At 39.9% G+C, this 238,673-nt stretch overlaps 8 protein-coding genes across 10 annotated transcripts; 4 read left to right on the top strand and 4 right to left on the bottom strand.

Annotated features, from left to right (window-relative positions):
* The first annotated feature begins 436 nt into the window (after positions 1-436).
* Positions 437-20,460, top strand: FUNDC2 (FUN14 domain containing 2). The gene is made up of 5 exons (XM_030850232.2): positions 437-595; positions 4,628-4,778; positions 12,127-12,202; positions 16,866-16,997; positions 19,932-20,460. Exons 1-5 carry the CDS (start codon positions 463-465, stop codon positions 20,007-20,009), a joined length of 570 nt encoding a protein of 189 aa, XP_030706092.1. The 5' UTR covers positions 437-462; the 3' UTR covers positions 20,010-20,460.
* A 12,130-nt stretch (positions 20,461-32,590) lies between these two features.
* Positions 32,591-42,659, bottom strand: CMC4 (C-X9-C motif containing 4). 2 transcript variants are annotated; one of them, XM_030850228.3, is made up of 3 exons: positions 42,523-42,659; positions 35,399-35,466; positions 32,591-32,927 (listed from the first exon to the last, which is right to left on the bottom strand). In XM_030850228.3, exons 2-3 carry the CDS (start codon positions 35,454-35,456, stop codon positions 32,785-32,787), a joined length of 201 nt encoding a protein of 66 aa, XP_030706088.1. In that variant the 5' UTR covers positions 35,457-35,466; positions 42,523-42,659; the 3' UTR covers positions 32,591-32,784. The 2 variants fall into 2 exon arrangements, with proteins under 2 accessions (XP_030706088.1, XP_030706089.1); XM_030850229.3 differs by lacking the exon at positions 42,523-42,659 and adding an exon at positions 36,392-36,838.
* Positions 36,727-42,626, bottom strand: MTCP1 (mature T cell proliferation 1). Its single transcript, XM_030850226.3, has 5 exons — positions 42,523-42,626; positions 37,371-37,522; positions 37,081-37,251; positions 36,948-36,999; positions 36,727-36,856 (listed from the first exon to the last, which is right to left on the bottom strand). Exons 2-4 carry the CDS (start codon positions 37,473-37,475, stop codon positions 36,952-36,954), a joined length of 324 nt encoding a protein of 107 aa, XP_030706086.1. The 5' UTR covers positions 37,476-37,522; positions 42,523-42,626; the 3' UTR covers positions 36,727-36,856; positions 36,948-36,951.
* Positions 42,660-43,192: 533 nt separating the features above from the next.
* BRCC3 (BRCA1/BRCA2-containing complex subunit 3) lies at positions 43,193-118,881 on the top strand. Its single transcript, XM_030850222.2, has 12 exons — positions 43,193-43,378; positions 44,062-44,078; positions 44,808-44,862; positions 50,718-50,837; positions 54,030-54,117; positions 58,550-58,638; positions 60,263-60,318; positions 92,870-92,944; positions 111,676-111,807; positions 112,307-112,350; positions 116,048-116,217; positions 117,316-118,881. Exons 1-11 carry the CDS (start codon positions 43,256-43,258, stop codon positions 116,197-116,199), a joined length of 951 nt encoding a protein of 316 aa, XP_030706082.1. The 5' UTR covers positions 43,193-43,255; the 3' UTR covers positions 116,200-116,217; positions 117,316-118,881.
* A 16,478-nt stretch (positions 118,882-135,359) lies between these two features.
* On the top strand, positions 135,360-176,416 carry LOC115849210 (phosphatidylinositol-binding clathrin assembly protein-like). The gene is made up of 13 exons (XM_070044747.1): positions 135,360-135,417; positions 135,502-135,644; positions 138,773-138,848; positions 139,763-139,865; positions 140,030-140,123; positions 140,244-140,355; positions 141,245-141,351; positions 142,074-142,115; positions 150,074-150,153; positions 154,847-154,980; positions 155,092-155,122; positions 158,624-158,750; positions 176,132-176,416. Exons 1-13 carry the CDS (start codon positions 135,360-135,362, stop codon positions 176,414-176,416), a joined length of 1,392 nt encoding a protein of 463 aa, XP_069900848.1.
* A 103-nt stretch (positions 176,417-176,519) lies between these two features.
* On the top strand, positions 176,520-198,492 carry VBP1 (VHL binding protein 1). Of its 2 annotated transcripts, none has more exons than XM_030850205.2 (6): positions 176,520-176,647; positions 181,292-181,416; positions 191,719-191,785; positions 192,802-192,900; positions 195,242-195,380; positions 197,396-198,492. In XM_030850205.2, the coding sequence occupies exons 1-6, from the start codon at positions 176,555-176,557 to the stop codon at positions 197,464-197,466; spliced, it is 594 nt and encodes a 197-aa protein (XP_030706065.1). In that variant the 5' UTR covers positions 176,520-176,554; the 3' UTR covers positions 197,467-198,492. The 2 variants fall into 2 exon arrangements, with proteins under 2 accessions (XP_030706065.1, XP_030706064.1); XM_030850204.2 differs by lacking the exon at positions 197,396-198,492 and adding an exon at positions 195,643-197,389.
* Positions 198,493-215,789: 17,297 nt separating this feature from the next.
* Positions 215,790-219,582, bottom strand: RAB39B (RAB39B, member RAS oncogene family). Its single transcript, XM_030850219.2, has 2 exons — positions 219,156-219,582; positions 215,790-216,360 (listed from the first exon to the last, which is right to left on the bottom strand). The coding sequence occupies exons 1-2, from the start codon at positions 219,368-219,370 to the stop codon at positions 215,934-215,936; spliced, it is 642 nt and encodes a 213-aa protein (XP_030706079.1). The 5' UTR covers positions 219,371-219,582; the 3' UTR covers positions 215,790-215,933.
* An 11,832-nt stretch (positions 219,583-231,414) lies between these two features.
* On the bottom strand, positions 231,415-232,809 carry LOC115849206 (40-kDa huntingtin-associated protein). The gene has a single exon (XM_030850216.3). It carries the CDS (start codon positions 232,694-232,696, stop codon positions 231,554-231,556), a length of 1,143 nt encoding a protein of 380 aa, XP_030706076.1. The 5' UTR covers positions 232,697-232,809; the 3' UTR covers positions 231,415-231,553.
* Between the last annotated feature and the right edge of the window lie 5,864 nt (positions 232,810-238,673).

Below are 238,673 nucleotides of genomic sequence, written 5' to 3'. Positions count from 1 at the left end.
TCGGCGGGCGCTGCGGGCAGCTAGGGCTTTCCTTTCTGAGCCCGTCTCGGTCACTGGGACTGCAATGTTTCTTAAATGTCTGTCTTCTTCCAGTAGCACAGCGTCGGGCACAGAGCGGGCACTGATAAATACGTGCTCGATGTTAACATGAGCAACCACTACAAGCCCGCTTTCTTTATTTTTAGTAAAGTAAGGAGTGAAGCGGTCTTCACTGTCGAAAGGCCGCACTGCGGTCGCGCACGGGGAACCCCCTTCCAGGCGAGCTGCGAGCTAGACTACGTGCTGCGGCATTACTCCTCCGTGAGAGACCTTGCGCGCACGCGTGTCCCGACGCGCCTGGGGGTCGGCGCCGCGGGGCTTCTGACACCGCCCTCGGCGCCTTGTGAAGCGGCTGCGCCCGGGGAAGGGGACTAGCCGCCCCGTGCCCCGCCCCGCCCCGCCTCTTCCGCCGCCGCCGTGGGAATGGAAACATCTACCCCACGTGCCGGAAGCCAGCTAGCGCCGACGGTGGCGCGCCACTCCGCGCCTTACCGAGCCGAGCCCCTACAGGTGTCATCGCGAGACGAGCTCGCCGAAATGGCCGCAGCCAGTCAAGGTAAGGACGGGCGCTCGCCGGTGGCGCCGCGAGGAGCCGACTTCCCGGGCTCCGGAAGAGACGGGCTCCGCGCCTCCCAGGCCCAGCAGTGCCCCTGGGGGGCCCGAGCGCCGCAGGGGCGGGGCGGGCGCCTGGAGCTCCTCTGTGGCCCGGCCGTTCCCGAGGTCCGGCCAAGGTCAGTGGCCGGGCTGGAGCCGGACTTGCCCTCGCTGTTGACTCCGGCCGGGCTCCTCCGCCTTCCGGCCCCGCCCCCGACAGCCTCGGCCTGGAGACATTTTGTCCCTGTTCCCGGAAGCACTCTGGCACCTTGAGACTAAGGCAGCGTCTTTGTCCCTTTGGAGTGTCTTTTCAAACACCGGGCCGGCGTCTTTCCGCGTGCAGGCCGCCTCTCCTTGTGCTATTGATGGTTTTGAAAGAGTCCACGTGGTATGGTTCTTGGAAATCGCCTATTTAGTCCGCGTAGTGAAGGGGAGAGTCCGTGAAAAAAAAGCCTGTAATAAAATACACAGTGGACCACGTCTTTCAGTTGTGCTTCTTATCCTACTTCTTTGAATGCTTCAGGCTATGTTCAGTTAAGTACTGGCTCACAGAACCATTATCAAAAACTCAATTATATAAATTTAAAATTACATAAATTATGTTAAAAACAGGGTGAAAATGCTCAAAATTCATTACTTCCTTATTGTTTGCCATGTTTAGTTATTATCTGTACTCTTGAGGTTCTGGACATCTGTTGTGTCTGTGTGGTGGAAATAACGTAGCGTGATAAGCCGCGTCTCTTGCCAGCTCCGCATTCAGCGCTGTCACACGTCAGTGACGTCACACCCTGGATGTTGGTATACACTACTAGTCAGCCCTCCCCCCACCCCAGCGCGCTTGTGAAACGTTTACCTGGGGACTTCACTGGCGGTCCAGTGGTTACGCCTTCACCTTCCAGTGCAGGGGGTGCAGGTTCCATCCCCGATGGGGGAACTAAGGTCCCACGTGCCTCCTAGCCAAAAAGCCAAAGCATAAAACAGAAGCAATATTGTAACAAATTCAATAAAAACTTTGAAAATGGTCCAGATTAAAAAAAAATCTAAAACGAACCAAACCGTTTACCAGCACACCTGAATTGAGGTGACTCAAAGGTGTTGGAATGCACAATGGAATTATTTTCCTGCAGAGCAGACTGCCCTTATTTAGTTAAAATGTATAGTTTGCTCACATATTTGCACCTAGGAAATTGGTGGGAGAAACTTTGAGGCTGACATTAGGAATTTCAATCTTTATCATATTGATGATCACATAATACTGTAATCATTGCTCTCCTGGGCTCACAAGCAAGGCTGCTGACTGGTCGGTATAGTGCTTAGCCGTGTGTGTTGAATGACTGAGTGACTTTGGGTGAACTCAGTGTCTGTGATTTGATCCCTTTTGGCTGGAGCCCTCTATTGAGCTAAGGAGCTTGTTAAAATGACATTAAAACAAAACTCAAAACTCATTCTTGTTTTCAGTGATGTTCTTTAACCCAGGGAGAGAGTTTCTTCTTCAACACAGCAGTAATGTTTTGCGGTTACGTTAGAACAAAAATTTTCATTTAACTACTTGTGAGGCCATAGAAGGCCCAGTTCCTTAAACATCCATATTTTGGCTTTGCTAAATTAGTATCTATGGTCCATCTTGAATTAATTCTTCAGTTATATTTTGTGATTGTGTAAAGTAGGGATTGAGGGTTTTTTTGTTTGTTTAATACACATACCTAATAGTTCTAACACAATTTGTTGAAAGGACTTTCTTTCCCTATTGAATAACTTTGGTGCCATGTGAAAATCAAATGACTGTATGTGTAGATCTACTTCTAGACTCTATATTCTCTTCCACTGATACATTTTTATATGCTTAGGTCAGTTCTACACTGTGTCAAATAGGGTACTTTTCTAAGTCTTGAAATTAGTTACCTGTGTGTTACTGTAGTTTTATAAGAAGTCTTGAGATTCTTTGAACTTTGTTGCTTTTTCCCCCACAATTGTTTTGGCCACTGGTGGCACACTTTATTTTCCTAAGTGATTGCAGCAATATCTCCCCATTCCATATGCTGTTTTTTTCTGTGTGACTTTGACACTCCTCCTGCTGAGTACTGGGGTCTATATTCCCTCTCGAATCTGAGTGGAAGTTTGTGACTGCTGCAACAGAATACAGTGGAAGTAACACTGCATGGCTTTGGAGGCTAGGTCTTAAATGGTAATATAGCTTCTGCTGAGCCCTTGAGTTTCCTTACTCTCTTACTCCCTTTCTTGGGACAGGCAGCCTTGACCCTAGCCACCATGCTGTAAGGAAGCCCAAACTAACCCAGAGCAAGGCAGCCTGTATGTGTGAATGTAGTAGATGATTCCAGACGCCTGCCTGTAATTCTTCCAGCTGAAGCCACAGACATATGGAACAGGGATGAGCTGTATCCTGTCTGAATTCCTAATCCATAGAGTCTGGGAGTATAAAAGTGATTGTTTTGCTCTGTGAATGAAGTTTTGGGGTAATTTGTTGTACAGCCATAGTAACTGGAATACTACTCCAGGTCCTTTGTACGTCCATATAAATCTTAGAGCCAGCTTCTCAATTTCTAGATAAAAACTTACTTTTTGATTGAGATTGCAACTCTGCAGTGTTTCCTCATTTACAGCGTAGAGTTCTTTTGCCTCTTTCACTAAATTTATTTTCCCACAGAGAGAGGGATTAGACATTTTGTTAACTCTTTCCCTTTTGGGACAACTAAATCACCCTCTGAGCCTCTACTTCTTAATTACAAAATGGAGTTAATAAATAGTACCTTGTTCTGTACCTACTTTGTTCTGTGGATTTAATTATATATACATGTTTATTCCTTAGCACATTGCCTGGTAAATAGTAACAGCTCAATTAAATGTTACCTCTTTTTCTTAATGTCTTTATTGGGGTATAATTGCTTTACAATGGTGTGTTAGTTTCTGCTTTATAACAAAGTGAATCAGCTATACATATACATATGTTCCCATATCTCTTTCCTCTTGCGTCCCCTCCCTCCCACCCTCCCTATCCCACCCCTCTAGGTGGTCACAAAGCACCGAGCTGATCTCCCTGTGCTATGCGGCTGCTTCCCACTAGCTATCTGTTTTACACTTGGTAGTGTATATATGTCCATGCCACTCTCTCACTTATCCCAGCTTACCCTTCCCCCTTCCCGTGTCCTCAAGTCCATTCTCTAGTAGGTCTGTGTCTTTATTCCTGTCTTATCCCTAGGTTCTTCATGACATTTTTTTTCTTCTCTATCCTGCCCTGCCACTAGGTTCATCAGTACCATTTTTTTAGACTCCATATATGTGAGTTAGCATACGGTATTTGTTTTTCTCTTTCTGACTTCACTCTGTATGACAGACTCTAGGTCCATCCACCTCACTACAAATAACTCAATTTCGTTTCTTTTTATGGCTGAGTAATATTCCATTGTGTATATGTGCCACATCTTCTTTATCCCTTCATCTGTTGATGGACACTTAGGTTGTTTCCGTGTCCTGGCTATTGTAAATAGAGCTGCAGTGAACATTGTGGTACATGTCTCTTTTTGAATTATGGTTTTCTCAGGGTTACCTCCTATCTTTATTATCACTGGAGATACACATAGTACTGAGAATTTGTGGGCTATTGAATAGTATTGAGTTACTCCTGAAAAGGAGAGGCAAATGAAGAAAACCCATTTCATTTAGGATGCATTATTAAGTATTACTACCAGTTTTTCCTAGGTCCTTTTGGCTGTTTTTAAATTTCAGGGGAAAAACTAGAGTACTGATTCTAAATTGTCTAGGTTTTTTTCCTCTGAGATATTTGTTGATTTTAGTCTCATTTTCAAAAGTTGCTGGTCAGAATTTCAGAGTCAGTTTACTCTTTAAAATAGATTAATATTTAGATGTCCATATTACAACTGTCTCTGTTTCCTTAAAAATCTCTTAATCTAGGTTAGGAATGTTAGTGATTTATTGTAAAAGTAACTTTTCTTATTCAGTATCTTAATTCTTGTAGGAAACTTTGAGGGAAAATTTGAGTCACTGGATCTTGCAGAACTTGCTAAAAAGCAGCCATGGTGGCGCAAGCTGTTTGGGCAGGAATCTGGGCCTTCAGCTGAAAAGTATAGCGTGGCAACCCAGCTGTTAATTGGAGGTGTCACTGGATGGTAAGTGATGTAAAAATGTCCAGTATCTTTTTTTGCATGACTCAGTGTTGGGGTTATAGGAACCATCTCTTTTAACCAATGAAAATACATTGACTTGTGAAATTGATCATTTAATAAATAGTATACATCTAAACATAATGTTAAAGTGCTATTTAATGGTTACACATAGTGAGTATTTACTACATGTCAGGTACTATTTTAGATATTTATATAGGTATCTCATTTCCTTCTCACAGCTCTGAAATTGTTATTGTTATTATCTATCCTCATTTAATAGAAACTAAGGCTTGGAAAGGTTTACTTGACCAGGGCCACATAGTAAGTGCTTTCTATCACTATAGATCACGTTGCATCTTCTAGAATTATGTATAAATGGAATTATACAGTATGTATCTTTTTTGTTTGGCTTCTTTCACTAATTTCGAGGTTCATCTGTGCTGTTGTGTGTATCACTAGTTCATTCCACGTATGGATGAACTAGTTTGTTTATCCATTCCCCTTTGATGAATGTTGGTTTGTTTGCGCTTTTGGGCTAAAATGCTGTTAACATTCGTGTACAAGTCTTTGTATGAACATATGCTTTCATTTCTTTGGGGTAAATATCTAGAAAGAGTTAGGCTGAGTCATAGTAGGTGAATGTCTTAACTTTTTAAGAACCTGCCAAGCAGTTTTCTAAAGTATTGTCTTACATCTTACATCTCCCCTAGCAGTGTATGAGGGTTCCAGTTTCTCTACCTCTGCACTAACACTTGGCATAATGTCTTTTTTTTTGAAGTATAATTGATTTACAGTGTTATATTAGTTTCAGATTGCAGTGTAGTGATTCAGTATTTTTGCAGATTATACTCCATTAAAAGTTATTATAAGATAATGGCTATACTTCCCTGTGCTATACAACATATCCTTGTTGCTTATCTATTTTATACATAGTAGTTTATAGTTCTTAATCCCCTACCCCTATCTTGCCCCTCCCCACTTCCCTCTGCCCACTGGTAAACACTAGTTTGTTTTATATATCTTTCAGTCTGTTTCTGGCATAATGTCCTTTTGATTACAACCATCCTAGTGGCTGTGAAGTGATATCTCATTGTATTTTTTTGTTTTTGTTTTTGTTTTTTTATTGTGGTACGCGGACCTCTCACTGCTGTGGCCTCTCCTGCCGCGGAGCACAGGCTCTAGACCCGCAGGCCCAGCGACCATGGCTCACGGGCCCAGCCGCTCCGCGGCATGTGGGACCCTCCTGGACCGGGGCACGAACCTGTGTCCCCTGCATCGGCAGGCGGAGTCTCAACCACTGCGCCACCAGGGAAGCCCTCATTGTGGTTTTAATTTACATTTTCCTGATGAATAATGATGTTGAGTATCTTTTCATGAGCTTATTTTTGCTATCCATATGTCTTTGGTGAGGTATCTGTTTAGATATTTTCTGCATATTTTTATTGGGGAGTTGGTTTTCTCTCACTGCTGAGTTGTGAGAGTTCTTTATGTATTCTGGATACAAGTCTTAGATATGTGATTTGCAAATATAATCTTCTACTCTGTAGCTTATTATCTTGACGATGTCTTTCAAAGAACAGAAGTTCTTAATCTTGACATACAATTTATCAACTCTGTTTCATAGCTCTAGCTTTTTGAGTCATGTCTGACAATATTTGCCTAATCCAGGGTCACCAAGATTTTCTTCGATGTTTTCTTCTATATGATATATAGGTTCAGATTTTTCATTTAGTTCCATGATCCATTTTGATTTACTTATTGTATATGTTGTAAGGTAGGAATCCAAGGTCTTTTTTTTTGCATATGGATGTCTGATTGTGCCCACATGATATGTTGAAAGACTATACTCCTCTACACTGAATTGCCTTTGTACTTATGGTGAAAATCAATTGACTATATGTCTTCTTTGTTAAACTGATTTGTCTGTCTTGGTGCTAATATCACACTGTTTTGATTACTGTAACTTTATAATAAGTCATGAATCAGGTAGTGTAAATCTTACAACTCTGTTGCTTTTCAGAGTTGATTTGACTGTTCTAGGTACTTAGCATTTTCATATGAATTTTAGAATCAGCTTGCTGCTGATTTCTACAAAAAGCCTGGTGAGATTTTGACTGGGATTGCATTGATCCATAAACATGGTTTATCTCTCCATTTGACTGTGCCGTGCAGCTTACAGGATCTTAGTTCCCCGACTAGGGATTGAACCCACACCCTCAACAGTGAAAGCTCTGAGTCCTAACCACTGGACTGCCAGGGAATTCCCTGTTTCGGTTTCTTTTAATTTCTCTCAACAATGCTTTGTAGGTAGGTCTTTCACATCTTCTATCAGATTTATCGCTAAATATTTCATATTTTTGATGTTATTGTAAATGCTATTACTTTTAAAATTTCACTTTCTCATTGTGCATTGCTTATATTATAGAAATGCAATTGATTTTTGTATATTGATCCTGTATACTGCAATCTTGCCAAAGTCACTTACTAGTTCGCAGAGTTTGGGGGTTCCTAAGACTACCCTCATGTTTGATAATTCCCTAGGAGAATCCACAGAACCCACTGAGAGCTGGTATACTCATGGTCACGATTTTTTACAGCAAAAGGATACAGATTAAAATCAGCCAAGGGCTTCCCTGGTGGCACAGTGGTTAAGAATCTGCCTTCCAATGCAGGGGACACGGGTTTGAGCCCTGGTCTGGGAAGATCCCACATGCCGTGGAGCAGCTAAGCCCGTGCACCGCAACTACTAGAGAGAAGCCCGCGTGTTGCCATGAAAGATACCAAGGGCCGCAATGAAAGATCCCAAGGGCTGCAACTGAGACCCAACACAACCATAAATAAATAAATATTAAAAACAAAATCAGCCAAAGGAAGAGGCACATGGGGCAAAGTTCAGGAAAGTGGAGTCTGTATGTTTAAAATGGGTTTCTTGGGACTTCCCTGGTGGTCCAGTGGGTAAGACTGCGTTCCCAACGCAGGGGGCCCGGGTTTGATCCCTGATCAGGGAGCTAGATCCTGCATGCATGTCACAGCCAAGAAGTTCGCACCGCATGCTGCAACTAAGAGCCCACATGCTGCAACTAAGAAGTCTGCATGCCGCAACTAAAGATCCCACATGCTGCAACTAAACATGCTGCAACGAAGATTCCCAGTGCTGCAACTAAGACCTGGCGCGGCCAAGATAAATACATACGTACATACATAAATATTTTTTTAAAAACAGTTCTTTAAAATGGTTTCTTATAGGCAGCATATAGGTGGGTCTTCCTTTTTTTAATCCAATTTTACAATCTTTTCATTTTAATTAGGGTGCTTAGACTATTTACCTTTAAGTTTATTTTTGTTATCATTGGGTTTAAATTTACCATCTTGGTGTTCTGTTCTTTATTTTCTTTTGGATCAAATATACGTGTGTGTAATAAAAATAGGTCTACTGTGTATGTGTGTATATATATATATATATTTTAATTAAGGTGAAATTTACGTAACATGAAAGTGGCATTTAGTACATTCACACCTTTGTGTAACCACTGCCTCTCTCTAGGGTCAAAACATTTTCATCACTCCAAAATAAACCCCATCCCTGCTGAGCAGTTACTCCCCATTCTCCCCTCTCCCCAGCCCCTGGCAACCATCTGTCTGCTTTCTGTTTCTATGGATTTACCTATTCTGAATATTTTATATAAATAGAATCATACAATATGTGACCTTGTATGTCTGGCTTCTTTCACTGAGTATCATGTTTTGTTTTGTTTTGTTCTGTTTTTTTGGGACTGCACCGAGTGGCATGCAAGAACTTAGTTCCCCGACCTGGGATTGAACCTGTGCCCCCTGCAGTGGAAGCAGGGTGTCTTAACCACTGGACCGCCAGGGAAGCCTCCTGAGCATCGTGTTTTTGATGTTCATTCACGTTGCAGTGTGTGTCAGGACTTCTTTCCTTGTTATGGCTACATCTCGCCAACACTTATTATTTTCATTTAAAAAAACCATTTTAATATAGCCACCTTAGTGGGCATGACATGGGTGTGAAGTGGTGACTAACGATGTTGAGCATCTTTTCATGTGTTTGTTGGCCATCTGTACATCTGCTTTGGAGAAATTGAGTTGTTTGTCTTTCTGTTCTTGAGTTGTAAGAATTTTTTATATGTTTTTGATATTAGATTCTTACCAGACATGATTGCAGATATTTTCTTCTATTCTTTAAGTTGTCTTTCCACTTTCTTGATAATGTCCTTTGATGGACAAAAGTTTTTAATTTTTATGAAGTCCAGTTTATTCGTTCTTTTTTGTTCTTTCGTTGCTTGAATCACATATTTTTCATAATTCTGTGTCTCTTAATTGTGTAATTTTAATGGTTGCTTTAGGGTTTATAGGATGTATCTTTTACTTACCACAGTCTATCATCAATAGATATACCACTTCATGTAGCGTGTAATGCTCTTACAATAGTATACTTCTGGGACTTCCCTGGTGGTCCAGTGGTTAAGACTCTGCCTTCCAGTGCAGGGGGTGTAGGTACAGTCCCTGGTCAGGGAGCTAGGATCCCACATGCCTCACAGTCAAAAAACCAGAAACATAAAACAGAAGCAGTATTGTAACAAATTCAATAATGACTTCAAGAATGGTCCACATCAGGGCTTCCCTGGTGGTGCAGTGGTTGAGAGTCCACCTGCCGATGCAGGGGCACCGGTTCGTGCCCTGGTCCAGGAGGATCCCACGTGCCGTGGAGCGGCTGGGCCCATGAGCCATGGCCGCTGAGCCTGCGTGTCGGAAAAAAAAAAAAAAAAAAAAAAAAAGAATGGTCCACATGAAACAAATCTTAAAAAAAAAATAAAACAGTATACTTCCATTTTACCCTTGGTTTTCATTATCATACATTTAACCTTTACATTTTTTCATTAAATATTGAATTCTTATATTTTTAAATAATGAAAATGAAACCTTTTGTATTTACCCGTATAGTTTATTTCTTGTACTCATCATGCTTTTGTGTGTATCCAGATTTCCATCTGGTATATTTTCCTCCACTTTTAACATTCTTTGTACTTTTGGGCTGCTGGTGATGATTTATTTTTCAGCTTTTGTATATCTGAGAACGGTCTTCATTTCATCTTTGTTTTTTGAAAGATATTTTTACTGGGTATAGAATTCCAGAGTGACAGGGTTGTTTCTTCCCCCAGTACTTTAAGAATGTTCCATTATCTTTTGTCTTGCATTATTTTCTATGAGAAATGTGCTATCTCTGAATTTTATTCCTCTGTACCTAATATGTCCCTCCCCCCGCCTTTCAGGCTGCTTTTAAGATACTTATTATTTGTTTTGTGCTTTGAGTTCATTAAGCTGTTTGGATCTATCAATTTACAGTTTTCATCAAATTTAGAATATTTTCTCATTATTTATTCAAATATTTTCTATCCTTCAACAGTTCTAGTTAGACATATTATTACACTGCTTGAAATTTTCCTGTAGTTCACTGACACTGTTTATTTTTTTTAACTTTTTATTTTGGGATAACTATAGATTCACAGGTGCTTGTTAAAAATAATCCAGAGAGTCTCTGCACCACAGATACTGAGCCTGCGCTCTAGAGCCCGCATGCCACAACTACTGAAGCCTGCGTGCCTAGAGCCTGTGCTCTGCAACAAGAGAAGCCACCGCAATGAGAAGCCTGCACCCCAGCAAAGAGTAGCCCCTGCTTACCACCACTAGAGAAAGCCCGTGCGCAGTGACGAAGACCTAACACAGCCAAAAATAAATAAATTTTTAAAAATGCAAAAAAAAAAGTCCAGAGAGCCCATCCTTCAGTTTTCCCCAGTGTATAACTATAGTTCAGTATTACAGCCATGTTCATGTATTTTTCTGTTTCATTTTGATAGTTTTTATTGCTATGTCATGTTTACTGATCTCTACTTCTACAGTATCTAAACTGCTGTTAGTTCCATCAAGTACAGTGTTCATCTCAGACATATAGTTTTCATCTGTAGAAGTTTGATTTGTATCCTTTTAAAATATGTTCCTTGTCCCTACTTATTATGTGGAATCTTTCCTCCAGCTTCTTGAACATGGAATACAATCATAATCACTTCTGATGTTTTTGTCAGCATTCTGTCATTTGTGCCATTTCTAGGTTGCTTTCAGTTGATTTCGTTTTTTATCATTATGGGTCTGTTTTCCTGCTTTGCCTGCCTGGTAGTTTTTAATGGGATGGCAGTATTGTGAATTTTACCTTATTGGGTGCTAAATATCTTTTTTATTCTTATATAATTGAGTCTTGATTCTTGTTCTGGGACACATTTACACATCGCTTTAAAAAAATTACACATGTGTTCTGTACCTTACTCTATAGAACTAATTTTAAAGATAAAAGAGACTGAGAAGAAAATTGCTGGAGTTTATATATACTTCATTTTTTTCTCCCAAATTTCTTTGGAGGGGAAAAGCACGTTTATCCATGTTGGGTTTTTGAAAAAAAGATCGGAGAAATAAGAGCTAGTTGACGATCCAGTTGGTTGCCTTTTATCATGAGTGAATCTTAGCTGCAAAATGTCAGTTAATGCCTTCATGTCAGGGACTTAGGGCCAGTGGGTACAGGGTACAGGCAGTTTACTTCAGCTTATAATCACATTTAAGAACTGAGATGAGTCCTAATGGGTTATTTACTAGTCCTATCATTCCTCCAGTTTAGGAGTCCCTTCTGAGATATACCTAGCTTTTGTTTAAAAACATTTAAAATCCTTGTGAGGTCCTCCATGCAATGTTTTATTGATATTGACATATTTTTTCTCCTACTGAAGTGTACCAAGCAGTAGGTGGTAGAAAATGAGGGCAGAGAGGTAAAGGGAGACTGGATGTAAGTGTAGGGCTTTATAAGCCGTCTTCAGGGCAGAGTTTTCTGTCAAGAGCCATGTGCCGACCAGAGAAGATGGCACTGAGAGCCTGTCCCTTATCCCATGCGACCACTCTGGCCTCATACACAGTCATGTGTTTACTCGCTTCAGGGCTGCGCCCTCCTTGCCGCCGTTTCTCTTCCATATTGCTGACTGGAGTCTCTGCTTTATCCTTTCCTGTGTTGATCCATTCTCCGCAGTGTAGCCAGAGTCATCTTTTAAAAACACGGCTTGGGAGTTTAAGGGATTTGCTCAAGACCACAAAATGAAGTGAGTAGTAGAGCCAAGATCCGAGTCAGGGTCTTCGTGAGCTTGGAGCCTCTGCCGTTCCCTCGTTCTGGAGGGCACGGGCTTTATGCCTGGAGTAGGAAGGAGCTGGGCCACCCCAAGGTAAGCAGGCTCTGAATGTTGTTAGAAGTCCATGCTTGTGTTTGTCTGACAGCTTGTTAACTTGATTTTTGTAGGTGCACTGGGTTCATATTCCAGAAGGTTGGAAGGCTGGCTGCCACAGCTCTGGGAGGTGGATTTTTCCTGCTTCAGGTCTGTATGTGGAGTCTTTCCCCGGTTTCACGTACCATTTGAAATGCTAGTAACCTTTTGAGTCAGACTTCTTCAATTACTAGGTGGATTACAGTTTGTCACTTATAACATGGGGACACGTGCATATTCCTTAGCTCCCTTCCAGGGTTTTCAAGACCACTTGAAATATGAAGCAAGGGTGATTTCAGAAATCCCAGGTGTGATGCAAGTGCCCTGTGATATGATTTATTCTTAGACACAAAGTCGATGAGAGACATGAGGGCTAAATGACACTGGTCAGATGGCCTCTGCTGGCCCGTGGCGTGGAGTTTGTTTTGAACCACTGGCTGCTGGCTCCCTGAGGCTGTGTGTGTACAGTTGGTTTGCAAACCTGACTCCACATTGGAATCACCTGGGAATTTTATAGAACACTGATGCTTGGGGCCTGCCCCCCACCTCCGTCTGATTTCACGGGCAGTAGGCCTGCTTGTATATCGGAGTATTTTTAAAGTTGCAGGTGATTCTGAGGTGCAGTCAAGCTGGAGTGTCCGGATCCACAGCTCTTTGTCTCCTCTCGAAGGTAGCAGCCCTCGTTTTAGTGAGGTCGTCCCACGTTAGAATCACAATTTGAGTGAGTTTTCCAGATGCGTCAGGTGAAAATGAAGTGTGTGGAAGAGGCCAGAAGAGGCCCGCTTATGACTGGAGGGCCGGGGCGGGTGTGGTACAGCATCACTGCATCACAGACGCCCTCAAAACCCAATGCTTAAAATGACCATCTTTTATCATCTCAGTTTCTGTGCATCAGCAATTCGGGGAGGGGAGGGTGGGCGCTTGGGCTGGCAGCCTCAAGGGGTTCTAGCCAGAGGTGACTGGAGCTGGGTGAGCAGGGAGCTGGGGCGGGTCCAGGCCTCTCCCTCCCCTCCCTCACTCGGGTCTCAGCTCCTCCTGCGGCCTCAGTTCTCCAAGCGCCCTTGTTTCAGAAACATGGTGAAAGCTGCCCGCCCTTTTCTGCCCAAGCCTGGGAACTCCATAGCATCACTCTGGCAGCACCCTGCTTGTGACTAGCAAGGCACCAGCAGCTGCCCCCGGACCCGTTCCCTGCGTAGCTTCTTGGCTCCCTCCCTGTGGCTGTTAGCAGACAGGCCCCTCCTCACCCCTCCTGTTGCCTTCTGGGTTGCAGTCATCTTTCCTTCCTCGCACCCCTTCAGATGCAAGTGCAGTGACAGCTCTCTTGCACTAGACCCACAGTCCTGTTCTGTCCCTGTGGTTTCCCTGAGTATCTTCATATTGCTTTGAAATGCCTTAATCTGAGTGCACCCTCTGTTTCTTTTGGGGGTTCTGACTGACAGAAGTAATGGGCATTAGAATAATCTCCAGGAAGGACCCTTGCACTGGGATTCTGGTATTGCTTGGGTCAGATGTGCAAGGAGTGCAGTGCAGGTAAGACATGGGGGTCTGTGCTGTGCACGCATGTGCCCTGTCACCAGGGTAGTCACGATGTTGGGAGATGAGGGGTGTGGTTTGACATAAGGATCCAGTTTCCTTTCATCCGGATTGTTGTCCCAGCAGCATTTAGTGAATAAGTCTTCCTTTTCTCAGTATTTGTACCGTTGCCTTTATCATACATCAGAGTTCATATGTGTGTGGCTCTGACTCTCCTTCCTGTATCTACTGAGCCTTGATGGTGGGCAAGACAAGTTCCTCCACGTATTCTTCAGGATCGTCGTGGCTGCTTTCGTACTTTCGCTTCTCCATCTAAACTTTACAACAGGCTTGTCAATTCCTTTCAAAGATTCTGTTTAAATTTTCATTGGGGGACTTCCCTGGCAGTCCAGTGGTTAAGACTCTGTCTGCGCTGCTATTGCAGGGGGCGTGGGTTCGATCCCTGGTTGGGGAACTAAGATCCCGTGTGCCGCACGGTGCACCCAAAAAGAGGGGAAGAAAAGAGTAATAAGAAAAATGTTTGACTGGAATTGCATGGGAACCATACAGATAAATTGGGGGAGAATTAATATCTTTTATGATATTGTATCATCTAGCTGTGAACACAGGCTTCGTCTCCATTTATTTAGGTCTGCTTTAATGTCTTTGCCTAGACTGCTCTTGTTTTTTCCATATAGATCTGGTCCATCTGTGGTTCAGTTTTATTCCTAGATGCGTTGTAAGAGCTTTAGTTGCTCTTGTGCTTTTCCCCAGGCACTCCCCCTGAGCCCTAAAGCTGTCTCCCAGTTGGACTCCGAGTGATACAACTACTGATGTAGAACATCTTTTCATGTGTTTATTTACTGTCCAGATCTCCTTTTTGGTGAAGTATCTATTCAGGTCTTTTGTCCGCTTTTAAATTGGATTGTCTGTTTCTGTACTTTTTGTTCTGTCCTATTAATCTGTGTGTCTTCTCCAATACCACACTGTCTTGATTGCTGTAAAATCAGGTAGTGTGATTCCTCCAACTCTGTTCTTTTTCAAAATCGTTTTGGCTGTTCTAGTTCCTTTGTCTTTTCATACACATTTTAGAACCAGCTTGTTTACATATCTGTAAAACATCTTGCTGGGATTGGGATTGCAATAACTCTGGCTTAATCATTTCTCTTTGAGTTCTTTCTTCAACAGACATTTTGTAGTTTTCAGTGTACAGATCCTATATGATTTTTGTTTAGATTTGTACCTAGTATTCGATTATTTTGCAGCTATTGTAAAACCATAAATTTCATTTCCATTTCCAATTCAAATTGCTAGCATATAGAAATACAATTTATTTTGTGTGTTTATCTTGTAGTGTACAGCCTTGCTAAACTCGCTTTTTGTGTGTAGGAGTTTTTGTTTTTTGTTGGATTCTTTGAAATTATGTAGACAAACATGTCTACAAATAGTGACATTTTGACATCTTCCTTTCTGATCTGGACGCCTCTTACCTTATGTTCTTCCTTGTTGCACTATGACTTCATTTCCAGCACAGCGTTGAATAGGAATAGAGACAGTAGACATCCTTGCCTTTTTGTTAACATTGGATGAAAGTATTCAGTCTTTCACCGGTAAGTATGATTGACGTTAGCTGTATGTTTGTAGATGCTCTTTAGCAAGTTGAGGAAGTTCTCCCTGTTTCTGTTTTTCCAAGAGCTTTTACGGGAACGTGAGTGGAATTTTGTCAGAATGTTTCTGAGTCCTGCCTGAAGTCTAGGCCAGGTGATACCTTAGCAAATATGGGAACTACACGGCTCTGGGCTTCTCCAGTCAGATGCTCTTGTTTCCTTCAGAGCCCCCAAGTAGCTGTTCAGTGTACTTCGTCGTGTGGGAGAGACAGGGTGGAGTAACAGAATCGGAACTTGAATGTAGTGTGCGATTTTTGAGATGCAGCTATATTGCTGCTACAAGTAGTCTGTGTAACATCTTGTGTAAACATGACACAACTTGCTTATTCATTCATGTGCGGATGGACATTTGCTTTATTTCCGGTAAAGCTGCTGTGACGAGCTGCCATTCTGGGTATAGCATAATGGCACGTGCAGTTTCAGTGTTGGCGGATGAAGCCGAACGGCTCTCCTAAAAGGCTGCTGGTAAACACTCAGTAAGGGTGTGATAGGAGTGTCCATTTCCCACATCCTTATCAACACTGTATATTTTCAGTGTTTTACTCATCTCCAGTCTGATAAAGAAAGTATAGCAACTCAGTAATTTTAGTGTTAATTTCCTTGATTCCTTGTGAAGTTGAACTTCTCCCTTTTGTTGACCACTTTGTTTTGTGAGTTGCCTTTACCCGTTTTTCAAATGGGGTTTTTTCCTTACTGATCTCCAGAAGAACTTCACTTTTTGTAAGTATTAATGTTTTGTTTGTTAGATATATTGCAGATATTTTCTCCAGCCTGGTTTGGGTGACTGATTAGTTGGTTGGTGCTGTTAACTAAAAGAGAGACTAGAGGGAGAGCAACTGACTAGACAGTGGAGAAGAATTTCAGTTTTAGATATTTTGAGCTATCCAGGGAGTTATGATTTATCATATCAGAAATTTGGAGGAGAGAAGTGATACACATGGAGGATTGACTGATGGCCTCATCAGTCTCTTCGTTCCCTGGGTAACACTAATCCATCAGGAAACTCCATGTGTGAATGAGTTTTATCCTGTTCGCACATTCTTTATGAAATGCTTCTCACTGAGTGTGTGTGTGTGCGTGCCTGCTGTCTTGAGCAAGGGAAGTAGCCATGTTCTGTAGGTATATTTGGATGTGCTTCTCCCTTACAAGAAATCGCTCATGAGAAATCTCTGTGATTTCTTTCTGAGCAGCAGTGATTACTACATGACACCCTTGCCCTGTTCACATTGTTGAGAAACTCAGGCTTATGTCGCCTTTAAGGTTTCTTTACCTTACATCTTGACTTCCAGTTCTGATTTTCATTTGCCATTTAATTTTTTTAAGCTCACTTGAAATTTTATCGAGATGGGTAAGAGTATAAATAAAGTAAAAGAATTGGAGCAGTCACCGAAGGCCAGTGTGTGGATTTCCGTTGACAGGCATAGGGCCTCGCACATAGGGTGGGTGCTCAGTAGATGTGGAGTGAATGTCGTTGAAATACAAAAAACTGGACGGCAAATATCTCCAAAGATAGAAACTCAGAAGGATTTTTGGTAACATATTTCAGTGATTTATCCTGTGTTTCTCCTTTATTGCTGTCGTTTTTTAAACTAAAGCTTGCAAACCATACTGGCTACATCAAAGTGGACTGGAAGCGGGTAGAGCGGGACATGAAGAAAGCCAAGGAGCAGCTGAAGGTCCGCAAGGGCAGCCAGACACCTGCGGAGGTCAAAAGCAAAGCAGACGAGGTGAGACTTGTTTTGTTCCTGTGCAGTGTGTGAAGGGTGCAGACAACTTTGTGTGTAAAAAATGGGGTAGACACACCAATATGTCAGCCTCAGATGGAATATCCTCACCTCAGTGGCAATTTAAAAGGTTAAACCTACAAGGACCAAGGACCAGTAGGTTTGGTGACGTTTATTGCTGAGCGAGAGTGCAAAGTGCTACAGGCACATATGTGGATCGAGCATCCCTTGAAGAAGTTCTTGTTGGGATTGGAGCGGCACGTGAGGGGTGGGGGGGAAGATGTACCTTGTACAGCCACTCTGATCACTTTGAGTCAGTCACATTTTTGTCTCCATACACACACATCTCTGAAACGTCCAGAATGTGTAGCCCAGGGGTTGACGAGCTTTTTTTGTAAAGGGCCAGATGGTACCTGTTTTCAGCTTTGTAGGCATTGTGATCTCTGTCACTACTGAACTCCACTGTGTAGCGTGAAAACAGCCATAGACGATGGGTAGGCAGGTGGGTGTGGCTGCGTTGCAATGAAAGTTTATTTAAAAATAGGTGACGGGCTTCCCTGGTGGCGCAGTGGTTGAGAGTCCGCCTGCCGATGCAGGGGACGCGGGTTCGTGCCCCGGTCCGGGAAGATCCCACATGCCGCGTAGAGACTGGACCCGTGAGCCATGGCCGCTGAGCCTGCGCGTCCGGAGCCTGTGCTCCGCAACGGGAGAGGCCACAACAGTGAGAGGCCCGCGTACCGCAAAAAATAAATAAATAAATAAATAAATAAAATAAAATAAAAATAGGTGACTGGCTGGATTTGGCCCACGGGCTATAGTTTGCTAACCTCTGATCTAAGGCATGAAATCAGGTCAGATTATACTGGAGGGACAGGAGAAGGGCTTCTTTTTTAAAAGGATGTATTTTGTTACTTCTTTATTACCTTTGGAAAAATGTCAAATGTCCCAAAGATATAAGTGCACTTAACCAGGGAGAAATAAACCGGGATCAAGGTGTCAGGAAGGTGCCTGGTTAAACCTACAAGGACCAAGAGAACAGGAAGGGAATACCAGGAGACAAGAAATATTAGCAAATGTTTGAAAGTTGGAAAGCACATAGATGAGTGGTAGATAACTTAGCAGAGGAACTTCCCTGGTCCGGTGGCTAAGATTCTGTGCTCCCAGTGCCGGGGGCCTGGGTTCAATCCCTGGTCAGGGAACTAGATCCCGCATGCCGCAACTAAAGATCCCACATGCCGCAACTAACACCTGGTGCAGCCAAATAAATAAATATTGTTTTTTAAAAAAATGACATTCCCTTTAAAGAAGAAAAAAAGAAAAAGACGATTCTTTGTGGTGGCGAGTGCTCAGCCAAAGGTGTCCATTGCCAGAATACTACTCAGCCATATAAAAGTATGACATTTTGCCATTTGCAGCAACATGGATGGACATAGAGATTATCATACTGAGTGAAATAAGTCAGACAGAGAAAGACAAATATCATATGACATCACTTACATGTGGAATCTAAAATATGACACGAGCACAGGGAACTCTTCAATATCCTGGGATAAACCAGAATGGGAAAGAATAGGAAAAAGAACGCATATATATGTACAATGGAATCACTTTGCTGCACAGCAGAAATAAACACAACATTGTAAATCAACTACATTTCAATGAAAAAATGAGCACATCTTACTTTATGTAAATTATACCTCAATAAAGTGTAGTAAGATGGAAAAGTTCGAAAAGAAGAACAAAAATCCCCTCAAATAAATAAATTTTTTATAAAGAAAGCTGTCCGTTGCCCAGAGTGGAACGTGGCATTTGTGCACTTAGATAAATCCTTCCTCCTTCCTCCCTTCCATCCCTCCTCAAGCTCAAGGTTATGAAACTTACACTTTTTTCACTTCAAAAATTTTTTTTATTTTTCAGACATTTACAAAAGTAATACATGATTGTTGAAAACTTCTTTAATGATACAGGAATGTATATAATAAAAAGTATAAGGTTAATGTTTGATTAGAACCAACCGTTGCCTTACAGTGTGCACTTATATAAAGTAACCAATTGTGGAATTGGTTCATTCCACAAATGTTTGTAGTATCCCTCTTTGTGGCCTGGCCCTCTCACAGGCCCCAGGGAGAGTGGCTGGTCCCCCCTGAGAGCCCGTATTCATATTTGGGGAGCAGGAAATGAAAATGTTCGGGTTAGTGTTGAGCAGCAAGGAGGCCACTGGTCATTTCTGCGAGAACAGGTACAGTCGGGTGGTGGAGTTGAGAGCCAAGGTGTAGCAAGTTGAGGAACGAGTAAAGACGATGAATGGAAGAGGTCATGTCAGGAAACTGTATGATTTTTGTCATTCCCCCTGAGGGCAGATGGCAAGAGACAATGCGTCAGATAGGGAAGTGTAGTTCCAGCCAAGTCGGGGAGGAGTGAAGACACAGGCACAGTGGGAATGAGGGGCTCGAGGGTCCCAGGAGGCTGGGTGGTGGCGTGGGAAAGGTCGGGGTGGGGTTAGGGAGATGAACCCCTGTACTTAAGTTCAGGAAACCAGTAGGCCAGGCTACAGGGTGTATTCCCCTCGTGAATACTTTTCTATGGTAGCACTTGGGAGAAAGTTCCCTCTGGGATGGAGGTCGATAGAGCACATGCATGGGAAGCTGTAGGAATGTGAGAAAATAAGGTTTCAGAGGAGCGTGTGTGGATAGATGGACAGGCGCGTGGGCGGGAGGAACGTGTGGACAGGTTTGGAGGAGACACCAGTTTACTGAATGTGGTGCCTTCTCTCTTTGCAAAGTCCCGTCTGAAAAGCATCCCTTGAATGTGATCACTGTGCACTAGCACCCCGCCACTACCTTATCCAAAGACACGTCATCTCACCTTCTGATCTGCGTCCTGCTTCCTAATAATATCCTCAGCAAAGTAATCCACTGTGCTATCTTCTGTTCCTAGGTGGTGTCGTTTGTGAAGAAGAATGTTCTAGTGACTGGTGGATTTTTCGGAGGCTTTCTGCTTGGTATGGCGTCCTAAAGAGGATGACTTCACTTCCTTACTCCTGGTTTTTCCAGCCAGCGGCCTCTTCACTCCGTCATAGGATAGCAAAGCCTCTCCTCTTCGTCCTCCTCTCCCTCGCCTTCCTCCCTGCCGTGGCGTATCTGAATGGCTTCTGTAGGCATCTGTTGGTACAAGTGGATAATGGCCCCACCATGACCTTGACGGCAACGGAAGAGACAGTAGACATTAACTCTTCTCCCACCACACTCCCCCCTTGACTAATCTCTAGGTCAGCAAGAAAATTCCTTTGTCCCCTATGTAAGATACTTACCAGAACATGGTACAAGATGGCTCACCATGGAGCGTGAGTGGACCCTCAGAGGTTGTCCCAAACTTGATTAGGAAAAGAAATAGCAAGCATATAAGATACCTTACTATGTCCTGCCTGGAAAGGAACTGAATACATTTGCCTGTAAGCATGAAAGATTTTGGTATCTTGGTGTCTACTTTCTTTTGTAGTAGATTTTAGGTTACAGAATGAGAACTACTTGTACTGGCTCTAATTATCCTGACAGAATGGGAGCATGCGCACTACAGTTGAAAAATCTGCATATGGAATGAACTTGTGCTAAAGATACATATGCTGAGCTGAAGGTATTGTGTTTGGTGGGAAGGTCTTTAGGGAAACCAACCAATAGATACATTTAGGATGGTCAGACTTAGTGAATCACTTAGAGGCATTGCGGTATTATCTACAGATGTTTTCCACCATACAGGATAATGCATCTCATGCTGGTTTCCAAAGGATTTATTTATGGTAAAATAAGTGACTTTAGGTGGAAGAGGGAAGAAGCTCTTGGATTTTTATTTAATAGAAAAGGTTTTAAGCTTTGAAATGTGAAATATTCTTTACCTCTTGTCAAACATCAGGGGTAGCCGTAGCTCCTCTGTGCCAGTTCTACTATTTATCCAGTTAGTATGAAATATATAACATTTGAACCAGAGTTTTTAAATGGTGGCATTCCAAGCATTAAGAATTGAGAACAGTAGCAATAGCAACAGCACATGTGAAATAAATTATTTCTATCATCAAAGGTAATCTGTCTCAGGAAGACCCCAACTCTTAGAATTTTTCTTTAAAATAAAAGTTTATAGATATATCCATGCTTAGAAACTTAACACATTTTTCTGTACTGGCCTTCTGTTGTACCATCTAGAATACCCACTGCAGGAAGGCAAGGCTTGTGTCTTCACCATCATATCCATGGAGCCAAGCACTTCATAAGTACTCAGTATCTGTTGAATATATGAATAATGAGCTCATAGGAAAGTATCTGGAAAAGGCACTGATCCACAGGATTTGTGGGACTTTATGAGTTCTGAAAATTTGGAAAACTTGGAATTAACTTCTTAAACTTGCAGGTGATCCCTTGCAAAATGTACGTTCTTAAGGCCTTCCTTTTAAAATGTTTGCCTTTTAACTTACCTTGGGAATGATGTATTGAATTTGGAAATTGTAGCTACTAGTGGATGTGTGGAATTTTTTAGAATTCATCCATTTGCATTCTTCTCCTTATGGTAGTATTTTAAGGCAACATTAAGTTTTGCTTGTAACATGTATGAATTATATACAAATCATAATGCTATGAGCCACATTGTTCCATATTTTTGTAGAAGAACTCAAATTTTTTTCACTTTTTATTATGGAAACATTCAAACATATATAAAAATACAGAAAATAGTACAATGACCCCCATGTGTCCATCAACCACCTATAATGATCATCAAATTATATCTTGTTTTATCAATTGTTTTGAAACAAATACCAAATGTGTCATTTTATTATATTTTGGTATGTGTCTGTAAAAGGTAAGAACTCATCTTAAAAATCATAAATGCAATACCCTATTATTATACCCATCTGACCCCACCCAGACCAGTGGAATGGGGGCTGCAGGTAGTGGGGTGGGGTGGCCTTTTTCCATCTCTTTTTCCTGTGATTATTGGTGATGACAAAGATTAGCAGGTTGCTCTAAGCTGCTTTGAGCGGGTTATAATAGATAATAGACTGAAGTAAGATTCTAGCTTCCACCTGAGGGACATGGTTGAGGTCAGTGTTACGGGTTGGCCTCATCCTATTGCAATCAGGATGGCCCTGAGTTCTGCCCGCTGAGTGGGGCCACCACAGGTGGACGGGCAGAGTGGGTGCTGAGGTTGAACAGTGGCGGCGCTCTGGTGCTCATCACTGGTGGCATTTAGGAGAGCTCCCTCAGGCAGTTAGGGGAGCCTCTAAATGGAGGCCCTGTTGTCAGCAGCTTTGCTTCAGGTGGCGAAGTGAGAGGTTTCCCCCCAAAGAACAGCTGCCACCCCTTCACGCAAAACTGAGACACCAGGACCGGGCAACTTCACCCGTGGATGCTCTGTTTCCATGTGACTGGCAAGGCCTGTTTCACGATGCATTTTTCTCCAGTACCCAGAATCCAGTAACATGCTGTGCCTCCTTAGTGATGGGGGCTGAAGAGATGGCAGATTTTCTTTGACTGACGGAGGGATTAAGCGTTTTCAGTCGTCACTTTGACCGTGTTTGGGTTTTGGCTCCCCTTGTTCGGGGCTTCCCTGCCTGTAGTTGGGCCTGGACTGGAGAACCTCTGACAGCTGGTGGCCAGAGTGCCTATGAGGGTCTTCTCCCTTTTTTCTGCTCACCCCAGAGCCCCCATGTGCTCCTTCTGTCCCCTCCTGGCATCTCTGCCACTCTGGACCACCCTTTGACCCAGCGTCCCTCCTTGTGATGACCAGGTGGGATGGGGAGCTATAAGCAAAGGAGGGGGAGAGGGATCAGGTCCAACAAGTAGACCCCCGTGTCTTCAGTCTTTCTAAGGCTCTGTATCCTCACTGCTAACACGGTTTGAGCGTGGGGACACCTCCGCCTGAGTGGCCCCATTGTCATGAGTGTCACTGTCATTGACTTTCCTCCCGCTGCCCATCCGGGCCACTTCTCTGCTCCCGCCCCTCAGCCTCAGGACACTCATTAACAGGCTGACATTCCCCCCTGCTGGACCTGGCAGAACACAGGACATGACTAAAGGAGTGAATCTTACATAATTCTAGCTAACATACTCTCGGGGTGGGTGCTCATGGTTTTGAAATGCTTAACTACTGTGAAAATGTTCTCCCCATCATCCTTTTGTTTGACTTTTGCCGGAAAGATGGACGTGACTAATGGTTGAACTCTTATTTGGAAACCTACTTTTGTGTCGTTTGGGAGATGTAATAAGTTTCTGATTGAAAAAAATGGTGTAGGGATAGATTTTAAATATCTGAGAATCATTAATGTTTCATGATGAAACACTAGTTTCTTCTCTCAGGGAAATTTACTTAGGGCCAGTTTTGGACCCTGCAGGCAAAATTAGACTTCTGCCCTCTCTGCTCCCTCCACCAGCTTACCAGCTTCATTTCTTTGTCATGGTTCTAGGTCTGGGGGCTTCTTAATCACTTATACAATAGTAGTGTGAGCTCTTGGAGAACTGGGCAGAAAACATACCTTATTCTGGACCTGGTTTCCCAGAAATCATGCAGTGTGGCTTATGTCTCTGATATTTGATACTTAAGGAATCATGAATTTCAAGAGCACTATTTTTCTAGCGAAAACTGAGTGTTGCACTTCCTTCACGTCTTTAGAAAACTGTAAAGTCAGCTTATTGAAACACCAAAACTACCGTCCTGAATTTGAAATGGTCAAAAATGCCATTATGATGATTGGGAGCAGTGGTTCGCATCCTTGCTTGCCTGCCTGCCGTCCTGGAGACTCTGGTTGCACTGGTAGCGGCGGGGCAGCCTCAGGTGTTTGAGGAGCATCTAAGGTTGGGAACCACTGAACTACAGACTTGGAAGCTGGTGTAATAACATTACAGTTCTGCTGAACAGGCCTTTAATACCTTTTAAATTAAGTGCCATACAATTTCAGATGCCTTCCAAGTACTGAACAGAGTATAATATTAGTTTATTAAATGTTATAGGAATTGTGTGGAGTGGATGCATGAGTAGCATGATGGCTGACCAGGGCCTTCTGTCATCAGTAGATGTAAAGCTCTTGGACAGAAGGTTGTGGGGTAATGGAGTGTTCATATGGTGCCACCATATCGCCCCACAAATGACCTCCCGTGACCAAGGGAAAACTACCTTTCCAGTGGAGAGGTCTGTCTCAGTCATTAGTTAACCAAGTGATGAAACAGCATCACTCAGAGCCCCCTTACAGCAGGCTTTTAAGAAGTCTCTAAGTGGAGGATGAGATCGTATTTCTCACCTTCCCAGCTCTTCCCTGAAGACTGAGATTCAGTGTTAATCATGGTCCCTAATAAATAAAAAACGGTTGGTAAGTGTTAAGCTTCTCTGATGTCTCTTTTATTTCCCTGTATGTCATAGTAATAGCTAAGAAGAAGAAGATTGAAATCAATGTCTGCTAATAGATGTTGAATGAAACTGAGACAGTTCTGAGTTTAAAGATAGGAAGGAATAATTGGTTGAAGCTTTAGGAGCCCTAAAGAAAGGAGTATACTTGGGGAAAAAATTAAAAGTCTGAAACTTGAGTAGTTAACTCAATAAAAATAATTTTGTAGTAAAGCACAGGAGAGCAATCTCTTTGATCATGTAGTGATTGCTAATGTGAATCCAACACCACTATCAATTGATACTTTTAAATGTAATTTAGATTTGTATATGATGTAAATGTAGTTATAAAGTGTTTCATTAAATTTTCTGCTATTAACACAAGACTTCACATGATTTTATGAGAATATAGCGCTCTTTCCCTAGTTTGTGGACCAAACATCTCTCAAGGCAGCATTTCTCCGAGTCTCTGGAGAACGCTCCCCTCCCGAGAGATGCTATCTGCAAAACGGGTTTGCTGGCACAAGTTGGCAAGTATTGCATACAGTAGTCCTTTCCAAAGAATCATACTTCACGTGAGCATATGAAAAGCTGTGAAGTCTTCACAGGAAAGAAACCTGTTTACTTCTGTGTAACCTAGCATTCCCAGACTTACCTTACCAGGCAAGCCTTTTTTCCACCTGTTACAGCAATTCCTAGAAATGCTGCTTTAAAGAACACGTGGTCCCAAAACAGTAATGGTATTTGAATATCAGGGACTATCTTAGTTTGTTCACAGCAATGTAGCTTCTCTCCAGCATGCTGGCAGAGGGAAGGAGGGATCCTCCCTGTTATGGACTGAATGTGGTTCCTGAAATTTCATGTTGAAATCCTAACCCCTAAGGTGATGGTATTTGGAGGTGGGGGTCTTTGGAGGTGATGAAGTCATGAGTCTGTTTTATGAGGGCACTGATCCCTTCGTGAATGGGATTAGTGGCCTCATAAAATAGACCCCAGAGAGCTCCCTTGTCCCTTCTTCCATGTGAGGACATGGCAAGAAGACAGCCATTTATGAACCAGGAAGAGGGCCCTCACCAGACACTGAATCCGCCAGCACCTTAATCTTGGACTTGCTGCCTCCAGAACTTTGAGAAATAAATGTCTGTTGTTGAAGCCACCTGGTCTGTGATCTTTTTGTCATAGCAAGCCGAATGGACTGAGGCAAGGACCCATCAGAATTTGTTTCAGCTCTTGCTTAAGAACTCATCTTTTTTCTTTATTTGTGGGGGAGGGTAGAGTGATGGTGGTTCTAGCACCTATTTGAGGAAACCAAATGGCCCCTTCGATACTGTCCCCCCCTCAACCACTATGTGAAGTCACACAGCTTCAGCAGCCTTGTGTTAGCACCTTCAGGATCCACTGGAATAGGTTTTGATTATGAGGCTATAAAGTGTAGATAAACCACTTAAGAATTCTAGTCCTGTTGCTGCCTAACTTCCAAAGAATTTGTTTCCCCAGTTCTCTCCTGATGATAAATTAAGAGTCATTAAACATTCCAAGAATCATTTCTATGCCTTTCCTGCCACTCACTGAACAAATATTAAGTGGCTTCTGAGCTACACACTATGGTGGGGGATGCAAAAGTGGAAAGAAATATTCTTACTGGCATCTGGAAGGACACTTTGCTCCAAATTATTGGACACTGACTGGGTCACACAGGTGAAGGGCTCAGTCCCACAAGACTGCACGCACTTGGGACTTCCCTGGTGGTCCAGTGGTTAAGAACCCACCTTCCAATGCAAGGGATGCAGATTCGATCCCTGGGGGAACTAAGACCGTGTGCTGCAACTACTGAGCCTGCACGCTCCAGAGCTCGTGCACCACATCTAGAGAGCCCGCAGGCCTCAACTAATGACTTTGTGCGCTCTAGAGCCTGCGTGCCGCAACGAAGATCCCTCATGCTGCAACTAAGACCCGATGCAGCCAAATAAATAAATAAATATTTTTTAAAAAATAAATTACTGTTTGTTTCTGTAAGCCACTGAGATGTGAGGTTATTTGTTGTGTGGGTAAAGTTGGTCAATACAGAAATCATCCAAAAGTGGCAATTTGAGGAAAGGTTGAATTTTACAAAAAAAAAAAAAAGACTGCACCCACTTGTTCAGACACCTGTTCCAAGTCCAGGTTGTTACCTGTGCTTCTGACCAACTGGCTTTAAATCTGAGTTTCCCAACGACACCTCCTTGGGTTCAACTGATTTACTAGTGCAGCTCATAGAACTCAGAGGAACATTCACTTAAATGTTTATCAGTTTATTATATAGGATATTATAAAGGATATAGATGGACAACAGCCAGATGAAGAAGTGCACAGGGTGAGGTCCAGCAGGGCCTGACACACAGGAGTTTCTGTCCCCATGGAACTGGGGTGTATCCACTCCTGACATGTGGATGCATTCTGGTTCACCAACCTGGAAGCTCTCTGAACCCCATCCTTTTGGGTTTTTATGGAGGCTTCATTACACAGTGTTAAAATAAAAACTCATGTATGCACCCAGTATAGGATCACTCAAAAGCCCACGACGAAAGATAAGGAAAGACACTATATAATTATAAAAGGATCAACAGAAGAACAGGATATTACACTCATTCACATATATGCACCCAATATAGGAGCACCCAGATACATAAAGCAAATACTAGCAGACATAAAGGGAGAAATGGATGGGTATACAATAATAGTAGGAGACTTTAACACCCCACTCACATCTGTGACAGATCTTTGAGACAGAAAAATCAATAAGGCAAGAGAGATCCTAAATGATACAAGAGAACAGACTTAATTAATATTTTCAGGACATTACGTCCAAAAAAAGCAGACTACACATTCTTTTCAAGTGCACATGGAACATTCTCTAGGATTGACTACATACTAGGGCACAAAACAAGCCTCAACAAATTTAAGAATATAGAAAATATTTCAAGTATCTTTTCTGACCACAACAGCATGAAACTAGAAATCAACCACAGAAAAAGAAACGAGAAAAAAACAATTACATGGAGACTGAACAACATGCTACTAAAAAACCAATGGGTCACCAATGAAATCAAAGAAGAAATTAAAAAATACCTTACGGCAAATGACTATGAAAACACAACCATACAAAATCTATGGGATGCAGCAAAAGCAGTTCTTAGGGGGAAGTTCACAGCAATACAGGCCTTTAAGAAACAAGAAAAATCTCAAACAAACAACCTAACCCACAACCTAAAAAAATCAGAAAAAGAACAAACAAAACCTAAAGTCAGCAGAAGGAAGGATTTACTAAAGATCAGGAGGAAATAAACAAAACAGAGATTTAAAAAACAATAGAAAAAAATCAATAAAACCAAGAGCTGGTTCTTTGAAAAGGTAAAGAAAATTGACAAACCTCTGGCCAGGCTCACCAAGAAGACAAGACAGAAGACTCAAACAAAATAAGAAATGAAAGAGGAGAAATCACAACTCATAACTCAGAAATACAAAAAACCATAAGGGTATACTATGAACAATTATATGCCAACAAATTTGACAACCCAGAAGAAATGGACAATTTTCTAGAAACATACAGCCCAAAAAAACGGAATCAAGAAGAAACAGATAATTTGAACAGACCAATCACTAGAAGTGAAATAGAATCTGTAATAAAACAAACAAACAAAAATCCCAACTCCCTACAAACAGAAGTCCAGGGCCAGATGGCTTCACAGGCAAATTCTACAAAACATACAAAGAAGAACTTATACTGATCCTTTTCAAATTCTTCCAAAAGACTGAAGAGGAAGGAACACTCGCAAAGACATTCTATGAAGCCACCATTACCCTGATACTGAAACTAGACAAAGACACTACCAGAAAAGAAAATTACAGGCCAATATCTCTGATGAATATAGACACAAAAATTCTCAACAGAATATTAGCAAACTGAATCCAACAACACATAAAAAAGAGCATACACCACGACCGAGTTGGATTCATCCCACAGTCACAAGGATGGTCTGATATGTGCAAATCAATCAATGTGATACACCACATCAACAAAAGAAAAAAACCCCATAATCATCTCAATAGATGCAGAAAAAAACATGCAGTAAAACTGTACATCCGTTCATGATTAAAACTCTTACCAAAGTGGGTATAGAGGGAACATATCTCAACATAAGAAAAGCTATTTACGACAAACCCACACACAGCCAATCCAATACTCAATGGTGAAAAGCTGAAAGCCTTCCCATTAAAATCTGGAACAAGACAAGGAAGCCCACTCTTACTTCTCTTCAACATAGTATTGGAAGTCCTAGCCACAGCAACCAGACAAGAAAAAAATAAATAGAAGTTATTCAAATTGGTAGGGAAGAGGTAAAACTGTCATTATATGCAGATGACGTGATACCATATATAGAAAACCCTAAAGACTCCACACAAAAACTACTAGAACTAATCAATGAATTCAGCAAGGTAGCAGGACACAAGATTAACATACAGAAATTGGTTGCAGGGGCAGAGGGGTGGAGGAGGGAGCGGGAAAAAAAAAAAGAAATTGACTGCATTTCTTAACACTAACAATGAAATATCAGAAAGGGAATGTAAACAAACAATCCATTTTAAAATTACATCAAAAAACAATACTTAGGAATAAACCTGACCAAGGAGGTGAAAGACATATGCTGAGAACTACAAAACATTAATAAAGGAAATTGAAGATGATTCAAATAAATGGAAAGATATCCCATACTCTTGGATGGGAAGAATTAATATTGTTAAAGTGGCCATACTACCTGAAGCAATCTATAGATTTAACGTGATCCCTATCAAATTGCCCATTACATTTTTCACAGAACTAGAACAAATAATCCTAAAATTTATACGGAAGCACAAAAGACCCAGAATTGTCAAAGCAATCCTGAGGAAAAAGAACAAAGCAGGAGGCATAACCCTCCAGACTTCAGACAATACTACAAAGCTACAGTAATCAAAACAGTGTGGTATTGGCACAAAACAGACATATGGATCAATGGAACAGAACAGAGACCCCATAAATGAACAAACATACCTACAGTCAATTAATCTTTGGCAAAGGAGGCAAGAATATACAATGGGAAAAAGACAGTCTCTTCAGCAAGTGGTTTTGGGAAAGCTGGACAGCTGCATGTAAATGAATGAAGTTAGAACACACCTTCACACCATACACAAAAATAAACTCAAAATGGCTTAAAGACTTAAACATAAGACATGATACCATAAAACTCCTAGAAGAGATCATAGGCAAAACATTCTGACATAAATTGTACCAATGTTTTCTTAGGTTAGTCTCCCAAGGCAATAGAAATAAAAGCAAAAATAAACAAATGGGACCTAATCAAACTTATAAGCCTTTGTACAGCAAAGGAAACCATAAACAAAATGAAATACAACCTTTGGACTGAGAAAAATATTTGCAAATGATGCGACTGACAAGGGCTTAATTTCCAAAATATACAAACAGCTCATGCAACTCAATAACAAAAAAAAACGAACCCAATCGAAAAATGGACAGAAGATCTAAATAGACATTTCTCCAAAGAAGACATAAATGGCCAATAGGCACATGAAAAGATGCTCAACACCGCTAATTATTAGAAAAATGCAAATCAAAACTACAATGAGGTACCAGCTCACACTGGTCAGAATGACCATCATTAAAAAGTCTACAAATAGCAGGGAAATCCCCGGCGTTCCAGTGGTTAGGACTCCGAGCTTTCACTGCTGAGGGCATAGGTTTGATCCCTGGTTGGGGAACTAACACCCTGCAAGCCGCAAAGTGCAGCCAAAAAAAAAAAAAAAAGGCTACAAATAACAAATGCTGGAGAGGGTGTGGAGAAAAGGGAACCCTCCTACACTGTTGGTGGGAATGTAAATTGGTGCAGCCAGTATGGAAGTTCCTCAAAAAAACTAAAAGTAGAGCTACCATATGATCCAGCGATCCCACTCCTGGGCATATATCCGGAGAAAACTCTAATTCAAAAAGATACATGCACCCCTATGTTCCCAGCAGCACTGTTTACAATAGCCAAGACATGGAAGCAACCTAAATGTCCACTGACAGATGAATGGATAAAGAAGATGTGGTACATATATGTAACAGAATACTACTCAGCCATATAAAAGAAGGAAATTTTGTCATTTGCAGCAACATGGATGGACCTAGAGATTATCATACTAAGTGAAGTAAGTCAGAAAGAGAAAGACAAATACCATATGATATCACTTATATGTGGAATCTAAAATATGACACAAATGAACATATCTACGAAACAGACTCACAGACATAGAGAACAGACTTGTGGTTGCCAAGGGGGAGAAGTGGGGGAAGGAAGGATTGGGAGTTTGGGATTAGTAGATGCAAAGTATTATATATAGAATGGATAAACAACAAGGCCCTAATTACTGTATAGCACAGGGAACTATATTCAATATCCTGTGATAAACCATAATGAAAAGAATATGAAAAGGAATATATACATGTATAACTGAATCACTTTGCTGTACAGCAGTAATTAACATTGTAAATGAACTATACTCCAATAAAATTTAAAAAAATAAAAAAATAAAACACTGAGACCAGCCTTGAAAACTCCATGAACAGACAAAACCAGTTTAGTCACGCAAGCAAGGCTTAATTGAGCTTATTTTAGGAGACTAACCTGACCTGGGTCATTTCTCGCTTATGCTTCTGGAAAGCATAAGCTAAACTGTTTCCTAAGGCTGATATGAGGTTAGCCACTGACCAATTCCCAACCATTTAAGAAAATTCTAATATTATAACCAATCACTGTGAAGAATAAGCAGCCACTGCCTCATGCTGTGTAAGCTGCTTTATAACAGTGCCCCCCACCGGCCTCCTTCCACGTGTTGGTCTGAGTGCTCTGTGTTCACAAACTCTTTTTGGTGTGTGCACAATAAACTTTCACTAATTACTACTTTGATGATTCATTGGCTTTCTGTTATTTTTCTGTGATCCTTTGACAAGTCACAATTGATTAAATCACTGGCCGTTGGCGATTGAACTCCAATATTCTCCAGCCTCTCGCCCCTCTCCCCTCCCCTGGGGTCATGGTGGGGGTGGGAACTGAAAGTTCTAACCCTCTAACCCTGCAAGGCCGTTCCCCTGGCAACCAGCCCCCATCCTAAGGTTACCTAGGGACTTTCAAAAGTCTCATTAACATAACAGAAGCCACCTTTATTGCACTTATCACTTAGGAAATTCCAAGCGTTTTAGGACCACAGTGCCAGGAATGGAGACAAAAACCAAATATATATTTTGTTATAATGAAAGCAGCTCTTTTACCCCTTTCCTCTTTGCCCATTTCTGTTCCCCTGTAACCTTAAAAGAACCTAGTTATAGGAATGAGATCACCAGGCAGTTTAACCTAACTCCTGACTTATACTCTCCTGAATGCACACCATGCCTTGTCTAACCTGTTGATTCTTTTCCTAGATAGAAGTAGTTAGCTCTCTACCCCCAATAGCCCCCCTAAGCAATCCTGCACGCAGATCACATGGGCAAGAAAACATCTGAAGAAAGTCAGCCAGTCTGCATGCAAAGGAGAATGATGCAGAATCCAACCTCCTTCCTTGACGATTCACTGAGATTCTTACCCCCTTTTTCCCTTTAAAAACTGTCATGGTGGGGCTTCCCTGGTGGGGCAGTGGTTAAGAATCTGCCTGCCAATGCAGGGGACACAGGTTTGCGCCCTGGTCGGGGAAGATCCCACATGCCACGGAGCAACTAAGCCCATGTGCCACAACTGCTGAGCCTGTGCTATAGAGTCCGCAAGCCACAACTACTGAGCCCACATGCCGCAACTCCTGAGCCCCTGTGCCTAGAGCCCGTGCTCCGCAACAAGAGAAGCCACCGCAATGAGAAGCCCGCGCACCGCAACGAGGAGTAGCCCCCGCTCACCACAACGCAGCCAAAAATAAATAAATTTTTTAATAAAACCAAAAAAACTGTCATGGCTGAGCAGAATCTTTGGGGTTGGTCTCTGGACACAAACCCACCTTCTCCCCAGAATGCCAGGTTTTCTGATTAAAGCACCTTTTCCACTGACACTTGCCTCTCCACTATTGGCTTTTGAGTGGCAAGCAGCCAAATCTGACTTCGGTAACAATAAGTCAACATATCACATATACCAAACCAAAAAGTTTCACTTAAAAGGTTTATTTTAGCAGCTCAGTTTTATCACATTCTACTTATTTGTTTAATATATTTATATTTGTTCTGCATAGATGGCATATTAACTTTTATAGTTGACTTTTTCATTTGATATTTGCTGCTACCTGGCCTGAAGAAAGAGTCAGGAGGATAGATAAAACCCGCGTGGTGGCAATGTGGGGCAGCAGTTTGCTTCTCAGCAGAACTTTACTGTCATGTGGGCTTCAGCGTCAGCTTCTCTTCCTCTTCTTTCTCAAATCCTGAACAGACGAGAGATCTTCCCTTGGGATATCGAGCACAACACTTACGCAGTTCTTGGATGACAGCCTGACACTTAGATTCCATGTAGTTGTTGGCTGAAAGACAGATAGACAGACCCTAGTCATGATCTCATAGGACTAGGGCACAGGGAGGTTTAGATCTGAGCTTCCCAGTCCTTTTCACTTTATTGTATCTACAGACCTGGAGGAAAGAGGATGTACCCAAGTCCACTGAATTCTTTCTGATTTAGAGACCCATCAACAGGTTAATAAGGAAGTATGAGGTACAAAGTGGTCGAAAGGTATTTTTACATATAATTTCCTTTTCTTTAACGCTGATTCCTTACATGCCTTTTTCCAGGGCAGTGGTTTTTAACCTTTTGTGTGTGTGTGTGTGTGTGTGTGTGTGTGTGTGTGTGTGTGTTTGGTCACTAACCCCTTTTGTTAATTTGGTGAATTAGAGAAATGCAGGAACCATGCACATTATTTTGCACTCAGTTTAAAGTGGTTGCTGGACCTTCCCTACCAAGTCTGTGCATTAGGGGTTGGCAAACTGCAGCCTCAGGGTTGAATTCCACTCTTTTTTACGGCTGAGCTAAGAATGGGTTTTGCAAAAGGTTGGAAACACACACACACACGCACACACCAAAGACCTCCTGACTTCCAAATCCTAAAATATTTCCTGTTTGGTCCTTTACATAAAACATTTGCAGATCCCTGCTATACATAGACCCTAAGTCAACGAGGACTTGACCTAAAGGTCCTAGGTCAACTGCAGGTGATGAGTCCCCCAGTACTAAAATGGGGTGTATGGGAGTTAGCCTGGGATAGGAAAGACAATTCTGATTAGAAAGAGAGTATGGTTGGGTGGCTAAGTCCAGGTTTGGACCCAGACCAAATGGGTTCAAACCATCACTGTGCCCCTTAATAGTTCTGTGACCCTAGACAAGTTACATAGCTTCTGTGTTGATTTCCCTATCTATAAAAATGGGTCACAGTAGTATCTACCTCATGGGTGAAAGGATTAAAGCTTAATATTATTTAAAGCCCTTACAACTGAGCTTGTCATCCAGGGAGTACTTAATGCTCACTCTTAGCCCTTCTAGCTCTCAATCCACCCACACTGTAGTGAGGGGGGTGTATCCAGTTCTAACTTGATTTGTGTTCTCCTTTAGCTGTATGTTGCTAATTCAAATCAGGTAAGAATCAGATAGAATCAGGTAAGAATTTATTTGGGAGAAGAAATTGGGAAGAACATTCTTTTCTTTTTGGCGGGGGTGCCACGCTTCGAGGCTTGCGGGATCTTAGTTCCCTGACCAGGGCTTGAACCCGGGCCCACGGCAGTGAAAGTGCTGAGTCCTAACCCCTGGACCTCCAGGGAATTCCCCTTCCTTTTTCTTAAATTTGGAGGAAGGGAAGAAAAGGATGAATAAAATGGCATTATTATTGTACATTAACATTTCAGATTAAAAGATTTTAAAAAGATTGCTTACACCATAAAATGAAAAGTCCAAGAATGAAAGTTAAAAGTCAAAGGAAATATACAAACAAGGGTTTTCTTTGGTGGTGAGTCTTTGGGTGAACTCTGAACATTTTTCCATCCTCCCTTTCTATATTTTCATGGGCATCCATCTCTATCTATTACTTTAGTAATGGGAAAAAATTATCCAAAAAGTCAGCTTTCAAATTCAGATAGCCCTGTAGCCTTTTCTGTTTGTTCTGCTAGTAATCATTTGCTGATTTAAAAAAGTAAAATCCGGGCTTCCCTGGTGGCGCAGTGGTTGAGAGTCCGCCTGCCGATGCAGGGGACGCGGGTTCATGCCCCGTTCCGGGAAGATCCCACATGCCGCGGAGCAGCTGGGCCCCTGAGCCATGGCCGCTGAGCCTGCGCGTCCGGAGCCTGTGCTCCGCAACGGGAGAGGCCACAACAGTGAGAGGCCCGCGTACCGCAAAAAAAAAAAAAAAAAAAAGTAAAATCCCCTAGCATATGGTCAAATTTATCGGCTTATTTAAAACAAAATGGACAAATCACTTACATCAAATACGCTTTAGCTGATTTACTTTTGCCTTTAAGAGTTAGTTGCCTGACTTCCAAATGTATTTTCACCCCCATCCCTTCCAACCTGACTGCTTTTAAAAAGTGAGCTGTCAGCCACAGTGCAGTCTAACCAACCCACTTAAAACTAGTCTTTTTTAAAAAGGACTTTGCTCAGCTTAGTAATTCTCAACTCTGGCTGCACATTAAAATCACCTGGTTAGCGTTTTGGACTGATTCCTGCGCAGACCCCACCCCCAGAGTCTGATTTAACTGTGCTAGCCAAGTGTTTGAAGCCCTCCAGGTGATTCTAAATGCACAACCGGGATTGTAAACCCCAAGCTTAGGTCACACCACTTTTTATTTTCTGCCATCCTTGATGGCACAGTGAGGAAAATCTTTAGGATAAGTTAATTACAGAAATATTACATTCTGAGAGGAGTTAATATAGTCTGCTGATAAAAAGAACAATTGTTCTCTGGTTAGTTCACAGATAAAGTTGAAAAATATAGAAAAGCATTTAACATACTACCTTGTAAACATTTCTGTATTTCACAGGCTTGTTTCTGGCACGGATCCTTCTGCGGCATATCCAGAAAACTAAAATAAGAAAAATGATTTTTATTTTGTCTTTTATACATAAAGACTTTAAAGCCCCTCGATGGAATTTTCTTCTGAGACAAGCAGTATGCTCTTACAATTGCTGGAAAACAATTACACTAAAAAATATTCTTCCTGCTCATAGGATGAATTAACTGTATTTTTATAATATTCCATTTGGCTTGGAAGATATAAATAGCTTTACATAGGGAAAAAAACCCCTTGACTTCAACTCATCTTGACTATTGTAAACCAACGTTGGGCTAGAGGAGCCGGCGCTGCAGCCTGACAAGTCGGCCCACTGCCCGGCTCTGTCACTCAGAGAACCACTCTTGATAAATGATTTAACTCCTTGAGCCTTTTTCCTTATTACTTGTGTGTAAAATAGAGATCATACCTACCTGAAAGCATTGATGGAAGGATTAAACGTGATACAGTATATAAAGTGCATAGAACAGTGCCTGGAAGGCAGTAAGGACTCAACACGTGATAGCTATTATTCCCAAGATTTTTAAAAAAGTAAAACCCTTCTTTTAATGTATACAAACTGCCATGAGTATTTTAACTCAGGAAATAATCTTCATCAGGTAGTGAATCAGCAATATTTGGTGCTATTATTACTTCCTGAGAAAGGTGCTAGGTAAGCAGCTAAAACGTTTTTTGGAGTTCTTACAGAAACCAACTTATTTAAAATATTTGTAACCAGAGAATAAATTTAAGTGCCCACGATTCTGATCAGCAACTTCTAAAAATTTGAAGACACAATTTCAGAAAGGAAAAAGGCCCAGGAGCCTTTGTAGCTAATTTCATTAATGCAAATGATCTCCCCTTTTTTTTTTTCCTCAGAGCCCCCTAAGTTCTTAGTAGATCCAAGTTAGGTCAGTACTGGGATGGGAAACACTGGAGCAAAACCTAGGATATTTACAGGATGGGAGAAGGAAAGGCAGGTGAATTGCTGCAGGGCAAATAAGCGACAAATAGATGTTGATGCTGCTAGGAGCTGCTCTCTTCTCTCTAAATCAGTACCAAGTCCTTGGTGATCAGGGCATCTGTTCTGTAGCAGGTGCTGACTTTTGTGGGATTCATCAGATCCCAGTTCCAGCTGATGATGTCCATTAACGGTTCTATGGCAATTTCCAAAGGAGTCAATTTCAAGTTACGTATCCTAACTAAGTGCTTTTGTTGACTTGCTTTCTGCCTGCATAACCCTTTCTCTGCAGTTCCACTTTCGGTGTTCTTCATGACCCTTCCTAAACTTCTGTGTTCTTGAGCAGTTTTTCAACCCACTCCCTCCCCACAGGCCCACAGGTGGGTGCACTGCAGTGGTGGATGACGTGATTGCCATATACTGAACAGAACAGAGGGGCATATCTTCCTAGAATCCCAGCACCTGGAAAAAAAAGATCATTAAAATCACCACAATCGAATAGGGTGAAAAAGAAGAAGGGGGGTGGGGACAGGGGAGAAAAAGAAATACATACCAGATTAATCATCAGGCAAAAGCTTAAGCAACAGCTCCTGTACTCCCCTGACCTGTCAGAAAAAGAAAAGTTTATAGAGTACTCTGTTATAAGAGTCCCAGTACAATGAAAAATTATTAAGCAACATGTGTACCATTAAATGATGCTGGATCTGCCACAAGCGAGAGTTGTTATCCATGTAGCGCTCCTCGGGGTAGAGTTGCCACATGAGAGGTAGCTGGGAGGTGAGAAGGTGACTTGGCCTGGCTGCGTCACCTAAAGGAACCTGAACTTGCTGAACTCGTGCCCTTAGGAAACTCGTCTCCTAATGGAAAGAAACGATCAAAAATAAAACCAAAGACTTCAGGATATTGAGACTGGTTAGAAACCAAGTTGCTTGAAAGCAAAAATCAAGAAAGAAAGAAACAAAATGTAAACAGTTACCTCTTCCAGGACGGCCACCCACGTGCGCTGGTGTTCGTCGCGGTAGATACCCTCTTGGTGAACCCAGAGGTGATCGGGTGGAGCCCCCACATCCTCTCCTGCCATCCTGGGCTTTGGATTCCAATTCTAGCCCTGCTTTTCTCCACCTAAGCCTGCAGCACCCGCGCACAGGACACAGGTGTGACTTTTTGGGTTGGAATGAACTCACCAATGAGCAAGGTGACCTGGTACTAGCAACCACCAACTAGAAGCAAACCTCACCTATGTCTATCTGCACAGCCTAAACAGAACTGAGGATGTCTGAAGCTCCTTGGCAGACACTGAAGTGACACTCAGGCAGAACCCTGGGTGATGCTGCTGACTGCGAAGCACTCAAGAATTCTGCTAGGTGAGGGGTTCCGTGGAAATGTGGGCCTAGCGCTACAGGAAGCCGGGCAGTGGTCTCACAGTCTTTGCATTCAGCAAGCAGCATCTGACAAAATGCAGTGAGCAACGGAATATGCACAGGAGTGCGCATAAGGGCACACTTATTTGGGCAGGAAAGCAGTATAACAGACACATGCATGCCATATTCTCCAGGTAAAAGCCCCTTCCAAGCAGTTTCCATTTTAAAAGGTAAGACTGTGAAGGTCAAATCATGTAATGTGCATGGCTTTCTAAATTGAAATTAGAAGTTTGTTTTAAGGGCAAACGACCTATTTATCAGTTTGCTTAGAAAGGCTACTTATAATGGCTAGGCATTTCCAGAAGGGAGTTTTCATTTTAGGGAAAATACTTATGGTCGCATCGTTGCAACAGACCCTGGGGATCATGATGATTCAGAGCTGAGAGACAGCAAGTGATAGTCACCCATCTAGGTCCTTGTTTCACTTTAATAATGCTTCAGGATGTCACAGGAGCCCATTTTTCCATAGACGCGTGGGTTTAAATTCTGTTTTCCCAAGTCAGAAGGTCAGAAAAGCCCATCTGCCCTTTGGGAGGTGTAAAGGAAGCACACCTCTGGGCAAACTCTTTCCATAATGCAGACTCAGCTCCGACCCCATAAGGATCCTCTGCCCAGGTCTGGGTCTCATTCAGGGCCTCACAACAACTTGAGCTGCATTTTACAGGAATGAACCTTTTGGAGCCAGCTTACAGCGTCGCAGCGTGCTTTCACTGGGTGTCTATGTTGGACAGAGTGCAGACACGGCATTGGGGGATCTGCTCCAAAAAACAGAGGCCTCCTATTCCCGTTAGGCGGCCTTTAGGTAAGAGAGGGACTGCAGCACAACTTGGGAGGTTGTTAAACCCTCAAATGAGATTGTCAAGAGGAAACGAGATGCCAGAACACAGAATGGTGCCAGAAAGAAGAACTAATTGAGCTGAACCAAGCCTTCTTTTCAAGAACAACAATCTGAGTCTGATTTGTTGTTGTTGTTTTTCCTTAACACTGCTGGTTTACCTTCCCTAAAAGGTAAGTGGAAACTATCCTCTATAGACTTAGGAAATGGTCTGATTGTGGTGAATAGTTGATGAGCAGCACACTTGCCTCGCCCATTGCACCCTGCGTGGACCTGACGCTGAGCCCATCGTAGCTTTTGTCTTACAGGGCTCCCTCATTTCAAACTCACCTAAAGCGGAACACCTTCTCCTAAACCAAATCCTGATTCTCGCAGTGGCAACACAGCCTCTCCTGATCCTGCGGACTCAAAACTTGTGAGTTATCGTGGACTTCTTCCTCTTCTTCAGTTGGTGCATCCCACCTGTCACCATTTCCAGCAAGCACCACTACCACTGTACTTGAGACCAACTTTCCCCCAATACCAGGTTCATCATGTCTAGCGCCGTATCCTTGCTCTCACTTTCCACTCACCTAATGTTCCTCCCCGGGCCTCTCTGCCTATCTCAGTACTATTACCACAGAGGGCAGGTGCCTGCCTTCTTGATGAAAACTTCCTGCCTCTTATGAATACTGTAGCATTTATGTCTAAACTAAAACTCAGATTTGGCCGCTAATTATAAATTGCTTCGCATTTTACTCTGCTTATTTCACAAGTCCTGTCCGCGCCCCCCCACCCCAGTACAGTGTTATAAGCACCTCAACGGAAGGAATAATACAGCACTGGACACCCTAAGCCTCAAATACTAGTCAAACAGTGTTCCTGTGAGTGGATGGATACGTATGCTGAGTAGAGAGGGGAGGCAAAGGCCACATGAGCATGGGTAGGGAGTGACCCTCTGGGTCTGTTATATAGCTATACATTATTTTGTTCAAAGCCATTTTTTTCCATTTAGCAGATACAATTGTTCTGCCTCTCTTTCTCCCCAAGATTTTGGAAAGGAGAGATAAAACAAAACCCAGTAAATACTAATGTCAAAATAAAATATATTAAAGTCTGAATTTTGAGTACAAAAGAAACACGTGCCCCCCCCCTCAAAGTAGAAACCAAATGTTAAAGGTTTTAGGACCATCTCAACTTCACAGATAGGTCCTAGCAACAACTAACACGTTGACACATTGACATTTAAATCTGTTTTGAATGAAAAGCAAAATTTTACTGGTTACATCGACATTAAAAGGAAATAATTCCACTGGCATAGAGGGCAAACAAATTGGATGCTCTGAGTTAGTAAGAATCACTACAAAGAGGCCTATGAGTCACTACAAAATATTCTCAGAAGAAAGGCAGCGTGGTGTGCTGCTGTGACCTGAAGGACAACATGCTGGGCATCAGCAGGATGAACCTGGGACAAACGCCAGCACACAACCCTGGACTTGCATGCGCTACCAGAGACAGCGTGAAGGCCCAGCGAAAGGCAACTGCAGTGATCAAGGGACTGAGAAGCTGCCCTGTGAGCACGAATCAAGAGCCTCAGCAGAGAAAAGCCAAGGCTCAGTGAGAGGGATTAAGATCAAAGCCACAAAATCGCAGGTTGTATGAATGGAATACAGTTTCCCTAAAAGTGATCCTTGGAACACTTGCCCCTAACTTTTTCCTTGGTCAAATAAGTTTGGGAATCTTGTAGAATCATAAAGAACATAAGTACAGTAAAACCTCTGGCAAGTTATGCAGTAAAGAAACTTTATTTTAACATTCCCCAAATTTATTTGACTAGAGAACATTCTCCTCCATATGACAGTTGTGCACAAAATTCGGGACCCCTTGAACCAAGATGAATCTCTGAAAACCTCGAGATAAACTTAGGTACAATGTGCAATACAAAACACAGAACATAAACCTGTTCCACTCAACTCAAGTAATACTACCAGCTGCAAATTCAAATGGATTCAAAAAAGTGTTTATAGGGAATTCCCTGGTGGTCCAGTGGTTAAGACTCCGTGGTCCCAATGCAGGGGGCACAGGTTCGATCCCTGGTTGGGGGACTAAGATCCTGCATGCCGCACAGCGCGGCCAAAAAAAAGAGAAGTGTTTATATACCTTTATTACCCATGAATGCACTAAAAAAGATTGTCCCCGTGGGGGTTACCTTGATGCCACGGCCAGGGACGACACTGGCCTAGACAGAATATTTCTTAATAAGGCAGTTTGTGAACTATGTCTTAAGTAGGATAGACCACACAGAAGGGCTTGCTTAGGTAGGTAATGCAAGTAAAACCATTATTTTTCATTTACAGAATGAATCATTTTGTCTTTTAAAAGAAGTATAATTTGGTTTAATTTCCAGATGTTTGAACAGTTTTTAAACATGAATCAGTTGAATACACTTACTTTATTTGAAGTCAATTAATAAACTCATCTACTTACAATGGGTGAAGTTACCAAGCCCTGGAGTCAGCCCGGCCTGTGTATGAATGCTGATTTTGCCACTTACTAGCTCTGTGACCTCGGATAAGTTACACTCTCTACACTCCAGTTTTCTAAGATGTCAAATGAGAATTAAAGAACAAATTAATTGTAACTGTCAGCACTTACCTAGCACTTCCTACATGTTTATATATTGACTCTTTTAATCTTCACAGTCACCCATTAGATGGATACTATTATTACCCCCACTTAAAGATGAGGGAAGTAAGGCACAGAGAAGTTAGCTAACTTGCATGAGGTAACACAGCTAGGAAGTTGCAGAGGCTGATTCCAATTGGGGCAGTTTACACATACAAGGTATACAAATGCTTAGTAGAGTGTCTAGCACATGATAAGCTTGCCATAAATGTTAATAGTTTTTTTCTACTCCAATTAAACTTTAGAGCTGTAAAATGCAGCCATGAGCATTATAAAAGGTAGAGAATATCATTGTGGGATATGAGATTGACTAACACCAACCATAGACAAAAGGTGTTTTTCTTCTCGAAGCTGCCTAAAAGTGCTTATAAACGCAAGACGTCCCATCACAAAACATAAAAATAACAACAGCCATACTTGCACCATCAGCGCAGGGCATACTAGCCGCGAATAGCCATTGAAAACAATATATGCTGTAAAATTGAAGCTTAAGAGAAAAATTAGATGGGTCCAGTGTAATTGCACACATGAAATTTCGCCCCAGCTTCATCATTATCAAAATTAATCATGGAAGGATGTGCAATATGATTCTTAAACATTAGGTAAAAATGGAGGTTGCTGGCATGGATGTTCCAGATAGTTCCACTGGACGTGGGCCCTATTTGTGGGGAGATCGGGGTTGGAACTGACTTGGGAGAAAAGAGCAAAGCATCAACACCTCCTCCAGCAGCACCCTGGGCATGTTCCCTTTCCAGTACTGCCCTGTCCGCCTGTCTCCCAACTACACATGGAACAGAGAAGCAGATCAAACCCACAGAGGCACTGACTGGCTGTGGCGGCAGCACGGCATAGATTTTTCTTTGGTTTTGAATCGTTCCCAGAATCCGCGTGTAATTCCTAGCCTCGGGAGTGGGAGATGTGTACTGTCCCCTATTGCACGTTTATCACACCTCAAAAGAAAATTACTTTTACATATAATTTCACCAGGTCTGATATCACCGAGACAAGGCGAGCTGAGGAAACTTGTGCATATCTGCTGCGATCTGCGATACATCCGACCTCGAACAGAAACTTCAGTTCCCCTTTCCCCTTCCCTGTATCGAACAAATAAATACCTAAAGCCTTTGGAGAAAGTAGCAGCCGCCAAGCTTAGGAGTGATACTTTTTCAGACACAGTATAACACTGTTTCTGCCAAGAGGTTACTCACATGAATATAGTGTTTCTTGGGCTAATTATCCGCCTCGAGAGCAGCGAGGCTACAACTTCAGGTCACCCACCCCGGGCCACTCAAGCCGGGATCGGGACGTGAGCCCGGGGCGAGCCGAGGGGCATTCCGGGCCGAGGTCACCGAACCGAAGTTACGGGGCGCGGGCCGGCCACCGGAAGTGGTCCAGGGAAAGAGAGTGGTCCCAAATTCAGGGCCCCTAACTTGGAAACAAAACAAAATAAAAGAAAACCTTAACTCAGGACCGAATTTCAAAAGAGCGTCCCTTGGGCTCGAAAGGCCGGCGCGCGCGGCGATGCCGCCTGAGGGAGGTCCCCGGAGCGTGTAGGCCGCGCACGGCTCTTCTCGGCGGGCGGGCAAAATGGGCGCCGGCGCTCAGGAGGCGCCGGCCCAGCCGTCCGGGCGCTCCTCACAGACCACGTCCGCCCGCGGCCCGAGAGCGCCGCCTCCCTGCCGCCCCCCGCGCCCGGCCCGACGTCCAGACCGCGGCCGGCCACCGCCCTCTGCCCCGACGGCCACGCCTGCCCCAACCGGCGCGGGCGTTTCCCAGGTGCCGCCGGGCCGGCCCCGCCCCCGCGTCCCAAGCTCCGCCCCCGCGCGCCCGCCCGCCCCGCCCCGCGCCCCAGGCCCCGCCCCCACGGAACCCAAGCGCCGGAGCAGCCGGTTGGCCAGGCCCGAGTGGGCCCGAGGCGGACGTGAGCAGGGCCAGATCAAGATGGCGGTGCAGGTGGTGCAGGCGGTGCAGGCGGTTCATCTGGAGTCGGATGCTTTCCTAGTTTGTCTCAACCACGCTCTGAGCACAGAGAAGGAGGAGGTGATGGGGCTGTGCATAGGGGAGGTAAGTCATCCAGTAAGCCCGGCCGGAACCCTGCTGAGCAGTCCCACCGTGTCCCCTGGTTGGGTGTTGCCAGCACCCAGGGCTGCGGAGGCCACAGGCACTCCTGACTCAGATCCTTGGACGTATCCTTTGGATGGTCCTGTCGCCTGGGCCCCGTTTCCTCGCGTCGCTTAAGGCTTCTTTACCCTTCCGCAAGCCACCAGCGATCCTCCTAAGCCTCGGGGAGTGGGGGGGAGGGATGGAAGGCTCACTTTTTCTTGTAGTCTGTGGCTTTTCTTTAGATCTGGAGTTATAACCCCATTGACCAAAACTGCAAGTCAGATCAGAAAGCCGATCTTTTATAATGAGGACATCAGTGTATCAGGAAGCAGCTGACCACGATTAGGGCCCCTAGCCTCGCCTCCGCTCTTCCCTCTAGGAATCATTTTGAGGGTTCGGTTCCAAATAACCCAAGACAGGTGAGGGTTTCCAAGAATCCCAAGTTTCCACTGCGTTAAATATTGCAGAGGGGTGAAAGAGGATGAGGAAATAGAGCTTACTTGTTGGCAATCCGAAGTAAGAATTCTCCAGTCTTTCATGCCGGTGTACAGGAACACATAACCTAATTTTCATATTATCTGCATCCATGTACATCTAATACACTTAATGTGATCAATAATGTTTTCTGCTCTTTCCCACTCTAGTTGAATGATGACCCAAGGTAAGACTATATTTCTTTACTCCTATCTTTTGATCTCTTTGTCATTGTTAACTCAGAATTATCACAACTTTCGCGATGTTTTGTACAGATTGTATTTTAAGTTACCATTATGACTGTGGAGCTCCCTCAAGAACACAGTTTCAATTCCACCCCAAGCCTGAAAGTTGCTTTCCACCTTACTTTCTAGTAGGAGGATTTTCAGTTGAGATATGTATGATCCTATGTGAAAAATATGTTTGGGGGAGCCAAGATCATAAGTGAACCTGGGAAAGCTCTCTGTGGCAGATGATGTGCATATGAGGAGACATTTCCCGCTATTAATCCATTTCTCTATCTAAATTGTCAATGGCTTTCTGCCTCCCCCTGGTGGACCCTACAGTGATCTCAGAGATCCACAGCGGCTTGAATGCTTGAGGCGGTGAAAGCTTTGGTCTACCTTTATTTAAACGTCAGAGCACAGCAGTTTCTCCTTGTCAAACTCACCTCCTTAATACCCAGGATTATAGGACTTTAGCTTTGCCCATGAAAACTATGCACTCGCCACTTAAGCATATGTCTCAGAGTCCTTCTAACAGACATATGAGCACAGCTCTAGCCTCAGTTTACTTTCCCTCCTCTTCCTTTGTCTCTGCTGTTTCATTGCAAAAACTGCTATTCCTGTTACTTTGCTTTAATACCTTTTTATATTCCAAACCTCAGTTCCCTTTTTTTCTAATTTATCCCCAAAAGGAGTGACCCCAAATTTACATATACTGGAACTGATATGCGCACAGTTGCTGAAAAGGTACGTGTGCTATAGCTATAATTTTGCATGATGAAAACTTGCACTTGGGGAGGGATTTCTGTATTCTGTTTGATGATCTCAGCCAGGGTTAACCCAGTTCATGCAGACCCACGTTTGGCTGGGTGGGGTGTTCTGTCTAGGAAAAGCAGATGAAGAATCTACTCAGTAGGAATGGGACCTAATTTTCTATTCTTTCTAGCAAATTATTACTACTTGATCAGGGTTGAGTAACCACTGTCAGCTCTCCTCCTTGCTGTCCTCTGCGGGATTTCTGGCCCTTCTCCCATCTTCCTTGAGACCTTGCTGGTTCACATCCTTGAGATCTGGTTCACATCATTGTTATCTTTTTATCCCAAGTCCCAATATCTACTCAGGCAACCCCTCTCTGCTTACAGGCAACCTGTCTGCACTCCCGCCCTGCCTTTTCTTTCCTTTTTATTTCTTTAATATGTATTTATTTATTTGGCTGCACGGGTCTTAGTTGTGGCACGCATGATCTTCGTTGCTGCATGTGGGATCTTTAGTTGCGGCATGTGGGACCTAGTTCCCTGACCAGGGATCGAACCCGGGCCCCCTGCATCGGGAGTGCGGAGTCTTAACCACTGGACCACCAGGGAAGTCCCCCTGGCCTGCCTTTTCTGGCATGCTCGAGCTTTTATGGTCGAGTATAATGCTTCTCAACCTAATTGTGGTGTAGGACCAGTTAATTTTTTCCCAACCTGTTGCAGACCAATGGTTTTGTAAAATACAATAAAAATAAATTATGTCCTCTTCTCCCACCAAGCAGACAATGGAGGTGATAAAAGCTATCAGGCAACAACTAATTAACATCTAATTATTACCCCCATGTACAGTCTTCCCAAATCAAGGAAAGAAGTCCACTTCCCATCCAGAGCTGCAGCTTCTTCAAAGACCTTGCTTATCAAATATCTTGTCTCTCTTCTGAGTCTTCAACCTATTCCTGTCATCTGGCTTTTTTCCCTTAGGATACAACTGTGCTTCAATTACTCTCATTTTCAGAAAGGAAAGACAAATAACTTCTCAATCCTGTATCTTCCTGTAGTTAACTGCTCTTGTATCCTTCCTTTAATAGTCAGACCTCTTAAAAGAATAGGCTGCAATCGTTCCTTATTTACCTTCTCCAGTGAAAGCGACCACCCTGTAGTTTGCAGTTCTACCTCTCCAGCCACCTCCTCATCGCTCCATCAGTGGATTATTCCTTGGTGCTTATCTTACTTAATCTTTGTCCTCAGAACTCTGAACTCTCACGGGGTGTTTTATTTGTTTTGTTTTTGCTGTGTCTAGCATTCCTCCCCTCTCTCTCTCATCCTTTATGGAATCTTCCTCCTCTGCCTATGCATCAAATATTGGGATTCTCCAAGTTTCTGCCTTCACCTCCTCCTCTTCCCAGAATGTCTTCCTGGCCAGCCTTACCTCCCCTATGGCTTTACCTGCAGCAGACATTGAGGTTAGACAGGTCTGTCTTCAAATGCTTTCTCTGATACTTGTGTGACTTAGGACATGTTACTTAACATCTGTGAGCTTTGCTTTCTTTATCTGCAAAACAGGGAAAATGACAGCCACCAGTTTCATAGAATTGTTGGGAGAGTTGGATCTGGGTAATGTGTGTAAAACACTCATCTGTAGAATGGGCATAACAATAGTACCAACCTCACTGGGTCATGGGGAGAGTTAATTAAATTAATACACGAAAAGCACTTTCCAAGTGCCTGACGCATGACATTGGCCATTCTGACTTGTTGTTAATGGCCAGTAGGTGATGGTTAGTATGAATTATCCCAAAGCTCCAGAACTTCATACTCCACTGCCTTCTGGACATCCACGTTTATCCAGACACAGGTATCTTAAACTAACGTGTTCAAGACTGAACCTTTCCTCTTCCTCAAACCCTCTCCTCCAGCATTCCTCCTGCCGTAGTAGTTCCCGTACCTGGCTGCACCTTGGAATCACCCAGTAATCTTTACAAAATCCTGATACTGACTCAGTTGGTCTTTGGTGAGACCTGTGTGGCAGGAGTTTACAAAGCTCCCCAGGTGATTCTAAAGTGCAGCCAAGTTTGGGAACCACTGCCTGCCATTCAGAACCATTAACGTAGATTGCTTTCCCATTTGTTTCCAATGCACCATCCCAACAATTGCTACCTTAGTTGAGGTCCTTATCTCTTCCTTTATGGAATACTGCATCAGCCTCGCCACTGGTCTCCTTGCCGTGAGTCTGTCTCACCTCCAGTCTTGTCTTCTGACTACTTAGGATGTGACCTTTTGAGAACATAAGTCTGCTTGGCTAACTCCTTATTCCTTGCAGTTCAGCCCAGGTGCCGCCTGCCTCCTTGAAGGAACCTGTCCTGACCTGTAGGCTAGCTCCTTGAGCGTATCTATTGCAGTGCATATATGTTGTCTTAGAGCTGTTTACCTGTCTGTCTTCCTGGATGTGACTACTGTATCCTGTTTATCTTTGTATGCTCAGGCCCTTGTGTAGTGCCTCACATATAGTACATACTTGATAAATACATGTTGTATGATTAACATACATTCCCTACAGGAGGAAATTAGTGTTACCTGCCTGTGATCCATGGAGGGCCATGCCAGGGGGCACAGGCTTTCTGTAAAGGGCAAGATGGTAAATGTTTAGCTTCGCGGGCCATACAGTTTCTACTGCAGTTCCTCAGCTCTGCCAGTGTAGTGCAACAGCAGCTACTGGAACATAAATGAATGAACATGGCCAGATTTGACCCGAGGGAGGCCAAGCAGGCCATAGTTTGCTGACCTTTGATCTGTACCAAGGCAGAAGAGCCAAAGGAACTGGGCTTTAGTACCTTAATTCCAAGACTGGAAAAGCATAGGGACCAATCTAGCTCAGCTGTAATATCTTACTTCTAGTGTGACTATGACCATACCAGTCTGTTCCTCAAACCCTTCAGCTACCTGTGACTTTCAGGGACATCCATCAGTCCTTTGTGACTTTTATTTATGCTTGTTTCGTTTTGTTTATGATCTGTTCCTGGGCTCGTCTCACCACCCTATCCTGAACTTCTTTTACGCATTCCTCTTAGGCACTGAAACTTTCTCTGAGAAAGAGAAAATTCATGCTGGGCATCAACTCCTACTAAAGTACATTCCCAGTCTTAATGATGTAATTTTATTTTTCAAGAGTCCATGTCCTCATCTTGAATTCTATGTCAATTTGTACCTGCAAATTTGATATTAAACTTCATGAGTTCAGCAACTTATCTTCTAGTTAATGCTGGCATGCCATATCTTTTTCCATCCTTTTATTTTTAGCCTTTCTGTGTACTAATATTTTCAAGTGTGTCTCTTATTAGCAGCATATAGTTTAAAAAATCCAATCTGATAACCTTTTTAATTGGGCTATTTAGTCCAATTACATTTAATGTAATTATATATGTATATACCCCCCACACGTATACATATATATGTTATAGCTGTCATATTTTTGCTTTCTATTTGACCCACTTCTCTGTTTTGTTTTTTTCTCCTTTCTTGACTTCTTTTGGACTCATCAGTATATTTTATTATTCTCCTTTGATCCTCCATTAATCAGTTATAACATTTTTTACTCTCCTTTTAGTCGTTATCCTACATATTACAATATGCATTCTTAATTTGTTAGTCTAATACAGATTACTATTTTTACCATTTCACTGATAGTACTAGAACTTTAGAACATTTAAATTTCATTTGCATCCTCCCACCTTTTGGATTATTGTTTTCATGCATTTTAATTATTTGGATATTTTAAGCCCCACATGACATTGTTTTTTGGGGGTTTTTTTGTTTTTGTTTTCTTTTTTAAAGGGCAGAGTGACTTTTTATTTATTTATTTTTGGCTGCGTCGGGCCTTAGTTGCAGCACATGAGTTCTTCATTTCGGCATGCTGGCTGTCTAGTTGTGGCGCGCAGGGTCAGTAGTTGTGGTGCGCGGGCTTAGTTGCCCTGCGGCACGTGGGATCTTAGTTTCCCAACCAGAGATCGAACCTGCTTCCCCTGCACTGGAAGGCAGATTCTTAACCACTGGACCACCAGGGAAGTCCCCCCACATGACATTGTTATTACTGTTTTGTACAGTTAGCATTACATTTGTATTTACTCACATATTTTACCCTTTACAGTGTTCTTCATTCCTTCTTTCATATCTGGGATTTTCCTTTCTCTTTTTAGTATTTTCTGTGCTGATAATGATCTCTCAATTTTTTGCATGTGAAAACGTCTTTATTTTACTTTCATTTTTGAGGGATGTGTTCTCATTCAAAGAACTCTTCATAGAGTTCTTGGTTGGCAGATCTTTTCTTCTTGCACTCTGACATGTCACCCATTCTCTTTACGCTTTGATTGTTTCTGTTCAAAAGTCAGCTCTTTGTCTTGTTGCTCCTTGGAAGGTCAAGTGTCTTTCTGTCTGCTTTTGATTTTCCTTATTGTATACTCTGTGCCTGCCAGACACGTGTGTGTATTATAAGAAAAGTTGTATGTGAGGGTAGAATGATTCATTCTTTATAGGATGAGCAAGGAATTTAAAGTCTATGAAAGAGTTCATGAGGTGAAAAAAGGCATGAAAGGGAACCACATTTGAAGCTCAGTAGCCACACGTGCCTCATGGCTGCTGTGTTGCACAGTGTAGGTCTATAGGTTACTTCAAAATCTTGTCTCAGATTTCACCCTTGTCCGGGCAACGTCTGGCAATGCCACACCCACCTTTTCTCCTGAAACTCTTGAACGATTTCATTGTTCTGGTTTTGACTGCTGTCTTCCTTCCTGGCTCCTCTCATTGTACCCCATCCTATACCATGGGTATCCCCCTGGATTCACCCTGGACCTCTGCTCCCCCTCCCCACGCTATTCCTTGCCTTTATTTACATCCTCTCATCTCAGTTGAGCTCATCTGAAAACACACTCATCTTCCTTCCTTCTTGATCCTTTCTAAACTTAGATCTGCCTCCTCTGCTCTACCTAGTTTCAACCCTGAAACTTCAGAGTCCTCCTTGACAGCTTCCTGTCCTGTATCACCCATGGTCCATAAGCTACCAAATCTCGTGGCTCCTTGCTTCCTAATGAATCTCAAGGCTGTCTCCTCCATCTCTGACATACACTCAGTCCAGTGCTTCCCGGCCAAGCTCTCTGAAATAGTGTCCTTCCTCCTCCTCATCCTGCAGATCGCGGCTTGGCATATGAGACCTTGCATATTTTCACGCTAACCTTCTTTCTTAGCCTTGCTGTCTGCCATTCCACCTCAAGTTCTGTACCACCTAAATGAGTTGGCCAGTTTGTCTCCCAAACATGTCATTCACATCTATTTGGCATCTACAGAAATTCTGTCTATGTGTGCGTGTGCGTGCGCACACACACACACACGACAACCAGGAAATAGATAACTGTCGTCTGCCTTTTCTGTAAAGATTTGTTTCCAATCTGAGAGACTCCTTTCCTCTGGGCTCCTGCAGCATTTATTTACTGCGTTACTTTAGTGTAGTTTCATGTATGATTCTTGCCGCGCAGCCACATGTTAGCATTTTGAACACTTGGACTGTCAGCACTCTGACTTGTATTCCTGCACATAGTTGGAAATCAAATGATTGTTAGTTGATCATTGCAAAAGTCCTCCCTTGATCTAAACGTTAGCCTTTATATTTTTGTTTTGAAATGTATATACTGAGGTTGGATGTCTTTTATTTGAAACGTTCTGTTATTCATGAGAAAAAATGCCTGTTTTCTAAGATGGAAACTTTAACCTGATAATGTAATACGATGCAGTCCCGTAATTGCAGGGAGAGATGTTATTCGAGAGAGACAGAAGTAAACGTTTCTGTGGATTTTCCTTTAGGTTGACACCGTCAGAATTGTTCACATTCATTCTGTCATCATCTTGCGGCGTTCTGATAAGAGGAAGGATCGAGTGGAAATTTCTCCAGAGCAGCTGTCTGCAGCCTCGACAGAGGCAGAGATATCCTTACTGGTCGATGAGAAGCTTTTATGTGCTTTGAGGCTTCCAGGTTTCTCTGTTTGCTGCTTAAGCGGATTTCACAGCTTTTCTTCCTAGTGACTCTTTCCCAGTTTTCATATTTACCCCTTAGATCCAGTTGCTTGGTTAATCAGCATTTCTCTCCATTTCTCTTTTTGAGTGGCTTTTATTGGAAGAACTGGACATTTCTAACATTTCTGCTCTTAAATGCCAAAAGATCCCAGGGTCCAATACTATGACAGTGAACTCTCTGGGGAGTCCCTGTCTCCTTCCTCTCCACTCCCCTCTGCCCCGTCTACCCCAACCCCCGCCCCCACAGTTTTTGTAATATCATTTAGCTTCTAGGCCTTTCACTATCTTGGTCTCTCTCCTTTGGAGATTCTCTTTTGAGGCTGCCTCTCAAAGAGAATGCAGTGCTGAGAACTGAATGCAATATTCCATGTTAAATGTAACCAAAGAGCGATCAGTTGGGACATTTGCTTCCTATGATCTGGACTCCATAGCTCAACTGTAACAAATTAAACTTGCATCAGCGGTTTTAGTAATTTATCATTCTTTCAGATTAAGTTAATCTTGTAGTCAATTAAAAAGTAACTTTTAAAAGTAGAAAACATGCATGGTACAAACTTTAAAAGGTACAAAAAAGTATACAAAGTAAGTATTTCTCTCTAGCCTCTGTGCCCCAGTTCCCCCACCATCCTTCCCTGGACATAACCAGGGGTATCAGGTTTTCATGTGTCCTTATGGATGAATTCTGTGCATACGGAAACATATAAGAATATTTTCTTTTTTAAAAAGTATTTAATACATATGGTAGCTATGACATTACCTAACAGTGTATCTAGAGATTTGTCCACATTACTATATAGAGATGTCTCATTCTTATGACTACATAATACAGCCCTGGATGGCTGTGCTGTCCTCATGCAGATGTTTAGGTTATTTGCAGTCTTTTACTGACAGTGCTGCAGCAAATAACCTTGGACGTTGCATTTCACAAATGTGTGCGTGTATCTGTAGAATCAATTCCTAGATGTGAAATTGCCGGGGCAAAGGTTATATGGACTTGCGCCTGTAGCAGTTTGACCAGTTTACCCTCTAGCCATGTGCAAGAGTATCTGTTTCCCCACACCCTTCCAAACATTGTATGTTATCAAAGTTTTGCTTTTGTGCTGCGAGGCCCTGGTAAATCAAAGTTTTTGGTTGTTGCCAACCTGATTGGCAAAAAATTGTATCTTCTTTCTTGCAATTTTAATTAGCATTTTTCTTGTGAGTAAATTTGATCAGCTTTAATTTTTAGGAGTCATTTGTATTTTTCTCTGAATTATATGGTTATTTCCTTTGCCCGTTTTTCTATTGATTTGGAAATATTTTTCTTAATAATTTATAGTTTATGTTAAGAAAGCTAGCCTTTTGTGATAAGGATAGTGATTTTTGTCAGCTTTTTCACAGTATGTGTGTGTTTTTTCCCAATCAAATTGTTCTTGTTGCACTTTTATATAATCATATATATCAATCTCCTCTTATGATGTGTACCTTTTGCATCTTTTTTTAAACTCTTTAGTTTGAAATAATTATAGATTCATGGAAAGTTGCAAAAATAGTATGGGAAGGTCCCTGTACCTTTACACAGTTTCCCCCAAAGGTTACATGTTGCATAACTTATGGTTCAATATGGAAACCAGGAAATTGACATTAATGTGTGTAGTTCTATGCCATTTTGTCATACGTGTAGAGAGATATATATAAAACCACCACAGCAGTCAAGGTGCAGAGCTGTTCCATTACCGTAAAGATCTGCCTCAAGCTTCCCCTGGATAGTCACCCTCACCCCGCACACCTCAAACCATGGGAGCCATGAATCTGTTCTCTGTCTCCTCACTATAGGTTGGATTTTCCCAATTCTCTGCACACCTGGTAATTTTAGATTGGATGCCAGGATTATGATTTTCCCCTGGGGGCTGGATATCTTTGTATTCCTAGACATATTTTTTTAGCTTTGTTCTGGGATGCTGTTAGGTTACCGGGGACAGTGAGACCCTATTGTTACTTGTTTGAAGATTTGCTGCGTGGGACCGGAGGAGCTTTCAGTGTAGGAGTCATTTTTTCAGAGGCCTTCTGAGCCTCCTGCCCAAGGCCGCCTGAAATTGTTAGATTGGCATTCTGGCCAGTGGGGACAGCCCCCAGTCCCTGTCCTGCTTGAGTGCTGGGCAGAGTGACCTTCCATCCTTTCGGGTGGTCCTTTCCCTCGCCTTAGCTGAAGAAATGGGCTTAGGGAAGTTAAGTAACTTCTCTTGGCATTTGAAATTAAAAAAATATATATTTAAAAAGTTTTTGTTGTTGTTGTTGGCTGTGCCACGCAGCATATAGGGTCTTAGTTCCCCAACCAGGGATGGAACCTGTGCCTCCTGCCGTGGAAGTGTGGAGTCCTAACCACTGAACCGCCAGGGAAGTCCCTAAAAAGTATTCTTACACTTAGCTATACAGATAGGACTATTGGGTTTCAATGCAAGTAATTCACAGGAAAATGAACCAGCACTTTACAGTGAATAGCAACAGAAGGGGACAGCTTCTTATCTCCAACCGAGTTCTTATCTCAAGTCAGAGCCTCAGACAGTTACGGTAAATTTTTATTTCCAGAACAAAGGAGAAAATGTTCTTTTGGAGGATATTTCTAGACAAATGGGGAGACTAAACTGGGGGTCTTTGTTCATTTGGTCTCTGAAACCACCCTACTTGCTATTGTTGACACTGGCAACTTGCCAGAGAGAAATGAAATGAATTTTTTAAATTTTGTACTTTTTCAGGAGTGAGGGTAGGTTGGGCTAGAGGACAGAAGATTACTCAAGTTAATAATGTGACATCCAAAGATTTAGAAGCTTCTTTTCAGATAGCACAGTGATAAGTATTTGAGTGATCAAATATTAGCTAAATTGGATTAAGAGCATGTAACTATATACAATAATGGAAACCAAATGGATTCTATTTAAAAAAAAAAGAAATACTTTTGGCTTTAGAAGGGAAGTCTGGGAAATTCTGGGCATTGACCTTTTTTCATTCTTTTGTTGACATTAAATTGTGATAGGTTTATTTTAAACTTCAGGTTGCTTTCTGAGCCTTTATTAGCATCACAAATTGTGTTCCCACAAGTTGAAAATACCTTGACAGACACACAGGTTGGCTGAACTAACTGGTCGCCCCATGAGAGTTGTGGGCTGGTATCATTCCCATCCCCATATAACTGTTTGGCCTTCACATGTCGGTAAGTATTATGGGATTGCAATGTTTTTTGTTCTTAGAAATGAATATCATTTTTCCTTCTCCATTACATGGGCTGTGGTTATTTTAAATCAAAATTTAAGTATCCTTAAGCAAACGTCCTTATTTTTATTTTGCTGTTTTAAAAGTACTGATTTATGTCATATTGATTATTTTTAATAGAGATAAAATTTTAGCACTCCATTTTGACAGTATTCAGGAAATCAAGACTAAACCCTGACAATTGGCTGGTATCCAAAATAATGATAATAATAATAAATAAACTATAACTGAAAATTGCCGGTTGTGACTATCACTGTCTAGTACACTACCATTTGGAAGAATCAAAGGTGTGAAGGGTGAAATTTATAAAACTGATGTTTACAATCTCTGTTTGACACATATATCATCCTAGCTCTTGGGGCTGTCAACCTACCTCCTCAGCCCTCTAATCAGTATAATGTAACAAGATTGTTTTCTCTCTCTCTCTTTTTTTGTTTTTTTTTGGCTGTGTTGGGTCTTCGTTGCTGTGCGCGGGCTTTCTCTAGTTGCGGCGAGTGGGGGCTGCTCTTCATTGCAGTGCGCAGGCTTTTCATTGTGGTGGCTTCCCTCGTGGAGCACGGGCTCTAGGTGCGCGGGCTTCAGTAGTTGAGGCTTGTGGGCTCAGTACTTGTGGCTTATGGGCTCTAGAGCACAGGCTCAGTAGCTGTGGTGCACAGGCTTAGTTGCTCCACGGCATGTGGGATCTTCCCAGACAAAGGCTGGAACCCGTGTCCCCTGCAGTGGCAGGCAGATTCCTAACAATTGCGCCACCAGGGAAGCCCTGTTTTCTTTCTCTTTATCTTTACCCTTTTTCTCTAATCATGGTCACTTTTTGTCTCTATCTGACTCTTTTGAAAGAATTAGAATAACTTTACTTGCGGAAATGAATGTTTCCTCGTCTAACCCGTGACTTAGAGACCTTCCCCCTCATGGCAGTGAGGAGGAAACAGAGGCTCCCATGTGTTGAGTAAGTGGCAGTGCTGAGGTCTGAACCATATCTGTCTCCCAAGTCTGTAGCATTTGATACTGCAACCACTCTCTACTTCTTGAAACACTTCCCAAATAATCACGAGGAGTGTGTGGCTCCTAAGAAACTAAGCTGAGGTTCGAGCTGAAATACTTTGTGCAAAACCAGTCAGCTAATAAGTGGCAGAGTCAGTATCTCAGTGGAGGTTTCTGTGAATCAGGGGCCTTGGCATTCTCCAGCGTCTGCTTTGTCTGGTTAAGTGGGAATGCTATTTATGAAAACAGGAAATGGAGGAGGAAGCATAGGTTTGGTGGTGGGGAAAAAGATACATAGTTGAGTTATGTCATACCCATGCAACGATCTTACCCAAATTTTACCTATAGGACGTGGCTTGCAAAAGAAAAAGGGAAGCAATTTAAAAAGCACAGCCTATTTTGTAAATCGCATGTGACTTGGCACTGTTTTTCAGTTACTCTTACATTAACTTTCCTGTCTTTGTAAGTGCATAGTAAAAGGAGACATGCGCCTGTAGTTATGTTCCTAATCATAAGATCTGCTTGATCCTTTTATAAGAAGGGAAGCACTGCTACGGTGATGTCATGGTGTGTTAATTTATTACCAAAGTTGGTGGGTCAGATCAACCTCCCATGACAAATATAGGCTGTAGTTTTAATTAAGCAGTTTTCTATAACCAGTCATTTTTAAAAATTACATTTCCCCAAACATTCTCTTCTAGAAGTTACATGTCAATACTCCTTAGAATCATTACAAACAAATTTGTTTTGATATTATAATACATTTCTATGCCCTTCTTTAGCAAACTGACATAGATGGAAGCTCTGTTAGGACCAGGGATAGAATAAGTGAAGGCTGAACCAAAATTCTATTGTAATGTGATGGCTATCTCAGGGCTCATATTCTAAAAACACTTGTATGTATAGTCTCTCATTCTTTTAAAATCCTTTATTATGAACTGGGGTCTGTGGTTTCTGTTTCAGGAAAATTTTGAGTCAAGAGTAAATGAAAGAATATGGTGCTCAGGCTGTTCTACTTTTACACCAGGAAACGGGAGGTGTGATTCTTTTGTCTCTTCAGACTGTCTGATGCTGAAAGAAAAATTGGCACAGTTGCAAGAAGGTCTCTTGGATGGTCCTCATTTAGACTAAAGTGTATCTTTTGGATTTGGCATTTAGGAGGTAATTTGGAAGTAATTAAGTTACCTCAGGGAAAAATGTAAATCAGGGTAAGGGGCATAGGGTTTGTATTTTAAGTAACGTGATTAGGCCTCATGGAGAAGGTAACAGTTGAGCAAAAACCTGAAGGAAGTGAGAGTTGGCCGTGCAAATATCTTGCGGAAGAGCGTCCCAGGCAGAGAGGAATAGGCAGTGCAAAGGCCCTGAGGAGGAGCATGCCTGGAAAATTTGAGGAAAAGCAGGAGAGCCAGTGTGGCTTTGGGAGTAGCAGATTTTGTGGAGGAAATCAAGTGTGTGCTTTTGGACATGTTGAGTTTCAAATGTCTGGTAGGCAAGTGATGCTCACCTAGCCTGGCTTTGGTCTGTGACCAATTCGATAAGGAGCCTACACCAAACATAAATCCTCTGTCGGGAGTCCCCTGGTGGCCTAGTGGTTAGGATTCTGGGCCTTCACTGCTGTGGCCCGGGTTCAATCCCTGGTCAGGGAACTGAGATCCTGCAAGCAGCTTGGCATGGCCAAAAAAAAAACAAATCATCTATGTCAACTTAGCATATTGTTTAGTTCAGCTTACATTTTCCTTAAGACTTTGTCAATGAAGGAAGCAGAGCATTAATTTCCATTCCAGCTCAAGCTCTTGTCTCCTTGTGAACGGGTAACAAATAGTTCATGGACCTACTGCCTTGAGGAGCACAGTATTAAGACAACCCAGTCTCAGTGTCAGGTACACAATTGGATATATGATTCGGCAGTTTGGGTAGAAGGCTGGAACTAGAGTTTATTGAGTAGGAGTTGGGAGTGGCCAGTATAGAGATGAGATTTGAAGCCGTGGAACTAAATGAACTCCCCCAGGGAGTAAGTGTAGATGGAGAAGAGAAAGTGGCTGAAGACAGAGCCCTGGGCATGCCAATATTTCGAGGATGGAAAGATGGGAAGGATCCAGCAAGAGACTGGAAAAGAAGAGCCAGGAAGTTAAGAGGACAGAGATGAGAAGAGTGGGAATGTGAGGCCAAGTGAAGATAGTGTTTCAAAGAGGGAGCAATCGGATAAATTGAGAACCAAAAATGCATCATGGGTGATCTTGACAGAAGCACTTTGGGTGGCACAGTATGGATACTAATCCATTTCAGATTCAGCAGTTCATCAACAATGGTTGTGGATGGAACGAAATGTAATGAATTATTATGAAGTACCTCTGATGTGCTAGGCGTTGTGCTAAAAACATCTGGCAACTTTTAAAATACAAAACCCTGAAAAAGTACGGATGATGTTTATCCTTATTTAACTGATGAGGAAATAGGCTTAGAGGTATTAAAAATTTTACCAAGGTCATATAGCAGGTACAGAGATCATTCAAACAGTGCTGTTCATTTTCACCAACTGTTTCAGCCAGTATTTTTCTCATACTCTTTGCTGGGTCCTGTTGGGCCCTACTCTTTGCTTAGGAATATGTTGGGTAGAAGTCCCAATGCGAAGTATATTTAAGAACATATAGAACAAGCTAACTGGGCATAAGTCACCGGACCAAACCATGCTGTGCACTGTTTTGTTGTAATACCAGATCTTTTGTATCCATAAATAATGGTCTGAGTACTTCATATCTTTAAACTTTGCCTCTGTTCAGTTTTTGGTAATCTTTTAGCTAATCCTTTCAAATGTTACTTGGTGCTTGTCTATGATTTCCTTTTCAAAAATTGTATAACCATTTAGTGAGATTTTGTTTCTGTTCCCTGGAATGTAGTGTTTAATTCTATTGTAGTCACTTGTATACAATAGTTTCCTCTGTAATAGTTCTACACTGCCATTCTTTAGTATCAAGTCTAATGTATTCACTTCCCTAGAAGCTGTCCATCAAAAGGCTTATTCTAAGAAATCTGCTGTCTCCTTCGAATGCCTTCCTTTCTTTTGGAGTCCTCCTGGAAGAAATTATCAGGTGTTTTGGGGATAATAGGCTTTCCATTTTTTTCTTTCTATGCTACATTTCATAGCAGGGCTAGTTGTGGGCTAGGCAGCCTAGAATTAGTAATAAATTTTATTATTTAATTGCCGACTCCTGTAGTATTTCACTAACCTAGTAAAATGTTTATACTTTGACAATAATATTGTCATTAGGATGTACCCCTGTTCTGCCTTTAGAATCTGAATCCCGCGAGGATTGTATGCTGCTGTTATCTTTATATTTTCATGTCTGGGAGGTACAGTTTAACAGCAGATTTTTATTTTTGTTTATTTGCAGATGTTCGTACACAAGCCATGTACCAGATGATGGATCAAGGCTTTGTAGGACTTATATTTTCCTGTTTCATAGAAGATAAAAATACAAAGGTATTGTGTGTGTGTGTGTGTGTGTGTGTGTCTATGTGTGTGTGTGTGTGCACATGCGCATGCGTGTGTGTATAAACACACAGACACAGAGAATAGAGAAAAATCTTTTTGCAATTTTAATAGGGTGGCCAGGGAAGGTTTCAATCAGGAGGGTCATTGAGTCAGGACCTGAAGAAAGTGAGGGAGCAAGTCTTGTGGATTTCTTGGGGGAAGAGCGTTCCAGGCAGAGGAAATAGCCAGTGAAAAGACCCTGAGGTGAGTGTGGCATGTTTAGGGGACATCGAGGAAGTCAGTGTGGCTGCAGCAGAGTGAGGCAGAACATGACTACATGTCCCAGCTTGCCTCTGTCAGTCCCAGTTCCACCCATTGTCCCAGTCTCCTATTCAGTTAGCACCTTTCCTTCTTGGAAGTGTCCTGGTAACATGGTAACCAGGACATGGTACCGTGGTAACTCTTTGCATGGTAACTCATGTGGTCATCCTACAGTGAGGTCTGGGAGATAACTGGGGGTGGGGCTGGGGGGACAGGGAGGGAGGGGGTGCAGAGTCCATGGCGTCCGTGAAACCAGTTAGGAAGCAACTGTAGTAATCTAGGAAAGAGATGACGGATGTTTGACCACGGTGGTAGGAGTGGAGGCTAATAACAGTAACAAGTGCTACCATTTATCACGTATTGTATGGCACTTACTCTTTAGGTGTTTTACATAAATATACTCGAACCCTGACAACCACCTGTGAGGATTATTATTATCAATTTTTATGGATAAGCAAACCGAACCTCAGAGAAGTTAAGCAGCTCAATCAATGGCTAGTCTTGCTATTCTGTTTGAATTTTACGTTCAGATCAAGAGGTTTTACTATGTGTCACTTCAAACAAAAAGAAAATTTAACACTGCAAGTATGAATTTTGCCGATTTACCAAGTGTGTCCTCCTCTTGTTTAGTACATTAGTTATATTCTCAGAATCTATGTTAATAATGAATATTCTTCATAAAATCACTCTTTTCTGAAAACATTAAAGTTTACTATCTTGAACTTCATACTTCATTTGAAATGCTTCTGGCTTTGTCATCATAAATTTATTGTCATTATAAACAGTTGTTGCATGAGTTTGTCAGCTTCCAAAAAAGGAGTTTGAATGGTCTCATTCTTAGTTTCTTGGTTCTCATGTTTGTGAGCAGTTCTCTGCTGTCACATGAGTGGATGTTTGATTGTGGCCATCTCACGTTGACTGAGTATTTTTTTTTTTTTTGCGGTACGCGGGCCTCTCACTGTTGTGGCCTCTCCTGTTGCGGAGCACAGGCTCTGGATGCACAGGCTCAGCAGCCATGGCTCACGGGCCCAGCCGCTCTGTGGCATGTGGGATCTTCCCGGACCGGGACATGAACCCGTGTCCCGTGCATCGGCAGGCGGACTCTCAACCACTGCGCCACCAGGGAAGCCCTTGACTGAGTATTTGATCCTTCTTACAGAAACTGATTTATACATAGTCTATCTTTGGAGTGTCTTCTAACCTTCCACTCCCAGAGGGGCCTTTGAGTTTTAGGTTAGCGTCCACTAAATTGCTATAACTCTTTCAATATTAATCCTCTGTGTGACCTTTCTTTTTTTCTTTCTTTTTTTAGACTGGACGGGTACTCTACACTTGCTTTCAGTCCATACAGGCCCAAAAGAGCTCAGAGTAAGTATGACAGAGATATATGTATGTATTGGTGGGTTAATCTCCATTCCAGGGAATTGATTGTTTTATTTCATTTTATTTTTCTCATTAGTAAGACACTAAGAATTCTATAGTCTTGCTTATACATGTGAACATCTCTGTGAGGAATTAGAATCTCTTTAGCATCTTGGATATCAGGGATCTAGAAAGCTAGGATCATATAAGCAAGGAGTCTGTTCATTGCAGTTACATCACCACAGCCCTGTCCCACATTTCCTTTCCTGCATTATTCTAAACTGAGTTGCACTGTTACTTTCCCTGTCTCTGATGAATTGTAAAACAAAGGCTGAGTGTGCAGAGTCTTATAGATTTGTATAAGCTCTTGTCTTTGTTGTGCCATAAACTTGATTTTAGAATTACAGTATCTCATTTAAATGTTTGCATAGCTTAGTTTCCTCATTTAAGTTCAATTCAACCTAAATTAGCAAATACAGTAACTACTATATGCCAAGCACCATGGTAGGCACCAAGGAGGCAGAGAGAAAGCCAAGTTCATTATCTAATTGGGAGACAGAAACAAAGAATGCCTTAAATTTTTTTCTTATAATATTTGTCAATTTATTATGATAGCATTGCTTGAAACAGCAAAGAATTGGGGAAAATAACAGATGTCTGTCAGTACAGAACTGATTAAATAAATTATGATGCATCTAAATGATGGAATAATATTCAGCTATTAAAAATATGAGGGGAATTCTCTGGCGGTCCAGTGGTTAAGACTCTGTGCTTCCACTGCAACGGGCCCAGGTTCAGTCCCTGGTCGGGGAACTAAGATCCCACATGCCGCATGGCGTGACCAAAAAAAATAAGGATGCTTAGTAGTGCTACATAAATATCTCCAAGATACACTGTTAAGTAAAAAAGGCAAGGTACAAGAACAGTCTGTATAGAATGCTACCATTCATATAAGGATATGGAAGAGAAATCTACTCATGACATACCAGTGTACTTGCTTGGAAATACACAGAATATCTGGAAGGAAACATCAGTCACCTCAGCAGAGAGGAAGTAGGAAGGAGGTGTGGAGACTTAATTGTACCTTTACAGCTTTGGAATGTTGAACCATACACAAGTGCTAATTTTTAAATTTTTCATCAAAGTAATAGATGCACGTGCATAAAAATATCAGATGGCACAGAATTTATGAGGGGGAACCACTTCTTTCTCCCAATTTTGTTTTTAGTTCTTCTGTTGTTTACCTTGATATCTCTAAATAATATACTTTTGATACTCTTTCTTGATTTACTAATTTTAGATATTAATTATTCTTCTTATTATGTTATCTTGGTCTCACAAATGAGGATTTAGTTCACACCGCCCCATCTCCATTCTGCCCAATGTAGTTATATTACTACTTTTTGTTCTTCTGTTGTTACTTTTCTAATCTTAAAGTTTGCCCCTTTATTTATTCTATCAACAACAGACAATAGACATCTCTTGGCTCCCTAGTGTTACTTGCAGTTTTACCATAAACCTTTATATTTTCACAGTTGCAAAAACCTGTGTTCTATGTTGTAATCACAATTGTGTTTTCTGTGCTTTGTGTACTAGTTGATTCTAAGAATAGAAAACAAAATGTTTATATTGTTATGATTATATAAATATTATTCCATGTACAACCAAGCACTATAAAGTAGTATACTATGATTCCATTTCCTTTCCTGTATAGCTTTTTGCTTTTTCATGGGGTTTTGAATGGCTTTTTTCTCCCTTATTTCTCTGACCTTATCACCTCCCTGAGTTCCAGATTCCTAGGATCGCTCCCTAAAGCCTTCTATCTTCCTATGCTAATCAGGTCTCAGCTGATGTCTTGGGGCTTTCCTTCATTATTCTCCTGGGTTGGATCCATTGTTGTCTGGATTTCATGTCATTTTTCTTGGTTCACTCTGTCATTTTGCTGTTAAAGGCCCTCTAGTAACTTCCTACGAAAGGTGTGCATTTGAGCTAAACCTTCTGCATCTGTGCTTGCCTGAAAATGTTTTTATTCTTCATTAATAACCCTAATGGATAAAGAATTCTAAATTGACATTTTCCCCCTCAGAACATTAAAATTGAAAAAGTGACATCAAGAGAGAAAGTGACAAAAGAGAGAGTGACATCAACAAAAGTGGCAGAGTAGGAAACTTCAAAAGTCCTCCACAGGGCTTCCCTGGTGGCGCAGTGGTTGAGAGTCCGCCTGCCGATGCAGGGGACGCGGGTTCGTGCCCTGGTCCGGGAAGATCCCACATGCCGCGGAGCGGCTGGGCCTGTGAGCCATGGCCGCTGAGCCTGCGCGTCCAGAGCCTGTGTTCCGCAACGGGAGAGGCCACAACAGTGAGAGGCCCGCGTACCGCAAAAAAAAAAAAAGTCCTCCACAAAAGCAGTGAATAATCTGGCAAAAACTGTCAGAATCAACTTTATTGGAACTCTAGAAAGTAATCAATATTTTATAGCAACCTGGCAAATACTAAATCCAGAAAAAAAAACACCAGAATCTCAGCATTTAAGTAAATCTCTGTCAAGTCACTAGATGGCTACTAAGCTAACAAGACAAAGACCTCAGTGGCCACATATAACAAAGAATATAGACTATAAAAAATTAGTTCAGGAAAGTCACTAAACACACAAACAAAATCAGATAAAACAAGCGGCAACAATAAACCCTGGGGAGGGGGTAGAATACGATTTCCATAGTTATAATATTCGAAATGTCCAGTTTTCAGCAACAACAAAAAAGGCATTCACAGAAACAAATTATGGGCTGAAAGCAGGAAAAATAAATTAATAAAAACATTCCTGGAGGAAGCCAAGATGTTGGGCTTACTAGACAAAGACTTTCAATCAACTATTTAAAATATTTTCAAAAAGCTAAAGGAAATGATATACAAAGAACTAAAGAAAACCATGAGAATGATAGAGAATACCTAATAGAAAATATCAATAAAGAGAGAAATTATAAAAAGGAACCAAATAGGAATTCTAGAACTGAGAAGTACAATAAGGGAAGTGAAAAATTCACTAGGTAGGTTCAACAGCAGGTTTGAGAAGACGAAAGAAAGAATCACCAAACTTCAAGATAGGTGATTTGTATACATTTTCTGCCCCTTTCTCTATCTCATCCTCTACTGGGACTCCTATTATGAGTACACTTAGAGCGTTTTAAGATGTCCCACAGGTCTCAGGCTCTTTATTTTTCTTCATTCTTTCTTTCTTTCTGCTCCTCAGACTGGATAATGTCAATTCACCCAGTCTGAGGAGCTAATTTGAACTAAAGTGTTAATTGTAATTCCAGGGAAACCGTTAAGAAAGTAGAGATATATAGTAGAGAGAGAGAAAGGAAGGAAGCAAAACAGTGTACTAGAAAATGTCTTTCTAATACAAAAGGCGGTAAGGAAGAATTGAACAAAAAATGATATAAGACATAGCAATTATAAACATATATGCACCTAACAAAAGGACCCCAAAATATATCACACAAAAATTGACAGAACTGAAGGGAGAGGTAGGCAGTTCAACAGTACTAGTGGGAGACTTCAACACCCCACTTTCCTTAAAGGATAGAACAATTAGAAAAAAAAATAATGAAACAGAAGACTTGAACAACACTATAAACAAACTATACCTAATAGACACATACAGAATTCTCCACCCAACAATAGCTGAATACACTTCCTTCCCAAGTGCACATAAAACATTCTCTAGGATAAACCACATGATAGTTCACAAAACAGGTCTCAATTTTTGAAGACTGGAATCATACAAAGCATCTTCTACAAAAATGGAATGGAATCTGAAATCAGTTACAGAAAGAAATCTGGAAAATTCACAAATATGTGGAAATTAAAAAACATGCTTTTAAACAGCCAGTGTTTAAGAGAAAGAAGAAATCACAAGATAAATTAGAAAATACTTTGAGACTAATGACAATGAAAACACAACATACCAAAATTTATGGGATGCAGCAAAAGCAGTGCTCAGAGGGGAATTTATAGCTATACATGCCTACTTTAAAAAAGAAATACCTCAAATCAGTATTTAAGGTATTTCTAACTGTACGCTTTAAGGAACTAGAAAAAGAAATGCAAACTAAATTCAAAGCAGTTAGAAGGAAGGAAATAATAGAGTGAAGACAAACAAAATAGGGAATACAGAAACAATAGAATCAAAGAAACCAAAAGTTAGTTCTTTGAAAAGATCAACAAAATTGACATGTCTAGCTAGACTGACAAAAAGATGAGAGAAGAACCAAATAACTAAAATCTGAATTAAAAGTAGGGACATTACTACCAACTTTACAGAAATAAAAATGATTATAAGGTAAAACCAAACAATTGTTAGATAACCTAAATGAAGTGGACAAATTCCTAGAAACACACAAATTGCCAAAACTGGCTCAAAAAGAGATAGAAAACCTGAACAGACCTATAAAAATTAAATAGATTGAATCAGTATGCAAAAACATCTCAACAAAGAAAACTCCAAGACCAGATGACTACACCGGTTAATTCTGCCACACATTTACAGAAGGATTAACACTAATCCTTCTCAAACTCTCCAAAAATAGAAGAGAATGGAGCACTTCTAACTCATCTTTGAGGCCAGTATTACCCTGATACCAAAGCCAGACAAAGATATCACCAAAAAAAAATATTACAAAAAGTGATATTCACTATGAATACAGATGCAAAAATCCTCAACAAAATCCTTCCATACTGAATCCAATAGCACATTAAAAGGATTATACACTATGATCAAGTGGGATTTATCCCTGGCGTAGAAGTGAGGTTCAACATAAGAAAATCAATTGATTAATATTCCACATTAATAGAATGAAGGAAAAAACCCACGACTGATGCACAAAAAGCAAAATTTCAACATCCTTCCATAATAAAAACACTCAGAAAACTAGGAATCTAGGGAACATTCCTCAACATTTTTGGGCTTTTATGAAAACCCACAGCTAACATTTTACGCAATGGTGAAAAGCTTTCTCCCATAAGATGAGGAACAAGACAAGGATGCCCACTTTCACCACTGTTATTCAATGTTACTGGTAGTTCTAGCCAAAACAATTAGGCAAAAAAAGAAATAAAAGGCATCCAAATTGGAAAGTAAGAAGTAAAACTATGTATTTGCAGATCATGTGTTCCTATATAGAGACAATCTGAAAGAAAGCCCCCAAAGCTACTAGAGTTGATAAATGAGTTCAGCAAGGTTGCAGTGTTCAAAATCAGTGCACAAAATCAGTGTGTATTTCTACACACCAGCAATGAACAATGTAAAAAATAAAACTAAAAAATCCAATTACGACAGCATACAAAATAATAAAATACCTAGGAAAAAATTTAACCAAGAATGGGAAAGACTTGTAAAGTTAAAACTAGAATACATTGGTGAAAGAAAAAACACCTAAATAAATCAAAAGATATCCCTTGCTCATGGATTGGAAGACCCAATATTGTTAAGATGACAGTACTTCCCAAAGATTCAATAAAATCTGTATTAAAATTCCAATGGCCCTTTTTACAAAAATGGAAAAGATGATCCTAAAATTCATAAGGAATTGCAAGGTGCCCTGAATAGTGAAAATAATATCGAGAAAGAAGAATAAAGTTGGAGGAATCACACTTCCAGATTTCAGAACTTACTACAAAGCTTCACTAACCAAAACTTTGTGGACCTGGCATAAGCAGAGACACAGAGACCAATGGAATAAAATTGAGAGTCCACAAATAAACCTGCATATCTGTGGCCAACTGATTTTCAACAAGGGTGCTGAGGTCGTTCAATGAGGAAAGAAGAGTCTGTTCAACAAGTGGTGCTGGGACAACTGGTTATCCACATACACTATATATAAAAATTAACTCAAAATAGATCAATGACCTAAATAGAAGAGCTAAAACTATAAAATGCTTATAAGAAAACATAGGGGTAAATCTTCGTGATGTTGGATTTGGTAATGGAATCTTAGATATGACACCAAAAGCATGAATAGCAAAAGAAAGCAGATAAATTGGATTTCATGAAAACTAAAATCTTTTGGGCTTCCCTGGGGGCTCAGTGGTTAAGAATCCACCTGCCAATGTGGGGACACAGGTTCAAGCACTGGTCCGAGAAGATCCCACATGCCGCGGGGCAACTAAGCCCATGAGCCACAACCACTGAGCCTGTGCTCTAGAGCCCGCGAGCCACAGCTCCTGAAGCCCATGCACCTAGAGCCCATGCTCCACAACAAGAGAAGCCACCGCAATGAGAAGCCTGCACACCACAAGGAAGAGTAGCCCCCACTTGCTGCAGCTAGAGAAAGCCCGTGCGCAGCAACAAAGACCCAACACAGCCAAAAATAAATAAATAAATTTATTTAAAAAAAAACCAGACACTAAAATCTTTTCTGCATCAAAAGACATTACCAAGAAAGTGCAAGGACAACCTACAGAATAGGAGAAAATATATGCAAATCTTAATATCTGAATGGGTCTAGTATCCAGAATATATAAGGATCTCTTGCAGCTCAGCAACTAAATGACAACTCAATTTAAAAATGGGCACAGTACTTGAATAGACATTTCTCCAAAGAAGATGTACAAAAGGCCAACAAGCACACGAAAAGATGCTCAACATCATTAGTCATTTGGAAAATGCAAATCAAAACTAACAAGATACCACCTTATATTCACTGAGCTGACCATAATTTTAAAAATGGAGAATAACAAGTGTTGACAAAGATGTGGAGAAATTGGAACCTACAGACATTGTTGGTGGGGAATGTAAAATGGTGAGACTGCTGTGGAAAACAGTTTTTTGGAGGGGAGGTTTTTCATATGAGAATTCATATGACCTAGCAACTCTATTCCTAGGTATATACCAAAAAGAATTGAAAACAGGTACTCAAACACTTGTACATGAATATTCATAGCAGCACTGTTCACAGTAGCCAAGAGTTGGAAACAACCCAAATGTCCATCAACTGATGAATGGATAAACAAAATTTAGTATATCGATTGAATTGGACTATCACTCATAAAAAACGAATGAGGTACTGAAACATACTATGATGTGGAGGAATCTTGAAAACATTATGCTAAGTAAAAGAAGCCAAACAAAAAAACAGGTCACATATTGTATGATTTCATTTATATGAAGTATCTAGAGTAGAGACAGAAAGCAGATTGGTGGTTGGCATGGTTTGGCCAGAAATGGGGAGCAGGATGGGGAGCAGCTGCTTTAATTGATACGGGGTTTTACTTTGGGGTGATGAAAATGTTTTAGAACTAGATAGGGGTTGTGGTCCTACAACATTGTAAATGTACTAAGTTCTACTGAATTGTTCCCTAGTTAAAATGGTTAATTATATTTTATGTGAATTTCACCTCAATTTTTAAAAATGGGCAAAAGACTTGAGTAGACATTTCTCCAAGGAAGATATACAAATGGCCAATAAACACAAAAACAGCTGCCCAACATCAGTAGTCTTTAGGGAAATGCAAATAAAACCGTAATGAGATACTGTTTCTCACCAACTAGGATGGCTGTACTTTTTTTTTTTAAAGGAAAATAACGTGTTGCTGAGGATGTGGAGAAAACGAACCTTGACCCATTGTAGGGGGGAATCTAGAATGGTTCAGATGCTGTGAAAAAGTTTGGTGATTCCTCAGAAATGTATACATTGAATGACCATATGACCTAGCAATTCCACTCCTAGGTATGTAGCAGAGACAGTTGAAAACAGGTGTTCAAACAAAAACGTGTACTTGAATATTCATACCAGCATTGTCCATAAATAGACAAAGAGCAGAACTAACCCAAATGACCATCAGCTGATAAGTGAATAAACAAGATGTAGTGTATGTAGCCATACAATGGAATTTTCTGTCATAAAGGGAAATGAAGTACTGATAACTGCTGTAATCCTGAATACATGCTAAGTGAAAGAAGCCTGATGCAAAAGGCCACGTGTGGTATGAAATGTCCGGGATAGACAAGTCTGTAGAGACAAAAATTAGAGGAGAGAGGTAAACTGGGAGTATATTAGTTTGCTAGGGCTGCCATAAAAAATACCACCAAGTGGCTTAAACAACAGAAATTTATCTACTCACAGTTCTGGTTGCAGTAAGTCTAAGATCAAGGTGCTGGCAGATTTGGCTTCTTCTGAGACCTCTTCCTGGCTTGCAGATGGCTGCCTTCTCACTGTGTCCTCACATGGACTTTCCTCTCTCCATGTGCATCCCTAGGGTCATTTTGCATGTCAAATTTCTCCTTCTTATAAGGGCACCAGTCAGATTGGATTTGCGTCCAACCTTAACAGCCTCATTTTACTTTAATCACCTCTTCAAAGGCCCTGTCTCCAAATACAGTCACATTCTGAGGTACTGGGGCTTAGGGTTTCAACATATGCATTTGGGGGGAGACACAATTCAGACCATAACAGGAAGCGACTGCTTAATAGGTATGGGCTTTCTTTTTGGGGTGATGAAAATATTACAGTATTAGGTAACAGTAATGGTTGCACAACATTGTGAATGTACAAGTCCCTGAATCACACACTGTAAAATGGTTAAAGTGGTGAATTTTACGTTCTCTGAATTTTACCTGAAAAAGAAGTCCTTAGAAGTAGAGCTTGGTGCTGAAAAGTCTCCTCTCCCCACTTCTAACTTTGTGCTGGAAGTCTTAGTTCAATAAAGCAAGAAATAAAAGGCATATAGACTGGAAAAAAACTAATCCTCATTTGCATAAGACATGGTTATCTGCACAGAAAATCCCAAAGAATCTATAAAGAAATTCCTAGAGCTAATAAGTGAGTTAAGTGATGTCACAGGATGCAATGTCAACACAAAAAAGCAATATTTCTTGCTTGTAGATTTTTTGATGATGGCCATTCTGACCCGTGTGAGATGATACCTGATTGTAGTTTTGATTTGCATTTCTCTAATGATAGTGATGTTGAGCATCCTTTCATGTGTTTGTTGGCAATCTGTATATCTTCTTTGGAGAAATGTCTATTTAGGTCTTCTGCTCATTTTTGGATTGGGTTGTTTGTTTTTTTGATATTGAGCTGCATGAGCTGCTTGTCAATTTTGGAGATTAATCCTTTGTCAGTTGCTTCACTTGCAAATATTTTCTCCCATTCTAAGGGTTGTCCTTTGGTCTTGTTTATGGTTTCCTTTGCTGTGCAAAAGCTTTGAAGTTTCATTAGGTCCCATTTGTTTATTTTTGTTTTTATTTCCATTTCTCTAGGAGGTGGGTCAAAAAGGATCTTGCTGAGATTTATGTCATAGAGTGTTCTGCCTATGTTTTTTCCTCTAAGAGTTTTATACTGTCTGGCCTTACATTTAGGTCTTTAATCCATTTTGAGTTTATTTTTGTGTATGGTGTTAGGGAGCGTTCTAATTTCATTCTTTTACATGTAGCTGTCCAGTTTTCCCAGCACCACTTATGGAAGAGGCTGTCTTTTCTCCACTGTATATTCTTGCCTCCTTTATCAAAGATAAGGTGACCATATGTGTGTGGGTTTATCTCTGGGCTTTCTATCCTGTTCTATTGATCTGTATTTCTGTTTTTGTGCCAGTACCATATTGTCTTGATGGAGAACAGTATGGAGGTTCCTTAAAAAACTAAAAATAGAACTACCATACGATCCAGCAATCCTACTAGTGGGCATATACCCCAAGAAAACCATAATTCAAAAAGAGTCATGTACCACAATGTTCATTGTAGGACTATTTACAATAGCCAGGACATGGAAGCAACCTAAGTGTCCATTGACAGATGAATGGATAAAGAAGATGTGGCACATATCTACAATGAAATATTACTCAGCCATAAAAAGAAACCAAACTGAGTTATTTGTAGTGAAGTGGATGGACCTAGAGTCTGTCATACAGAGTGAAGTAAGTCAGAGAGAGAAAACCAAATACCGTATGCTAACACATATATATGGAATCTAAAAAAAAAAGGTTCTGAAGAACCTAGGGGCAGGACAGGAATAAAGATGCAGATGTAGAGAATGGACTTGAGGACATGGGGAGGGGGAAGGGTAAGCTGGGACGAAGGGAGAGAGTAGTATGGACATATGTACACTACTAAATGTAAAATAGATAGCTAGTGGGAAGCAGCCGCATAGCACAGGGAGATCAGCTTGGTCCTTTGTGACCACGTAGAGGGGTGGGATAGGGAGGGTGGGAGGGAAACGCAAGAGGGAGGGGATATGGGGATATATGTATAAATAAAGCTGATTCACTTTGGTATACAGCAGAAACTAACACAACATTATAAAGCAATTATACTCCAATAAAGATGTTTTTTAAAAAAGCAATATTTCTAAATGCCAGCAATAGAAAATTGGAAACATTTTAACACAGTACTACAAAAAATGAAACAGGTGTAAATTTATCAAAATCTATCAAATCTATATGCTGAAAACCACAGAACATTGATGAAAGAAATCAAAGAAAACCTAATTAAATGGAAAGACATGCCATGTTTATGGATTGGAAGACTCAACATAGTAAAAATTTCAGTTCTCCTCAAATTAATCTGTGGGTTTAGAGCAACAGCAATCAAAATTTCAGCAAGACTTTTTTTGTAGATACAGACAAACTGATTCTAAAATTTATATGAAAAGGCAAAGGAACTTGAATACCTTAAACAATTTTGAAAAGGAAGAATAAAATTTGGAGGAATAGTCTAACAGTTAGACTACCATATACAAAATAAACGTTGTTCTAAACCTCATACCAAAAAAAACATTAAAAGGGATCATAGGTCCAATTAGAAATAAGAGTGTGAAAAGTCTTAGAGGAAAAGGTAGAAAATCTGTATGATATTGGGCTTGCCAACCAGTTCTTATTCTTGGAACCAAAAGCATTTTTCCAGTAACTTATTTACAACACAGAAATAGAGTCACAGACATAGAAAACAAACTTATGGTTACCGGTGGGGAAAGGGGGATGGGAGGGATAAATTGGGAGATTGGGATTGACATATACAGACTAATATATATATATGAAAAAATAGATAACTAATAAGGACCTACTGTATAGCACAGGGACTTCTACTCAATAGTCTGTAATGACCTATATGGGAAAAGAATCTAAAAAAGAATGGGTATATGTATGTGTATAATTGACTCACTTTATTGTACAGCAGAAACTAATACAACATTGTAAATCAACTATACTCCAATACAAATTTTAAAAAGCATTTTCCATAAAAGACATTTGATAACAAGACTTCATCAAAATTAAACAATTTACTGAGTGAAAGAAACTTAAGAAAATGAAAAGACTAGCTACAGTGTGAGTGAAAATATTTCAAATCAAATGTCTGAAAATAGACTTGTATCTATAATATACAAACAACTCTCAAAACTCAACAATAAAAAAGTATACAACCCAATTAAAAATGGGCAAAAGACATGAGCATATGCTTCACCAACAAGTATGTAAGAATGGCAAATAGATTTTTAATTAGGGGAAGGTGGCAGAAGAGTAAGACGCGGACATCACCTTCCTCCCCACAGATACATCAGAAATACATCTACACGTGGAACTGCTCCTATAGAACACCCACTGATCGCTGGAAGAAGACCTCAGACCTCCCAAAAGCCGTGTGGATGAAAGGCTCTTGGTGCTCCAGCCAGGAGTCAGTGCTGTGCCTCTGAGGTGGGAGAGCCAACTTCAGGACACTGGTCCACAAGAGACCTCCCAGCTCCACGTAATATCAAATGGCGAAAATATCCCAGAGATCTCCATCTCAACACCAAGACCCAGCTTCACTCAACGACCAGCAAGCTACAGTGCTGGACACCCTATGCCAAACAACTAGCAAGACAGGAACACAACCCCATCCATTAGCAGAGAGGCTGCCTAAAATAATAATAAGGCCACAGACACCCCAGAACACACCACCAGACGTGGACCTGCCCACCAGAAAGACAAGATCCAGCCTCATCCACCAGAACACGGGCACTACTCCCCTCCACCAGGAAGCCTACACAACCCACTAAACCAACCGTAGCCACTGGGAACAGACACCAAAAACAACGGGAACTATGAACCTGCAGCCTGCAAAAAGGAGACCCCAAGCACAGTAAGATAAGCAAAATGAGAAGACAGAAAAACACACAGCAAATGAAGGAGCAAGGTAAAAACCCACCAGACCTAACAAATGAAGAGGAAATAGGCAGTCTACCTGAAAAAGAATTCAGAATAATGATAGTAAAGATGATCCAAAATCTTGGAAATAGAATAGAGAAAATGCAAGAAACATTTAACAAGGACCTAGAGGAACTAAAGAGGAAACAAGCAACGATGAACAACACAATAAATGAAATAAAAAATACTCTAGAAGGGCTCAATAGCAGAATAACTGAGGCAGAAGAACAGATAAGTGACCTGGAAGATAAAATAGTGGAAATAACTACTGCAGAGCAGAATACAGAAAAAATAATGAAAAGAACTGAGGACAGTCTCAGAGACCGCTGGGACAACATTAAACACACCAACATTCGAATTATAGGGGTTGCAGAAGAAGAAGAGAAAAAGACAGGGACTGAGAAAATATTTGAAGAGATTATAGTTGAAAACTTCCCTAATATGGGAAAGGAAACAGTTAGTCAAGTCCAGGAAGCACAGAGAGTCCCATAGAGGATAAATCCAAGGAGTAACATGCCAAGACACATATTAATCAAACTATCAAAAATTAAATACAAAGAAAAGATATTAAAAGCAGCAAGGAAAAAACAACAAATACCACACAAGGGAATCCCCATAAGGTTAACAGCTGATCTTTGAGCAGAAACTCTGCAAGCCAGAAGGGAGTGGCAGGACATATTTAACGTGATGAAAGAGAAAAACCTGCAACCAAGATTACTCTACCCAGCAAGGATCTCATTCAGATTTGATGGAGAAATTAAAACCTTTACAGACAAGCAAAAGCTGAGAGAGTTCAGCACCACCAAACCAGCTTTACAACAAATGCTAAAGGAACTTCTCTAGGCAAGAAACACAAGAGAAGGAAAAAACCTACAATAACAAACCCAAAACAATTAAGAAAATGGGAATAGGAACGTACATATTGATAATTACCTTAAATGTAAATGGATTAAATGCTCCCACCAAAAGACACAGACTGGCTGAATGGATACAAAAATCAAGACTCATATATATGCTGTCTACAAGAGACCCACTTCAGACCTAGGGACACATACAGACTGAAAGTGAGGGGGTGGAAAAATACTCCATGCAAATGGAAATCAAAAGAAAGCTGGAGTAGCGATTCTCATATCAGACAGAATAGACTTTAAAATAAAGACTATTACAAGAGACAAAGAAGGACACTACATAATGATGAAGGGATCGATCCAAGAAGAAGATATAACAGTTGTAAATATGCACCCAACATAGGAGCACTTCAATACATAAGGCAAATACTAACAGCTATAAAAGGGGAGATCGACAGTAACACATTCATAGTAGGGGATTTTAACACCCCACTTTCACCAATGGAGAGATTATCCAAAATGAAAATAAATAAGGAAACACAAGCTTTAAATGATACATTAAACAAGATAGACTTAATTGATATTTATAGGACATTCCATCCAAAAACAACAGAATACACATTTTTCTCAAGTGCTCATGGAACATTCTCCAGGATAGATATCTTGGGTCACAAATCAAGCCTTGGTAAATTTAAGAAAATTGAAATTGTATCAAGTATCTTTTCCAACCACAACACTATGAGACTAGATATCAATTACAGGAAAAGATCTGTAAACAATACAAACACATGGAGGCTAAACAATACACTACTTAATAACGAAGTGATCACTGAAGAAATCAAAGAGGAAATCAAAAAACACCTAGAAACAAATGACAATGGAGACACAACGACCCAAAACCTATGGGATGCAGCAAAAGCAGTTCTAAGAGGGAAGTTTATAGCAATACAATCCTACCTTAAGAAACAGGAAACATCTCAAATAAACAACCGAACCTTGCACCTAAAGCAATTAGAGAAAGAAGAATAAGAAAACCCCCAAAGTTAGCAGAAGGAAAGAAATCATAAACATCAGATCAGAAATAAATGAAAAAGAAATGAAGGAAACGATACCAAAGATCAAGAAAACTAAAAGCTGGTTCCTTTTTTTTTTTTTTTTTCGGTATGCGAGCCTCTCACGGTTGTGTCCTCTCCCGCCGCGGAGCACAGGCTCTGGACGCTCAGGCTCAGCGTCCATGGCTCACGGGCCCAGCCGCTCCGCAGCATGCGGGATCTTCCCGAACCGGGGCACGAACCCGTGTTCCCTGCGTCGGCAGGCGGACTCTCAACCACTGCGCCCCCAGGGAAGCCCAAAGCTGGTTCTTTGAGAAGATAAACAAAATTAATAAACCATTAGCCAGACTCATCAAGAAAAAAAGGGAGAAAAATCAATAGAATTAGAAATGAAAAAGGAGAAGTAACAACTGACACTGCAGAAATACAAAAGATCATGAGAGATTACTACAAGCAACTCTATGCCAATAAAATGGACAACATGGAAGAAATGGACAAATTCGTAGAAATGCACAAGCTGCCAAGACTGAATCAGGAAGAAATAGAAAATATGAACAGACCAATCACAATCACTGAAATTGAAACTGTGATTAAAAATCTTCCAACAAAAAAAAGCCCAGGAACAGATGGCTTCACAGGAGAATTCTATCAAACATTTAGAGAAGAGCTAACACATTTCCTTCTCAAAGTCTTCCAAAATATAGCAGGGGGAGGAACACTCCCAAACTCATTCTATGAGGCCACCATCACCCTGATACCAAAACCAGACAAAGTTGTCGCAAAGAAAGAAAACTTCAGGCCAATATCACTGATGAACATAGATGCAAAAATCCTCAACAAAATACTAGCAAACAGAATCCAACAGCACATTAAAAGGATCATACACCATGATCAAGTGGAGTTTGTTCCAGGAATGCAAGGATTCTTCAATATACGCAAATCAATCAACGTGATACACCATACTAACAAACTGAAGGAGAAAAAACATATGATCATCTCAATAGATGCAGAGAAAGCTTTCGACAAAATTCAACACCGATTTATGATAAAAACCCTTCAGAAAGTAGGCATAGAGGGAACTTTCCTCAACATAATAAAGGCTGTATATGACAAACCCACAGCCAACATCGTCCTCAATGGTGAAAAACTGAAAGCATTTCCACTAAGATCAGGAACAAGACAAGGTTGCCCACTCTCACCACTCTTATTCAACATAGTTTTGGAAGTTTTAGCCACAGCAATCAGAGAAGAAAAGGAAATAAAAGGAATGCAAATCGGAAAAGAAGAAGTAAAGCTGTCACTGTTTGCAGATGACATGATACTATACATAGAGAATCCTAAAGATGCTACCAGAAAACTACTAGAGCTAATCAATGAATTTGGTAAAGTAGCAGGATACAAAATTAATGCACAGACATCTCTGGCATTCCTATACACTAATGATGAAAAATCTGAAAGTGAAATTAAGAAAACACTCCCATTTACCATTGCAACATAAAGAATAAAATATCTAGGAATAAACCTACCTAAGGAGACAAAACACCTGTATGCAGAACATTATAAGACACTGATGAAAGAAATTAAGGATTATACAAATAGATGGAGAGATATACCATGTTCTTGGATTGGAAGAATCAACATTGCGAAAATGACTCTACTACTCAAAGCAATCTACAGATTCAATGCAATCCCTATCAAACTACCACTGGCATTTTTCATAGAACTAGAACAAAAAATTTCACAATTTGTATGGAAACACAGAAGACCCCGAATAGCCAAAGCGATCTTGAGAACAAAAAACAGAGCTGGAAGAATCAGGCTCCCTGACTTCAGACTATACTACAAAGCTACAGTAATCAAGACCGTATGGTAGTGGCACAAAAACAGAAAGATAGATCAATTGAACAGGATAGAAAGCCCAGAGATAAACCCACGCACATATGGTCACCTTATCTTTGATAATGGAGGCAAGAATATACAGTGGAGGAAAAGACTGCCTCTTCAATAAGTGGTGCTGGAAAAACTGGCCAGGTACATGTAAAAGTATGAGATTAGAACACTCCCTAACACCATACACAAAAATAAGCTCAAAATGGATTAAAGACCTAAATGTAAGGCCAGAAACTATCAAACTCTTAGAGGAAAACCTAGGCAGAGCACTCTATGACATAAATCACGGCAAGATCCTTTTTGACCCACCTCCTAGAGAAATGGAAATAAAAACAAAAATAAACAAATGGGACCTAATGAAACTTCAAAGCTTTTGCACAGCAAAGGAGACCATAAACAAGACCAAAGACAACCCTCAGAATGGGAGAAAATATTTGCAAGTGGAGCAACTGACAAAGGATTAATCTCCAAAATTGACAAGCAGCTCATGCAGCTCAATATCAAAACAACAAACAACCCAATCCAAAAACTGGGCAGAAGACCTAAACAGACATTTCTCCAAAGAAGATATACAGATTGCCAACAAACATGAAAGAATGCTCAACATCATTAATCATTAGAGAAATGCAAATAAAAAGTACAATGAGATGTCATCTCACAGCGGTTAGAATGGCCATCATCAAAAAATCTAGAAACGATAAATGCTGGAGAGGGTGTGGAGAAAAGGGAACCCTCTTGCACTGTTGGTTTGAATGTAAATTGATACATCCAATATGGAGAACAGTATGGAGGTTCCTTAAAAAACTAAAAATAGAACTACCATATGACCCAGCAATCCCACTACTGGGCATATACCCTGAGAAAACCATAATTCAAAAAGAGTCATGTACCAAAATGTTCATTGCAGCTCTATTTACAATAGCCAGGAGATGGAACCAACCTAAGTGTCCATCATTGTATGAATGGATAAAGAAGATGTGGCACATATATACAATGGAATATTACTCAGCCATAAAAAGAAACGAAATTGAGCTATTTGTAGTGAGGTGGATGGACCTAGAGTCTGTCATACAGAGTGAAGTAAGTCAGAAAGAGGAAGACAAATACCGTATGCTAACACATATAAATGGAATCTAAGAAAAAAAACTGTCATGAAGAACCTAGGAGTAAGACGGGAATGAAGACGCAGATCTTCTAGAGAAGGGACTTGAGGATGTGGGGAGGGGGAAGTGTAGGTTGTTACAAAGTGAGAGAGTGGCATGGACATATATACACTAACAGACATAGAATAGATAGCTAGTGGGAAGCAGCCGCATAGCACAGGGAGATCAGCTCGGTGCTTTGTGACTACCTAGTGGGGTGGGATAGGGAGGGCGGGAGGGAGGGAGATGCAAGAGGGAAGAGATATGGGAACATATGTATATGTAAACTGATTCACTTTGTTATAAAGCAGAAACTAACACACCATTGTAAAGCAATTATACTCCAATAAAGATGTTAAGAAAGAAGAATTTACTTAGACAAATTCACAAAATTGTGTATACTGGGGTACTAATAGTTAAATTGATATAATAGCTTAAATTGGAAACAAGCTAAATTGTAGTGGCTACATAAAGTATGGAATATCCATATAATGGAATATTAAGTAGTCAGTATTTTTACATTGATAAGTGCTCCTGATCTATTGTTAAGATTTTAGAAAGCAGATTATAGAATAACATTAAAATAAATAAATATTTGTGTAAAGACAAGAGAGCTTATATTGGCATATAAAAATCTGGAAAAATAAGTGAGATGAGATTATGGGAGATTTTCACTTCACTGTATTATTTGTTACTTTTTCAATACTCGTGAATTCAGGAGAATCTATATCTCCTTAATATAATAAAAATAATTGTATATGAGGTAACAAAGAAAATAAATATCTTAAAAATTTTTTAAATGAAATATGCATTAAGGCAAAGATTGTAATTCCAAATTAGTTAAGAACCTGTATTATGTCATGGGTACTACATATTTTTTACCTTTATGGAGTAAGGGCAAAATGGTGAGTGGAATTAAACAGAAGACTGGAACTAATAGACAGCAATTACTATTATCATTGATTTTCTGCATTTTCTGTAAGTATTATCTGCTTGGCAAAATTTACTTCTGTAGGATTTAAGGTCTCTAGCTCTTCTTTATCAGACTACTTCCTTGCACCTATTTTTTAAAAATAAATATTTATTTACTTATTTAAAAAAAAAGAATGGAAAATAAGCACATAAAAAGATGCTGAATATCACTAGCTAATAGGGAAGTGAAAATTGAAACTGCAGTGAGATACCCCTACAGACCTATTAGAGTCACTAAAATAAAGCATACTAACAGTACCAAATGCTGGCAGGGATGAAGACTGGAACTCTCATGATGCTGGTGGAAATGCACAATGCTACAGTCACTTTAGAAAACTATTTGACAGTTTTGTATAAAGTTAAACATACTCTTAATATGTGATCCAGCAGTCTTACTCCAAAGAGAATTGAACACTAATTTCACACTAACCCTGTTTGTATATGTTTATACAGACACACACACACACACACACACAGAATTGCCACAAATTGGAAACAACCCAGATTCCTTCAATAAGTGAATTGATTACCAAACTCTAAGACAGCCATACATTGGAGAACTACTCAGCAATAAAAAGGAATGAACTTTTGATTTCAGAGTCTGAGTGAAAGAAGTCAGTCTCAAAAGGCTATATGCTGTATGACTGCTTTTATATGATAGTCTCAGAAAGACAAAATTATAGGAATAGAGATCAGGTCAGTGGTTGCTAGGGCTTATGGATTAGGGGAAGGGTGTGAGTATAAAGGGACAGCATGAGGGAGTTTTTTAGGGTGGGTGATGGAAAATTATGTATCCTCATTAAAGTAGTTACAGGAACCTGTACATGTAAAATTCATTGGACTGTACTCCATAAGTCAGTTTGTATGACAAAAGTAAAAAAAAATTAAGTCATAAGTCATTAGTACATGACCTCTGTAACAAATAATTTGAGGATCTAAAGGAAATGGTTGATTTCTTAGGAAGATATGTCAAAATTAAGAATAGAAAACTTATTCAGTGCAGTTATCAAAGCAGAGACTGAAAACGGTGATTAAGGATCTATGATTTTAAAAGATAGCGAGTTTACATGGCTTTACAGCTGAATTCTAACCTTTGAAGGATGGGTGGCTCTAATTCAATTTATACATTTTTCCAGACTATACAAAAAGGTTATAAGCTCCTCAATTTTTTAAATAGCTAAAATAATTTTAACACCAAAACCTGGATAGAGATAGCAAAGAATAAGAAAACTATTGACTAATCTCAGCTATAGATACAAAAATTTGAAATATCAACAAATCAAATATAACTGTATTAGGGGATAATATACAATGAACAAATTCAGTTTAATCCAGAAATATAAAGTTCATTCAGCTTCAGGAAGTTTAAATGTAATTCAGAATGTAATATAATTCTTTACATCAACCAGTTGAAGGAGAAAAACCTGGGAAGACATCTGATAAAAGTCATGCTAGTGGAAACTGTCAGGTACTTGATGTGCATCCTCTCATTTAATTTTCCTAACAACCCTTTTACTAATGTGGAAACTGGAGCTCAGAGGTTAAGAGGCTTGAAGTCACAGAGTTGGTGTAGAGGGCCATTTTCAATGTCAAACATTAATTTTTATCAATCTGACAGATGAACAACAGTATGCCAGCCAGTAAAGTGGTTTTAGTGAGGGTGCCCATCTCCTCATGTCTGTCAGTCCTGAATTGCCCATTCATATTCTTTGCTTTATTTTCTATAGAGTTATTTGTCTTTTTTTCCTGCTGATTTGCATAATTTCTTTGTATGTTCTGGAAATTTCATCTTTTGTCTGGTATGTTGCAAATATTTAGTCCCAGGCTGACTTAGTTTATTGTGTCATATGTCAGACAAAAGCTTTAAAGCAATATATCAATGTTATCTTTCATTTTATGCCTTTGCCTTTCTTCTTTCAAAGACCTTTCATTTCCTCAAGACCATAAATAATAGTTTTATGTACTTTCTTCTTTTATAATTTTGGTTTTTGCATTTAGAAAGTTAGGTCATCTGGAACTTATGGTGTTAACTCCTTGCAGTTGGAGTTTAACTTCATTTTATCCCAACTGGATCACTAGTTGTCCCTGTACCACTTTTTGAGCAGTTGCCTGCACACCCATTGGTTTGAAAGGCCACTTTGATCATATATTAAGTTTCTTTATATATACATGAGCCCATTTCTGTTTTCTCCTTCATTCCCTTGATCTGTTTGTTCCTTTGCTAATACCATACTTTAGTTACTAGGGCTTTTTAGCATAGAAACGGAAAGGCAGTGTATACAGAGCCTGAGAGCATGGGGCTTTGAGCCAGGTAGCCTGGTTTGAGTCCTGAGACTACCTTTAACTAGGTATGTGACTTTGGGCAAATAACTCAAGCTCTCTCTACGTCAGTTTCCTTATATGTAAAATGGAGATATTAATTCACTGCTCATCTCTTAGAGTTATTGTGAGGATAAGATGAATTAATGGAAATAAAGCATTTAGGATAATGTATGGCAAAGGGGAAGACTCAGTAAATGCAACCTATTCCAGAATTTGGACTTGGTAGGGCACTTACTCCCCACACAGGCCATTCTACTTCCTCAAAAGTATCTCGTAGTCAGCAATTATATATTAGGATTGCTTTGAATTTATAGACTAATTTAGGGAGGAACTTACACCTGTACAGCACTGGGTCTTTCCATCCATGAACTTGGTGTATGTCCCTCCCTACATTCATGTCGTTTTATCTTTTTCAGAAATATATTGACATTTTCTTCACAGTAAAAACTGGCATATTGCCACATCCACTCTGCTCAATCAGCAGGTTCAGCTAGATGGTTCACACTCACAAAACCCAAATAGGCCATCCTGGCACCCATAAGTATTCAACTTTGCAGACTGCAGAACAAGAAACCCAGCCTGCCAGAAGGCTGGCATCAGCAAGCATTCTCAGCTGTCTAGGGCTCGTCTCTGCCCCCATTAACAGCTCAGGTGTGAAGAAATGAGAGCATATGGGGGGGGATGGGGGAGAACAGGAGCCACTATGGCTTAGAAGCCCCATGTCCCAAATTAGGGAGCACTCTGTCTTTGTTCCCTGTGTGTAGCCTCGGTCCCAGCCAGGGTCAGGGCCCAGGAACGATAGGCTCACTGCACTCAGGGACCCTGAGCTGTGACTCCCAGCAGGTGTTGATGTGCAGTCCCAGCCCTCCCAGACCAGGCTCAGGGTACCTCCAGGGACATTGTTTCGGAAGCAGGCCCGCCCATCCCACAGGTGACCATCCACCTTCATCAGGTTTCCAGGGCAACCAAACTAGAAAGTGAATCCAAGGTCAGTGCCTCACCTCGAGGGAGAAAGGGTTTTGGTAATCCTACTTTCAGAGGTACTATTTCCAGAAGGAGGACAGAATACATGGCAGCAAAACCAACAGATATTTACTATAGTATTTCTCATTAGATTCATAGTTTTTGTTCTTCTGTTCATAGTGCTGAACACTCTAAATAGTAATAGTAGAGTCAGTGGGTTATGTTGGTTTTTTCTAGGTAGATGATCATATCATCTGCAAATGACAGGTTTGACTCTTTCTAATATTTGTGTGTGTGTGTGTGTGTGTGTGTGTGTGTGTGTATCCTTTTTTTCAGGAGCATTCTTATTTCATTGGTATGGACCTATAAAAGTTGAATAGCAGAGTTGGGTGGCAAATACCATTCTTTCTGACTCTAATGGGAATACTTCTGTCCATCATTAAGTATGAGTTTGTTATGATTTTGTGGTAGACACCCTCTATTCCTTTATTAAGTTAAGGAAGTTTCTTTCTAATTCTAGTTTACTGAGAGTTTTTAATCATGAGTGTCTCAAGTTTTATCAAATGCCTGTTTGTCATTTTCTGAGATGATAATGTGGTTGTTTCATTGTTTTAAAAGTTTCCAACATTGAAAGCTTTTAAAACAGTGAACTGATGTTTCATTCCTCAGATAAACCCTACTTTGCCACGATGTATTATTCTTCTTTTAATACAAAGTAGATTCTAGTTGCTAAAATTTGGCCTAAGATTGTTACATCTATGTTCATAAGTGAGATTAGTCTAAAGTGTTCTTCTTGTCTTGGGCTCCTCTTGTCTAGTTTTGGTATCAGGATTATTTTATTAAGTTATAAAATGAGTTGGATTTTTTTCTCTTTTTCGGAAAGAAAATATAGCATAATAATTAAGAACATGGCTCTGTAGCCAGATGCTTTGGTTGGAATCCTGATTTGCCACTATCTTGATGTCTAGCACTATCAGTTACTTTCACCTATTTTTGAACCATATATAAATGGAGCCATATAGTATGTACTCTTTTGGGTCTAGTTTCTTTCAATCAGTATTATGTTTGTGAGGTTCATCCGTGTGGTTACATGAAGCAATAGTTTAGAAATTCTCATTGCTGTATAGTATTCCATTGTCTGAATATACCACAGTTTGTTTATTCATTCTACTATTAAGAGATAATTTCAGTTTTTAAAAGGCTTTTACAAATTGTGCTGCTATGAATATTCTTGTTGTTGTGAACATATGTACATTTGTTGGATACATACCTGGGGGTGGAATACGTATGTATATATGTTCAGCTTTAATAGATAATGCCAACAATTTTCCTAAAGTGTCTTTACTGCCTCTCACTCCACATCCTTGCCAATACTTAATAATGTCTGCCTTGTTCATTTTTGCCATTCTGGTAAGTGTGTAGTAGTATTGCATTGTGACTTTAATTTCCATTTTGTTGACCACTAATAAAGTTGAAAACCTTTTCATATTTTTTTTTTTAGTTCTAGCATGTTATTATTCTATGAATAGCATCCGTATTATACATGGATATAGTCCGTGGATTAAACCCTATGTTCATAGCCCCAAAATTAAAGTCAAATAATCAGGATGTTTTTATTTAGGTCCATAACATGTGCATAACAATTTATTAGGTTGTATTAGTTAAAATTACACTTGGTTGAGAACCAAGCAAAAACTCTAAAAATAATGCCTTCAGCAAAGTTAAAGTTTAATTCTCCATCATGGAAAAATAGTAAATGGGTAGACAGTAAATGGCTGTTATTAGGGAAATAGGTATCTTATATCTTATTGCTCCATTTACAGGGTCTCCAAATAGTCCAAGATGGATGTTAAAATTTCAGACATACAATGATTTTCTAAACAGCAAATGGAAGGAAGTTAAAAAAACCCAAAACCTTCCTTTTAAGGAATCTCCCTGGTTGTACATATAACCTTTTCATAAATGTCTTATTGGCTAGCAATTATATGGTAACAACTAGCTGCAAGAGATACTAAGAAATATTTTAGCTTACAGGCAACCTACCGGCTAAAAATTAGCTTCTGTTTACTAAGAAAGATACTTAAAGGATATTGAGAGCAGCATCTTTCATACAGGAAGTGGTAGAGAGAACTCAAAGAAGTAAAAGCCGCAGTCCCTATTCATAAGAGAATTTCAAATGTATTGAGTAGTAAAGACTGTAATGTAAGATTCAGCCAGAAAGTACAAAGAATAAACATTGTGATAGGAAATTTAAGGAACCTAGGAACTCATGAAAGGGGCAACCTGGACAGAAACAGAAAATATAACATAGGCACAGAATAAACATTAATTGAATGAATGAATAGGTAATTGAAAGAGTAAATGAGCATTTGGCTAATTTTTTTTTCAGTTGAGAACAACTGAAAATCACACAATACTGTGAGGGAGATACTTTAACATTTAATTGCTTATAATGACGGGTTATACTTTGGGGGATTAGTGCAATAACATATATATAATCAATTATACACCTTGTATTAATAAACATTCTTTTTGAAGTTTGTACTCCTGTCTTTTTCAAAAGGGATAAAAGTAGAATGTTTCCAGTATCTTACGGATGTTGCGAGGCATTAGATAATTAAAAAATATTCCAATTGCGCAAAATCCCCCCTTCCCTAAATGCAACAACATTTCCAAAGCTTATAGGTATTGTGTATTTACAGATAAGGCCAACCTCCCACCATGCAGAAAGGTAATAATGAAAAATGACTTTAAAAACAACACCCATTCATCTTTGTGATATATCCAGGAGGGAAGTAACTACTGGCATAAACTATAAATTATATGAAGGGCGACATATGCAAGATGGACTAGGAGGAAAAGTCCAGGACCACATGGCTGCATGGATGAATTCTACCACTCAGAGAAAAATTAATACCAATCCTTGTTAGGCGCTTCCAAAACACAGAAGAGGGAGCACTTCCAAACTCATTTTATGAGGCCAGCATCACTCTGATATGAAAGCCTGACAAGGATACCACAAGAAAAGAGTACGACAGGCCAATATCCCTAATGAACAGAAATGCAAAAATCTTTAATAAAATACTAGCAAACTGAATTCAACAGCACACTGAAAGGATTATACACCATGAACAACTGGGATTTATCCCTGGGATATAAGGATGTTTCAACATATGCAAATCAATCAATATGATACACCACATTAATAGAATGAAAGATAAAAACCACATGATCATCTCAATTGATGCAGAGAAAGCACTGTAAAAACTCTCAACAAAACAGGTATAGGAGGAACTTACCTCCATGCAATAAAGGCCATATATGAAAAGTCCACAGCTAACATCATAATCAGTGGGGGGAAAAATGAAAGCTTTCCCTCCAAGATCCAGTACAAGGCAAAGATACCCACTCTTTCCACTTCTATTCAACATAATACTGGAAATCTTAGCCAGAGCAGTTAGTCAAGGAAAATAAATAAAAGGCATCCAAATCAGAAGTAAAATTTATCTCTGCTTGCAGATGACATGATAATATGTGCAGATAACCCTAAAGACTCAACAAAAAAGCTGTTAGAACTAATAAATTTGGTAAAGTTGAAGAATACAAAATCAACGTACAAAAATTAGTCTTGTTTCTGTACACAAACAATGAACTATCCAAAAAGGAAATTAAGAAAGCAATCCTGTTCACAATAGCAACAAAAATAATAAAATGCTTATGAGTAAAGTCAAAGACATATATACCCACTGAAAGTTATAAAAACATTCATGAATGAAATTAAAGAGGACACAGATAAATGGAAAGACATCTTGTGTTCATGGATTAAAAGAATTAATATTGTTAAAATGTTGTTAAAGTGATCTAAAGAGTCAATGCATTCCCTATCAAAATGTCAATGGCATTATTTTTTTACAGAAATAAGAAAAACTCCTAAAATTCATATGGGATCACAAAAGACCCCGAATAGCCAAAGCAATCCTGAGGAAGAAGAATGAAGATGGAGGCATCACATTTCCTGATTTCAAATGATATTACAAAGCTACAGTGTTCAAAACATCATGGTATTGGCACAAGAAACAGACACATAGATCAATGGAACAGAATAGAGAACCCAGAAATGAACCCATACACCCATGGTCAACTGATCTTTGACAAGAGTGCCAAGAATACACAATAAAACCAAGAAATGATTTTGGGGGGACTTTGTATCCACTTCAAGAAAAATGAAATTGGACCTTTTACTCACACCATATACAAAAAGTCAACTCAAAATGGATTAAAGACTTAAATGTAAGATCTAAACCCATAAAACTCCTAGAAGACAACATAGGGAAAAAGCTTTTTGGCACTGGTTTTGGCAATGAATTTTTATTTGATATGGCAAGAAAAGCAAACATAGACAAGTAGGATTGCATCAAACTAAAAAGCTCTGGGACTTCCCTCATGGCACAGTGGTTAAGAATCTGCCTGCCAATGCAGGGGACACGGGTTCAAGCCCTGGTCTGGGAAGATCCCACATGCCGCGGAGCAACTAGGCCCATGCACCACAACTACTGAGCCTGTGCTCTGGAGCCCATGTGCCACAACTACTGAAGCCCGCGCACCTAGAGCCTGTGCTCTGCAACAAGAGAAGCCACTGCAATGAGAAGCCCATGCACTGCAACGAAGAGTAGCCCCTGCTCACTGCAACTAGAGAAAGCCTGCGCACAGCAAGGAAGACCCAACGCAGCCAAAAATAAATAAAAAGCTTCTGCACAGCGAAGGAAACATCAACAGAGTAAACAGGCAGCCTATGGAATGGGAGAAAATATTTGCAAACCGTGTATCTGATAAGGAGTGAATATCTAAAATATACAAGGAACTCAGTAACAAAAAACCCAAATAACTCTATTAAGAAGTGGGCAAAGGACCTGAATAGACATTTCTCAAAAAAAAAAAAACACATACAGATGGCCAACAGGTATATGAAAAGGTACTCAACATCATCAGTCATCAGGGATGTGTGCAAACACACACAAACGAACACACAGTGGAATATTCAGCCCCCAAAAGAAGGAAATCCTACCATTTGCGACAACATGGGTTAACCTGGAGTGAAATAAGCCAGTCACAGAAGGATAAATACTGCATGATTCCACTTATATGAGGAATCTAAAGTAATCAAACGCATAGAACCAGAAAGTAGAATGGTGGTTGCCAGGGGCTGAGGGGAGGGAGAAATGGGGAGATGATGGTTAAAGTTTCAGTTATTCAGGATGAGTAAGTTCTAGACGTCTAATATACAACAGTGTGACTGTAGTTAACAATACTGTATTGTGTACTTGAAATTTGCTAAGAGGGTAAATCTTAAGTGTTCTCACCACCGTGCCCCTCCCCACCAAAAAAGGTAACTGTGTGAGGGGATGGATATATTAGTTTGATTGTGGTGATTATTTCACAATATATATCAAAACATTAAGTAGTACACCTTAATTATATACAATTTTCATTTGTCAATTATACCTCAGTAAATCTGAAAAAAAATTACATGCAAGATGAGAGCTCAAACATAAATAAAAGGTAACAGAAGCAGAATTAGGATGTGAAAGCCTCTTTGTTTTTTCAGTCTCCATTCTTTCAGGAAGAGAAAAAAACAGTAGCTGTTTCACTAGATGAAAAGCAAATACGGGAACTGCAAAAGTGGGATACTGCATCTCGTGTTCTCATTTTTGAAAGTGTCTACAACTGCTTATTAATTCCTCTAGGTAACTATCTGTTCTTGTTGATGATATTATTCTTTATGGATGATTGGTGATTACTGTTAATTGAAGTACAGAGCACTGCTTTTCTCTGACCTCCAGAATGCTGTAGGGGAAACATTTTAAGTATGAAGAACAAATTTATTTTTGTAACATGGTGAAGATTAGAGACCTGAAAAAATCTATTTTTAGCTGGAAACTTATTCTCCGTGTTCTACAAGTTTTAGACTGTGTTTCTCATTGCATTCTCAATAAATGGTGCTGATCTTGTAAAGGAAAAATGCTATCAGAATGCAAGAAAAGAGAATAATTGAATTCTCAGTCATTACAGCCTAAAGTACTTTAAAAGGTCATTGAGTGTCCTTCAGAAACTTGAGTCTGTAGAAATAAAGGGGCTCATCCAAGACCACGTGGCTGGGCAAGAGCAAGGCCAGTGCTCATTCTGTGTCCCCTTTTAAGAATGTCAAATCCCGAATCTATTTAACTTAAGAAGTCATGGACAAGATTACCAAAGTCCTCACTAGAAGCACTGTTTGAATTCCTGAGCCTTATCCTTGTTTTATCTGCACTCTGCTTTTGAATTTTTCTTCTGCCTTTATTGGGTTACATAGGATCTAGAACCTACATATAAATCAGGCATAGGGCTGACATCACCACAATCAAGGTAATAGACATATCCAACACCTCCAAAGTTTCCTTGTGTTGTCTTTGTTTTGTTTCATATAATTTTGTCTTTGTGGTAAGAAGACAATGTGAGATCTACCCTCAGCAAATTTTGAAATGCACAATACTGTATGCCCATTGAATAACTACTCCTCTTTCCCCTACCCACATCCACTGGCAACCACTATCGTATGGTCTGCTTCTTTGAGTTTGACTATTTTAGATTCATCATATAAGTAGCATCATGTGTATATGTCAATCCCAATCTCCCAATTTATCCCTCCCCCCTTTCCCCCCGGTAACCATAAGTTTGTTTCCTACATCTGTGACTCTATTTCTGTTTAGAAGTTCCCTATGTATTTTGGATATTAACTCTATTTGATATATGGTTTGCAAATATTTGATACCAGTTCTTAATTTTAATATGTATAATTTTTTCCCATTTTGGAGCTCTTTGTGTTCTGTTTAAGAAAATTTTTCCTACCCGAAGCTCATTCAGACGTTCTACTTTTTACCTAAAAGTTTCATTATTTTACCTTTCACATTTATATCTATAATACACCTGGATTTGATTTTTGTGTATGGTCTGAAGCAGGGGGTCAAGATTCATTTTCTTTTTCACATGGATGTCCATTGAGTCAGAATCGTTAATAGAAAAGACCATTTTTTGTCATCAATCAGGCATTTGTTTATGTGTTGGTGTTTCTGGATTCTTTACTTGGTCCATCCTTGGTTTGTTGTCTGTCCTTGTACCAGTACTACACTGTCTTGATATTGTAGCTTTACAACAGGTCTTGACATGTGGTAATATTGGGTTGGCCAAAACGTTCATTCGGTTTTTTTCCATAAGATGGCTCTAGTAGCGTTTAGTTGTCTTTAACTTCATTCGAAACAATTTTGTTAGATTGCATTGTGACAGCTGTCATATCAGCATGCATTAAAAAAATTTATCAAAATTGGTGAATTTTTGTGTAGCCATTTTAATATTGAAGATGGAAGAAAGAAGCAATATTTTCAGCATATTATGCTTTACTATTTCAAGAAAGGTAAAAATGCAATTGAAATGCAAAAAAAGATTTGTGCAGTGTATGGAGAAGGTGCTGTGACTGATCAAACGTGTCAAAAGTGGTTTGTGAAGTTTCCTGCTGGAGATTTCTCACTGGATGATGCTCCATGGTCGGGTAGACCAGTTGAAGTTGATAGCCATCAAATCGAGACATTAATTGAGAACAGTCAATGTTACACCCATGCAGTAGACAGCCAACATACTCAAAATGTCCAAATCAAGTGTTGAAAATCATTTGCACCAGTTTGGTCACGTGAATCGCTTTGATGTTTGGGTTCCACATAAGTTAAGCAGCAAAAACCTTGACCATATTTCCACATGCGATTCTCTACTGAAACGTAATGAAAACGTTCCGTTTTTAAAACAAATTGTGATGGGTGATGAAAAGTGGATACTGTACAATAATGTGGAATGGAAGAGATCGTGGGGCAAGCGAAATGAACCACCATCAACCACACCAAAGGCCGGTCTTCATCCAAAGAAGGTGATGTTGTGTATATGGTGGGATTGGAAGGGAGTCCTCTATTATGAGCTCCTTCTGGAAAACCAAACGATTAATTCCAACAAGTACTGCTCCCAATTAGACCACTGAAAGCAGCACTCGAGGTAAAGCATCCAGAATTAGTCAACAGAAAATGCATAATCTTCCATCAGGGTAATGCAAGACCACATGTTTCTTTGATGACCAGACAAAAACGGTTCCAGCTTGGCTGGGAAGTTCTGAGTCATCCGCCGTATTCACCAGACATTGCACCTTTGGATTTCCATTTGTTTCGGTCTTTACAAAATTCTCTTAATGGAAAAAATTTCAGTTCCCTGGAAGACTGTAAAAGGCACCTGGAACAGTTCTTCGCTCAAAAAGATAAAAAGTTTTGGGAAGATGGAGTTATGAAGTTGCCTGAAAAATGGCAGAAGTTAGTGGAACAAAATGGTGAACACGTTGTTCAATAAAGTTCTTGGTGAAAATGAAAAATGTGTCTTTTATTTTTAACTTTAAAAATGGAAGGAACTTTTTGGCCAACCCAATACATGAGTCCTCCAGCTGTGTAATTCTCAAATGTTGCCTTAGCTCTTCTTAGCCCTTTGCATTTCTACATAAATTGCAGAATTTGTCTTCTCAGTATCCACAGGAAAAAGACCTGCTGGGGTTTTGATTTGGATTTAAGTCTCAATTTAAGAATTGAGCTTTAAGTCTATAGCTCAATTCAGGGAAAAATGACATTTTTTAAGTGAGGTCTTCCACTCCATGAGCATGTTATATCCCTCCTTTTGTGTGGGTCTTTAATTTCTCTCAGTAATATGTTATAATTTTCAGTATAGAGGCCTTGTACCTCTTGTTGGATTTTTTCCTAGTTATTTCATCTTTATTTTAAAAATACTGTAGAGCTATTATAAATGGACTAATTTTTTAAAGTTCATTTCCTATTTTTTGCTAGTATATATGAATTAAATGGATTTGTTTATGTTGGTCTTATGCCCAGTGACCTTGCTAATTTACTTATTAATTCTAATAGTGTGTGGGTTTTTATAATCTTCTACAAACACAGTCAGGTCATTTTTGAATAATCACAATTTTATTTCTTCCTTTTTAATCTGCATGCCTTTTCTTTTATTGCCTTACTAAATTTGCTAGGACTTTCAGGGATGATATTAGGCATCCTTTTTTATTCCCAAGTTCAGAGAGACAGTTTTTAATAATTCACCAATAAGTGATGTTTATTGTAGATTTTTGACAGATATTCTTTATCTGTTTAAGAAAATTCCTCTCTTAGCTATATTTTAGCTATGTTTTATTTTATTATTGTACTAGTTGTATGCTCTGGGACAGGCTATATCAGACTGGAGTTTCTCTTCCTTAACCATCTTGGCCTCATGCCTTCTGAGGGTGTAGATCTTTCCTCAGTATTTAAATCTCTTCTTTGGTTTCTGTTTTCTTTCAGGTTTTCTACTTCTCCTTGAGTCAATTATGGTAATTTATATTTCCTAGAAAATTGTCGGTTTCATCTAAGTTTTCCATTTTTTTTTTGACTTGAGGAAATATGTAGTTTTATTTTTTAAATGTTTTATTTTCTTTGTAGCATTTATCACTAATGTAATTTAATTTTTCATTCATTATTTATGGTCTCTCCACTATATTGTTGTCTCTATGACTGTGGGGACTGTGTCATGGCCTGCCACATAGTAGCCATTCAGTAAATATTTCTTGAGTGGATGATTGTGTGATCTCTCTTTAAGTATGTCCCCTTTTCCATTGCTAATGCTGTTTACTTGTTTTTTCTCTTTTTTCTTTTCTTTTTTTTTTTTTTAACATCTTTATTGGAGTATAATTGCTTTACAATGGTATGTTAGTTTCAGCTTCACAACAAAATCTCTTTTTTCTTGATTCTCTTTCCAGAGGCTTATCTATTTTGTTGGTCTTTTCAAAGGACCCACTTTAGGTTCTCTTGATCAACTCAATTTCTTTGCTTTCTTTTTTAAAAGTAGTCTGCTTTTCCCTTTATTAATTTCTTCATTGTATTTTCTGTATGTTTTATTATTGCTGCATTGTTCTTCTTATTGTTATCCTTATTCTAAATTCCTGAGATGAAAACTAATTTACTTTCTGTCTCCCTTGCTTTCTAACAAATACATTTAAGGCCATATATTTTCTTCCTCACTTTGGCTCCATTACATAGGTTTTGTTGTATAGTAGTTCCAGTGGGTTTTTTTTAAGTTCTAACTCATTTGTGTTTTCTGTTTTTATTTTCTCTTCAACTCAAGAGTTATTTAGAAATGCATTTAAAACGTCCAGATGTGTAGATCTGGGCCAGGTTGGGGGGGATATTTTTTGCTATTATGTTCATTTTTAACACTACATTATGGTAATTGTGGCCTGTGTGATATCAGCTTTATGGAAATTTTTTGATACTTCCTCTGTTACCTAGAACGGGGATCCACAAACTACAGCTTGTAGGCTACATGGGCCTGGTGCCTATTTTGGAAATCAAGTTTTATTGGAACACAGCCACACCCATTTGTTTACATACTACCTATGACTGCTTTCCAGCTACAACTGCAAAGCTGAGTGGCTGTAATAGAGACTCTGTGGCCCATACAGCTTAAAACATATACTGTTTGGCCTTCCCATTAAAAAGGTTGCTGACCCCTGACTTCAAACATGGTCAATTTTTATAACTTTTTCATATGAATTGAAAAATATGTATATTGTCTCTTGAGTAAAAGTCCCTTATAGCCTTGTTAGAATAAGCTTGTTAAGTTGTGTTATACTGATCCTTATATCCTTCCTCATTGAGAGAGATATGTATAAACCTCCCATCATAACTAAATTTGTCTATTTCCTATATTTTAGTCAGGGTTAGCCTTATATATTTTGAAGCTGTATTGTTAGTGCATAAAGAATGTATAAAGGTCCATAACTTTTATATTGTCCTGGTATATTTTTCCTTCATAAAATATGAAGTAGCCCTCTTTGTCCCATTTATTTATGCATATATTTATACATGCCTTGAATTCTTTCTTTGTAAAGCATGTTACTATTCCTGTTTGGATTAGGTTCAACTACATATATTAGGAAAAAATAATAAATAAAATTAGTTTAAAGAAGAAAGATTTTTTCTTGGGTAGAAGAAGTCTGGAGATAGGTATTCAAGGGCTCTGCGATACTATCAGGGACCCAGGCTCCTATCTTCTGCTTCACCATCTCGGTGTATGGTTTCCATCCTAAGGTCCCCTCATGGTCCACGAGACTTCTGGAGCTCCAGCCAGCACATCTCCATTGAGGGCCAGAAGGAAGAGGAAAGGTAGGAGGGCAAAAATGGGCTGGTCCCAGCTCTGCCAATTTCTAATAAGTGACCTTCCCAGAAAGCCCCAGAAAACAATTCAATTTTCATCTCATTGGCAGAATTTAGTCAAGTGGCCACACCTAAGCTTCCAGGGAGGCCTGTCAGATAGCTCTGTCTGCTAAAAATTGGCATTGTTACCAAGGACATTTGGATTAGGACAGCTAGCAACTTCTGCCACTCCGTTTGTTGCATGTTGTAGTTCTTGTTAATATCATTTTCCTGTTATAACTTTCTCCATCCCTTTATTCTCAACCTTCCTCAGTTATTTTGTTTCAGGTATGTCTCTTTTAAATAGAATATAGCAAGATCTTGAGTTACTTGGTTTTAAACAATCAGAACATCTGTCTATTAATAGGTGAGTGTAATGCATTCATTTTATTATCATTGCTGGTATATGTGGCAGTAGTCCTGCCATTATTTTTTTTCTGCTTTCTTTGTGCCATACTTTCTGTTTAATTCTTTTTACCTCTCCTTCCATTTGTTACTCTGATTGAGTTTTCCATTACCTGTTTTTTCAATTTTAGACATTGTCCTTACTGTTTTGATTCTTTTAGATAATACTCTTAATGTTTTACAACATTGTTTTGAAATAATTTCAGATTTACAGAAAAGTTGCAAGAATAGTACAAAGGATTCCTGTGTACCCTTCACCCAGATCCCCCAAATGTCAGAATTTTATCATATTTCTGAATAATTTTTCCTGAACCATTTGAGGATAAGTTACACAAATGATGTCCCTTCAGTGGATATTTCCTAAAGAACAAGGACATTCTCTTACATGACAATAATAAAATAATATCAGGAAATTAAAATTCGTATAATACTGTATCTGATCCATAGATGGTATTCTAATTTCATCAGTTTTCCTAATAACATCCCTTACCGTACGAAAAAACAAAACAAAAAAACCCTTATCCTGGTCCAGGATGCAGACCAGGTTCACACATTGCACATAATTGTCATGACTTTTTAGTCTCCTTCGATTGGAAACAGTTCCTGTGTCTTTTGTGACCTTAATATTTTTGAAGACTGCAGGCCAGTTATTTTGGAAAAATGTCCCTCATTTTGGATTTGTTTATGTTTTATCATAATTATATGGAGATTATATACTTTGGCAATAACACCACAAAAGTGATGTTGTGTTCTCAGTGATTTGTTTTAGGAGGCACATGATATCAATTTGTCCCTTCATATGTGATTGCAACTTTGACCATGCCCTTAAGGAAGTGTCTATGAGGTTTTCCACTATAAATTTTTCCCTTTGAAATTAGTAAGTATCTTGTGGGGAGTTTTAGCATTCATCAATGATCCTTTCCTAATTATTTATTATTAAGATGGTTATCAAAGGCAATGGTCTAATTCCATCATTCCGTCTACATTTACTAGTTAGCATTCTACTCCAGGGAAGGGCTTTTCCTTCTTCCCATTTGTTTATTTTTTCATTCATTTATTTATATTAGTGTGGACACCTGGATTCTTATTTTGCCCATATGTTCTAACCCATTATTGTCATTAGCTACTTTGAGACACATAGTAGGCACACACAGTGGAAGCCCCTCCCATGTTCTATTGACATGTTCCCATCATTTTTTGAGTACTACCTGATTTTCTGGCACAAGAATATGTTTCAGCTTCATCTCCTCCTTTCCTGCATTCAGCCCTGGATTCAGCATTTCTTCAAGGATCCCTGGTTCCCTTACTTTTTTTAACAGTTCTATTGAGGTATAATTGACATACAATAAACTACATGTTTAAAGTATACAATCTGATAAGTTTTGACAAATACACACCTATATACACCATCACCACAATCAAGATAATGAACATATCCTTCACCCCTCAAGTTTTCTTTGTGCCCCTTTGTAATTCCTCCCCCTTGCCACTTCATATCCCTTCCTTAACCCCAGGAAACCCTGACCTGCTGTCAATATAGATTACTCTGCATTTTCTAGAAATATATATGTATATATATACATATATATATATATATATATAGAATATGTACTCTTTGTTACCTTTCAAACAACAGAATTATTTTGAGATTCATCCAAGTTATAGCATGTATCATTATTTTTATTACAGAGTAGTATTAAATGATATAATTATTACCACAATTTTTTTATCCATTCACCTGTTGATAGACATTTGAGTTACTTGCAGTTTTTGTCTACTACAAATAAAGCTGCTTTGAACATTTGTGTACAAGTCTTTGTATTGGATATATGCTCTGTCTTCCCTTGGAGAAATACCTAGGAGCAGACTGGCTGAATCATATGGTAGGTGTATATTTAACTTTTTAAGAAATTACCAGGGGCTGTTTTCCAAAACAGCCTGCTGGGATTTTTTATTGGGATTATATTGACTCTATTGATCATTTTGGGGAGAATTGACATCTTAAAAATATTGAGTCTTCCAGTCCATGAACATGGTATATCTCTCCATTTATTTAGGTCTTTAATTCTCTCAACAATTTTTTGTAGTTTTCAGTATAGGGGTCTCGCATATCTTTTGTCAGACTTATCCCTACACATTTCATATGTTTATCCTACTGTTCTATTGTTTTAATTTCATTTTCCTACTGTTCATTGCTGCTATATAAAAATACATTTGATTTTTATATATTGAGTTTGTATCCTACAACTTTGATAGATTCACTTGTTAATTTTAGTAGTTTTTTGAAGAGTCCATTGGATTACCTACATAGGTCATCATCTGTAAATAGAGGCAGTTTTACTTCTTTCTTTCCAATCTGGATGCTTATGTTTATTTTTGTCACCTTACCACATTCATTGGAACCTCTAATAAGCTGTTGAATACAGTTTAATGACAGTGAGAGCAGTCACGGAAGGCTTGTTCTTGATCTTTGGAGATATCATTCAATTTTTCACCATTAAGTATGATGTTACCTGAAGGTTTTTCATAGGTTCTCTCATCAGTTTGAGGAAGTTTCCTTCTATTCCTAGTTTGCTGAGAGTTTTCTATTTCATCAATCATAGATGTTGTATTTTATCAAATGCTTATTCTATAAAAATCTATTTAGATGATCATATAGTTTTTTTTCTTTTTCAGTCTGTTAATATTGATGAATTACACTGATTTTTTGATTGCTAAACCAACCTTGCATTCCTGGAATAAACCCCATGAATAATGATGAATTATCCATTTTATGTATTGCTGGATTTGATTTGCTAAAAATTTATTAAGAATTTTTGCATCTGTATACACAAGGGATATTAGTTTGTGGTTTTCAATTTTGGAAAGTCTTTCTATGGCTTTGGTGTCAGAGAAATGCAGGCTTCAGAAAATGAGTTAGATAGTATAGCCTTCTTTTCAATTTAATGGGAGAGTTTGGGTAGAATTGATATTCTTTCTTCCTTAAGTATTTGGTAGAATTCACCATTCAAGCTTTCTGGGCCTGGAGGCTTCTTTGTGGGAACCTTTTTATTTATTTAATAGATATACGGCTATTCATGTTATCTATTTCTTCTTGAGTGAGCTTTGGTAATTTGTGTCTTTTAAGGTACTTATTCATTTTATCTAAGTAGTTGAATATACTGGCATAAAGTTGTTCATAATATTTTATCCTTTATTATATGTAAAATCTATAGTAATGTCATCTCTGACTCCTATGTTGGTAATTTGCATCTTCTTTCTCATTTCTATATTGGTAATTTGTGTCCCTTCTGATAAGTCTGGCTAGAGGTGTAACAGTTTTACTGCATATCTCAAAGAATCATCTTTGGTTTCACTCGTTTTCTCTCTTTTTCCATTTATGTCAACTCTGATCTGTGTTATTTCCTTCCTTTTGCTTACTTTGAACTTCCTTCAGTCTTCTTTTTCTAGTTTTTTAAAAGGTGGATGGAAGCTGAGATCCATTATTTGAGGCCTATCTTTTCATATAAATGTTGAGCGCTATAAATTTCCTTCTCTACCTACTGTTTTAGTTGTATCCCACAAATTTTGCTATGCTTTCATTTTTATTAAGTTCAAAATACTTTCTAATTTTTCTTTTGACTTCCTCATTGATCCACAAGTATTTAAAAGTATGTTATTTAGTTTCTAAATACTTGGGGTTTTCATGATATTTTTCTGTTATTGATGTTTAATTTAATTCCATTGTGGTCAGAAAAAATACTTTTTGTGACTTGAATCCTATTAAAGTTATTTAAAACGTTTTGTTTAATTATATTTTGTTTATTTAAGTTTTATATAAATTTCTTTACTTATTTTTGGCCACACTGGGTCTTCCTTGCTGCACACAGGCTTTCTCTAGTTGCAGTGAGTGGGGGCTACTCTTTGTTGCGGTGCGTGGGCTTCTCATTGTGGTGGCCTCTGTTGTTGCAGAGCATGGGCTCTAGGCATGCGGGCTTCAGTAGTTGTGGCACGTGGGCTCAGTAGTTGCAGCTCACGGGCTCTAGAGCACAGGCTCAGTAGTTGTGGCACCTGGGCTTAGTTGCTCTGCAGCATGTGGGCTCTTCCCGGACCAGGGCTCGAACCCGTGTCCCCTGCATTGGCAGGCGGGTTCTTAACCACTGTGCCACCAGGGAAGTCCTAATTTTTAAAATTGAAGTATAATTGACCTACAATACTATGTTAGTTCCAGGTGCACAACACAGTGATTCAATAATTCTATACCTTACAAAACAATCACCACGATAAGTCAAGTTACCATCTGTCACCATACAAAGTTATTATAATATTATTGATTGTGTTCCCCATGCCATACATTGAGAATGTTTTATGACCCAGAATGTGGTCTATATAGGTAACTTTTCTGTGTACACCTGAAAAGGATATGTATTTTGCTGTTGGGTAGAGTATGCTTAGAAATATCAATTAGGTTAAGTTTTTTTTAAGTTAATCAAAATCTCTTTATTGTTTCTCATTTAGAGATATAAAGGGCAAAACCAATAAAAATAAAGACATTTACTCAACTTAACAGCTGGTATGCAGTCTGAGATTGTATAGCACTAATTACTCAGAAGGCTGCCTAAGATAGTAATTGCCCTTTTCTCTTCAATACTGATTTTTTTCCCTTCCAATTCATCCCTTAAATATTTCCAGTACAGATTTTTCCCTCCCCAGCTCATTCTTTAAATATAATTTACTCTGTGGTAATAAGAAGACTTAGCAGACTGGAATACACATTTTGTGAAAAATAAAGGAAGAGAAAAGCTTTGCCCTTAAGACATTTTTTGTTGTTGTTGTTAAAATACAACACATACACAGGTGACAGAATGCCAGCAAATATACAGGTGCAAATGTGAACATTGTGCTCATTTCTTAGGCACAAGGAAAAAGAAAAGAGTGGAAGTTTTCTTTTAAACCAAGCTAGAATGTTTCTTTTTTTTAATCTCATGCTTTATATTTTTGTTTGTTTTTACTAATAATTTTTCTATAAGAATGAGTTTTTAAAACTTCATGTATACAACAAACCTAGGTACAACAATACCTATGTAGTATTCTTGCCAGACCTGGGTGTAATAATAAAATATTCAAATCCAAAATGTGGCACATTCTACAAGATGACTGGCCTGAACCTTGAAAAAAATCAATGACTAGGAATAAGGAGACTCATATAAATCAAGATGTTTTATAATGTAGTTCAAGTCTTTACTTTTACTGGCATTTGTGTGCACTGTTCTATCAATTTTTGAAGGAAGGGTATTGACATCTCTATAATTGTAGATTTGTCTATTTTCCTCATGATTCTATCAGTTTTTTATTTATAGCTTCTGAAGCTCTGTTATTGTGTGCCTACATGTTTAGGACTGTTATGTATTTTTTATGGTTTTTTTTTTTTTTTTTTTTTTTTTGCGGTACACAGGCCTCTCACTGTTGTGGCCTCTCCTGTTGTGGAGCACAGGCTCCGGACACGCAGGCTCAGCGGCCATGGCTCACGGGCCCAGCCGCTCCATGGCATGTGGGATCTTCCCAGACCAGGGCACAAACCCTGGTGTCCCCTGCATCGGCAGGTGGACTCTCAACCACTGCGCCACCAGGGAAGCCCTATGTATTTTTTATGAATTAACCTTTTTATCATTAGGAAATTATCTTCATCTCTGTTAATATTCTTCTCTCTGAAATTAACTTTGATATTAGTATAACCACACTTACTCTCTTTTGAGTTTTGTTAGCATGTTGTATCTTTTAACTTATTTGTGTCTTTAAATTCAAAGTGTGATTTTTGTAGTTAGCATATAGTTGGGTCTAGGAATTATCCAATCTGACAATCTCTGCCATTTAATTGACATATTTGGATCCTTTACATTTAATGTGATTATTAATGAGGTTAGGTTTAAAATCTACCATCTTGCTTCTATTGTCTATTCGTTTTCTATATTTGTCTCATCTAATTTCTGTTCACTTTTTCCTCTTTCTTATGCCTTCTTTTGGATTGAGTGATTTTTATGATTTAATTTTACCTCCTTTGTAGGTTTATTAGCGATAATCTTTTGTTATATTACTTTAGTAGGGTTTCTCAACATTGTCACTATTGACATCATAGGCCAGACAACTGTAGTAGCAAGGAGAAGTCCTGTGCATTGTAGGATATTAAGCAGCATCTGTGGCCTCCACCCACTAGATGCCAGTAGCGCTTCCTTAGTTGTGACAGTCAAAAATGTCTCCAGACAGTGCCAAATGTTCCCTGAAGGGTGTAATCACACCTGGTTGAAAAGCACTGGTGTGTGTGTGTGTGTGTATATATATATATATATAAATATATATATATTTTTTTACTTATCACAGTTTGCCTTGAAGTAATATTATACTAGTTCACATGCAGTATTAAGAACCTTGCACCACGGTACTTCCATTTCTCTCCTCCTGGTTTTTGTGCTAATACTGTCATACATTTTACTTGTATGTATGCTATAAACCCATAGTATGTTGTTATTAGTTTTACTTTAAATAGTTGATTATCTTTCCAAGCAACTTAAATTAAGGAAAAAATGTCTGTATTTACCCAGTTTCCAGTGCTCTTCATTTCTTTGTTTCCATCTGGCATCATTTTCTTTCTTCTTGAAGAATGTCATTTAATATTTCTGATAATGCAAGTCTTCTGGCAATATATTCTTTCAACTTTTATATGTCTGAAAAACGTCTTTACTTCAACTCCAGTTTTAAAACATGTTTTCGATGGGTAAAGAACTGTAGGTTGACTTTTTTTTTCTTTCAGAACTATAAAGATTTCTCCACTGTCCAACAAGAAAGTGACTATCATCTTTACCTTTTTCCTGTCTACTTAATTTGTCCTCTTTTCCTGATTTCTTTTTTTAATTGGGATATAGTTGTTTTATAATGTTGTGTTAGTTTCTACTGTACAATGGAGTTCCCTGTGCTATACAGCAGATTCTCATCTATTTTATACATATTAGTGTATATATGTTAATCCCAATCTCCCAATTCATCCCACACCCCCCTTTCCCCCTTTGGTGTCCATACTCTTGTCCTCTATATCTGTGTCTCTGTTTCTGCCTTGGAAACCGGTTCATCAGTACTATTTTTCTAGATTCCACAAATATTCATTAACATACAATATTTGTTCTCTCTTTCTGATTTCACTCTGTATGACAGTCTCCAGGTCCATCCACGTCCCTACAAGTGACCCAATTTCTTTCCTTTTATGGCTGAGTAATATTCCATTGTATATATGTACCACCACATCTTCTTTATCCATTCGTCTGTTGATGGACACTTAGGTTGCTTCCATGTCCCGGGTATGGTAAATAGAGCTGCAATGAACATTTTGGTACATGACTCTTTCTGAATTATGGTTTTCTCAGGGTATATGCCCAGTAGTGGGATTGCTGGGTCGTATGGTAGTTCTATTTTTAGTTTTTTAGGGAACCTCCATACTGTTCTCCATAGTGGCTGTATCAATTTACATTCCCACCAACAGTGTAGGAGGGTTCCCTTTTCTCCACACCCTCTCCAGCATTTATTGTTTGTAGATTTTTGATGATGCCCATTCTAACTGGTGTGAGGTGATACCTCATTGTAGTTTTGATTTGCATTTCTTTAATAATTCCTGATTTCTTTTAAGATTCTCTTTATCACTGGTTTAAAACTATTTGATTATAGTGTACCATGGTGTGATTGTTTTCATGTGTCCTGTGCTTGGGTTTCATTGAGCTTCTTAGACCTGTGGATTTACATTTTTCATCAAATTTAGGAAAATTTCATCAAAAATTTAGAAAAATTTAGAAAAATCTAAGCCATTATTTCTACAAAATGTTTTCTGTTCTACTCCTCTTGTTTGGATAGTCCAATTACACATACATTTGGCTACTTGATATTGTCTCATGGTTCGTTGCTTTTAATCATTTTTTTGATAGAAAATAAATCTGTGATTTATTTTGTAGAGTCTCAACTGCTATGTCTTCAAGTTCACTGATCTTTTTTCTGTAATGTTTAATTTTCTGTTAACCCTATCCAGTGTACTTTTTATCTCATGTGTTGTAATTTTCATTTCCAGAAGTCTGACTTGGGTCTTTATTTCTTTCTGTCTCTACTTAACATGTTAATCTTTGCTCTAGCTTCTTGAAAATATAGAATAGTTATAATATCTGTTTTAATGTATGTGTCTGCTAATTACTGTTGCTAGATATGCATCATTTCTGGGTCAATTTCATTTGATTTTCTCTCCTCATTATGGGTTGGATTTTTCTGCTGCTTTGCGTGCCTGGCAACTTTTGATTGAATGCAGACATTTTGAATTTTACCTTATTGGGTGTTAGATATATTTATATTCCTAAAAATATTCTTGAGCTTTGCTTTGAGATACTGTTAATGAAATAGTTTGATCCTTTTGGGTCTTGCTTTTAAGCTTTATTAGGCAAAAACAATGCAGTCTTTAACGTAAGTTTCATTTTCTCTAGTCCTGAGGCTAGACCCTTTTTAGTACTCTGTTGTCTTCTGAATTATGAGATTTCCCATTAAGGCTTTTGGGGACAGGCAGTATTACTGGCCCTGGATGTACTTTGAGGATAGTTCCCTTTAATCCTTCTGGGTTATTGTTCCCCTGGCCTTATGTAGTTTCCTCACATATGTGCCCTGATCACTACTCAACTGAACATTTGAAGGTGACCCTCTAAAGATCTCTGGAATTCTCTTTGCTGCTTTCTCCTCCACAGTCCTTTTCCCTGCAAATTCAAGCCTCCTTGGCTCTCCCAGAGCCTCAGCTCTCTCTTCTCAACTCAAGGAGACCTTCAAGCTCCAGATGGGGTTCCCCTTCCTTTGCTGCAGCCTGGAAACTTTCTTCATGTAGTAAGCTGAGACTCATCTTGCTTCTCATCTCCCAGGTTTCACTGTCCTTCACTGCCTGTTTTCCAAGGTCTTGTGAGTCATTGTTTCACTTTTTTATTCTTCTTTTTACACTTTTTTAGTTGTTTCAAGAAGGGGGTAAGTCTGGTCCCCATCCCTCCATCTTAGCCTGTACTGTGGTTCTTTTAAGTTAACAATGCTATTTAGAAACCAAGGTCTGGGTGCTAGGTATACTCATTACTCTTAGAGTGTCATTGCTTCTAGACTCTCTCAGTAGATAGAGCTAGGAAGAAGTATGTATGTGTGCATATTCATGTACACACACACACACACACACACCCCATGAGTTCAAACCAATAACTCCAATCCTTTCCCACATCTTAGGGTTCATTCTAGTATTCTCCCTTTCCATACTTACAACTCTCTTCTCTGACCTAGAGAAACTTTGTTCCTGCTATCCATAATATGTTAACTTATTGCTCAATCCTAGAATATACGGAAAGTAGTTTCAGAATTGCTAACCTATACAAACTGCTGTGGACTCAATGTCTGTGGCCCCCCACCTACCCCAAAATTCATATGTTGTATAGAAGCCCTAATCCCTAATGTGATGGTATTTGGAGGTGGAGCATTTGGAAGATAATTAGGTCATGAGGGTGGAGCCCTCATGAATGGGATTACTGCCCTTTTAAGAAGAGACACAAGAGAGGATCGCTCTCTCCACCATGTGTGGACACAGCAAGAAGGTATCTTCAAACCAGAAAGAGTGCCTTTACCAAAACCCAAATCAGCTGGCACCTTGATCTTGCACTTCCTAGCCTCCAGGACTATGAGAAATAAGATCCTGTTGTTGAAGCCACCCAGTCTCTGGTATTTTTGTTGTAGCAGCCTGAACTGAGTACTAACCTACTAACTGAAGATCGAAAATAGTTTGAAGTTCTTTATATCTTCTTCCTGAGAGTACATATTCAGATGTGTTCAAAAGTTACTTGAGTTTTGTCTTTTTGCCCTCCACCGCTTCCCTGTGGTTATTATTATTCTTTTGAAAGAGAGGGCTCTTTCCTGGTTATTTTCCATTTTAGAATTTTTTAAACCCATACATTTTTTTCCCTTTGGGGTATGTGAAATACCAACATGGTTCTAAAAGTCAAAAGTCAGAACTATATAGTTTAGAGTTTATTTTGTGTATCATGAGATGTGGATCTGATTTTATGTCTTTCTAAATGGCTATCCACCTGTCCCAAAACCACTTACTAAAAAGCTATTCTTTACCCCAGTTATTTTAGATGCTTCCTTTTATCACATTCAATAATTCCCTATTTGTTTAGATCAATTTCTAGACTTTCTATTCTGTCTGGCTGTCTATTTGTGTACCGGCACATAATTATTGTATGTTTTACTGTCTGCTACAGCCAGTCCTCATTAAGTTTTCTTTCTCTGTGTTTCCCTATTCTTACATGTTTAGTTTTCCATGTGAACTTTACTGTCAACTTGGCTAGCTCCAGCAAAAACTTTTTGGTATTGTTATTGTGATTGTGTTAAATTTATAAATTAATTTATAATTAATCTTTATGATGTTTGCATCATCCCTTTTAAGAACACTGGATGTCTTTCCATTTGCTGTAGTCTACTTTTGTGTCTTTCAAGAAAGTGTTAAGTTTTTCTCATATAGATTTTGTGCATGTTTTGTTTAGGTTTATTCCTATTTTACCTTCCTTTTTTAAAATTCAAAATCACTTCATTTCTTAAAATTCTGTACAAATGGGAAGAGAATAATGTGATTGGTCCTTTAACATCATATTCACAATGAGAGAATTTTATAAATTTGAATAAAAATTATCTTGCAGAAAGCAGAGCAAGCTCATTATCAAATCATTTATATAACTAATACAATGTTTGCATCAACTGAATGTTTACAATAGCCATCTTTTTATGACATAATTTCTCTAAAACCTATCTCACAATTTTGAAAGAATAAGCCATATAAATGAGTGTCACAGGAAAGTAAACAAACTAGCTTGTTAGAGCTAGCAGAGTTCTCACCTTCTCCCCCTTGAAAGTCTGTGACTTAGGGAGTAATGGAACTACAAGTCTCTTTGATGTTTCACATGTAGCCAGAAAGCACTTTGCTAATCAGAAGCTTTTTTTTACTGTTAGAAAACTCATGTACCTGACCTTATTTTTTCTTTCCAAAGAATGGCTAATAAGCTTTACTTCTGCAACTCTAGGGAATATTTTGTCACCAAAAGTTAGGGAAGGTTTGACCTGAGTAGATTGGAAGATGTGGAGGAAGAAACGTGAGTTAGACCATTCATTCTCAAACTTGGCTGAATATTGGAATCACTTAAGCAGTTTAAAAACTATACCTAGCCAATCTGAAAAGGCTATCTAGTGTATGATTCCAACAAAATGACATGCTGTAAAAGGAAAGGCAGTAAAAGGATCAGTGGTTCCCAGGGGTTTGACAGGAGGGAGGGATGAATAGGCAGAGCTTAGAGAATTTTTAGGGCAGTGAAATTATTCTGTGTGGGTCCCTCCTCCAGAGATGGTGATTTTTATAATGGGGTAAAGGATGAGGCCTGAGTGTCAGGACTTACAAAAGAGAGATCTTTAATGTTCTCACCACAAAAAGAGAAGTGGAAATTATGTGACCTGATGGAGGCTTAGCTATTATTATGGTAGCAATCATTTTGCTATATGTAAGTATCAAATCAACACGTTGTACACCTTAAACTTACACAATTTATATGTCAATTATATCTCAAAAAAGCTGGAAAAAAGAATAGGGGAAAATAAATTTAAAAGTTAATTACACAACTAATTCATTGCAGCTGTGATAAGTGCTGTAAGGTAATCAGGGAAGTCTTTGCTGAAGAAAGCATTCTTAAGCTGGCTTCTGAGGGGTGAGTAGAAATTAAGTCAAGTAAAAATAGGGGGAAACCTCAGGCAGAGGAAACAGCATGTTGGAAGGCCTGACAGGGAAGGAGGTTGTGTGTTCTAACACAGTGGTTCTCAAACTTTGCTGCACCTGGGATTCTTTGTTTGCATTTTGAATGGTTTTTTTTCCCATTGTGACTCTTTTTATTGTTTGTATATTTGAAGGCTATTATATCTGTATTAACGTTTTTACCTTCCAGAATGATTTTATTCCTTGCATTAATTTTACCTTTGATCCTCTAGTGCTTTCCAGATAAATATTATGTCTTATCCATAAATAGAAATAGTTTTACTTCTCCAGTTCCTGTGCCTCTAATTGATTTCTTATGTGTAAGTGCATTGCCTAGTATCTCCTTTATATTTAAATAACAGTGGAAAATAGTAGGCAGTCTTAACTTTGTTTCTGATCCTTGTGAAATTCCTGTAGCATTTCACTATTAAGGTTGTATTCAGGACTAAGGTATACATACTTTTTCCTATTAAGAAAATATCCATAAATCCATAATTACCTCTTTTGTTCTGTGTTTAATCAGGAATGACTGTTGAATTTTGTTAATTTTTCAGGACTATGAACATAATTTTTTCTTTAGATCTATTAATATGATGTATTATATTAATAGATTTCCAACTATTGAACCAAGCTTGCCTTCCTGGAAAAACATCCTGCTGGGTTTTCTTAATATGATATTGGGCTATTTTTGCTAATATTTTATTTAGTACTTTGGCATCAACAGTCATAAGTGATAACTTTTTGGAATTTTTTTGTATTGTTTTTATCAGGTTTAGGTTTCCATATTATACTTGATTCATAAGAGTTGTTTGAAGTTTTCTTTCATTTTCTAGGCTCTGGTACAATGTATGTAACATTGGGGACAATGTATTCTTTGACAATTCCTCTATGAAAGCAATAGGGCCTTTTATTTGGGGGGCAGGGGATAGTTCCTTGATGTACTCCTCTGTTTCTTTTATGGTAATTGATCTATTTATGCTTTTTTTCCTAATGAGGTCAATTTTGGTAAACTGTATTTTCTTAAGAAATTATCCATTTTGTCTCGTTTTCAAATTTATTTGCATAGAGATCTATCTGCCAGAGAGTCTCTTATGGTATTTTAAATCTCTTCTATTTCCACAGTTATCTCCCCCTAGTCATTTCGTATTTTGTATATTTGTGCTTTGTCCCTTTCCCGCCTTGATTATGTTAGCTAGTAGTGTATTTTGTCAATTTCCCCCAAGACAATCATTTTTATTAATTTGATTGTTTTTTCCTACTCCCACCCTCATTAATTTTTATTTTATCTTTCATTATTTCCTTCCTTATGTTTTATTTTGGTTATTTTCTTGTGCTTTATCTTAGCATTTGGAGTTTGGAATTTATTTAATATATTTTTTGTCTTTCATTTTTATTGATATAAGTGCTTAAGGCTATGAATTTCTGCTGATCTCTGCTTTATATTTCATAGATGCTAGGATAGTAGCAGTCTTTTCACTTTCATTATTTTTTAAAAAGTCGTTTAATTTTGGTTTCCATTTCACCCATCCATTGTGTTCCTGTCTTCCTTCCCTTCTATCTGGTATCTATGCTGTAGCTTTTCCAAAATGGTCCTGCTCCATAACATCCTCATAAAAGAAACAGAAAACAAACCTGAAGCCTTTCATAGCTGGCCTGTTTCTCCAGCCATTGCCTGGCTAACACTCGTTTTTGAAGACTAAGCTCAACTTTAGGAATTCTTCTCTGATACCCCTCAACCTCCAATACCAACCCAGTTAGTACTCCTTCTGAGAACTAAATAGAATCCTATATTTCCTTTGTCATAATACTTGTAACAGTATATTTTAATATTTTGTCTCTCTATTAACATTGTAAGATTCTTGAAACAAATGCTTCCCTTTTATCACTGTATCCCTGGTGCTCAATAAATAATTGTTGAATATTCCTTCAGCTATAGACTTCAAAACTAGTATTCTGACCTGTGAGTTCTAGCAAACTCTAGAGCTTCTTCATTACCTTAGTTTGGTGTGTTGATTTTAGCTTTTCAGTTGAAGTATAACACACATACAGAAGAGCACACTAATTATGTGTCCAGCTCAATCAGCTTTCATAAACATACCCACACAACCTCAACACAGATCACCACCTCCATGAATTTTCACAAAGTGAAATGTGTCTATGAAACTGCAACACATATCAAGAAATGAAACTTACTATCCTTCCAGAAGCCCCCATTGTGGCTTCTCCCAATTGACTATGGTATAGCATCCAGAATATGTAAAGAACTCTTACGCTAAACAATAAAAAGACAAGCAACTCAATTTAAAAATGGGCATTCAACATGGAACTGGAAGCAATTAGGCAAGAAAAAGAAATAAAAAGCATCCAAATTGGAAAGGAGGAAGTAAAATTATCTCTGTTTACAGATGACATAATCTTATACATAGAAAGCCCCAAAGAGTCCACTAAAAAAACTACTGGAATGAATGAATTCAGCAAAGTTGCAGGATACTAAATCAGTGCCAAAAAATCAGTTGTGTTTGTACACACTAACAATGAACAATCCAAAAAGGAAATTAAGAGGACAATCCATTTACAATAGCATAAATATGAATAAAATACTTAGGAATAAGCCTAGCCAAAAAGTGAAAGACTTGTACAGTGAAAACTGCAAAGTGCTGCTGAAAGAAAGAAAAGAAGACACAAATAAATAGACATCCCATGTACATGGACTGAATAACTTAATATTGTGAAGATGTCAATACTACTCAAAGCGATTTACAGAATTAATGCAGTCCATATCAAAATCCCAACAGCGTTGTGTTTTGTTTGTCTACAGAAATAGGAAAATCTATCCTAAAATTCATGTGGAATCTCAAGGGACCCTGAATAGCCAAAACAATTTTGAAAAAGAAGAACAAAATTGGAAGTCTCACACTTCCTCATTTCAAAGCTTACTAAAAAGCCACAGTAATCAAAACAGTGTGGTACTAGCATAAAAACGGATATTAAAACCAGTGGAGCAGAATGAGTCCCAAATTAAACTCTGACATATGTAGTCAAATGATCTTTGACCAAGGTTCCAAAACAATTGATGGGGAAAGGACATTCTCTTCAATAAATGATGCTGGGAAAACTGGATAGTCACATGCAAAAGAATAAAGTTGGGCCCTTACCTTACACAATATACAAAAACTAACTCAAAGTGGAATAAAAACCTAAATGTAAGACCTAAAACTATAAAAGTCACAGAAGAAAATGGAAAAGCTCATGAGATCGAATTTGGCAATGACTTCTCGGATATTACACCAAAAGCACAGGCAACAAAAGCAAAAATAGACAAATGCACTACATTAAACTTAAAAACTGTTTGATCATCAAAGGAAATAATTAACAGAGTGAAAAGGCAGCCTACATCATGGGAGAAAATATTTGCCCATTATATATCTGATAAGGGGTTAATAGCCAGAATATAAAGAGAATTCCTACAACTCAACAACAAAATAACCCAATTTAAAAATGGGCAAAGGACTTTAGCAGACATTTCTCCAAAGATACACAAATGGCCAGCAAACATGAGAAGATGCTCAACATCACTAATCATTAAAAATATGCAAATCAAAACCACAGTGAGATATCAATTCACACCCACTAGGATGGCCGTTATCAAAAACACAGAAAAGAAGAAATGTTTGGTAAGCATGTGAAGAAGTTGGAACCCTTGTGCCCTGGGAATGTAAAATGGTGTAGTCTGTATGGAAAACAATACAGAGGTTCCTCAGAAAATTAAAACTAAAATTACCATATGATCCAGCAATCTCTATGTATATCCAACAGAATTGAGAACAGGATCTCAAAGAGATTTGCAGACCCATGTTTATTACAGCATTATTCACAATAGCCAAGATGTGGAAACAACCTAAATGTACTTCATTTTGGGGGGAGCTATTTTGAGTGGCATTTTTAAAAAGCTTTCATTTACAAATGTTCATTGCTGGAATATAGAAACAGAACTGATTTGTGTGTCTGTGTTAATCTTGTACTTTATGACCTTGCTAACCTCATATAGACAATCATGTTGTGTGCAAATAGAAGGAACACATACAGGATTTGTATGTTGAATAATTCAGAACTCATGAATAAAATCAAAGATCTAAATAAATGGAGAGGGGCTTCCCTGGTGGCGCAGTGGTTAAGAATCCGCCTGCCAATGCAGGGGACACGGGTTCGTGCCCCGGTCCGGGAAGATCCCACATGCCGCGGAGCGGCTGGGCCCGTGAGCTATGGCCGCTGAGCCTGCGCGTCCAGAGCCTGTGCTCCGCAATGGGAGAGGCCACAACAGTGAGAGGCCCGCGTACCGCAAAAAAAAAAAAAAAAGATCTGGGGAAACAAGAATAAATTGGGAGGTATCACATTACCAGCTACTGAGTTGCTATTAAGCTATAATGATCAAGACAGGTGGTACTGGTGAAAGGATCAGAGTTCAATAGAACAGAAGAAAGATTACAGAAATATACCCTCTTTTATAAAGACACTTTTATAAAGATCCCATTCATGAGGGCTCCAACCTCATTACCTGATCACCTCGCAAATACACAGATGGAGACAGAGATAGGAGTTACGCTGCCACAAGCAAAGAATCTCCGCAAGCCACGAGAATCTGCAAGTGGCAAGGCACGATTTCCCCTCTAGAGCTTTCAGATGTGGGGCCCTGATGACACCTGCAACCTTGCTGAATTTATTAGTTCTAATCGGTTTTGGGGGGGTTGGAGGAGTATTTTGGGTTTTCTATCTATAAGATTAAGTCATCTGCAAACAGATAATTTTACTTCATCCTTTCCAATTTAGATACCTTTGTTTTACTTGCCTAATTTCTTTGGCTAGGACTTCTAATATTATTTTGAATAGAAGTGGTGAGGGGGCCAGACGCATTCTGCTGGGTGGGAAAGAGAGAGGAGGGAGCTAGATCTTATGCTGATATACCACCATGTGCCAATGAGGTCACACAGCGCCAGGGACCCTCAACCTGGTTGCTCCACTGAACCCACTGTTAGGTGGATTTGGGGTGAGAAGTATTTAGAGGTAGATTGGTTGACCTCACTCTAGCATGCAAATGGAAGTATTTGTAAATTACTTACCTATTTCCCTCCAGGGGAGAAAATGGGAAGTGAGGGCCACTGGTGAACACTGAGTTAGAACAAGTGAGTATTTATATGAGTAATCCCTTCCACATAATGAATCTGATGGAGTCACTGAAGAGTCTACATTTCCTCTTCCCCAGGCTTTGTGATTAATGTGTTCAACCTCACTGGCAACTTTTTGACTGAAAACAGTATTAATTAGCTATTTCCCTTGTCTGGGGAATGAGCATAAGGACCTTGCACCCCCAAGGCTTCTGTTAAGTTTACAAAGTGGCCTCAGATTTTCTATGAGAATATTGGCTCTGCAAATGTATGTACTTCCAATTTGCTCCCCACATGAGCTCAGTTTGAACTCTGTCCCCTTCGGAGTTGAGTTACTAAATAAGTAACAGGAATATTTAATCTTTGAAGCATACTGTGTCCCCAAATTTCTATTAAAACTATAGAAAACTTCTGATTATGACAAGTCAGTATTAAAAACTTACCAACTTCTTGGTATATATCCAAAGGAAATGAAATCAGTGTCTCAAAATGGTATCTGTGCTCCCATGTTCATCACATTCCTTGTTATTCACAAGGAATGAAAACCTAAATGTCTGTCCGTGGATAAATGGATAAAGAAAATGTGGTATGTGTATACGTATGTATATATACATACCATTTGCAAAAACATGGATCAACCTGGACATTATGCTGAGTGAAATGAGTCCGAGAAAGACAAACAATGCAATGTGTGCTCTCACTTATATGTGGAATCTAAGAGTCAAGCTAATAGACCCAGAGAGTAGAATGGTGGCGCTGTGGCACGGGGGTAGAGGGGAGGATGAGGAAGTATTGGTCTAAGGCAGCGGTCCCCAAGCTTTTTGGCACCAGGAACCGGTTTCATGGAAGACAGTTTTTCCACAGGTGTGGACGGAGGGGGGATGGTTCAGGCGGGAATGTGAGCATTGGGGAGCAACGGGGAGTGGCAGATGAAGCTTCCTTCGCTCGTCCACCACTCACCTCCTCCTCCACAGATCGGTACTGGTCCGCGGCCTGGGGGTTGGGGACCCCTGGTCTAAGGGTACAAAGTTTTAGGATAAATGAGTTGTGGCAATTTGATGTACAACTTGGTGATTTTGTACTTGAAATTTGTTAAAAAGGTAGATCTTAAATCGCCACAAAAAATGGTAATTATGTGAGGTGATGGATATGTTAATTAGCTTGAGTGTGGTCATCATTTCTGAATGTGTATATATATCGTAATATCAATTTGTGCACCTTAAATATATACGTTTAATTCCTATTTGTCAATTATACCTCAGTAAAGCTGGAAACAAACAAACAAAAACTGACCTGAACTGACTGTCTTACAGGTATGAGAGAATTGAAATTCCAATTCATATTGTACCTCATGTAACCATTGGGAAAGTGTGCCTTGAGTCAGCAGTTGAGCTGCCCAAGATCCTGTGCCAAGAGGAGCAGGATGCGTACAGGAGGATCCACAGGTAGAGAGCCTCGCTGCTCCTCTTCCCAGTTCTCGGGCCTGGTCCCTGTTCTCCTCTCCTGTCCTTTCATCTTCAGCAGCTCAAGCTGTGAGCCCCCTTTCCTTTCAGCTCTCTGTGAGAAAGTCATCACATGTCTCACCCTGTATGATAACAATCTCTTTAACACTTGTTTCTCTCCTGGTGCACTTTGGATGCTTCTGGGGCAAAGACACTTTTTTTAGTTGTTAAAAATAACATCTTTGTAGCCCTAGTTGCCAAGTACTGTGTACTATAGGAAGGCTTCAGCGAGAGACAATAATTTCAAAATTATTTCTTTGAATTATCTCAACGTTCTGAATAAAATTATATCCCCCCAAATCATGAAAAATGGAACAATAATGGGAAGTTCAATGATACATATTTATCTAATCTGGTTGGCAGAGGTCTGTAGCAGACCACTGCCAAACGGATTAGATGAACTGCTGCTTTGCTACTAACCTAAACTATTTTATCCCTTTAGCCTTACACATCTGGACTCAGTAACCAAGATCCATAATGGCTCAGGTAAGATTTTTTTTCTCGAGTACAGGCAGTGAAATACTCACATGACAGAAGCAAATTTAGTTGAAGTGACTGAAGTGATGAGTACAAATTACCCATGAGTTTTCTTTCCCAAGGGCTTTGCCATTCACTAATCCTGCTCCCAACTTTTCTATTGAATCCTGTGGACCACTGAATACTATACATGACTGGACACGTTTAACACCAGTTCTCAGGGAGACAGGGAGGGCCCCGATTTGTCTGCAAGTTTCCATAGTGTAACACGCCTACTGTGGCTGATTTCAAACAACTAACATGGCTGTAACCAGTTTGCAAACTTCCTGAAATTTCAACAGTTGGCTCTTGTGAGCCGGTTTCCAGCATATCAGTACCAGCCTATTGTAGTGGGAGTTGAAAGAGATGGCTAGACAGACAGACAGACATAAAAGGGAGCGCATGAGGGAGATCTTTTCATGTAAATAAATATATAAGGAATTCCTATACAAGGCCAAGGATTTCTGCTCAATACAATATACACACTAAATCACTTTTCCCAACATACACACCTACCCATCCACACCTTCTGACTAACCCTGACTCCCAGGCCATTCTGGCAAAGTCACTAGGAAGGAAGAAAAGGAGGCTTCCAAGTATTATAGGCAAGTACTTTGAGAGAAAAAGACAGAGCTGGCTTGGTTTATCTGTCCCATCATTTTTATCTGGAGGTAAAACATGGCAAAGAGTTAATAATATAAGGTAATATATGATATGTAGCCATACTCTAAAGCCACAGCAATTAAAAAATATATATTGATAATTCAAACATGGACAGATAAATCAGTAGAACTGAATACAGCCCATGTATACATATGTAAGAATTTATATCTAAGAAAGATGTTACTTCAAATCAATTTTAAAAAGGATGGATTGTTCACTAAATAGTGTTGGGACAGTTCATTTGTTTCTTAGTTTATGCTTCTATTTCCATATGGGAAAAAAATAAATTCCTACTTAATGCCCTACACAAAAAATAAATTCCAGATATATTTAAACTTCTACTATTAAATATAGTACAACCACTTTGGAAAGAGATTGGCAATTACAACTACCAAATGTCCCACCAGTTCCTCTCCTAGGCATATACCCCAAAGAGTTGAAAACAGGTGTTCAAACAAAAACTTGTATAGGAATGTTTGTAGCAGCATTATTCACAATAGCCAGAAAGTGGCAACACCCAATTGTCTTGTCAGTGGGTGAATGGATAAACAAAGTGTGATCCATCCATACAACAAGGTATTGCTCAGCAATGGAAAGAACACACTACTGATACATGAACAACCTGGATGAATCTCATTATGCCAACTGAAAGAGGCATCACACAAAGTGCTACATACTCTATAGTGCCATTTATATGGAATTTAAGAATAGGCTAAACTAACCTATGGTGACAGCAAATGGGTCAGTAGCTGCTGTGGCCCAAGGTGAAGGGGCACCGGCTGCAGAGGGAACCCAGAAGGGCCTCTGGGCTGATGGAAATGGCCTGTATCTTGGCTGGAGGGTGGTTAAAAGGGGTATGCATTTGTCAAAACTCACTGAACTGTACCCTTAAAGTGGGGTCATTTATTGTCTGTAAATTATACCCCAATAAAGCTCATTAAAAGTTAAAAAAAATACAGGAGGAAAATATAAGGAAGTCACAAAAGACTGACTAAGAATTAAAGACTTTTATAGAGCCCTACAGAAAAATCAAATTGTTCATAATAATATATAAAAGAAGTATGGATTAAGATAAAGTCATCAGGGTTTCTCCTTTTCTTTCAACAAATATTAAATTGACAGAGAATTAGATGAGGATGTGAGGGAAGTGAACACTCCCATATACTGTTCCTGGAGGTATAATTTTTAAATATATGTGAACTTGAATCTAGCAATTCCACTTCGAAAAATGTATCCTTCAAAAATTTGTAGGAAAAGTGTGCAAAAATAAAGGGATATTAATCGCAGTCTTTATAATAGCAAAAAATTGGATGCCACTGAAAGGTCCATCAATAGAAGACTTATTAAATTGGTACATCCATTCTGATGAATACTGTACAGTCGTTAAGAAGGAAAGGTAGATCTTTATCAACACAGGAAGGTGTCTATGGCTTATTGTTATGTGAGGTAAAAGTAACGTCCAAAATCATACAGTTTTTTTAACTTTATTTAAAAAAAATTGGGCTTCCCTGGTGGCGCAGTGGTTGAGAATCTGCCTGCCAGTGTAGCGGACACGGGTTCGACCCCTGGTCTGGGAAGATCCCACATGCCGCGGAGCAACTGGGCCCGTGAGCCACAACTACTGAGCCTGCGCGTCTGGAGCCTGTGCTCCACAGTAAGAGAGGCCGCGACAGTGAGAGGCCCGCACACCGCGATGAAGAGCGGCCCCCGCTCGCCGCAACTAGAGAAAGCCCTCACACAGAAACGAAGACCCAACACAGCCAAAAATAAATAAATAAATTTATTTAAAAATTATATATATATATAGCACTCTGAGGTCGATAATAACAAAAAAAAAAAAACCCCCAGATTCCAAGGCCTGTCTTAAGAGAGTTTGTAATTCAGTGATGTGAAAGTGGGGCCCCCAAATCTGTTTTTCAAAAAAAAAATTTTTTTAACATCTTTATTGAGTATAACTGCTTTACAAATGTTGTGTTAGTTTCTGCTGTATAACAAAGTGCATCAGCTATACGTATACATATATCCCCATATCTCTTCCCTCTTGCGTCTCCCTCCCGCCCTCCCTTATCCCACCCCTCTAGGTGGTCACAAAGCACCGAGCTGATCTCCCTGTGCTATGTGGCTGCTTCCCACTAGCTATCTGTTTTACGTTTGGTAGTGTATATATGTCCATGCCACTCTCTCTCTTCGTCCCAGCTTACCCTTCCCTCTCCCCGTGTCCTCAAGTCCACTCTCTACACCTGTGGCTTTATTCCTGTCCTGCCCCTAGGTTCATCAGAACCATTTTTATTCAAAAGTATATATACATATGCACACAGGTTCACACACATATACATATATCTTGGAAGGTATACTTCACAGTTTTACAGTGGTCATTTTAATAAGTCATGTATCATAAGAGAGAAAAAGGTATTTCCATTAGGCAGAATTTGTTTTAAAAAGAGGGCCACAGAATCTCCGTCTTACCGTGAAGCTGAACATTCCTAGGAAGACGTGAAAGGTGGTCACTCCCTTCATCTCTCTGCTTTTTCCTCATTTTAAAAGAGAAGCTTTCAGGTGAGTTGCATTAATGTATTCTTCAATGTATGTAACACTTGGTAAGCAATTTTCTTTCTGAACTCGTGAAAAATTAAGTTGCAGAAGACAGAGTTCTAGCTCACTGGGAAGCTATGTTCATTCACAGTGAGAAGGTCTGAGAGCTGGGGAAAGAGACTCTTCTGTAGCTCTTACCCTTTTGCTATGGAAGTAAAAAGCTGGCTATCTTTCTGCTCTCTGCATAGCAAGGCTTCCGTCTGGCTTATGGATCCAGGGATGTTCAGGATGGCCTCCGAATAGGTATCCTCTTTGCTCAGCTCTCCTGCCTTTCTCCTGGCTGCCCATACAAAGTTGTCTGCCAGTTCTACTTCTGCACTTTTTCTGTGTTCTCCTCCTTCCCCCTCTTTCTGTAATCATTGTTGGGCGCTACTGGTGGTGGATTGTTATCTCTGTGTTTTTCCTATTGAAGTGTTTACCAAGAACCTGTGCAGTCAGATGTCGGCAGTCAGCGGGCCTCTACTGCAGTGGCTGGAGGACAGACTGGAGCAAAACCAACAGCATTTGCAGGAGTTGCAACAAGAAAAGGAAGAGCTTATGCAAGAACTTTCTTCTTTAGAATAAAGCAGGAGACAAAATGGGGTAAAAAACTTTTGTTTTCCAATTTGTGTATTAAACATGGTCTGAAAATTCATATACAGGAGATGTGTAGGCAGACGATGGAGCAGATCCTTTTATATCCCCATGGGTGCGTTTTATGCATACGATAAACAAACATAAGATGTCTTCCTAAAAGTTTCATTAGGGCCTAATGAACGCTCCTACCTGGAACCGGCCTACAAAGAGCATATGCAGGGTGATTTAAGTAGAATATGAAAGTTTTTTTTTAGAGGCTATGCAAGTTACATTGGCAAGGATATCCTGTAATAAAATGTCTGGGGAGCATATTTCAAGTGTTTATTTTTTCTCTAGAATAAGCTAAAGGAATAAGTATTTCATGTTCAGTTTTGTAGTTATGATGCTGATGTTGGACAAATAAATAAGTACACAAGGGTTAGTGGGATGAAGTGAAGGTGACTCATCAGCACCCCACCTCTATTCTTTACCCCCATTGAGAGGCATATGTCTTATGTCTTCCTTCTTGATCTCTAAAATAGGTATTCTGAGATACCTAGCAAAGGTTGAATCTATGTGGGTGCTCTTTGTAACCAAAAACATGAGTTCTAGCATATTTGGCTCTGAAGCAAATTCCTACTGAGCAGATCCTATTTCCCTAAGAATTTCCAGTATAATATAAATGTGTTTTTCCAGAAACATTCAGGACTTAGGATGTAACAAAAATAATGCTTTAAAAAGTTCTTTTGCAAGCTTCTTACCATGTGTAACCACAAATGCTAAGTGTGTCTTCAGAAAAGAGCTAAGCCTACTGCAGACCAGAAATTAAAGTGGGAATTGGAGGAGTTAGAAAGAAAGAAAACAAAGAAAGCCCCAATCCCAACAACAGTGACAAAGGGTTGTTTTTGTTTTTTCTTCTTGTTTCTCCCTAAATTATTGTTTTTCAAATTTCAAAGTACAGTCCAGAACTACATGCACCATAATCATTTGGAGGCCAAACTTCAACTCTGGGAGTGGAACCCAGAAATGTTCATGAACTCCCCTAGGGCATATGTAGTGTAAATGTTGTATTTTCCCTAATTTCCCACAGCCACAGTTTTTCTCTATTCTTTTCTTTCCCTGTAGGAAGGATGAAAATATCCAGGTGTAAAATTAATTAAGCCAAATCAATTTTGAAGAAGAAAAATTTGGAAGACTCACATTACCTGACTTCAAGACTTACTATAAACCTACAGTAATCAAGACAGTGTGGTATATGCGCAACTGATTTTGACAAAGGTACAAAAGCAATTCAGTGGAGGAAGGATAGTCTTTTCAACAAATGATGCTGGTGCAGTTGGCAAAGAAAATGAATTTTGACCTAAACTGCATACATTATACAAAAATTAATCGAAAATGTATCATGAACTTAGATGTAAGATGTAAAACTTTCAGGAAAAAAAATCATAGAAAGATCTTTAGGATCGTGGGCTAGGCAACAGGTTCTTCTTGGCCTTCATCCCAGAAGCACAATCGTGAAAGGAAAAAGTTGATACTGTATATTGGACTTCATCAAAATGAAAAACTTCTGCTCTGTCAAAAATTTAAAAGGAGGAAATTATTGAGAGAAATTACTTGCAAACCATTTATCTAGAATAAAGTCAAGAGTAAAAAACAAACAATCCAATTAGAAAATGAGCAGAAGACATGAATAGACATAGCACTAAAGAGGGTGTATCGAAGGCAAGCAAGCACAGGAAAAGATGTTGAACTTCATTAGTCATCAGGGAATGCAAATTAAAACCACAGTGAATTATAACTACATACTTATCAGAATGGCTAAAGAAAAAACAGTGAAAATGCCAGATGCTGTTGAGCATACAAACTGGATCTCTCATACATTGCTGAACAGAATGTATAATGTAAGCCACTCTGAAAAAAAGAGTTTAAAAATTTCTAATAGAGTTAAACATACATGTACTTTATTACCCAGCAATTGTTGTCCTGGACATTTATCCCAGAGAAATGAAACCTATTTTGGCACAGAAACTTCTATACAGACATTCTTGGCAGTATCATTTGTAATAGCCCCAAACTGGAAACAACCCAGATGACCTGCAGTTGAGTGTGTGGTTAAACCACACCATGCAATACTACTCTGCAATGAAAAGGAACAGACTGTTGATACACACGACTTGGATGGACCTCAAGGGTATAATGATGAATGAAAAACAGCCAGTCTTAAAAGCTCACATACTGTATGACTGCATTTGTATGGATTCTTGAAATGACAAAATTATAGAAGTGAAGAACAGATTAATGGTTGACAGGGATAGGGACTGGAGGGGGTATGGGATATGGGTGACTATAAAGGGATAACACAATGAATTGCTTTGTGCTGATGGAACAGTTCTGTATCTTGATTGTGGTGTTTATTACATGAATCTATATCTGTGCTAAAACTACATAGGCCTACACACACCCACAAATGAATGCATGTAAAATTTGGTGAAACCAAATAAGGTCTATAGTCTAGTTAGCAGTATTCTACCATTGTCAATATGTTGGTTTTGAAGATGTACAATAGTTATGTGTAAGATCTTACCACTGGAGGAAACTGGGTGAAGGGCACATGGGACTCCCTGTACTATTTTTGCAACTTCCTGTTAATCTATAATTATTGCAAAATAAAAAGTTGTAAGTATTAAATAAGGAACTAGGAGGTATGGTACGTATTTTGTGTAATAAGAAAAGAGTGATAAAATCTGAGGGGGAATAAAATGATTTGAATATTTTTACAGACAAACCTTCTGCACATGTCCCTTCTAAGCTATTTACATTGACAGAGTTATGGCAATTTGAAATTCTTTTTCTAACCTGATAATTCGAGTTGTAATCTGTAAAATAGGATGTGGGGAGAGGAGGCAGGTACATGGAAGTGTCAGAGTACCTGGTGGCTGAGGAAGCAGGGCTGGGATTACTGCATGAGTGCCTTGGTGGGGGATATCTAGTGGAAACTGTTGTGCAGCCAGCAATCAGGTACATTAAACAAGTAAGTCAACTGATGGAGCAAATAAGTAAATGTATTGAGGAAAGTGGAAGCTAGGTTTGTCAGTGTCAGAGAAATTACTTATAAACATGAAAAGGGGAGGAGCTTCAAGATGGCAGAAGAGTAAGACATGGAGATTACCTTCCTCCCCACAAATACGTCAGAAATACAGCTAAATGTGGAACAACCCCTACAGAACATCTACTAAATGGTGGCAGAAGAACTCAGACCTCCCAAAAGGCAAGAATCTCCCCACGTAGCTGGGTAGGGCAAAAGAGAAAAGGAAAAACAGAGACAAAAGAATAGGGACGGGACCTGCACCTCTGGGAGGGAGCTGTGAAGGAGGAAAAGTTTCCACACACTAGGAAGCCCCTTCGCGGGCGGAGACTGCGGGTGGCGGAGGGGGAGGAACTTCGGAGCCACGGAGGAGAGCGCAGCAACAGGGGTGCGGAGGGCAAAGTAGAGAGATTCCCGCACAGAGGATCGGTGCCGACCGGCACTCACCAGCCTGAGAGGCTCGTCTGCTCACCCGCCGGGGCGGGGCGGGGCTGGGAGCTGAGGCTCGGGTTTTGGAGGTCGGATCCCAGGGAGAGGACTGGGGTTGGCTGCATGAACACAACCTGAAGGGGATCGTGTGCCACAGGGGCCGGGAGGCAGTCCGGGAAAAAGTCTGGAACTGCCGAAGAGGCCATTGTTTCGGGGTGTGGGAGGAGAGGGGATTCAGAACACCGCCTAAATGAGCCCAAGATGGGCGTGAGCCACGGCGATCAGCACAGACCCCAGAGACGAGCACGAGACGCTAAGGCTGCTGCTGCCGCCACCAAGAAGCCTGTGTGCGAGCACAGGTCACTCTCCACACCTCCCGTCCTGGGAGCATGTGCAGCCCGCCACTGCCAGGGTCCCGGGATCCAGGGACAACTTCCCCGGGAGAACACACGGCGCGCCTCAGGCTGGTGCAACGTCACGCCGGCTTCTGCCGCCGCAGGCCCGCCCCGCACGCCGTGATCCTCACTCCCCCTGGCCTGAGTGAGCCAGAGCCCCCGAAGCAGCTGCTCCTTTAACCCCGTCCTGTCTGAGCGAAGAACAGATGCCCTCATGCGACCTACATGCAGAGGTGGGGCCAAATCCAAAGCTGAACCCTGGGAGCTGTGCGAACAAAGAAGAGAAAGGGATATCTCTCCCAGCAGCCTCAGGAGCAGCAGATTAAATCCCCACAGTCAACTTGACGTACCCTGCATCTGTGGAATACCTGAATAGACAACGAATCATCCCAAAATTGAGGTGGTGGACTTTGGGAACAACGATACAATTTTTTCCCCTTTTTCACTTTTTGTGAGTGTGTATGTGTATGCTTCTGTGTGTGATTTTGTCTGTATAGCTTTGCTTTTAGCTTAGCTTTTACCATTTGTCCTAGGTTTCTGCCTGTCCATTTGTTTTGTTTTGTTTTTTAAGTATAGTGTTTAGTGCTTGTTATCATTGGTAATTTATTTTTTGGTTTGGTTGCTGTCTTCTTTTTTTTCTTTCTATTACTTTTTGAATTTTTATTTTCTTTTTTGGCGGTACATGGGCCTCTCACTGTTGTGGCCTCTCCCATTGCAGAGCACAGGCTCCGGACGCGCAGGCTCAGTGGCCATGGCTCACGGGCCCAGCTGCTCCGTGGCATGTGGGCTCTTTCCGGACCAGGGCATGAACCCGTGTCCCCTGCATCGGCAGGCGGACTCTCAACCACTGCGCCACCAGGGAAGCCTACTTTTTGAAGTTTTTAAAATTTTTTTTTGAATTTTATTTTTTTTTACAGCAGGTTCTTATTAGTCATCAGTTTTATACACATCAGTGTATACATGTCAATCCCAATCGCCTAATTCATCACACCACCATCCCCACCCCACCCCCCGTGGCTTTCCCCCCTTGGTGTCCATACGTTTGTTCTCTACATCTGTGTCTGGATTTCTGCCCTGCAAACCAGTTCATCTGTACCATTTTTCTAGGTTCCACATATATGCGTTAATATACGATATTTGTTTTTCTCTTTCTGACTTCCTTCACTCTGTATGACAGTCTCTAGATCCACCCACGTCTCTACAAATGACCCATTTTCGTTCCTTTTTATGGCCGAGTAATACTCCATTGTATATATGTACCACATCTTCTTTATCCATTCATCTGTTGATGGGCATTTAGGTTGCTTCCATGACCTGGCTATTGTAAACAGTGCTGCAATGAACACTGGGGTGCATGTGTCTTTTTGAATTATGGTTTTCTCTGGGTATATGCCCAGTAGTGGGATTGCTGGGTCATATGGTAGTTCTATTTTTAGTTTTTTAAGGAAGCTCCATACTGTTCTCCATAGTGGCTGTATCAATTTACATTCCCACCAACTGTGCAAGAGGGTTCCCTTTTCTCCACACCCTCTCCAGCATTTGTTGTTTGTAGATTTTCTGATGATGCCCATTCTAACTGGTGTGAGGGGATGCCTCATTGTAGTTTTGATTTGCATTTCTCTAATAATTAGTGATGCTGAGCAGCTTTTCATGTGCTTCCTGGCCATCTGTATGTCTTCTTTGGAGAAATGTCTATTTAGGTCGTCTGCCCATTTTTGGATTGGGTTGTTTGTTTTTTTAATATTGAGCTGCATGAGCTGTTTATATATTTTGGAGATTAATCCTTTGTCAGTTGCTTCATTTACAAATATTTTCTCCCATTCTGAGGGTTGTCTTTTCGTCTTGTTTATGGTTTCCTTTGCTCTGCAAAGCTTTTAAATTTCATTAGGTCCAATTTGTTTGTTTTTGTTTTTATTTCCGTTACTCTAGGAGGTGGATCAAAAAATATCTTGCTGGGCTTCCCTGATGGCGCAGTGGTTGAGAGTCTGCCTGCCGATGCAGGGGATACAGGTTCGTGCCCCGGTCCGGGAAGATCCCGCATGCCGCAGAGCGGCTGGGCCCATGAGCCATGGCTGCTGAGCCTGCGCGTCCGGAGCCTGTGCTCCGCAACAGGAGAGGCCACAACAGTGAGAGGCCTGCGTACTGCAAAAAAAAAAAAAAAAAATCTTGCTGTGATTTATGTCAGTGTTCTTCCTATGTTTTCCTCTAAGAGATTTATAGTGCCTGGTCTTACATTTAGATCTCTAATCCATTTTGAGTTTATTTTTGTCTATGGTGTTAGGGAGTGTTCTAATTTCATTTCTTTACATGTAGCTGTCCAGTTTTCCCAGCACCACTTATGGAAGAGGCTGTCTTTTCTCCATTGTATATCCTTGCCTCCTTTATCCTAGATTAGTGGACCATAGGTGCGTGGGTTTATCTCTGGGCTTTCTATCCTGTTCCATTGATCTATATTTCTGTGTTTGTGCCAGTACCATATTGTCTCAATTACTGTAGCTTTGTAGTATAGTCTTAAGTCAGGGAGTCTGATTCCTCCAGCTCTGTTTTTCTTCCCTTAAGACTGCTTTGGCAATTTGGGGTCTTTTGTGCTTCCATACATATTTTAAGATTTTTTGTTCTAGCTCTGTAAAAAATGACATTGGTAATTTGAGAGAGATTGCATGAATCTGTAGATTGCTTTGAGTGGTACAGTCACTTTCACAATACTGATTCTTCCAATCCAAGAACATGGTATATCTCTCCATCTGTTGGTATCATCTTTAATTTCTTTCATCAGTGTCTGATAGTTTTCTGCATACAGGTCTTTTATCTCCCTAGGTGTGTTTATTCCTAGGTATTTTATTCTTTTTGTTGTAATGGTAAATGGGAGTGTTTCCTTAATTTCTCTTTCAGATTTTTCATCATTAGTATATAGGAATGCAAGAGATTTCTTTGCATTGATTTTGTATCCTGCTACTTTACCAAATTCATTGATTAGCTCTAGTAGTTTTCTGGTGGCATCTTTAGGATTCGCTATGTATAGTATCATGTCAGCTTCAAACACTGATACTTTTACTTCTTCTTTTCCGATTTGTATTCCTTTCTTTTCCTTCCCTGATTGCCATGGCTAGGACTTCCAAAACTATGTTCAATAATAGTGGTGAGAGTGGACATCCTTGTCTTCTTCCTGATCTTGGAGGAAATGCTTTCAGTTTTTCACCATTGAGAATGATGTTTGCTGTGGGTTTGTCGTATATGGCCTTTATTATGTTGAAGTAGGTTCCCTCTGTGCCCACTTTCTGGAGAGTTTTTATCATAAATGGGTGTTGAATTTTGTCAAAAGCTTTTTCTGCATCTCTTGAGATGATCATATGGTTTTTATTCTAAAATTTGTTAATATGGTGTATCACATTGATTGATTTGCCTATATTGAAGAATCCTTGCATCCCTGGGATAAATCCCACTTGATCATGGTGTATGATCCTTTTGATGTGTTGTTGGATTCTGTTTGCTTGTATTTGTTGAGGATTTTTGCATCTACATTCACCAGTTATATTGGACCGTAATTTTCTTTTTTTGTAGTATCTTTGTCTGGTTTTGGTATCAGGGTGATGGTGGCCTCATGGAATGAGTTTGGGAGTGTTCCTTCCTCTGCAATTTTTGGAAGAGTTTGAGAAGGATGGGTATTAGATCTTCTCTAAATGTTTGATAGAATTCACCTGTGAAGCCATCTGGTCCTGGACTTTTGTTTGTTGGAAGATTTTTAATCACAGTTTCAATTTCATTACTTGTGATTGGTCTGTTCATATTTTCTATTTCTTCCTGGTTCAGTCTTGGAAGGTTTTACCCTTCTAAGAATTTGTCCATTTCTTCCAGGTTGTCCATTTTATTGGCATAGAGTTGCTTGTAGTAGTCTCTTAGGATGCTTTGTATTTCTGCGGTGTCCGTTGTAACTTGTCCTTTTCTCATTTCTAATTTTATTGATTTGAGTCCTCTCCCTCTTTTTCTTAATGAGTCTGGCTAATGGTTTATCAATTTTGCTTATCTCCTCAAAGAACCAGCTTTTAGTTTTATTGATCTTTGCTACTGTTTTCTTTGTTTCTATTTCATTTATTTCTGCTCTGATCTTCATGATTTCTTTCCTTCTGCTAACTTTGGGTTTTGTTTTTTCTTCTTTCTTTAGTTCTTTTAGGTGTAACGTTAGATTGTTTATTTGAGATTTTTCTTGTTTCTTGAGGTAGGCTTGTAGAGCTATAAACTTCCCTCTTAGAACTGCTTTTGCTGCATCCCATAGGTTTTGGATCATTGTGTTTTCATTGTCATTTGTCTCTAGGTATTTTTTGATTTCTTCTTTGATTTCTTCAGTGGTCTCTTGGTTGTTTAGTAACGTATTGTTTAGCCTCCATGTGCTTGGGTTTTTTATGTTTTTCCCCTTTAATTGATTTCTAATCTCATAGCGTTGTGGTCAGAAAAGATGCTTGATATGATTTCAACTTTCTTAAATTTACTGAGGCTTGATTTGTGACGCAAGATGTGATCTATCCTGGAGAATGGTCCATGAGCACTTGAGAAGAAAGTGTAATCTGCTGTTTTGGGATGGAATGTCCTATAAATATCAATCAAATCTATCTGGTCTATCATGTCATTTAAAGCTTCTGTTTCCTTATTAATTTTCTGTTTGAATGCTCTGTCCATTGGTGTAAGTGAGGTGTTAAAGTCCCCCACTATTATTGTGTTACTGTCGATTTCCTCTTCTATAGCTGTTAGCAGTTGCCTTATGTACTGAGGTGCTCCTATGTTGGGTGCATATATATTTATAATTGTTATAGCTTCCTCTTGGATTGATCCCTTGATTATTACGTAGTGTCCTTCCTTGTCTCTTGTAACATTCTTTATTTTAAAGTCTATTTTATCTGATATGAGTATTGCTACTCCAGCTTTCTTTTGATTTCCATTTGCATGGAATATCTTTTTCCATCCCCTCACTTTCAGTCTGTATTTGTCCCTAGGTCTGAAGTGGGTTTCTTGTAGACAGCATATATATGGGCCTTGTTTTTATATCCATTCAGCAAGCCTGTGTCTTTTGGTTGGAGATTTTAATCCATTCATGTTTAAGGTCATTATCGATATGTAAGTTCCTATTACCATTTTCTTAATGTTATGGGTTTGTTTTTGTAGGTCCTTTTCTTCTCCTTTGTTTCCCACTTAGAGAAGTTCCTTTAGCATTTGTTGCAGAGCTGGTTTGGTGGTGCTGAATTCTCTTAGCTTTTGCTTGTTTGTAAAGCTTTTGATTTCTCCATCAAATCTGAATGAGATCCTTGCTGTGTAGAGTAATCTTGGTTGTAGGTTCTTCCCTTTCATCACTTTAAGTATATCATGCCACTTCCCTCTGGCTTGTAGAGTTTCTGCTGAGAAATCGGCTGTTAACCTTATGGGAGTTCCCTTGTATGTTAGTTGTCACTTTTCCCTTGCTGCTTTCAATAATTTTTCTTTGTCTTTAATTTTTGCCAATTTGATTACTATGTGTCTTGGCGTGTTTCTCCTTGGGCTTATCCTGTATGGACTCTCTGTGCTTCCTGGACTTGTGTGGGTATTTCCTTTCCCATGTTAGGGAAGTTTTCAACTATAATCTCTTCAAATATTTTCTCGGGTTCTTTCTCTCTCTATTCTCCTTCTGGGACCCCTATAATGTGAATGTTGTTGCGTTTAATGTTGTCCCAGAGGTCTCTTAAGCTGTATTCATTTCTTTTCATTCTTTTTTCTTTATTCTGTTCCACAGCAGTGAATTCCACCATTCTGTCTTCCAGGTCACTTATCCATTCTTCTGCCTCAGTTATTCTGCTATTGATTCCTTCTAGTATAGTTTTCCTTTCAGTTATTGTATTGTTCATCTCTGTTTGTTTGTTCTTTAATTCTTCTAGATCTTTGTTAAACATTTCTTTCATCTTCTCAATGTTTGCCTCCATTCTCTTTCCGAGGTCCTGGATCATCTTCACTATCATTATTCTGAATTCTTTTACTGGAAGATTGCCTATCTCCATTTCATTCAGTTGTTTTTCTGTGGTTTTATCTTGTTCCTTCATCTGGTACATAGTCCTCTGCCATTTCATCTTGTCTCTTTTTCTGTGAATGTGGTTTTTGTTCTCCAGGCTGCAGGATTATAGTTCTTCTTGCTTCTGCTGTGTGCCCTGTGGTGGATGAGGCTATCTAAGAGCCTTGTGGAAGTTTCCTGATGGGAGGGACTTGTGGTGGGTAGAGCCGGCTGTTGCTCTGGTGGGCAGAGCTCAGTAAAACCTTCATCTGCTTCTCTGCTGATGGGTGGGGCTGTGTTCCCTCCCTGTTGGTTGTTTGGCCTGAGGCGACCCGAGACTGGAGCCTACCTGGGCTCTTTGGTGGGGCTAATGGCGGACGCTGGGAGGGCTCATGCCAAGGAGTACCTCCCAGAACTTCTGCTGCCAGTGTCCTTATCCCTTGGCGAGCCACAGCTGCCCCCCGCCTCTGCAGGAGACCCTCCAACACTAGCAGGTAGGTCTGATCAGTCTCCTATGAGATCACTGCTCCTTCCCCTGTGTCCCAATGCACACACTACTTTGTGTGTGCCCTCCAGGAGTGGATCTCTGTTTCCCCCAGTACTGCCAAAGTCCTGCAATCAAATCCCGCTAGCCTTCAATATCTGATTATCTAGGAATTCCTCCTCCCATTGCCAGACCCCCAGGTTGGGATGCCTGACGTGAGGCTCAGAACCTTCACTCCAGTGGGTGGACGTCTGTGGTATAAGTGTTCTCCAGTTTGTGAGTCACCCACTCAGCAGTTATGTGATTTGATTTTATTATGATAGCGCCCCTCCTACCATCTCATTGTGGCTTCTCCTTTATCTTTGCATGTGGAGTATCTTTCTGGGTGAGCTTGGTGTCTTCCTGTTGATGACAGTTCAGCAGTTAGTTGTGATTCTGGTGTTCTCAAAAGAGGGAGTGAGACAATGAAAGGAAACTACAGGCCAATATTACTGATGAACATAGATGCAAATATCCTCAACAAAATACTAGCAAACAGAATCCAACAGCACATTAAAAGGATCATACACCATGATCAAGTGGGGTTTATTCCAGGAATGCAAGGATTCTTCAATATACGCAAATCAATCAATGTGATACACCATATTAACAAATTGAAGGAGAAAAACCGTATGATCATCTCAGTAGATGCAGAGAAAGCTTTTGACAAAATTCAACACCCATTTATGATAAAAGCCCTGCAGAAAGTAGGCATGTAGGGAACTTTCCTCAACATAATAAAGACCATATATGACAAACCCACAGCCAACATCATCCTCAATGGTGAAAAACTGAAACCATTTCCACTAAGATCAGGAACAAGACAAGGTTGCCCACTCTCACCACTATTATTCAACATAGTTTTGGAAGTCTTAGCCACAGCAATCAGAGAAGAAAAAGAAATAAAAGGAATCCAAATCGGAAAAGAAGTAAAGCTGTCACTGTTTGCAGATGACATGATACTATACATAGAGAATCCTAAAGATGCTACCAGAAAACTACTAGAGTGAATCGATGAATTTGGTAGAGTAGCAGGATACAAAATTAATGCACAGAAATCTCTGGCATTCCTATACACTAATGATGAAAAATCTGGAAGTGAAATTAAGATTACACTCCCATTTACCATTGCAACAACAACAAAAAAATATCTAGGAAGAAGCCTACCTAAGGAGACAAAAGACCTGTATGCAGAAAATTATAAGACACTGATGAAAGACATTAAAGATGATACAAATAGATGGAGAGAAATACCATGTTCTTCGATTGGAAGAATCAACATTGTGAAAATGATTCTATTACCCAAAGCAATCTACAGATTCAATGCAATCCCTATCAAACTACCAATGGCATTTTTCACAGAACTAGAACAAAAAATTTCACAATTTGTATGGAAACACAAAAGACCCCGAATAGCCAAAGCAATCTTGAGAAAGAAAAACAGAGCTGGAGGAATCAGGCTCCCTAACTTCACACTATACTACAAAGCTACAGTAATCAAGACAGTATGGTACTGGCACAAAAAACAGAAATATAGATCAATAGAACAGGATAGAAAGCCCAGAGATAAACCCACGCACATATGGTCACCTTATCTTTGATAAAGGAGGCAAGAATATACAGTGGAGAAAAGACAGCCTCTTCAATAAATGGTGCTGGGAAAACTGGACAGCTACATGTAAGAGAATGAAATTAGAACACTCCCTAACACCATACACAAAAATAAACTCAAAATGGGTTAAAGACCTAAATGTAAGGCCAGAGACTATCAAACTCTTAGAGGAAAACCTAGGCAGAACATTCTATGACATAAATCACAGCAAGATCCTTTTTGACCCACCTCCTAGAGAAATGGAAATAAAAACAAAAATAAACAAATGGGACCTAATGAAACTTAAAAGCTTTTGCACAGCAAAGGAAACCATGAACAAAACCAAAAGACAACCCTCAGAATGGGAGAAAATATTTGCAAGCGAAGCAACTGACAAAGGATTAATCTCCAAAATTTACAAGCAGCTCATGCAGCTTAATAACAAAAAAACAAACAACCCAATCCAAAAATGGGCAGAAGACCTAAATAGACATTTCTCCAAAGAAGATATACAGATTGCCAACAAACACATGAAAGAATGCTCAACATCATTAATCATTAGAGAAATGCAAATCAAAACTACAATGCGATATCATCTCACACTGGTCAGAGTGGCCATCATTAAAAATCTAGAAACAATAAATGCTGGAGAGGGTGTGGATGAAAGGGAACACTCTTGCACTGTTGGTGGGAATGTAAATTGATACAGCCACTATGGAGAACAGTATGGAGCTTCCTTAAAAAACTACAAATAGAACTACCATATGACCCAGCAATCCCACTACTGGGCATATACCCTGAGAAAACCATAATTCAAAAAGAGTCATGTACCACAATGTTCATTGCAGCTCTATTTACAATAGCTAGGACATGGAAGCAACCTAAGTGTCCATCGACAGATGAATGGATAAAGAAGATGTGGCATATATATACAATGGAATGTTACTCAGCCATAAAAAGAAATGAAATTGAGTTATTTGTAGTGAGGCGGATGGACCTAGAGTCTGTCATACAGAGTGAAGTAAGTCAGAAAGAGAAATACAAATACCATATGCTAACACATATATATGGAATCTAAGGGGGAAAAAAAAAGTCATGAAGAACCTAGGGGTAAGACGGGAATAAAGACATAGATCTAGTAGTGAATGGACTTGAGAATATGGGGAGGGGGAAGGGTAAGCTGTGACAAAGTGAGAGAGTGGCATGGACATGTATACACTACCAAACATAAAACAGCTAGCTAGTGGGAAGCAGCCATATAGCACAGGGAGAACAGCTTGGTGTTTTGTGACCACGTAGAGGGGTGGGATAGGGAGGGTGGGAGGGAGGGAGATGCAAGAGGGAAGAGATATGGGAACATATGTATATGTATAACTGATTCATTTTGTTATAAAGCAGAAAGTAACACACCATTGTAACGCAATTATACTCCAATAAAGATGTTAAAAAACAACAAACATATAAATCAACCTAAAAAAAAAAGAGGGAGTGAGAACATGTCCTTCTACTCCGCCATCTTGAACCTCTCTCAGCTGTATTTCTATATACTAATGGACTATCTGAAAAAGAAATTAAGAAGACATTCACATATACTATAGCATCAAAAAAATACTTAGGAGTAAATTTAGCCAAGGAGATGAAAGATCTTGTACACTGAAAACTATAAGATATTGATGAAAGAATTTTAAGAAGACACAAATAATTTGAAACATATCCTGTATCCATGAGGAATTCCCTGGCGGTCCTGTGGACAGGACTCTGCACTTTCACTGCCGAGGGCCCGGGTTCAATCCCTGATGGGGGAACTAAGATCCTGCAAGCCAAGTTTTGCGGCCAAAAAAAAAAGAATTATATCATACCCTGTGTTCATGGATTGGAAGAATGAATGTTGTTAAAATGATCATAATACCTAAAGTGATGTACAGATTTAATTCAATCCCCATCAAAATTCCAATGGCATTTTCCACAGAAATAGAAGAAAACAATCCTAAAAATCATGTGGAACCACAAAAGACCCCAAATGGCCAAAGTAATCCTGAGCAAGAACAAAGCTGGGGGCTTCCTGATTTCAAATGATATTTCAATTCCACAGTAATCAAAACACTATGGCACTGGCATAAAAACAGACACACAGACCAATGGAGTAGAATAGAGTACAGGAATAAACCCACACATACACAGTCAACTAATATTTGACAAGGGAGCCAAGAATGCACAATGGGGAAAGGATAGTCTTTTCCACAGGTGGTGTTGAGAAAACTAGATATCTACATGCAAATGAATGATACTGGACCACTGTCGTACACCATACACAAAAATTAACTCAAATGAATTAAATACTTAAATGTAAAACCTGAAAGCATAAAACTCCTAGAATTAAACCTAGGTGGATGCTCCTTGACATCCATCTGGGCAATGACTTTTTAGACTTGACACCAAAAGCAAAAGCAACAATAGCAAAAATAAACAAGTGGGACTACATCAAACTAAAAAGCTATACTGCAATGGAAATCATCACCAAAATGAAAAGTCAACCCACAGAATGTGAGAAGGTATTTGTATACCATATATCTGCTAAGAGTTTAGTACCCCAAATATATAAGGAACTTATACAACAATAGCAAAAAAACCCACAAACAACCTAATTTAAGAATAGGCCTGAGACCTGAATAAACATTTTTCCAAAGAAGATATACATATGACCTACAGGCACATAAAGAGGTGCTCAACATTGCAAATCATCAAGGAAATGCAAATCAAAACCACAATAAGATTATCACCTCACACCTGTCAGGATGGCTATTATCAAAAAGACAACAAATAACAAGTGTCAGCAAGGATGTGGACAAAAGGGCACCCTCGTGCAGTGTTGATGGGAATATAAACTGGTACAGCCATTATGTAAAAAAGTATGAAGTTTCTTCAAAAAATTAAAAATAGAACTACCATATGATCCAGCAATCCAACTTTTGGGTATATACCCGTAGAAATGAAGTCAGGATCTCAAAGATATATGCATTCCCATTTTTATTGCCGCAATATTCACAACAGTCAAGATATGGAAACAATCTAAATTCCATTGACAGATGAATAAAGAAAATGTGTGTGTATATATATAAAATATACTTTATATATATATAAAATGCAGCCATTAAAAAGAAGGAAATTCTGCCATTTGTGACAACATGGATATACCTCAAGGATATTATGCTAACTAAGTGAAATAAGCCAAGCACAGAAGGACAAATAATGTATGATCTCACTTATATGTGAAATCTGAAAATGTTGAACTTATTTAACCAGAAAGTAGAATGATGTTTTCCGGGGGCTGGGGGGTGGGGGAAATGGGGAGAAGTTGGTCAAAGGGTACAAATTTTCAGTTATAAGATGAATTCATTTAAAAAAAAGATGAATGAGTTCTAGTGATCTAATATACAGCATTGTGACCACAATTAATAATACTGTATACTTGAAATTTGCTAAAATAATAGATCTCAAGTGTTCTAACCACAGAAAATATTTTAAGTATGGAGGTGATGGATGTGTTGACTGTGATGATCATTTCACAATGTATACATACATTAAATCCTCATCTTGTACACCTTAAAAGAAAACATCATGTTGGGACTTCTCTGGTGGCGCAGTGGTTAAGAATGCACCTACTAATGCAGGGGACACGGGCTCGAGCCCTGGTCCAGGAAGATCCCACATGCCGTGGAGCAACTAAGCCCGTGTGCCACAACTACTGAAGCCTGAGTGCCCTAGAGCCCGCTTGCTGCAACTACTGAGTCCGCATACTGCAACTACTGAAGCCCACGTGCCTAGAGCCTGTGCTCCGCAACAAGAGAAACCACCGCAATGAAAAGCCAGCACACCGCAATGAAGAGTAGCCCCCACTCGCCACAACTAGAGAAAGCCCACGTGCAGCAATGAAGACCCAACGCAGCCAAAAATAAATAAAATTTTAAAATAATAATAATAAATAAAAACGTGTCTTTAAAAAAAAGAAAACATCATGTTGTACAACCTAAATATATACAATTTTTATTTGTTAATCATATCTCAGTAAAGCTGAAGAAAAAGATAAACTCAATTAAAAAATTAGCAAAAGATCAGAATAGACATTTCTCCAAAGGAGATACACAAATTGCCAATAAGCACGTGAAAAAATTCTTCTAAGTCATTAGTCATCAGGGAAATGTAAATGAAAACCACAAAGAGATACCACTTCCAACCCACTCAGATGGCTATAATCAAACAAATGGAAAACAAATATTGGCAAGGATGTGTAGAAATGGGTACCCTCATACACTGCTGGTGGGGTTGTAAAATGGTTCAGCCACTATGGAAAATAGTTTAGTAGTTCCTTACAAAGTTCAACACAGAATTTCCATATGAACATGCAATTCCGCGCTTAGGTATGTACCTAAAAGAAGTGAAAACAGGTATTGAAAGTAATACTTGCATGTGAAGCAGTATTCACAATAGTTCAAAAAGGGAAACAGCCCACGTGTTCATGAATGAACAAATAAACTGTAGTATATCCACACAATGGAATATTATTTGGCCATAAAAAGAAATGAAGCACTGATTCATGCTACAACATGAATGAAGCTGTCATATATTATGCTAAGTGAAGGAGCCCAGTCCCCAAAGTCCACATATTGACTGAGTCCTTTTATATGAAATGTTCAGAATAGGAAAATCTTCAGAGACATAAAGTAGAATAGTGATTGACTAGGGGTGGGAGGTTTAGGTGGAAATGAAGAGTGATGGCTAATGAGTGTGGGGTTGCTTTTTAAGGTGGTGAAAATGTTGTAAATTGATCTTGGTGCTGGTCATACAACTCTGAATATACTAAAAACTACCAACTTGTAGACTAAATGGGTGAATGGAATGATATGTGAATTAAATACCAACAAAGCTACTTGAGAAAACATGCTCTGAAAGGACAGAAGTGATATCAAAGTAATGTGTGTGCCTTTCTAAACCAACTTCAACGTTCTTTAAAGTAATACACAAACATACAGCACTCAGTGAATTAAGAATATTTGACATCTATACAAAATTACACAGGAAGAAGCAGAAAAATGTTACTGATACCAAAGAGAAAAATAAGTCAATAGAAACAGAGCCAGAAGGAATTGGTTGATAAGCATATATTCTTGATAGTTATTATGATATCCTCAAGGGTTTAAAGGAAAATGTGAACATAATGAGGAGAGCATTGAAAGATAAAAAGAGTCAAATGTAAATTCTAGAGATGAAAAATACCTTACTGAAAATGCAAACCATCCTAAATGGGATTAAGAGAAGATAATCTGCAAAAGAAAAGATCAGTGAACTTGACAACATAGCAAAAGAAAGTCTGCAACGTAAAGTGCAGGGGGGAAAAAGGCTGTTAAAAATGCAAATGGGGCTTCCCTGGTGGCGCAGTGGTTGAGAGTCCGCCTGCCGATGCAGGGGACACGGGTTCGTGCCCCGGTCCGGGAAGATCCCACATGCCGCGGAGCGGCTGGGCCCGTGAGCCATGGCCACTGAGCCGGCGCATCCGGAGCCTGTGCTCCTCAATGGAAGAGGCCACAACAGTGAGAGGCCCACGTACTGCAAAAAAAAAAAAAAAAAGAAAAAGAAAAAAATGCAAATGAACAGAGTCTCAGTCACTGGTGATACAATATCAATAACAGTAATACACATGTAATGGAACACTGCATCGAACAGTAGAAAAATACGTGGTTTTCAAGGGTACACAGAAGATTTACCTTTTAGAGCATATATTCTGTTCTATAAAATAAATCTCAACAAAATTAGAAGATTTAAATAATAAGAAACATGTTCTTTGACAACAACAAAAGCAGTACTTAACCCTAAAGTCCTATATAATAAAAGAAGAATCTTAAATAAGTTAAGCTAATGTCCTTAAGAAACCAGAAAGTGAAGAGCAAAATAAACTGCAAGCAAGTAAAAGCAATGGAATAATATAGATAGATACGAGCAGAAATCAGTGACATAGAAAAGAGAATATAGAGAAAATCAGTGAAAGCAAAAGGTGGTTCTTTGAGAGGATCAATAAAATTGATGACTGTCTAGCCAGATATACCAAGAAAAAAAAAAGAGAGAGAGAGAAGACATACATTAACAGTACCAGGAAAGAGAGAAGTAACGTCACTGCAGATTCCAGGGATAAAAGGAATAGTATGAACAAGTCTATGGACTTCGGTATGTGATGCTGGGTGAAGGGTTGCAGGACATGGACTCGGGCAGCATACAGTTCCCATCACACGTGACGGAAGCCTCCCTGACGAGGCCACGTCAAGGATTTCCAAAGCACTATCACAGGACCGCTTGACTTCCCAAGACCTGAAGATCTCGAGATCTTTCACCTGGAGTCCCCAACATGTCCCTCTTTCTCATGATATTCATTCAATAGTGGTTATTTTCTTACTGAGCGTCTACCATGCCAAGGGTCTGCGTTAGCGCCCCGCCCCCCAGATGCTCCGTCCCACGTGGGATCCTGTCCCCTGAACCCGCTTCTCTGGCCCCGGCGCCTTGTGACGTCACGTCTCACATCATAATTATGCAGGCGTGCGTCCGGCGGCACGAGGACAGAGTTGCCTGGCGAACACCACCTGCGGGGCCAGGCCTTTCTTCCGTTACGTCACGCGCCCGTTTCGTCGTCCGCCGCGCTGGTCCCGGATCAGTCCGCCGGTCCAGAAGAGGAGGGGCCAGCCTTCGTGGCCATTACCCTCGTAGCTGGCGGCTGGCGACGCACGCATGGGGTCGTCCGCATCCAAGGCTGCCCTCAGAGCGACCACCGACGAGCCCTCCGAGCCCGGGCCGAAACACCTGTCAGGTGAGTAGGCCCCGCTACGGCGCCGTCTCCGCACCTCTAACGGCTGCGGCTTGCGGCCTCCCAGCCCCTCCCCCACGCCCCTCCCCCACGCCCCCCACGCCCCTCCCCCACCACGACCCCCGCAGTGCACTTCGGGTGGGGTGGCGGGGAGCCTTTGATTGAGTCTGGAACACAACCACTGGCCTCTTTAACTCCGAGCATCTAACTCTTTACCAGTTCCTCATGTACCTTAGGACGGCATTAAATATCATGTAACATGTCAGTACAAATTGTAGTACTCGTAATGAAGAAAATGTTTTGGATTATTCCCTTTGTCACTTCTCTGAGATTTGATTGCATCTGTATTTAAGTTAAAGTTACCAGTTTTGGTTCTGAAAGTTATTTCTCAGTCTGTATTTTAATGCTCGTCACTGTCTCTAATTTAGCTCTAATCCAGTACATAAATGGAACAAATAGGAGTGTGGAACATCTGGCTGATATTCTTTATGAGAAAACTGGGAGCAGCAGCTGGGTGGTGGTGTTCAAAGCCCTGATTACTGTGCATCACCTTATGGTGCATGGAAATGAGGTGAGCATGGCATCTATTCAAAGGCTAGTCATTTCCTTACTTTTATGACAAAGGACTTTCAGTACACAGTTGCTGAATATGCTTAGTTTGTCAAGGGCTTACTACATTTGTTTTAAATGGAGAAAACTGATGCTCTCTTTTATTTTAAAGATGGTTATCGGGTTTTATCCTACCTCTTTTGCTTTCATTAGTGACAAGTGGGGGAAGTACGTAGCGGTAGATATTAAAAAACAAATTTTTCCATTCTTACTTATGAATATATCTTTGCAATCGTATTTAAAGTATATTATTTTAACCACTGGATAATAAAGTGGATAATAGAGTGGCTATTTCTCTCAATTCTTTAGATGATTTAGACCAAAAAAAGAGAAAACCCTCAAAAATGTATTGCTGCATAACTGCTTTACTTTACCAGGTAAAGTAAAGCAGAGTTATTACAGCATCACCTCAAGAGCTCTCCCCACACACACTTTTTGTGTTTTACAGAACAACTGAAATGTTCTACAACATTAAATTACTTATTATTTTCTACTTTAAATTAACTTTTGTCTCAGTAACCTTTGCATTAAAAAAATAAGATTTAGAAATTGATTGCGGTTTGAAACTTATTAAGAAGCAACAGTGATTACACAGTATGGTATTGGTAAAAATAAACATATATATATAAAGGGAATGTAATAGATCAGAAGTAGAACTGTACTTATATGGGAGCTTGCTGGCACTAAAAACGTGGGGGAAAGTATGCAATTTAAAATAAAGCCTTTTGGTACAAATAACATCCCTATGGAAAAAATAGAATGAGATCTTTATATTACTCCATATAAAAATAAATTCCACATGAATGAAATATCTATAAATGCAAAAATCTAAATTTAAAATTGAAGAAAATGTAGGAGAATATGCTTATGACATTTTATTTTTTAAAGAAGATGTTGGGAGTAGGAGTTTATTAATTAATTTTATTATTTATTTTTGCTGTGTTGGGTCTTCGTTTCTCTGCGAGGGCTTTCTCTAGTTGTGGCAAGCGGGGACCACTCTTCATCGCAGTGCATGGGCCTCTCACTATCGCGGCCTCTTGTTGCGGAGCACGGGCTCCAGACGCACAGGCTCAGTAGTTGTGGCTCATGGGCCTAGTTGCTCTGCAGCATGTGGGATCCTCCCAGACCAGGGCTCGAACCTGTGTCCCCTGCATTAGCAGGCAGATTCTCAACCACTGCACCACCAGGGAAGCCCTGCTTATGACATTTGAGTAGGGAAGACACCATAAAGTTGCAATAAGATGTTTGCAGCACATATACTACAGACAAAAGATTGATATTCGGACTACATTATCAGTAAGAAAAAAGCAGTACACTGGAATAATGAGCAAAAGAAATGAACAGACGGTACATAGAAAAGGAAACCAGAGTGGCTGATAACCATCTGAAAACATACTCAGATAAGCACAATTTAAAATGTGTGACAGGACTCCCCTGGTGGCGCAGTGGTTAAGAATCCACCTGCCAATGCAGGGGACACGGGCTCGAGCCCTGGTCTGGGAAGATCCCACATGCCGCGGAGCAAATAAGCCCGTGCGCCACACACTCTAGAGTCTGTGCGCCACAACTACTGAGCCCATGCACCACAACTGCTGAAGCTCGCGTGCCTAGAGCCCGTGCTCCACAGCAAGAGAAGCCACTGCAATGAGAAGCCCGCGCGCTGCAACAAAGAGTATCCCCTGCTCGCCACGACTAGAGAAAGCCTGCGCATAGCAACGGAGACCCAACACAGCCAAAATAAAATAAAATAAAATAAATAAGTTTATAAAATAAATAAAATGCGTGACAGTATCAAGAGCTGGGACCCTGAGGAAATGGGAACTCACATACCCTGTGGATGCCATCCATACATTTCCATATCAGGAATGAGAGAAGTAACATCACAACAGATTCCACAGATATTAAGAGGATGATAAAGGAATACTATGAACAACTCTGTGGACTTCTGTGTCTGATGCTGAGTGAAGGGTTGGAGAGGAGTGCCTTGAGACATGTTTAATAAAATTGAAAATGCCCAGTGACCCAGCATACACTTCTCATAGCATGTTTATAATAATTAAAAGTTGGAAATCACCTGAATTTCCATCAGTGGGCAACAGATAACTAAAATGAAGTGTGTTTATACAATGAAATACTAATAGGATGTTTACCAACAAGGCTAGATCTCAAAAACAATGCTAGTAGAGTCCAATATCATTTATATAAATTTTTAAAATTCACAGTTAATATTTGTCCACAGAACAAATATATATGAAGCTATAAAGAAAATAGGCTGTAAAGGTAATACATTAAAATTATGATAATGGTTAATTCCAGGTAGGAGAAGGAAATTGAACTTGGGGATGGGGCAAAGGGCACTTTTAACTTTACCTGTAAGACTTTATTCCTCTTATTTTAAAAATAGACTTGAAGTAGATATGTCCAAAAGTTAGCAGTTGTCATTTATGGGTAGTGGGGTACACAGATGTACCAGATTATTGTTTTATTTTTCTATTAATTATTAAATAATTTAACATCAATTATTAAAATAATTCTATAATTACAGTTGACCCTTGAACATCATGGGTTTGAACTGCACGGGTCACTTGTATGTGGCTTTTTTCCATAGTAAATACTATAGCACTACAGTATCTGTGGTTGGTTGAATCATGGACGTGGAATCATGGTTACAGAGGTACAGCATCTACAGAGAGCTGACTATAAATTATATGTGGATTTTCAACTGCATGGTGGGTTGGCGCCCCTAACCCCCGAGTTGTTCAAGGGTCAACTGTATTTCAAATTCCTCAAAATTCAAAAAGGGAGAAATGGCTAGATAGAAAGTCATGGGTGAAAAGTGTGTATTCACATTAGCTTTCATGTTTAACCCCTCATTTATTTAGTGGGTATATAAGCAGACTAGGCAGCATTGCATATCCTTAAGTTGGCTAGCCCAGGCTGTGATGGTGCTCGCCTTAATCAATGCTCCTGAAATAGATGGAAGCTGTATGATAGAATTATGTTAAGTATGCATTCACAATGACAAAATCATGAGTGAACTCTCTTTGTGGACAGAAACTAATTTTAGAATTTGGCACATTTGTTTCGTAGCGATTTATCCAACATCTTGCATCTAGAAACTCTTTGTTCATTTTATACAACTTCCTGGATAAAAGTGTCACAGAAGGTAAGATGATTCTTTGATGGAAATATTTCTTTGTGGCAAGGAGGGAAATGTTCTGAAAACCTTCCGTGGTTAAAGAAAAATCGTTCTGAATTATGAATGATGTGATGTGTACATTTTATGATGGAAAATAATCTCTAAATTCATTCATACAACACATATTTGAGTAGTTACTGAGAATAACACAATATGCAAGCCTTTACTCAGTGAGGCTTTCCTGGGTCAGTCTCCTTTCTCTGCCTGAGTTTTATTCTTTCCACTTCTCAGCACCTAACCATCTCTGTGTTTTCCTTTTCTTTTGGTTGTCTATCAATCACCATTGAGAGTGTAAGATCTATGAAGGCATGGATTTTTGTCTGTTTTGTTCACTACTGAACCTCCAGCATCTAGGACAGTGCCCAGATCATAGGAAGCACTGAACAATTGTTGAATGAAAAAATGAATTGAATAAATGAATCGAGGCATGTTTGGAGGTTGACTAGTGAGGAGCTGAGTTTCTATCATGGCCTGTCTCTCTCCATTTTGTCTATTAAGTAGGGTCAAGGTCATTTGTTGAGTGGAAGGAGGGTGGGGGAGGGATGGTACCAATGGGATAGGGAGTGTCAGGAAAATGCTAAGAATTTACAGTAGTTTCCTTGGAAATGTGAAAGGAACTAATAAAGTTCAGTTATTTCCCCTGTTCAATAATGTCCCCATCAATACTACATCATGAGGTGATATCAAGACTTTGAGGAAATAAAAAATAATCTTTAAGAGAAAGTTTGAGGAATGTTGTACCAGATGATTAATAAGCCATTCTAGTCTTTGTGCTTCAAAGATATTGTTGAGTTATATGGCAACTCCTTGCATTTATTCACATCTATGGTAAATGGTTAACATTGGTGAAACTGGAAATAATAAAAATATTTCATTTTTAGGCTATACTATGTCATCCTTCATCAGACGATATAGCAGGTACTTGAATGAAAAGTCACTCGCATACAGACTGATTGCATGTGACATCAGCAAAGCCAAGAGAGGGTAGGTAAATATCATTGGTTTGTAAGCAAGAAGTACTGAAATACATATGTGCTCTGATATGTAGTTTGTCAAAAACACAGCTTTATTTCAAGATGCCAATGTCACAGTGCTTCTCAAACTCAATTATTATTACTGCTGCTATGAGTTTCTTTTATGTTTCACAGGACGAACGGTGTGATGAGAACTATGAACAGTAGAGAGCTGCTGAACACTCTTCCAGTTATTCAGACTCAGTTCACTGCTCTGCTTAATGTTAATGTAAGAGCCTTATAAGTCCCTTTGAAAAATATTGGTAAACAGCATTGTTTACCTGTAGGTGGGAGAGGGAAGTTTTTAAAATTGTGGTGGTAATTGATTACTCTTTTATTTAATTTCCAGGCAAATCCTGACGAAATAACTAATGGTATAATATATGCTGCTTTCATGCTCCTCTTTAAGGATGCTCTTCGCCTCTTTGCAGCCTATAATGAGGGGATCCTTAATCTGCTAGGTAAGCTAAAGAATAGGCATTACTTTTAAAAAATAAACTGGTAAAAATAATTTATTTGTAAAAATCTTTTATCTCTACATTTAGACTCATATGTGTTTTAGCTTCAAAATAGAAGATCCTTGCAGGGTCATACGTATTTTTAAATAATGAGACATCATATTCCTTTTTTTCTTAAAAATAATTGGCTAATCAGCCACAGAAGTTTTCAGTTTGTATACAAGTGCTAACTGATATTTCTGGGAAACTTATCAGGAAATCAACATGGGTCGCCATATTTATACATTACACACTAAGTCCCACTCCACCAAGGTCAGATAATACAGTTCTGACTTTCCTAAGATATAGCCTATAATATAAGTAATTGCTTTGATCATATACAAGCGTATGTTTCTTAGGCTTTTCAGGAAATTTCAGTCATCATTTAGCCCTAATGAGTGATTCATTTCATAGGAAGGGTTCTCCAAACTTCGTTGATGAGAATTTGAGGTATTTCGTATACTGAAGAAGTGCCTAATACATTTGTAGAGTTATAAAGGGTAGAAAACACAGCCCCTTCCATCAGAGACCGTCAGAGCTTGATGTTAATCAAAAAGACTCCAGACTAGAAGTTGTAGAAATTAAACTATCTAAATTATATTAAATGCCACACATATTACCAACACCACTGTTCAGCATGCAGTAGTTCCTCTATAAAAATCTGTTGATTATACTTATATGAGCAGTGTTGTTGCTTCTTAAAGCAGAAAATAACTGGATTAAAACTGTAGTTGTTTTCAACAAGTTAAAATCATATCCATAATCAACTTAACACAGAATCATCAGAATGGAGTGAAACTTGGAATTGCTACGATATTAGCTCCTTTGTTGTAATTTATTTTTCTATTTTTAGGCAAGTATTTTTACATGAGGAAGAACCAATGCAAGGAAAGTTTGGATATTTACATCAACTTCCTTGGAAGAATGACCAAATTTGTACAGTTCCTGAAAGTTGCAGAGGTACAGAAATCTATTTGTATACGAGGCTTTTGTGCTGTTTTCTGTATTAGTTTAGTATCCTGTATAACTATACATCTACCCACCACCATGCCACACAAACACACAGAAATTGGTAGTTTAAACTATTTTGTAAACAGTACAGCTAGAAGCTAGAATTAGGTACTTCAAATGTACCTTCCAATGCGCTTGTGGGCAAAAACAATCTTACAAGGATTTCTGTTTGTGGCCGTGAGGATAACTGATACCAAGCTTACCCTCCCACCAGAAACAACTCTAAAACCAGGCCAAAAGATATATGACATGAGTCTTTTAAGACACCGGATAATAGGTAGAACAGGTCTGTGATCAGTGAGAGAAGGAAATATATGAGGCGAGCTGCATGTTTGCCCTAATAGCTGATTCTGACTACTTGAAAAATTAGAACACATTTGTATGATATCCAAAATGCAGGTTAGCTCTTCCCAAAACAGCAAAGGTTCAACATCTGGTGAGTCCTTTCTTTTTTAATTTTATCCTAAGAACAAATATAAGTTTATGCTTAAGTGTGCAAGGTATACGTTAGCCTGATGTTTTTCTTGATCAGGGTGTGTACCAGCCCAGCAAGGCATTCATGCTCTTGGAGTATTTTCTCTTTAGTGTACAAATTGGTCTCACACTTACTTTTCTTTGTTAACACTCCTGGCTGTAATGTTTTCTTTTTTCCCCTTTTTTTGTGATTTCAGCAAGTTGGAATTGACCAGAATGACATTCCATATATTAATCAGGTCAGTATATCTCTCATCTGTGTTTAAGTGACTTTTTTATTTAATTAATTAATTGATTTTTGGCTGCGTTGGGTCTCCGTCGCTGTGCACGGGCTTTCTCTAGTTGCGGCGAGCAGGGGCTACTCGACGTTGCGGTGTGTGGGCTTCTCATCGCGGTGGCTTCTCTTGTTGTGGAGCACAGGCTCTAATGTGTGGGCTTCAGTAGTTATGGTGCGCGGGCTAAATAGTTGTGGCTCACGGGCTCTAGAGCACAGGCTCAGTAGTTGTGGTGCACGGGCTTAGTTGCTCTGCGGCATGTGGGATCTTCCTGGACCAGAGCTCGAACCTGTGTCCCCTGCATTGGCAGGCAGATTCTTAACCACTGTGCCACCAGGGAAGTCCGTAAGTGACTTTCTGTTTTTATGTTGTGTTTATTATATTAATCATCATCTGAGACTCAATCATTTTCCATACACTTACATGTGTATTTTCATTTTCCCAAGAGTAACATTTATATTTATACTTATATATACATAGGCTTGTATCTTCTGAACAGGTCTGTGAGCTGTAGGTCTCGTAAAAGACGGCATTCCCCTCTGAGAGCTAAGTGGCGACTCATAGTCTAACAACTCCAGCATGCTTTTTATTTTTATCTTTTATTTTTTTAAAAATATTTTTATTGGAGTATAATTGCTTTACAATGGTGTGTTAGTTTCTGCTTTATAACAAAGTGAATCAGTTATACATATACATATATCCCCATATCTCTTCCCTCTCGCGTCTCCCTCCCTCCCACCCTCCCTATCCCACCCTTCTAGCTGGTCACAAAGCACCGAGCTGATCTCCCTATGCTATGCGGCTGCTTCCCACTAGCTATCTGTTTTACGCTTGGTAGTGTATATATGTCCATGCCACTCTCTCACTTTGTCCCAGCTTACCCTTCCCACTCCCCGTGTCCTCAAGTCCATTCTCTAGTAGGTCTGCATCGTATTCCCGTCTTGCCCCTCGGTTCTTCATGACCTTTCTTTTATTTTTTTTAGATTCTCTATATATGTGTTAGCATACGGTATTTGTTTTTCTCTTTCTGACTTACTTCACTCTGGGTCCATCCACCTCACTACAAATAACTCAATTTCATTTCTTTTTATGGCTGAGTAATATTCCATTGTATCTATGTGCCACATCTTCTTTACCATTCATCTGTTCATGGACACTTAGGTTGCTTCCATGTCCTAGCTATTGTGAATAGAGCTGCAATGAACATTGTGGTACATGACTCTTTTTGAATTATGGTTTTCTCAGGGTATATGCCCAGTAGTGGGATTGCTGGATTGTATGGTAGTTCTATTTGTAGTTTTTTAAGGAACGTCCATACTGTTCTCCATAGTGGCTGTATCAATTTACATTCCCACCAACAGTGCAAGAGGGTTCCCTTTTCTCCACACCCTCTCCAGCATTTATCGTTTCTAGATTTTTTGATGATGGCCATTCTAACCGCTGTGAGATGACATCTCATTGTACTTTTTATTTGCATTTCTCTAATGATTAATGATGTTGAGCATTCTTTCATGTTTGTTGGCAATCTGTATATCTTCTTTGGAGAAATGTCTATTTAGGTCTTCCGCCCATTTTTGGATTGGGTTGTTTCTTTCTTTTGATATTGAGCTGTATGAGCTACTTGTAAACTTTGGAGATTAATCCTTTGTCAGTTGCTTCATTTGCAAATATTTTCTCCCATTCTGAGGGTTGTCTTTTCGTCATGTTTATGGTTTCCTTTGCTGTGCAAAAGCTTTTAAGTTTCATTAGGTCCCATTTGTTTATTTTTGGTTTTATTTCCATTTCTCTAGAAGGTTGGTCAAAAAGGATCTTGCTGTGATTTATGTCACAGAGTGTTCTGCCTATGTTTTCCTCTAAGAGTTTGATAGTGTCTGGCCTTACATTTAGGTCTTTAGTCCATTTTGAGTTTATTTTTGTGTATGGTGTTAGGGAGCGCTCTAATTTCATTCTTTTACATGTAGCTGTCCAGTTTTCCCAGCACCACTTATGGAAGAGGCTGTCTTTTCTCCATTGTTTCTTCTTGCCTCCTTTATCAAAGATAAGGTGATGATATGCCAGCATGCCTTTTAAATGGACAGAACTGATTGGTGGAAACAGCAGACTATTGGGAATAATGAACTTAGGCTTGAGGCCACCTTGCCTACCTTTCAGGTGTGTAATCTCAAGCAACTCATTTCCATTTTCCATCCCTCGTCTATGCAAATGCAGAGTGGGTGTGATAATATTGTCTACGTCAAGGCAGAGTTGTGGGAATCAAATGAACTTAGGCTTTTTCTTTCCCCAGTGGGTGTGATGTGAGGCAGAGGTGGCCATGCAGCAGGTGAGGATTAAGCGAGGGTCTGGCAGCCTGCACTCCATCCCAGGTGTATCATAGGGCTTGAGCAGCAGGGGTTGCTGGCCCAGCCTGGACCTGCTCTGGGCCCAAACTAATATGGCAGGCCACTTTAGATCACTTGGAATATGGGCCAAAGCAGTCTTCCTTGGTATCCAGAACCCAAAGAGATCTACCAATAGTCGTGTTTCCTTTTTTGGGATGAGATGTGCAAGGTGCAACCGTTTGTCTTCTGTTTTCAGTGGGATTTTCTGGTAGATCCCTGGCCACTGAAACCCTAAAAATTTTACTGTTACAGAAGGCTCCTGAATGTTTGTAGGGTTTACCTCCTATCCTCTGGAGTGCATATAACTTTCCAAGGTCTCCAGTGTACTGGCACCTCCCTGTTCATCTGATCCATTTAGCGTGAAGATCATGAACAGAAGTGGATCAATGCGATTTATGAGGGGTGACCAGATGGTCTAGACTTCTTCTGACCATATTCTGACATATGGGTTGAGAGAGTTAACACGGCCTGGGTCAGAGTATAAATGTATAGCATTGCCCATTCCACGTGCCTACAAACCCTTACTGATCCACACTTTAGATGGCAATGGGAAGCAGAGCATTCACCAGACTGTTAGCCACATACCATGCTCCTGAGACTACATTAACCCACCTCTACCAGAGAGACTATAGTGGCTGCAGTTGGGTTACTACTTGATTGATTATGCTGTAGTATGTCACTCTCCAGGGCCTGACTGGTTTGGGGGCCATACTGGTGAATTATATGGAGATAGGGTGGGGACCATCACCCCTGCATCCTTTTTATCTTTAAGATTGGCACTGATTGCCGCCATCTTCCTAGGAGGTGATCTTGTTTATTTTTACTGTTTTGACTGGATGGTAGGAAGGTGGGTGGAGTAGAGGTCTCCATATCGTCTCCAACAGGGGAGACTCAGGACGTTTACAGCCACCCCCTGGATCTCCCCATCCCATGAGTCAGGGCTTTTACTCTTTCCCAGTGCCTGACTGTGGTGTGGCAGACCTGCCTTGGTTGGGACTGGAGGAATGGGGAGTAGTCAGGGGGGCGTGGGGAGAAGTCCGTAAAGAGAGAGAGGGTGATGCTGTGGGGGGAGGAAATTGAGAGGATTTGGGATCCAGAACACGGTGCATCCAGCAGTGGCCTCAGATGAGAGGGTAGAGGAGGTTGGGAGGAGAAGGTAGTTGCAGCTGCAAATAAATCTTGGGTTTGGTGGCAGAGAAGGAGAGAGTTTCTGTCTGATGTCTTGTCAAAAACCTTTCAAGGACTACATCTTTATTCCCGTCTTACCCCTAGGTTCTTCATGACCATTTTTTTTTAAGATTCCATATATATGTGTTAGCATACGGTATTTGTTTTTCTCTTTCTGACTTACTTCACTCTGTATGACAGTCTCAAGGTCCATCCACCTCACGACAAATAACTCAGTTTCGTCCCTTTTTATGGCTGAGTAATATTCCATTGTATATATGTGCCACATCTTCTTTTTTTTTCTTTTTTCCACACCTTCTTTATCCATTCATCTGTTGATGGACAGTTCAGTTGCTTCCGTGTCCCGGCTATTGTGAACAGAGCTTCAATGAACATTGTGGTACATGACTCTTTTTGAATTATGGTTTTCTCAGGGTATATGCCCAGTAGTGGGATTGCTGGGTCGTATGGTAGTTCTATTTTTAGTTTTTTAAGGAACGTCCATACTGTTCTCCATAGTGGCCGTACCAATTCACATTCCCACCAGCAGTGCAGGAGTGTTCCCTTTTCTCCACACCCTCTCCAGCATTTATTGTTTGTATATTTTTTGGTGATGGCCATTCTGACTGGTGTGAGATGATATCTCATTGTAGTTTTGATTTGCATTTCTCTAATGATTAATGATGCTGAGCATTCTTTCATGTTTGTTGGCAATCTGTATATCTTCTTTGGAGAAATGTCTGTTTAGGTCTTCTGCCCATTTTTGGATTGGGGTGTTTGTTTTTTTAATGTTGAGCTGCATGAGCCACTTGTAAATTGCAGACCTAATAATGGCTGTAGACGGCTAGTGGTGGTAGTGCTGAGACCAATCAAACTTGGGAGGAATTACTCAGCCATAAAAAGAAACGAAATTGAGCTATTTGTAATGAGGTGGATAGACCTAGAGTCTGTCATACAGAGTGAAGTAAGTCAGAAAGAGAAAGACAAATACCGTATGCTAACACATATATATGGAATTTAAGAAAAAAAAAGGTCATGAAGAACCTAGGGGAAGGCAGGAATAAAGACACAGACCTACTAGAGAACGGACTTGAGGATATGGGGAGGGGGAAGGGTAAGCTGTGACAAAGCGAGAGAGTGGCATGGACATAAGTACACTACCAAACGTAAAATAGATAGCTAGTGGGAAGCAGCCGCATAGCACAGGGAGATCAGCTCAGTGCTTTGTGACCACCTAGAGGGGTGTGATAGGGAGGGTGGGAGGGAGGGAGACGCAAGAGGGAAGAGAAATGGGGATATATGTATATGTATAACTGATTCACTTTGTTATAAAGCAGAAACTAACACACCATTGTAAAGCAATTATACTCCAATAAAGATGTTAAAAAATATATTTCAAGGAAAGAAATGTGTCCTCACAAGCATTCTTTCACGTACAGATAGGTATGAAAGGGACCTATTTTGTGCACAGACATTGAACCCCACAGAGTGGTCCACAACAGGAACCATTGTTGGATGAAATAACACACAGCTTCCTGAATGAGAATTCAGATAACCAGGCCGAGAGAAAATGAGACTATCTGGATTAGTAGGGGAGAAGATGGAATTTCATTGCTCAAAGGCACTGTCATTGGTGGATTTCAATCAACATTCATTCACAGACACAGGCCTGACCCCTACCAGGAAGAAGGAGCTATAATGAATGAGGTACACTCCTAGCCCCTGAGTTCCAGCAAAAGAGACCTCACTTCCTTGAGGTGGTGAAGCTGGGAAGGGTTCCTGTGCTGAGAACCACAGCTTGGCTGTCATGGGGGCCCAGAGGAGCATCAGTTGACCTGGGCTTGGCATCTTGGCCTTGGACTCCTTCAGTGCTCAGCACCTGTGGCCGGAGCTCTAGGGGACATCTGACTGTCGCTTGGCCAGTTTCTCTCGTGCTTGCAACAATCTTCATGTGGAGCAAGAGCTGCTGAACTGTTAGGTGCCGGCTCACCATTTTCAGGCTCGGCCAAAGCCTTGTGTCTTCTGAAGGGGCGTCTCCCTCCTTTCCTGGGCTTGTCCTTCCTCCTTGGTTTCAACACTGTCTAGGGCTCACAGGGCTTCCTTCTGCAAGTGGCTGTCTGGTGTGTCTACCTGTGTCTATGCCTCTTCTTTCCACCGTCGCCTGCCGTTCGTGTTGAGTGCGACTCCCAGAAACTCGCATAGCGGCGTCTGCTCTGTCTGCCATTCGATGCACTTTTATTTTTCACCAGAGCCGTTCAAACCTACGTCTCTGGGCCACACCCCTCATCAGAGCTCCTGGGGCACAAACTCGGGGACCTACCAGATGGTTCCACCCTGCTGGGTACCAGCTTCGCCTTAGCATAGCCGCAGTTTGGGTGGGCGGAGGGCCACTGTGTGCCTCACGAAAGAGCTCTGACAGCCTCACGCCTACCCTTTCGCTGGGAAGCACCGTTTGGGGGCCTTTTAAGTTTTCGGTCGTTCTGAGCGGGGTTCTGCTAATCACGGGTGACAGCATTGCCACAAATTTATAGCTGTCGGTGAATTATCTGAAAGCACATGGGATGAAAAAGAATGTTGCCAACCAACATTGTGCAAGTAGTGACAACTTCTATTTATTTATTATTTTGTTATATATTTATTGAGTGACTGAATGAATGAACGAAAAATGCTCTGTGTGTTTGCCCTGGTGATGCTGGGAGTCCCCTGATCATCTTGGGGTCCCTCCACCCCTCTCTCCCGTCTAGTATGTTTGAACCTTTGAAGCTCACTCTGGACTCCAGACTTCCTGGTCTCCCTGCTGCTGAGGGGCCTGTGAGCTCTGGCAAGGAACAGATTCTCCAATTCCTCTGTGTTCAGGGTGCCCACGTGGTCAAGAGGCGTCCCTAGGGAGATCTTCTCCTGGTCCTCATATGTGGTCCAGCAGGAAATCCCTCTGAGCAGATTTCTGCTTGGATGCCTCAGCCCGGCAGCCCGTCTACACTGAGTGGTATCCAGGCTTCTCTGAGTGTGTATACCTCTTGTGCCATTATTGTCATTCATAGCACTCCCTTTTCCTCTCAGAATGGTCCCTCAGCCCTGTCCACACCTCTGTGAACAGTTCCTTCATTAAACCCTTCTCCAGCTGCTAGCTCAGCAGCATCTGTGTCCGTCTTTGCCACCACACCATCATCCTAGCTTCAACTCGGATCCTTTCGCTTCCCCATATATCTGCCCCCTGCTGTTTCTTTTACGCAATGCAACCAGAATGCTGATCTGAGAACTGCCAAAATACAGATCACTCCTCACTTCAAAGTCATCCGGTATTCTCAAGTTAAAGTCCAAACTCCACAACATTGCGTTGATTTTAAGGTCTTGCATCGTCGAATCCCTCCCAGCTTCATCTCCTCCACGCTCCCCTTAGCAACATGGTTCACCTTTACTCGTGGCCTGTGCCATATGCCCTCCTGCCATGCTCATTCCTCTCCTAGTATCCTACTTTTCTCCTGGATATCCTTCAGCTCTCAGCTCAGTTGTTACTTTGTTCAGGAGTGCTTACTTCTCTGACGTCCCTGACTTGGTCACGTTCACTTACTTAAACACTACCTATCATGCACCTCTCTTTCACAGTACTTTTCACAACTTTCATTTTACATTTATTTGTTTGATTATTTGATACCTCTCCTCTGCCAGACCTGTAGACTGGAGCCACAAGCAAAAACAAACAACCTAGTTGCAGGCTTCATGACCTGGGAAGCTCCAGTCTACAGTGAACAAAACAGACAAAATCTCTGTCTTCGTGGAGTTTTATATTTTATTGCAAGGAGACGGATAATAAACATACACGGAAAGAAACCTATAATCTCAGGGAAGATAATTGCCATGAAGAAAAAGAAAACTTAGTGAGGGTAAAGAGACTGTTGGTAGGTACTATTTTATCTAGGATAGCCAAGGAAATCCCAGTTGAGGAGGTGACATTTCAGGAGAGATCAGAGACCGTGAGTGAGATTCTCTCTCCCTCTTCCCCAGTAGGCTTAATGTCTTACTTAAATTTATTCAGTAATCTGGTGACTCATGAAGGAACCATAAGTAATGAATGATTTTAAGCCCAATGTCTTCTCCAAAGGAAATACATATTTTAGCAGCCCATTGATCATTTTAAGATGCTCTTTTATTGTTTTTTTAAAAATGTATGTAAAAGTATAGTTTGAAAATGTGATTTGATACCAAGATGCTACTTTTAATAATGAATTTACTTCTAGCAATTATTTAGCTTTAATCATTTGCTATACAGGTGTCTTAATATTTTTCAAAATCTTTTTATGATATAGGAGAGTATGAATTTGCTAAGAACTATCTATCGTCAAAAAACAACTTTTTTCCTAATAACTTTATTTTTAGGTACCCTGCAGTTTACTTGAAGCACTAAAACAGCATTTAGCTTCTTTGGAAGAGAAAATTGACGTTTTACCCGCTTATAGGTAAGTTGATAAATGTCTTAATATAGGTTAATTCTGTTTTCATCTAAATAATTTCTCTCATTTTAGCAACATCACAGTGACTGAATAAATTACGGGCTTTGAATATGGTGGAATGCTATACAACCATTTTTTGTTTTTTTTTTTTTGCGGTACGCGGGCCTGTCACTGCTATGGCCTCTCCCACTGCAGAGCACAGGCTCCGGACGCGCAGGCTCAGCGGCCATGGCCCACGGGCCCAGCCGCTCCGCGGCATGTGGGATCTTCCCAGACCGGGGCACGAACCCGCGTCCCCTGCATCGGCAGGCGGACTCTCAACCACTGCGCCACCAGGGAAGCCTATACAGCCATTTTAAATGATAGTATGGGATAGAGTATTTCAGTCTTTTGTGGGATTCCATACGCTTCACAGCATGGTCTGCTTCCCAAAGGAACATCTTTTGTTATACTGAGTGATTCTCAAAGTCAGGAGTTGGCACTTGAATAACCCCTCTTTGAAGAATTTGATTTCTTCCCTTAGGGACTCCCCTAGTGAGAATAACTGTTGTGCATAGTAACATTCAAGATGAATGTGTGTGTATGCATACATATACACATACCCACATACACATACTCCTCTATATGTGCACACATACACAAATTGAATAATATAAACTTTGAGGTATATCACTTCAAAAATGTTCACATTAGCTATTTCTGAGTGGAAAAATTATGGTTGATTTCAGTTTTCTGTTTGTACTTTTCAGTATTGTGAAAATTTCTATAAGGGTCATGTATTATTCGTTCACTCCACTTTTTACGGTTATGTTGATTGTAATTGATTTATATGATCAATCTCTACTAGCCAAGTCTGTTAACTATTTCTTTTTTTAAATAAATTTATTTATTTTATTTATTTTTGGCTGCGTTGGGCCTTCGTTGCGGTGCACGGGCTTCTCATTGTGGTGGCTTCTCTTGTTGGGCTGTATGGGCCCTAGGTGCGTGGGCTTCAGTAGTTGTGGCACACGGGCTCAGTAGTTGTGGCACATGGGCTTCAGTAGTTGTGGCACACGGGCTCCAGAGCGCAGGCTCAGTAGCTGTGGCGCACGGACTTAGTTGCTCTGCAGCATGTGGGATCTTCCCAGACCAGGGCTTGAACCCGTGTCCCCTGCATTGGCAGGCGGATTCTTAACCACTGTACCACCAGGGAAGCCCTGTTGACTATTTCTTAATTATCTCTTTATCATAGATGGATGTGTAGTTAGTATATAGTTGGATGGATAGATTGATAGGTGGATGGATAGATGAGTGAATGAAAGCAATGCAGGCTCAGCTGGGTAGGATATATGTGACTCTATTCATCTTTCTTGTGATCTCTTCAGTGTGCAGCATGCATTGATTCCCTCCATCCCAAATTGTCCAGTTGTGAAAGCTTCAGCAAGCAGAGCTTGGCTTGAAGCTAATATAACACTATTGTATGTGATAATTGAGGGCAGGATTAGAACCTTTAATTCTTACATTTCCTAACCACCTACTATGTCTGCTGCCTCTTCCTAAAGCAGTCTTTGACCCAGCAACTTCATTTCTAGGAATTTATCCCATATATATGTTCATAGTTGTGAAATGACATATTGAACATTACAACATTGTAATAACAAAATGACTCTTCATAAGAGTCTTGTTTTAATGTACCAGAATGGAATGGTCTCCAACGTGTATTGTTAGATAGAAAATGAGCAAGGTGGGAAACAGTGCATAGTATGCTACCACTTTTTCTTTTTCAAAACAAAAAGAAAGAATATATATGTTTATTTCATTTCTTGAAGAATACTTCTGGAAGGGTATCTGAGAAATGAATAAAGTGTGCAAATAATTACTACTTAAAAGATAAATTTTACCAAAAAAAAATAAGACATACATAAATCCGGAGTAATGTCTGTGTACAGACCTTGTCGTGCTTACCAGGGAAGTCCTTGGTAAGCTCCTAAGGTTAGTTTGCCTCTTAGTCAGGAAATTTGAAAGCTGGTTGATGACACATTGGCAACTTGAAATTGGCTATGATGGAAGTATGTATACCACAAAAATGGACAAACAGTATAAAACAGGCCTTTTCCTGGGGAGCTGGCTGTTATACATTTCCTGGCGTGCAACTGCTCAAAATCAGCCATATTCTGTTTTTTAATGGTTGATTTTGATTCAGTGATGTTACTTGACCCTCTATGCTAGACGAAAATCCCTGTAATAATGAGCTATACTATCATAGGGTTATATGTCTTAGAATTTGTTTGCTCTTAATTTAACTTGAAGACTTAAACTTTATCTATTTTAAATGTTTTTTTCTGGGGCTTCCCTGGTGGCGCAGTGGTTGAGAGTCCGCCTGCCGATGCAGGGGACGCGGGTTCGTGCCCCAGTCCGGGAAGATCCCACATGCCGCGGAGCCTGCGCGTCCGGAGCCTGTGCTCCGCAACGGGAGAGGCCACGACAGTGAGAGGCCCGCGTACCGCAAAAAAAAAAAAAAAAAATGTTTTTTTCTTTTGTGCATATTTTCTCAATGGACACACTTTCTGCATTTTCGATCGGTGAGTTTGACCAAAACTATGATGAACATAAGTCCTTTGTTTAAAACAGTATGTATAGCAAAAACTGTACATTTGCTTCATTTCCAAAAGGACTGTTTTTCTGAGGCCCTGTGGTTTGGGAATCATTATAAGGTTAAATGTAGTGGTTGACATGCTGTGGATTCAGTCTGATGTGAATGTGAATCCCAAGTAGGGTAGAGGGGGAGGAGGGGAAGTACTATTATGGTGTTATAAAGGCCTCTGGGCCTGGTTCCCAACAGCCCAAAACTGGCTTCTGGTGATGTCTGCGCATGCTGTCCTGAGGACTTAGCCTAGGTTGCCTAATAGTCATTGCTTGAGCCAGTTGTGTTGAAGAATCCTGTGGGCAGCTGAAACCACTTTTTATCTTCAATCACTGTGATTTAAAAATACTGGCCATGGAACCAGAATACTTGACTTTAATTTTCACTCTACCATTCATGGACTGTGTGACTTTGGGTAGATCACTTAACCTCTCTGTGCCTCCGCTTGCTTATCCTCAGAAGGTTGCTGTCAGGATAAATGAGTCAATAGAAATGTAGAGTGCTTAGAACAGGACCTGACCCATGTATTGCTTAGAAGTGTATTTTTAAAATTTCATGTATATGGGGGCCTTCTAATTATCTTTTTCTTTTGTTATTGAGTTTTGTTGTTGACATAGTGCTTACTTGCACTGTGTCGAGAACCTTCTCTGTATTTCAGTCCTTTGGAATTTGTTGATACTTCCTTCATGGCCTAGCATATAACCTTTTTTTTTTTTTTGGTAGAAGTTTCATGTGCCATTGAAAACTGTATCCTTTTGAGGTTTTTAATTCTGTTGCTCAAATCCTCTATATCTTCATTGATTATTTTCTCTGCTTGTTCTTACAGTTACTAAGAAAGGTGTGCTAACATTTCCCGTTTGCTTTAGTCAAAGTCACCAGTGACCTCTAGGTTGCAAATCCGATGATAATTTCATCAGTCTTCATCTTACTGGGCATGGTTCATCACTCCCTCTTCTTTGACATGCTTTCTTCAGTTTGCATCTTGGTTTTCTTCTTATCTAACTCTTGGCTACTTTTTAGACTGTTTCCCACGGATTCGTCCTCATTTCTCTTCTTTATCTATATGCACGCATTTCCTAGATGACCTCATCCAAGCTCATGGCCTTAAATACCATTTACATGATAAGAACTCCCAAATTATTATCTCCAGCTCCAGCCATACCTCCTGAACTCAAGGGTTGTATATCCAAGTGTCTATTCCGTGGTAGCACTTGAATGTCTAGTAGGGTTCCAAAACTCAGTGTGTCCAAAACTAAGCTTTTGATACTTGACCCCAGACCTGCTTTATCCGTGGTTTTCCCCACCTCGGTTAATGGCAAATAGCAACTCATTTCTTCTAGGAAGAATGTGACTAGGACCAGTGTGAAGGAATGAGGAAGGTGGGTGGGACAGAGGACTGAGCTAGAGGACGGGTGCCAGGAGAGGAGAGTACTAGAGAAAAGGCTGGAGCTGGAAGAGTAAAACAGTTGGGCGGACCAAGGTCTTTACAATTCCTTACGAACCCCTCCATGGCCTCCTCCGTGTTCTTCAAACACACCAAGCACACTCTTTCCTCAGGACCTTTGTGCATGCTGTTCCTTCTGCTGGATCCACACAGTTCACTCCTTTACATGCTTCAGCTCTTTACTTAAAAGTTCCCTTCTCAGTGAGCCTTTCCTGTCTAGCATTTAAGTGCCCACTCTCCCACCAGCATATCATAATCCTTTCCCTGATATTTTTTCCTTAGCACGTATCACGATCTAACATATTATGTACTTTATTTGTCTTGCTTATCTTCTGTCTCCAATAGAACGTAAGCTAAATGAAGGCAGAGATTTTTATCTTCTTTGTTCACAACTGTATCTTTAGCACCTAGTACAGTGTCTAGCACACAAGTGCTCAATTAAAATTTATTTAATTAATCATTTTAAACGACCTTATTTATACCAATTAACCTAATAAATTGAAGTCCTGTTGCTTTGTAATGGGAAGGTACATATATGTGTGTGTGTATATATATATATATATATATATATAATTACTGTATTGATAGAAATTTGGTTTAGGTTTTCATCTGATTCTGTCTCTTATTTTCAGATTGTTTCCTCTATGTGATATGTTACAACTGGCATTGCCTTCACAAGTCCCCAAGTGTATTGCAGCCAGACAGCAAAGTGGAAGAAGTGTTATAGCAAACAACCTGGATGGCTCACTGGTTAGCCCTGTAAGAAGTAAGCATCTATTTTTAATTTAATATTTGAGATATATATTTTTTAAATGCATTTTAAGAAAAAGTATTTATATAAAAATAATGTAAAATTTGTGTTTGTTTTACAAAACAGATCTTGACTTTGGAGAAAGCCCAGTCAACAGGTAAGTTTTTTATTATTTAAAAAAGACAGCCAATAAATACATGTTAGAGGAAGGGACGGATGAGACTCATACCTGAAAAGAGTTATTTTTAACGTAGGTTTAACCCTTCATGGTTCATCTGAAGGATGTTTTTCTAAGCACATCTTAAATGTTGGCATTCCTCATAGTTCTTTGTATTCTTGGTTCTTTTCTTACTTTATGATATAAACTGTATTAAATGAGTAATAATTTTTTATTTTATTAAACAAAGACAATGAAACTACCAGTTGGAGTGCCTCAGCATCGTAAGGTAATCAATGTTACTTCAGTGAGTGCTTCCCTACATTTTCAGCCAAAAAAAACCCCAAAACAAACAAAAAAAACCCAGGCAAGTGGAAACCAAAGGAAGGCCGAAGCAATATTAACGACAAATAATGTAGAATGTAAGGTTAAAAGCAGTGAACAGAATAAGACACTATTTAGGGGGAGATACAACAGTCTTAACAGTTTATGCACAAAGGTGAATACATAAAGTGAAAACTATTAGAAATGCATGGAGAACTTGAGAAAAGTACAGTTAAAATGGGCAGTTTCAAACCACCTCTTTCATCGTTGGACAAATTTAGTAGACAAAACAAGAAAGGACACAGAGGAATTTAAATAATACATAATAAATAAATAATAAACCTAAGTGTACACACACACACACAGAATGTTCATTTTCTTCAAAGCAATCACAAAGAAAACCTGTAAAAACTCCTAAACAATTTTATGGGCTACATTCTCTCATAATCCAATAAAATTATAACTACTTAATGAAAAGTTGACCATGAACATCTTAACTACTTATAAATTCAAAAATATCATCCTTTTGCCAAAGAGGAAATCAAAAGGAAAGTTAACTATCTAAAGGTAATGAAAAAGAGAACTTCATACCAAAGCTAATGGGGCACTGTGAAAGCTGAACAGAAAAAGTTTCATCATTGTTAAAAAAGATAAATTAACAAGAATTTAGTTTTGTCTTAAGAAGATAGGTATAAGTTAACAAAAATATATTAGGAAGATAAAATTTATGAAGATAAAAGCTTAAATTAATAAAATTGCAAAGAAAAATAAATTTGGAACTTATTTCTTTAAAGTCCAATAAAATGAGGTCCTCTGATTCAACCGAAAAGAGAATGTAAAAGTATACAACATGAGGAATAAGAGAGCTGACGTAACCACAGACGTAGGAGAGATTAAAGTAACTATAAGTGAATACTTTGTGCAGCTGTTTGGTAACAACATATTTGAAAATCTAAAGGAAATTGATGATTTCCAAGCAAAATATAATGACAAAATTCATCCAAGAAGAAACAGAAACATGCATAGACCAATTGCCACATAGAGTAGAGCTTTATCTATCCTTAAAGAATAGGAAATTTCAATTCCAGGCTATGTAGAAAAAAAGGAAGATCTCCAATTCAGTGTATGAAGTGACATGACCTTAATATGAAAGCCCAGTAAAGATAGAAGAAAGTGCTGACTAGGCTCATATATTCATTATAGATGTCAGAATTCTAAATAAAATATTCACAAATAAAATCCAGGAATATATTAAAAAATTCCACTACCTGTACAGAGTGTTCCTTTTCTTTTTGAGTGTGCCATATGAAACGCCCTGTCTGGCATGGTAGTAGTAGAGGTTAGGCATAATGGAAAGCGGATGCACCTGGCACATGTTCTGGGGTAGAGTTGATAGCAGTTGCTGTCAGAGGTGAGGAGAACAGCGGGACCAAGGGATGGTGCTTAGGTTTTTGGCCTGAGCTACTACATGGATGGAATTCTGTACTGAGACAAGCTCTCGAGGAAATACAAGGGATAGAGTTTCCAGACACCCAAAATCTTAAAAAAAATTACCTGCCATGCACCTTTGCTTAGGAAGATCCTACAAGGTGTGCTCCAACAAAACAGAGAAGTAAACTAAGAAAGAGGAGCACATGGGATTCAGGGAAACAGAGTACTCTACTTAAGTGAGAGGTGGAGGGAATTTGCAGTATAAGAACAATGGAAGTTATATTTACTTGTACAGCAGCCAGTTAGAATGGAACCGAAGGATGTAGAGCTCCAGGGGAGATGTTTCCTGGAAAAAATCAAAATGACATGTTATTTGGTGCTAACATTTATTGTTTACTCTGAGACATACTGTTCATTCTAAGTATTTTACACATAATAACTCAGTCTTTCTACTTGAGAAAGTTATTATTTCCACTAGATCACAAGCTCCATGAAAGCAAATAGTTTCATCTGTTTTATATATTCCAAGCACCAAGGATGGTGCCTGGCATCTAGTAGATATTGAATGGATGTTTGTTGAATGAATGCAACGAATCCACATTTCACATATGTGAAAATTGAGATACAGAGATTCTTTGGGATTATGGAATTAAATACCATAAGGAAAAGTGTGGCTACTTTTGCGAAGGGGAAGCGGTGACTGGTATTTTGGGTTTTAGATCTTTTAGCACTGGTTGACTTTTTAAACTGTGCATCACGTGGATAAAAACTAAATTTCAATAAGTCAAATGATGAATACAGAATAAATATGAGCTTTTAGATACAAGAACCATTTCTTAGAATTAAAACTAAAGTGTATGTGGAATAGATTATTACATAATTTGGTAGAGGAGTTGAAATAGATGTAGAAAACAGGGATAATAATCTTAACCACTGGCATAGAATATAGACTCCTAGTCCTGCCACTAATTAACTGTAAGACCTTGAGCAAGGTATTTCCCTTCTCTGAGTCGGTTTCCTCATCCATAAAATGAGAATTTATAATGCCTACTTCACATAGTTGTTATGAAAGTTAAATGATATTTAAGATTGTGAAAGCACCTAACAGAGCCTAGTAAGAATAAATGTTCAATGAGAGTCTGTTTCCTTTTGTTTCTAGTTATTTTCTTATTTATACAAAATATTACGCATCTTGTATTATTTATTCTCTTAATAACTCTAATTCTGTGAAGCATAGTTTATCCCAATTTTACAAATAAGGAAAGAGGTTAAGTTATTTAGTCAAGGTTACACAGCTAGCTAATAGCCTGGTGAACCTCAGAATGCAATACTTCTGTTTCTTACTCTAGTGCCCTTTGACCCACCACCATGGGGAATACTAGGTTTTTTTCCTTTCTATATAAACTATTAAAATAGTTTAGAATTAAACGTATTTGTTCAAGTCACTTTTTTAAATGGGCAACTGCTACTATTGAATTCCTTCTATGAACTCTCAAACTTTGTTAGTGGGAAATTTAAATTTGGCATTATCTATAAAAAGTAAGCTGAAATATTTAGTTTTGTAATGATAACTTAATATAGAAAATAGCCAGTGGTCTTTTTATAATCTTTTCTTGTGATTCCTTCCTATTATATTTTACCTGTTGATAGCCATAAACATTGTCTCAAAGGCTATATCCTGACGAGATGTTTAAATGGTAGATTTGTCATTTCCCCAGATGGGCTGGTTTATGCATCTCATTTTAGATCGGACGTGAAGGGGTGTCAGTCCTCAGAGATGGAAATGACTGGTGGAATGAACTGGCAGTTGAACAGCTGCACCTGCGCACCAACCATCTGGAGCCCAATTTCGATTCCTCCAGTTTCCCACATGGTAACGTTTGTGATGTATTATTACGTGTTTTCCTTTTTGATATATACATATAACATATACATCTGTATTAGAGAAGTAGGTAGACCAAGAAATGTTCTCTTTTTAATCACTTTTAATATATTGTGCTAACATTTGTTGTAGACATGGTAAGCTAACTAACTGTTCCTCTATTTGTGGAAGGGTCGATCCTGTGGTGGGGAGAGAACTACAGAGTTCCACCATTTTGCTCCACATTTATTGAACACCTATTAGGTATTTAGGCACTGGGCTGACAGATCAACGGTAGACAGACATGTCATCAAATAGAGGAACTGAATATTCCAAGTGGAATGAATACTTTAGAGGGTGTGTTGGTTACTTTTATAAAGAAGCTGAACATGAGGTAAAAAAGGAGATGAGGTGAATTGACAAGAACTGGTTGGCAGATGGAAACTTGGTGGGTTATTCAGGGAACTCGAAGTAGTTTAACATGGCTATCGTGTAATGTATGATGGGTGCAGCAAGAGATAAATCTCGAGCTTAAAGAGAGGTCAGATCTTGTAGGAACTTGTATAGGACTTTCGGCTTTGTCTTATAAGCAGCGGGGAGCCAAACCTATAACACGATCACTTTTACATTTTTGAAAGATTAGTCCGGGAGGAGTGTGGAAGATGGTTAGTGAGGAAATAAGACACAAATTGGGGAAGTCAATTAGAAGTCTCCTCAAGTCATCCAGGCAAGAGATCTAGACTGCTCTGGTCTAGAATGCTAGAATGTTGACAGTAGATCTAAAGCAAGAGTTTCGAGAGATAGATCTGCAGATAGAGTTGATAAGAGTTGCTGACAGGTTGAAAGTTGAAATATGGGTCCCCAATAAATTATCTGCAAACATAAAATTCAAAAAGCTCTGGAAAGCAAGTTTTTTTGTTAAGTTTGCAACAAACTCTTTTGGCTGCAGAACTTTACTTGAACTATAATGAGGCTATAGTCATTATTTATCCTACTAAGTGTAACCATTCATACACGAATGTTGCATTTGCATTTTGCTGCAGAAATATTAGTGTGTTTCATTACAGGGTGCTGTTTCAGTCCCCCTGGGGTGTTCACTAGTATCTTCTATGTGTAAATTCTAAATTAGCTTTCTAAAATACAAATCATTCCGAATTCCAAAGCACATCTGGCCCCAAGGACTTAAACGATGTGCACTTCTGCTATTTTTTGTATGATTTTGCTTCGAAACTTCATTGGTCCAATGATATAACAAACTGCACATTAACTCTTGAGTACGTAGTGACTTTGCTTTCCTGATATGCAGCAGAGGTGCATTTAGGAATGAGAATTCTGATAGGATTTGGGAAGAAATACTTTTGAAATGTACTGAGGAGACGTGCGGCTATGTTGCTGCAGTAGATTTGAGGACATAGCTGACTAAGAACCTAGAAAGCGTTTGGAGGGATGTATTAGTCTATCTTAAGGTTCACTGAATCTTTCCTTTGTCATCTACCTTCTGATATGGAGTCTGTATCTTCTATTTCTTGGCTGAAGCTTTCTATTTTAACTCTTGTTTCAAGAGTGTTCGTGATGACTCATTCAGGCATCTGTCTAATAACCACTTTAAAGTCTTTGGCAGATAATTCCCACATCTGTGTCATCTCATCATTGGTGTCTATTGATGGCTTTTTTCCATGGAAGTTGAGATTTTCATGGTTCTTCATGTGCCATTTGGACATTTTGACCGTTAATTTAAAAGACGCCAGGTCTTGTTAAATTATGGAGCATGTTGATATCTGTGCTGTAGCAGACACTTGACCTGGTTAAGTTTAAGCTACAACTTCAAGCCCGCTTCTCTGGCCCGTGGTCCCAGTATCAGCTCAGTTTCTACAGTCTTTGCTCTGCTCTTAGTGGTCATCATGGGACCTGGGCTGTGGTCTCTCCAGGGGCTTAGTAATCAAAGTCTTTGGTATATGCTCATTAAGATCCCATCTACCCGTGTACAGGTGGGGGGAGGGGGCGGATGAACCCAGAGGTCCACAACCAGCTTCCCCGAGCCTCTCTATCTCTGCTGTCTCTCCAGTATTTTCCAGTTTCTTGGGGCTCCCATTCTCTTTCATCTGGCCAAAAACGCCATACATTTCTGTGATTGAAACAAGTCAAGCTTCCAAGTAGTGGTAGGACAGAGAGAATTAAAACACATTTTTTTGTCCCTCCCTTCATGAAGCCACAGCTCCACCTAATGGAGAAGAAAGTTCCTCTCCCTCATATATTTGGCTCTTGCAGTTTTCCCTTGCTGCCACCATAGCCACTGCTGCAGGAAAAGGAGAAAAAGAAAAACCACTGAGGGCTTTTTCTGACTTTGTCTGAGCTTTAGGAGTTCTCTTTATAGCTACTCAAGCCAGAGCTAGAGAACTTCTGGAGTTTTTTCTCATCTGCACAACAGTGATCTCTTCCAGGTTTCAGGCTGATTTGAGTCCAGTGTGCATGATGCTGGAAGGGAAAAATTACAGATTCACTGGTACTTTGAATTCTGGTGTTCTTTCCTGATCTACCTGCTGATACTTACTTTTCAGAGTTTTCGGATAGCCGACCGTGCATCCTATCCAGGTTTTAGAGTTAGGTGTTCAGTGAGAGAGGAAGATTTTCTGTTCTTACTCAGTTTTAACTGGAAGTAGAATCCAATCCTTGTCTTTTAACCTGAGTTTAGTTAATGTGTTTTTATGTGATTATGGATATATTTGGATGTTTCTAATATAAGCTGTTTTTTCTCTTATTTTTCTTTTTTCTCTCTTATTTTTTGCCTTCTTTTGCCATGATTAAATTCTTTTTTTTTTCTCCTTTCATTTTTTCCCTTTTCCCTTTGAAGTTATACTCTAGAGACTACAACATACATAGTTAAATTACCAAGGTCTAAAGTTAATCAGTATTTTCCTCTGAAACAACAAAAGGACTTCAGAAGACTTTAACCCTGATCATACTCCCTGCTGAGTTCATATGCTATTGTGGTAAAATATTCATAACAGAAAAGTTATCATCCTATTGGAAGTGTACAATTCAGTGACATTAAATGCGTTCAAAATGTTGTGTATCCATCAGCATTTTGTAGGTTCAGAGCTTTTTCATCATCTCAAACAGAAACTCTACCCATTAAAAAATAACTTTCCATTCATCCCACCCTGGTTACCACTTCTCTATTTTCTGTCTCTATGAATTTGCCTATTCTAGGTACCTCATACAAGTGGAATCATACATGATCTGTCCTTTTGTGTCTAGCTTATTTCACTTAGCATAGTGTCTTCAGGATTCATCCATGTTGTAGCATTTATCAGAATTTCATTACTTTTTTTTTCAAAGTTGTTTATTAATTAATTTATTTATTTTTGCTGTGTTGGGTCTTCGTTTCTGTGCGAGGGCTTTCTCTAGTTGTGGCAAGCGGGGACCACTCTTCATCGCGGTGCGCAGGCCTCTCACTATTGCGGCCTCTCTTGTTGTGGAGCACAGGCTCCAGACGTCTGCGCAGGCTCAGTAGTTGTGACTCACGGGCCTAGTTGCTCCGCGGCATGTGGGATCCTCCCAGGCCAGGGCTCGAACCCGTGTCCCCTGCACTAGCAGGCAGATTCTCAACCACTGCGCCACCAGGGAAGCCCCCAGAATTTCATTACTTTTTAAGGCTGAATGATATTCCATCATACATATTTACCATGTTTTGTTTATCCATTCATCCATTGATGGACATTTGGATCGTTTCCAACTTTTGGCTGATGTGAATAATGCTTCTATGAACATTGGAGTACAAATATCTGTTTGAGTCTCCTCTGCTTTCAATTCTTTGGGCATATACCCAGAGGTAGAATCGCTGCATCATATGGTAATTCTATATTTATCTCTTTGAGGAATCACAATACTGTTTACCACAGTGGCTAAACCATTTTATAGTCCCACCAGAAATGCATGAGGGTTCCAACTTCCCAACAACCTCACCAACACTTATTGTTTTCTGGATTTCTTTTTTACTTATAATAGCCATCCTGATGGGTATGAAGTAGAGGCTTATTCTAATGATTAGTGATGTTGAGCATCTTTTCATGTGCTTATTTGCATTTGTATATCATCTTTGAAGAAATGTCTATTCAAAACCTTTGGCCATTTTTGAATGGGGTTGTTTGTTTTGTTGTTGAGTTGTACAAGCTCTTTATATGTTTTGGATATTAATCCCTTATCAGATACATGCTTAGCAAATATTTTCTCCCATTCTCTGGGTTGTCTTTTTACTCCATTGATAGTGTCCTTTGATGCACAAAATTTTTAAAATTTCGCTGAAGTCCAATATATCTATTTTTTCTTTTGTTGTCCATACTTTGGGTATCATATCCAAGAATTCATTACCAAATGCAATGTCATGAAGATTTTCCCCTATGTTTTCTTCTATTTTTACAGTTTTAGCTCTTGAGTTTAGGTCTTTGATCAATTTTGACTGAATTTTTATATATATTGTGAGGTAAGGGTTCAACTTCATACTTTTGCATGTGGATATCCAGTTGTCCCAGCATCATTAATATCCAGCATCATTTGTTGAAAAGACTATTCTTTCCCCATTGAATGATCTTGGCACCCTTGTAAAAAATCAATTGACTATATATGTGAAGGGTTTTTTTCTGGGCTCTCTCTTCTATTTCATTGATCTATATGTCTGTCCTTATGCCAGTACCACACTGTTTTGATTACTGTAGCTTTGTAATAACTTTTGAATTCAGGAAGTATGAGTCTTCCAACTTTGTTCTTATTTTTCAAGATTATTTTGGCTAGTTAGGGCCCTTTGAGATTCTGTATGAATTTTAGGATGGGTTTTTCTATTTCTAAAAACAAATTCATTGGGATTTTGATATGATTGAATCTGTAGATCACTTTGGGTAGTATGGTCAAATTAACAATACTAAGTCTTCCAATCCATGGACATGGGCTATCTCTCCACTTGCTTAGGTCTTCTTCTTTAATTTATTTTCAGCAATATGTTGTAGTTGTCAGTGTATAAGTCTTTTGCCTCCTTGGCTAAATTTATTCCAAGTATTTTATTTCTTTTGTTGCCATTGTAAGTGGAATTGTTTTCTTAATTTCTCTTTGGATTGTTCATTGCTGGTGTATAGAAATGTGATTGATTTTTTGTGTGTTGATATTGTATCCTGTAACTTTGCTGAATTCATTCATGAGTGCTAACAGTTTTTTTGTGGAATCTTTAGGGTTTCTAAATATAAGATCATGTCATCTGCAAAAATAGATAATTTTACTTATTCCTTTCCAATTTGATGCCTTTGATTTCTTTTTTAGCTCTAGCTATACTTTGAATAGAATTGGTGGAAGTGGGCATTCTTGTTATGTTCCTGATCTTAGGGGGAAAGCTTTCAGGCTTTCACCCTTGAGCATGATGTTAGCTGTGGTCTTTTCATATATAATCTTTATTATGTTGAGGAAGTTCCCTTCTATTCCTGGTTTATTGAGTGCTTTTATCATGGAACGGTGTTGAGTTTTATTAAATGCTTTTCTGCATCAATTGATATTTTATTTTTTCCCTTCATTCTATTTATGGTGCATATTATTGATACACTGATTTTCATATGTTGAACTACCCTAGCATTCCAGGAATAAATCCCACTTGTTCATGGTATATAATCCTTTTCATGTGCTGCTGAATTTGTTTTGCTAGTATTTTGTTGAGGATTTTTGCCTCAGTATTCATAAGGGATATTGGTCTATAGTTTTATTTTTTGTGTTGTCTTTGGCTTTGGTATCAGGGTAATGCTGGCCTCATAGAATGAGTTCGGTAATGTTCCCTCCTTTTCAAATTTTGGAAGAGTTTGAGAAGAATTAGTGTTAATTCTTCTTTTAATGTTCAGTAGAATTCACCAGTGAAGGCATCTGGTCTGAGGCTTTTCTTTGTTGGGAGGTTTTTGATTAGTGATTCAATCTCCTTACTAGTTATAGATTTATTATTCAGATTTTCTATTTCTTCATGAGTCAATATCTCGTTTTTTTAATTACCACAAAATAATCAGAAGTTTTACTGTTTTACAGAGTCAGTGTTTGTTTAGATTTAACTACATTATTTGCCACTTTCTTTCTCATAATTTCTTATTACATGTTAGACCTTCTGTAGGCGACCACCTGAAGTACATCTTTAACATTTCCTTTAATAAGACTGAATTGGTGGCCAACTCAGTTTTGTTTGTCTGGGTATTCCCTTCTAGTTTGACAGTTATTTTCTTTTAGTATTCTAAAGATATCACTCTACTTTCTTCAGGCTTCTACCACCACCACTGACAAGTCAGCTTTCAGTCTAATTATTTTACTGTACCTTTATAGGTATGGTAGACAGAATAATGTCCCCCCCAAAGATTTCCATATCCTAATCCACAGAACCTGTGATTATGTTTGGTTACATGGCAAAGGGGAATTAAGTTTGTAGATGGAATTAATGTTGTTAATCAGATTACCTTAAAAGTGGGAGATTAGTGTGAATTATCCAAGTGGACCCAATATAATCACAGGTGTTCATAAAAGTAGAAAATGGAGGCAAAAGAGTCAGGGAAAGACGTGATGATGGAAGTAAGGTCAGAGCAATGCCATGTTGCTGCCTTTAAAGATAGAGTGAGGGGGTCAGAAGTCAAGGAAAGTGCAATTAAACTGATTTTCTCCTGGAGCCTCCAGAAGGAATGCAGCCCTGCTGACACCTCAGTAGAAAACTAAAATTGCGGTTAATCTGAATTGTTTTATTGCATTTAAAATTTTGTCTTTTTCTAACTACTTTTACCTTGATGTTTCTAGGTCTGTCTCTTAACACCTCTCTCACATTTCCCATCTCCTTATCTCTATGTGCTTCATTCTGGGTACTTTCTCCAAATTTGTATTCTAATTTACAGATTCTCTCCATCTCTGTTTAATTTGCCATTTATCCCATCCATTGAGAGTGTGTGGTGTTTTTGTTTGTTTGTTTGCTTGTTTCTGCTTTGGTAAATTTTATTGAATTTTCATGAAGTGAACATATCCAACTGAACATATCAAGCAGCTACTCCTATTATTCAACCTTCGGTTAAACATTTTATTTAATGAGTTATGCTTTTAATATCTAAGAATACATTCTCATTATCTGCTTTTTCTGTAACTTCCTGTCCATTTTCATAAATATAGTATGGTTTTATATCACTCTGAGACTAATAATTAGATATTTAATGTTCTCTTCTGTTCACTGAGATTTCTCTTTTTGCTTATTTCTATTCACTTTTATATAGTCAACCTCAGTCCTCTTTTGTGTTGTTGGTTTTTCCAATTTTGAACTTTATAAATGGAATTATACTGTACATATTCTTTTGTGACCTGCTTCTTTCAATCAGTATTATGTTGGTAAGATTCATTTGTGTTAGTGTGTGCAGGTATAATTCATTCATCCTTACCATTGTATAATATTTCATTGTATGGACATTTATGTTGGACATGTACATGTATGTTGTTTCAAGGTGTTTGCTATTATTAACAAGGTTGCTATGTATATTCTTTTGACTATCTCTTGGTACATATGTGCAAGAGTTTCTCCAGGGGATCTGCCTAGGAGTGTAACTGCTTGGCCATAGGGTTTAGGTTTACTGGGTAATTTTAAGCTGTTTTCAAAAATGGCTGTAACAGTGTATATGCCCACCAGTGGAATAAGAGTGTTATCAATGTCATCAACACTTGACATTATTGTATTAATTTAAATTATTTATTATTAATATAAAATAATAGTAATGTATATTTTCCATTAATATATAAATATGAATACCTACCTAAAATTAAAATATAAATAGTATAATGTAAAATGTGCCATTCTTGCTGGTGTTTAATGGTATCATGGTATGTTTTCCTTTTGGTATCTGTCTAATTCATAACCTGGTTGAGTATCTTTTGATATATTTATTAACCATTAAGTTTTCTTTTTTTGTGAAATGTCTGTTCAAGCTTTCACCTATTTTTGGTTTGGTTATTTGTCTTTTTCTTATGGATTTATGAGGTAAACTGCTTAGAATACTGCCTAGGTCACAGTAAGTACTCAATAAATATTAGTTAGAAATATGATGATGGTGATGATGGTAATGATGCCAGTGATTTTGTGTCACAGTACTCGCACCCACTAGTATGTGAAACATAGACCATTAAATTAAATCCCCTCAGTGCTCAGAGAAGGATATGAAAATAGGAAGGCAAGGAGAATAAGCATCCCCCCTAACAACAATGAAGATGCGCTGGGGGAATTGTGAACATGCTGGGCATACTTCTCTCTTGATAGAACTTTTTAAACCCTTGCTACACTTTCTTATTCTTGAGCTTTAACCTGCATATGTCTCCCCTTGGGGTGTTGTTAAAATGAAACAGGTCTGGGATGGAGATTGAGATTTTGCATTTCCGGAAAGCTCCCAGCTGATGTTGATAATTCGGTCCAAGGATCAGACTTTGAATATCAAGGCTTAATGGTAAGTGCCTGGTAATAGGGCACAATCATCAAGAATAGAAATTATTCATGAGCTAGTTATCAATTTTGGCTCAAATGATATATAACAAGAATGAAGAATTTTTAGGGGCTTCCCTGGTGGCGCAGTGGTTGAGAGTCCGCCTGCCGATGCAGGGGACACGGGTTCATGCCCCGGTCCGGGAAGATCCCACATGCCGCGGAGCGGCTGGGCCCGTGAGCCTTGGCCGCTGAGCCTGCGCGTCGGAGCCTGTGCTCCGCAACGGGAGAGGCCACAACAGTGAGAGGCCCGCATACCACAAAAAAAAAAAAAAAAAAATGAAGAATTTTTAAATAGCAGAATTGGGAGCTAGGATATAAGAAAACTTTGGAAAATATCAGAAACATTGATATTAAAGATGTATTTCTGCCTCTTTTTTCAAGTCCTTCTGGGCAGTCACTAAACACTCTGGCATCAAATGTCTAAAGTCAAAGGCCACTTGTCTCTCATGTTATATTACCTAGTAGTAAATAAAGAGACTAAGACAAGGATTAAAGTTCTGACCTATATAGGCAAAGAGACTAAATCAGGGTTGAGAGCCAGACATAATTTGATGTTACACCTATAGCACTAAATGTATTACTCTTCTGTTCATCTATTGCGATGAAAGCCAAATTATCTTCATTTTTCACATTATCCCACACGTGAAAAATATCATAACCAAAGACTGGAAATGAAAATTGAAAAATTAAAGTTTTATTTGTTGGAGGTAGTGAGATTGTGGTTGAAATTTTTCTTTTTTTCATTTTGTCTATTAATGTTATTATTTTATTTATGTAGCATAAAAACAAAGTCATAACTCTTTCTTGCTTAGCTAAGTTCATATTTCTCTTCGGTTGGAAGTCCTGAAACCTCCTGTATCTGTCATGTTCAAGGAAAGATCATTGTCCCAGCTGTAAATGGTTCACTATATTAATTCTCAATATTTAATATATAGCAGAAAGTATTCTGTATCTTATAACGTTTCTTATTAAATAGTAGTAGAAAATGTGCTATATAGTAATTGACACTTTTCTTCAAGGTTCCACACCAGTGGCCTATCCAGTGACTTCACAGCAAGTGCCTATGTATAGAATGGCAACAAAAAAACAGTTTTAAGATCTCAAGAGTGGGAGATATACGTAGAACTCCCCATGGTTTGCACTAATAGAATAAAACATGATAGGGATAATTTTAAATGGAAGGTAATCCACCCACATCCTTTTCTTGCATTGGAAAAAGAAACAGTAGCCCTCTGAGAAATAATATAGCGAAGGCTTTGTGAGGAATAGAGAAAGGAACCCTAGAAATGGGGAGGAGAAGGGATTGTGAAAGTGGAATAGTTAAGGGAAAGCTGTTCCAGAATTAATAGATGATCCAAAATAGGAATAATCAATATACACATAATAGAAATTCAATTATAATTTAGTTTAGTTTACATTATTGGTTTATTCCAAGAGTAATGAGCTACTGTTTGCTTCTGTTTTTCTTCCCTTTCTGCAAGGATTTTGCTGTTTCATTTTGTTTTGTTTTGTTTGCCATTCTGCTGTTTGGGATCACTTCCACTCTGCTTTAAGGATGTAAAAAAAGAAGTGGACTTTTATAAGGCTGAATTTGTTCTCATTGTTCAAGGCTTCCAATGGGAGGAAATTTTAATACAGGTAGAATACTCTCTGGAATTTTTCTGGCTTTTTATCCAACCTTTTTCTAACTCATTTTAGTTAAGTCTGTTATTTCTGTTCTGCCTATTTGGCAATGTTTTCATGATTTATAAATTTTCTTTACTTAGTTAAAAATTGTTTGCAATCACCAGTTCTCGTTTTTATAGCCTCAGTGCGTCGTATAAATTTCACGTGATGTAATATGAGTAATGGAAACTCTGAAGTCCTTTAGCCTCACCACCAATTCACTCATGCTTTTGCTGTTGGTGTCAATTTGGAAAAACGTTTAAAATATGGGAAAGTATAGAGGATAACAAACGTCCTTGCTTCAACATTCTGAATTACTAAATGTTAACATTTTTTCGTAATTTTTCCAGATAATTTTTTAATGAAATTTTACAAATAAGACCAAAGTCTCCTTGGGTCATCCCTAGTCCCAGTCACTCTCTGCCACTCCAGAGACAATGACTGTGAATTTTATGTCTGGCCTTCTAGAACATTTTCATACTTTTACTAAGGAAAAGTACATAGTACTCTTCTAAATGATTTTTAAAAATTGATTATAATTGGTATTATTTTATATTTATGTTTTTGAGATCTGTCTAGATTGGTACATAATTAATACATTAATTATAATGGCTCAGTGGTATTTCACATATGAATATACTACCATTTAGTAGTATATTTTATCCCTTTACTGAAAAATTCCTTAAAATAGTTCTCTATAGGCTATGTAACTACTTCTGTTCCTCTCATTCCCTGTTTTTTTTTTGAAGTTTAAAAAAATTTTTTTTACTGTAGTATAGTTGATTTACAATGTTGTGTTAGTTTCAGATGTACAGCAAAGTGAATCAGCCATACATATACATATAACCACTCTTTTTTAGATTCTTCTCCTGTATAGGCCATTATGGAGTACTGAGTAGAGTTCCCTGTGCTATACAGTAGGCTCTTATTAGTTATCTATTTTATATATAGTAGTGTGTATATGTCAATCCCAATCTCCCAATTTATCCCTCCTCCTGGCCTTTACCCTTCGGTAACTATAAGTTTGTTTTCGATGTCTGTGAGTCTATTTCTGTTTTGTAGGTAACTTCATTTGTATCATTTTTTTAAGATTCCACATATAAGTGATATCATATGATATTTGTCTTTGAATGATTTTTGAAGTTTTTTTTAAAATTGAAGTACAGTTGATGTACAATATTATACAAGTTACAGGTGTACAATATAGTGAGTCACAATTTTTAAAGACTATACTCTATTTAAAGTTATTATAAAATATTGGATATTCTGTGAATATGCTGTGAATACGCAGCATATTCCCTGTGCTGTTCAATACATCCCTGTAGCTAATTTATTTTATACATAGTAGTTTGTATCTCTTATTCCCCTACCCCTCTCTTGCCCCTCCCCCTTCCCTCTCCCCACTGGTAACCACTAGTTTGTTCTCTATATCTGTGAGTTTGCTTCTTTTTTGTTATATTCACTAGTTTGTTGTATTTTTTCCTCTCATTCTCTCTTGAAACTCTTCCAGTAAGGATTCTGCCTGCTCACCGTTGTTCTTATCTCAGTCACGAGTAACCCCCATATTACCATATCCCTTCCACTTCATATGGCTCTGGGTCATCTTTTTTGTTTTCTTCTTTGGAGGTTTTTCAACAGCTTCTTCAGTGCCAGTTGCTGTTACTTCTTCATAAACTGCAAAGCAGTTGGTTTGTAAACTAGTGATATTTCATTTTCTCTGAATGCAGAATATTCCAGCAGCATCTGAGTGAAATATTGATACTTCAAATTCTAGTTTGTCATTCACGTTTATCTCCAGGGTCTGCCACTACTCAGCTGGCATCTTTTCAGTTGACATTCTTTAAATGTAATATTTGCTCTAGAGTGGTTACTTGTCTTCTTGGTACTATTGTTTTAGGGGAGCAATAAAATACTAAGTTTTTATTTTGTTTTCTTTTGCATTTGAATTCATAGGTTCCAACTCCAATTGGAGCTCCTTCCCTAATGGCACCTCAACCCATGATTTATACTCAACCAGGCTTAAGGACAGCAAGCCTGCTGCTCCATCCACAAGAAATAACGTATGTTTGACCTGTTGTTACTTAGGTACTTGGTAGGCATGTGCAGTCACATGTTAGAACAGAGTTTTATAATCTTTTGTGCATTGTTGGTGTCTCATAGAAGAAAAAAGAATTCTAACATTTTCAGCATTGTAAAGAGACACAGAACTGTATAAGGCCAATCCTCTACAGACTTGTGCTGTTAAACATCAACTGGGTTCTGATACCTAGTCAGCAAGCCTTTTATTCATTCATTCAGCAAACGCAACTGAGATCAGTGCTGGAGAGGTGGGTAGCTCAGTCTGGAGGTTGCAGGCACAGCTTTCCTAGGGAAGTGATACCTAAGTTGAATGCTAATATTTAAAAATGGATAGCCAGTCAACCCAGAGGGGAAATGATTTTACAGACAAGCATATAAACAGATAGGAAAGCCAAAGCACTATGGGAGGTCAAAGGAGGGAACAATTAATTCAGGGATAAAAGGTTTCAGGGCATTGTGTATCAGATGATAAGGAGAATTGCAACTAGTGGGTGTATAGATGATAGAAGTTTGACATTAGAGGCAGAGGAAACAGCTTGAGCACAGAAGTGGAAGCAAGCAGTGGTAACATGGATGAGGTGTAGCTGAAGCGTACGGGGAAGTGTCATGATCCAGGTATTCATTGCCTCAGAGTGTTGTTTTCTAGAAGAGTCTTTACAAGGTTTCTGCCTTCAGTCCATGCACTTGGGGCCCCCTGGTTCCTGAATGTTTGTTTTAGGAGGCCTGACAAAGCTTCGAGTATTAGATAATGAGAAGACTGACCAAAGTTTTGTGTAAAACTATTTGTAATTTATTTCATAACCACAGGGAGAAATATGTGGAAATAATGAAAGATATACACGTGTGTCTTTCTTTCACACAGACAGAATCCATGAGGTACCAAAGCGAAAAGATTCCAAATCAGAGGTGAAAACAAATGACGATCTCTCTACAGGCTGATTGAATCATCCACTTCTTCCAAGTAAAATAAACATCCATTTTCGCATTCAGTACTCTTGAGATTCTTCATTTAGTGTTTTTGAGGTGATGCACTCTTTCTCTTGTTTTAATAGTTAGCCTTGAAACTTTATCCTGCAAAATTATCAAAAACTAAACTTAATCTCCTGATCAACATCACTAATCATCAGAGAAATGCAAATCAAAACTACAATGAAGTATCACCTCACACCGGTCAGAATGGCCATCATCAAAAAGTCTACAAACAATAAATGCTGGAGAGGGTGTGGAGAAAAGGGAACCCTCCTGCACTGTTGGTGGGAATGTAAATTGATAAAGTCACTATGGAGAACAGTATGGAGGTTCCTTAAAAAACTAAAAATAGAGCTACCATATGACCCAGCAATCCCACTAGTGGGCATATACCCTGAGAAAACCATAATTCAAAAAGAGTCATGTACCACAGTGTTCATTGCAGCACTATTTACAATAGCCAGGACATGGAAGCAACCTGAGTGTCCATAGACAGATGAAGGGATAAAGAAGATGTGGCACATATACACAATGGAATATTACTGAGCCATAAAAAGAAATGAAATTGAGTTATTTGTAGAGAGGTGGATGGACCTAGAGTCTGTCATACAGAGTGAAGTCAGTCAGAAAAAGAAAAACAAATACCGTTTGCTAACACATATATATAGAATAGAAAAAAAAAATTGGTTCTGAAGAACCTAGGGGCAGGACGGGAATAAAGACACAGATGTAGAGAATGGACTTGAGGACACAGGGAGGGGGAAGTGTAAGCTGGGACGAAGTGAGAGAGTGGCATGGACATATATACACTACCAAACGTAAAATAGATAGCTAGTGGGAAGCAGCCACATAGCACAGGGAGATCAGCTCGGTGCTTTGTGACCACCTAGAGGGGTGGGATAGGGAGGGTGGGAGGGAGACGCAAGAGGGAGGGGATATGGGGATATATGTATATGTATAGCTGATGCACTTTGTTATAAAGCAGAAACTAACACACCACTGTAAAGCAATTATACTCCAATAAAGATGTTAAAAAATATCTTAATCTCCTCTCTCAGATAACACAAGGACCTCAGAACACTTTTAAACTACAAGGGCATTCCCTCCCAACTTATGGACTATAGTGACCCAATATTTTAGTCCTGTCCCATTTTGTTAGCCCCCCAAATTAAAAGTGTTAGAGAGAAACGATTTTGCTTACACTTAGCAATGTGTTCACAAATTCTTTGTTCACCATTTCTTCTTGCATCGGAATCATTCCCCTCTTCTTCAGGTACATCTTTTAGAAGTTTATTTAATGTAGTTATGCTGGCGATAAACTCAGTTTTTATCTGAAGATATATTTCTTCATGCTCATTATTTTTAAACTAAAATTTAAATTTATATACACATACAAACTCTATAAACATTCTTTTTTAACTTTTAAAATTCATTTTATTTACATTACTCCTAACTTTGATTTTATTTTATTTTTTTAATTCAATTTTTATTTTTTAAAAAATTTCTATTGGAATATAGTTGATTTACAATCTAACTTTGATTTTATTTTTTAAAATTTTTATTGGAGTATAATTGCTTTATAATATTGTGTTAGTTTCTACTGTACAGCAAATAAACATTCTTGTTTGAATCTTTTTGTGGATAAATATGGATCTATCTCTTGGGTAGATACCTAGGAGTAGAATGGCTGGGTCACAGAGTAGGTGTTTATCTAAAATTAAGACTTCCAAAAGTTGTCCAAAAATTACTGTACCACTTTATTCCACGAGCAGTGTATGAGAATTCTGCTGCTCCAAATTCTTGCCCAAAATCTGTATTTTAAATTTTGGCCATTCTAGTGGGTTTGTAAGTAATATGACATAGTGGTTTAATTTACCTCTCCCTGATGACTAAGCAACTTTTCATACACTTATTGGCCATTCCAACATCTCTCTTAGTGTGTGAAGCATCCAACTATTTTGCCCATTTTGATGTTTTTCTTTGGTTTTGATATATATATATATATATTGGCCACGCCACGTGGCATGTGGGATCTTAGTTGTCCCACCAGGGATTGAACCCATGCCCCATACATTTTTGTGTTTGGTGACAGGTAGGGGTAGAGGTTTACTTTTTCTATATAGTTATCCAGTTGTTCTTGCAACATTTGGGATAAACAAATTCCTTTTCCCTTGGATTGTCTTGGTACTTTTCTCAAAAACCAACTGACAGCATATTTGTGGGTCTATTTTTTCTTTTTTGTTCTGTTGATCCAAAGGTCTATCCTTAGTCCAATAACACACTGTCTTGATTATCATAGTTTTCTGTAGGTCTCAAAATCAGGTAGTATTAGTCTTCCATGTTTATTCATATTTTTCAAGATTGTTTCAGGTATTCACATTTTCTTTGAGTTACATAAAATATTACAGTCAACTGATCAATTTCTATGCTGATAAGGACTACATTGAATCTATAGTTAAATTTGGAGAAAATAGACATAAGGCATCCTAACAAAATCAGTAATTCCAAATCATGAACACAGTATAACACTCAATTTCTTCAGGCATTCTTTAATTTCTCTCTATCGATTTGGGATTTTTAACAGTATCTAGCACTTTTCATTATATAACTACCAACTATTTCATGTTTTTTAATTCTAACGTAATGGTATTGTTTAATCTCATGTTCTAAGTTTTTGTTACTACTATACAGAGGCTCCCACTGTCATCCACCGCCCGTATTCCAAGGCCTCAGCCCTGGCACCCTCTGGTCCTACTGCCCTGCCCAATTTCTCCATTCCTCCGGCACCAGCCATCTCCGCACCGCTCCAACCCCTCCCCTCTCCCCAGTCCTCTAGCCCTGCCCCCTTCAACAGTTCTACAGCTCCCACCCCTCCCCTTCCTCTAGTCCAGCCCTCTTTCCAGTCCTCTAAACCCTTCGTCGGAGCCAGTCCTTCACCACTCAGTCCAATTCAAAGTCCTGCCCACGTTCCTCTGCCCCGCCCCTCTCCCCAGTCCTCCAACCCCCTACCTTCTCTCTAGTCCCCAGGGTCCTCACATCTCTCCAGTTCTACAGGTCCGCCCAACTGTTTTACTCTTCCAGCTCCACCCTTTTCTGTAGTACTCCCCTCTCCTGGCACCCGTCCTCTAGCTCAGTCCTCTGTCCCACCCACCTTCCTCATTCCTTCAGCCCCTCATTACCCAACCTCTGGCCCCACTTCCCTCCTCATTCCTCAGGCCCTGTCGTCTCCCAAGTTTTCCAGACCCTCCGGCTCCCCAGTCCTTTTGCCCCACCCCTCTCCCTCCACTTTTGCAGTTTCATCCTCTCCCTCTTCGCACTCCTTCAGCCTCGCCTAGTTTCCTCATTGCTTTAGCCCTACTGTGTGGCAAGTACTTATTAGGTATTCTACATACATAATCTCATTTAATCTTTACAACAGCCTTGTTGGTACGTGTTGTAATTCTCATTTTAAAATATGACTTACGTAGTGTCTTCATCTGTGCTTCTTTCCTACCCCGTATGTCACGGTTATAATATTGATTATATTATCCTACCAATCATTCATTTTAAGTCCCTCTACTTGTCTGCAAACTAGGGGTGATATTAGGGACACTGAGCTGTGGGGTTTAAAGAACATGACTCAGTGAGTTGCACATAGTTCGTTTTTATTAAACGTTAATCACTATTATTATATATGTGTCCCCACTAAGTAAGGAAACTGACATTTATCCTTTATTCAGACAGGGCCTGTCTCATGGTAGGCTTTGTGTGAGTGGATGAAGCACCGGTGTACTGTGAAGCACTACAGTGCAGGCAAACGCAGGAACAAACACGGTGGTTAGATGTCAGAAAACAGATCGAAGAATAATTACTTGCTTTCAAAGGGTTGTAGTGGTGGATGATCTTGGGGAATGCGTTGGGCCTAGAAGCATCGGAAGAGTTCTTAGGATTTTCTGTGTACACTGTGAAGTTTTGAAAACGTTTGAGCTGGGGTGGTGAGAGTCTGATCAAAGGTGGCTTTCGGTAAATTGTGACAAAATGGGCGGAGTGTTTATTAGGATGAAGCCACTGGGTCCACCCGGAAGTAGGCACAAAACAAGTCCCCTTCAAGGGCCAGGAAGCTCGTGAATATGGTGGGCCCAGAAACACACCGAGACCCAGGCCCTGTGGTGGTGTCTAGATCCCGGATTTGCTTGAATCCGAGAAGGGATCGGGTCGCTTCGAAGCCTATTCTGGAGAGTGCTGCGTGTTCTGGGGTGGTAGTGGGGTCCGTTCCGGCTTGGTCCCCGATTGTCAGGGTCCTCCAGCCAGCCCACCCACAAAACCCCCGGAATCCCTTTTCCCAGGACTAGGTATTGGTCCTCCCTGCAGGGCCAGCTTCGCCTCGGCAGTCCTTCCACGCTTATCACTCACCTGCGCGCAACCAATTAGAACCCACAGGTTGGGCGACTCGTCCGACGGGTAAGGGGCGGCTACTTCCTGTGAGCCAATGAATGTGCAGACTCACAAGCGGAGGGCGGGCCTGCCATTGTGAGTGAGCCAATCACAGGCCCCAGGCTACAGGCGCTCGATAGGCCGTTAGTCGCGCGCTCGCTTCCCCAAGATGGCGGCCGGTAAGGAAGGTTGTGTTTTGGGAGAAGTGGCCGGAGGGAACGGACGGCGGCTCCACCTGGGGATTCCTGAGGCCGTTTTCGTGGTAAGAGACACGCTGGTGCTCGGTATCTTGACGCTACGCGGTGGGCTACCCCTTCCTTCTTGGCCCCCAGCTCGGCCTTGGTTGTTGGGGGAAGGAATTGAGCTAAAGGACCGCGGAGAGAGCGCTCCGTCCGCTCTCCCCCTCCGTGCCAGGACCGACTGAGCTGTGTCAGGACCCGCCGTGGGGCGCGCGGTCTGAGAAGGCCCCAGAAGATGGGGGGTGGCGCGGGGCGAAGGACTCAGGAGCCGGAGGGGGAGCGGGGCCTCTCTGAGGGACCGCCCCCCCCCAGCCCATCCCCGACGCGGGATTTCGACCCTACTTCCCGGAAAAACGGAGGCGGTGAGAAGCTTGAGAGTCAGCCTAGATGCCGGGGAGAGCGATGCGTAGGTGGTGACGGGGTACAGTGAGCAGGCAGAGGAGCTCAGGTGTGAACATAGGAAACGGCACCTAGTGTGTTGAAGGGCTGCGGTGGCCAGTTGCCTCGGAGGAAGGCGGAGGGGAACGTCGGACCGGGGAGACCTTGAAGGCCTTGTGTGGCCCGCTGGGCCCCTGAGGCTTCAGCCAGTCGGCCACGGGCGGTCACCAGAAGGTGTCTAAGTGAAGCCCCTGTGTAACCACATTTGCTTTTAGCTAAATGGTCTTAACAACTTAGAGAATAAATTGTGTGCAGGTGAGAGGAAGCAGGGAGTGCATTGTTGGAGGCTTCACAGAACAGGGAGACCAACCCAAGGCCAAACAGAGGGAAACAAGTAGTGCTTTCAATCCTGTCCCCGCCCCGTAAGGCTGTTCTCGAAATAGTATTTGAATATTATTTGAATAATAAGAGAAAACCTGAGTGGCCTTCCAGGCCGGTATCGCCCACCTTTCTCCACTCAGTTTTGCCTGAACTACTATAAAATCTTAATGGAAATTTCTCAACCGTTTGGCTTGTACCTATATTGCCTTGTCTCTACCTTTTGTTCTTGGTATCTTCCAACCTTCAAAAGACCCATTTCTTTTATTTATTCTTTTATTCACACCACTTTTATATACATTCCGTGCATATCTGCATCTGATGATTCGGTTTCGTACTGTTTTCTTCAGTTATTTTGTTTTTCTCCCTGAGCCGTGCCGTTTATTTCTTTCCACTCATCTCCCGGGTAACTGTCAACAAGAGAGAAAATTTGTTGAATGCCGGGCACTTTCCTAATGCTTTTACAAAACTCTAAGAGGCAGATACTGCTATTCGCATTTTGTACACGTTGAAACAGAGACACAGAGCCCTTGAGTAACTTGCTCCAAGTCACACAGGGTGTAAGTGAGTTACCCAGGCTTTGAACTTAGGCAATCTGTGGGGCTGCAGAGCTCTACTTCTGCGCCATGCTCTGCCACTGGGAGGGAGGTTAGGTCATTACCTTGCTCCCTGTCATTTCTCCTGACGCTAGCACAGTACCTGACACACAGTATAAGCTCATAACTAAGTGTTGATTGAATTTCCGTAGTGCCTTAAAATACCACACCCGTGGTGCTCAGCAAGAGATGGCTTCAGAAATCTAATTCAGGAGGATAAACTTTATCAAAGGGCTTTATAAACTGTTACCTTAAAATGCATTTCCCCTAAAATGTCACAAGTTATTTTTTCTAGACCTTAAAATTTCTATCAATATGATATAATAAATAATCCAAATTTACGTAAATATTTGTGTGTCCCTAAACTAATTGGAATAACATGGTATTATGGAAAGAACAGTGCTTCCTAAATAGAGCCAGGTTTGAATCATACCTCTTCTTCCCAGTTGCTGCTGAATCCTGAGAATATTAGTTTACAATCTGAGCCTCCGTTTCTTTAACTGAAATAGGAGTAACAGTAGTTAGAGTTGCCCTGAGAAACAGAGACTGTGCTTTCAGTATTGCAAGTAGATGCTTAATATATATTAGTTTCTGGGTTGATAGTGGTTAAAAGTCACACCTTGCCTTTTCCCCATTCCCGTTGATGTAGTAATTTGTTTTCTTTCTCTGCTTTAATTGTCCCTTTTCCCCCTTGTTGATTTGTTGACCTCTCCATCTCTCAACATCTAGTTCAGATATGACCTCCCTGTAGTTTTGTACACTTATACATATCTAATGTTGAACACTTACTAGCTGTTGTGTACTCTTCTAAGTATTTTACACGTGCTAACTCATTTAATCCCCTGTGAGGAAAAGGTACTTTTTGTCTTTTTAAAGATGAGGAAATTGAGCCAAAGAGAAAGGTTAAATAACTTCCAAGGTCATCTAGTATGTGATGAAGCCAGCATTCAAACCAGGCAGCCCCTGTCTCTTAACCACAAACTTATGCTGCTGTAGTTAATTCTCCTTGCTAGAGTCTAAGCTTCTAATAACATGTGCTAAAAAACTTTGACATTTCTCTTCCTACAGTGAGCCTTCTAGGAAGATGCTATCTCCATTTTATCTCCAGAATGCATTTATCTGCATTTTAACTGCCTTGTTCCTGCTAAAATACTCCCTTATAGCTAGTAAGCATGGATAAGAATAATGATGTAGAGATCCCAGAAACTGAGATAATTGAATATAACTTAGTTGCAAGGAAGGACTAAAGTTCTTTAAACTACTAGAAGGCTGTTACAGAATCTCCTTTAAGTTTCCATATAGTTTCATGTAGTTCCTGATCCTTAACCTAATTAACTAGCTTTTCTTCAAGGACCAGCATGTGCAGTATACATTTAAAAAAATGCAGTTCAGTTTTATTGCTTTTCTTTTGCTTATTTATTCCTGTTACAAAAGATTGTTCAGTTTGCCTTTTAGGCTTACTTTATTTCAACCACTTGATACTCAAGGAAGCAGTTGTGACTTGTCTTGGGAACCTAATGACGATATTTAGCATGATATCTGTGGCAGAACTTGTTCAGTTAAAAATTTCAGTAATAAAATCTATAATTTTGGCACACAGCCTGTTGAATCGTTTTGTGGCTAGGGCACATGACTAGGCAATGTGCTGCAAGGCGGATGTATAAAGCAGACAAGGTCTGCAATGAACATTTTGGTACATAACTCTTTTTTTTTTTTTTTTTTTTTTTTGGCGCTGTACACAGGCCTCTCACTGCTGTGGCCTCTCCCGTTGTGGAGCACAGGCTCTGGACGCACAGGCTCAGCGGCCATGGCTCATGGGCCCAGCCGCTCCGCAGCATGTGGGATCTTCCCAGACCGGGGCACGAACCCGCGTCCCCTGCATCGGCAGGCAGACTCTCAACCACTGCGCCACCAGGGAAGCCCACATAACTCTTTTTGAATTATGGTTTTCTCAGGGTATATGCCCAGTAGTGGGATTGCTGGGTCATATGGTAGTTCTATTTGTAGTTTTTTAAGGGACCTCCATACTGTTCTCCATAGTGGCTGTACCAATTCACATTCCCACCAGCAGTGCAGGAGTGTTCCCTTTTCTCCACACCCTCTCCAGCATTTATTGTTTCTAGATTTTTTGATGATGGCCATTCTGACCGGTGTGAGATGATATCTCATTGTAGTTTTGATTTGCATTTCTCTAATGATTAATGATGTCGAGCATTCTTTCATGTGTCTTTTGGCCATCTGTATATCTTCTTTGGAGAAATGTCTATTTAGATCTTCTGCCCATATTTGGATTGGGTTGTTTGTTTTTTTGTTATTGAGCTGCATGAGCTGCCTGTAAATTTTGGAAATTAATCCTTTGTCAGTTGCTTCATTTGCAAATATTTTCTCCCATTCTGAGGGTTGTCTTTTGGTCTTGTTTATGGTTTCGTTTCCTGTGCAAAAGCTTTGAAGTTCATTGCAGCTCTATTTACAATAGCCCGGAGATGGAAACAACCTAAGTGCCCATCATCGGATGAATGGATAAAGAAGATGTGGCACATATATACAATGGAATATTACTCAGCCATAAAAAGAAACGAAATTGAGCTATTTGTAATGAGGTGGATACACCTAGAGTCTGTCATACAGAGTGAAGTAAGTCAGAAAGAGAAAGACAAATACCGTATGCTAACACATATATATGGAATTTAAGAAAAAAAATGTCATGAAGAACCTAGGGGTAAGACAGGAATAAAGACACAGACCTACTAGAGAACGGACTTGAGGATATGGGGAGGGGGAAGGGTGAGCTGTGACAAAACGAGAGAGAGGCATGGACGTATATATACTACCAAATGTAAGGTAGATAGCTAGTGGGAAGCAGCTGCATAGCACAGGGAGATCAGCTGGGTGCTTTGTAACCGCCTGGAGGGGTGGGATAGGGAGGGTGGGAGGGAGGGAGACGCAAGAGGGAAGAGATATGGGGACATATGTATATGTATAGCTGATTCACTTTGTTATAAAGCAGAAACTAACACACCATTGTAAAGCAATTATACTCCAATAAAGATGTTAAAAAAAAAGCAGACAAGGTCATCTTTCTTTCCCTATATATAAATAAAAAGAGGAAGGTGGAAGAATAATAAATTAGCTACATAATGTATGTGCACTGTCTGAAATGGCCTCTAACTTTTTATAAATACTTTTTTAGTTAAAAACAAGCCTTTGGAGAAAAAGAAACACAAGCTCTTTTTATGTTTAAAAATAAAGCTAAAGCAGTCAAAAATCAGAGGTATGAATTCTAAAATTTGTAATGTATTCTTTTTGATATTAAAGGAAGATGTAGATTCCTTCATGAAACAGCCTGGGAATGAGACTGCAGATACAGTACTGAAGAAGCTGGATGAACAGTACCAGAAGTATAAGTTTATGGAGCTCAACCTTGCTCAAAAGAAAAGGAGGTAAGTGCAAAATTTCTAAGTTTTTAAAATTAATATTGTATAGCTTAGACTTTTAAAAGATCGAGACATAATTTGCATACAGATAAAATGTCTATGCGTTGAATGTTCAGTTTGATGAGTTTTGATAAATGTATCCACTTCTGTAACCATTGCCCAGATCAATATATGGAACATTTCTGTTACCTCAGGAAGTTTCCTCCTGCCCCTTTACGCCCAACCCTGCACACTCCCAGAGACAGCCACTGTTCTGATTATTTTCGCCATAAATTAGTTTTGTCTGTTCTTGAACTTCATATAAATGGAAGCATACAGTAACTACTGTTTTACGTCAGGCTTATTACACTTAGTATAATGCTTTTTGAGAGTCATCCGTGGTGTTGTGTGTGTCAGTAAATTAGTTTCTTTTTAGTGCTGAATCATTTTCCATTGTATGTGGATGTACCACAGTTTTTGTCTATTTTTATCTATTTGCTTGTCGATGGACATTTGGTTTGTTTCCCCATTTGGTTTTAAGTCTTTGGGTGGACATTTGTTTTCATTTCTCCTGGGTAATTATCCAAGGGGTAGAATTGCTGACTTGTATGGTAAGTGTATGTTTAATTTTATGAGAAACTGCCAAAAGTCCTCCTAGGTGGCTTTAGCATATTACACTGCCACCAGCAATGTATTGGGAGTTTCAGTTGTTCTTCATGCTCACCAGCACTTTGGTATTGTCAGTCTAAAGATGCTTTTGCAAACGTAATAGAATGAATATTGAAGTCCTTATTCCAAAGCTTCTAGGATCGTAACATCTTAAATGTCTAGTTCATTCTTTTCATTTTGCCGATGAGATGAGAAACCCACAGAAGTTGTGACCTTGCCAAGACTTCATAAGTGATAGGGCAGAAGTATTCTTGCTCTCGATCCTTTATTCCCCTGTATGTTCATAGTAGCTTACGAAATCAATCCACAGTAATAAATACCTACAGATACCTGCTATGCACATGTGACAGCATTCTTCTGTCAGTTGAATGTTTATGGCATTCCTCATAGGTGCCAGATACTGTTTTGGGTGAAATAAGGTCCGGTATCTGCTTTCAACGGGGTTATGGTCTAGGGGCATAATAGATATTTAAATAAGTACAGAGTATAGCAGTCAAGGAGTTACGGTGCACAGTAATGAGTTAGCATAGGGGAACGGGTGATCTGAAGGGGGACAGAGGGATTCAGGGGAAACTTCCAAGAGAAGCAGATGGCTATGTAGAATTTTGAAGCCTGGTTATGAGTTTGGAAGCAGGCTCCAGTGAGGAAGGGTAGTCTGGGCGTGAGGGTACCACTTACGCAAAAATACAAAAGTTTGTCTTTAGATGAGAATTCCCTGGTGGTCCAGTGGTTAGGACTCCGCACTTTCACTGCCGAGGGTGTGGGTTCAATCCCTGGTCAGGGAACTAAGATCCCACAAGCCATGCGGCACGACCAAAAAAAAGAGAAAAAAACAAACCAAAAGTTTGTTTTTAGATATATTTTCTCATTTGATTTTGGTGACAACTGAGGAAATTTGAATAGGGCTAGGTGTTAGATGATGTGAAAAGTCATCAACGTGGACAGATGAGGGGTGTTAATAGGAAAAAGGATAGAAAACACTATGAACATTATCTCTTCTTATTTGGGGAAAAAATGTGTGTGTGCACAGAAATACCTGGAAGAATTGACACTAATGTTATATTGACAGTGGTAATCTTTGGGTGGTGGGAAATAGCATTTTTCTTATTTTGCTTACCTGTATTCTTAATTTTCTGCAATGTACATTTATTGCTTTTATAATAAAAGTTTATTTTTATTTGAAAAAGAAGCATAAAGCCATTGGCTTTGAGGTCATTTGCACGGAGGTTGCAGACAGAGAAGAAAATGGACCTCAGGACCAAGCCTTGGGGAAGCGGAGGGAATCCGTGTGTCATAGTTACCTTGGTAACTCTAGTACTGTGGAGGCATGTGGGATGGCTCCCAGGTCTGAGCAACTGGAAGGGAGAGTTACCAACATCTGAGAAGACTGTGGGTGGAGCAGGTTTGGGGGAAGATCAGGAGGAGTTCAATTCTGGACACATTTGAGATGCCTTGGACATCATTTGGACATCCAGGTGGAGGTGTTAGGTAGACGGTTAAATATATGAATGTGAATTTTGGGAGCATCTGGGTTGGAGATAAAAATTGGGGAGTCATTTAAAGCCAGGGGACTGAATGAGGTCCATCACCAAGAGAGTGCATGCAAGTGAAGAGAAGATCAAAGATCTGGACATTGCAACAGTAAGAAGTTAGGGAGAAGAGGGAACACCAGCAAAAAAGGCTGAAAAGAAACTTTAAGTGAGGTCAGGAAAACTGGGAGATCATGGGGTTCTGGAAGCCTAGCTAAGAAAATGTATCATGGAGGAGGGAATGATCACCTGTGTCAAATGCTGCGGATGGCTCACCCAAGTGGGATAAGGACTGAGAATGGACTTGGACTTAGCAAAGTGGAAGTCATTGGTGTTCTGGATGGGAACAGTGTTGGCCCAGTGGTTCAAAGGAGAATGATGGAGACAGCAAATGTGGAAAACTTTTTTGAAGAGTTTTATTCATTTAATAATGGGTTGGTTGTCTTTTTTTATTTGTAGGAATTCTTTATATATTGGATACTAGTCCTTTTAGGTTATATGTGAGAAATTTTTCTTGCTTTTTCTTTTTTTTCCCCTTATGATTTCTTTTGATGAGTAGTTCTTAATTTAAATGTTTTAAGTCAAAAGTTCTCTTAATAGTTAGTGCTTTTTGTGTATTGTTTAAGAAATCCTATTTTGTATTCCATGTTCAAAAAGACATACTCCTAAGTGTTCTTCTTAAAGTCTTAATTTTTTTCATTTTCATATCTAACTTCTTAATCCATCAGAAGTTTATTTTTATGTGTGGTATAGGGTAGGCTTCCGATTTCTTTTTTTAAATGGAAGCACTGTGGATATACTGTTTGAGTCATCACCCTTTATTTTTTTTACATCTTATTGGAGTATAATTGCTTTACAATGGTGTGTTAGTTTCTGCTTTATAACAAAGTGAATCAGTTATACATATACATATGTTCCCATATCTCTTCCCTCTTGCGTCTCCCTCCCTCCCACCCAACCCTCCCTATCACACCCGTGGCATGGCCATATATACATCACCCTTTATTTTTAATGTAGTTTGATTTAAGAATTTTTCCTTAGTGGTTAGTACTTTTTGTGTCCTATTTAAGAAATATCCCAAGTTCATGAAGATATTCTCTTAATGTTTTATTCTCAAAGCTTTATTGTTTTATCTTTCACATTTAGATTCATAATCTATGGGTTATTCAGAAGTATGTTGCTAAATTTCAAAGCAATTGTGGGATTTTCAAGTATGTTTCTTTGCCCTTTCTGTTTATTATAAGTTGATAGTTGTATATGCAGTCTTGTTCATAGTCAGGTTTTTCTTTTTTGTTTTTTTTTCTTTTTTTGTTTTTGTTTTTTGGCAACACTCCTTCATAGGTTTGTGTATTGTTTCTCCATTAAGGGGCAGATAGTATCTAGTTGTTTCTTAGAATGATACTGAATTCCTAGATCCATTAATTATGAGTTGCAAAATGATGATGTTCTAATTCAGCTATTTATTTTTTATTTATTAATAAGCTGGCATATTTCTGTAAAGAGAAATGTCCCTTCATGTACTCTTTGGTAAAAAGTGGCTGCAGGAAATCAGCTCACCTGTCACTTTGTTCCCTTGCAGGAATAGCCCTGTAACTCCTATCATCTCAACAGCTCTCTGCTACGTGAACAGTTAGAGGTGCAAGTGCTAGTCTGCTGCCATCTTAACCTGAAACAATTTTCTATCCTTTTTCTTTTTTTAAAGCTTTTTAGTCTTTTCTATTAGGTGCATGCAATTTGAGAATTACGAAGTCTTCTTGGTGAATTTAACCCTATGTAAAATAATGCTTATTGTTTTAGTCAGTTTTGTTGGACACTTAGAGCTACTCCGGCTTTCTTTTGGCTAACATTTAAAAAAAATTTTATTAGAGTACAGTTGATTTACAATGTGTTAGTTTCCGGTGTACAGTAAAGTGAATCAGTTATACACATACATATAGCCATTCTTTTTTAGATTATTTTCCCATATAGGTCATTACAGAGTATTGAGTAGAGTTCCCTGTGCTATACAGTAGGTTCTTATTAGTTATCTATTTTATGTATAGTATGTATATGTCAATCCCAAGCTCCCAATTTATCCCTCCCCCCTTCCCCCTTTGGTAACCATAAGTTTGTTTTCTACATCTGTGACTCGATTTCTGTTTTCTAAATAAGTTCATTTGTACCATTTTTTTTAGATTCCACATATAAGCAGTATCATAAGATATTTGTCTTTTTCGTCTGAGTTACTTCACTCAGTATGACAATCTCTGGGTCCATCCATGTTGCTGCAAATGGCATTATTTCGTTCTTTTTTATGGCTGAGTAATATTCCGTTGTATACATGTAACACGTCTTATTTATTGATTCATCTGTCGATGGACATTTAGGTTGCTTCCATGTCTTGGCTATTGTAAATAGTGCTACAATGAACAGTGGGGTGCATGTATCTTTTCGAATTATAGTTTTCTCCAGATACATACCCAGGAGTGGTGGCTAACATTTTCCTGGTGTATTTTTTCCAATCCCTTTTCTTTCAGCTTATTTATTATTTATATTTAAGGGTGTTCCATGTAAACAATATATGGTTTTATTTTAAATCTTTTTAGATAAACTAATTTTTCTTTTTGTATACTTTCAAGATTGTCATCTCTTTTGTTTTATCTGACTATAATTTGTCTTTGTGAGGATATCTTTCTTTTTTTTTTTTTTTTTGCGGTACGCAGGCCTCTCACTGTTGTGGCCTCTCCCGTTGCAGAGCACAGGCTCCAGACGCGCAGGCTCAGTGGCCATAGCTCACGAACCCGCGTCCCCTGCATCAGCAGGTGGATTCTCAACCACTGCGCCACCAGGGAAGCCCTGTGAGGATATCTTTCTTAAATTCTTCCTTAACTGACTATATGTCAGCTTCCTGTAACCATGGATACCTGTGTGGATTGCTTTTATCTATAGACGATTTTGCTTTTGCAGGAGCTGTGGGTCTTCATCAGCCTTGGACTGCTTGAGCCCTGTTCCAAGTTCTTGCACTTAATATGTGAGCTCCCCTGTGGAGCCGAGCGTCAGGGGCCAGGCTCAGGTCTATAGCTGGTATTGTCACCTGCCTTGAGATGCCTGCTTTTCTCTAGTCCTCACTGCTCAACTCAAAGCCTTTTCCAGTTTTATCCCCTTTTATTTTTTCTGAAAGTTCCCTCACCTCTGTGATACCAGCTGTGCAACAAAAACTGTTTCTGTGCTTGACTGAGTTGTTTTGCAGCAGACGGCTGTGTAGTTTGGATACTAACCTTTTCTTTACAGGTGTTGTAAATCTTTTGTTGCAGCCTGTCATTTAACTTTTTCCTTCAGCTGTATAGGAAGCAGTAGCATAGCACAGGGAGATCGGCTTGGTGCTTGGCCATGACCTAGAGGGGTGGGATAGGGAGGGTGGGAGTGAGGCTCAAGAGGGAGGGGATATGGGGACATGTGTATGCATATGGCTGACTCACTTTGTTATACAGCAGAAACTGACACGGTATTGTGAAGCAATTATACTCCGATAAAGATCTATTTAAAAATATATAAATAAAGTAATTACTGATAGGTATATAAAAAAGTTATTTAGTATTTCATTGTCTTGTGGTGAACTCTTTAACACATGAATTATATGTGCTTTATCTTTCTCTAACTGGAAATTTTGTGATTATCATTTTTTCATTTTTTTCTGTCATCTGTTAATTTTTTTCCTTCTCTCCTTCTGGGATTCCTTTTAATATGGATGTTGACTCTTCTAATTCTGCCTTCCCTGTCTCTTTATTATTTCCTGTCTTCTGCTATTTTGGTAATTTGTCTTTTGGCAATTAAATGGATATCTGTGAGTTCCTTATTTCAACCATTACACTTTTTATACGTAGTATTTTTGGTCCTTCTTACAGCTACTTGTTTCTTCTTCATATTACCAATATCCTGTCTTTTCTCTTTGAAGTATTTTTAAATACTCTCTGTATAATCTTGTAGAATTTGATTTTATTTCATCTGGTACAGGTTGTCGAATTTATTGTCTTTATTTTATTTTGTAGTTGAGTTTATCAGATTACCATTTTTTTCCCCATCAGCTCATATTCCCTCAGGGTTATCAGTTCCTTTGGCCATTAATGTGTGTGGGAACAGAAGTAATTCAAGTCCCTCCTGGTGGGTGGGGTTTACACTCTGCAGCACAGCCATTGGACAAATGCTGTTTCTCCCCTACCAGGTGCCTCGGCCTCTGGGCCTCTGGGACATTCTTTCCGTTCCTCTGTCTTTGGCATCTCCCCTGGGAGGGGGAGTGGGCAAGGGGAACTGCTGGGGGCCAGTACCTGTATTCTCAGCTCCTCAGCCTGACCTTCTCCCTGCCTTTGGCCAATTCTGCTGTTTTTCTGCCCTGTAGCCGTGATGGGGTGGGTAATGTGATTCACCCACAGCAATTTAGAGGGAGGAAAAACACCTACCCTTTAGCCTTAAATTCCCCCTTTGGAGACTTGATCCACTTCCCTTCTAAGCTGCTGTCTTCCCTCTCACTTCCCTACCCACTCCCAGAACCTAGAGATTTCCATTGTTCATGGAATAACAAAGATCTGGAACTGATCCAAGTGTCTGTTGCTAGGGAGTGGATAAACAAGTTGTGTTATATTTTTAAATGGATATTACACAGCAGTGAAGATGAATGAACAAATCTTAGGAACTTAATTGAGTTATAAAGCAAAACCCCAGAAAAATGCATACAACATGAGACCATTTGTATTAAGCTAAGAAACTAGCAAAGAATATATTGTTCAGGGATACACATAAATGTGATGAAACTATTTGAAAAAGTAAAAAAGGGACTGTAAACACACAGTTCAGGAGAGCTGCTATCTTTTGGGACAGAGCAGGGTGGGGAGGGTGTATTGCTCAGACTTGCACAGTGGCCTGCGCTCTACAGCCCACGAGCCACAGCTACAGAGCCCGCGCGCCTAGAGCCCGTGCTCCACAACAAGAGAAGCCACCACAATGAGAAGCCCGTGCAGTGCAACGAAGAGTAGCTCCCGCTCGCCGCAACTAGAGAAAGCCCATGTGCAGCAGCGAAGACCCAACTCAGCCATAAATCAATCTGTCAGTCAATCACAGAAATCATTTACATGACCAAAAAACTTGATCTGAACATACTAATGTTATATGTGTATCAGATATTTTATAAATGATTCAATGTAGATCTTTCTAGCATTTACCTATATCAACATATACAAAAAATAAGCAAAATTGAGAGATCTACGATATCCATATTGAATTGTAAAGAGTTCATAGAACATTAGCCTTCAAACTACGCTTTAAAAAAAAATCAATGCTAAGGGTGTGTTTCTCAAATCTTCACTGGGCTGTACTACCAGATAGTGATACTTTTTATTGTGTGTGTGGTACGCGGGCCTCTCACTGTTGTGGCCTCTCCTGTTGTGGAGCACAGGCTCCGGATGTGCAGGCCCAGTGGCCATGGCTCACGGGCCCAGCCGCTCCGCGGCATGTGGGATCTTCCTGGACCGGGGCACGAACCCGTGTCCCCTGCATCGGCAGGCGGACTCTAAACCACTGTGCCACCAGGGAAGCCCCAGTGATACTATTTTTTAAGCAGCAGGCTTATCTGACATATTTGCCGCGTCAGTAGCACATGCTGTAATAAAGTTTGCTGTGCTAACCTTCTTCACACATGATGTGACTTCCTTTATATAATTCACGAAGTACATTTTCATTATCATATTTAAATTTTGTTTACATGCTGATCTCTAATAATATTTTGTTAAATGTATTTTGAAAGAACCACAGCTTTGTTTTTGTATCCTTAGTCTGTTTTCTTACAGATTACATTGTGATTTGACAGGACTCCCAGAACTGTTTTGCACATTTTTCCATGCAAGACACTTTAAAGCCTTGGGCAGCTTTAATCCAAAAAAAGAGCTAAAAATGTTTCATTCTTTCTTCTCTAAGTTTGACTTTGAGTGTTTTCAGCATATTTTTATCTCTTATTTTCTTGTCAGTGAGATTGATTTCATTTGGGAATTAGTTGCTAGTAGTTTTTAAAAATTATTTTTAATATGCTTTATTTTTTAGGCCAGTTTTAGTTTCATAGCAAACTTGAGCAGAAGATGCAGAGATTTCCTGTATAGCCCCCGCCCCCACACACACATAGCCTCCCCATTATCAACAAACACCCTTCACCGGAGTGGAACATTTGTTACGATTGATATGTTATTATTAGCTAAAGTCCATAGTTTACATTAGTGTTCACCCTCGTGTTGTACGTTCTATGGGTTTGGACACATGCACGATGTGATGTATCCACCATTATAGCATCATACAGAGTAGTTTCACTTCCCTAAGAATGCTCTGTGCTCAGCATGTTCATCCCTCCCTCCCCCTCCTAAACCCCTGGCAACCACTGATCCTTTTACTGTCTCCATAGTTTTGTCTTTTCCAGAGTGTCTTATAGCTGGAATCATACAGTCTGCAGCCTTTTCAGGTTGGCGTCCTTCACTTAGTCATATGCATTCAAGGTGCCCCCATGGCTTTTCGTGGCTTGATAGATCATTTCTTGTTAGCAGTGAATACTATTCCATTGTCTGGATGGACCACAGTTTATGTCTCCATTTGCCTACCAAGGTCATCTTGGTTGCTTCCAAGTTTGGGCAATTACGAATAAAGCTTCCATAAGCATTTGTGTGCAGTTTTTGTGTGGACCTAAGTTTTCAGCTCCTTTGGGTAAATACCAAGGAGCATGATTGCTGTATCATATGGTAAGAGTATTTTTATTTTGTAAGAACCTGACACACTGTCTTTCCAAAGGGGCTGTTGCTCCACATCCTCACCAACATCCGGACTTGTCAGTATTCTGGATTTTGGCCGTTGTAATAGGTGTGTAGTGGTATCTCGTTATTTTAATTTGCAATCCTCTGATGACATACGATGTGGAGCATCTTTTCATATGCTTTTTTGCCATGTGTATATCTTTGGTAGGGTATCTGTTAAAGGCTTTGGTCCATTTTTTTAATCCAGTTGTTCATTTTCTTATCGTTGAGTTTTGAGAGTTCTTTGGGTATTTTGGATACCAGTCCTTTATCAAATGTGTCTTTTGCAAATATTTTCCCACAGTCTGTGGCTTGTCTTTTTGTTCTCTTGACAGGGTCTTGTGCAGAGTGGAAGTTGTTAATTTTAATAAAGTCCAGCATGTCAATTATTTCTTTCATGGATTGTGCCTTTGGTGTTGTATCTAAAAAGTCATCACCATACCCAAGGTCATTTAGGTTTTCTCCTGTGTTACCTTCTAGGAGCTTTATAGTTTTGCATTGTACCTTTAGGTATGTGACTCATGTGAACTTAAGTTTTGTGAAATGTGTAGTGTCCATGTCTAGATTCATGTTTTTATGTGTGGATGTCCAGTTGTTCCAGGCTAGTTGTTTTTCTAGTAGCTATAATATAACTTAACTGTTGAGTCTGATCAGTCTCATCATGTCCATCGTTTTCTTAAGTTTTTTCGTGTGTTCAAACAGTGATCCATTTATAATCTTAAGAACAGTTGTTACCTAACTTGAAAAGAAAGTATTTTTCAACATAAAAGGTAAAGAAAAATTACCCAAAGCTTAAAAGCATCGCAAAGTTGTACTATGTCTTACTGTGGTGTGTTAGGTGCTTTTACAGTGTGGGAAGCGCAGGCCCTGAGAAGCTGTCCCTGCACTTGCTGGTGCTGAGCTGCCTGTGACTGAGGGAGTTGGTGGTTTTCAATTTAGAATATAATATTTGAATGCATGTTATTTTAAAAATGAGTATTTAAAATGCAATTCTAATTAAATGTAGAACCTCTGAATCACCTCTGTGGAATATGATTTTCTCTAGAAATGTTAACTAATGATGGGGGGTTTGACATATAGAATAGGACTCTGTGCACAGTAGTCATTCCGTAAATATTTGCTATTATATCTAAATATTTTAATAAATATTTATGTCTGAAATATCTTAAATATTTTAATAAACAAAATTTATTAAATATCTTACAGATAAAATATCTTAAATATTTCATATATATAAATTGTCCTCAAAACATATCAGTAGAAAATGCAAAGCTAGTAAGACTGTGTCCTGATGCCAAATACTAAGTTAACCTTTTTCTTATTCACAGGCTAAAAGGTCAGATTCCTGAAATTAAGCAGACTTTAGAAATTCTAAAGTACATGCAGAAGAAAAAAGTAAGTGCAGTTTTCTTTGTAAACATGAGCAAACCAGGATACTTCAGCAGAGACATGTGTTCCTTGACTCCTTGGTCACTGGTATTTGAACCAGTCCTGAGCACGTGTACTGACATCACAGACAGTGAGACATGTGGCTTTCCGCCAAAAGTCAGGTTTAATTCTAGGACCCACACTTCTTGGGGTATTTTACTTATATGTAGTATCTGCAGAACTTAAATGCAATTTGAAATTCTTTTAAGTACAAAAAGAAAATGTCATTTTGAGCAGCATCTAATAGTTTCTGTTGTTGTTATTGTTCTCTCGAAGAATAAGGAGTGAGTCCAGTACTTACAGAGCTGGAAAAAATTTTAGAAATGACGTTTCAGGTTCTCATTTCACAGCTGAGGCAACATTTGCAAAGAGGTTACACTTGAGCACTGTTACATAGCTAGTTCCTGGCAGAACTGGATTTGAGACTCTTCCAAGTCCTCATCCAATATTTGTTACATAAGCAGACTGTAAAAATTAAATGTCATAAGTATATTGTATTTAAAATAGTATGTGTATGTGTATATGATTTATTACTTGACTGGTAGAATAACTACATTTCTAGTATGTTTTTTATGTCATGAACTTAATAAGAGGCTTCAGAAAATTGGTTGTTGAGCACGAAGCACTGATGAAGTAATAATAGATAGCGCTTGTCTATTGCTTACTCTGTGCCAGGCACTGGGGTGTGTGTGGGGGCGGGGAGGGGTGTGAGACTGGGGTGTGTGTGTGGGGGTATGTGTGTGTGGGGGTGTGAGTGTGTGAGAACTCTGCTTGCCACAGCCTTCAGAGCTATAGTAAGTAGCTGAGCCAGGACGCACGAGCCTCCCTGCCCATCCGTCTGGCTCCAGCATTCCTTTCTTTACCACTCTACTTAGTCTGTGTGATAGGACTGTTTTAAATGGCTTAGGTTCAGTTCTGTGATCTCTTCCTTATAACCTTGGTGTGAAAATGGACTGTTTACAGTACTGTCATTTTTTTTGAAGGAGTCCACCAATTCACTGGAGACCAGGTTCTTACTGGCAGATAACCTGTATTGCAAAGCTTCAGTTCCTCCTACCGATAAAGTGTGTCTGTGGTTGGGGGTAAGTAAATGTAATAGCCACAGCTTCCTTGGCTGACATTTGTAAAGCATTATTGTTGAAGCTGTGGAAGGAATGAAGGGGTGGCATTCAGGGGGATCGGGAGTGTGAGGAAAATTGCTGCAGAAGCATGCTCGAGTCTCTCCCAATCAAAACAAAACGGACCAAAACCCTGCTTCCCCTCCAACTAATGCTTTAGCTCTTAAATGTAACAGAAGGTGCTGTTGAACCTTAGATAGATGTTTCTTCATCATCAGATTTTGTTAGTTCTAGAAAGATCTCTCTAAATTTGAGGGGGCAAGGATTATTACAAAAACCTTGAGGTTAGAACCCATTTTTAAAAATCATATATTTCAATTTTGATGATTTCACAGACCTTCTCTGTGATTTTTTCGTATTTTACTCCTCTCAGTCCCATGATCGACCAGCCAAGCCATTCCTGACTGTCCAGCTAGCTATCCATAGGTCTTGTTACCTCAGGCAAGTTCCCATACAAAGCAGCCAGTCACGACTGCTCTCAGCTCTCCCAGCTGGGAGGATTTCCGCTTGCTATCCTGTAGCGTCATCCCTGAGAGGCAGTCTCGTGCCATGAAAGATAGGCAGATTCGTACATGGAAACTCACTTCTCTGTCCCTTAGTTCCTCCTCCTGATTTCTGTTAGCTGTAATCTTTTCAGAGTTTGTACATTTATTTCTACAAGCATAATTCCCGTACTTGTTTAGTTTTAGTTCTGTAAATGGAACAGCTGTCCACCCAGTAGCCCAAATCCTAAGGGTTATTGTCCTTTGTTTCTCTTTCCCTTGGCACACGTTTAATCAGCAAGTGGGGATAAGGTGATTTCATAAACTAGACTGGGACAACAGGGAGCTCTCTCTCTCTCTCTCTCAAGAGAGAGAGGATTACGGCTGGAGCCCACCTTACACGATGGTGAATTCCAAGTGGATCACATTTGAAATGTGTGATGAAATACTGGCACCATCAAAATTGTAGGCCAAGTCACAGATAACTTATTTAGAGCCCTGAACTTACTTAGAGCCCTGGTTAAATAAGATAACTTATTTAGAGCCCTGGTTTTTCAGGCCTCAAAATTCAGAAACCATGAGCAAAGTCAAAAGACAATCAACAGGAAAAATATATGTAACTCATATCACAGGCAAAGGACTAACAGGTTTGCAGGGCGACTTGGAGTTGTGTTTTGGGCATGTCAGTCTTGAGGTGACTATTAGACCGTCAAATAGAGAGGCCGATCAGGCAGTAGTTGAGGGGTGAATCAACTAAGGAGATGTACTTGGCACACGGTACTTCCTGAATGAATGATTGATGTTTTTTGACATGAATGAAGTGTTTTTAAATGTATTCGATTTTCTCTTGTTAAAAGTAAGCAAAGTGTAGAAATTTTCTGGAAAAGAAAAAGTAATAAGAAGCATCAGTCATTGAGAAATGAGATTGTGGGTCTGGGTTTTAGAGAGGCATTTACTCTGCACTGAATATTTTTAGTCCTATCTGAATTTTTATACAGTTTTCTGATTATCATGGATTGGCATATTCAGTCAATAAGAATGTAGCACCTACTCTGTGCTAAGCACTTTCATGTTGTCTCATTTAATTCTTCCAACAATCCTTTGAGTAATTTTCAGATTCCATTTGCCAGGTAAGGCAAGTGGTTCAGGAAGTGCCCGGTGTTAAGTCAGGCGCTGGGAGTATGGCTCCCCCTGCGCCAGCATTTACTCTGGAGGTACGAGGGGGCAGTGAGAGCCAGCTGTTTCTCTCAAGGGACCAAATGTAGATAATGTGTATGTTTTTGAAAACTTTTGGTATCTTAAGCTCAGAAACAACTATTTCAGTTGATCTGAATGTGATACTATTTGGTGTCACAATAGAGCTAGTAGAAAGATAGGATTTGGTAACTAAAGATACTGGTTCTTATGGTAATTCTTCCATTTATGTAGTATCCCCAAAAGCGTAGGCAACCTGACCTCTCGGAGCCTCTGTTTTCTTAACTGTAGAGAAGGTAACTTGCCTCTCCAGGGTTGTTATGACGAGTAAATGATAAAATGTGTGTGAATATATTCTCTAACCCAGGGGTCAGTAAATGTTCTGTTAAGGGCCAGAGGGTAAATATTTTTGGTTTTGCAGACCACACGGTCTCTGTCACAAGTAGTACTTAGCTTTGCCACTGTAGCATGCAAGTCTAAGTGAATAAAGAATGGCTGGGTTTCAATAAAACTTAGGACAAAAGGCAGCCGGCCGGATTTGGCCCAAGGGCTATAGTTTGCCAACCCCTGTTCTAACCTGTAAAGCACTGGGTAAGTGTTCGGACATTGTCATGCTTTTCTCTCTTCAGGCAAATGTAATGCTTGAATATGATATTGATGAAGCTCAGGCGTTGTTGGAAAAGAATTTATCGACTGCCACAAAGAATCTTGATTCTCTTGAGGAAGACCTCGACTTTCTTCGAGATCAGTTTACTACCACAGAAGTCAGTATCCTTTCCTAAAAAAAGGCAAAGGGGGGAAAGGAGAAAGATGCTTTCAACGTTCTTACATGCATTGCTTTAATGAAAAGAATGTCCTTATTCTTAGACTGATGTTAAGTTGCAGATTTTATGAGAGTAGTAAATGACATACTTGGAACTAATATTTAATAACTTGTATAGGTAGACTAATCTGAATTTAAAGTGTGAAAGTGTGGAAACAGCAAGACGATTTAGCAAATGAGTATTTTTCTTTCAAATATTTTCCCAAGACATCTTCATAGCTAGTCAAGTAGTGTATTTATTAAGGGTCTCCTGTGTTCCTGCAACTGTGCTAAGCTGTATGGGGCATGGGCTGGTGAGAGGATCAGTGCAAAACAAGAAGAGTGGCGAAGTCTTGCTCTGTTACAACTGCACTTGTGAACCTGCTGAATGATCGTCTCACAGCAAAATATAAGTAAGTTCACTTCATGTACTCAACACCAAGGCAGTTTAAAGTTAGGGAAAGATAGGTGTGGGCTGGAATTAGTTCAGAGCAGGCTTTGAGAAGATAGGACTGAGACTGTATTTAAGGCAGAGAGAACAGGCAGCGGCAGGTATCCTGCTCGAGGGGGAGGGCTCGCATGTTGACCCAGCTGCTCACGCGCTCCTGTCGCCTAGTCGTCAGCCCCGCACAGTCACCCAGCACAGAAACGTGGGAGTCGACCTTCGCTCCTCTCTCTTTCATCACCAGAAGCCGACTAATCACCAGATCCTTGTCAGCTTTCCCTTGTAAATCTCTCTGTCCATTGCTGTTACTCTCATTTTGGCCTTCTAGAAGCTAGACTCAGTAGTTTTCTAGTCTGGTTTCCTCACATCTGTCCTTTACACTGTCTCCACCATGAATTCACTGAGTCACACTTCTTTTTATTCCTCTGGTTATAATGCTTCAGTGTTCTTTGTTACATGTAAGGTATGCACGTGGGTGCCCTGTGAGGTGCTTCCTGCCAGTCTTACCTCATGCCACTGACTGCTTCCTGCCTTGGCCCTCTCTCAGTGCACCCAAGTTCCAAATAACCCCCATCGGTTTTTCTCAGCCCCCAAATGTGCTGTGTCCTTTGTCCACACTTGGTTCCTCCTATCTAGACTCATTTCCCCCTGTTTACCTGGGTTCCTCTGTTTTGTCTTTCATATGTCGGCTCAAGCAGCAGAACATTTCTGGACATTTTCCAGTCCTCTCAGGGTGTTTTGTTGTTCCTCTGTGCTCCCAGTGCACTTTGCACGTAGTGCTTTATTTATTTTTCATTCCAGACTGGGAGCTCTTCAAGTGTAGGAGCTCCACTTTCTCTCTCTCCTCCACAGCACGTAGCACATGACAGGTGTTGAGTGGTTGGTGAGGGAAGGCAGGCCTGTTTGAGGCCTAGAGCAGGAGTTGGCACATGACTGGTAATGTGGAGACTTCATTCACACACACAATAACCAAAACTATAACATTCCCAGAAGATAACATTGGAGAAAATCTAGATGACCTTTAGTCCAATGGTGGCATTTTGGATATACCACCAAAGGCATGGCCCATGAAACAAATAATCGATATGTGAAGGCCTGCAGGGTGGTGTTTGTGGAAAGGAAAAGATGCAGATGCTTAATAAATTGCGTGAGTGTCCTGTTAGCCAAACAGGGTAAGAGATAAAGTGATTGATAATTGTAATAATTTAAACATTACATGTCAGTGTATGCTTTGAACTACCTTTGAACTATCATGGATGAAGGGCTCTCTATAAAACTGTTGACAGTGTCAAGCACGTATTTGTTAAATATAATACCATAGTTGACTAGATATGCTAAACAATTATTGATTTGAGGCCTTGACCTGATTTTGGTGTAATTTTGTTCCCTTTTTTGCCGGATGATACTACACCTTGCTGTAGTCACTAGCATTTTTTGTGTGTGATTTCTGTCTTTGATTCAGTGTGTGAATGAATACTTAGTCATTGAATGTTATCTTTAGAATTGCATTTGCATTTTCTTTGACAATTCTTGCAGATATGGCCAGGGTTTATAATTGGGATGTAAAAAGAAGAAACAAAGATGATTCTACCAAGAACAAAGCATAATGCTGGCAATTAAAAATGTGGTTCAATTTTCCAAACATGTTATTTTAAATACCCCAAAGTTTATCCTTAAAAGTTGCCATAACTTTAAATAATTTTTAACAGCAAGAATGATGATTAAAACTTTAAAAAAAGATAAACACCACTTTATTTATTTATAAAAACAGAATTAGTTTCAAATATTTTATAAAATTTGCAGTATTTTTATTTTTATTTTTTGCATTTCCAACAAAGTAAATGCTGCTTTCATCATTTTGTTTGTTTGTTTGTTTGTTTGTTTGTTATAAGAAAAGTCTTAGCTGAAATGGCTGAAAACTGTGAGATATGCTATAGAAGCTGACTTTTTGGACAGTTTAGCACACTTTACTTTTTCTTTATTGGCTGGTGTTACTCTCACTTGTGATGTGGTTAAAACCAGTTTAGAGGTAGGAAAAACAGTTTGAATATTTGAAAAACGGTTTTTCTTTAGCACACATGGGGCTTTATGGTCCTCTATTGCTGTTATTTGTCCTGTGTAAATGCAGTTTCATGAATTACTGCTTAGCCAATAACTATTATAATATTCTGTACTTTTCAGCAAGTGGTAATTTGCATTCCTAAACAGTAAGAGGGCTATTGAGACAACGCTTTCTAACCCGATATAAGTGCACAGAGCCTAGAGCCTTTGCAATGCTAACATAAAGGAGATCTTGGCCAACATGAAATAACAAAATTACGCACTGAAAACTCTTGCCTGAGGCGATTTTGTACTTCTTAACAGTTCCCCAAAGCAGCTGAACAGGAATATTAAGATAAATATAAATCTGTGGTGGTTTAACGGAGTTGTGAGCTTTTTTATTCATGATAAAACTTCGTAAGAGTGTTAGAAGATCCCTATGGAAAGCCATTGGTACAGTGGCTAGTACTGGGTGATACAGATTCTGGTAAAAACACAAATGTATTATTCCATCTCCATGTAGTAAAGAGTATACTTGTACAATGTTTTGTACTTGTATTTCATGATATTAAAACAGTGAAGTTAAAACTGTGGCACAGTACCTTTTTTTATGTTATACTTTCTAAAATTAACATGGGTCTTTTCACATACTCGTAAAGTTTATTTACTTACACCATAACTAGCCGTGTCCCAAGAACCTCTTATGTTTGTAGAAACAACATAAGATCCCTTTGGAAGGAATATAGATAAGCAAACAATTGAGAAGTTAAATCTGAAAGATAGCAGAGTTCCTTGTCAATTTTTCTTTGATACTTTTGAATTTCCATATTTTAGAATTTGAGGTTTGTAAACGTCTTGATGTATTTTAAGTGCTACTTTTTCCCAAACTTTATTATGGTAAGTATATTGGTATCAAATGTCCCTGTTAATATTAGGATAGGAATGATTTGCTCAGAAGATCTTAATTTTGTCTTAAGTCCGTGAAAATCTAAATACGAATTTTTAGGTATTCCAGGCAATATGAGGAAACAGCTCTTTAGAGGTGTGAATTAAAGAGCAAAAATTAAGTTAATTATTCAGCAAATATACATAAGCACCCAGTATGTGTCAGAAACAGTATTAGGCTCTGTTAATTAAATAAAAGATATTTAAGTCTTGCCTTTGCCAGAAAGCTTCTCTTATAGCAGTCTACATTTTCAGAATAACATAACCATCCTGATTTGACATGGCATTTTCAAGCTTAATTTTTTTTTTTTTTTTGCGGTACGCGGGCCTCTCACTGCTGTGGCCTCTCCCTCTGCGGAGCACAGGCCCAGCGGCCATGGCCCACGGGCCCAGCCGCTCTGCGGCATGTGGGATCCCCCCGGACCGCGGCACGAACCCATGTCCCCTGCATCGGCAGGCGGACTCTCAACCACTGCACCACCAGGGAAGTCCTCAAGCTTAATATTAGGATAGTAAACCCGGAAAGATAATGAGCACAAGATTGACTACAAAAAGTGATACTGGGTAACAAATGTGTTGGAAATGCAACTGAAATTTAACTATTTTTCCATTGTAAACATGTTCATTTGAGAAAGTTTAGAAAATAGGAAAAAAGGCATTTAAGTTCCACTTGCAGTCCCCCTTAACGATTCTGTGGCTTCCATTTCTTTTTCTATGCATAGGTTTTTTTAAAAACACAATTGAAATAATTTTGTCTGTATAATTTTTATCCTACTTTCTTTACTTATTATGGAATTTGCTTATTATATACTGCTTTTAAATTAACATTATTTTACTGGTTTCATAGTATTCTAATAGGTAAACTCTAGTAAACTGTGATTCACAGACAATTGGTTGTTTTAAAATTTTTTTCTCTAAGTAGGAAATAACTCGGCAGTTTGCATGTTTACAGAAGGATTTTTCTTTTATTTAGGATTTTTCCTGAGATTAGATTACCAAAAATGGAATTATGGAGTCAAAGATTATAGCATTTTATTTTCTGGGGTTAACTGAGAGTGGTTTGGTCAGTAGCAACAGCAGGGGATGATGGGAAGCACAGTTGATCATCCTTGCTGCCCCTATAGACGCTGACCGCCACAGCTGCGTAGCCAGAGTGAAACCCAGATCTGGTTCCCGGGTGAATTCCCTTCCCTCTGTACCATGGTGCCTTGCTCTTATTTAGAAATACCTAATAATTCATTAAGTTCAATCCCTTAATGAATGCATACTCTCCTTTCTTTGTGTGTTTGCTATTCTCTGCCCTAAACCTCATGGTACCTTTAAGGGTATTGAACCATTTCTTAAAGGTTCGTCTTGGTTGGTTCTGCAGACTCTGCCGATAGCATGTACAGCACTCACCGTAGCTGGTGTTGGGTTTGACTGCACGTTAGACTCACAAGACCCGGATAGGCCATGTCTGACACCACTTTACTCTGAAGGACACAGGACAGGCAAGACACCATGGGCACCATGCCAGGGGGCAGCTTTAGGCACAATTCTAATGTCCCCACAGGTGGCCGCAGGAACCACCCTGGCTTAGAAGCCATCAGAGAGCACTCTGTCTTGTAACAGCCAGGGTCAGGGCCCAGGAACGATAGGCCCACTGCACTCAGGGACGCTGAGCTGTGACTCCCAGCAGGTGTTGATGTGCAGTCGCAGCCCTCCCAGACCAGGCGCAGGGTACCTCCTGGGACATTGTGCCGGAAGCAGGCCCGCCCATCCCACAGCTGACGATCCACCTTCATCAGGTTTCCAGGGCAACCAAACTAGAAAGTGAATCCAAGGTCAGTGCCTCACCTCGAGGGAGAAAGGGGTTTTGAACACCTCACTCAGCCTGTTGGGTCTTGCGTGATCATGGCCAGTTTTTGACAATGGCTTACTTCCTTTTCCAGTTCCTTTCATAAGGCCGCTTAGCTAATATCTGCCTCTGCAAAAAAGGTAATAATAGTTCAAATATTTTAAAGAGCCAGATGGAAGCATCAGGTGGGAGGTCTGAAGTTTTACGATTGTATGATGGATTGGAGGGCTTTTTTCTCCTTGCCCCAAGTGACGCCATAAATTTATTGAAGCTTTATGCACTCATCGCAGAGTGACTTTTTAGTCTTGTGGCCAAAATTCATTGATAGACTTTTTCATTTTTACATTTTTTATTTTGAAATTTTATAACTACAACCAGTATCATAGAATAGACAGGCCTGCTAATTCACCATGTTTTCTCTATATTAATACTCTTCTGTATGCAGTGAGTACTGTTTACACAACCAGTTCTGAAAGGCATCAGTGTTGGAAGAGGTGGTTAGTGTATTATATGCGCGGAACTGCTTTTCTTCTTTGAGTTATTAGCATGACATGGCCCAGGGTTCTAGCTGAAAACTCAGGTGTGGATGGTGCTTCAAAGTTCAGCTGAAGAATTTACTTTTGTTTGTATCCCTTTCTTGTGTGCTCAGTATATTTGAGCAGTTTGTGTATAAAGGATCATGTCTCCTGGCCGTGGTTTATGTTCAGTTGATGGTGTTACAACTCTGTTTTGCCTTTAGGGGATTCTTTATTCAGAGGTAGGCCATGAATGTTTTTCTGGATCTTTTCGCTCCCCAAATAAACCCATCTAAGACTGAGTCAGCTTATTTTCCCCAGATCAGACCTGTGGATTCTAGAGAGTAAAATATACAAAAATTTAAAAAGCAAAAGGTCAGGGGATAACAATCTCTTCCTTTTCCTCAGTACTTAACATCTTTGGCTACTAAGTCCCTGTTCGGAGTGGATTGGGCAATAGTTTATTCTCAGTCAGGTGGTCCAGAGGCAGCTTAAGAGCTAAATTTTAACTGACCCTAGACATTTAATTTTCAACTTTACTATCACTGTTGGTTGCAATACCAGCACAAAGTGACAGTGTTAGCTTTTCAGTATCGACTTGGCATCCCACTGTGACTGCAGTGTTCAGTTAAAAGTGGGCTGTGGTCGCACTTCTCTACTCCATTGGTCCGCAGCTGCCTGAGAGATGACCAAGGTCTAGGACTGACCTTGGCTTTCTGGACAGAGTCTGTGCAGGTCAGATGAAAAAGAAGGTGCTGGAGAAAAAAAGTTTTATCCCAGAGAAGGATTGGTCCGAGACAAAGATGATCCTGGAAGACGAAGGGCAGGAAGACCAAGGGAATTTGGCCCTGGGCAATACAGAGGTGGGCAAGTTGGGAAGTAAACCTGGACTCCCTTCCCTTCCTCCCGGCTTCCTGTCATACCCTGTACTTGACCCTCCCCCTATCCCATAGGTATTCAGTTGGTTATACCTGAAACTTCCGAAAGCAGATCGGGCCCAACATGGTTCTGGGAGAAATCTATATAACCAGTAACTGGAGGGAAAACTGTTCACCCATAGTAAAGACCAAGGAAAGGGACATTTTAAAAGCAGATAATAAGAACAAAGCTCGGAAGGGTTTTTGAGCGGGAAGGAGTATATGGTCAGAGTGCCTTTGTACAGCTCAGACTTTTCATGTACGACTCCACATATGTCATAAGACAAAATTATTCAGATTGCTGGAAAATGGCAAATAGATACCAATATTTAATATGAAGCTTAGAAGTGGTGGGGTATACTGAACACTGGTTATGGAATTGCCATTAATACAAGTTTTCAGAGTAACACACTTTTAAAAAATGCTTGGAACACTTCAAATGAGACGGCAATGGGATGTTTTGGAGGATCAATTTTTTGGGCTTCCTGTAGAATTTAGTGCAGTGAGAACACTTAGGAACAGAGGATTCAGATGAAAATATGAACTCAAAAGAATAAAAATAAATGTCCAGCACACTAACTTTTGTTGCCTCCATGTGTCCCTTAAGGTAATACGGCTCCTTCTGCTTGACCATCTCCCTCTGGTGGTCTTGACCTTCTCCCCATCCCTCAGCCACAGTCACACCTGGGACCTTGTCATTACCAATCACCGCAGCCCCTTCCTAATCTCAACCTCAAGCCATTGAGGTTTACACTGCCTGCAACATCTTGACTTCTTTCATGGTCTGTCTTGCTCTCTTCCTTGTGCATACCACTAATGCTCTTGTCCCCCTGCTGCTTTGCTGGCCTGGCCTGGCTAAGCCAGTGTCTCGTCCAGTCTGACTCTGCGGGTTCCCAGCACTTTAAAGTTGTGGCTGCAAGCCTTAGAGGGTGGTGGTGCTGCGCGGTCATCGTTCACGCTTCCACGCTCCTGTTCTTCATCTCAGCTGATAGTGGGAGGGATCGGTGTGTGGCCCCCCCGCCCCCCACATGGATCTACCCACCATCTGCCGATATTTATAAGCCTTTGCTGTCACTTCACTCACTAAAAAACAAAAACAAGTTAAGGAAAAACCAAACGACAAAAGAAGCTTTTGTATGGGAGGCCCCTTCCTGAGTGCAGCCCCAGGCTGTGGCACTCTGCCACCCCTCTGAAGGCACTGGGGCGGGATCCCTCCAGTTTTCACGTGGCATTCTTCCTGTGTGCATGTCTGTGTCTAAATGTCCCCCTTTTATAAGGACACTAGGCATATTGGATCAGGGGCCCATCCTATTCCAGGATGACCTCAACTAATTACATCTGACGACTCCATCTCCAAATAAGGTCAAATTCACAGGTACTGAGTGTTAACCTCAACATATCTTTTTTGGGGGACATGATTCAACCCATAACTGTTGGTGTGCGGCTTTGCACAATGTTGAAATGTCAGGAGTGCGTGCATTGCACTGTGGTCCACAGCAGGACAACTGTCCTTGCTGCACTTCCCCTCCCCCAATTCCCCTCTCTCCTGCATCCTCAGTCTTCTCCACTGAAGCTTTCTTAACTTAAAAAAAATTCTCTCTTGGCCTGACTTCCCCCAAACTGTCATCCTCATTTCTCTTCCCTTCACAGAAAGTGTTGTCTCAAAAGTGTTGTCTGTACTCACAATCTCCGTTGTGTCTCTCCTGTTCTCTATCAGGTGCATTTGACACAGAAGATTACTCTCTCCTCCGAACATCCCCTCCTTGGTTTCTGTGGTCCCTGCCTGGTTTTCCTCCCCTCTCTGCCTGCTGCTTCTCAGTTTCATGTGCTGATGCTTCTACCTCCTAGACGTCTGGACTTCATTCAGCCTTGTGCTGGAAAATACTGCCTCTGCACTGGCGATGCTCAGATTTTTATCTCCAGCGTGGACGAAGTCGGCAACATCTGCTTCACCGCCACAGCCTCCGGAGTGGACTCTGCTTCCACCCTTGCCTCTCTTCAGGGCAAAGCCAGCATCCTGACAGTGGTCTCGGTTCACTGACATGAGACTAGCTTCCACTCTGTCTTTTCATTTACCTCCTACCCTTCCCCTTGTGCCTTCTGCGCTCGCACACCTGTCTCTTTCCTGTTCCTGGAATGGACTCATTTTGTTCCTACTTCAGGACTTTTCCGCTTGTTGTTCTGTCTTCCTGAAAAGTGCTTCCCGAGGAATCTACAGATATCTACGTGGCTTACCCCTCCACTCAAATATAACTTCATAAATAAGCTTCATGTTGCCACCATATACACATTTGAAATGAGTAGCCCCCGCAAAACACGTAAAAGTGTGTCCTTATTCCTCTTCTTTGCTATTTCCCCATTAGTACTTAAGTCTAGTGTGTATGCCATGGCTTACTAGGGACAGCCCTGGTTTATACCTATTGTAGAGCAGTCAGTTAACACCCTGTTTTTAAGCTCCCCCTTCTACTTTCAATACTGTCTCAGCTTGGTTGTGATTTCTGACTGGAGCACAGAAAAGGGAAGGCCCAGGGAACTGGATTGTACTGGAGTGAGAAACATAGGGAGGAGCTTAGGAAAAGCGAACCTGTGAGTTCCGTAGGTATTCCTAATCAACACACCAAAGACTTCCAAAACTGAGCAAAAGGATAGTTCACCGCCCAGTTTCTGGACGGTCCACTGAGTGCTGCACGAACACAGGAAAGAACTCAGTGGCTCAGCAAAAGTTTTGAGAACAACTGGCATTGGAAAAACAGCCCACAGAGACCAGTTTGGAATGTGAGACCTTAACCCATCCAGATAAATTGTCTGCTAAAACAAAAATATCTATGTTCGCCATAGAATTTAAACAAGACCCAGAGTCACATAACATTCAAGAACCCGAGAAGTATCCACTCACCCGAAAAAAACAAAAAGTATAAATTTATGTAGATAACATAGAAATTAATATATTACAATGCAGAAAAGATCAAATTGATAAAACCAAGAACAGAACTGGTTCTTTGAAAATACCGATAAAAATAGACAAACCTCTAATAACTCCTCTGAATAATAAAACACAGAAACATAGAACATTATAAATGAAAGGTTTCTAACCACCAATACAGATATTTTAAAATTATACCAAGCACAACTGTATGCCAGTGCGTTTGAAATTCTAGATAGAAAATATAACTTTCAAGGAAAATATAAATTACCAACATTTACCCACAAGGATGCGTGTGTTAATCTGGACAGGCTGGGCGATGCTACGTTAGTCAATCCCAATCCCTGGGGCCACTTCACTCTGGAATCCAGGCTGATGGATTGAACTATTCTAAGGTATATAAAAAGACAGATTCCCAACCATTTCATGAATTCAAAAGGCCAGAATAACCATGATGCCACACCTGACAGCACCAAAGATCAACATTTTCCAATGTGTTTCTCACTGAATAGTAATTCTTTAAAATCCTTGAGAAAGTGAATTTTTTTGTCATATGGGTTGAGGAGAGCCCCTATATGTAATAGTGTAGTCCTACAGAATACTATTTTGCTTTGTTTAATCCACAATTTTCCAAATTTATTTGACTGTATGTTCCTCCCCCCACCCCAACCCAATTCCTCTTAATCCCTGCGGACTACTTTTTTGGAAATACTCTTATGAACCAATCTCAAACATGAATATAGATGCAAAGATGCTAATAAAATATTAGTAAATTAAATCAAGCAGTGTTTAAAGCATAACACCATGAACAAGTAGAGTTTATGCTAAGAATGTTAAGCAATATTGTTAAACATTAACAGATTTACTAATACAACTAATAATAGGCTGAGGGAAGAAAACCATTTGATTATTTCAATGGGTACAAGAAAGACATTTGAAAAACTCAACATACACTCTTGAAAAGTTCTATAACCTAATAAAGATAATTTAAAGTTAAAATTCTTCTAGCAGGAGCAAGACAAAGATGCACGCCATCCCTGTTGTTATTCATCGTTTTGCTCCAGGCTCTGGCCAGTGAAAGAAGACCAAAATAATAATAATAATAGTAAACATTAGAAGGGAAGAGAGAAAATGATCATTATTTGTAGACTATAATGTCTACCTAGAAAACAGAAGAGATCAATTGAAAAACTAATGAGAATTCAGTAATGTGTCTGTTTACAAGATGTAAGCATACACAAATCCACAGATTTCCTACACAGTAGAAATAACCAACTAGAACAGGTAATGAGAAAAAAACCTATTTATGATATATAAATATTAAATCAAGGATTAAATGAATGGAATGACATATTCTATCAGTGTCAGTAAGTTAATGCAATCAAAATCCTAACCCTACCTGAGGGGAGTCATGACACATTTATACTTATTTTACTTTTAAAATAAAATTGTATACATTTAAGGTGTACAATGTGATGGTTTGATATACATATGCATAGTGAAATGATTACTGCAGTCAAGCTAATTAACACATCCATCTCCTCACATAGTTACTGTTTTTTGTGTGTGTGGTGAGAGCACCTGAAACCTAGTCTCTTAGCAGATTTCCAGTGTTCAGTACAGTAGATGTCCAGAACCTATTCATCTTACATAACTACAACTTTGTACCCTTTTACCAGCATCTCCCCATTTCCCCCGCCCCCCTGTGCCTGCTTCTATGTATTTGAGGTTTTCAGATTCCACATACAAGTGAGATCATGTACTTGTTTTCTTTCTGTGTCTGGCTTTTTCAACATATGAATAGATAAAGAAACTGACACATTTGTTCTTAAGTTCTAATATACTGCATGAGAATATCAGAAAATTTTGAAGGCAAAAGAGATCATAAATACATATTATGGAATTATCATAACTAAAACAATGTAGTATTAGGACAGGAATAGGCAGATTAATGAACTATAATACAGGAGTCCAAAAACAGACCCCCCTCATGTATATATGTTTGATATTCAAATTTAATGTTCGAAAGGGGTAAAATATAGAATGGAGTATTCTGTGGATGGTATGGGTTAAAAAACTAGGCATTTGGGAAAAATAGTTATCCCTACCTCCACATTCTATACATAAGTCAATTCCTAAAGGAACCCTAAATCCATTATAGGAAATCATAGCAAAATGTTTTTCTAGTATTTGGGTGGAGAAGGTCTATCTAAATCTACCATTACTGCCAGAAAGCATTAACAAAAGAGGCCATATAAGAAAAATAACAAGGTACATGGTACAGAAATCACAACTGCCCCCCAGCCACCCAGTTCCCCAACTCTGAGACAGCTGTTTCCAGTTTCTTGGAGACAACATATTAAATAACTATTAAATAATAAATACCAAATATTATTTAGTATTAACTTATTTAGTAATAATAAGTGATATTATTTATTATTAGATATTAAAGACTTCTGTATTACCAAACACCACAAGTAAAAAGTCAGAAAAACATGAAAAAATATTGTAACATATGTGATGGATAAAGAATTGTTTTCCAGGACTTCCCTGGTGGTGTAGTGGTTAAGAATCCGCCTGCCAATGCAGGGAACACGGGTTTGAGCCCCGGTCCGGGAAGATCCCACATGCCGCGGAGCAACTAAGCCCGTGCACCACAACTACTGAGCTTGCGCTCTAGAGCCCGTGAGCCACAACTACTGAAGCCCGTACACCTAGAGCCTGTGCTCCGCAACAAGAAGCCACTGCAATGAGAAGCCCATGCACCGCAAAGGAGAGTAGCCCCCGCTTGCCACAACTAGAGAAAGCCCGTGCACAGCAGCAGAGACCCAAAGCAGCCAAAAATAAATAAATTTATATAAAAACATTTAAACCTCTAAAAAAAACCAATTGTTTTCCATATATAAGATCTTACTAATTAATAAGATAAAAGCCAGCACCTTTTTTTTTTTTATTTTATTTTTTTGCGGTACGCGGGCCTCTCACTGTTGTGGCCTCTCCCATTGCGGAGCACAGGCTGTGGACGCGCGGGCTCAGTGGCCATGGCTCACGGGCCCAGCCGCTCTGCGGCATGTGGGATCTTCCCAGACCGGGGCACGAACCCGTGTCCCCTGCATCGGCAGGCAGACTCTCAACCACTGCGCCACCAGGGAAGCCCCAAAGCACGTTTTTTATTAGTTAGGACTATTTTCAGCAGCCAGGAGCAGAAAACCAATAACCAAAGGTATGCAAATTTAAAAATATTTATATATATTCACCTCTCAGATTTGCAAAGAGTTAAAAGATTCACAATAATACTCAGTATAGGCATTATTATACACTGTTCATGGGCATTCAGTTAAGCCTTTCTGGAGAGCAATCTGGTTAATTATATCAAAATTTTAAATGTGTATATTATTTGATTCATAAATTGGTCACATTTATGCCTTTGACTTGAGGACATAATTGGTCAGATGCACAAAGATATGTATGTATTGAGGAATTGGTTTATAATAGCAAAACATTGTACATAACCTAATGTTCACCAAAGAGAATTGATTAAGTAACTTATTGTATGTACATACGTATAATAGAATTCTGTTGTATTAGTTAGGAGTCTTTCAGCTACAAGTGGAAAAAAGTGGCATAAACTAAAAGGGGATTTACTGTCTCTTGTAATAAGACGTCTTCGTATAGAGTGGCTTCAGGATAGTTAAACCTGTAGCTCAGTGGCGTCATGAAGGACCCAGCTTTCTTCTATGTCCGCTTCGTCATCTTCAATATGTCAGCTAATTCCTTCTGATCACATTCAACAAATATGGGGAATTCCCTGGCAGTCCAGTGGTTAGGACTCGATGCTTTCACTGCCACGTGCCCGGGTTCAATCCCTGGTCGGGGAACTAAGATCCCACAAGCCGCTCAGCACAGCCAAAAAAAAAAAAAAAAAAAAAAATGTACTAGGCACTGATTGACTGTAGAAATATTATCATATGAGCAAAAATAGCTACTGCCATCATGCATTCACAGAAAATATACTGTATGTGAAAAAGGTAACAGCACAGTATGTGTTGCATGATACCATTTATGAAAAAGATTCATTTAGGTGCAAACATAATACATAAACTGAGTATGTTTACTGTGTGATGTTCAGCAAGTGCCAGGGCTTTTGCTAAGTATTTTATGTAGATCATTTCATTTCATCCTCACAACAACCTTATAGATTAAATACTATTATTATCCAATTTAATATATGTGAAAATCGAGACTTGTAGAGTCAGAATTTGAACCCATGTTTGTCTTACTCCAAAATCCACACTTTTAACCACTCTGTTAAATAACCTTTTGAAAAGTAAAATGAAAAAAATCTAGAAGGAAAGAGATCAAACTTTTAACAGCCATTTTCTTTAGGAACTGATGACTTGAATGCAGTTGACCAGAAGAGCCAGAAAACAGAGGGAGAGAAACAAAGTCAAGGGGTACCTTGATTGATAGACTGGCAATGGGCAGTGACTGATTGCCTGAAGGTTCTAAAGAAGTTTAAAACAGGATTCAAGGGATAGAGTGGACAACCAGAGCTTGTAATCGGAGAGGAATTCCAGAGGTTGTATAAAATTTTGTAATGCTTTAGGATGGGGCCATGTGTGTATTTTATGGAAGTGAAGTAACAGTCAAGGTCATTGGATTGAAGTAGGGCAAGAAAAATATCATTCATTCAAATGTTTATTGATGATTCAAGCCTATATCTATGGTACAGGTTGTGAAAATACTGGTGAACGAGATGAATAAGGTTCTTACTTTCATGGACCTTATATTTAGAGTAGTCAAGAGGCCAGATCATGCAAGGCCTTGTAGCCATGTTAAGAACTGTAAGGTTTGCTTGGATTTTGTTCGAAATGTGATGAGAAACCACTGGTGGGTTTTAAGCAGGTGAATGACTTGGTCTGACTTGCATTTTGAAAAGATCATTCTAGCTGTTACGTTGAGAATGTGTCATGGGAATAAGAGCAGAAGTAGATATTAAGATATTAAGTAGTTCAGCAAAGAGTTGATAGTGGCTTAGACAAACGTGATAGCAATGGAGACGGAGAAAATGGCAGACTTGGATATATTTTGAAGATAGAGCTGATAGGGCTTGATGATTAATTTAATATGGGAGGTGAGGGGAAGTGAGGAATTAAGAATAACTCTTGAGTTTCTGTGTTGAACAAGGGGGTAGATGGTGGTGTCATTTATAGAGATAAGAAAGACTGGGGTTGAAGGAGCACATTTTTTTTTTTTTTTTTTTTGCGGTACGCGGGCCTCTCACTGTTGTGGCCTCTCCCGTTGCGGAGCACAGGCTCCGGACGCGCAGGCTCAGCGGCCATGGCTCACGGGCCCAGCCGCTCCGCGGCATGTGGGATCCTCCCAGACCAGGGCACGAACCCGTGTCCCCTGCATCGGCAGGCGGACTCTCAATCACTGCGCCACCAGGGAAGCCCAGGAGCACATTTTGATAAATGTTGATCTCATACTGGATAGGTGAAGCTTGAGGAATTTGTGGATGTGTTTAGTAGGCAAGTTGGTTGTATTGGTACAATGCTCAGTGGGCTGAAGTCCTTCATTTGGGAGTCTTCAATGCAAAGACAATAACTGAAGTCATGAGAGTAGGTAAGATTGTCTAGGGAGAAGAGAGGATGGAGAACGAGGAAAGAATTGGGCCTCCCACAGAGCTAAGAACACTGACTTCCTGAGAGGCTTGGTGCAGGCAGAAATCATTCCACCAGCACTATGCCGGCAAAGGTCGTGCATGACTTCCTCAAATGCTATGGATATATTTTAGTCCTCGTCTTTCTGAACCCATTGCTGCATGGTGATACTATTGTCTACTCCTTCGTGTGACACTGTGCTCTCCAGGTTTTCCATTCTCTCCTTCTAAGTTCCCTTTCCCTAAAGTTTCTTGTTCCCCAGGGAATAATCATCTACTCGTAATTCCCCAGTGGTTATCCATTTTAGTCAGCTGAAAACCCAAAGTCCTTCCAATGGCCTTCAGAAGAACCCTTAAAAGTGAAGTCCATCCCCATCCCATCACCCGTGTAACCTTGTTTCTTACTTCTGACCTGTTGATCATTCTACTCCAGCTGCACAGTTTTCTTTCCTGTTCATCAAACGCACCCAGCACCTTCACACCTCAGGGCCTTTGTACTTGCCCTTCACTCAATCTGGAATTCTCTGCCTTAAGATGTCTGCATGGATTTCTCCCTCACCTCCATCAAGTTCTGAAACCAATGGCTTCCAAAATCTGCAAGCAGCTTCCTGATCCTAGAGAAGATGTGGCTGCAGAAGTTGTCTCAACATAGAGTCTGACTATTTAGTCTCCTTCTGTGTGGAGAATAGAGTGTGGGGCAAAGAGTGGAAGCAGTGAAATCAGCTCTCACAGTAACTCAGGCAACAAATGACCGTGTGACATGTTACATTTCTGATCCTAATAGACTCTCAAATGGAGATATTGGCTACACAGTTGCTTCTAAAGGTCCAGAGTCCATGGGAAAGATACGAGCTGGAGATAGAAATTCAGGACTCCTTGGTAGTTACAGCCATGGAACTGAATGAGGTCACCAAGGGACTTAATATAACTGAAGAAAAGATAATCAAGCCCTGCAGAGTGATAAACTATGTTAAACGCTGTTGCATTGTTGGTCCTTCCTTCCTTCCCTCCCTCTTTCCCCCCCTCCCTTCCTCCCTCCCTCCCTCCCTCCCTCCCTCCCTCCTTCACTCATGATTATAAAAGTGATAAAGCTGCACAGAACTCAGCGTACCTGTGCCCAGACTCAGAATCAAACATCTTCCCCTTTATTACCCTCCCCCAGATATGTGCTATAAACCCCAGGCAGTGTCTATATGCTCCAAGTCATCCTGACACAAAGAGCACACCTTAGGAGGACTTGAAAAGACTGAGGCAATTTAGCCTGGAGAAAAGAAGACTTTCCAGGGAAGACAACAATTGTAATAAGCTACCTGGCCTCTGTCTGAAGAAAACAAAAACCCTAATTCAAAAATATACATGCACCCAGTGTTCACAGCAGCACTATTTACAATAGTCAAACGTGGACGCAACCTAAAAGTCCATCAACAGATGAATGGATAAAGATGTGGTGCGTGCGTGTGCGTGTGCGTGTGCGTGTGTGTGTGTGTGTGTGTGTATAATGGGGTGTGTGTGTGTGTGTATATATATATATATATAAAATGTGGTATATATATATAATGGAATATATATGTATATACATAATGTATATATATATGTATATATGTATATATATAATGGAATATTACTTGGCCGTAAAAATGAAATATTGTCATTTGCAGGAGCATGGATGGACCTAGAGATTATCATACTAAGTGAAGTAAGTCAGACAGAGAAAGACAAATATTACATCACCTATATATGGAATCTAAGAAATACAATAAACTGCTGAATATAACAAAACAGAAGCAGACTCACAGATGTGGAGAACAAACCAGTGGTTAGCAATGAGGACAGGGAAGGGGGAGGGGCAAGATAGAGGTAGAGGATTAAGAGGCACAAACTACTATGTATGAAATAAAGTAGCTACAAGGATATACTGTACAGCACAGGGGATACAGCCAATATTTTGGAATAACTTTAAATGGAGTATAATTTATAAAAATACTGAATCACTATTTTGCACATCTGAAATGAGTATATTGTAAATTAACTATACTTCAATTAAAAAACAAAAAAAAATTTAGGAGCTATTTAATAAAAATGGTTAAGGGCTTCCCGGGTGGCACAGTGGTTAAGAATCTGCCTGCCAAGTGCAAGGGACACGGGTTCGAGCCCTGGTCCAGGAAGATCCCACATGCCGCGGAGCAACTAAGCCCGTGCGCCACAACTACTGAGCCTGTGCTCTAGAGCCACGACCCACAACTACTAGGCCCACGTGCCACAACTACTGAAGCCTGTGCGCCTAGAGCCCGTGAGCCACAACTACTGAGCCCACGTGCCACAACTACTGAGCCCGTGAGCCACAACTATTGAAGCCCACGTGCCTAGAGCCCATGCTCTGCAACAAGAGAAGCCACCGCAGTGAGAAGCCCACGCACCACAACGAAGAGTAGCTCCCGCTCACTGCAACTAGAGAAAGCCTGTGCGCAGCAACGAAGACCCAACGCTGCCAAAAATTTAAAATAATAATAAAAATAAATAAATACATAAATTTAATTTTTAAAATGGTTAAAATTTAAACAAAAAGATCCTTCACTAAAAATTGCAATGATTCAGATTTAGGCTTCACAGAACTGATGTTTCCAAAAGTGGTATGGGATTTCCAGGCATTAGTGAGGTCTCTGTGACTTTCAACATGATGATCATATAACTTTCTGGCTTTAAGATACTGTCGTGCATAGCATATGTCACAGCTAACTGATGTTCTTTGTAGTGGTTGCTACACGAGTGACAGACTCCTCTGGAAACAGCTACAACACACACTTAGAATCTCACAGTCACATAATCAACCATTTTACTAAATACAAGCATATTTTCATTCACATACAGCTAAAGAAAACATCTTTTTCACATTTCATTACAGTGCACAACAAAGTGAAGAAAAGTATACAGTACATTTTATTCTGGAATATGAGACAATCTAATCCAACATGCAGTTGTGGTCTTTGTTACAAGTTAGTTTATCTTGTCTTCACCTATGTAATAAAATAGCTTCTAAAGCTTTATCCTTAATATTGTGTTAACACCTGATTTTTTCACACATTTTCTAAAACCCAGTTATTGCAGTGACAACAGCACTGAATTCTACTAAAATGATTTTTAAAGTTCGAGAACTTGTTTAAGCAATTAAGCTCAGCCACTTCTGCTGGATCTATGCTGAGAGTTTTTAAACCTGCCTAAAAAATGAAAGGAATGGGAAAAGTATACATATGATGTATTTAAGTCAAGAAAACGGTAGAGTTTTGTTTGTACCTTTTTTTTTGAACTGACAGAATACAGTCAACTCTCATCTATCCACTGGATAATCTTGCTTTCAGAATCTTCTAAACATAATTAAGTATAGTAGTTGATGAAACTTTGTGTTAACCCAATTTGCTATCTTTTGTTTGTCTTCTACAACCACAAAGCTGGCAACTTAATTACTCCACCCAAGCCAGGTCATGCTAAACGCAGGAAGAGACGATGATTGGGTCACTTGGGGTTGGTGCTGCACGTAGGTCCAAGGTGGTTTGTTTCCATGATTTTCAGGATTTGACTTCTTTATTCCGGCTGAAGTAAATCCCCCAAATTTCAGATTTGGTTACATCCATCCTGAAGTTCAGTACCATATTTCAAAGCAATTTACCATCCTCAGGCTTTCCTATCACAATGGATATGAGAAAGGCGAGTCTAATCAGAATTATTTTCTTACTGTGAGAAGTATGGCTTTTGCCTAGCTGAACTGGCTACAATTCAAAAACATCATTTAAAGCATCACGTCTCTGCAAGAAGATAATGGAACCTCAAGTCAACCATTCCAAGTTTCTGATGCAGTTAGCTGTCTGTTCACCTGAGAACTGAGAGCTGACTTTCTAGGGTAGACAGGAACCCAGGGTAGGCATAAGGCAAACAAGTGGCCAAGGTCATTGTGAGGTGAGTATTTTATCCCCATCCCACTCCCCATTGCTGTATTTGGTTCCTTTCAATAATACATCCACTGTGTTTTAGTGATAAGAACATTTACAGCCCGAACAGTTCTAACGTGTTTTCACTGTGCAGTTATTCACTTGTGTAAAATCCTCTTGTCAATAATACCTGAATGGGCTTTACCTTCGACTCATGCCCGGGTTCCCTCAGGATTATAGCTGAGTTGTAATCAATAAGGAAACATATCCTAACATGTAGAGAATATTTATTTACAGTCATGTCTCTTCCAAAGCAAACAATAACAGTTTATTCATCTGACAGCAGGATGATGCAGTGAAACAAGAACCAGGGGTCAAGTGACTCTCCTGCCCCTCAGTTAATTTTTTCGTAAACTGGGGAAGAAACCCTAACGGCTTGTTACGATGATCAAATAAGTAAGTCAACGAACTGTAACGTGTCTGTAAGGCTTACAGCACCTCCTGTTGAGCAGGTGTTTACCTTCAGATCGCAGTCGCCGATGCAGTGAACCCCAGGCGTGGTCAGAGGGGAAAGAGGGCACTGGAGTTACAGTATTTCTCTCTTCTGCTTACACGATAATTTGCGTGGGACAATTTCTTACACACAGCTGGTTATTCTTTCACAAGGCTGTACATGTTTTCAAGTGTGACAGTAACAGTGTGTAAATAGCCTCCCTTTTTCACATTCACACCATTTTCACTAGAACTCCAGGCCTTGAAAGGGTCTTAGTAAAAGGCTGGTCCACACCCCTCATTTTACAGATGAGCTGTTTAGAAGCTAATTGGTACCTTTTAACCAAACCCAGCACATATGTTTAGTGCAGGATATTCTCACTGATTAAGCGGATCTCATACTCTTTTTTAGGTTGGCTAATTGTTCCCAATGTGATACTTTTCTCCCCTTTACGTATTTCTTTATGATCGTGACCTATGAATGAGCTGAAATACCAAGAAATAGTTGTCCTGACTGTGGGTGTACTTTTCTGGGGCCTAGCTCCCCAGACCTCAGCTCCTTGACATGCGGTCCACAAAGGGCACACAGAGCGGCCACTGCCCAGCATGGACCACAAAAAAGTGCCAGTCCCAGCACCCAGGCTCCCCCACCCACCCACCCGCCCGCCCGCCCATCACCTGTCCAAGGGCCCCTTGGGGAGGAGGCTCACTTGGGATCCAATATGGAGGTTAAGTTCTCTTCAGTCACACGATGATTCTATTCATTTTGATCACTTTTAAGTTCAGGTGGGAGAGCATGTTTTGGAGATAAAAGGGCTGACTAGCACAAACATCTTCTCTCTGATTTGACAACCTCTTCTGAAGAGTGAACCACGTTTGGTACAAATCCACTCTTCACCCCTTCCCAGCCCTCCTGGATGGTAATATCCCCCCTTTTAACCAGCTCGTATATGTCTCTTGTCAGGTCTGTGAAGGCTTTCTCCACATTAATGGCATCTCGGGCTGACGTTTCAATGTACTTCATGCCGTATGCAGCAGCCAGTTTCTCTGCCTCGTGGCGAGTCACTTGCCTCTGTGTATCCAGGTCACACTTGTGACCCACGAGAACAAATACAATTTGGTAGGGCTGAACGTGTACTTTGGTCTCTTCTAACCACTCATGGACATTCTGGAAGGACCTGCGGTTGGTAATGTCAAATAAGAGCAGACCACCTACTGAGTTCCTGTAGTAGGCACGAGTGATGGACCTGCAACACAAGAAAGAAGCAAAGAATGAAGGCCACGCCCAAACTCCCGCACTTCCACGAACTCAGTGTATTCTGTTGTCTCTGGTTAGTGACACAGTCCTTTGGTGAAAATTGTTTTCTTTTTTAGACAAAGCAATACAATTGTCATTCCATAATAATAATGATATATGAATTCTCAATTGAACAAAACTTTGAGATGGAATCTTCTAGAAACGAACGCTCATGGACATACAGGCATTTTCCCTCGATTTAGGCAAGAGCCACAGTTAACTCTCCACGCCCACATCTGAATAGCTGAATGAGACTTCCTCTTCTGTTCAGTGGGATGCTTAAGTAACAGGTTATCATGAGGCAAATGAAATAATGGATGTTAAAGTATTCTGTGACCTGGAGAACTCATTACAAATTATAGTAGTTGGAAAAGGATTTTCTAAAAAGTAAGAGTGAATTTACGATAGCTGACAGAAAATGCTTATAAGTATATAGGTATATTACAATATACTCCATTTTTTCCCATTTATCATTACCACGTTTGTCTATTATTATATTTTTATTTTAATCTAACAGGGGTCCTCAATCTCTTCTGTGAGGAGGAGCATAATTTTGTTTTTTATTTTCCAGGCCATGTGGGAATAGGAAAAAGAGGGATGGTCTGCAAAGGCCTTGAGCCAAGTGTCTGCTGGCCCCACTTCCTGACACATTTTGAAGAGACTCACTCGGGAGCCACAAGCTGGGAAAAACTGCCCAAATAGCCAAAGCTTCCCCTTAAAATGATATGATTTATTTAAAGCATTGTAGAATGCTTTAGAATGCTTCTAAAACCTATTATCCATTTTCTTTACTTCTTAAGCAGAAGAAACCGCATGCATTTTCGCTTCTTGATTTGAGGAGCTTCATTTTCAATACGCATTATGGTACTTCTCTCAGAGCATATTAGACATTGTAGAACCACTTGCTGGTACAATCACTTGCTTTAGACTACTGTGCTTTTGTTTTTTTTACTACTGTGCTTTTTGATCTATGTTTATTTTTAGTTTTTCTGTCTCCTTGGATGAAGATAAACAATGAGGGACTCAATAGCTTAAGGCTTAGGACAAATGGCCCAGTGGTAACAGAATAAACAATTTCCAGGGAATTAAAGCCCAAGCTAGAGGATGGTAAGGACAAAGCTTACAAATTGAGTTTGCCTCCAGAAGCAGGCAAATCAGCCATAAGGACTGAAAGCATTTCTAATTCCCTTATGTTTGAAGATTCATGGAGAATGGTAGGTGTACCAGAAAATTCAACGTGAACAAAGATCGTGATTCGTGAACGGCTTGGTTCAAGAAATCAATAGGCAAGCTGTAGTCAAAACTCTAAAATACGTTATTACATTAATGTTTTGTGACTATTTAGAAAGTAGCAAAGCCCTTTCTTTATAAATACAACACAAGGCTACATAAAAATTAAAACCTCACATACATCAAAAAATGTTCTTAAAGGAAGTTAAAAGACAAATGAAAAACTGGGAAAATAGTTTACAATATCCATGACAGAAAAGGATAAATGTTCTTAATATATAAAGAGCTGTTAGAAATCACTATCACCCAATAAATAATAATCAGTGGATAGGAAAAGGATGTTCATACAGAACGAAATTCCAATAAGCATAAAAGATACCTTTCTTCTATTATAATATGAGAAATGCAATCACAAGTTCAAAGTGAACCTGAACAAGGATATTTGAAATTTTCTCTTCTCCCCACCCCTCTTCAACCACCTAAGCAGCATCTTCTATGCCTGATTAGTGTTCGATAGCTAAATGAAGAAACGATCCTAAACATGAGCTATTGAGCCCTCTTGATCTAGTTCCTGCTGCTCGGCATGACTGTAGCTCAAAGTTTTCTGTGTACACTGCTCTCTCTCACTTCTGTCTTCATACACGCTGCTTCCTTGCCCTGGGCTTTTCCTGTTTTGCTTGGGTATCACACTCATCAGGCCTCATCTTCTCCACTTAGCCTTCCCTCATCTGTGTTCATACATATAATTACAAACGATACATACTACAAGGGCCACCAAAGGGTTGTAAGAGAAAATTAAACCTGTTCATTGAGTACTCAATACGTGCTAAGCGTTCTGGTGGCACACAAATATGAACAAGGCACTTTTTTGTGTAATTGCTGGTCTATTTTGCCCCCAGTATGCTAGCACAGACATTCTAAGAGGGAAATGCCTATGTCTGTTTTGTTTACATGGCATCCCCTTGCAGGAGTTTCCTCAGGCTGTTTTCCCAGAAACAGTGCAGTGTCTGGCATATAGTGGCTGATCATTCAATGTCTGCTGCTTGCAAGAAGGCATCAATCATCAGTGTCGATTTCATATATATATATATATATATTTCTATATAGTATCTATGTTTATATCAATATCTAGCTATCTTTCTCTCTATCTCTACATCATCTATCTATATCTGTCAGTGACATTAGGATGACCTGGGAACATTTTCGCAATGTAGTATAGGGACTGAAATTGATGAATTACAGCGATCAACTCCCTCTAGTTTATTAGCCACCAAGGGGCAGGTTGGTGCAGTTGTGGTGCGAGCAGTACGTATCATTGGCTGGCCTTCCCAGCCAGGGTGCATCTTCCCCTGCACTGAACTCCCAGCTACCTGAAGGTGGGCTTGAGCAGAAACTCTCAGACCCTCGCTACCTTCCCTAAGGGCGGCGACCAGGACCAGGAAGTCCTCTTTCCCCAGGGACGGTGCAAGCCCCAGAGACCCTCCCACTGCTCGCGGGCCCGGGCTGCGCTCCCACCTGAACCTCTCTTGACCCGCGGTATCCCAGATCTGGAGCTTGATGCGTTTTCCTGGCTCGATCTCCACCAGACGGGAGAAAAAATCCACCCCCACCGTGGGGTCCGAAACCTGGGCAAAGCGGCCCTCGGTGAAGCGGCGGATCAGACAGGACTTGCCCACCGTGGAATCCCCGATGACAATGAGCCGGAACTGGTACAGCCAGATGGCCTCCATGGCCGGGGCTCGGCAGGTCTCCTTGGCCCAGGCCGTGGGCGGCGAGATGGGGGCGCCCGGCCGAGACCTCAGAGAGCGCGACTCGGTCCTGATCTAGATCGGCCACGAGCGCATCGTTGGCCTGGCAGCCTGAGGCGAGGTAGGCCCAGGCGCAGGGAGAGAGGAGGGATGGATGCTGCGCTCGCAGAGGTGATGAAATGGCAGCAGCATCAGCACCACGCACTCTGACTCATCACTGACTACAGGGTTACTGTAATCCTCCACGTAGCGGCGACGCCCAGGACCGCACTGTCTGTAAGAGGAGCGCACACAGAAATGGCCGGGAAAACAGTTCGTTCCCTTCCTTTCTAATTCCTCTTCTTAATTAAAAATTTTCTCTATCTCTCAAATTGCAAAAGTAACACCTCTTCATTAAAACTAACGAAACAATACAAAAATACACAAAAAGGGAGTCTATAATTATCTGCCCCCTACTTCCCCAAGATATTAAGTTTGTTATATATTCTTCCACGTGTATTTCTATGAAAATATACATACATATACATATTTATTGCTGTTTGATTTTACAAAAATTTGATCGAACTGGACCATTACTCTGACACTTGCTTTTTGCAATTAATAAAGAATCATTGGCATCTCTCCATTTCCAACTATTTTCCTTTTGCCATAACAATGCTGCAATATTCTCTTAAGTATAGTCACACGTACATTATTTCTATGAAATAGAGTCTTAATAAGAAAGACCAGGAAGTCAAAGAGTATGAATATTTTAAATGTTATATATATGGGCATTATACTTTGCAAACATACTGAGCAATTTAAATTCTAGTCAGCAAGGTGTGAAAAGACCATTTCTTGGCATTACTTCAAGCATCATATATGATATTCTTTCTTAAATCTTGCCAATCTGATGTCATTAAAAATAAATGGAATCATAGAATATGTAGACTTTTGTAACTGGCTTCTTTCACTTACCATGATGTTTTAGAGTTCATCCACATTGTAACATGTATCAGGACTTCATTCCTTTATATAACTGAATACTATTCCATTGGGTGACATAACACATTTTGTTTATCCATTTATCTGTTGATGGACATTTGGGTTGTTTCCGTCTTTTGGCTATTATGAATAATGCTGCTATGAACATTCATGTACAAGTTTTTGTTTGTACAAGTTTTGTTTGAACAAGTTTTTGTTTGTGTTCAAACTCTTTTGGGTTTAAACCTAGGAGTAGAATTCCTGTGACCTATGGTAACTATATGTTACATCCTTTGAAGAAATTCCAGACTGTTTCCCACAGTGGCTGCACCATTTTACATTCCTACCAGCAGTGTATGAGGGTTCTGATTTCTCCATATCTTTTCCAACACTTGTTATTTTCTGACTTTTTGATTCTAGACATCCTAGTGGGTATGAAGTGGTATCTCATTGTGGTTTTGATTTGCATTTCCCTGATGACTAATGACAATGTGCATATTTTCACATTCTTATTGGCCATTTGCATATTTTCCTTGGAGAAAGGTAGGCTCAGATCCTTTGCCTTTTTTTTGTTTGTTTGGCCGCCGAGCAGCTTTTGGGATCTTAGTTCCCCGACCAGGGATTGATTGAACCTGGGCCCCTGGCAGTGAGAGCTCGGGGTTCTAACCACTGGATCACCAGGGAATTCCCCCTTTGTCCATTTAAAAACTGGATTATTTGTCCTTTTATTATTGAGTTGTAAGAGTTCTTTACATATTGTAGGTGCAAGTCTCTTATCAGTTATGTGACTTGTAAATATTTCCTCCCATTCTGTGTGTCCTTTTTGAACTTTCTTAAGGGTGTCCTTTGAAGTGTAACGTTTTCAATTTTGATGAAGTAAAGATTGTCTGTTTTTGCTTTTGTTGCTTGTGCTTCTGGTGTCATGTCTAAGAATACTTTGCCAAATTCAAGTTCATGAAGATTTACTCCTAAGCATTCTTCTAAGAGTTTTGCAGTTTTAGCTCATACATTTAGGTCTGTGATTCATTTTATGTTAATTTTTATATATGCTGTGAGGTAGGGGTCCAGCTGCCTTCTTTTGCATGTGGATATCTACTTGTTCAAGCACCATTTGTTGGAGAGACTATTCTTTTCCCATTAAAAAAATATATTTATTTATCTTATTTTTGGCTGCGTCGGGTCTTAGTTGTGGCACTCGGGATCTTCGTTGCGGCCTGCAGGCTCCTCCTTGCTGCACGCAGGCTTCTCTCTAGTTGTGACCCATGTGCTCAGTAGTTGCGGTGGGTGGGCTTAGTTGCCCCGTGGCATGTGGGATCTTAGTTCCCTGACCAGGGATCGAACCTTCATCCCCTGCATTGGAAGGCGGATTCTTAACAACTGGACCACCAGGGAAGTCCCTCTTTCCCCATTGAATGATTTTGGCACCCTTGTTGAAAATCAGTTGACCATAGACTGGTTTAATTCTGGACTCAATTTTATTCCATTGGTCTATGTCTAGTCTTCTGCCAGTACCACATTTTCTTGACTGTTGTAGCTTTGTAGTAAGTTTAGAAATCGGGAAGCATGAGTCCTCCCACTGTGCTCTCTTTTTCCAAGATTGTTTTTGGCTACTTGGGGCCCCTTTCAATTTCATATGAATTTTAAGATCTGCTTGTTAATTTCTGCATATAAGGCAGCTATGATATTGATTGAGATTTCATTAACTCTGTAGATCAATGTGGGGAATACTGCCATCTGAACAAAATTAAGTCTTCAAATCCTTGAACATAGAATATCTTTCCATATATTTAGGTCTTTTAAAATTTCTTTCAACAATGCTTTGTAGTTTTCAGTTTACAAGTCTTACACTTCTTTAGCTAAGTTACTCCTAAGTATTTTATTATTTTTGATGCTATTTTGAGTGAATTGTTTTCTTAATTTCATTTTCAGATCGTTCATTGCAAGTGTATAAAAATATAATTGATTTTATATTTTTCGACTTTTTTTTTTTTTTTGGCCGCACCATGCAGCTTTGCAGGATCTTAGTTCCCCAACCAGGGTCAAACCCGGGCCCTGGAAGTGAAAGTGCTGAGTCCTAACCACTGAGCCGCCAGGGAATTCCCAATTTTTTTAGTGTATTCTTTATGGTTTGGTCAAATGGTTTTTCTGCATCTTCGAGATGATCATGTGATTTGTTTTTATTCTATTTGGTATAATGTATTACATTAATTGATTTTTGGATATTGAGTTAACCTTGCATTCCTGGTATAAATCCTACTTGATCATGGTGTATAATTTTAAAAATATGTTTTTGGATTTGATTTCTAGTATTTTTGAGGATATTTTCATTCATATGCATGACATTTATTGGTCTATAGTTTTCTTTTATTGCAATGTCCTCTTCCGGTTTTAGTATCAGGGTAATGTTGGCCTCATAAAATGAGCTGAGAAACATTCCTTCCTTTTCTGCTTTTTGGAAGAGTTTGTGAAGAACTGGTATTAATTCTTCTTTAAATGTCTGCTAGAATTTAGCAGTGAAGCCATCTGGGTCTGGGGTTTTCTCTGTGGGTAGTGTTTTGATTACTAATTCACTTTCTTCACTTGTTATAGCTCTATTCAAATTGTCTATTTCTTCTTGAGTCAGTTTCAGTAGTTTGTATCTTGGCAGAAATGTCTCCATTTCATCTAAGTTATCCAATTTGTTGGCATACAATTGTTCACAGTATTCCTTATAAAGGAATACTATGTATTCCTTTTAAATTTTATAAGGTCAGTAGTAATGTCCCTTCTTTCATTTATGATTCTAGTGATTTGAGTCTTCTCTATTTTTCTTCTTGGTCAATCTAGCTAAAGATTTGTCAATTTTGTTTTCAAAGAACCAACTTTTGGTTTTGTTTATTCTATTTTTTTATTTGCTCTCCATTTATCTCTGCTCTAATCTTAAGTATTTCACTCCTTCTGTGTGATTTAGTTTGTTCATCTTTTTCCACTTCCTTAAGGTGTAAAGTTAGGTTATCAATTTGATATCTTCCTTTTCTCTAAATATAGGCATTTACGTTGAGCACTGCTTTATCTGCATCCCATAAGTTTTGATATTGGTATCTTCATTTTCATTTATCTCAAATTATTTTATGATTTCTCCTTTGACCCATTTGTTACTTAGGAGTGTTTTGTTTAATTTCTATATATTTGTGAGTTTTCCACATTTTTCCTGCTATTTACTTGTAATTTTATTTCTTGTGGTCAGAGAGCATTCTTTGTATCATTTGTACCTTTTTAAAATTCTTAAGGTTTGCTTTATGGCATAGTATATAGTCTATTTCGGAGAATGCTCCATGTGCACTTGAGAAAAATGTATATTCTGCTTTTGGGTGGAGTGTTCTCTATATATGTATTAGGTCTAATTGGTTTTTAGTGTGGTCCAAGTCTCCTATTTTCTTGTTGATCTTCTGTATAGTTGTCCTATCCATTAATGAAAGTGTAGTATACAGTCTTCAACTGTTATTGTACAACTATTTCTCACTTCAATTCTATCAGTTTTTGCCCTGTATATTTTGGATTTCTGTTTTTCAATGCATATATATTTGTAATAAGAATGAATTGACCCTTTTATCATTATGAAATGTTCTTCTTTGTCTCCAGTAACTTTTCTTGTTTTGACGTCTATTTTGTCTGGTATTAGTATAGCCACTTCAGCTTTCTTGTGCTTGCTGTTTGCATAATATATTTCCATATTTTTACTTTCAATCAATTTGTATTGTGGAATATTAAGTATGTCTCCTGTAGACAGCATATAGTTTATCATGTTATTTTATCCAATCTCAGAATCTCTGCTTTTTTCCTGGTATTATTGTTATCATTGCTATAGTTGATTTACATCTGCCATTTTCTTTCTTTCTTTTTTATATAACTTATGGGGTTTTTTGTTCCTCTATTTCTTCTTTATTACCTTTTTTTTGCACTAAGTGAATATTTTATAATGCAGCATTTGAAGTTCTTAAATGATTTTTTAAGTTATATTTTTGAGGGGTTTTTTTGGTGGTTGCTCTAGGGTTTACCAAATATTTCTTAATTTATCAGAATCACCTTCAGATGTATACTACCTTATTCCATATATATATATTCTATATAATATATAGAAACATCACTCCTATAGAGCTCCATTCCCTTTTCTCCCTTTTAATATTACTATTATACCTATTATGTCCATTAATATTACAAATCCAACAATACATTGTTATAATTATTGCTTTGCCATCTGTAGTCATTTCCTTAGCCCAACATAGCTTGACTCCCAGTCACTTCTTTTGCACCGCTTTTGGCAAGTATATTACATTTTATGTTATAGGCCCAACGGCACACCATATACATATTATTTTATACATTAAAAAAAGTTCAAAAAAAAGGAGAAAAATATACATTTATGAAGTCTTTTATAATTACATAAACACTTTACTGGTGCTGTTTTTTTGTGTGTGTCTGTGTGTGTGTGTTTGTTTGAATTGCCATCTGCAGTCGCTTTCAGCTTGAAGAACTTCCTTCAGTATTTCTTGTAAGGCAGGTCTGCAACAAATTCGGTCACTGCTTGTTTGTTTATCTTGTAATGTCTTTATCTCCTTTCCTTTTTTGAAAGATTTGCTGAATATAGGATTCTTGGTTTATGGTTTTTCTTTATCACTTTGAATATGTTATCCCAATGCATTTTCTTCTTTTACCATTTTTGTTCTTTATTTTATTGAGGTATAGTTGATGTACAGTATTATATAAGTTCCAGGTGTACAACATAGTGATTCACAATTTTTAAAGATTATATTCTATTTATAGTTATCATAAAATTTTGGCTATATTCCCTGTGTTGTATAATATATCCTTGTAGCTTACTTATTTTATACATGGTAGTTTGTACCTCTTAATCCCCTACTCCTATCTTGCCCCTCCCCTGCATTATTTCTTTTGAGAAGTTGACTGTTAATCTTTTTAAAAATTAATTAATTAATTTTATTATTTTTTGGCTGCTTTGGGTCTTCGTTGCTGTGCACGGGCTTTCTCTAGTTGCGGCGAGCGGGGCCTACTCTTTGTTGTGGTGCGTGGGCTTCTCACTGCGTTGGCTTCTCTTGTGGCATGCGGGCCCTAGAGCTCGTGGGCTTTAGTAGTTGTGGCTCGCAGGCTCTAGAGCGCAGGCTCAGTAGTTGTGGCACATGGGCTTAGTTGCTCTGCGGCATGTGGGATCTTCCCGGACCAGGGATCGAACCCATGTCCCCTGCATTGGCAGGCAGATTCTTAACCACTGCACCACCAGGGAAGTCCTTGACTGTTAATCTTATTGGTGTTCCCCTTTAAGTGATGAGTCATTTTTTTTTCTCGTTACATTCAAGATTTTCTCTTTGACTTTAATCATTTCTTTGATTTTCAGAATTTTTACTGTGATGTATCTATTTGTGAATCTCATTATCTTTACCCTACTAGAAGTTCATTGAGTTTCTTGGGATGTGTGGGTTATTGTTTTTCAATAAATTTAGGACGTTTTCTGATATTTTTTGGACATTTTTTCTACTCTTCTCTCTCTTCTGGTATTCTCATTACGCCTATGTCGGTGCACTTGATGGTGTCCCACATTTCTCTGAGACTCTGTTCATTTTTCTTCATTCTTTCTCTGTCTCATTTTCAGCTTGCAATACTCTCTATTGAACTGTCTTCAAATTTGCTAATTCTTTCTTCTGCTAGTTGAAATCTGTTGAAGCCCTCTAGTGAATTCTTTATTTCAGTTATTGTACTTTTCAACTCCAGAATTTCCTTTTGGCTCTGTTTTCTCTCTCCGTATTGATGTTCTATATTTGATGTGGCATTGTAATGACTACTTTGAAGTCTTTTTCTGTTAAATCTGACAGCTACTTGCTATCACAGGCAGCTTCTGTTGCCTACTTCCCCACCCCCAGTGTATGAATCATACTTTGTTTCTTTGCATGTCTCATAATTTTTTTGTTGGAAACTAGATATTTTAGACAATATATTGTAGTAATTCTGACTGTTGGTCCACTCCCCACCCCAGGGTTTTATTGTTAATTCTTCTTCTTTAGTGACTAGCTGGACTATATTATTAGTGAAGTCTGTCCCCTCGCCCCCATGATGTTGTACCCTGGAATGACAGTGATTTGGGCAGGACTTCCTTTGCCTGACCACATCCAGCTGTTAAACTCCACAAATTGCCAGCTGATAATATATTGTTTTCATCAAAGCCTTGGGAGCATAAATTGGTCTTCAAACTAATTCAATCATCACATTGCAGCTTCTCTGAAGAATATTTTTTGAGGTTCATGCTTGATATTTGTTCTGACCCCAGGAAGGTTCCTACCTGGCTGATTGATAGTCTGTATTTTCATTGAATCCACAAGTTTCTACCCAGTGCCTTTCACTACAACCTCCACTGTTCTTGAGGGTGTCCTTAGGTTTGAACTTCTCCATGCTCTCTTGTAAATAAAATCAGTTCCTTTGGGAAGACATTAGGAGCTAGCTGTTTTATGGTCTGCTCCTCCCTTTGGGCAAAATCTCTGAGCCAGGGCTCTGGAACTGGGACTGGGGACAATGGCCAGCTTCTTTCTGAGTGACACTCCTGCTCTAGGAGTTGAACATTTGGAAGGGGGCATCAGCCTGAAGTGGAACCACCAACTCATAAGCCAGGGAGAGAGCAAGATGATCAGGACCCCAGTCTTCTCAACACACTGCACCCAATGTAGAGCCTCAGTCTGGTAAGTGGGGGCTGAGTGGAAGAGGAGAACTGCCACTTCTCAACCACACTTGCCTGGGACTCAGCCTCGGCAACACATAGTTGGGGTCAGGATGAGAAATGTTGATATACTGCTCCTCCCAGGAAGAAAGCCCTCTGGAGGGAAGAGAAAGCTACAGGAGTCTGGAGTGGAGCGATGAGTGGGGTGGGGGGTGGGTGGGAAGGGAGGGAGTGGTCTTGGTTCAAATGCTGCAGATTTCTGCTTTGGAACATTTTTATAATTTTCCTGATGGGTGTGTCTCTGTTTGCTGTTTGCAGTAGACGTTCATTTCACATATTCTAGAAGTTTAAAATCTCACTAAGAAATTTTAATGTATTACTCTTGAAAAATATACTGTGACTTGTTTATAGACTTCCACTTTTTTCCCTTGGCAACTACTGTGCCCAACTTCAAATATGTTCATCAGTGCAGTCTTTTTTCTTCACAATTTAAAAAAAACCACGAATGTTTCAAAATTGCTATTCCCATATCCCTTCAAAAAGCAGGCCTGCTAAGAATGGTTCAAGATATTACTGATGTTCTGAGTTCTTTTCAGGTTGAGACTATATAGGCAAAGAATTGCATTAAAAAAATACTGGCATGAGTTTTTTTCTTTTTTCCTTGAAAGTGTTTGTTAATTATTTGAAGTATAGTTGAGTTCATCTTTTTGGTTTGTTTTACGATTATTGTTCTCCTATCATTGTTGATTTTACTTTATCTTTTTACTATGTAGAACATTAACTTGATTACAAAAGTCAACACTATAAAAAATTTCTTCTCACCCCTTGTAGCTAACCAATTTTATTTGCTTCTTGTTTACCTTTCTGTGTTTCTTCTATAGAGATAAGCATATATATGTGTGTGTGTATATATATAGATACACACACACACGCACGCACACGCACACACACATATACATATATGGGACAAAGGATCAAAATCTTAATGGAAAAATGTGTAAAAGATATAAATGAATATATATTCATAAATTAGAAATATTAGCTATTAATTTGTAATATACGCTGTAAATATTTTTCCCAGTTTGTCTTTTTTGGTTTTTTAACCATGTAAAGGCTTTTCATAAAAAAAAATTTTATGAAGTCAAATTTACCAATTTTTAATTTTGCTGCATCTGATTTTAAGTCATAGTTAGAAAGTATTTCCCTTCACTAACGCTAAAGAAAAATTTTGTAATATTTCCTTCTGATACTTGTACGGTATATTTTTAAATATTTAGACCCCTATATATCTAGTTTATTTTTGTGTATGGTGTGAGATATGGATCTTTTTTTCTCAACAGCTTTCCAGTTGTCCCAGAACCATTTATTGGTTTTTTTTTTTTTTGCGGTGCGCGGGCCTCTCACTGTTGTGGCCTCTCCCGTTGCGGAGCACAGGCTCCGGACGCGCAGGCTCAGCGGCCATGGCTCACGGGGCCAGCCGCTCCGCGGCATGTGGGATCTTCCCGGACCGGGGAACGAACCCGTGTCCCCTGCATCGGCAGGTGGACTCTCAACCATTGCGCCACCAGGGAAGCCCCCCAGAACCATTTATTAAAATGTCCATCTTTTCTCTAGATACTTGAGATGCTATCTTTACCTTACACTAAATTTTCATATTTATCTGGCTCTATTTTAGGACATTTTATTCACTTCACAGGTCTGTTTGCCTATTCCTACGCCACTACCCCACTGTTTTACTTAAGGATGCCTTTATTATATACTTTAATATCTTGTCAGTCTACCCTTCCCTCATAGTTTTTCCTTTTTAGTGTTTTCCTGGCTATTCTTTCTTGTTTGCTTTTTCATATGAACTTAGTATCAATATGTCTAGGTCCCTAAAAAAGCTTGTTGGAACTTTTACTGGAATTGCAATATACTTATAAGTTACTTTATGGAGAACTAACATGTTTATGGTGTTGAGTCATCCTAAACAAGAACAAGGGAGGCCTTTCTGTACGTTGAAGTTTTCATTTGTGTCTTTCAGGAGTGTTTAAGCTTTTTCTAGTACAGGTTTGAACATTTCTTGTTGTTTATTCCTAAATATTTCATCTTCCTTGCTGCTACTGTAAATGGTCATTTTCTCTACCATCACGTCCTCTAACTGGTTATTGTGTATATACATGAAGGCTACTGATTTCTGTTAGATTTATATCCTGTAACTTTACTGAATTCTGGGATTTTCTGGAGGTATTTTTAGTATTCACTCTCTAGGGGTTGCCAATTCTGTCAGGGTTGGCAATCTTCTGCAAAGAGGTAAGAAGTAAATATTTAAAACTTGATGGGCCAAGAGGAAAAATTGAGAATATCATGTAGGTATCTATACAAAAAGAGAATTTAAAAATTTCCACAAATTGATGAAATTCAAAATATAATAATAATGTTTTTGTAATACAGGTCTATTCATGTGAAGATTACAGTTATTTTGGGGGGACAACATTTTACTTAACTATGGTTCAAAGTTAGTGTTCCCTACCATTAAAATCAATCCAAATGTTCATCTGTTAATGCTGATCTGTAATGAGATTCTATATACTTCATTTTTTAAATATACCTTTTAAAACAGATAGGTACTGTTAAACACTGACATCATGGAATAATTACATATATATATGGAGGGAGAGAGAGAGAGAGACAGAGACAGAGAGAGAGAGAGAGAGAGAGAAAAAGAGAGATTGATTCTGTTGTTTTTGTTTCTCTGGAGAACTCTAATACTGCTTGTATACCCAATACCAGGCTCTCTGGTAATCCCTCCCCCCACCTCCTCAAAGCAAGGAGTTTAGACCAGAGGTCTAAGGAGGCTTCTCCTTGCGCCCAAACCCAAATGCTGTCACCAGTCACGGCCCATAATTCCTAAGCATTCTTGTCATAAGGACAATAGGAAGGAGGCCAGAGCTGCAGCCCAGGCTGACAAGAGTGTACCAGCAAAAGCAAGAGCACAAGGGAGCACGCACCCTTACCACTGTGGCAACAAGCTGGACTAGGCTTTCAGGGCTCGGAAAGCCCCTTCGGGCAGCCAAGTGAGAGCACAGGAAGGGTGGCTGAATCTGTCTCACATGGGCCTCCCCTACATTTCCTCAGCCACTGCTTCCACACTGCTGAAATAGAAGGAGAAAGGAATACCCTAAAAGCCCCATCCACTTTGGGACACTTAACTCATAGTGACAACACTCCACATATTCCCCCTCCCCCCCAAATACGCAAAACCAAGATCTGTTCCCAAACTGTGTCCTTAAATCTCACCTCAAAAGATTAGTGCTGTCTACAACTTCAGCCCAAAGGATGCGTTTTCCCAAGCCGAATGAATGAGATTACATTCTGAAGAGTTCCTACCATCACTCTCAACACTAAAGGAAATAAAATTGAATTTGAGAAAACAGCTAAGTCGGTTTGCATGCAACGTTTGGACCAAAAAGCCTTGGAAATTTAGTGTTTAAAAATGGAACGCCATCCTGCTTTGGGGGAACAAGGGCACAGTCTGGCATACACACGATCACACGATACCCAAGCAGCATGCCGATTTTACATATTGGAGTTAACTAAGATTTGTGGAAGGATCCGCGCTACAAATAAAAGCTGCCACGTGGATTACCCGTACCTCTCGAAATGGAGCCAGAACTGCAAACTCCAGTGCACGTCTGACACCTCTGCTCTGGAGCCCACCCCGCCCTCACCCTCACCCCCGCTCCCACCCCGCTCTGCACCGAACACATTCGCACGGCAGCTGAGAAAGGACCACATCGCAAATGATCTCTGTAGATTCACAGGCACACTGTCCATTTCGAATGAACGACTCCATCTTGGAGCTAAAAGGGAGCTATCTGCTTCTGCTTGCCGCCTCCTGCCAGGTAGATAAGCTATTCCCACTTTACAGATAAGGTAAATACGAACCACAAGCTAGGAGGGTCAGAATGGCTTTATCATGGACTGAGGGCTGTAGCGACAACAGCGTAGTACTGAATCCAATGATTCCCACGAACACGTACGGGGCGCATGAAACACAGGGGGAACTGGGCGATCATGCAGGCGGACATCGAAATACGCTAATCAGAGTCATCGTGAAAAAATCATGCAGCTTAAGTAGCGAGCCAGAGCTGTGCAAATTAACCCTCAGTCGGAAAGAAGGACGCGGGGGGAGGGGAGCCTTGCGGGGGAAGAGGGGTGGGTGGGGACAGTTGGGTGAAAACAGAAGAGGAAAGGGGGCGGAAGGGACTCGCATGGTTCTGTTGCAGTTTCTGGGGAAGAGAATGGGAGACTCTACTCCGATTCTACCATATGGTTTTTTTTCTGCCGCTATTGTGGAAACAACGTAACTTGTAGTCAACCACATTCCTCTGGTGGCAACAGGGGTAAGATACACTGCAAAGGCAGAAGCGCCGGGTCAACGCCTCTTGTGTCCCCGTAAACGCGCAGGCGGGTGCGTGAGGCTCGGGGACAGGCACAGAGTCGCTGGGAGGGACTCGTCAGATCCCCTGGCCCGACGGGGAGATGGTTTCCTGCAGAACGAGGTGCAGGAGGTGGTTCTGCTCGGCGCTCAACAGGGGCCACATCTCCACCTGCAGCGACTTGACGGCTTCCGTGTCCTTCTCGTGGGTGGCCATGACCAAGGACTGCAGCAGCAGGAAGAGCTCCTCGGGAAGCGGGCCGCTGCTGTCCTGCCCGTGGCCGTCGAAGGCCTCCCAGGAGTACTTCTCCAGGGTGTGCGCATGCTCCGGCAGGAGCTTGGCAGGCGGCGGCTGCAGGAGCAGCAGCAGCAGCACGCGGGACACCTCGCAGCGGACCAGCACGTCGGCGAAGGCGCCCAGCGCGGCGGGGGAGGGCGCGGCCGCGGCCGCGGCCCCCGCGCCGGGCAGGAGCAGCGCGAGCGGTGGGGCGGAGGCCGCGCCGGCCCCGGGCTGCGGCGCCGGCGGCTTGGGCTGCGGCTGCGGCGGGGGTTGCGGCCCCGTCGGCGGCACCGGGTGGCTGCCGTACTCCCGCGCCAGGAGCTGCATGCGCGTGAAGAGCGCCAGGGCGCCGCTGTAGTCGCGCGCCAGCAGCTGGCAGGACGCGGCGTCGCCGAGCGCCTGCAGGGCGGCCAGGGGCAGCTGGGGCAGCTGCAGCTGCGCGGCGCGTTGGAAGTGGCCGGCGGCGGCGGCCGGCTGGCCCAGGTCGCGCAGGGCGGCCGCCAGCTCGAGGCAGAGCGCGGCGGCGGCAGCCGGCTGGCCTAGCTCCAGGTGCAGGCGCACGGCGGCGCCCAGGGCGGCGGCAGCGGCCTGCAGCGGCTCCCCGTAGGCGGCGGGGCAGGCCAAGCGCTGGCGCGCGTCGCGCTCCTGCCGCAGGAAGAGGCGCGCGGCCTCGGTCAGCGCCAGCGCCTCCCCGGGCCCGTGGAAGAGCGCCTGCTGGCAGCGGGCCACGGCCAGCTGGCACCAGGCCGCGTACGGCAGGCACTCCTGTGCGCGCAGCTCGCGACCCAGCTGGCCGAACTGCTCGCCGGCCTCCGCCACGTTAGGCTTCCGCAGGAACCGCTTCTTCAGCTTGTTGCACACCTGGCGGTAGCGCGCCAGGAAGTCCCCGGCCTCAGGCCCGGGGCCCGCACCGCCACCGAGGCCGGCCGCGGAAGCCGCCATGATCGCCGCTTAGGCACTTCCGGGCGCGCTGACGCAAGTGGGCGCACGTGCTGGGCGACGGCGGCGGGCTGAGACGTGCCCTGCGACGGGCTCCGGCCCACCACGCGACCGCGCCGGCTCGGCCGCCCGGAGCTCTCGTCGCCCTGGTGATATGCAAAATAGCAAGCACGGAGGCCCGGCCGGGACAGGCTGCGGGTGGTGTATGCAAATCGGGGGCCCTGGGGCGGGGCGTGGCCCGCTGTCCGGGGTTCTGTGAGCGGACCAATGGTGCTGGGGCGGGGCCTGGCTGGGCGCCCCCTGTTGCTAGGTGACAGCTTTTTAAAACAAATTTATTTATTTAATTTATTTATTTTTGGCAGTGTTGGGTCTTTGTTGCTGTGCAGGGGCTTTCTCTAGTTTCGGCGAGCGGGGGCTACTCTTCCTTGCGGTGCGCGGGCTTCTCATTGCGGTGGCTTCTCTTGTTGTGGAGCATGGCTTCTACGCGCGCGGGCGTCAGTAGTTGTGGCACATGGGCTCAGTAGTTGTGGCTCTCGGGCTCTAGAGCACAGGCTCAGTAGTTGTGGCGCACGGCCTTCCTTGCTCCGCGGCATGTGGGATCTTCCCAGAACAGGGCTCCAACCGGTAGGTGACAGCTTGTTTACGCAGGTTGCCAAGCAGGGCATCTCTTGGCATCTCTAGGGGAACACAACCAAAAACTCTTGACCCTGTGTGACCCTAATTCCGACTTTGCCTATGTGTTGATTGTGTCCTGCCCACCCCAATCCGGATCAAGCCTCAATCTTCCCGTCAAAGCCCCTGCCCCATGGGAGTCCATGCCAAGCGCTCTGTCCACCTACCCCTGCCTCCCGAACCCAGGGCGGTCGGTCACCTTGGCACCCTCACCCTATCACGACGCTGCCCTCACGTGCCATTTTTTTTTTCTTTGCGGTATGCGGGCCTCTCACAGTTGTGGCCTCTCCTGCTGCGGAGAACAGGCTCCGGACGCGCAGGCTCAGCGGCCATGGCTCACAGGCCCAGCCATTCCGCGGCATGTGAGATCTTCCCGGACCGGGTCACGAACCCGTGTCCCCTGCATCTGCAGGCGGACTCTCAACCACTGCGCCACCAGGGAAGCCCAAAACGCCCCATTTTGACTATCTTTAAATGTACAGTTCAGGGCTATTAAGTATACTCACATTGTTATGCAAATTTGGGGGGGGGTTGAACTGATAATTTATTTTCAATCTTTCATTTTTTACTGATAACAGTGACTAGTGCTATAACATTTCCTCTGATCACTGCTTTAAATGCATCCCATAGATTCTGATATGTTTATATCATCATTTGTTTTAGAAATGCTGTAATTTTAATTTGCATGTTTTCTTTCAACCAAGAGTTGTTTAACTAAAGGTCTTAAAAATAATTCCCAGGGACTTCCCTGGTGGTGCAGTGGTTAAGAATCCGCCTGCCAATGCAAGGGACACAGGTTCGAGCCCTGGTCTGGGAAGATCCCACATGCCACGGAGCAACCAAACCCGTGCGCCACAACTACTGAGCCTGCGCTCTAGAGCCTGCGAGCCACAACTACTGAGCCCGTGTGCCACACATACTGAAGCCCGCATGCCTAGAGCCCATGCTCTGCAACAAGAGAAGCCACCGCAATGTGAAGCATGTGCACCACAACTAGAGAAAGTCTGTGCACAGCAATGAAGACCCAACGCAATCATAAATAAATAAATAAATAAATTTTTAAAAAGGTCCACATCAAAATAAATAAATAAATAAAATTCCCAGGCAGAAGGCCCTTTTAAAAATGTTTTAATACTTTCTAGTTTTATTTTATTGTGATCAATCAGTGTTGTTTGCAATATTTGTACTTTATGAAATTATTGATCTTTGTGACCTAACATATAATCAATTTCTGTGATGTGGACACCTGAGAAGATGTATTCTTTAATACTAGTGTGCAATGCATAAGATCCACATTTTTATGTTGTCTAGGTCCTCTATGTTATTACTTAATTTTTGCCTACTTGAGCTGTCTTAGAGTGGTATATTCAAGTCTCCTATCTTTAGTGTGTTTTTATCTCTGATTCTATACATCTTCTATATTTTTTGCTTCATAAAACTAGTTACTGTGTTATATGATTCATATTGAATTGCAGATTTTAGTGTCAAAAAGCACCCTTGTTTGTCACATTCAGTGTTTGGCTTGAATTCTGCTTTGTCTAAAATAAGAAACACTACCCCTCTCCCGATTTCTTATTGTTTCCATTTGCCTTGTAAGTCTTTATCCCTTCTTTTATTTTTGGCTTTTTTCAATCATTTTGCTCTCTGTGGTCTGTTGCCTGCAGCATATGATTGGTTCTTGCTTTGTGAGTCAAATAGAAAAGTTTCTTCTTTTAATGGATAAATTAAGCCCATTCACATTTATTGATCTAACTGACATGCTTGCCTCAATTTAGTTATATCTTACAATTACGTATACAATGTTATATTTTATGTTTCCTTCTCTACAAGATGGGCTTTCTCTGCTTACTTTTTAAATTTACTTATTTATTTTAGCATTCAAAGAGGTTTGTATTTTTTCTACAAGTACCTTTGTACTTATACCTTTTTGAAACTTTTTATTTTGAAGTAATTACAGAATCAAAAGAAGTTTCAAAAACAGTACAGTATTTTACCCATCACATAACTTCCCCAAACAGTAATGTTTGCATAATGTTAGTACCTATACCTTTTAAAAATTGCTTATGGGCACATTGACACAGAATTATCTAAGTCCTGGTTTGTTTAAAACTTTTTCTTTTTCCGTAACCTTGATATTTAAAGACTAGTTTCACTGGATATAAAATTCTTGGCTCACACTCTCTTTCCTAAGTTTCTTGAAAATGCTACTTCATTGTTGGCTTCCTTGCTTTGTATGTTGTTTTGGAAAGCCTGGCACCAGGTTAATTAATTTACCTTCACAGGTTATTTGATCTTTTTGCTTAGAGGTCTTGAGGATATATTTTCTTTATCTCTCATGTCTAATAGTTTTACTAGGATATGCCTTGGATTGATCAGTTTGGTTAATTTTCCTAGGAACCCAGTGAGACCTTTCAATGTGTGGGCTGAGGTCTTTAATTTTGGAAAATTTTCTTGGATTATAGGTTTAAATCTTTTAAATATTAATTCTGTTCCATTGTTTTGCTTTTCTTTCCCAGTGATTCCAATTTTACAACTGCTATTCCTTTTTTGCTTGTCTTTCTGATCCTTTTTACTTCGTTCTAAATGTCATTTTCATTCTCTCAGTTATTTTTCTGCCTTTTTCCATGCATGTTATTAAATTTTCTTGAGTCCATTTTTGCTTGGGAACCTTTTAATTTATCCTCAGTTCTGAGATAATTTTATCTTTTTCTTCCATTTATTTTCATAGTTTGAGTAATTTTCTCCATTTTTTAGTCAATTTTTTGAAAGTCTGAATCAAGTCCTTGCTGGGATTTGTTTTTTTTTTCTTTTTTTTTTTTAACTTAGAGTTATATTGAGGTTTGGGTATTTTTCTGTCTTCAAGTTATGTTTACCATGTGGTTTTAGTGCCTTTTAAAATGTGTTCTTGTTATTCTGTATTGTTTTTGGAGGAAATATTGGGAGACATAGACCAAGGCAACCACCATTGCCTTCAGCAACTGGAAGTCTTATTGAATAGTCTTTTTGAAGTTTCCTAACTTATGAAAACCAAATCTACCATCCCCTACTCTGCTGAATTCACAAGGTATTTTGTTCCTTACCTCAAGGCCCTTCCAGCTGTGTTGATCACAAAGCATATCTTAGAGGTGATCTTAGGTTTGTAACTTGTATAAAAGAAAGCCTATCCCCAGACACTTGGCTGCTCTACACTTACCTACTTCTTTATTATAAATGGCAGCCTTGTTTTAAAATTGTGCCCCCTCCACCAGAACTCACATGTTGAAACACTAACCCCCCAATGTGACTGTGTCTGGAGATGGGGCCTTTGGGAGATAATTAGGGTTAGATGAGGCCATGAAGGTGGAGACAACAGAGAGCTTGCTTCCTCTCTCTCTCCACCATGTGAGGATACAGTGAGAAGGCAGCTGTCTGCAAACCAGGGTGAGAGTTCTTGCCAGAATCTGACCATGTTGGCACTCTGATCTCAGACTTCTGCCTCCAGAATTACGAAAAATAAATGTCTGTTATTTAAGCCAGCCAGTTTATGGTATTTTGTTATGGCAGCCTGAGCAGACTAAGACAAATTTTGGTACTGAGGAGTGGGGTGCTGCCCTAACAAATAGCTAAGCATGTGGAAGCAACTTTGTAAGTGGGCAATGTATAGAGGCTGGAAGAGTTTTGAGGTGCATGCTAGAAATATGGACATTATAGGTGATTCTGGCGAGGGCTGGGCTCAGAAAGAAGAGAGAAGAGCAGTAGAGAAGAGCAGTAGTCATCTTGGAGAATACACATATCATCGTGACAGGAATGTCACTAGAAATGTGAATGCTAAAGGTGCTTCTGGTGAGCTCTCACAAAGAAATGAGGAACATGTTATGGGACACTGGAGGAAAGGCCATCCTTTTCATAAAGTGTCAAAAAACACAGCTGAATTGTGTTCTAGTGTTTCGCCACTGATCAGAAATGCCACATTATCAGCTAGTAAGTTTTCATACATCTATGTTTAGAATCTCTATTCCACTACTATCTATGTTTGCACCAACATGTGATGCTTTCACAATTAGAAAAAATTTTCCTTTTTATTTTTTAAAATTTGACACTAATGAGTAAAAATTCCCTTTCTCATATTGGGTAATTTACATCAGTAGGGGAACAGGTTGCTGATGCTACGTTCATCCAGGACCATGCTTTGGAGTCATGTGTCTGCCCAAGTGGGAAAAAAGTTTAACTTCTCATAAAAACACATCTCTAAGAATTTTCACAGAGGTTGTGCTATGCAAAGGCTATATGACCAAGTGGAACTTGTTTGAGGTCAGGCTGGGGGAACACATAAGGATGTACTTCTGTTATGTAGCCTTGTGCTTACTCTTTTCATAACACATACGTATTGTAATTGCACGTCTAATTGCCTGTCTCCATTATTGAAGTGCGTGTTTCATGAGAATAGGGACTGTTCCTTTGGCATGAAGTTGTTGTGAAGATTAAATAGCTAAATAATAATAACATAGTAAGTATTCAATAAGTAGTTACTGAATTGGATTGTATTAATGTCATCTAAGAAGATAATAATCCTTTCATCTAGGAGGGTAATTCTGAGCTGTATCAGTACCTATGAAGTTGGATAAGACTTACTTGCAGCTTTGCAATGACATGAATACACTTTTAAGTATGGTGTAATCTGTAAAAGACTGCTTCTATTAATGAGTTTAAGGGCATGGTACTGAGAAACTTTGTTCTTTCTTTGTTTCTTTCTTTGTTTCTTTCTTTTTCCACACTGGGGGGCATGTGGGATCTTAGTTCCCCAAGCAGGGTTGAACCTGTGCCCCCTGCAGTGGAAGCAGGGAGTCTTAACCACTGGACCGCCAGGGAAGGCCCGAGAAACTTTGTTCTTTAAAATCATAGATCTTAAAAAACTTGACTCTTTGAAATCCTATCAGTGAGAATAAAAGGATCTGAGATGTTCAGAGAAGTCACAACCTTGCCATCTCGTCCAGGTACAATTGTCTCAGATCAGGGTCTTCCATCAAAGAGGGGACACAACATTATGTATTTATCTTAACTCTGGCTCCAAGGACAGTGCATTGAGCCCTTTCTATACCCAGGCCTGTTAACTCTTTTTGTTTTTTAATTTTATTGAAGTATAGTTGATTTACAATGCTGTGCTAGTTTCTGCTGTACAGCATAGTGACTCAGTTATACATACATGTATATACATATTCTTTTGCATTATGGTTTATCAAAGGATATTGAATATACTTCCCTGAGCTATATACAGTAGGACCTTGTTGTTTATCCATCCATCCGATATATAATAGTTTGCCTCTGCTAA

The sequence above is a fragment of the Globicephala melas genome, chromosome X, assembly GCF_963455315.2.
Source record: "Globicephala melas chromosome X, mGloMel1.2, whole genome shotgun sequence".
In the NCBI taxonomy this organism is placed as follows: Eukaryota; Metazoa; Chordata; class Mammalia; order Artiodactyla; family Delphinidae; genus Globicephala; species Globicephala melas.
This window is presented reverse-complemented; position numbering and strand designations above follow the sequence as displayed.

What these genes read in the sequence shown, in the direction of transcription:
- MTCP1 (XM_030850226.3), bottom strand. Translation starts at nt 37,475, where the DNA reads ATGGCAGGAGAGGATGTGGGGGCTCCACCCGATCACCTCTGGGTTCAC. An exon ending in GGGTGGCCGTCCTGGAAGAG is followed by an intron (nt 37,252 to 37,370) that starts GTAACTGTTTAC and finishes TCTTTCCATTAG; the next exon opens with GAGACGAGTTTCCTAAGGGC. An exon ending in AGATCCAGCATCATTTAATG is followed by an intron (nt 37,000 to 37,080) that starts GTACACATGTTG and finishes TTTTTCTGACAG; the next exon opens with GTCAGGGGAGTACAGGAGCT.
- RAB39B (XM_030850219.2), bottom strand. Translation starts at nt 219,370, where the DNA reads ATGGAGGCCATCTGGCTGTACCAGTTCCGGCTCATTGTCATCGGGGAT. An exon ending in GCGGGTCAAGAGAGGTTCAG is followed by an intron (nt 216,361 to 219,155) that starts GTGGGAGCGCAG and finishes CTTGTGTTGCAG; the next exon opens with GTCCATCACTCGTGCCTACT.
- BRCC3 (XM_030850222.2), top strand. Translation starts at nt 43,256, where the DNA reads ATGGCGGTGCAGGTGGTGCAGGCGGTGCAGGCGGTTCATCTGGAGTCG. An exon ending in CAGCCTCGACAGAGGCAGAG is followed by an intron (nt 50,838 to 54,029) that starts ATATCCTTACTG and finishes TGACAGACACAC; the next exon opens with AGGTTGGCTGAACTAACTGG. An exon ending in CAGGCCCAAAAGAGCTCAGA is followed by an intron (nt 60,319 to 92,869) that starts GTAAGTATGACA and finishes TTCCATCCTAAG; the next exon opens with GTCCCCTCATGGTCCACGAG.
- LOC115849210 (XM_070044747.1), top strand. Translation starts at nt 135,360, where the DNA reads ATGAAGAAAATGTTTTGGATTATTCCCTTTGTCACTTCTCTGAGATTT. An exon ending in GGATAAAAGTGTCACAGAAG is followed by an intron (nt 138,849 to 139,762) that starts GTAAGATGATTC and finishes TTTCATTTTTAG; the next exon opens with GCTATACTATGTCATCCTTC. An exon ending in GGAGAAAGCCCAGTCAACAG is followed by an intron (nt 155,123 to 158,623) that starts GTAAGTTTTTTA and finishes ATCTCATTTTAG; the next exon opens with ATCGGACGTGAAGGGGTGTC.
- FUNDC2 (XM_030850232.2), top strand. Translation starts at nt 463, where the DNA reads ATGGAAACATCTACCCCACGTGCCGGAAGCCAGCTAGCGCCGACGGTG. An exon ending in AATGGCCGCAGCCAGTCAAG is followed by an intron (nt 596 to 4,627) that starts GTAAGGACGGGC and finishes TAATTCTTGTAG; the next exon opens with GAAACTTTGAGGGAAAATTT. An exon ending in TCAAAAGCAAAGCAGACGAG is followed by an intron (nt 16,998 to 19,931) that starts GTGAGACTTGTT and finishes TTCTGTTCCTAG; the next exon opens with GTGGTGTCGTTTGTGAAGAA.
- CMC4 (XM_030850228.3), bottom strand. Translation starts at nt 35,456, where the DNA reads ATGCCGCAGAAGGATCCGTGCCAGAAACAAGCCTGTGAAATACAGAAA. An exon ending in AATACAGAAATGTTTACAAG is followed by an intron (nt 32,928 to 35,398) that starts GTAGTATGTTAA and finishes TCTGTCTTTCAG; the next exon opens with CCAACAACTACATGGAATCT.
- LOC115849206 (XM_030850216.3), bottom strand. Translation starts at nt 232,696, where the DNA reads ATGGCGGCTTCCGCGGCCGGCCTCGGTGGCGGTGCGGGCCCCGGGCCT.
- VBP1 (XM_030850204.2), top strand. Translation starts at nt 176,555, where the DNA reads ATGGCGGCCGGTAAGGAAGGTTGTGTTTTGGGAGAAGTGGCCGGAGGG. An exon ending in CTTGCTCAAAAGAAAAGGAG is followed by an intron (nt 181,417 to 191,718) that starts GTAAGTGCAAAA and finishes TCTTATTCACAG; the next exon opens with GCTAAAAGGTCAGATTCCTG. An exon ending in AAGTGTGTCTGTGGTTGGGG is followed by an intron (nt 192,901 to 195,241) that starts GTAAGTAAATGT and finishes TTCTCTCTTCAG; the next exon opens with GCAAATGTAATGCTTGAATA.